General features: G+C 38.6%; 11 protein-coding genes, 1 long non-coding RNA gene and 1 pseudogene across 22 annotated transcripts; 9 read left to right on the top strand and 4 right to left on the bottom strand.

Annotated features, from left to right (window-relative positions):
- Window positions 1–2,830: 2,830 nt before the first annotated feature.
- LOC129436350 (trypsin) lies at window positions 2,831–6,713 on the bottom strand. The gene is made up of 6 exons (XM_073857486.1): window positions 6,481–6,713; window positions 5,875–5,895; window positions 5,586–5,754; window positions 5,244–5,506; window positions 4,976–5,115; window positions 2,831–3,615 (listed from the first exon to the last, which is right to left on the bottom strand). The coding sequence occupies exons 1-6, from the start codon at window positions 6,539–6,541 to the stop codon at window positions 3,355–3,357; spliced, it is 915 nt and encodes a 304-aa protein (XP_073713587.1). The 5' UTR covers window positions 6,542–6,713; the 3' UTR covers window positions 2,831–3,354.
- A 6,693-nt stretch (window positions 6,714–13,406) lies between these two features.
- Window positions 13,407–17,695, bottom strand: LOC129425431 (trypsin-like; annotated as a pseudogene).
- Window positions 17,696–20,806: 3,111 nt separating this feature from the next.
- Window positions 20,807–25,843, bottom strand: LOC129436346 (trypsin-3-like). Its single transcript, XM_055194430.2, has 6 exons — window positions 25,520–25,843; window positions 23,607–23,627; window positions 23,322–23,490; window positions 22,974–23,242; window positions 22,548–22,687; window positions 20,807–21,172 (listed from the first exon to the last, which is right to left on the bottom strand). Exons 1-6 carry the CDS (start codon window positions 25,572–25,574, stop codon window positions 20,876–20,878), a joined length of 951 nt encoding a protein of 316 aa, XP_055050405.2. The 5' UTR covers window positions 25,575–25,843; the 3' UTR covers window positions 20,807–20,875.
- A 10,246-nt stretch (window positions 25,844–36,089) lies between these two features.
- On the top strand, window positions 36,090–94,698 carry taok2a (TAO kinase 2a). 2 transcript variants are annotated; one of them, XM_055194385.2, is made up of 20 exons: window positions 36,090–36,550; window positions 42,390–42,530; window positions 42,644–42,715; window positions 43,041–43,142; window positions 43,221–43,266; window positions 43,864–43,960; window positions 44,287–44,400; window positions 44,981–45,072; window positions 45,405–45,498; window positions 45,741–45,822; window positions 47,015–47,182; window positions 47,657–47,863; window positions 47,949–48,077; window positions 52,310–52,546; window positions 88,257–88,385; window positions 88,571–88,774; window positions 88,991–89,230; window positions 89,416–89,628; window positions 89,919–90,101; window positions 91,083–94,698. In XM_055194385.2, exons 2-20 carry the CDS (start codon window positions 42,399–42,401, stop codon window positions 91,995–91,997), a joined length of 3,456 nt encoding a protein of 1,151 aa, XP_055050360.2. In that variant the 5' UTR covers window positions 36,090–36,550; window positions 42,390–42,398; the 3' UTR covers window positions 91,998–94,698. The 2 variants fall into 2 exon arrangements, with proteins under 2 accessions (XP_055050360.2, XP_055050359.2); XM_055194384.2 differs by having other exon boundaries at window positions 89,416–89,637.
- Window positions 94,699–97,431: 2,733 nt separating this feature from the next.
- cdipt (CDP-diacylglycerol--inositol 3-phosphatidyltransferase (phosphatidylinositol synthase)) lies at window positions 97,432–103,316 on the top strand. Its single transcript, XM_055194449.2, has 6 exons — window positions 97,432–97,617; window positions 98,288–98,422; window positions 98,497–98,650; window positions 98,930–99,011; window positions 100,445–100,526; window positions 101,471–103,316. The coding sequence occupies exons 1-6, from the start codon at window positions 97,575–97,577 to the stop codon at window positions 101,614–101,616; spliced, it is 642 nt and encodes a 213-aa protein (XP_055050424.1). The 5' UTR covers window positions 97,432–97,574; the 3' UTR covers window positions 101,617–103,316.
- A 147-nt stretch (window positions 103,317–103,463) lies between these two features.
- On the top strand, window positions 103,464–111,926 carry maza (MYC-associated zinc finger protein a (purine-binding transcription factor)). Its single transcript, XM_055194405.2, has 8 exons — window positions 103,464–103,811; window positions 103,976–104,126; window positions 105,773–106,146; window positions 107,040–107,389; window positions 109,136–109,199; window positions 109,966–110,137; window positions 110,237–110,654; window positions 111,019–111,926. Exons 1-7 carry the CDS (start codon window positions 103,779–103,781, stop codon window positions 110,554–110,556), a joined length of 1,464 nt encoding a protein of 487 aa, XP_055050380.2. The 5' UTR covers window positions 103,464–103,778; the 3' UTR covers window positions 110,557–110,654; window positions 111,019–111,926.
- Window positions 111,927–113,805: 1,879 nt separating this feature from the next.
- nlk1 (nemo-like kinase, type 1) lies at window positions 113,806–123,207 on the top strand. Its single transcript, XM_055194407.2, has 12 exons — window positions 113,806–114,061; window positions 115,004–115,312; window positions 116,080–116,209; window positions 116,544–116,599; window positions 116,848–116,954; window positions 117,206–117,291; window positions 117,370–117,579; window positions 117,669–117,770; window positions 118,400–118,486; window positions 118,653–118,851; window positions 118,935–119,028; window positions 120,987–123,207. The coding sequence occupies exons 2-12, from the start codon at window positions 115,005–115,007 to the stop codon at window positions 121,033–121,035; spliced, it is 1,428 nt and encodes a 475-aa protein (XP_055050382.1). The 5' UTR covers window positions 113,806–114,061; window position 115,004; the 3' UTR covers window positions 121,036–123,207.
- A 2,358-nt stretch (window positions 123,208–125,565) lies between these two features.
- tlcd3ba (TLC domain containing 3Ba) lies at window positions 125,566–139,794 on the top strand. 7 transcript variants are annotated; one of them, XM_055194444.2, is made up of 9 exons: window positions 125,566–125,715; window positions 126,445–126,591; window positions 128,250–128,409; window positions 128,928–129,011; window positions 134,788–135,010; window positions 136,969–137,064; window positions 137,393–137,502; window positions 137,692–137,945; window positions 138,116–139,794. In XM_055194444.2, exons 3-8 carry the CDS (start codon window positions 128,285–128,287, stop codon window positions 137,930–137,932), a joined length of 879 nt encoding a protein of 292 aa, XP_055050419.1. In that variant the 5' UTR covers window positions 125,566–125,715; window positions 126,445–126,591; window positions 128,250–128,284; the 3' UTR covers window positions 137,933–137,945; window positions 138,116–139,794. The 7 variants fall into 7 exon arrangements, with proteins under 7 accessions (XP_055050419.1, XP_055050417.1, XP_055050416.1 ...); XM_055194442.2 differs by having other exon boundaries at window positions 138,067–139,794; XM_055194441.2 differs by having other exon boundaries at window positions 128,254–128,409; window positions 137,692–139,794.
- A 2,387-nt stretch (window positions 139,795–142,181) lies between these two features.
- Window positions 142,182–160,681, top strand: rundc3aa (RUN domain containing 3Aa). The gene is made up of 11 exons (XM_073857477.1): window positions 142,182–142,349; window positions 151,611–151,726; window positions 152,106–152,239; window positions 152,315–152,400; window positions 152,493–152,582; window positions 153,705–153,785; window positions 156,133–156,298; window positions 157,205–157,362; window positions 157,450–157,569; window positions 157,648–157,757; window positions 159,455–160,681. Exons 1-11 carry the CDS (start codon window positions 142,243–142,245, stop codon window positions 159,586–159,588), a joined length of 1,302 nt encoding a protein of 433 aa, XP_073713578.1. The 5' UTR covers window positions 142,182–142,242; the 3' UTR covers window positions 159,589–160,681.
- On the bottom strand, window positions 143,401–149,680 carry LOC129436364 (uncharacterized). 2 transcript variants are annotated; one of them, XR_008641788.2, is made up of 2 exons: window positions 149,179–149,680; window positions 143,401–144,839 (listed from the first exon to the last, which is right to left on the bottom strand). It is a non-coding gene; the product is annotated as an uncharacterized lncRNA (long non-coding RNA). The 2 variants fall into 2 exon arrangements; XR_008641787.2 differs by having other exon boundaries at window positions 149,419–149,680.
- A 489-nt stretch (window positions 160,682–161,170) lies between the features above and the next one.
- fam117aa (family with sequence similarity 117 member Aa) lies at window positions 161,171–177,993 on the top strand. 3 transcript variants are annotated; one of them, XM_073857479.1, is made up of 8 exons: window positions 161,716–162,773; window positions 165,799–165,947; window positions 171,230–171,325; window positions 171,825–171,944; window positions 173,348–173,476; window positions 174,367–174,493; window positions 175,894–176,050; window positions 176,447–177,993. In XM_073857479.1, exons 1-8 carry the CDS (start codon window positions 162,656–162,658, stop codon window positions 176,697–176,699), a joined length of 1,149 nt encoding a protein of 382 aa, XP_073713580.1. In that variant the 5' UTR covers window positions 161,716–162,655; the 3' UTR covers window positions 176,700–177,993. The 3 variants fall into 3 exon arrangements, with proteins under 3 accessions (XP_073713581.1, XP_073713580.1, XP_055050391.2); XM_055194416.2 differs by having other exon boundaries at window positions 161,730–162,773; window positions 173,348–173,464; XM_073857480.1 differs by lacking the exon at window positions 171,230–171,325 and having other exon boundaries at window positions 161,171–162,773.
- A 749-nt stretch (window positions 177,994–178,742) lies between these two features.
- slc35b1 (solute carrier family 35 member B1) lies at window positions 178,743–187,943 on the top strand. Its single transcript, XM_073857481.1, has 9 exons — window positions 178,743–179,284; window positions 180,250–180,353; window positions 181,531–181,661; window positions 181,738–181,768; window positions 182,218–182,378; window positions 182,481–182,607; window positions 185,402–185,508; window positions 185,660–185,802; window positions 186,869–187,943. The coding sequence occupies exons 1-9, from the start codon at window positions 179,163–179,165 to the stop codon at window positions 186,930–186,932; spliced, it is 990 nt and encodes a 329-aa protein (XP_073713582.1). The 5' UTR covers window positions 178,743–179,162; the 3' UTR covers window positions 186,933–187,943.
- Window positions 187,944–189,410: 1,467 nt separating this feature from the next.
- Window positions 189,411–194,872, top strand: ndufa4a (NDUFA4 mitochondrial complex associated a). The gene is made up of 4 exons (XM_055194455.2): window positions 189,411–189,571; window positions 190,778–190,866; window positions 191,093–191,153; window positions 194,574–194,872. Exons 1-4 carry the CDS (start codon window positions 189,530–189,532, stop codon window positions 194,628–194,630), a joined length of 249 nt encoding a protein of 82 aa, XP_055050430.1. The 5' UTR covers window positions 189,411–189,529; the 3' UTR covers window positions 194,631–194,872.
- Window positions 194,873–246,612: the final 51,740 nt, after the last annotated feature.

Below are 246,612 nucleotides of genomic sequence, written 5' to 3'. Positions count from 1 at the left end.
AAACGCACCATTTTCCATGGAAAGCGGACATATGGGCACATTTCGGATTCTACGAAGTTAAAGGGAAACTAGACAAGACTTACGGGTGTAAAATTCTCATCTCAGGTATATAATTGTCATTGTCTTAAAGCTGCTAAGCTTCTGTTTTTGTTGAGAATAGTTGCACTTGACTTTACTACTTGACTGATGAAAAATTTGCCTTGTTGTGTACAGTAGAATTCTGATGCATCGCAATGCATCGTAGAATCGAATTGAATCGTTACCTGGTGAATCGTAATTGAATGGAATTGTGAGAGCAGTGCCAATGCACACCCCTACTAAATAGGGTCAGCTTCAACCTCTGGTTATGTCAATATTATTTTAAGTGTATATGGGAAACTATGGCATGATTATACAAAGCAAGTATCAGAAATCGATCAGTTTGTTCTGTTGATAGTGTTCATGACCTCTGGTTAGAAATAATTATTGTAATAATTAAAGGAATAGTCTACTCATTTTCAGTGTTAAAATGTGTTATTACCTTGGCTGGGAGCTGTTGATGCATCCCTCTGTCGTCTGTGTGCGTGCGCGTGGGCGCTGGGGCGCGCTGCGACGCTTCGATGGCGTTTGGCTTGGCCCCATTCATTCAATGGTGCCATTTAGAGACAAAGTTAGAAGTGACCAAACACATCAACGTTTTTCCTATTTGGGACGAGTAGTTATACGAGCAAGTTTGGTGGTACAAAACAAAACGTGGCGCTTTTCTGGGCGGATTTAAAAGAGGGACTATATTTTATGGCGTAATAGCACTTTTGGGAGTACTTCGACTCGCCTGAAAAGTCCGCTCCCCTTCTCACTCTCATAATGAGAGAGGGAGGGTGTTACTGCGCCGAGTCGAAGTACTCCCAAAAGTGCTATTACGCCATAAAATATACACAACTTCTAACTTTATCTCTAAATGGTACCATTGAATGAATGGGGCTAAGCTAAATGCTATCGAAACGTCGCAGCGCGCTCCAGCGCTTACGTGCACACACACAGATGATAGAGGGATGTCTGCAACAGTTCTCAGTTAAGGCAATAACACATTTCAACATTGAAAATGAGTAGACCACTCCTCTAAGTGTCACCTCTAAGAAGACTAAATAAAGCACGTTTAAAATTGAGCAAGCATAGGGCGGCCACTTAAGTGTATAGTCCAACCTCTAGCAGCGACCAACAGTGATTCGCTTATGATCGTTTACCAGTATATTAATTATAAGGCCCATACTAGTGCGACTATGAGAACCACATGAACGAGTGTAATACCAGAGCTATCAGAATAAACAAACATCCATCTAAATTCTGTAAAAGTGGTAAAAAGTAAAAATCAATTCGATTTGTATTATAAATGAGATCTTTATCTTTTGGTGTCAGATAAAACTACCTAAATTATGTAATGCCAAAACATCATCCGCAAATCCTTCACCATGCCGTTGGTTTCAGCCCTTGGGCCAACGGATGGATGGGTGATGTATTTACAGTACAATACAGTATAAGGTGGCTGTATGGTCAGGCACATATGTGGCCGGTCTTTAAGAACATTGAGAACAATTAGAGAACAAATAAATACAAGATTCTCTCAAGTGCTTACGGGTCAAATGTAATGTGTCATCATCACCCCAAAACACTGCAATTTCAGTAAATATAAGGAATGCAATGTAGGTGGCTGTTTATGCTTGACAGGACTGAATGATCAGTTATAAAAAAAACTTTTAGATTGGCCCAAAGCATGCGCATTCGGATACATTTTCGGCTAGTAGAGATCTGCTAATCCAACTTTAACAAAGTCACAATTACCAGAACATTCCCTGTGACAAAAAGTTTTAGAGAGTTTTTGTATATCTAGCTGCATGTCACAATGGATTTCCAGGAAATATATTTCTTTAAAAAGAGGAGTCACGCAACAACAATTGTTATCATATTTGCCCATGATGTAATCTGACACCGTGTTCTACACAACAAACAGAAAGACAAAGACTTTCCAAGCCAATGTCTTTTTTGAATATATAAATATAATTTATTCAGTTTAGACTGTGTAACAAGTTCATTAAAGTTAAATACATTTTCGACAATTTGGTCATTTTGAGCTTTTTAACTGTTAGTCAGACTCGGAGATGAAGTATAACAAAAGTGTCTGTTCACATTAGTTAATGAAATTGAGTTAAAATACCAGTTCTGGTTTAAAGGCAAGATTTGGTTATGAATTTTGACTTAAAACATATAAGCAAACATTCTCTCGTTGAAAAGAAAGAAAACCTTTTAAACAGAGCCGATCCTGGCCTTCTGGGGGCCCTAAGCAACTTTGTGAGGGGGCCCTGTCATCGCATTCATAAAAAAACATTCACTGTCTCTGCTTAAATGTAGCTATAAACAAAATGTTGACTAAAACACATTGTATTATCTTATAGCTGTACATTTTTGCCACATGGACATTATTTTGACACTCATCAGAATAACATTGACACATGTTTTCTGAAAAGCCCTTAATCTGTCACATTAGTACTTAGAAAACAAGGTCTACTGCCAAATATATTATTTTTTAAGAGATGTAGAATATCACGTAAATTTGAAATTATGAATAAAATAAACCAAAATAGCTGTCAGATAAACTATAACAAATAACTCAACAGATTTTCCAAATTGTTTAAAAACTAAGGCATGATCAGACTCCACGGATAAACACACCAAAATACATAAATCATTCTCTAAATATGCACACATTAGACCTAATGTGCATTGTTTTAAAATGCTAACAGGAGTCACACAACATCTTACATGAATAAATGCGTTTATTTTTTTAACACGTATGAAAGATTTTGATTATAAATGTGTACAAGCATTTCTAACAAAACACACTGGACTAAAACTGAATCTAGGACTGCAGTGTTTGTTATAAATCCATTGCATGGTTATTCAAGACTAAATAGGAATTTTGTGTTCTTAATCTTTTTACTTCACCTTCATGGCGCTTGTCTTTCCTGCTTCGGGCGGATAGCTTTAATAACCGAATGAAGACGCATGTTGATAGGCGTGTCAACCGCATGCGGAGCTACATAGATGGACTGACAACTGTAATTAAAGTATCGTGAGATCAGACTGCTTGTTATAATTTCGAATGGCTCCCGCGGCACTCGCCAGCTGGTCTGTGCAGCGCTGCATGAAGTTAAGAGCAAGGGGGCCCCCTAGCGGTGCGGGGCCCTACGCAGCTCGCGTAGCCTGCGTATAGGGCGGATCGGCTCTGCTTTTAAACGTTTTTTTAAAACAGTTAGATTTAAATTAAATAGTATATTAATAGCTTACTAAACAACACAAATAGCCCCCAGAATTTTTATATTAGAATAATAGAGTAATAATAAAGTATATCAGGGACATTATAAATACAAAGTATTTGGATGAGTAGCTGCTAGCAGAGGAGAACTGAACAAAACCAAGTTGGTCGCTGCTTATGTAAGAGAGAATCCAGTCCTGGTAATTGGAGACTTTTGTGTACACACCGGGAAATCCAGGTTCAGCACAGCCTTGACCAAAACTCACAATTCCAGACTGAATCCATTGAGTGCCGGTCCTAACCACCAGTGGCCCTCCAGAATCACCCTGCATTGATAAAAAAATAAACTATTACAGGCATACACACTGTAAAAAACAAATTGTTGGTTCAACTTAAAGAGGCTGTTTACACTTGACATTAATATGCATTTTGGTCAATCGATTCACACTTGGACGACGCTGAAGACGTGTAAACAGGGTTTTAAGCTCGTACACTTTCGACCACATTCAGTGGTAGTTGAAAACACATTCAACCAAATTGCTTTTGTGGTGTAGACGTGCAAACGCATTCAACCAGCCACAAAACGCTACCTATTAATATGATGTGTAATGTATTAGACACAGTGTTTTAACATAGGACATGACTTTGTGCAGCATATTTACTAACAACACAAGCAGTGACATAATATTAGTGTGGGTCAATTTGAACCCATTATTTCTCCCGCTTGCATTTAAACAAAAGCAGAGGGACTCGCCCACCGACCACCCCCTCAGTGATCATGACCACCCAGTCTCACCCCATGGCGTCAATATTTGACGACACTTGACCATGCGTCAATATGTTGACGTGGAGGGTATACCTTTCGCGTCATTTTTTGACGAACTGGGGACTGCAATACTATTAAGTCCGTTGCATTCTCTTTCCTATTTTCTTACCATTTTCTACCATTTTCGCGTCGGTTTACGGTTAGAATTACAGAATGACATCCCTACCCAAACCTTTCCCTAACCCCAATGCCAGGCGACAACTGTTTAATTTCGCGTACCTAGTAGTGTTGAAGTCCCCAGTTCGTCAAAAAATGACGCGAAAGGTATACCCTCCGCGTCAACATATTGACGCATGGTCAAGTGTCGTCAAATATTGACGCCATGGGTGTGAGACCGTGTTACCATGACAGAAGTGGTCGAATGTGGACAAAAAAGATTCATTCAAATACAAGGGGCCTCATTTATAAAATGCTACGTAGAAACCATCCTACATTTGATCTTAATGCGTACGTTTAATAGAAACCGAACATACACACAGAAAATGTGCGTACCCCTTTTGTTTCAGATGCAAAATCTATAAATTGCAAATGATCTTGAACTTTATATTTATCTTGATATTTCTTTTTTACACACAGTAAAAAATCTTTGCTGCTTTAATTTTTTTGTTTAATCAACTCGATTTACAAGTCATTTTAACTTAATATTATTTATCTTGGCATGGGATGAGTAATTGATAAATCGTATAACAAATAAAGCTTTTTTGAAGAATCACTCTTCAATTTATTTATAACCCAGCACAGGGCCAAAATAGTACGAACCCGCCCCTGCTGGAATGTAATGTAACCAATGCTGTGTTGTTTCAACCAATTGTTAAGTAAAACATAAACATTTCCTTGTGTTTTCAATTCAACATGTATACCTGACATGAGTCTTTTCCTCCCTGACTTAATCCAGCACATATCATGTTGTCTGTAATATCTGATCCGTAGGCACTTTTGCAAGTACTGTCACTTACAATTGGTATCTCCACTTCCTGCAGGATATCGGGGAGTTGGTGGGCTGTAACAGGTAGATCGGTAAATAAATATCATAATTTAAAAAACATTACTTTTAATAGCCATCCAAGTTGTTGCGATGCTTTGTGCTAATTTTAGAAGACTGAGGATGTTTAATATGCGTTCACTCACAGTTAGGGTCGAGTTTTCCCCATCCTGTGATCCAGCTCATTGTACCTGCACCAACCGTGCTACCTGTAGCAGCCAGACAGACGGGCTGAATATAATTACTGTACTCCACAGGAGATGAGAGCTGAAGGAGAGCTATGTCATTGTCTGACGAACTTGTATAGCCAGGATGTGTGAAAACTTGAGACACCGTGCTGGACATTTCATTTGGGTTTGAACCTGTTTGGCTTTGACGTCCTATGTACACCATGGTATCGCTAGGAAGGCTATTAATGGACAAAGTCAGTTTAAGCTTTATTATGATTATCTAGAGTTATGTCTTTGTGTGAGCTTCAAACTTTATACCTCGGAAAACAGTGAGCTGCAGACAAAACCCAGGACGGACTGATGAGACTCCCACCACAGAAATGGCCTCCATAGGTGCTACTTTGTATGCTTACTTGCCAGGGCCAAGACCCTGCAGATGCATCCTCCCCTCCAACAATTTTGGTGTTTAGCGGGGCTTGGCCACACACTGATAGAAGAAGGAAATGTATGAGAATTCCCTGGTAAAATGGCTCACAAACATCCGAAAAAAATATTCTGTATGGAACATTTAATAAGGTTTATGATCATTATGAGTTTAATCACTTACCATCTGACTGGCAAAATGAACCTGTAAATGGAAAAAATGACAACAATGAGATGATGTTTGTGTAAACACTGCCATTGTTGATATACTGGTTTGTGCAGTTTGAGCAATCATTGTTTTATAATGTTGTGGGTAGACCAGTGAGCTTAAATTGTACATAATAATAATAATAACAATAATAATCATCATCATCATCATCATCATCATTGAATACAAGGTTTTCATCAATTCAGGTTAATGATTAAAATATCAGTTTAAAAATGTTTTACTAAATATTAAAAATAACTAAGATGAACAATTTCTGTATAAATATAGTTCATTGTTTGTTTTTAGTTATCAACTAATAAAATATAAAACAAATAGAACCTCGATTGAGGTGTTACCAGAATGTAATATCGAATGTATTACAATATTTGTTAACCAATTTCAGCTATTTAAACAAGAACTTTTAAATGAAAAGGCATTTAACAGTTTTTCTCAATCATAAAAAAGTGAATTCTGTCAAGTATGCTAAACTAATAACTAGTTGTTTCATGTAATAGTTTGTGTAAGATACAAAAGACCATTGCAAATTCAAAGGGAATTTAATTAGTCTTCTGAAGATCTTACCTGATATATTGAGAAGTATGAATCCAGCAACACATAAGCACACAAATGAATTAAACTTCATCTTCTGGGGTGTGTAGTATCCTTCACTGTCAAGAGTCTAATGACATGAAAGTAAAATACTCTCAGGTTGTCCAATTGAGTTCCCGTGCCCCCACCCCACCTTCAAAGTTTATAACTGGCTCACCTTGTTTGATTGTGCTTTCAGTAATATTTAAAATCTGTGTGTACACATTATGCTTGCACAAGTGCCTAAAATTCAAAATTGTCACTTTCAACACTTTTTTTGTTATAAAATAGCAATAGCATGTCACAACAAGTTAAAGGAATAGTCTACTCATTTTCAATATTAAAATATGTTATTACCTTAACTAAGAATTGTTGATACATCCCTCTATCATCTGTGTGCGTGCACGTAAGCGCTGGAGCGCGCTGCGATGCTTCAATAGCATTTAGCTTAGCCCCATTCATTCAATGCTACCATTTAGAGATAAAGTTAGAAGTGACCAAACACATCAACGTTTTTCCTATTTAAGACGAGTAGTTATACGAGCAAGTTTGGTGGTACAAAATAAAACATAGCGCTTTTCTAAGCGGATTTAAAAGAGGAACTATATTTTATGGCGTAATTAGCCTGGGTGCCAGCCGATCTTAGCCCCGCCCACAAGAATATGAAAACGGGAAGATCGGTCTGGCGTTTCTCCGTTGAGGAGCTACTATGCTTGGACAAATGCTGGTCGAACCAATCAAATTGTGAGGGCGGGCTTTATACGATGATGGACAGATAATCAACAGTAACGTAATGTACCACGTCACCAAAGAGCGCGTGTGTTGAATGGCTGCTGCTGTAGAGTTCAGATGTGTGGATTCTGACATTGAGTCTGTTCTAAAAGATATCGACAGAGCATTGATTTTAAAAGAGGAACAGAGAAACGCGAGCAGGGCATTTGTTGATGTCCTATTCGGCAAAAGTTGGTCGCAACTGAAATGGCTAACGTTATCACGGCGATGCAGCTCAGCGTGCACGACGAGATGGATATAATTAGCGGTCGTTGCCAGCTTCTTTTCGGAAGCCCGGAATTGTGGTTGCTGAATAAGTGAGGGACATGCTAGGCTCCAATATTTTCAAGCAAACGTAATGGGTATTGTCGTGGATGAAGTTCACCTAACGTACAAATGGTAAGAGATAGTCTTACTCTATGACTTAGTAAATACTTCATGTTGTGATATAAACGAAATGTTGTAAACATAATAGGTGTTGATGTACATTCGCTAACTCAGTATAATCACAATGTTAGTGTCATTGTTGCGAAATAACTAGCAGTTCGGTCAGGCTGTAAAAGACGTAACGTACGTCACACACTCCGTTGCTCTGATTGGTCGTAGGTCTATCCAATTGAGTGCAGAGGCATTTTTCGTTTGAGACACGCCTCATAATTATAGCTCAATGGAGCGGTATCAGACTCAAATTCTGCCTAGAATTGAGTATGACAACGTCAGGCTATGGCGTAATAGCACTTTTGGGAAAAACTTTTCGCCTGAAAAGTCCGCTCCCCTTCTCACTCTCATAATGGGAGAGGGAGAGTGTTACTGCGCCAAGTCGAAGTACTCCCAAAAGTGCTATTATCAAGGCATGTCAGAATCCAATGTTAGGTTTACTTCCTGACTCCTGAGATCTTGTCCCACAATTGATTGGTTATTCTGAGCCCTGGGTTATCTGTTTCACGTTTCACACTGTTCTTAGGGGTTAAAAGATAATCCTGAGTATTCATAATCTGACGTTTCACATTGTGCATTCCTAAACCCTAGGTCAGGTCATGTGTCTGAAACCTGTCTGTGAAGCAACCCTGAACACCTTGATTAGCTGCTTCAGCTGTGTTTAATTGGGGTCATAACATTCTAACCCTACACTGTAAAAAAAATCCGTAGAAATTGCAGCTGAGTTGCCGGTAATTTACCGTAGATTTAAATGTATGTTATTTACTGGCAACATTTTGTTCAAAGTTAAATGAACATTTAACATTTACAAGTCTTTGTCTTTACAGAGTAAAACTAAAAAACAGCATCAAGCAAAACATTCTGGGAAACAAAATCTGAAGCTAAAAACAGAAAAAGGTTGATGATGATTTCTGGTTCCCAGAATGCTTTGCATGAGGCTGTTTTTGTATAGTTTTATTATGTAAAGATAAAGACTTGTTAATATTTAAAATTTATTTAACTTTGAACAAACTCTTGCCAGTAAATAACATAAATGTAAATCTACGGTAAATTACCGGCAACCCAGCTGCAATAACATTGAAATTTTTACGGACTTTTTTTACAGTGTACTTCGTTTCACACTGCGTGCGTTTGGCACCGCAATGCAGGGTTTACCCTGCTTTCGAGCAGGAACTACTGAGGAACTACTTTGTTTGGCAGAAGAGTAATATTTGTACTATTATTTACAACTTATTTGCTGTGTTTTATTTTATGAAATCCTGCTATGCATATGAAGTAACCGTTTTATAAAAGCAATAAGCCCTGTGAAGCAGTGCTGTAACAGTGCATTTTATAACAGATAATTAGAGGGTTTTAACAACGCCCCAGCTGTTATAAAATGCACTGGTAACCCACTGCTTCTTGGGGTTTATTGCTTTATAAAGCTATAGTGTTTGTAGGCCTCTTTGGTTTTGGTTTGATTTGATTAACTGAGAGTTACTGTTGAACAAATCATTTGCAAAGCAGATAAACTGGTTAGTGGAGCCTGCAATCTTTGTTTTTATCTATCTTGTTTTATCTGACTTGTTTTTAGCATTGTTAAGAACACAGTGTGTTTTTGGATCAAAGCCAGGATATTCAAGTCTGGGATGGGTATGGCCTTGTTTTAGATGGTTAGAGACCCAAGTGATATCCAAAATAGATTTAATGCTAAATTGGACAGAACACATTTCTGGGCTAAAATGACCCAAATAATGGGTTGTTTTACCCAATGGCTGGGTTATTGTTAATCAACCATGTTGAAACAACCCAGCAATTGGGTTAAAACAACCCATTATTAAGGTAATTTTAACCCAGAAATGTGTGTCCAATAGTTACCCAGCCCTGGGTTAAAAACAACCCAAAAGAATAAAAGTCAGGTGCCTTATAGGTTTCTGACACAGCTTTATTGCCACTGGATGGCACCACATATTAGGCCTAAACATATCACGATTGTCATCTGTACTTTGACTGTATAATGAAATTCTTATTTTGACCTTTTCTCCCAATAAAGGGTATAGGGCATATGAAACATTAAGGTTCTAAAACAATAAAAATATTTAATAATACAAAATAAAGGACAAACCAGGATAGATAAGAATAAATACAAAAAAGCAAAAATCAGAATACAAAGAAAAAACTACATGCAATAAAACTAACAATAAGAAATTATTTCACAGTATAAAGATGTAGTGCAGGTAATTATAAAGTGATAAATGTGACCCGTCTGTAAAACCCAACTAAAATATATTTTTTTGTAATTGACTTTATATACACTCACCTAAAGGATTATTCGTAACACCTGTTCAATTTCTCATTAAGGCAATTATCTAATCAACCAATCACATGGCAGTTGCTTCGATGCATTTAGGGGTGTGGTCCTGGTCAAGACAATCTCCTGAACTTCAAACTGAATGTCAGAATGGGAAAGAAAGGTGATTTAAGCAATTTTTAGTGTGGCATGGTTGTTGGTGCCAGACGGGCCGGTCTGAGTATTTCACAATCTGCTCAGTTACTGGGATTTTCACGCACAACCATTTCTAAGGTTTACAAAGAATGGTGTGAAAAGGGAAAAACATCCAGTATGTGGCAGTCCTGTGTGATCGAAAATGTCTTGATGATGCTAGAGGTCAGAGGAGAATGGGCCGACTGATTCAAGCTGATAGAAGAGCAACTTTGACTGAAATAATCACTCGTTACAATCGAGGTATGCAGAAAAGCATTTGTGAAGTCACAACACGCACAACCTTGAGGCGGATGGGCTACAACAGCAGAAGACCCCACCGGGTACCACTCATCTCCACTACAAATAGGAAAAAGAGGCCACAATTTACACAAGCTCAACAAAATTGGACAGTTGAAGACTGGAAAAATGTTGCCTGGTCTGATGAGTCAGTATTCGGCGTAAACAAAATGAGAACATGGATCTATCATGCCTTGTTAGCACTGTGCAGCCTGGTGGTGGTGGTGTAATGGTGTGGGGGATGTTTTCTTGGCACACTTTAAGCCCCTTAGTGCCAATTGGGCATCGTTTAAATGCTACGGCCTACCTGAGCATTGTTTCTGATCATGTCCATCCCTTCATGACCACCATGTACCCATCCTCTGATGGCTACTTCCAGCAGGATAATGCACCATGTCACAAAGCTTCAATCATTTCAAATTGGTTTCTTGAAAATGACAATGAGTTCACTGTAATCAAATGGCCCCCACAGTCACCAGATCTCAACCCAATAGAGCATCTTTGGGATGTGGTGGGACGGGAGCTTTGTGACATGGATGTGCATCCCACAAATCTCCATCAACTGCAAGATGCTATCCTATCAATATGGGCCAACATTTCTAAAGAATGCTTCCAGCACCTTGTTGGATCAATGCCACGTAGAATTAAAGCAGTTCTGACGGCGAAAGGGGGTCAAACACAGTATTAGTATGGTGTTCCTAATAATCCTTAAAGCCAGGACAATCTAAAGGCAAAACTAAAATTGAAGATGAGTTGATTCAAAGGAAACTTATTTCACACTGAGTAATATTCTTTATTGTACATAACATCTATTACTGCTGGGTAAAGGTGATTGATTGCGGTTTTTATAAAAGAAAATTAAATAAATGTAAAACGAATTTGTCATAAGCTGCTCAAGATGCACAAGTACATAAATATATATATTTTATTTTATATTTAAATAAAAGATCCAATCTATCCTTTTTTATTACGTGTTTAATTTGAAATGCTTTTCAAATTAATTGTGCCGCTTATGCAGATTGCGCGCGTAAAATGGAGAATACATGACTGCGACAGACTTTACGTATCAAAACCAGGTCTCATTTTTTCAAAACTCTACACACAATTCTCAAAACTGCACACACAAAATGCAAAGTAGCTCAGATCTCCTTCAAAATGCAACACTGCATTCAAAATGCCACAAACACATGTCAGCATGAAGCATTTGCATCAAATGGCAAACACTTCTTTCATAATAATACATTTTTGGATATATCATCTAAACACTGCTGTTCAAAATCTAAAGCTCTTTGGTCTTTCATAGGCTTATATCTACATTTCAATACAATGTTTTACAGTGAAAGTAATCTGCTGAGAGGGGTAACAAGTACACTGAAAACGCCAATGCGATGTAGAAACAGAAAATATTTATTAGGCCAAATATACTAGTCAACATTTGAAGTGGATCAAAAAAGTTTATCAAAGTTGTCCTAAGACAAGACTTCGAATGTTGACTAGTGTATTACATTAGCATACAACAAAACTATAAACATGTAAACCAAAAGTATATTCTAAACAGTAAATTGTGTGGGGTCCCGGTCCAGGATCTGGCAAGGGGGGTGGGGTGCAGATTGCCAAACAGGTCATCTGACCTTTGACCTATTTATAGGCTTATCTATACTACTGTAAAGTAAAGCAGTGATTGGTTAGTGATCAGTAAAGCAATTAGTGTTTGCACATGTGAGGAGTGTGTCTGTGTGACCTGGTGAATAAGTGTAGCATTTTGATTGGTTGTGTTTGAAAAAAGGAAAGCAAGTCACTTCCTCATTGATCTTTGTGTTTTAGGTAGAGAATTGTGTGTAGTGTTTTGAAAAAAGTGTTTTATGCAATTGAAAACTGAGTTAAAGGCTGAAAAATAGCTCATGCTTTTGAAGATTTGGCATGTAGTTTTGCACTTTGAGTGAGCGCTTTCAAAAATCGTGTGACATGAAAAGATTTTGTGTGTAAGCAATCATAAAAAACTGTAAAAAGGTGTGATCTAATCTTGTTTACAGCCTGCTTCCGAGCAGGTTTAATCTTACAGACCGGTTGCTATGAGAGCAACTCTAGGATGAGTTTCTAAGAACCAAATAATCCAAGATCAAGCCAAATCATCAACAATTAAATCCAGCTAACTGAGTAAGAGTAAATAAATCTGACTTGCTTTCCTAGAAGGTGGAGGTGGGACCTGAATCTCGGCACAATCTCTGACCTCAAAGTCAATGAGAACAGAGTATTTATCACATGCAGGTAGGTGGCTGTTCATGCTTGAAATAATGATTGACAGGACTGGATGATGGCATGAAACAACCTGCCATGAACTTTTGGCTAGTAGAGATCTGTTGATCAAATATCAGCAAAGCCACAATTACCATAATATTCCATGTGACAATAAGTTTCTGTGAGTTCTGGTATTGTCATGATGGCTTTCTAGGAAATATATTACCTAGAAAAGAGGAGTCGCAACAAAAGCTGTTATGGTGTAATCTGACACCAAGTTCTACACAACATACTGACAGACAAAGATTTTACAAGCCAAAGCATTTTTTTGTATACATGACATTTATTCTGTTTAGACTGCGTTAACTCATTAAAATTAAATACATTTTCAACAATTTGATCATTTGTGCTTTTCAACTGTTAGTCAGACTTTGAGATGAAGTATAACAAAAGTGGCTGCAGTGCATTAACATTAGTTAACATTAGTAAATAAAAATCAGTTAAAATACCAATTCTGCTTTAAAGATTAGCAAACATGCTGAAAAGAGAGAAAAACTTTTGAAGTTTTTTAAAACAGTCAGATTTGAATTAAATAATTTAACAACAAAAATAACCTTCATAATTTTAGTATAGGAACAATAGAGTAATAATAGTATATATATGAAACAGAGAAAATACAAAGTAATTGGATGAGTCATTGGTAATGCTGGAGTCAGCTTCTATGAAGGTCGCTGGATATGTGAGAAACAATCCAGTTCTCGTAACTGGAGACTTTTGTGTACACACCAGGAAATCCAGGTTCAGCACAGCCTTGACCAAAACTCACAATTCCACACTCAATCCACTGGGTGCCGTTCCTAACCACCAGTGGCCCTCCAGAATCACCCTGCATTGAACAAAAATTAACTATTAAACATTGTAAAAAAAAGATTTGCTGGTAACACTTAACGTAAGTGTTCATGCAGCCATAAAATTAAGTTAATTCAACTTAAAAAAAGTTAAGTATTATTTTTAAGTTAAATTAACTCAACATTTTAAGGCAGCACCTTTACAATTTGTGTGTGTGTGTGTGTGTGTGTGTGTGTGTGTGTGTGTGTGTGTGTGTGTGTGTGTGTGTGTGCGTGCGTGCGTGCGTGCGTGCGTGCGTGCGTGCGTGCGTGCGTGCGTGCGTGCGTGCGTGTGTTTTGTGAATGAAAAGAATATGGAAATCTATATTGACTAAAGCAAAAATATAACAAATAACAAAATTATAAAATATAACAAAGCCGTTGGGTTGAGTAGAACCCAAACATTTTCTTGGGTTCACATTCAACTGTTGCATTTGTATCTTTTTGACCCAACGCGGAGTTGAAAATAACCCAGCATTTTTTGTGTATGTGCTTAAAACAGTTTATATTTTGAATTAAAAGAATGACTAAATTGTAACTGACATGAGTCTTTTCCTCCCTGACTTAATCCAGCACATATCATGTTGTCTGTAATATCTGATCCGTAGGCATTTTGGCAAGAACTTTCACTCACAATTGGAATCTCCACTTACTGCAGGATAGTGGGGAGTTGGTTGGCTGTAACATGTAGATCGACGAATAAATGTCATCATTTTAAAAACATTACTTTTAATAGCTATTTCAAGTTGATGTGATGCTTAGAAGACGTGTTCACTCACAATTAGGGTCGAGTTTTCCCCATCCTGTGATCCAGCTGATTGTACCGGCACCAACCATGCTACCCGTTCCAGCCAGACAGACGGCGGGCTGAATATAATTACTGTACACCACAGGAGATGAGAGCTGAAGGAGAGCTCATTGTTTTCTGTCAAATTGCTATAAGGATGTGTGAAAACTTGAGACACTGTGCCGGACATTTCATTTGGGTTTGAACCTGTTTGGCTTTCACGTCCTATACACCACGATGGAATCTGTAGAAACACTGTTAATGGACAAAATCAGTTTTAGCTTTTTTGTGATCATGTAAAGTTATGTCTTTGTGTGAGCTTTAAATTATATACCTCTGAAAGCAGTGAGCTGCAGACAAAATCCAGGAATGACTGATTAGACTCCCACCACAGAAATGGCCTCCATAGGTGCTACTTTGTATGCTTACTTGCCAGGGCCAAGACCCTGCAGATGCATCCTCCCCTCCAACAATTTTGGTGTTTAGCGGGGCTTGGCCACACTCTGATAGGAGGAGGAAATGTATGAGAATTCCCTGCTGAAACACCTCACAAACATCCGAAACACATTCTGTATGGAACGCTGAGTGTATCACTTACCAACTGCCTGGCAAAAGGAACCTGTGATGGACCAAAAAGTGACAAAAATAAGATGATTATTTGCATTTTACAGTTATTGCCTTCAAGATATTGCCTTCACACAAACAAAATATTTTAGGGATAGGCAAATACTTGGAAGACGATTTTATTTACATAAGATGAACATAACCATTTCAGTGAGCTTAGCTAAATTGTAATCTATTTAAGTTTCTTTTAAAGCATTCTAGTTAAGTCACTCTGAGGTAAATTACATAAGTATTTCAACAATGTTAAAGATGATCCAGGCTGTAAATAACCACACATATTAAAAGTTAAAACATTTCATTAATGACGTTGTTAAATATACTTAATAGATAAAATGATATGTTATACTGTAGATTTTAGACACTTTTAACAGTGAATCTAAAGAAAATAAACATTTACTTTATTATTTGATTATTCATGTTCGACTTATACAAGACAAGTGTTTTAACTAGAAATGCACCGATATATCGACCAATAATCAGTATTGGTCAATAAAACCACTTCTCTGATAGTTAAAACCAGACGATAATCATGGCTGATATATCCTGTCAATCAAAAGTGAACAGGAAAATGCAATGAATTTGAGCTCTCTGTATAGAAAATGTAAATAAACATCCATAGTTTAATGTTCAATTTTAATGTTCATTATATGAATGAATAACATTCAGAAAAAATATTATGCACCAATGGTATCGATAGATAATTGGGTATCGGTGGGAAAAAAAATATTTGATGTCGGTGCATGACATGTCTAGTTTAAACACAGACTTATGGTTTGCTATTATTGTAAAATGTGGAAAAATAACAAATAATAAAACCTCACAAATATTCAGGAATGCTTTTAAAATATCCTAGTCAACATTTGAAGTGGCTCAAAGCCTTTACTAAAAGTTGTCTTAAAACCAATACTCATTACCCGTTCTTGTCTTAGGACAACTTTGACGAATGTTTTTGATCCACTTCAAATGTTGACTAGTGTAGTTTTGATAACATTTAAATGCATTTCATTTTAACAACGACAATAATACTAACTTTGTATGATACTAATGGATAAATCTTTACAATATGGTGTCATCCACTAAAATAGGTAACAAAGGGGCAAAATATTTGTTCACAGCATTATTATTATTATTGATCCTTGTTCATGTCATTTAATACAAAAGTAGGTTTGTTCAAATATTGTTAAAAAATCTGTTTAAAAATGTTTAACTAAATATTAAAAATACCAGATTAATTCATTCCTTTATGAATGTAGTTCGTTATTAGGTTTTAGTTGGTAGTAACTAATATGGAACCTCGCTGTAAAGTGTTACCAGAAATAAAAAGTAGGCCTATTTCAGGCACAATTTATATTTGTTTACCAATTTAACCAATTTCAGGTATTTAAATAAGAACTTTTAAGACATTTAAGCTTAACAGTTTGCAGTTCTCAATCATGAAAAACATTTTTTATGTCAATTATGTCATAGTAACCAGCTGTTTCAAGTTTAGGTTTGTGTAAGATACAAAAGGGAATTCAATTAGCTATCCGACAAAAATACAATCAACATTGGTGATAATTTTGCCACATTAAAAATAATTTTGTAGATTTTTTTTTTTTTTTGATATATTGAGAAGTATGACTCCAGCAACACACAAACGCAAAGCATTAAACTTCATCTTCTTGTGTGTGTAGTATCCTCCACTGTCAAGAGTCTAATGACATGAAAGGTAAATATATCAGGTTGTATAGTTGGGCTCTGAAACCCCCACCCCACTTCACCGTCTATACCTGACTCACCTTGTCTAAGAATAGATTGTTTATTTTGTGCCTCCAGTAATAATTAAGATACACACCCATCTGTGTTACCACATTAGCCTTGCACAAGTGCCTAAAATTTTAAATTGTCACTTTAATTGTTTAGTTATAAAATAGCATGTCACAAGAAGTTAACTGCTTCATTAGGTAAGCTTTATCTTGTTTGTCTTTTGTCTATGATAAATGTTATTGAATTTTCTGCTAATAAACCTCCCCCATCTTACTGGACAGACAATATAAACTAATAAATGCTAGATACCTAGTGCGTTTACTAATGCATTTTAATTCAATTTTACCTCTTGTAAAATGATTATACACATAATTCATCATTATTGGAATTCATAAAAAAACTGATGCATCAAGGTAATATTTTAACTCACCGATTGAGAACCGATAACCCACACTCTCAAGAAAAAGGTTAAAAAGCTGTAACCTAAACCTTTTTGTCACGGGCACTGTACATTTTAAAATGCACTGATATAATTTAGGTACATTTTAGGTACTAAAGTGTACTTTTTAAAAAGGTACCGCCCCAGTGACAACTTTTGTACCCTCATGTACCTTTATTTCTGAGAGTGAGCAACACACAAAATTAGCCGAAACGTTTCTGATACACCTAGTCTTGTTTCCTGCTGTCGTGATGTCAGCTTACCTTACCAACATATACCTGTAGGCTATACTTGTGAAACATTCCATGTCAATTATCTGACGGACAGTTATTGTTATTCATCGTAGGCTACTTACACATTGTTACCTGCGTGTGTATGGGTTTGTGTGTTCTCGCTTTCTGTTTTGTATCTCTAGCGGTTTTTGGTAGGATCTTTAGTTTCTGAGAAATTCGGTTTCATGGGCGGAGCTTACGTGAATATTCGTAAACTTCCACAATTTCCACAACACGTAGCAACATGTTAGGCCGGACTTACAGGAGTTTTTGCTATTTTTGCTGTTGCGGACAAAACCCCTTGGATGTCTCGCGGTTCTTTAAAACCATATGACACAGTCACGTGCCTGCAGCGCCAGCTTAAGTCGGACAAAATTACTAACCGGAATGCACTGCTTCAAGTCAGCCACTGGTCTGCGCAGCGCCGCATGAAGTCGAAGACACCTATATTTTTGAAAAGGGAACCACACAATCCGAACACTTATTTTGAATTAGCGCATCCTCGGAAGAGCAGTCACGAGCCGCCACTGTAGGCTATTATTCTCATCATTATAATTATCATTATCATTCATCACTTACAAAAACTGGCACCTGTATATAATAAATTCATCTTATATTATATTGCTGTGTCCTTGTCTTCTTTGTTCCAAATGATTACTTTTACCGATAAAATATTTATAGTAATTTACATCGTTATTCCCCTGACCTTTTATTTGGGCCGTAACATATTAAAACAAAGGGCACACTGCCTAACATTTTTGTCTGCCAGTAAGCCCCCTACTGAAAAATCCAGCTAAGACCAGCATAAGCTGGTGAGCTGGTTTTAGCTGGTCCCCAGCTTGGTTTTAGCTGGTTTTGCTGGTGTAGGAAGCTGGTTTTGCTGGTGTAGCAAGCTGGTCTAGGTGTGTTTTGGTCACATTTTAAGCTGGTCTAGCTGGACTTAGCTGGTCATGCTGGAATACCAGCTGGCCCACCAGCATGACCAGCTTTGTCAGGCTGGGAGGACCAGCATAAACCAGCTAAAACCAGCTACCAGCTTATGCTGGTTTTAGCTGGATTTTTCAGTAGGGCCTTGAAAGCACATGAATGGCATCTAATTGATCAGATGAAAGGGATTTCTTTTAAAGCTTATCTCTAAAGGTAACAATGGTGTTTTAAAGCACACTGTCAGGATTACATGACGTTATGATGCTCTGGAAACCGGTTTCCTGCAAAAATGTTGCCAGTTTAGTCAATGTAACAAGGCAGGTTTGCAACACAGCTGTATTGCCACTGGATGGCACCACATCTTAGGCCTCAATATATTTTTTACAAGATTCAAGATCATTAGGGCTATTCTGCCCTACAAATGCAAAGCACAATAACTACACAATTTCAGATAAATTAGTGTGTCAAAATTGCAGTAACAGGTTTGACTGGCTGGTGTAAAAACTTTAAAGGCATTTTCTCAGCTTCAGTGTTTGCATAGTTACTGCACTTTGCCTTTGGAGGGCAGCATTGTCATAGTACTTTGACTACAATGACATTTTTATTTTGTCAATTTCTCCCAATAAAAACTGGGTATAGGGAAGGGGTGTCCAAACTCAGTCCTGGAGGGCCGGTGTGCAGAGTTTAGGTGTGTTTGATTAGGGTTGTTAAAAACACTGCAGAGACACTAGGTGCCGGTTTCAGAAAAGAAATTAAGTGCGAACTCTGAGTATGTTAGGCCTGAAATGAGGGAGAAGTCAAAATATAGTATGTATGAATAAAAAAACAATAAGCAATACAAACCGTAACAATAAGAAACTATTTCACAGTATAATGATGTCATGTAGTTTGTTATAAGGTGCGACCCAGTCTGTAAATCCCAGCTAAAGTCATTTTTTTGTATTTGGCTGTTTCTACATAAAATCATTCAGTGTAATGTAAAGAACTCAGTGAAAAAATAGCTTTGATATCTTCAATTTAAACAGAGTAGTCATGTCAAATGTTGAAATCAGTGATTGAAACCAAACTTTGATGCTCCTAATCTCTCAAACAATATAAGACTTGAGCCTGGATTTCACAGACAGGTTCAAATAATGTCGTGTCAGTATTTAGTGTTTAAAAAACGAATGCTTGTCACTCAGTACAATACAAATACTCAAGAGCTTAAGGGTCAAATGTAATTTGTCAACACACCAAACACTGCTTTTTCTTTAAATACAAGGAATGCAAAATATGCAAGAAAGTTTGTTTCTCATTATATGGACTCAAAATAATTCTGAAATTAATTGATTCATGATTTCAAGTTTTTAATATCTTTTCATAACCACTGTCACACAGTCTGTGGAGTGAATTAAGAAACAAAGCTCCAGTTCAAAATGTAGAGGATTTTTATATATAATCGCCTTTAAACTGTATACAAATTTCATTTATAAACATGGTTGGATTTTCTGCATCAAATTTTAAAATAATAAAACATTTCCCCAATTAGAAAAATCCCCCCAAAAATCAATACTGAGGGCTATTAATTTACTCTCTGATAAACTCTGAAAATAGGCCAACTCTGCATGTCACTTATTAAGTGAAATGCACAATGTATTACTGAAATCAGTATGAGTGAACAAAGTAATAGTGAACAAATCTGACTTGCTTTCCTAGAAGGTGGAGGTGGGACCTTCGACTTGGCTCAAACTTTGAATTAAACCCCTGGACTACAGAAGTGGCTAAACCGAAGTCAGTGAAAGCAGGGGTGGAGTCGGGGTGGAGAAGAGATGCCGGAGTAATTGTCACATAGAATGAATGTTGAATGATTGACAGGACTGGAAGATCAGGCTTCTACTAACTTTATATTGTCTTTGTTATTATTTTTATCAGCTATGAAACTCACTGTGATTGGCCCAAAGCATACGCATTAGGATGAATGTTTGGGTAGTAGAGATCTGTTGATCCAACATCAACAAAGCTACAATTACCATAACATTCCCTGTAACAATAACTTCAGTAAGCTCTATTACTGTCTGGCGCCTTTTATCTAAAAAACAAACTGATACGCTACAATCAGCAAGCATTTTTTTATTATGTTTGCCCATCTGACACCAAGTACAACATAAAGAAAAACAAACGGTCTCTTTTGACCGTGTAACATGTAAATACATTAAAGTTAAATACATTTTTAGTAATTTGATAATTTTGAGCTTTTTAACTGTTAGACTTAGAGATTAAGTATAACAAAAGTGCCTGCAGTGCATTAATATTAGTTAACATTAGTTCATGAAAAGCAGTTAAAATATCAGTTCTGATTAAAAGTCAATGCATTCTGACTTTACACATACTAGCAAACATTATCTTGCTGAAAGGAGAGAAAAACTTTAGACAGTTTTTTTCTTTTTTTAAAAAAAAGTCAGATTTACAATTAATACTATATTAATACTAAACAACAAGACCCACTACTCCTCCACACGTTTAGTATAGGAATAATAAAGTAATGATAATAAATATATGAAACAGAGAAAATACAAAGTAGTTGGATGAGTTATTGCCAACGGTAACGGGAACAGTAACGCTGGAGTCAGTGGAGGAGTACTGAACAAAACCAGGCTGGTCGCTGGTTATTTGAGAGATAATCCAGTTCTGGTAATTGGCGACTTTTGAGTACACACCAGGAAATCCAGGTTTAGCACAGCCTTGACCAAAACTCACAATTCCACACTGAATCCACTGAGTGCCGTTCTTAACCACCAGTGGCCCTCCAGAATCACCCTGCATTGACCAAAAATGAACTATTACAGGCATACAGTGCAAAAGTCAGATATAGGCACGTTTAATACCTAACCGAAAAACTTATTATTTGGGTCATTCAGAAAAGGTGGAATTCGGGTGATGGAAATCTGCTTAAATGAACTTCTTTCAACATACCCAAAACTTCTTTAATAGCATTAATTAACTTGTCAAATCTATGAATCCACAAAACGGGGAGCTTAATCTAGGTTTAACTTTTTTAATACATTTTAATAAAGAATCCATGACATTGTATCTTCAATACCTGACACACTGAGAATATAATAGAAGATAATGAATATGATAAAACTTATAAACTTAAACATTTTTCCATCTTATTTTGTTTTAATGCTTTTGTGTTGGTCAGTTAAAGGAATAGTGCTTAGGAAGTACTCATTAGAGAAGATGGTAACACCAATGACGGTAACACCAATGACGGTAACACCAATGACGGTAGCACCAATGACAATTTACAAAAAAAACTAACATTTTAACAAAATGGCTGCCATTAGCCATGTGCTATTTCATCAGAGATGTAACAATCACATACTTATTCAATATAATGTATTTTTATGTAAAGATCTTAACACTCCCAGCTATAAAAAAGAGTAACACTAATGACATCCAAAAAATCTTAGATATATCATGATATTTTAGACAAATAAGGTAAGACATCTCAAAAACCTTTTGCCTTCCTCCACTGCACCTCTTTCACTGACCTCTTGACCCATGAAAAACTTCTAAGAGCTGATGCATTGTTTCAAAATACAAGAGCTTTGGGTAGGGTAACACCAATGACATAAATTTGGGGGACAAACATTTATTTGATATTATTCATAGTAATAGTGTATTTTTACCATTTCAGTGTTGTAGTAAATTCATACAGGGTTAAAGGTAAATTAAAATTAGATTTGTTTTATAAAAAACTTAAATAATAAGTACACAGTTCAACTTCCATGTATGATCAAAGGGACAGGGCCATTTTCAGGACCAAACATTTAAAAAAGTTAAAAAAAAAGAAAATTAAATAAATAAATTCTCTCATCATTTTAAGGACAGTCTATATTTATTAAAAATATATCATTATGGGACTATTGGGTCAATTTAAATGATTAAGGGGTCTGCAAAAGCAAGGGACAAGCATTTCCACCTTTTTTGTAGAATGACCCATTTATGAGCAAAAAAAAAATGAAGAAAAAAGACACATGAAAATGCTGGGTCAAAAAGGGACGAACCCAGCCAATGAGTTTACATTCAGCAGTTGGGTTTGTCAGTTTTTGACCCAACGCTAAGATGAAAATAAAGCAGCAGTTTTTAGATTGTTAAGACAGGTAATTAAAGAATGACTAAATTGTACCTGACATGAGTCTTTTCCTCCCTGACTTAATCCAGCACATATCATGTTGTCTGTGAGATCCGCTACGTAGGCCGTTTTGCAAACACTGTCACTCACAATTGGTATCTGCACTTCCTGCAGGATGTCGGGCATTTGGTTGGCTGTAACGTGGTGAAAAAATATTAAATTACTTTTAATAGCTAAGTTGTTGTGATGCTTTGTGCTAAGCCAATAATGTATAAATATTGGACAGAACATATGCATGGGTTAAACATTATCCCATGCTGGTTTAAAAATGCCTCAATGTTGGGTTGTTGTCATGCAAATGCAACAACAGTTGGGTCAATTTTTTAACCCAGCGGTGTGTTCTGTCCAATATGGGTCAAAAATTACCCAGCCATTTTTAGAGTGTAGAAGACTGATGGGGTTTAAAACTTGTTCACTCACTGTCAGCATTGACTGTTCCCCATCCTGTGATCCAGCTCTTAGTACCTTCACCAAACTTGCTACCTGTTCCAGCCAGACAGACGGGCTGAATATAATTACTGAACTCCACAGGAGATGAGAGCTGAAGGAGAGCTACGTCATTGTCTTCTTTTGAACTTATATAGGAAGGATGATTGATAATTTGAATTACTCCACTGGACTTTTGATTTGGGTTTGAACCTGTTTGGCTTTGACGTCCTATGTACACCGTGATGGTATTTGCAGGAACGCTCTTAATGGACAAAATCGGTTTAAGCTTTTTTGTGATTATATAAAGTTACGTCTTTGTGTGAGCTTTAAACTTTATACCTCTTAAAGCAGTGTGCCGCAGACAAAACCCAGGAATGACTGATTAGACTCCCACCACAGAAATGGTGTCCATTGGTGTTATTTTGTACGCTTACTTGCCAGGGCCAAGACCCTGCAGATGCATCCTGCCCTCCAATAATTTTGGTGTTTAGCGGGGCTTGGCCACACACTGATAGAAGAAGAAAATATAAGAATTCTCTGTTAAAACGCCTCACAAACATCCGAAACACATCCTGTATGGAATGCTTAAAAAGGTTTATGATCATTATAAGTGTAATCACTTACCAAATGCCTGGCAAAATGAACCTGTGATAGACCAAAGAGTGACACAAATAATTAGAGTTAATATACTGGTTTGTGCAGTTTGAGCAATTACTTTTATTTTTTTCATTTACATATTATTCACTCGAATTAAGATCTTACAAGATATTGCATTTACACAAAAAAATAATTCAGGGATAGCCTATACACTGTAAAAATACTTTGCTGCCTTAAAATTTTTTGTTGAATCCACTTGGATCTACAAGTCATTTCAACTTACTATTATTTATCTTGACTAGAAATTAGTTGTTATAACTACAGGTGAGTTGTTATAACCTATCAAACTAAGTAGACTTTTCTCAACTATATTTTATAAGTTGTGACAACTCATCTCTGTTGACATGACTTGTACACCGGAGTTGATTTAACAAAAATTTTTAAGGCAGCAAAGTATTTTTGACGAACTGACATTGTCAGTCCAGTGAGCTTATTAGCTAAATTGAGATCTATAGTATTTTTAAAATGTGTGTATTTTATTAAGTTTCCATCAAAGCGTTCTGTGAAGTCACTCTGTGATAAACTACATAGGTATTTCAACAATGCTAAAGATCCAGGTTGTAAATAACTACGCATATTAAAAGTTAAAACTATTCAAAGAATGTATTAATGACGTTTAATGTCTTCAACTTAATTATGCTTTGATAAAATTATATTTTATTGATTTTAGATTGATTTAAGATCAATGATAGTCGTTTAACAGTGAATCTAAGGAAAATAAACATATTGGGGCGGTTTCCCAGACAGGGTTTAGATTAGGCCATAGTTATATTAAGACATTTAAGATGTTTTTAAAAACAAATATCACAAAACAACAATACTGTTGTGCATCTTGAGAAAAAACAACAGCACTGATAAATGTTAAGGTGTTTTTAAATTAAGGCAGCTCAAACATGCGTTTTAGTCTGGGACTAGGATAAGCCTGTCCGCGAAACCGCCACTTAAATCTAATTGCTTTGTTATCAGATTATTTATGCTTGACTTGCACTACATACTATTATTCTATAATTGGAGAATAAAATAATAAAGGTTGATAAGGTTTAAATGTATTTTGAGCACTTTACGGTCTCATCAATAAAAAAATTAATAATGATAAAAACAACTTTGTAGAAAATGAATAAGTAAATATTAAGATATATATGGTTTCATCCATTAAAATAGATTAGCTCTATAATCTAACATATTTTGATACAAATATAATCTAAAATATTTCTTCACAGCATTATAAATATTGATCCTTGTTAGTGTAATTTAATACAAAGGTTTATTCATTTAATGTTAATAATTTTAAAATCTGTTTTAAAATGTTTAGTAAATATTAAAAACAACTAAAAGTAATAAATTCCTAAAACTTAATTAGTTTTTAGTTATTAACTAATGTAGCTATATGAACAAATGGAACCTGCTGTAAAGTGTTACCAGAAATATAATGTATTACAGGCACAATTTATATTTGTTTACCAATTTAACCAATATCAGATTTAAACTACAACTTTTCAATCAAAATTACATTTCTCAATCAAGGAAAAACAGTTATTCTGTCAAGTCAAACTAGTAACCAATTGTTTCAGGTAGAAGTTTGTGTAAGATACAAAAGACCTTTGCAATGGGAATTCAGTCACATATAAAGGTGCTTAAAGGTTCTTCACAGCTGCATAAAATAACCATTTTTGGTTTCTCAAAGAACCATTTCTTTCATACAATTTTATAATCTGAAGAACCTTTTTCACTTCTGTGAAACAGAAATGTTCTTCAGATGTTAATGGTTCTTTATAGAACCATTTAGACAAAAAAAATATTCTATGAAGCACCTTCATTTTTAAGAGTATAGCTTATCTTTATAAAACAAACATTTTTGCAACATTAAAAATAGATCTTACCTGATATATTGAGAAGTATGACAATACACAAACACACAATTGAATTAAACTTCATCTTCTGATGTGTTTAGTAGGCTATCCTCCACTTTCAAAAGACTAATGACATGAAAGGTAAATACACTTTGCTTGTTTAGAAGTTCTCACACTTGGCTCATCTTGTCTGAAGGGTGTCTTTTATTGTGCCTCCTGTAGTATTTACAGTACACACCCGTCTGTGTTACCTCATAAGCATTTCGCAAGTACTTAAAATTCCAAATTGTCACTTACAATTTTTGTTATAAAATAGCGTATGTCACAAATTAAGTCATAAAACAATTTCTTCTTTAGGTAAGCTTTATTTTGTTTGTCTTATGTCTATGATCCATGCTATTGAATGGCCTGATTTTTCCTAGACTGTAAAAATTTTTTTTTGTTGAATAAACTCGGATTTACAAGTCATTTTAACTTACTATTATATCTTGACTAGAGATGAGTTGTTCTAACTACATGTGAGTTGTTCTAACTTAAAAAATTAACTTAAAAAAGACTTTTCTCAACTATATTTTATAAGTTGTGACAACTCATCTCTGTTGACATGACTTGTAAATCTGAGTTGATTTAACAAAACATTTTAAGGCAGCAATGTTTTTTTATACAGTGTATAAAATATATGCCGGTCAGCATCTTGCTGGACAGAAAATGTAATGAAAAAAAGAGTAAACATACACTGTAAAAAATACTTTGCTGCCTTAATTTTTTTGTTGAATCAATTCGGATTTACAAGTCATTTCAACGTACTATTATTTATCTTGACTACAGATGAGTTATTATAACTACAGGTGAGTTGTTTTAACTTATAAAATTAAGTTGACTTTTCTCAACTATATTTTATAAGTTGTGACAACTCATCTCTGTTGACATGACTTGTAAATCTAAGTTGATTTAACAAAAAATTTTAAGGCAGCAAAGTATTTTTTACTTTAAATCTGTGTCTCCTGTCATACAATGGTGAAAACAATTTCCATTGACACAGACTATAATTTTAAAATAAGTTTGTGCTGACATCAATAAAGAATTGCATTTTTATATTTGTGTATAAACAAAATATGTTGAGTTTCAAATGTGCTGATAGTTTATTAAAGTATCTAAATGTTTCAACATTTGCTGCTATAATTAGATCTTCTTTCTAATCTTACTTCTTAGTCCTTTTATAACTAATTACCATTTCTCTTATTGTAAGAGCCATCTTTATAACGAGGATATAATTTCAAAAGATGATGTATACATTGATGATCTTGTTTAACCTGTTTCATTATGGAGAAACTTAAGCATACGTCACTTAAGCTCTGGGGAATGAAGGGTGGTCAACTGTACATTCTTTAGAAGCACATGTCGTTTTTTTTAATGGGCAGTTGTGGCCTAATAGTTAGAGAGTTAAGTTTGTTACCAAATGAGAGTTTCGAGTCCAGCAAGTTGTGGATGAGATGCCCTTGAGCAACGCACCTGCACTGTAAAAAAATCCTGTAGCTATCACGGTGTTACTTGCAGCTGGTTGCCGGTAACTTACCGTAGATTTAGATTTACTGGCAACATTTTGTTCAAAGTTAAATGAACATTAAACATTTACAAGTCTTTGTCTTTACAGAGTAAAACTAAAATAACCGCATCAAGCAAAGCATTCTGGGAAACAAAATCTGTAGCAAAAAACTGAAAAGGTTGATGATGATTTCTGGTTCCCAGAATGCTTTGCATGAGGGTGTTACTGTATAGTTTGATTCTGTAAAGATAAAAACTTGTTAATATTTAAAATGTATTTAACTTTGAACAAACTCTTAAATAAAATATATTTAAATATACGGTAAGTTACCGGCAACCAGCTGCATAACACTGTAATTTCTACAGAATTTTTTTTACAGTGTGTCCATCATTGCTCCCGAACACTAGATGGGTTAAATGTTGAGGTCACATTCCAAGTATGGTGTACTATATATTGATCATTAGTTCACTTTCACTTCTCAATAAATAACTCACTATTTAGTATTATAATTAAAATAAATTTAAATAAATAAAATTTAAATAAGAGACTAAATGTATGGTAAGTATATAAATATTCAGTTAAGAATTTTTGTTTGTAGATAACATCAGTAACGTAAAATTGCATAACAACCATGTGAAAGTCATCACATGTCATAGATGGCATTTTCTTGCGTATGATTGCGCAGGTTTATAGTCTTATTTGTTTGTTTTGTAAATTCTTGAAGGGTGTGCGTCAGAAAGCTATATATAACAAGTGCATAGAGCTTTCCTAAATATTATGAGGCTGATTGACAACTGCAGGAAGTCCTCTGGTTTTACCTGTTGTCTGACTTTATGGGTGAACTAGCAAGCATGCTTCACTTGCTGGATATGAAATCTCAAATATCAGTTAAAAAAAATTAGGGAATTCTATTTAAATATTTATTTTTTCAGCCATAATGGATGTGGATCTACTTTTATACTACTTGTCTCACACAATTATCAATCTAGTATATTTCTAGCTGACCAATGATTTTCAGCATTAGTCAGCCGCATGACATAACTTAAAGCTTTACAAATATTTGTGTCTAGTGTTTATAAAACTACAGGAAATTGCGAAAATTAACCATGTTTTCTCTGTAATAACCAGGCGTATTGATCACCGGCTGTTTTACTAGTAACCATGGTTTAATGGATGGTGCACATGTACAATGAGGATCGAAAGTTTGGGCACCCTTGGTAAATATGAGTAAAGAAAGCTATAAAAAAAATCGATGTTTCTTTATTTTAGCTTTAATTAAAAAATCACAAAAATATAATGTTTCATTAAAGTAAACAATTGAAAGTGAAGGGGAAATTACATTACAAAATAAATCATTTTCTCTAATACTTACTGGACATAAATATGGGCACCCATTTATTTAATCCTCTTTGCTACCTCCATTTGCAATGTCTTGATGAAACATTTACCATGACCCATTATAAGATTTCTAGCAGAGCAAGTCGGGGTTGACTTTTTTATTTGTTGGTATTTGAGATAATTCATGTGTCTGAATAAGATGTCCAGGACCTCTGGTATAAAAGTAGGTTTAAAACTATGAAGATCCAGCAGTATATTCAACTGTAGACATGGAGCACTTTTTAATCCATGTGTGCCCAAAACCATATTGTGTTCCTACCCCACTGCCAAAAATACTCTTCTTCATTTCATATGGCCCCAAAACCAAGTCCTATTTAATTTGCCATACTGGAATATTAAAGAGGACTTGGTTTTGCGGACATATGAAAGAAGAAGAGACATTATAGATTTTCAGATTTACCAAGAGTGCCCAAACTTTTGATCCCCACTGTATGGTTATTTTATGGTAACCATGGTTTAGTAAAACCATGAGTAATATTTTTAAAATCTGACTTTTTCCATGTTTAAGTGCTATATTTGGGTCCACCGTCCACGGTGCTTCTATCAACATAGAACATGTGAAAAAGAACAACCCACTAACTTAGTTTTTGTAAACCATTCTCTGCAAGCACGTGAAAAATGTGGTCAATGAAATGCTTCCCTTGTGATGTCATGATCTTATTATAATAATATCCATTCACGGCACTGCCATTTAGTGCAGAGAGAAAGCGAGAGAGAAAAAATAATTGACAGCACAATTGAGGTTCAATTTTAACAAACCACCATCATTGTGATCAGTGTTTACATTTCATCCGTTCATTTGCATTTTAACCCATTCATGACAAGATATCTTGTCAATTAAGAGAAAACATTTGCATGAAATAACATGTTAGTTTTTATGGTAATCTGTAATACCGCTTGGCACTCTTACCCAATTTATAAAAAACTGCATTGTAAAACTGCTTATAAAAAAGCAAAAAAAAAAAAATGTATTACACTCCGTGTTTTGATAATCATTCTAAATCTGGGCCCGTATGTATAAAGCCACTCAGAGTAAAATTTTAGTCTTAAGTGTGTCAAAATTCTAAGAATGACATCATTTTACTCTTATTCTTAGACTTAAGAATAAGTTTGATTTATAAATCCTCTAAAGTGTTAAGACTAGGTCTCAGCTCCTAAATTTTTCAAGAGAGCAGGAGAGGTCTCTTAACCTAGTTAAGAGTAACAAGAGGGCAGCAGAGAGGTGGAGATCATGCACTTTACAACAAAGAATATGTTAGAATTACTTTAATTCAAATGTATTTCTATAGTATATAGTGAAATAATTAAAGTTAAAAATGTTTAAATATTAGGTGTTACCAATTGAAGTGAGACGCTTTTACATTTTATGATAGGTAAATAAAATACCATAAAATGTAAATAAAATCTACAATAAAAATGTGAAGTATCTACAAGATTGCAGTGACATCACTACATGTAAAGTGATATTAATAGAGTATACAACCCTGACCAAAAACATAATGTTAGCAGTGAGCAAGCCAAAGGTGAAAGTTACAAAGATGGCAAAAATTACAATTGTGTTTAAGTGGAGAAATCCAACTTAACTGGATCATCTTGTTCAGGCTTGATCAAAGTGCAAAGTGTTTGCAAACTTTAGTCTTTTCTTTATAAACAGCTTGTGAGTAAAATCAAAATGATGTGATTCATCATCTTAATTTTTAAATAACATTACGTTTGTATATTTCATTAACATGTTGAAACTTAATCAAAATGGTGCAAAATCGTGTAAAATAAATGCATGTACGTATATGTAATATTGTTAAACATTTCGTGAAGCAAATTTAAATTATAATATTTAAATACTAATATAATTTGAATGTCTTCATGATTCATAAATGTATGGTGTCACATGCTGCTGTGATTGTATAACATTGCCGGCTTTCTATTGGCTGATTCAGAGGTTAAGGGCGGCCATTTTAGGTTGAAATCATTGTAGTCCTCAGTTTGCGGCACTTAAGTCAGCACCTAAGAATGAGTCTTACACTTTACTGAAAGTTGCTTTCAGCTTCTTTATAAACGTCTTCTATTCTCACACTGGTCCTACTTCTTACTAAGAATTTTTTGACACTTAAGTCATAGCTTAAGACTATTCTTAAGAGCATTTCTGAGATGTTTTATACATACAGGCCCAGATGTCTAACAAAATTCCTTCACAAAAATGCAATTATTTTAGCTTTTTGCTAAATATATATATATATATATATATATATATATATATATATATATATATATATATATATATATATATATATATATATCTTTGAAGAAAAATACCCATATTTAAAGGGGTCATATTATGAGATTTTTTTAAGATGTAAAAGAAATCTTTGGTGTCCCCAGAGTGCGTATGTGAAGTTTTAGCTCAAAATACTCCACAGCTAATTTATTATAGCATGTAAAAATTGCTAATTTGTAGGCCTGAGCAAAAGTGTGCTGTTTTTGGGTGTGCCGTTTAAAATGCAAATGAGCGGATGAAATTCAAACACTGATCACAATGATGGTGGTTTGTTGTAATTGAAACTCAATTGTGCTGTGAAGTACTTTTTTCTTTCTCTGTTTCTCTCTGCACTATGGCAGTGCTGTGGTTGGATATTGCAGATAAAGGGGGCGGTATTATTGTAATTCGCCTTGCTACTAGGGGTGCATGATTCATAAAATTTCACGATTCGATTCGATTCGATTTTTAAGCTCGAGATTCGATTCAAAATCGATTTTCGATTCAAAAACGATTCTCGATTTTAAAAAACGATTCACAGTATGTAAATGTAGTTTAGTTTTTCCTATGTGACTGATTGTAGTAGATATACAATTTTAAAGAAAAGAAACAAAACAAATTAAATGTAGTTTGATATTACTTTATGTCTTTATGGAAAAATAAAAACTGTTATGAAGCAATTAGATGACCCCTTTAATCAAACTCTATTAAATACAATAATATAGTATATTATAATGGTTATTATTTCTATTAGATAGAGCAGAAGCAGGAAAAGTGTCTCTCTTTAATCCACTCATTATTTCAGATTCAAAAGTCTACTTGCTGTCCCACTGACAGGGGACTTTACATTACAGCTTTGCGTTTTGTAAATAGTGAGCCAGCTTGAGCTTTGCTCGTTCAGTGCAATAGATTTTAGAAAATATATGGTTTATTAATAATAATAGAAAAGAGCAGTTTTATCGCCATAGAAACCATCGGCATGCTGAAACTGCACGCGAGCTTTAGCGCGGTAGCGCTCACGGCGCATTCACACGGGGCGTCAGCGTTAACGCTTCCCATTCACTTTTAATGGGTGACGTCATGCGTTGCCGAACTGAATTGTGGATCCGTCTGCGCCGCGTCAGTGCAGTTGCTCGCGGCAGAAGTTGAACATTTCTTAACTTTTCAAGCGGCAACGCGTGCGTCAGCCAATCAGATCGCCTTATGCAAATTACCTAGACAGAGCCAGCCAATTACGTTTATGGAAGAACGGAGCATGTATAGCGGCCACTGTGATTGGCTGTTGGCCACGCTTCAGACAAGCCTTCCGTTAAGCGTTAACGCTTACGCCCCGTGTGAATGCGCCGTCATGGTCATTCTTCGATCGACTCAGGTTTTATACATAATATTGTCACAGGTGACGGTTTGTGAGGGCGGAACCAAAAGTGTGGAAGACGGGTTCCGCCCGTCGATGGTTCCGTCCGGACGCTTAACTTAGAACACCGGAATTTCCGGGGTTTCCCCGAAACCAAAATCAAGCCTGATTACGTTCAGGTGGGAATAATTGACACAGCGGTTGCTGATAGGCTGACGAGGAGAAGAGTCAGTGCTTAAAAAGACCTTTGAAGACACCAAACGGGGAGCTTGTGGTATACTTTGTATACGCTGTGTTGCTGCTTTGCAGATGGACCACGCTGGTTGGATCGCTCTCCTGGGGAAGAGAGGAAGAGACAGTTAGCTGACGAAGGAATATTGTGGAGTCTCATTTGAGAAAGAGCGTACACAGAGCCATCAAGAGTGCAGTTAATAGCTGTTGTTGACAACTAAGTGTGAGTAACAGCTGTGGTACTTATCTGTGCAATACTTGTACGAAGAGTTGTTTGGTGTGTTCCTTTGTGTTTTTGAGGTCCCTGGCCCCACTGGAGAGGGAAGCGTGGGCGAGCCGTGGTTTGACCGGAAGCACGGACGAAGCACTTGGTAGGAAGCATCGTTTACCAGTAAAACAGTGGCCCTGTGGGAAAAAGGAAGCGCAGGTGAGCCAGAGGAGGGATAATCAACACGCCGGGCCTGTGAATAACACACATCTCCCTCTCATCGGTGGTCCAGCTATCGCCCAACTATCCTCTCGAGGTCGTCGTAGCCAGGTGGCAAGGGCGATCTAAAAACCACGTGAAGTTGTATAAGAGTGCTGTGGGTGAGTTTCACTGATTGATGGTGTTTACGCTTTACTTGCTGTGTGTATGCTGTGCTTGTAGCGTTCAAACTGCCTAGCCTCAGACGAGTCGCGAGACGACGACATCCGTGGTGGCCTGGGTCCTAAGGAGAGCGAGAAAATTTAGCCCTGTGCCCGGGGTGTGTCAACGAGAGCTTCGTTCATCCATAGAGCAGACAGTGGTGAAACCCAGTGAGTATTACCAAGAGTGTACCGTGCGGACTGTGGGTTGTAGCAGTGTGTGTGCTGATCTCTCAAACAGAAGCTCGTGGTGAGCGGGGCCCCGACGAAAGTTCGCCCCAACTCGTGACCCCGGTCGTGGAAGAAGGAGGGGGAGTTTGGGAAGCGTTCGGCTCCGTGTCATCGGACCCACTAGTCCCTACGACGCCCGGACAGCTTGAGTGGATGGGCGAAGGAATACGGTACACCAACACTGTAGCGAAAGTCCCCTGTTTGCAAGTAGAGCTCTCTGTGTGCATGAAGATCCCCAGGGCTGTGAGAACGTGACCTGTGAAGTAAACCTGTTCTGTGCTTATAGCAATTACCTACCTGTACAAGTGAAGCTCTGTGTGCATGAAGATCCCCAGTGCTGTGAGTAACGTGACCTGTGAAGTAAACCTGTTCTGTGCTTATAGCAATTACCTACCTGTACAAGTGAAGCTCTGTGTGATCGAAGAACCCCACTGCTGTGAGTAACGTAACCTGTGAAGTAAACCTGCTCTGTGCTTATAGCAATTACCTACCTGTACAAGTGAAGCTCTGTGTGCACGAAGACCCCCAGTGCTGTGAGTAACGTAACCTGTGAAGTAAATCTGTTTTGTGCTTATAGCAATTACCTACCTGTACAAGTGAAGCTCTGTGTGCACGAAGGCCCCCAGTGCTGTGAGTAAACCTGTGAAGTAAACCTGTTCTGTGCTTATAGCAATTACCTACCTGTACAAGTGAAGCTCTGTGTGCATGAAGATCCCCAGTGCTGTGAGTAACGTAACCTGTGAAGTAAACCTGTTCTGTGCTTATAGCAATTACCTACCTGTACAAGTGAAGCTCTGTGTGTATGAAGATCCCCAGTGCTGTGAGTAACATAACTTGTGAAGTAACACTGTCTGTGCTTATAGCAATTACCTACCTGTGCAAGTGAAGCTCTGTGTGCATGAAGATCCCCAGTGCTGTGAGTAACGTAACCTGTGAAGTAAACCTGTTCTGTGCTTATAGCAATTACCTACCTGTGCAAGTGAAGCTCTGTGTGTATGAAGATCCCCAGTGCTGTGAGTAACGTAACCTGTGAAGTAAACCTGTTCTGTGCTTATAGCAATTACCTACCTGTACAAGTGAAGCTCTGTGTGTGGACGAAGATCCTCCAGTACTGTGAGTAACGTAACCTGTGGAGTGAATTTGACCTGTGTCTATAGCCATCACTTACCGTTCCAACGGAGGTCCTGTGTTGAACGAACAGCGACCAATAGCAAAGTACCTTACCCCTGTCTGACTGTAATTTGATTCTGCCTCCAGGAGAAGCGGAGCGCGCCACGGATTATTGGGCCGGAGCCCCCAAAGGAGCCCCTGTTCCCAGTCTTTCCCCCAAGTGGCCCTGGAGGCGAAGAAGAGACACATTCGTTTTAAATTACCCTTTCCCCTTTCCCATTTCCTTTTAAATATTTAATAAAGTTTGTTTTACTTGTAGTATACTCGTCTGTCTGGTCATTGGGGTGGTCTTGGGAAACTCCTCGAGGTGGAAGAGTTAAGAGGGGCGTGACCTTTAGTCTAGTTGGGTCCGCCCCCGGGGTGTGACAATATTAATCAGACTTTGGACCCGAAGTAATTTAACTATGACTGACACGGACCCGACTGACCATTTCAAATACAAACCCGGAACCATACGGGCCGCGGGTGCTCCGTCAAGTTCTCTAATGTTAAAACTCTGCTCAAGTTCAGAAACATGAAGGATACAATGTGACACGAGCTTGTTCGCGTCGCATCCCAATTCATTGAGAAACAAAGAGCATGTGAACGCACACCGAACTCATTATGTCGCACACAAAATGTCATTATTAAAGAGTGTCATCATCACGTAAAAACAAAAAAGACAAAATTTGATGCCAGATATACTTGGGCACTTGTTAATATAACTGGGCAGCGCTGCAGCAGCAATGTGTGGGAAAGACTGTGACAAGAGTGTGCTTGCGTCAGTGTGAATACGACGCAGCGTCATCTATGGGAATACGGAGATAAACTCATTTCAGGACAATAGTAACACGGCATTACAAAAAAATTATGAATCGATTTTTGGAATTCTATGAATCGATTCTGAATCGGCAAAGCTTGAATCGCGATTCAAATGTGAATCGATTTTTTTGCACACCCCTACTTGCTACCTACCTCACAAAACAGGCAAAATCTGAACGACCTAATTTTTCACATGCTTGCAGAAAATGACTAAAGAAAGTTACTGGGTTGATCTTTATTCCATTTTCTAGGTTGATAGAAGCACTGGGGACCCAAATATAGTTGTTAAACATGGAAAAAGTCTGATTTTCATGCTATGACCCCTTTAAGACTTTATAAACAGAGATATAGGATGAATAGGATGACAGGATGAAACGTTTTTTCCCCGTTTTGATTGTTTGTTTGAAAGCAGAGGGTCTGTTCTTTCATTTGATATATTTGTAGGTTTATATTAATTATATAAAATTTCCTGGAAGGCATTTTGCGAAACTTTTGTGAAAATCACACAAAAAAATGCTGGCGGGGAATGGGTTAAAGGACACACCCAAAATGGAACATTTTTGCTCGCATCTTTAAAGTGGCAATTTTAACATGCTATAATAAATTATCTATATGGTATTTTGAGCTAAAACTTTACATATGTACTCTGTGGACACCAAAGATTCATTTTACATCTTTAAAAAGTCCTGTGACATGTCTCATTTAAATGCAATCTATTCTAGGCTATCAGTTAACTTAATGTGTATGCAGAGCTAAACTCCAACTAATATATATATATATATATATATATATATATATATATATATATATATATATATATATATTTGTAAAATAATTTTAATACCGTTTCATGACCTCATTGTTAATTAAAAGATTTAATTCCTGTTTTGAAGTGTTTTAAATAACCCTTTCAGAAATCCATTTTACCTTTTCAAAATGGCGGATTCATTCGTCCGCTCTACACCGGAAACACACGACACAGATTTTTGACCTTCCTTCCGGTTGGCTCCCGCCCCACGTAGCCATTTTGCGTTTCCTGGACAAAAAAAGGGGTTAGATGGAAAGACAATCAGGCACGGCGTAAAATACAGTCTGGAAATTATACAGATAATCATAAGTTTGGATGTAACACTGCAATATGATAGAAGCGGGAGCGGGCGAGCAGTTACACCAGCCGCGGCCCGTGTTAAAAGTGCAAACAGATAGCTAACTCGCTAACGAACCGTTAGCGAAAGATAAAGAGTTCATAGACATTCATGAGTTTCAGGACATTTATAGTTATTTAATTCAGCACTGTTGCGCGCTCTGAGGCGGACGTTGATAGAATTATGGACGGTTTGTTGGTCTGAAACGTCGTTGCGGCAACAACAAACGTCGCGGTTATTTGCGGAGAAAGCCGGATAACCGTTTATTCGCAGGGTATAAAGAAGAGGATCGCGGCACGCCACGGTAAGACAGCTTGTTTTTCTAGGATGATCTGGATTTCATGGGTTTGGGGATTGTGAGATTTTCATAACTATACCAGGCTTGTAAAGCACGGCTTTCTGTTGTTGACAGACGTTTGTCATAAGCCTGTCATGAATGTATCTTCCATAATAACAATATGTCAACCATGCTTCTGAGTTAGTGGCTGGACTCAAATCGTAATAGTGGTGTAACTACACCCCATTTTGTAGTAAACAAGTCACAGTGTTTGATTTAACTTCACTTTTTGTCTAAAAATCTGCAGCTCGCTGTGGATTTGGGACACATCCAGTGTGTTTCTTGCCTATTGTTTAGTTTCCCCTTTCTTGCAGAACACCGGATGCTGCTTGTACCCTCAGCCCGAATTAGCATTTATACAATAGTATGCAAATCTTCACACACTATATAACTACACTTGACAATACTTGGAGTCCTAAAGCCAACAAAAGTGCTAACCGGCCAACAAGAGTCCACATAATAAAATAAGTTGTGTTGGTGTGAAAGTGTGCTTTCACTGCAAACACATTATAGCCTTAAGTGCACTCAGTGGGTGGAAAAGAGAAACATTACTGATGCCATTTAAGTTTTAAAGTACAATAATAGCACATTAGGAGCTGCAAGTGTAATCAATATATGATACGGATCATTTAAAGTTAGCGGACCTTGAAAGGGAGTGAATCACATCATCAATACTTTGTTACAAGCTTTTGCTTTACTGGAAATAGCTTAAGAATATGTTTAAGTTGGGTACAGTTTCCATGGGATGGTTTGCAGCTGTGGATAGATCCTATGTGGGTATCCCTCCTTTAAACAGGAAATGTGAATTAGACTTCTCAACTCCATAGACCACCATTACCCCACCCTGTTATCAAGCTGTTTGAGAATGTCGGCGTGAATCGCATATTTTGTCACATCAAACCTTTATATAAATACCCCAAACATTGTATTAAATTATAGATTCTTAAATGTGTTTTCTTGTTCCCATGTGGTTCGATGGAGTCTGTGTTTATTGTATAGGAGTGCCTGGTAATGAAATTATATTTCAGTTGTAGTGTCTCTTCTTCAGCTGTTTTCTAGCTACATACTAAGATCTGCTCTCTCATTTTTCTGGTGCCCTAAATATGTTTAAAGTCAACATGAAATTAAAATTGACCTGTATTCGTCATTGTGCATCAATATCAGCACATGTTGTTTCCAAACATAAAGGATGGAGGTCTTATCAAAAACTAATAACATGTTTCTCTAAACAAGGTTTTGTGTTTGTTTTAGCTAGACTGGGCTGTAAAACCCCAATTTTTTTTAAGTAATCATCAATTCCCAATATGTAAACATCGTTATACTGGTAAAAACATCATAATACTGAACTCAAATAGGTTGCAAATAGCATTTCATGTTGAACTGGAAGCCCTTTGTGTATGTGTTTTAAATTTATTTACATTTATATGATTTAGTATAAATTTTATGTCTAGTCCATATATTGGTAATTCTAAATTCCATACATTTGTTAAATGGCTAATTAATTATGTAATATAAACCAATTCATAAGCTTGAGTCTCAAAAGCCTGCATGAATGCCAACAAAACAATACAAGAATCTCACAAACGGCAAGCCTCCACTTGTCTGCTATTTCATCTAATGTAACCAGTCTATGCAGTGATTTTGTTTTTAGTTTAGGATTGCCAAAACACATTGCATTTCGTGATTTTTACTTAACTGTTCACAACTCGCCTACCGATTGTTATCCACTCCTCACTCAGTCAAATGGCTAAATACATATTTACAGTTCCAACGTGCATGATTTCTCAATCTGAAATGAATATGCAAACAAAACAGAGGCTGATATGTTTTTCACATTTCAGTTTAAGTGTGTACACTGTGGATTAGTTGTTTGTGAACTAGATGCGTTATGCATTGAGCAGGACCTTAACTGCAGGATATGACGGTCTGTTTTTCTTAGCAATAAATGAGGGTTTGAACAGAATGCAAATTAACAACATGGCTACATTATCGTGAAGATCAAAAAGACGTAAAGATTAACTGATTTCGAAACGGCATCATCCAACTAGGGCAGATTACGGCATCTTTATTATTAATGTCTAGTGCCAAGTCTGACAACTTCTAAGTGGGTCACAGACTTCTGGGTCTTTTGTAGTGGGCTGCAGATGCCAGATTGCCGCATAATATTAGCAAAGCCAAAAAAAGAGATTGGTTGAATTTGGCTTGTACAACTTTGTGCCATTTATGGCTCTTTTCCACTGCATGGTACGGCTCACTTTTGGGGGTTGCACTGTGTGTAAAGTACCTGGTACTATTTAGTACTACTTTGTGTGAGGTTCCAAGTGAGCCATACCGATGCTTTACATGACATGTATAGAAAGCAGATCAATGATTGGTCAGAGAGAATCATCACTATCAGCCTCATTGCTAAATGCAACCTTAAAGGAATAGTCTACTCATTTTCAATATTAAAATATGTTATTACCTTAACTAAGAATTGTTGATACATCCCTCTATCATCTGTGTGCGTGCACGTAAGCGCTGCAGCGCGCTGCGACGCTTCGATAGCATTTAGCTTAGCCCCATTCATTCAATGGTACCATTTAGAGATAAAGTTAGAAGTAGGGCTGAAACGATTCATCGAGTTACTCGATTTACTCGATTCAAAAAATTCCTCGAGGCAAAAATTCTGCTTTGAAGCCTCGTTAAATTCCTATGACGCGCACTACACGCGCCGAGATCTGATTCACACGGACCGTTGTTCAATGTTCAGGAAGCACATCATTGCGCGTGGTACATTTTGAATTTAGTTGGCGCGATGGCGGAGCGAATATGTCCATAAACGGCAGAGAGAGACTGTCTAAAGTTTGGGATCATTACATTCAGCATCTGAACCAAGCGTCGATAAAACAAGCCACGCAACAATAATTTTAGCTGCAGTCATTCACTGTATACAGCGGGACGTGATGTTGTGATTTTTCGAACGGATTCTTAACCTAAAATGCACCGCAATGCAAGTGATGCAAACCAAATGCAGCGTTCTATTGAAAATGAATGTATGTATTTCTGCCGTACCAAAATGCAATGAAGCAACTGAATGTCTGACTGGGGTGTCACTCTTCCTCACGCACAGAACGCATACACAGGTTGTTACCATAGCAAATAGGCTCACCCCAGAAATGTTATATTATATGTTTAAAGCCTAATGGTAAATGCTGCAGGTGTAGAAATGTACATAAACCAGATATTTACTTTGATGTCAGGGCTAGATTACAGCATGAAATCTGTTGTGCATATTAATAAATTAAAGTGTTTAATTGTTGGCACTGGCACTTATAAACACTAAATGGGTAAAAAATTGAAATAAATAGGCTTATTTCTTGGAGCCAAATACCTCTTTTTTTTTAGAAATAAAAGCCAAATGCTTGAACATTTACAGCCAAGTCATTTTCGTTATGCATTATTTGTTTTGGTTGTTTAAAAACACACACAAAAAAATTATCCGATTACTCGATTAATCGATCGATTCAGTGCTAGATTAATCGATTACAAAAAGAATCGATAGCTGCAGCCCTAGTTAGAAGTGACCAAACACATCAACGTTTTTCCTATTTAAGACGAGTAGTTATACGAGCAAGTTTGGTGGTACAAAATAAAACATATCGCTTTTCTAAGCGGATTTAAAAGAGGAACTATATTTTATGGCGTAATAGCACTTTTGGGAGTACTTCGACTCGCCTTAAAAGTCCGCTCCCCTTCTCACTCTCATAATGGAAGAGGGAGGGTGTTACTGCGCCGAGTCGAAGTACTCCCAAAAGTGCTATTGCGCCATACAATATAGTTCCTCTTTTAAATCCAGCTAGAAAAGCGCTACGTTTTATTTTGTACCAATCAAAGGGGTGGTGCATACATGTCATGATGAAAATTAAAATATTTTTCTTTATTACACTTACAGTTAGGACTTCAGACATCTCCATTTGTTTTTACAGTTCTCACGGACACATGTTTTATTAATTGGCTATCGTCCAGACATGACGGACGACGTCTTTATCTCATTTCGGCCATGTGGCGCGCGTGCACACTCGTGGTGTGAAGCCCATCTGCGCTATTTTCCGAGATGTTTTATCAACTGGCTAGTTATCCTCCAAACAGTGACTGTCCGGACCACATCATTCCCATTTCGGCCGTGTGACGCGCGTGCCCGCTCGCGTTGTGTGAAGCGTGGCCGTGCTATTCTCCGAGATGCACTTGACAGCCTTTTTTTATTTTTTTGGACAACCTAGCTAAGGCAATAGGGTTTCCCAACTTAGGCGGGCCGCCCGAACTGCAAACTGCTGCGGGAAACCCTGCTATAGACCGTTTCAGCAGTAACAACATAAACAAGCGGCTGCACGTAGCTTCCGGTAAACTCCGCTAAGAATAAGTAACAACAAAGTTCTTTAAACGTAGTTTATTTATATAACAAGCAAAAAAACAACACATAGATTACCTAGGAAACCAAAACATTAGTTATTTTCGACGACGCATTTGTTCAAGAGATCAGTTTAGCAACTAGTCAGAGCATAAAAAAAACGAAACCGGAAGTAAGGTTCGGATCCAGACGTGTATCACGTGCTTCCAATGAAACCATCTATAATCCCACCCGATTTAAAGAGGTACTAAACTGCAGTAGAAAAGCAAACCAGGCCTAGATAAAGCGAGCCAAACCAAACTTTGCCATCAAATATAAAAATTGTTGGAATACACCAAAAGCTTTGGTGTGAAAGTGCACTGATTATGTTGGAAAAAATATGCAGTCTGCATTGTGTACACACTGGATGTTTTTGGTTAAAAATGGAAGTAGATCACTTTCTCAGGGTTGCCACTAGGGGTGCAATGGTTCAAATTACTCAACGGTTCGCTGTGTGTCACGGTTTTAGGGTCACGGTTTCGAAACGTTTAGGTGTGTGTATGTTTACGGGGGCAAAAAGGCTACTGTCAAATTCAAAGAAAATAACATTATTTGTTGGGTTACAAACACTTTGGTCACAACAGGCTTCTTTACAAAAATATAACCTATGCAGTTTTTAACCTCTCCAAAATCAACATTTTCACTTCAGAGCACTTGCATTATTTATACTACATGTACTAACATACATGACTTCAAAATGAACATAAAATAGCTAGAACACTGGGTTACTTTTTATGTTCTATGCCACTCTGTCTTAAAGTTTATTCGCAAGAAGATCAGTTTGTTAACATTTAAACACAGAAGGCAATGTGTGTTGTTTCGGTCTCACCTGCGATCGCGTGCTATCAACAACATCCTGGTGATGATGGCGCAAGTGACTCCTCATATTAGATCGGGATACGGCACAATTAATCAGTTTTGTCCACGTTTTCTTGAGCATCGCTGCTGCAGTAGACTTAAATGAAGCTTGTTGCCTTAAACGGTCCGTAACACCCACACCAACACGTGAGGAGGAATTGTGAGGTTGGCAACAGATTTGCATACTACGAGTTGATTAGACAGGTACTCACACGCAGAGCATATTCCGAACCATACATTAGCGGTTTTATGGGGTGTACGCGGTGCACATGCATGCCGAACCGTGGGAGGATAAGGGATTCTGTACCGAGAACCGTTGCACCCCCAGTTGCCACGATACAAAACTTTAAGCAGTCAATAAGAAATTTCATTTTTATCTATACCAATGTTGATACTACAGCAAAAATAAATATGCCGATCATACAGACAGCAGTTGGTCAAGTTGGCATCAAATCTTTAGAACTTTTGACATTCCCACTAACAGCACATAGAAATTACTTTTTCATTTCTCTTGCTCAGGAGTCAGTCATGCCTGCCAGTGTGCGTACTGGAACCCTAAAGGACTCAGAGGTGGCTGAGCTCTTCTACAGAGATGATCCTGAGAAACTCTTCACTGATCTCAGAGAGATCGGGCATGGCAGCTTCGGGGCCGTGTACTTCGTAAGTGAGCCAAGAGTATCATTTCTGGGGGGAACCAAGCCCCTGTACCAAGCATGTGGTTGTGTTGATTTGTGTGTTTTGCACTCTGTATGACGGTACGCTTTGTATTTTAGGCTCACGATGTACGTTCCAATGAAGTGGTGGCCATCAAGAAGATGTCATTCAGTGGCAAGCAGTCCAATGAGGTCTGCATCACCATTCTTGCATAGCATGATTAGAACTGGTCGATGAAGCAAAAAAAATCAAATCTCTATTCTTAAAGGAAAACACCTCAACTTAGATGAATTTATATATATCTATCTTTTTTCAATGCGTGCACTTTTAATCTTTGTACAGCGCTTGACCAATTTGGCTTAACCAATAAACAGAGCATTAAAAATGATTTTTATATTGCCAACACAAATATATAATTCAATATGGCTCATCCTTATTTCTGCATTCTTCTTTTTTATTATTATGCAGAGTTACCGTTTACATGCTAATCTTTTCATGCAATATTTTTTTTTTCAGAAATGGCAGGACATCATAAAAGAGGTGAAGTTCCTACAGAAGCTCAGACACCCCAATACCATTGAATATAAAGGGTGCTACCTCAGAGAGCACACGGCATGGGTAAGTGTGCATTCATACTTGTGCAATAGCGGTGAGATGTTTGTCTGATGCGCTAATGTTGTCTGTCTCTCCTGTTAGCTGGTGATGGAATACTGTTTAGGATCAGCCTCTGATCTTTTAGAGGGTGAGTAGTTCATGTCTGCCCCTCTTCACAAAACCTTAGTTTCAAACCCAAATCAAGTCATCAAACTGTCCCTCAGCTGCCCTGTTTGACTTCAGATATCTCCATTTGTTTTTGCTGCCTTTGCTGTGCAAATTGTTATTAATCACCAAGACAAATTTAAACGACAAAAAAAAAAATCAAAATCTTGGAAAAATAGGCAACGTTCTCTGCTCTCAAACGGTGGGAGGCGTGTCAACTGTCTGCTCTAAAACCACGATCACTTATGGGAATGCTGCCATCTCTCTCATGTTTCAAATACCGCTACAACCTGAATGGATGCTTTCGATTATGTCGGCCATGCTCGGTTGCACCCAGGCGTCATCGAGCCACCCTTTTAACCCCACTCAAATAATCCTAAAGTCAGAAATGAGGGAAAAAAGTGTAACTCCACAATTCAGTACTACATAGTTCACAGACTATTAATGTGTTTAAGAACAATTACTTAACACATTCTTTAAACATTGTCACCTGTTGATAAGGAAACAGGTTTTGTGTAAATAACTTTCTCTTTGTGAAATATGTTTTTGTGTACTAACTTAAATATACATTATCCCACAGTGCATAAGAAGCCTCTACAAGAGGTGGAAATAGCTGCTATTACCCATGGTGCACTACAGGGCCTCGCCTACCTTCACTCTCATAACATGATACACAGGTGAGACCACCAGCGATGCCACTTGCTTAGATTTCTGTTTATTCATAAATCATTGGTTCATTTATCTGCTTAATATTGGATTTTTATGTGTTTAGCCAACACTTTTTATCCAGCATTTTAAGTATAAGGAAGCATTTAACATTTTTTCGTAAGGGCTAATAATAAACACAATATACAAAGTTGTTTACAACTAATAATATTAAAATATGGAAGAGAACGGCATTCTTTTTATCTTTAGCAAAAGTTTAGATTTTTCCACTTTGCTGTGTATGGTTTGTTAAGTCTTATGAGATGCACAAATATTTATGTATTGTTTACTTTTTCAGAGATGTGAAGGCAGGTAATATACTGCTGTCTGAGCCTGGTCAGGTCAAGCTTGGAGATTTTGGCTCCGCCTCTATCGTTTCTCCCGCCAACTCTTTTGTGGGCACTCCATACTGGTAAGATCTGGTTGAACCACAGTTTAAGGAAGACTAACATTATTGACAAGTAGATTTAGGGGGAGTTTCCAGGACAGGGTTTAGATTAATCAAGGACTAGGCCTTAGTCATAATATGACATTTGAGTCGTTGTTACAAAAAACAATACTGGTGTGCATCTTAAGACAAAACATTTGCATTGATATATGTTAAGATATGTCGGGGCAAGAGGTTTTTTAAATTACAGCACATCAAACATGCATTTTAATCTGGAACAAGGGTGTAAGCCCTGTCTAGGAAACCACACCTTAAAGTATTTTGTGCATAAAGAAAAAACAGTTAAAAATAGTAACAGTGTGTAATAAACCAGTGCACTGAAACTGGCATCTGATTTCCCAGAAAAATGAAATGAAGCTACTCTGACAGCATATTTTCAAATTGAACGTTTTTAAGTGATTTATGAACTGTATGACATTGCAGTCTACAATATGTACAATAAAAATGTATTGCTTATTCTAAATGGCTTGTAGTTCGCAACACAACCTTTCCTCGGTAGAGCAAGTTTGTTCTGTTTATCATAATCATGTCCTCTCATGTTTAGGATGGCTCCTGAAGTGATCCTGGCCATGGACGAGGGGCAGTATGACGGGAAGGCGGACGTCTGGTCTCTAGGCATCACCTGTATTGAACTAGGTTTGTGATGTTGAAACTGACCTATGACTTTCCACCTCTCACTGACCCCAAATCTTTAGGACTTTTCGGGCATTAACAGGGTTTATTTAGGGCAGTCTGTGACTGTCTTGCTATGGAAAGAGATTTGGGTTTTAGTGTCTAATCTGCTTTGGGGTTGTAAGTTGACTTCTCTTTCTCCCTCTCATTCATTTGCTCTCCTGATGATTCATCTTTTGCTTTTATTGTAACCCTAATAGTTGTCAACTCATTCTGTATTTTGATCTTCATTCTCTTTTTGTCTCTTTTGTTTGTATGCTCTGGTTTTATTTAACTTTTTGTCTCTCTCCCTGCAGCTGAAAGGAAGCCACCCTTGTTCAATATGAATGCAATGAGTGCCTTATACCATATTGCGCAAAATGAAAGCCCTGTCCTGTCATCAAACCACTGGTGAGAACTGGTCTAGTTTGGGTTGTTTGTTTTGTCATTGCCTATTTTTGTCATTGCCTATTGACATTTTCTATTTGTTGATCTAGTTTTGTCTATTTTTAAGTTCTTATAATAATTGTCTTTTATAATCTCATTACTAAAACTTTACTTTTAGGCTCCCATTTTTTGTGATTTGTATATGTTGTTCTGTTGGTATTTTTATATGTTCATCGCCCTTTTTCTTCTCTTTTTTTTAAATGCAGGTCGGACTACTTCCGTAACTTTGTGGACTCTTGTCTTCAAAAGATCCCTCAGGACAGGCCTACCTCAGATGTGCTGCTCAATGTACGACATAACACACACTCACTTGTCACACATATCCTGCTTTCTTGATTACGCAATCTTCTGGTCATGACTATATGCCCCACAATGGCAAGACACAATCACATCAACCAGATTGACATATTACAGGGTTCCCACAGGTCCTTGAAATCCTTGAATGTTTGTGAATCTGTGGGAAAAATTGAAGGCCCTGGGAAGTTTTTGAAAATATAATACATATTTACAGGTCATTGAAAGTGCTTGAATCTATTTTATGCAAGAAGTTTTCTGGAAAAAAATCCATATTATTCCCTGTGTAGTGTAGGATAATATCATAAAAAATCTAGACTTTTTAAGCACACATTCTAAACTGTTCGCTTTAAATGTTTATATCTTCTGTATGCGAATGTTGATTCATACAAAAATGCTTTTTTGCATAGTTGTGTTTGACACATGAAAACATCTCGAGTTACGTATGTAACTGTTGTTCCCTGAGAAGGGAACGAGACGCTGCGTCTCCCTTGCCATACTTCCTGCATTCTTGTTACGCCGTCTTTGGCAATATTTCAGATAGCGATATACCTCCTGGCTCCCGTGTCACCCTGTCTTTGTCGTTAAGCCTCACCATTGGTTGAATTTGATATACACATTCAGACGCACTTACCCCTGGAGGTGTCCCCAAAGTGTCACTGCAATGACACAGCGTGAGTTCCCTTGAAAAGGAATTGTAACAATGTATCTTAAATAGTAAAACGATGTAACCTTGCTCTCACTTGAAACGTGTCCCCACATTTAGTCCTTGAATTTGAGGGTATTGGACCTGGAAAGTCCTTGAAAGGTCCTTGAAATTAATTTAACTAAGGTGTGGGAACCCTGTATAAGAAATGCTTTCAGAGTTTACAATTCAATTTTGAGTGATTTATATCACATTTTGCTGTCTCTGACTATGATTTATCCTGTGGATTAGGCTATTCTCATTTTTTTATCATTTTTAATTTTTACCTGTTTAATTCTTACTGTATGATGGCAAGTTCAATATGAATAAATGACTTTTTATGTTAAGTAACATCAACAAAACTTAATTAAATTGATTTGTTGTTTTTTGTATGCCAATTAATTGTTATCAGAATTTCTAAATAGTCCCACTTAGTCTTGGCACACCCTAAGATTCTCCAGTCAAGATCTGTCTCACATCTGTCACACCTTCTCTCTTCAGCACCATTTTGTGGGTCGAGAGCGACCCCATTCTGTAGTGATGGATCTGATCACTCGCACCAAAGATGCTGTGCGAGAGTTGGACAACCTGCAGTACAGGAAAATGAAAAAGATCCTCTTTCAGGAAACTCACAATGGCCCTACACAAGAGGGAGGAGAGGAAGAAGAGGTGACGTTTGTTTATTTACATGGCACGTCAGAATACAAAAAGTATTTAAACCATTCGAGCAGTAGGATCACATGTTTGTCATGGGTAAAGCTTCCGCCCAGAGAGTACCATCAAATATTTGTGATTTGAGAACGAGCGGTCACGTCACCAGTTGCTGATAGAGAGTTGTGCTGAATGATTGGTATTCACTTGGTTTTCATTCATGTCACAGACAACCAAACATTCCCACGAGTACTGCTATGAAAGTTTTTGTCATAACAATTATAAGTAATTGGTGACACCATTCTCCTCTTAAGTTGACAACACCCAATATGCACTCATTGCCATACATATGCTTTTAACACTATAGCAACACTTTCTAATGAATATATAGTGTTATCAGCGCTTATGTGCAATAATAACTCAAAACTTATGGCATAAAAGGTTAAAAGAATTAAAGTAAATGTTTATTTATGTGTCTGTGTGCGTGTGTAGGAAGCAGAGCCATACCTCTTGCAGACGGGCACTGTGAACAGTATGGAGAGCTCTCAGTCTGTGCCGTCTATGTCCATAAGCGCCAGCTCTCAGAGTTCGTCGGTCAACAGTTTGGCTGACGGTTCGGACGACAGTGCAGAGATGGCCATGATGCAGGAGGGAGAACAGACTGTTACCTCTAATAGCTCCATCATTCACCGTCCCACTGTACGTAGTCAAAGAACGTGATCTTAAAAAAAACTACTTTTTGTGAATAGTCAGTTACACTGTTTTTCTAATACAACTCTGACAGGCTCGTGATAACATCTACGACGACCCCTATCAGCCCGAGATGGAGTCGCAGCAGCCGCCATCGTCGGCCGCCCGGAGGAGGGTGCAACGGAACCGAGATCATTTTGCAACCATCCGCACGGCCTCTCTGGTGAGCAACTGACCGAATTGCAACTTCAAACCCATATTTGTCACACAACGTGTAGCAGAACCTGTTGTTAGCTGGTTATGGTTTTCATCAGACCAAACCAAAAGGTTAAATGGAACTATGAGCCCTATTATCATTTAGAAGGTGTCTCTCCAACACTGTTCCTGAAGAGCACCTGTCATGCAGATTTCAATTCCAACCCCAATCAAACACACCTGAACCTGCTAATCAAGTTGTTCAGGGCTGCCTAAAAATTTGAGGCGTAGGGTTGGATCTAAAATATGCAGGACATGTGCCCTCCAGGAACAACGTTGGAGGCCCATGCATTAAACCTAAATGTTACAACAGGGTTTCCGCGGGGTTGTAAAAGGTAGTAAAAGGTAGTAAATTAAATTACGCCAAATTAAGGCCAGTAAAAAGTAGTAAAAAGTAGTAAGCGTCATCTGACGAGGTAGTAAATTTTCGATTGCCTTTTGTAATGTTATGATGCCTGGAAATTAGTTCAAATCGCCTGCATATCTGGGCAAATAATCAAAGATCTTTCGTCTCTGGGATGTGATCAAAGCCTGGAGTGGAGCCAAATCACGTTCCTCTCTCCGCTGTAAGCTTTCTGTAATCACTACGGACTGTATCACGTTAAGCTGAGGTAAAACTTTTTCAGCTAGCATGGTCAAACTTATAATGCAGGAAGGCTCCGATGTTTTGAAGATCGATAAAGGTGTAAAAGACGATTGACTTGGCTTAGCGAAATAATGAAGATTGGCAAGCCTTTCAGTTCATGGGATAAGAAAACCAAACAGGTAATTGCGTGTCTTTGCACAGTATGACTAACGTAAGGGGTCCTGTATTTTGGGGGTAAATGATTTCTCACGTTACTGATCATCCGCGGCACGCTTTTTAATGCTATGCTGATTTAACCAGTGGCTGATACAACGGGTTTGTTAAACTCGTAGGTAAACTTGTGGTGGCATCCAAATCCCGTGAGAGCGATTGACGAGGAATCATAAGAGGAGCCTGCTTCCGAAATGCTCTCGCGGGACTTTGATGTCATCCACCTGTCGGTTCTTGCAGTTGCATTTGCGTGTGGTCACAAAAACGTAACATTTGTACATATATTTAAGCACAGCAGTTTAAAAACAAGTGATTTTAAGCCATTCAAACACAAACAACAGTGCGTCCGCTGTTTCTGTGTCAGAGGAGCACGCAAGCCGCGCATTCGATTCTCATTGAGCATGTGTTGTACGTATTTTTGCCGCTTAATTGGCCTTAAATAACACACATGCGTCAAAAATCCCGTCTTTGCAAATATCCTCATATAAACACGACCATTTAGTAAACAGCAGAAACATTGCACATAAACTAGCACATCAGCGCTGCCTCTATTGTAACATAATATTTTGTTGATAAATGTAACTTACAGTCATTCAATTAACAACTGTCACTATGGTTACAGACATCCTGTGCGAATTCTACACGAGTTTGACTCGAGTTACTCGTTCAGGGTTTATATTCATACATAACGTTACTGTATTAAAGCTGTGACTGTAAGCTGTTGTGTGAACAGAACAGACCCTGGATTATTTGTTTATGTGTACTGAATAATATATGAAAAAGTTGTATTTGTTCACATTAGTAAATGCATTATATAACATAAACAAACAATGAAAAATATAGAGTATATAATCATTAATTAATTCTTGTTTATGTCATTACAGTAATTGACGGTGGTTCATGGTGCATTCACTAATGTTAACAGTTTCAACTTTGATTAAAAAATTATTAGTAAATGCTAAAATAAATACATTTACAATTAACAATAATAAATAAAAGATTCATTAAAGGTGGTGATATTCATGTTTTCTTTTTATACAGTATAGTGAGTTATTTAGCTGTTTTGCCTTAATCTGAAATGCCCTGCAAACTACAGCTACCTATATATGCCACATGAGACTTCAATATGGAATTTATGGCAAAAAAATCTCCCCTTAAAATGCTATTGGTCTCGCCTACATAAAGTGTTAGGTAAAGGAATATGACTTGGCCTGAAAAATATTTCAGTCAGAAGAATTTTTTCACTTTAATTTTTTTTTTGTATGTTATATATGTCAAAATCTGTGTAAATAATAGAAAGGTCGCTGATTAACACTTGCAATTCAGTGTCGTGATGGTTTTAAAAAATATTCTGAAGGTAGTAAAAAAAGGTATTAAAAAGTAGTAAATTTAACTTAAGGATTGCTGTATAAACCCTGTACAATGAAACAAACATTCAAGAGGCAAGGTATTTTTAAAACTGTGGGGTCATCCATTTTATTTTGATGAACATTACACAATATAACATCGCGACTTCATGAAAATAGCTTTAGCTGTTATAAAAATACAGATTTGTGACCATTTGTGGAACTGAGGGCGTGAAAATGAACACGAATCAGACCAATCATGAACAGCTGTGTCGTCATTACAGCCCCTGCAGCTTCTCTTGGCGAACTGCGCTGGCTGACTCAGGCGGCTGATCTCGAATCGCTCTCGCGGTATGTTAAAGCCATATGACACAGTCACGTGCCTTCAGGCACCAGCTCAAGTTGGACAAAATTAATAACCATCATGCACTGCTTCAAGTCAGCCACCGATCGGACTGCGCAGCGCCGCATGAAGTCGAACACACCTGTAGTGTGTAATAGTCCAAGCCAGTGTTTCCCAACCCAGTCCTACGTGTTGTACCCCTCCAAGGTTGTTTTAATTCTCTCCTTAAGCCAGGTACACACCAAAAGATAATCGGGCTGATTTTGGGCCGATTTCCCCCCTTCCGACAATCCTAGCTATGTCCCGAGTATCGCGAAGGTTTCACAGATTATCTTATCAGATTGTCCCTTCATGTGAGGTTTGTTAAGAGTGTCCGAACCTGCTCGGAAGAACGTCGGAGCCGCGCCGATCGCGAATCGTAAATATTCAACATGTTGAATATTTACGATCAGAAATCCTGATGTGTGTGGGGAATCCCGAGGACAAACGCGAGCACGCTATTGAGATTATCACGTGAAACGAAAACATATCCAATCAGAAAGCGAGATGAGGGAAGACGGAAGCAGTCATGGTGCAGCACAAAGGCAGCTTCGCTATCCGTAGGTCGCATTTCCAGGCTGCATATACGTCATCAAGAACGTATATTCGTCTTATTTCAGAATATATAAAATTGGCTATTATTCGTTGTTCATCGTATATTGTTTTAATAAACTTATGACTTGTGAATGTAATGCTCAGTTAACTTGAATAAACCAGGTTTCATGACGTATGCAGCCTGCATATGCGACCTCAGCAGGCTACAGCCTTCGGATTGAGAAACGGCCAAAGTGAAGTTGATGTGGACAGTAGAGATGGAGGATCAGCTTGTTGATTTGTGGCAACAGCACGAATGTTTATACAACGTGTCTTGTAAAAATTATTCCAAGCACTATCATTGAAATGTCTTCCTGCATATCGTCCGCCATGCTTGTTTTAAAGTCTTGCGAGATTTTGTGGGATTTCCTGTGTTCACAGTCGAAACTCTGATTAAAAATCTGTTTGTGTGTGGTGTGCTGTCTTTACACATAATGGCACACCACACACTATAGGAGCAAAACGGTTAAATCCAGGATTTTTTATCCTCATCTTTGTGGTCTTTCACATTTTGAAAATCTTATAAGATGTAAAAAATCTTCTGGTGTGTACCCAGCATTATATGAAACACCTGATTTACTTATCAGCTTCCTCCCAGAACGTTAAAGATGTCTTCCTAATTAACACACTAACAAGCTGATGTGTTAAATCAGGTGTTTCATATAGGGAGATGTTTCATCTAAAACATCCTGGGAAGGATGCAGTGTAGGATGCCATGTAGTTAGTGCTGTAAATGCGGAGTTTGCGTATGCATTTAAGGACTTCTCAGCTATGTCTCTGAAACTACCGAAATTAGCATCTATTTACCTTTACGAAAGGATGGAGGTGGGGACTAATTTGCATATTCATATATTGGCATATACTAAATGAGGGAATTACACGCAAGCAATTTTAAAGCATGTAGAAAATATTCTTACAGGATAAACTTACTTTTGCTATTATGATGCCCAAAGAGCTTTAAGTGATAAAATGATTGGCTACAGGGAGACTTTGAGTATGCGTGGGCTCTTACATTTTGCTGTATTTGGACATCCATTCCCGTTTTGTTTATTTTTCCAAACTAAATCTCTTTCTCTGTGCAGGTTACCCGTCAGATACAGGAGCATGAACAAGGTTCAGCTCTAAGGGAGCAGATGTCTGGATACAAGCGCATGAGGAGACAGCACCAGAAACAACTTCTGGCTTTAGAGAACAAACTCAAATCTGAGATGGACGAGCACCAGCTCAGACTGGACAAAGAGCTGGAGACTCAGAGAAACAACTTTGGCGGTGAAGCTGACAAGCTGAGTAAGAAACACCAGGCCATCCTAGAAAAAGAGGTGAGAGATGTTAACCCTTAAAATATGACTTTTTTTAACGTCCCATGTATTCAAACCCATGACTTTGTGCTATGAAGTTGTTTATATTAGAAAATTATATATGCATGTGTGCATATTTATGTATACATAATTATTATACACAGTTTGATGTAAACAAAAACATCTGCTATAGATTAATCGCAATTGATCGTTATGCATCCCTAGTTGGGTGGTAAATCATTTTGTTTTTCAGAATGCAGATTAAAATATGGATACTTGATTTTGGTTTGTGTTGATTTGGGAATCATAAGCTACAATTACATGGACACTTTTTGCCTTAGGATTTATCAATCAGATCTGATTGATAAATCCTATTATAGCATTAAAGCTGCATTCAGGCTAGCAGTAGCAGAGCGATGCGATCTCATTACTTTTAATCGAAGCTTGCCGACATCCGGTAACACAAGCAACTGTGACCATTGGTGACTGGATGGGGCGTGTCCAGTTGTGCGACAAAGTTGAGAAAAGTTTATCTTTATGCAAATGATGAGCCACTTTCTGGAGCGACTACCAATGAAGTTCACGTCATTCGTCTCTCGTCAGTTACTGGACTGGACGTTACCCATTTGTTTAGAACAACCAGATTTCGAAATGCTTCCTAATGACCTCATTGAAAGAGTTGGGCGACACACAGCGAGAAAGTCGCTGCTAGTCTGAATGCAGATTTGCACTTTAGCCCTATTCCGACAGGATAAGTTTACGGGGGTAGATGGTGTAATGTAATTTTACCACAAGACTACTATAATATTGATGGTCACGAAATTAGAAATTTCAGTAAAACATTCAGAAGTGGGAGGGGTAACTCGATTAGGCAGCGCATCACCTTTCTTGTCACGTGCACATTACTTTGCTTCCTGATATCACATGTGCAAACAACATGACACAGACGAAAAAACTCAAAACAGTGTGTTTAATTTCACTTTGGGGAGAATGTCAGTTTCGGAAACATTTTCGTGCTGCTGAAAAGTGACTTTTTTTAAGTTTGTGTCTTGGTATTCAGGAACTGACTTGCCATTGACTTGTTTTTCTGCCTAGAATGCAAGTAAATGCTTTTTTAAGCGCTTTTACATTTGAAAAAAACCTGCAAAATAACAGGAAATGACGAAATTTACGTGTATATTTACAGTAGGCATGGGCCGGTATAAGATTCTGGCGGTATGATAACCTGTAGCAAAAATACCACGGTGTTATGGTATCGCCATTGCAACACTAAAATGTTTTATTTTCAAATGCCAAGTAAAAAATAAACCCTTTAATTTATAATATACTCTTAAAAAAGATATATTTTTGTACTGTATATTAAATGTAAACATCAAATCAATCCCATCACTTAATGTTTTAATGAATTTTGTATACACACAGCTTATACCTTTCTCAAACCGATTAGATTTGTAATCGGTTTGGCTCTTTTTATTCCGATTTAGGTGTTTACATGGAGCATTTTCATACAGATTAAACATTTAAACTAGGGATGCATAACGATTAATCGCGATTAATTTATAGCAGAATAAAAGTTTTTGTTTACATAATATATGTTTGTGAACTCTGTATAATAACTTTGTATAGATAAATACACACACATGCATGTATATATTTAAAAAATGTTAACGTGTGTGTATATGCATTTGTATATTTATGCATAATTTATATGTATATAATTATAAATACTTATAAATACTTAATGTGTAAATGAATATATATATATATATATATATATATATATATATATATATATATATATATATATATATATATATATATATATATATATATATATATATATATATATATATATATATATATATATATATATATATATATATATATATATATATATATATTATTATTATTATTATTATTATTATTATTATTATTATTATTATTATTCATTATTATGTTGGCTTGAGAAAGCCAACATACTGTTGTTGCACTTAAACTTATTATTAGTGGTGCTTGCATTTATGCAAGGCATCACTATTATTATCTTGCATACTTATTATTATGTTGGCTTGTCAAAGCCAACATACTGATATTGTATTTAAACTTATTATTATGTTGGCTTGACAAAGCCAACATACTGATATTGTATTTAAACTTATTATTATGTTGGCTTGACAAAGCCAACATACTGTTCTTCGATCTAAGCTTATTATTATTATTATTATTATTATTATTATTCTTCTGGTCCACACTTTTTCTAACAGTAACTCCTCCTAGAGCTTTCAAGCTACACCCACAAAACTTTACAAAACTTTTAAGACTGGTATGTAGATTTATGCTATATCTTTTCTAACTGATGGGACCTACCGAATTCCTAAACGGGGCGCTCAAACACCCCAAATTTTCCATTGACTTAACATTGCGACAAACTTTGACGGGTCATAGCTGCAAGCGAGAAATTTGTAGAAACTTGTGGGTTACCACATTTGAAGAGGCTGGCAGGCTCTGTAAGAACATACATCACATTGGGGTGTAAGTCTCACCCCTGGGGTGTAAGAGACACCCAAATTTCCCCATTGACTTATAATGGGGCAAGGAACGTGCCCATATAAGGGAATAAAAGCGTCCCAGATGGAATATCTTCACTTTAGAGTGTCGTAGAGACATGGGGGTGGGCTCATTTTACTCAGGCATCCAATCAGTCTCTCTGGATCGTCTCAAAGCTGTTAAGCCACGCCCCTAGCAACCATTTTTGGGTACCCTAGCAACATCTCCCATAGACTGCCATTATAAAATGCCCAGATGGATATCTTTGCAGCACAGTGTCACAGAGACATGGGGGTGGGCTCATTTTACTCAGGCATCCAATCAGTCTCTAAGGATTCTTATTGAGGTATTAAGCCACGCCCCTAGCAACCAAATATGAGCACCCTAGCAACATAATAAACAAAGCCTTATATCTCTGGATCCGAACATCATAGAGACATGGGGGTTGGGTCTTTTGGTCATGTTAGCCTTATGCTAGTTTCATGCTAAGTCATACTAGCTTCATGCTAGTTTCATGCTAGCTTCATGCTAATTTCATCATAAATCTTGCTAACTTCATGCTTATTCATGTTAGCATCATGTTAGCTTTATGCAAATTCATGTTAGCATCATGCTAACTTCATGCTAATTCATGTTAGCATCATGGTAGCTTCATGCTAATTTATGTTAGCATCATGCTAGCTTAATGCTAATTCATGTTAGCATCATGTTAGCTTCATGCTAATTAATGTTAGCAACATGCTAACTTCATGCTAATTCATGTTAGCATCATGCTAGCTTCATGCTAATTCACGTTAGCATCATGCTAATTCATGTTAGCATCATGCTAGCTTCATGCTAATTCATGTTAACATCATGTAAGCTTCATGTTAGCATCACGTTAGCTTCATGTTAATTCATGTTAACATCATGCTAGCTTCATGCTAATTCATGTTAGCATCATGTTAGCTTCATGTTAATTCATATTAGCATCATGCTAGCTTCATGCTAATTCATGTTAACATCATGCTAATTCATGTTAGCATCATGCTAGCTTCATGCTAATTCATGTTAGCATCATGCTAGCTTCATGCTAGCTTCATGCTAATTCATGTTAGCATCATGCTAGCTTCATGCTAATTCATATTAGCATCATGCTAGCTTCATGCTAATTCATGTTAGCATCATGCTAGCTTCATGCTAATTCATGTTAGCATCATGCTAGCTTCATGCTAATTCATGTTAGCTTCATGCTAATTCATGTTAGCATCATGCTAGCTTCATGCTAATTCATGTTAGCATCATGCTAGCTTCATGCTAATTCATGTTAGCATCATGTTAGCTTCATGCTTATTCATGTTAGCATCATGTTAGCTTCATGCTATTTCATGTTAGCATCATGCTATCTTCATGCTAATCATGCTAACTTGATGCTTGCTTCATGTTAACCATGTTAGCTTCATGCTAGCTTCAGGCTAATCATGCTAGCTTCATGCTAAATCAGGCTAGCTTCATACTTAAACATACTAACAGCCAGATAGCCTACTAAACTATACATCTGTCAAACCTTTTTAAACGTACAGGCTACGCTTTGGCAAGCCAACATAAAGTTTGTCAACAAACTTTTCTATCTAGTTATTATTCTTCTTCTTCTGAGACTAAAATTTCTGCGCGTAACTCGTCCGACAGCTTTCAAGCTACATCCACGAAATTTTCCACGGACATTCTGACTGGTCTAAAGAAGTGTGCTATATCTTTTTGACGGGATCCGACTTACAGAATTCCTAAAACGGGACATAAAACTTCCGAAAAGTCCCATTTACTTAACATTGTGACAAACTTTGACAGGTCATAGCTGCGAGCGAGAAATTTGTAGAAACTTGTGGGTTACCACATTTGAAGAGGCTGGCAGGCACTGTGAGAACATACCTCACATTGGGGTGTAAGTTCCACCCCTGGGGTGTAAGAGGCCCCCAAAATTCCCCATTGACTTATAACGGGGCAGGAAACCCGCCCATATAAGGGAATAAAAACTTTCCAGATGGAATATCTTCGCTTTACAGTGTCATAGAGACATGGGGGTGGGCTCATTTTACTCAGGCATCCAATCAGTCTCTCTGGATCGTCCCATAGCTATTAAGCCACGCCCCTAGCAACCATTTTTGGGTACCCTAGCAACATCTCCCATAGACTGCCATTATAAAATGCCCAGATGGATATCTTTGCAGCACAGTGTCACAGAGACATGGGGGTGGGCTCATTTTACTCAGGCATACAATCAGTCTCTAAGGATACTTATTGAGGTATTAAGCCACGCCCCTAGCAACCAAATATGAGCACCCTAGCAACATAATAAACAAAGCCTTATATCTCTGGATCCGAACATCATAGAGACATGGGGGTTGGGTCTTTTGGTCATGTTAGCCTTATGCTAGCTTCATGCTAAGTCATACTAGCTTCATGATAGTTTCATGCTAGCTTTATGCTAATTTCATAATAAATCTTGCTAACTTCATTCTTATTCATGTTAGCATCATGCTAGGTTCATGCTAATTCATGTTAGCATCATGCTAGCTTCATGTTAGCTTAATGCTAATTCATGTTAGCATCATGCTAGCTTCATGTTAATTCATGTTAGCATCATGCTATCTTCATGCTAATTCATGTTAGCATCATGCTAACTTCATGTTAATTCATGTTAACATCATGCTAGCTTAATGCTAATTCATGTTAGCATCATGCTAGCTTCATGCTAATTCATGTTAGCATCATGCTAGCTTCATGCTAATTCATGTTAGCATCATGCTAGCTTCATGCTAATTCATGTTAGCTTCATGCTAGCTTCATGCTAATTCATGTTAGCATTATGCTAGCTTCATGCTAATTCATGTTAGCATCATGCTAGCTTCATGCTAACTTCATGCTAATTCATGTTAGAATCATGCTAGCTTCATGCTAATTCATGTTAGCATCATGCTAGCTTCATGCTAATTCATGTTAGCATCATGCTAGCTTCATGCTAATTCATGTTAGCATCATGCTAGCTTCATGCTAATTCATGTTAGCTTCATGCTAGCTTCATGCTAATTCATGTTAGCATTATGCTAGCTTCATGCTAATTCATGTTAGCATCATGCTAGCTTCATGCTAACTTCATGCTAATTCATGTTAGAATCATGCTAGCTTCATGCTAATTCATGTTAGCATCATGCTAGCTTCATGCTAATTCATGTTAGCATCATGCTAGCTTCATGCTAATTCATGTTAGCATCATGCTAGCTTCATGCTAATTCATGTTAGCATCATGCTAGCTTCATGCTAATTCATGTTAGCATCATGCTAGCTTCATGTTAATTCATGTTAGCATCATGCTAGCTTCATGCTAATTCATGTTAGCATCATGCTAGCTTCATGCTAATTCATGTTAACTTAATGCTAGCTTCATGCTAATTCATGTTAGCATCATGCTAGCTTCATGCTAATTCATGTTAGCATCATGCTAGCTTCATGATAATTCATGTTAGCATCATGCTAGCTTCATGCTAATTCATGTTAGCATCATGCTAGCTTCATGCTAACTTCATGCTAATCATGTTAGCTTCATGCTAGCTTCATGCTAATTCATGTTAGCATCATGCTAGCTTCATGCTATTTCATGTTAGCATCATGCTGGCTTCATGCTAATCATGTTAACTTGATGCTGGCTTCATGCTAATCATGTTAGCTTCATGCTAATCATGTTAGCTTCATGCTGGCTTCAGGCTAATCATGCTAACTTTATGTTAAATCAGGCTAGCTTCATACTTAAACATACTAACAGCCAGATAGCCTACTAAACTAAACTTCTGTCAAACCGTTTTTAACGTTCAGGCCAGGCTTTGTCAAGCCAACATAAAGTTTGTCAACAAACTTTTCTATCTAGTTATTCTTCTTCTTCCTCTTCTTCTTCTTCTTCTTCTTCTTCTGAGACTAAAATTTCTGCAGCTAACTCGTCCGACAGCTTTCAAGCTACATCCACGAAATTTTCCACGGACATTCTGACTGGTCTAAAGAAGTGTGCTATATCTTTTTGATGGGATCCGACTTACAGAATTCCTAAAACGGGACATAAAACTTCCGAAAAGTCCCATTTACTTAACATTGCGACAAACTTTGACAGGTCATAGCTCCGAGTGAGAAATTTGTAGAAACTTGTGGCTTACCATATTTAAGGAGGCTGACAGGCCCTGTGAGAACATACCTCACATTGGGGTGTAAGTTTCACCCCTGGGGTGTAGGAGGCCCCCAAAATTCCCCATTGACTTATAACGGGGCAGGAAACGCCCATATAAGGGAATAAAAACGTTCCAGATGGAATATCTTCGCTTTACAGTGTCATAGAGACATGGGGGTGGGCTCATTTTACTCAGGCATCCAATCAGTCTCTCTGGATCATCCCATAGCAATTAAGCCACGCCCCTAGCAACCATTTTTGGGCACCCTAGCAACATCTCCCATAGACTGCCATTATAAAATGCCAAGATGGATATCTTTGCAGCACAGTGTCACAGAGACATGGGGGTGGGCTCATTTTACTCAGGCATCCAATCAGTCTTTAAGGATTCTTATTGAGCTATAAAGCCACGCCCCTAGCAACCAAATATGAGCACCCTAGCAACATGATAAACAAAGCCTTATATCTCTGGATCCGAACATCATAGAGACATGGGGGTTGGGTCTTTTGGTCATGTTAGCTTCATGCTAGCTTCAAGCTAAGTCATACTAGCTTCATGCTAGTTTCATGCTAGCTTTATGCTAATTTCATAATAAATCTTGCTAACTTCATGCTTATTCATGTTAGCATCATGCTAGCTTAATGCTAATTCATGTTAGCATCATGCTAGCTTCATGCTAATTCATGTTAGCATCATGCTAGCTTCATGCTAATTCATGTTAGCTTCATGCTAGCTTCATGCTAATTCATGTTAGCATCATGCTAGCTTCATGCTAATTCATGTTAGCATTATGCTAGCTTCATGCTAATTCATGTTAGCATCATGCTAGCTTCATGCTAATTCATGTTAGCATCATGCTAGCTTCATGCTAATTCATGTTAGCATCATGCTAGCTTCATGCTAATTCATGTTAGCATCATGCTAGCTTCATGCTAATTCATGTTAGCATCATGCTAGCTTCATGCTAACTTCATGCTAATTCATGTTAGCATCATGCTAGCTTCATGCTAATTCATGTTAGCTTCATGCTAATTCATGTTAGCATCATGCTAGCTTCATGCTAATTCATGTTAGCATCATGCTAGCTTCATGCAAATTCATGTTAGCTTAATGCTAGCTTCATGCTAATTCATGTTAACATTATGCTAGCTTCATGCTAATTCATGTTAGCATCATGTTAGCTTCATGCTAATTCATGTTAGCATCATGCTAGCTTCATGATAATTCATGTTAGCATCATGCTAACTTCATGCTAATTCATGTTAGCATCATGCTAGCTTCATGCTAATTCATGTTAGCATCATGCTAGCTTCATGCTAGCTTCATGCTAATTCATGTTAGCATCATGCTAGCATCATGCTAATTCATGTTAGCTTCATGCTAGCTTCATGCTAATTCATGTTAGCATCATGCTAGCTTCATGCTAATTCATGTTAGCATCATGCTAGCTTTATGCTATTTCATGTTAGCATCATGCTAGCTTCATGCTAATCATGCTAACTTGATGCTAGCTTCATGCTAATCATGTTAGCTTCATGCTAGCTTCAGGCTAATCATGCTAGCTTCATGTTAAATCAGACTAGCTTCATACTTAAACATACTAACAGCCAGATGGTCTACTAAACTAAACTTCTGTCAAACCGTTTTAAACGTTCAGGCCAGGCTTTGTCAAGCCAACATAAAGTTTGTCAACAAACTTTTCTATCTAGTTATTATTATTATTATTCTTTTTCTTCTGAGACTAAAATTTCTAACTCTAACTCCTCCTAGAGCTTTCAAGCTACAGCCACCAAACTTTGCACAGACCTTCAGTCTGATCTGAGGAGGTGTGCTATATCTTTTCTAAGGGATCGGACTTACGGTTCTCCTAAACCGTCCGATCAAACATCCCAAAAAAGTCCCATAGACTTACATTCATAGAATGTTTAGGCTGAGTGTTTATTTTCAAATTCTAACTGTCAACTCTCATTCATACAAATACATTACATCATCTCTAAACCTCTCTCAGTCTATCTCTGTCTCACAAAACTCACTCAATAGCACAGACAAACACAACTACACACATACACACACACACACACAACCACACAGACACACAACCACACACAACTACACACAGACACACAACTACACACAGACACACAACTACACACACAAACACAAAATTATATATAACATACTGTCACAAAAACACAGACACGCACACACACACAGACACACAACCACACACAAATACACATAGACACACAACTACACACAGAAACACAATTACAAACACAAACTTATATATAACATACTGTCACAAAAACACAGACATGCACACACACACACACACACACACACACACACACACACACACACACACACACACACACACACACCACAAATATACACACACAAACACAATATTACATTCTGCCCTAAATGCCCCAACTGCCCTAAATGCCCCAACTACCCAATTCTGCCCCAAATGCCCCAACTACCCTAAATGCCCCATCTGCCCCAAACACCCAATTCTGCCCCAACTGCCCTAAATGCCCCATCTGCCCCAAATGCCCCGTCTGCCCCAACTACCCAATTCTGCCCCAAATTACCCATTCTGCCCCAACTGCCCTAAATGCCCCAACTGCCCTAAATGCCCCATCTGCCCTAAATGCCCCATCTGCCCTAAATGCCTCATCTGCCCCATTCTGCCCAAACTGCCCTAAATGCTCCAACTGCCCTAAATGGCCCAACAGCCCTAAATGCCTCAAATGCCCCAACTGCCTCATCTGCCCCATTCTGCCCCAACTGCCCTAAATGCCCCAACTGCTCTAAATGCCCCAACTGCCCTAAATGCCTAGTCTGCCACCCTACTACCCAATTCTGCCCCAAATGACCCAACTACCCTAAATGCCCCATCTGCCCCAAACACCCAATTCTGCCCCAACTGCCCTAAATACCCCATCTGCCCCAAATGCCCCATCTGCCCCAACTGCCCCATTCTGCCCCAACTGCCCTAAATGCCCCAACTGCCCTAAATGCCCCAACTGCCCTAAATGCCCCATCTGCCCCAAATGCCCCATCTGCCCTAAATGCCTCATCTACCCCATTCTGCCCTAAATGCCCCAACTGCCCTAAATACCTCAACTGCCCCACCTGCCTCATCTGCCCCAACTGCCCCATTCTGCCCCAACTGCCCTAAATGCCCCAACTGCCCTAAATGCCCCAACTGCCCTAAGTGCCCCGTCTGCCCCAATTATCCAATTCTGCCCCAAATGCCCCAACTACCCTAAATGCCCCATCTGCCCCATTCTGCCCCAATCTGCCCCAACTAACACATCTGCCCCAACTAACTTAAATGCCCCAACTGCAGCTCCATCTATTACTCTCAGACTAGGCTTTCTCAAGCCAACATAAAGTTTGTTCACAAACTTTAACCTCATCTAGTTATGTTGGCTTGAGAAAGCCAACATACTGTTGTTGCACTTAAACTTATTATTATTATTATTAGTGGTGCTTGCATTTATGCAAGGCATCACTATTATTATTCCCCATACTTATTATGTTGGCTTGACAAAGCCAACATACTGTTATTGTAGTTAAACTTATTATTATTATTAGTGGTGCTTGCATTTATGCAAGGCATCACTATTATTATCTTGCATACTTATTATTATAATTATTATTATATCTTATTCTTATGTCTGCACGTTTTTTCGGCGCGTAACTCGTCCCGCACGGTTTGCCGTAGTCCCATGAAAGCGGGCTCAAATCGACCGGTTTATTGAGGAGAGGTGTGCTATGACTTTTATAAGCGATTGGGTGCAGGATTTCCGAAAGGGGGGCGAAAAACCACCCGAAAAATCCCATTGACTTAACATTGCGCCCAACTTTGACGAGTCATAGCTCCGCTCGAGGATTTTGTAGAAACATGTGGGTTACAACATTTGAAGAGGGTGGTAGGCTCTGTAAGAACATGGATCGCAATGGGGTGTGAGTTGTACCCCTGGGGTGTAAGAGGTGCCCAAAAATGCCCAATGAAAAGTCAATGGGGCAAAATCCCATAGACTTAACATTGCAAAAATTTTGACGGGTCATAGGTCAGAGCGAGGATTTCATAGAAACATCAGGGTTACTAAATTTAAAGAGGGTGGTAGGCTATGTAAGAACATACATGACATTGGGGTTTAAGTTGTACCCCTGGGGTGTAAGAGGCACCCGAAAATTCCCATTGAGGAAACATGCCCATATAAGGGAATAAAACAGTTCCAGATGGGATATCTTTGCTTTACAGTGTCGTAGAGATAAGTGGGTGGGCTCATTTCACTCAGGCATCCAATCAGTCTCTCAGGATCATCCCAGAGCTATTAAGCCACGCCCCTAGCAACCACTTTTGGGCACCCTAGCAACATCTTCCATAGACTGCCATTATAAAATGCCCAGATGAATATCTTTGCACCACAGTGTCATAGAGACATGGGGGTGGGCTCATTTTACTGAGGCATCCAATCAGTCTCTCAGGATCCTTACATAGGTATTAAGCCACGCCCCTAGCAACCACTTTTGAGAACCCTAGCAACATAAAATTCAAACAGTTATATCTCGGCATCCGAACATCGTAGAGACACAGGGGTTGGACCATTTGACTCGTGACTCAGAGTGTAATCATTATGGGATTCCAATTTTTTCCCTAGCAACCAAATACAGTACCCTAGCAACAGAGTAAACAAAGCCTTATATCTCCGCATCAGAACATCGTAGAGACACGGGGGTTGGACCGTTTGACTTGTGACTCGGAGTGTAATCAGTGGCCACATCATTGGTCACTCCCAAGCCACGCCCCTAGCAACCAAAATGAGCACCCTAGCAACATAATAAACAAAGCCTTATATCTCAGCATCAGAACATCGTAGAGACACAGGGGTTGGACCGTTTTACTTGTGACTCGGAGTGTAATCAGTGGCCACATCATTGGTCACTCCCAAGCCACGCCCCTAGCAACCAAAATGAGCACCCTAGCAACATAATAAACAAAGCCTTTTATCTCCGCATCAGAACATCGTAGAGACACGGGGGTTGGACCGTTTTACTTGTGACTCGGAGTGTAATCAGTGGCCACATCATTGGTCACTTCTAAGCCCCGCCCCTAGCAACCAAAATGAGCACCCTAGCAACAGAATAAACAAAGTCTTATATCTCAGCATCAGAACATCGTAGAGACACGGGGGTTGGACCGTTTTACTCGTGACTCGGAGTGTAATCAGTGGCCACATCATTGGTCACTCCCAAGCCACGCCCCTAGCAACCAAATATGAGCACCCTAGCAACATAAAATTCAAACAGTTATATCTCGACATCAGAACATCGTAGAGACACGGGGGTTGGACCGTTTTACTTGTGACTCAGAGTGTAATAACTGGCCACATTGTTGGCCACTCCCAAGCCACGCCCCTAACAACCAAATATGAGCACCCTAGCAACATAATAAACAAAGCCTTATATCTCTGGATCCGAACATCATAGAGACATGGGGGTTGGGTCTTTGGGTCATGTTAGCTTCATGCTAGCTTAATGCTAAGTCATACTAGCTTCATGCTAGTTTCATGCTAGCTTAATGCTAATTTCATAATAAATCTTGCTAACTTCACGTTAAATCATGCTAGCTTCATGCTAACTTTATGTTAACTTCTTGCTAATCATGCTAACATCATGCTAGCTTCATGCTAATCATGCTAACATCATGCTATCTTTATGCTAATCATTCTAACATCATGCTAACTTCATGCTAATCATGCTAACATCATGCTAATCATGCTAACATCATGCTAACATAATGCTAATCATGCTAACATCATGCTTATCATGTTAACATCATGCTAAATTCATGCTAACATCATGCTAGCTTCATGCTATCATCATGCTAATCATGCTAACATCATGCTAATCATGCTAACATCATGTTAGCTTCATGCTAATCATGTTAGCTTCATGCTAACATCATGCTAGCTTCATGCTAATCATGCTAGCTTCATGCTAGCTTGATGCTAATCATGCTAGCCTCATGCTAATCATGTTAGCTTCATGCTAGCTTCATGCTAATCATGCTAGCTTCATGTTAGCTTCATGCTAGCTTCATGCTAATCATGCTAACATCATGTTAATCATGCTAACATCATGCTAACATCATGCTAGCTTCATGCTAATCATGCTAGCTTCATGCTAATCATGTTAGCTTCATGCTAGCTTCATGCTAATCATGCTAGCTTCATGCTAGCTTCATGCTAACTTCATGTTAATCATGCTAACATCATGCTAATCATGCTAACATCATGCTAATCATGCTAACTTCATGCTAATCATGCTAGCTTCATGCTAATCATGTTAGTTTCATGCTAGCTTCATGCTAATCATGTTAGCTTAATGCTAGCTTCATGCTAACTTCATGCTAATCATGTTAGCTTCATGTTAGCTTCATGCTAATCATGTTAACATCATGCTAGCTTCATGTTAACTTCATGCTAACTTCATGCTAATCATGCTAACATCATGCCAACTTCCTGATAATCATGCTAACATCATGCTAACTTCATGCTAATCATATTAACATCATGTTAGCTTCATGCTAATGATGTTCGCTTTATGCTAGCTTCATGCTAATAATGTTAACATCATACTACCTTCACGTTATTTATGCTAACATCATGCTAGCTTCATGGTAATCATACTACCTTCAATAAACAAAGCCTTATATCTCCACATCAGAACATCGTAGAGACACGGGGGTTGGACCGTTTGACTCGTGACTTGAAGTATAATCATACATTGCCCCCAGAATTTTGCCACGGCAAGCACCACTTCACATTTTCTTCAGGAAATGTACCTATCTAGTTATTATTATTATTATTTTTCTTCTGAGACTAAATTTCTGCAGCTAACTCGTCCGACAGCTTTCAAGCTACATCCACCAAATTTTCCACGGACATTCTAACTGGTCTGAAGAAGTGTGCTATGACTTTTTGAAGGGATCCGACTTACAGAATTCCTAAAACGGGAAATAAAAATTCCGAAAGTCTCATTGACTTAACATTGGACAAACTTTGACGGGTTCTAGCTGCGAGCGAGAATTTTGTAGAAACTTGTGGCTTACCACATTTGAAGAGGCTGGCAGGCACTGTGAGAACATACCTCACATTGGGGTGTAAGTTTCACCCCTGGGGTGTAAGAGGCCCCCAAAATTCCCCATTGACTTATAACGGGGCAGGAAACACGCCCATATAAGGGAATAAAACGTTCCAGATGGAATATCTTCGCTTTACAGTGTCATAGAGACATGGGGGTGGGCTCATTTTACTCAGGCATCCAATCAGTCTCTCTGGATCGTCCCATAGCTATTAAGCCACGCCCCTAGCAACCATTTTTGGGCACCCTAGCAACATCTCCCATAGACTGCCATTATAAAATGCCCCGATGGATATCTTTGCAGCACAGTGTCACAGAGACATGGGGGTGGGCTCATTTTACTCAGGCATCCAATCAGTCTCTAAGGATTCTTATTGAGGTATTAAGCCACGCCCCTAGCAACCAAATATGAGCACCCTAGCAACATAGTAAACAAAGCCTTATATCTCTGGATCCGAACATCATAGAGACATGGGGGTTGGGTCTTTTGGTCATGTTAGCTTCATGCTAACTTCATGCTAAGTCATACTAGCTTCATGCTAGTTTCATGCTAGCTTTATGCTAATTTCATAATAAATCTTGCTAACTTCATGCTTATTCATGTTAGCATCATGCTAGCTTCATGCTAAATCATGTTAGCATCATGCTAGCTTCATGCTAATTCATGTTAGCATCATGCTAGCTTCATGCTAATTCATGTTAGCATCATGCTAACTTCATGTTAATTCATGTTAGCATCATGCTAGCTTCATGCTAATTCATGTTAGCATCATGCTAGCTTCATGCTAATTCATGTTAGCATCATGCTAGCTTCATGCTAATTCATGTTAGCATCATGCTAGCTTCATGCTAATTCATGTTAGCATCATGCTAGCTTCATGGTAATTCATGTTAGCATCATGCTAGCTTCATGCAAATTCATTTTAGCATCATGCTAGCTTCATGCTAATTCATGTTAGCATCATGCTAGCTTCATGCTAATTCATCTTAGCATCATGCTAGCTTCATGCTAATTCATGTTAGCATCATGCTAGCTTCATGCTAATTCATGTTAGCATCATGCTAGCTTCATGCTAATTCATGTTAGCATCATGCTACCTTCATGCTAATTCATGTTAGCATCATGCTAGCTTCATGCTAATTCATGTTAGCATCATGCTAGCTCCATGCTAATTCATGTTAGCATCATGCTAGCTTCATGCTAATTCATGTTAGCATCATGCTAGCTTCATGCTAATTCATGTTAGCATAATGCTAGCTTCATGCTAATTCATGTTAGCATCATGCTAGCTTCATGCTAATCATGCTTACTTGATGTTAGCTTCATGCTAATCGTGTTAGCTTCATGCTAGCTTCATGCTAATTTATGTTAGCATCATGCTAGCTTTATGCTATTTCATGTTAGCATCATGCTAGCTTCATGCTAATCATGCTAACTTGATGCTAGCTTCATGCTAATCATGTTAGCTTCATGCTAGCTTCAGGCTAATCATGCTAGCTTCATGTTAAATCAGACTAGCTTCATACTTAAACATACTAACAGCCAGATGGTCTACTAAACTAAACTTCTGTCAAACCGTTATAAACGTTCAGGCCAGGCTTTGTCAAGCCAACATAAAGTTTGTCAACAAACTTTTCTATCTAGTTATAATTATTATTCTTATGTCTGGACACTTTTTCGGCGCGTAACTCGTCCCGCACGGTTTGCCGTAGTCCCATGAAAGAGGGCTCAAATCGACCGGATTATTGAGGAGAGGTGTGCTATGACTTTTATAAGCGATCGGGTGCAGGGTTTCCGAAAGGGGGGGCGAAAAATCACCCAAAAAATCCCATTGACTTAACATTGCGCCCAACTTTGACGGGTCATATCTCCGTTCGAGGAATTTGTAAAAACATGTGGGTAACAACATTTGAAGAGGGTGGTAAACTCTGTAAGAACATACATCACATTGGGGTGTAAGTTGTACCCCTGGGGTGTAAGAGGCACCCAAAATTCCCCATTGACTTATAATGGGGCAGGAAACATGCCCATATAAGGGAATAAAATCTTTCCCGATGGGATATCTTTGCTTTACAGTGTCGTAGAGATAAGTGGGTGGGCTCATTTTACTCGGGCATCCAATCAGTGTCTCAGGATCATCTCAGAGCTATTAAGCCACGCCCCTAGCAACCACTTTTGAGCACCCTAGCAACATCTCCCATAGACTGCCATTATAAAATGCCCAGATGGATATCTTTGCACCACAGTGTCATAGAGACATGGGGGTGGGCTCATTTTACTCAGGCATCCAATCAGTCTCTCAGGATCCTTACATAGGTATTAAGCCACGCCCCTAGCAACCACTTTTGAGCACCCTAGCAACATAAAATTCAAACAGTTATATCTCGGCATCCGAAAATCGTAGAGACACGGGGGTTGGACCGTTTGACTCGTGACTCAGAGTGTAATCATTATGGGATGCCAATTTTTTCCCTAGCAACCAAATACAGTACCCTAGCAACAGAGTAAACAAAGCCTTATATCTCCGCATCAGAACATCGTAGAGACACGGGGGTTGGACCGTTTGACTCGTGACTCGGAGTGTAATCATTATGGGATGCCAATTTTTTCCCTAGCAACCAAATACAGTACCCTAGCAACAGAGTAAACAAAGCCTTATATCTCCGCATCAGAACTTCGTAGAGACACGGGGGTTGGACCGTTTGACTCATGACTCGAAGTGTAATCATTATGGGATGCCAATTTTTTCCCTAGCAACCAAATACAGTACCCTAGCAACAGAGTAAACAAAGCCTTATATCTCCGCATCAGAACATCGTAGAGACACGGGGGTTGGACCGTTTGACTCGTGACTCGGAGGGTAATCATTATGGGATGCCAATTTTTTCCCTAGCAACCAAATACAGTACCCTAGCAACAGAGTAAACAAAGCCTTATATCTCGGCATCAGAACATCGTAGAGACACGGGGGTTGGACCGTTTTACTCGTGACTCAGAGTGTAGTCACTATGGGATGCCAATTTTTTTCCCTAGCAACCAAATACAGTACCCTAGCAACAGAGAAAACAAAGCTTTATATCTCCGCATCAGAACATCGTAGAGACACGGGGGTTGGACCATTTGACTCGTGACTCAGAGTGTAGTCACTATGGGATGCCAATTTTTTCCCTAGCAACCAAATACAGTACCCTAGCAACAGAGTAAACAAAGCCTTATATCTCCGCATCAGAACATCGTAGAGAAACGGGGGTTGGACCGTTTGACTCGTGACTCGGCGTGTAATCACTAGTGGATGCCATTTTTTTCCCTAGCAACAGAGTAAACAAAGCCTTATATCTCGGCATCAGAACATCGTAGAGACACGGGGGTTGGACCGTTTTACTCGTGACTCAGAGTGTAGTCACCAGTGTATGCCAATTTTTTCCCTAGCAACCAAATACAATACCCTAGCAACAGAGTAAACAAAGCCTTATATCTCCGCATCAGAACATCGTAGAGACACGGGGGTTGGACCATTTTACTCGTGACTCGTAGTGTAATCACCAGTGTATGCCAATTTTTTCCCTAGCAACCTAATACAGTACCCTAGCAACAGAGTAAACAAAGCCTTATATATCCGCATCAGAACATTGTAGAGACACGGGGGTTGGACCGTTTGACTCATGACTTAGAGTATAATCATATATTGTTCCCCGAAATTTGCCACGGCAAGCACCACTTCACATTTTCTTCAGGAAATGTACCTATCTAGTTATTAGTGGTGCTTGCATTTATGCAAGGCATCACTATTATTATTCCCCATACTTATTATGTTGGCTTGACAAAGCCAACATACTGATATTGTATTTAAACTTATTATTATTATTCTTCTTCTTCTGAGACTAAAATTTCTGCGCGTAACTCGTCCGACAGCTTTCAAGCTACATCCACGAAATTTTCCACGGACATTCTGACTGGTCTAAAGAAGTGTGCTATATCTTTTTGACGGGATCCAACTTACAGAATTCCTAAAACGGGACATAAAACTTCCGAAAAGTCCCATTTACTTAACATTGTGACAAACTTTGACAGGTCATAGCTGCGAGCGAGAAATTTGTAGAAACTTGTGGGTTACCACATTTGAAGAGGCTGGCAGGCACTGTGAGAACATACCTCACATTGGGGTGTAAGTTCCACCCCTGGGGTGTAAGAGGCCCCCAAAATTCCCCATTGACTTATAACGGGGCAGGAAACCCGCCCATATAAGGGAATAAAAACTTTCCAGATGGAATATCTTCGCTTTACAGTGTCATAGAGACATGGGGGTGGGCTCATTTTACTCAGGCATCCAATCAGTCTCTCTGGATCGTCCCATAGCTATTAAGCCACGCCCCTAGCAACCATTTTTGGGTACCCTAGCAACATCTCCCATAGACTGCCATTATAAAATGCCCAGATGGATATCTTTGCAGCACAGTGTCACAGAGACATGGGGGTGGGCTCATTTTACTCAGGCATACAATCAGTCTCTAAGGATACTTATTGAGGTATTAAGCCACGCCCCTAGCAACCAAATATGAGCACCCTAGCAACATAATAAACAAAGCCTTATATCTCTGGATCCGAACATCATAGAGACATGGGGGTTGGGTCTTTTGGTCATGTTAGCCTTATGCTAGCTTCATGCTAAGTCATACTAGCTTCATGATAGTTTCATGCTAGCTTTATGCTAATTTCATAATAAATCTTGCTAACTTCATTCTTATTCATGTTAGCATCATGCTAGGTTCATGCTAATTCATGTTAGCATCATGCTAGCTTCATGTTAGCTTAATGCTAATTCATGTTAGCATCATGCTAGCTTCATGTTAATTCATGTTAGCATCATGCTATCTTCATGCTAATTCATGTTAGCATCATGCTAACTTCATGTTAATTCATGTTAACATCATGCTAGCTTAATGCTAATTCATGTTAGCATCATGCTAGCTTCATGCTAATTCATGTTAGCATCATGCTAGCTTCATGCTAATTCATGTTAGCATCATGCTAGCTTCATGCTAATTCATGTTAGCTTCATGCTAGCTTCATGCTAATTCATGTTAGCATTATGCTAGCTTCATGCTAATTCATGTTAGCATCATGCTAGCTTCATGCTAACTTCATGCTAATTCATGTTAGAATCATGCTAGCTTCATGCTAATTCATGTTAGCATCATGCTAGCTTCATGCTAATTCATGTTAGCATCATGCTAGCTTCATGCTAATTCATGTTAGCATCATGCTAGCTTCATGCTAATTCATGTTAGCTTCATGCTAGCTTCATGCTAATTCATGTTAGCATTATGCTAGCTTCATGCTAATTCATGTTAGCATCATGCTAGCTTCATGCTAACTTCATGCTAATTCATGTTAGAATCATGCTAGCTTCATGCTAATTCATGTTAGCATCATGCTAGCTTCATGCTAATTCATGTTAGCATCATGCTAGCTTCATGCTAATTCATGTTAGCATCATGCTAGCTTCATGCTAATTCATGTTAGCATCATGCTAGCTTCATGCTAATTCATGTTAGCATCATGCTAGCTTCATGTTAATTCATGTTAGCATCATGCTAGCTTCATGCTAATTCATGTTAGCATCATGCTAGCTTCATGCTAATTCATGTTAACTTAATGCTAGCTTCATGCTAATTCATGTTAGCATCATGCTAGCTTCATGCTAATTCATGTTAGCATCATGCTAGCTTCATGATAATTCATGTTAGCATCATGCTAGCTTCATGCTAATTCATGTTAGCATCATGCTAGCTTCATGCTAACTTCATGCTAATCATGTTAGCTTCATGCTAGCTTCATGCTAATTCATGTTAGCATCATGCTAGCTTCATGCTATTTCATGTTAGCATCATGCTAGCTTCATGCTAATCATGTTAACTTGATGCTAGCTTCATGCTAATCATGTTAGCTTCATGCTAATCATGTTAGCTTCATGCTAGCTTCAGGCTAATCATGCTAACTTTATGTTAAATCAGGCTAGCTTCATACTTAAACATACTAACAGCCAGATAGCCTACTAAACTAAACTTCTGTCAAACCGTTTTTAACGTTCAGGCCAGGCTTTGTCAAGCCAACATAAAGTTTGTCAACAAACTTTTCTATCTAGTTATAATTATTATTCTTATGTCTGGACACTTTTTCGGCGCGTAACTCGTCCCGCACGGTTTGCCGTAGTCCCATGAAAGAGGGCTCAAATCGACCGGATTATTGAGGAGAGGTGTGCTATGACTTTTATAAGCGATCGGGTGCAGGGTTTCCGAAAGGGGGGCGAAAAATCACCCAAAAAATCCCATTGACTTAACATTGCGCCCAACTTTGACGGGTCATATCTCCGTTCGAGGAATTTGTAAAAACATGTGGGTAACAACATTTGAAGAGGGTGGTAAACTCTGTAAGAACATACATCACATTGGGGTGTAAGTTGTACCCCTGGGGTGTAAGAGGCACCCAAAATTCCCCATTGACTTATAATGGGGCAGGAAACATGCCCATATAAGGGAATAAAATCTTTCCCGATGGGATATCTTTGCTTTACAGTGTCGTAGAGATAAGTGGGTGGGCTCATTTTACTCGGGCATCCAATCAGTGTCTCAGGATCATCTCAGAGCTATTAAGCCACGCCCCTAGCAACCACTTTTGAGCACCCTAGCAACATCTCCCATAGACTGCCATTATAAAATGCCCAGATGGATATCTTTGCACCACAGTGTCATAGAGACATGGGGGTGGGCTCATTTTACTCAGGCATCCAATCAGTCTCTCAGGATCCTTACATAGGTATTAAGCCACGCCCCTAGCAACCACTTTTGAGCACCCTAGCAACATAAAATTCAAACAGTTATATCTCGGCATCCGAACATCGTAGAGACACGGGGGTTGGACCGTTTGACTCGTGACTCAGAGTGTAATCATTATGGGATGCCAATTTTTTCCCTAGCAACCAAATACAGTACCCTAGCAACAGAGTAAACAAAGCCTTATATCTCCGCATCAGAACATCGTAGAGACACGGGGGTTGGACCGTTTGACTCGTGACTCGGAGTGTAATCATTATGGGATGCCAATTTTTTCCCTAGCAACCAAATACAGTACCCTAGCAACAGAGTAAACAAAGCCTTATATCTCCGCATCAGAACTTCGTAGAGACACGGGGGTTGGACCGTTTGACTCATGACTCGAAGTGTAATCATTATGGGATGCCAATTTTTTCCCTAGCAACCAAATACAGTACCCTAGCAACAGAGTAAACAAAGCATTATATCTCCGCATCAGAACATCGTAGAGACACGGGGGTTGGACCGTTTGACTCGTGACTCGGAGGGTAATCATTATGGGATGCCAATTATTTCCCTAGCAACCAAATACAGTACCCTAGCAACAGAGTAAACAAAGCCTTATATCTCGGCATCCGAACATCGTAGAGACACGGGGGTTGGACCGTTTTACTCGTGACTCAGAGTGTAATCACTATGGGATGCCATTTTTTTCCCTAGCAACCAAATACAGTACCCTAGCAACAGAGTAAACAAAGCTTTATATCTCCGCATCAGAACATCGTAGAGACACGGGGGTTGGACCATTTGACTCGTGACTCAGAGTGTAGTCACTATGGGATGCCAATTTTTTCCCTAGCAACCAAATACAGTACCCTAGCAACAGAGTAAACAAAGCCTTATATCTCCGCATCAGAACATCGTAGAGAAACGGGGGTTGGACCGTTTGACTCGTGACTCGGCGTGTAATCACTAGTGGATGCCATTTTTTTCCCTAGCAACCAAATACAGTACCCTAGCAACAGAGTAAACAAAGCCTTATATCTCTGCATCAGAACATCGTAGAGACACGGGGGTTGGACCGTTTGACTCGTGACTCGTAGTGTAATCACCAGTGTATGCCAATTTTTTCCCTAGCAACCAAATACAATACCCTAGCAACAGAGTAAACAAAGCCTTATATCTCCGCATCAGAACATCGTAGAGACACGGGGGTTGGACCATTTTACTCGTGACTCGTAGTGTAATCACCAGTGTATGCCAATTTTTTCCCTAGCAACCTAATACAGTACCCTAGCAACAGAGTAAACAAAGCCTTATATATCCGCATCAGAACATTGTAGAGACACGGGGGTTGGACTGTTTGACTCATGACTTAGAGTATAATCATATATTGTTCCCCGAAATTTGCCACGGCAAGCACCACTTCACATTTTCTTCAGGAAATGTACCTATCTAGTTATATCTTATTATTCTTATGTCTGCACATTTTTTCGGCGCGTAACTCGTCCCGCACGGTTTGCCGTACTCCCATGAAAGCGGGCTCAAATCGACCGGTTTATTGAGGAGAGGTGTGCTATGACTTTTATAAGGGATCGGGTGCAGGATTTCCGAAAGGGGGGCAAAAAATCACCCAAAAAATCCCATTGACTTAACATTGCGCCGAACTTTGACGGGTCATAGCTCCACTCGAGGATTTTGTAGAAACATGTGGGTTATAACATTTGAAGAGGGTGGTAGACTCTTTAAGAACACACATGACATTGGGGTGTAAGTTGTACCCCTGGGGTGTAAGAGGAGCCCGAAAATTCCCATTGACTTATAATGGGGCAGGAAACATGCCCATATAAGGGAATAAAACAGTTCCAGATGGGATATCTTTGCTTTACAGTGTCGTAGAGATAAGTGGGTGGGCTCATTTCACTCGGGCATCCAATCAGTCTCTCAGGATCATCCCAGAGCTATTAAGCCACGCCCCTAGCAACAATTTTGGGCACCCTAGCAACATCTCCCATAGACTGCCATTATAAAATGCCCAGATGGATATCTTTGCACCACAGTGTCATAGAGACATGGGGGTGGGCTCATTTTACTCAGACATCCAATCAGTCTCTCAGGATCCTTACATAGGTATTAAGCCACGCCCCTAGCAACCACTTTTGAGCACCCTAGCAACATAAAATTCAAACAGTTATATCTCCGCATCAGAACATCGTAGAGACACGGGGGTTGGACCGTTTGACTCGTGACTCGGAGTGTAATCATTATGGGATGCCAATTTTTTCCCTAGCAACCAAATACAGTACTCTAGCAACAGAGTAAACAAAGCCTTATATCTCCGCATCAGAACATCGTAGAGACACGGGGGTTGGACCTTTTGACTTGTGACTCGGAGTGTAATCATTATGGGATGCCAATTTTTTCCCTAGCAACCAAATACAGTACCCTAGCAACAGAGTAAACAAAGCCTTATATCTCCGCATCAGAACATCGTAGAGACATGGGGGTTGGACCGTTTGACTCGTGACTTGGCGGGTAATCATTATGGGATGCCAATTTTTTCCCTAGCAACCAAATACAGTACCCTAGCAACAGAGTAAACAAAGCCTTATATCTCCGCATCAGAACATCGTAGAGACACGGGGGTTGGACCGTTTGACTCGTGACTCGGAGGGTAATCACTAGTGGATGGCATTTTTTCCCTAGCAACCAAATACAGTACCCTAGCAACAGAGTAAACAAAGCCTTATATCTCCGCATGAGAACATCGTAGAGACACGGGGGTTGGACCGTTTGACTCGTGACTTGGAGGGTAATCACTAGTGGATGGCAATTTTTTCCCTAGCAACCAAATACAGTACCCTAGCAACAGAGTAAACAAAGCCTTATATCTCCGCATCAGAACATCGTAGAGACACGGGAGTTGGATCGTTTTACTTTTGGCTTGGAGTATAATCATATATGTTCCCCAGAATTTTGCCACGGCAAGCACCACTCACATTTTCTTCAGGAAATGTACCTATCTAGTTATTATTATTATATTTTATTCTTACATCCGGACACTTTTTCGGCGCGTAACTCGTCCCGCACGCTTTGTTGTAGACCCATGAAAGAGGGCTCTAATCGACCGGATTATTGAGGAGAGGTGTGCTATGACTTTTATAAGGGATCGGGTGCAGGATTTCCGAAAGGGGGGCGTAAAACCACCCGAAAAATCCCATTGACTTAACATTGGGCCCAACTTTGACGGGTCATAGCTCCGCTCGTGGATTTTGTAGAAACATGTGGGTTACAGCATTTGAAGAGGGTGGTAGGCTCTGTAAGAACATACATCACATTGGGGTGTAAGCTGTACCCCTGGGGTGTAAGAGGCTCCCAAAAGTGCCCTAATGAAAAGTCAATGGGGCAAGGAACACGCCCATATAAGGGAATACAAATTTTCCAGATGGGATATCTTCGCATTGCAGCTTCGTAGGGACAAGGGGGTGGGCTCATTTTATTCGGGCATCCAATCAGTCCCTCAGGATCATCTCAGATCTATTAAGCCACGCCCCTAGCAACAATTTTGGGCACCCTAGCAACATCTCCCATAGACTGCCATTATAAAATGCCCAGATGGATATCTTTGCACCACAGTGTCATAGAGACATGGGGGTGGGCTCATTTTACTCAGGCATCCAATCCGTCTCTCAGGACCCTAAAGACTTACTAAGCCACGCCCCTAGCAACCACTTTTGAGCACCCTAGCAACATAAAATTCAAACAGTTATATCTCGGCATCAGAACATCGTAGAGACACGGGGGTTGGACCGTTTTACTTGTGACTAGGGGTGTAACAATTGGGCACATAATTGGCCACTCCCAAGCCACGCCCCTAGCAACCAAATACAGTACCCTAGCAACAGAGTAAACAAAGCCTTATATCTCCGCATCAGAACGTCGTAGAGACACGGGGGTTGGACCGTATGACTAATGACTCAGAGTGTAATCATTATGGGATGCCAATTTTTTCCCTAGCAACCAAATACAGTACCCTAGCAACAGAGTAAACAAAGCCTTATATCTCCGCATCAGAACATCATAGAGACACGGGGGTTGGACCGTTTGACTCGTGACTCGGAGTGTTATCATTATGGGATGCCAATTTTTTCCCTAGCAACCAAATACAGTACCCTAGCAACAGAGTAAACAAAGCCTTATATCTCCGCATCAGAACATGGTAGAGACACGGGGGTTGGACCGTTTGACTCGTGACTCGGAGGGTAATCACTAGTGGATGCCATTTTTTTCCCTAGCAACCAAATACAGTACCCTAGCAACAGAGTAAACAAAGCCTTATATCTCCACATCAGAACATTGTAAAGACACGGGGGTTGGACCGTTTGACTTGTGACTCGGCGGGTAATCACTAGTGGATGCCATTTTTTTCCCTAGCAACCAAATACAGTACCCTAGCAACAGAGTAAACAAAGCCTTATATCTCCGCATCAGAACGTCGTAGAGACACGGGGGTTGGACCGTATGACTAATGACTCAGAGTGTAATCATTATGGGATGGCAATTTTTTCCCTAGCAACCAAATACAGTACCCTAGCAACAGAGTAAACAAAGCCTTATATCTCCGCATCAGAACATCATAGAGACACGGGGGTTGGACCGTTTGACTCGTGACTCGGAGTGTTATCATTATGGGATGCCAATTTTTTCCCTAGCAACCAAATACAGTACCCTAGCAACAGAGTAAACAAAGCCTTATATCTCCGCATCAGAACATGGTAGAGACACGGGGGTTGGACCGTTTGACTCGTGACTCAGAGGGTAATCACTAGTGGATGCCATTTTTTTCCCTAGCAACCAAATACAGTACCCTAGCAACAGAGTGAACAAAGCCTTATATCTCCGCATCAGAACATTGTAAAGACACGGGGGTTGGACCGTTTGACTTGTGACTCGGCGGGTAATCACTAGTGGATGCCATTTTTTTCCCTAGCACCCAAATACAGTACCCTAGCAACAGAGTAAACAAAGCCTTATATCTCCGCATCAGAACATCGTAGAGACACGGGGGTTGGACCGTTTGACTCGTGACTCAGAGTGTAATCATTATGGGATGCCAATTTTTTCCCTAGCAACCAAATACAGTACCCTAGCAACAGAGTAAACAAAGCCTTATATCTCCGCATCAGAACGTAGTAGAGACACGGGGGTTAGACCATATGACTAATGACTCAGAGTGTAATCATTATGGGATGCCAATTTTTTCCCTAGCAACCAAATACAGTACCCTAGCAACAGAGTAAACAAAGCCTTATATCTCCGCATCAGAACGTCGTAGAGACACGGGGGTTGGACCGTATGACTAATGACTCGGCGTGTAATCACTAGTGGATGGCAATTTTCTCCCTAGCAACCAAATACATTACCCTAGCAACCGAATAAACAAAGCCTTATATCTCCGCATCAGAACATCGTAGAGACATGGGGGTTGGATCGTTTTACTCGTAACTGGAAGTATAATCATATACTGTCCCCAGAAATTTGCCACGGCAAGCACCACTTCACATTTTCTTCAGGAAATGTACCTATCTAGTTATTATGTTGGCTTGAGAAAGCCAACATACTGTTGTTGCACTTAAACTTATTATTATTATTATGTTGGCTTGAGAAAGCCAACATACTGTTGTTGCACTTAAACTTATTATTATTCTTTTTCTTCTGAGACTAAAATTTCTAACTCTAACTCCTCCTAGAGCTTTCAAGCTACAGCCACCAAACTTTGCACAGACCTTCAGTCTGATCTGACTTGAGTTGCTATATCTTTTCTAAGCGATCGGACTTACGGTTCTCCTAAACCGTCCGATCAAACGTCCCAAAAAAGTCCCATAGACTTACATTCATAGAATGTTTAGGCTGAGTGTTTATTTTCAAATTCTAACTGTCAACTCTCATTCATACAAATACATTACATCATCTCTCAACCTCTCTCAGTCTATCTCTGTCTCACAAAACTCACTCAATAGCACAGACAAACTCAACTACACACACACACAGACACACACACACAACCACACAGACACACAATCACACACAACTACACACAGACACACAACTACACACAGACACACACACAATTACACACACAAACACAAAATTATATATAACATACTGTCACAAAAACACAGACATGCACACACACACAACCACACACAGACACACAACTACACACAGACACACAATTACAAACACAAAATTATATATAACATACTGTCACAAAAACACAGACTCACACACTCACACACACACACACACACACACACACACACACACACACACACACACACACACACAACCCACAACCACACACAACCCACCACCACACACAACTACACACACACAGACACACAACCACAAAATTACACACATAAACATAATATTACACACACAAACACAACATTACACACCCAATCATACTCACAGAAACACACACATAAATGTCCATCTGCCCCAAATGCCCCAACTGCCCCATTCTGCCCCAAATGCCGCATCTGCCCCAAATGCCCCAAACGCCCCAATTTGCCCCAATTGCCCCAACTGGCCAATTCTGCTCCAAATGCCTCATCTGCCCCAAATGCCTCATCTGCCCCATTCTGCCCTAAATGCCCCAACTGCCCTAAATGCCCCATCTGCCCCAAACTTCCCGTCTGCCCCAACTACCCAATTCTGCTCCAAATGCCCCAACTCCCCCATCTGCCCCGTCTGCCCCAAACACCCAATTCTGCCCCAACTGCCCTAAATACCCCATCTGCCCCAAATGCCCCGTCTGCCCCAACTACCCAATTCTGCCCCATCTGCCCTAAATGCCCCATCTGCCCTAAATGCCCCATCTGCCCTAAATGCCCCATTCTGGCCAAACTGCCCTAAATGCCCCAACTGCCCTAAATGCCTCAAATGCCCCAACTGCCTCATCTGCCATAACTGCCCTAAATGCCCCAACTGCTCTAAATGCCCCAACTGCTCTAAATGCCCCAACTGCTCTAAATGCCCCAACTGCCCTAAATGCCCCAACTGCCCTAAATACCCCATATGCCCCAAATGCCCCGTCTGCCCCAACTACCCAATTCTGCCCCAAATGCCCCAACTGCCCCATCTGCCCTAAATACCCAATTTGCCCCAAATGCCCCGTCTGCCCCAACTGCCCAATTCTGCCCCAACTGCCCCATCTGCCCTAAATGCCCCAACTGCCCTAAATGCCCCATCTGCCCTAAATGCCCCAACTGCCCCATTCTGCCCTAAATGCCCCAACTGCCCTAAATGCCTCAAATGCCCCAACTGCCTCATCTGCCCCAACTGCCTCATCTGCCCCAACTGCCCTAAATGCCCCAACTGCTCTAAATGCCCCAACTGCCCTAAATGCCCCATCTGCCCCAAGTGCCCCGTCTGCCCCAATTATCCAATTCTGCCCCAAATGCCCCAACTACCCTAAATGCCCCATCTGCCCCAAATGCCCCATCTGCCCCATTCTGCCCAATTCTGCCCCAACTAACCCATCTGCCCCAACCAACTTAACTGCCCCAACTGCAGCTCCAGCTATTACTCTCAGACTAGGCTTTCTCAAGCCAACATAAAGTTTGTTCACAAACTTTAACCTCATCTAGTTATTATTATTCTTCTGAGACCAAAATTTCTAACTCTAACTCCTCCTAGAGCTTTTAAGCTACAGCCACCAAACTTTGCACAGACCTTCAGTCTGATCTGAGGAGGTGTGCTATATCTTTTCTAAGGGATCGGACTTACGGTTCTCCTAAACCGTCCGATCAAACATCCCAAAAAAGTCCCATAGACTTACATTCATAGAATGTTTAGGCTGAGTGTTTATTTTCAAATTCTAACTGTCAACTCTCACTCATACAAATACATTACATCATCTCTCAACCTCTCTCAGTCTATCTCTGTCTCACAAAACTCACTCAATAGCACAGACAAACAAATCTACACACACACACACACACAACCACACAGACACACAATCACACACAACTACACACAGACACACAACTACACACAGACACACAATTACACACACAAACACAAAATTATATATATAACATACTGTCACAAAAACAGACATGCACACATACACACACACACACACACACACACACACAATCACACACAGACACACAACCACACACAGACACACAACTACACACAGACACACAATTACACACACAAACACAAAATTATATATAACATACTGTCACAAAAACACAGACATGCACACACACACACACACACACACACACACACAATCACAATCACACACAGACACAGACACAAAACCACACACAACTACACACAGACACACAATTACACACACAAACACAAAATTATATATAACATACGTCCACAAAAACACAGACTCACACACGCACACACACACACACACACACACACACACACACACACACACACACACACACACACACACAACCACACACAACCACACACACACACAGACACACAACCACAAAATTACACACACAAACACAATATTACACACCCAATCATACTCACACAAACACACACATAAATGTCCCAACTGCCCTAAATGCCCCATCTGCCCCATTCTGCCCCAAATGCCTCAAATAACCTAACCGCCCCATTTTGCCCCATTTGCCCCAACTGGCCAATTCTGCTCCAAATGCCTCATCTGCCCTAAATGCCCCATCTGCCCCAAATGCCCCGTCTGCCCCAACTACCCAATTCTGCCCCAAATGCCCCAACTACCCTAAATGCCCCAACTGCCCCAAACACCCAATTCTGCCCCAACTGCCCTAAATGCCCCATCTGCCCCAAATGCCCCGTCTGCCCCAACTACCCAATTCTGCCCAACTGCCCCATTCTGCCCCAACTGCCCTAAATGCCCCATCTGCCCTAAATGCCCCATCTGCCCCATTCTGCCCTAAATGCCCCAACTGCCCTAAATGCCCCAACTGCCCTAAATGCCCCAACTGCCTCATCTGCCCCATTCTGCCCCAAATGCCCCAACTGCCCTAAATGCCCCAACTGCCCTAAATGCCCCATCTGCCCTAAATGCCCCATCTGCCCTATTCTGCCCAAACTGCCCTAAATGCCTCAAATGCCCCAACTGCCTCATCTGCCCCATTCTGCCCTAAATGCCCCATCTGCCCTAAATGCCCCATCTGCCCTAAATGCCCCATCTGCCCTAAATGCCCCATTCTGCCCAAATTGCCCTAAATGCCTCAAATGCCCCAACTGCCTCATCTGCCCCATTCTGCCCCAACTGCTCTAAATGCCCCAACTGCTCTAAATGCCCCATCTGCCCCAAGTGCCCCGTCTGCCCCAATTATCCAATTCTACCCCAAATGCCCCAACTACCCTAAATCCCCTATCTGCCACAAATGCCCCATTCTGCCCCAACTGCCCAATTCTGCCCCAACTAACCCATCTGCCCCAACTAACTTAACTGCCCCAACTGCAGCTCCATCTATTACTCTCAGACTAGGCTTTCTCAAGCCAACATAAAGTTTGTTCACAAACTTTAACCTCATCTAGTTATAATTATTATTCTTATGTCTGCACAAAATCTCGGCACGTAACTCGTCCCACACGGTTTGCCGTAGTCCCACGAAAGAGGGCTCAAATCGACCGGATAATTGAGGAATGGTGTGCTATGACTTTTATAAACGATTGGGTGCAGGATTTTCGAAAGGGGGGCGAAAAACCATCCAAAAAATCCCATTGACTTAACATTGCGCCGAACTTTGACGGGACATAGCTCCACTCAAGGAATTCGTAGAAACATGTGGGTTACATTATTTGAAGAGGGTGGTAGGCTCTATAAGAACATACATGACATTGGGGTGTAAGTTGTACCCCTGGGGTGTAAGAGGCACCCGAAAATTCCCATTGACTTATAATGGGGCAGGAAACATGCCCATATAAGGGAATAAAACAGTTCCAGATGGGATATCTTCGCTTTACAATGTCCTACAGACAAGTGGGTGGGCTCATTTCACTCGGGCATCCAATCAGTCTCTCAGGATCATCTCAGAGCTATTAAGCCACGCCCCTAGCAACAATTTTGGGCACCCTAGCAACATCTCCCATAGACTGCCATTATAAAATGCCCAGATGGATATCTTTGCACCAGAGTGTCATAGAGACATGGGGGTGGGCTCATTTTACTCAGGCATCCAATCAGTTTCTCAGGATCCTTAAAGACTTACTAAGCCACGCCCCTAGCAACCACTTTTCAGCACCCTAGCAACATAAAATTCAAACAGTTATATCTCAGCATCCGAACATCGTAGAGACACGGGGGTTGGACCGTTTGACTCGTGACTCAGAGTGTAATCATTATGGGATGCCAATTTTTTCCCTAGCAACCAAATACAGTACCCTAGCAACAGAGTAAACAAAGCCTTATATCTCCGCATCAGAACATCGTAGAGACACGGGGGTTGGACCGTTTGACTCGTGACTCGGAGTGTAATCATTATGGGATGCCAATTTTTTCCCTAGCAACCAAACACAGTACCCTAGCAACAGAGTAAACAAAGCCTTATATCTCCGCATCAGAACATCATACAGACACGGGGGTTGGACCGTTTGACTCGTGACTCGGAGTGTAATCATTATGGGATGCCAATTTTTTCCCTAGCAACCAAATACAGTACCCTAGCAACAGAGTAAACAAAGCCTTATATCTCCCCATCAGAACATCGTAGAGACACGGGGGTTGGACCGTTTGACTCGTGACTCAGAGTGTAATCATTATGGGATACCAATTTTTCCCCTAGCAACCAAATACAGTACCCTAGCAAATGATTAAAAAAAAGCCTTATATCTCCGCATCAGAACATCGTAGAGACACGGGGGTTGGACCGTTTTACTTTTGGCTTGGAGTATAATCATATATGGTCCCCAGAATTTTGCCACGGCAAGCACCACTCACATTTTCTTCAGGAAATGTACCTATCTAGTTAGTGGTGCTTGCATTTATGCAAGGCATCACTATTATTATCTTGCATACTTATTATTATAATTATTATTCTTATGTCTGCACAAAATCTCGGCACGTAACTCGTCCCACACGGTTTGCCGTAGTCCCACGAAAGAGGGCTCAAATCGACCGGATAATTGAGGAATGGTGTGCTATGACTTTTATAAACGATTGGGTGCAGGATTTTCGAAAGGGGGGCGAAAAACCATCCAAAAAATCCCATTGACTTAACATTGCGCCGAACTTTGACGGGACATAGCTCCACTCAAGGAATTCGTAGAAACATGTGGGTTACATTATTTGAAGAGGGTGGTAGGCTCTATAAGAACATACATGACATTGGGGTGTAAGTTGTACCCCTGGGGTGTAAGAGGCACCCGAAAATTCCCATTGACTTATAATGGGGCAGGAAACATGCCCATATAAGGGAATAAAACAGTTCCAGATGGGATATCTTCGCTTTACAATGTCCTACAGACAAGTGGGTGGGCTCATTTCACTCGGGCATCCAATCAGTCTCTCAGGATCATCTCAGAGCTATTAAGCCACGCCCCTAGCAACAATTTTGGGCACCCTAGCAACATCTCCCATAGACTGCCATTATAAAATGCCCAGATGGATATCTTTGCACCAGAGTGTCATAGAGACATGGGGGTGGGCTCATTTTACTCAGGCATCCAATCAGTTTCTCAGGATCCTTAAAGACTTACTAAGCCACGCCCCTAGCAACCACTTTTCAGCACCCTAGCAACATAAAATTCAAACAGTTATATCTCAGCATCCGAACATCGTAGAGACACGGGGGTTGGACCGTTTGACTCGTGACTCAGAGTGTAATCATTATGGGATGCCAATTTTTTCCCTAGCAACCAAATACAGTACCCTAGCAACAGAGTAAACAAAGCCTTATATCTCCGCATCAGAACATCGTAGAGACACGGGGGTTGGACCGTTTGACTCGTGACTCGGAGTGTAATCATTATGGGATGCCAATTTTTTCCCTAGCAACCAAACACAGTACCCTAGCAACAGAGTAAACAAAGCCTTATATCTCCGCATCAGAACATCGTAGAGACACGGGGGTTGGACCGTTTGACTCGTGACTCGGCGTGTAATCATTATGGGATGCCCATTTTTTCCCTAGCAACCAAATACAGTACCCTAGCAACAGAGTAAACAAAGCCTTATATCTCAGCATCAGAACATCGTAGAGACACGGGGGTTGGACCGTTTGACTCGTGACTCGGAGTGTAATCACTATGGGATGCCATTTTTCCCCTAGCAACCAAATACAGTACCCTAGCAACAGAGTAAACAAAGCCTTATATCTCAGCATCAGAACATCGTAGAGACACGGGGGTTGGACCGTTTGACTCTTGACTCAGAGTGTAATCACTATGGGATGCCATTTTTTCCCCTAGCAACCAAATACAGTACCCTAGCAACAGAGTAAGCAAAGCCTTATATCTCCGCATCAGAACATCGTAGAGACACAGGAGTTGGACCGTTTGACTCGTGACTCAGAGTGTAATCACTATGGGATGCCAATTTTTTCCCTAGCAACCAAATACAGTACCCTAGCAACAGAGTAAACAAAGCCTTATATCTCCGCATCAGAACATCGTAGAGACACGGGGGTTGGACCGTTTGGCTCGTGACTCGGCGGTTAATCACTATGGGATGCCATTTTTTCCCCTAGCAACCAAATACAGTACCCTAGCAACAGAGTAAACAAAGCCTTATATCTTTGCATCAGAACATCGTAGAGACATGGGGGTTGGACCGTTTGACTTGTGACTCGGAGTGTAATCACTAGTAGATGCAAATTTTCTCCCTAGCAACCAAATACAGTACCCTAGCAACCGGATAAACACAGCCTTATATCTCCCCATCAGAACATCACAGAGACACGGGAGTTGGATCGTTTTACTTTTGGCTTGGAGTATAATCATAAATGGTCCCCAGAATTTTGCCACGGCAAGCACCACTTCACATTTTCTTCAGGAAATGTACCTATCTAGTTATTATTATTATTCTTTTTCTTCTGAGACCAAAATTTCTAACTCTAACTCCTCCTAGAGCTTTTAAGCTACAGCCACCAAACTTTGCACAGACCTTCAGTCTGATCTGAGGAGGTGTGCTATATCTTTTCTAAGGGATCGGACTTACGGTTCTCCTAAACCGTCCGATCAAACATCCCAAAAAAGTCCCATAGACTTACATTCATAGAATGTTTAGGCTGAGTGTTTATTTTCAAATTCTAACTGTCAACTCTCACTCATACAAATACATTACATCATCTCTCAACCTCTCTCAGTCTATCTCTGTCTCACAAAACTCACTCAATAGCACAGACAAACAAAACTACACACACACACACACACACACACAACCACACAGACACACAATCACACACAACTACACACAGACACACAACTACACACAGACACACAATTACACACACAAACACAAAATTATATATATAACATACTGTCACAAAAACAGACATGCACACATACACACACACACACACACACACACACACACACACACACACACACACACAATCACACACAGACACACAACCACACACAGACACACAACTACACACAGACACACAATTACACACACAAACACAAAATTATATATAACATACTGTCACAAAAACACAGACATGCACACACACACACACACACACACACACACACACACACACACACAACCACACACACACACAGACACACAACCACAAAATTACACACACAAACACAATATTATACACCCAATCATACTCACACAAACACACACATAAATGTCCCAACTGCCCTAAATGCCCCATCTGCCCCATTCTGCCCCAAATGCCTCAAATAACCTAACCGCCCCATTTTGCCCCATTTGCCCCAACTGGCCAATTCTGCTCCAAATGCCTCATCTGCCCTAAATGCCCCAAATGCCCCGTCTGCCCCAACTACCCAATTCTGCCCCAAATGCCCCAACTGCCCGAACTGCCCCCTCTGCCCCAAACACCCAATTCTGCCCCAACTGCCCTAAATGCCCCATCTGCCCCAAATGCCCCATCTGCCCCAACTACCCAATTCTGCCCAACTGCCCCATTCTGCCCCAACTGCCCTAAATGCCCCATCTGCCCTAAATGCCCCATCTGCCCCATTCTGCCCTTTATGCCCCAACTGCCCTATCTGCCCCAACTGCCCTAAATGCCCCAACTGCCTCATCTGCCCCATTCTGCCCCAAATGCCCCAACTGCCCTAAATGCCCCATCTGCCCTAAATGCCCCATCTGCCCTAAATGCCCCATCTGCCCTATTCTGCCCAAACTGCCCTAAATGCCTCAAATGCCCCAACTGCCTCATCTGCCCCATTCTGCCCTAAATGCCCCATCTGCCCTAAATGCCCCATCTGCCCTAAATGCCCCATCTGCCCTAAATGCCCCATTCTGCCCAAATTGCCCTAAATGCCTCAAATGCCCCAACTGCCTCATCTGCCCCATTCTGCCCCAACTGCTCTAAATGCCCCATCTGCCCCAAGTGCCCCGTCTGCCCCAATTATCCAATTCTACCCCAAATGCCCCAACTACCCTAAATGCCCCATCTGCCACAAATGCCCCAACTGCCCAATTCTGCCCCAACTAACCCATCTGCCCCAACTAACTTAACTGCCCCAACTGCAGCTCCAGCTATCACTCTCAGACTAGGCTTTCTCAAGCCAACATAAAGTTTGTTCACAAACTTTAACCTCATCTAGTTATTATTATTATTATTCTTAAAATTATGCATGCATTTGTGCATATTTATATATACATAATTATTAAACTTCGTTCACACCCATATATGATGTAATCAAAAACTTTTATTCTGCTATAGATTAATCACGATTAATTGTTATACATCCCTAATTTAAACAAATTTCAATTGTCCATGTAAACGCAGCTATTGTTATTATTGTGATTTTTGTCTCTTTATCTGTGTTTTCAGATCAAAGCTGCTCAGACAGAAGAGAAGAAGTTTCAGCAGCACATACTGAACCAGCAGAAGAAAGAACTCAGCAGCCTTCTGGATTCACAAAAACGACAGTACAGGCAACGCAAGGACCAGCTTAAAGAGGTACACACACATACACACTTCTCAATACTGCATAATAATGAATTCGGAGTAATTATAGTCGATAAAGCATTGAATTATAAATGGGTCAAAATGCTGCGATATGTGGGTTGACTTGTAATTTCTATCATATTCATCACATATTCATCACGCCTTTGTGACCCTGAATTCCTTCTCCATGGCAACAGGAGCTGAGTGAGAACCAGTCCACACCGAAGCGAGAGAAGCAGGAATGGTTGGTGCGTCAGAAAGAGTGCATGCAGCAGGTCCAGGCTGAGGAGGAGGCAGGGTTGTTACGGCGACAGAGGCAGTATTACGAGCTCCAGTGCCGACAGTACAAGAGGAAGATGCTTCTGGCGAGGCACAATCTGGAACAGGACCTGCTCAGAGAGGTGAGACTGACGCTTGCTTGTTTAAGTCTGCAAGAACGTTGGTTGGTTATCTGTCAATTCATGATTCAGAATTTCTATTTGTGTGATGCTCGCTTTTGCTAGGCCCACATTGTTGTCATATTTGTCCAACACTATTTTATACGTTACCCCTCTATCCCTCTTGCTCTTTCACATGTAACACCAAATCTCTTCCTTTATCTGTTCGTCCCACTGAAGGACCTAAACAAACGTCAGACCCAGAAGGATCTGGAGTGTGCAATGTTGTTGAGACATCATGAGACCACTCAGGAGCTGGAGTTCAGGCAGTTGGGGCTTGTTCAGCACACTCGGGCCGAACTCATCCGCACTCAGCACCAGAGCGAGTTGGCCAATCAGATGGAGTACAATAAGCGACGTGAGCAGGAACTACGCCAGAAACACGCCGTGGAGGTCCGCCAGCAACCCAAGAGCCTAAAGGTATGAAGGGGTGTTTCAAACCGGTGAGGTTGTACATTTTGATGGATGTTTGTTTAGGAAAATGGGCTCGTCCATACAGATTCCTTTGCATTCATGGGCTCACACCTGCACAAACATTCCTCTGATGTAAACATATGCTTAAATGTTGACTTGAGTCATCAGTCGTTTGGTCTTTGTTCTTCCAGACGAAAGAGCTGCAGATAAAGCGTCACTTCCAAGACACCTGCAAGATTCAGACCAGGCAGTACAAAGCCCTAAGAAACCACCTGCTGGAGACCACGCCCAAATCGGAGCATAAAAACGTGCTGAAGAGACTCAAAGAGGAGCAGACGCGTAAACTGGCCATCCTGGCTGAGCAATACGACCATTCCATCAAAGATATGCTGTCCACACAGGCTGTGAGTAAGGCAAGGAGAGACCGTCTTTAATGCACTGTTTCGCATTCGTTGACATACACTTACACAATGATTTATTGTTCACAGACGATGCATGTGTACAGACGAAAACATGGGTGAAAGACTGTCCATGTGACATTTCACTATAAAATCTCAAAAGACAAAAAATATGACTTGTTCACAACAGGTTCCACATTTAATATGTCTATTGGTTTTCTGCACATCAGAGAACCTCCATGTTAAAGCTAAATGCCTCAATTAACTCCTTCTCTACTGATGCTCCACCCCAACAGTTGCGATTGGATGAGACGCAGGAGGACGAGTACAGAGCGCTTCGCATGCAGCTGCAGCAGGAGTTGGAGCTCCTGAACGCATATCAAAGCAAAATAAAGATGCACACAGACACACAACACGAGCGAGAGGTCAAAGACTTGGAGCAGAGGGTGTCTATACGAAGAGCTCTTCTTGAACAAAGGGTAAAGGAACAATAGAAGGGGGTTATGGATGTATACATGTTTATAATCAAATTAAAGGCTTCTTGGTGCTTTTTCATTGGAAAGTATTGTTCAGTAGGGGAGAGCGGGGCACAACCTAACGCTTTTCGGTTTTGGCTCAATCATTCAAAAAATATTTGAGTTTGATTAAATATATTTTTTACACAAGCAACACACACATCTCTGCTACAAATGAACATTTGAAGTTTATTTCTAGTACTTACCATTCTTGGACAATTACACCAAACGTGACCAAAGTGCAAACGTTACAACTTACCCCATAGGCGGGGCTTATTGTAATTGGACAATTAACCCCGCTGGGTCAAAATATTTTCAAGCCCACCAAAAAAGTTGCTAAGAGCTGCAGACATATTTCAAAACGATGCTATGTTTTAGTTAACAAGACTGATTAATATGACATAGCATTGGGTTTGGTATCTTACACACCCAACTTAGAAACCGAAAAAAAAACATGATGAAAAAATGTACTTGCATACCATTAAAACACTCGTAAATCAATAACACTCTGGAAAAACATGATACATTTCCAACAATTTGCGGGAGATCGTCTTTTGGCAGCGTGAAAAAATACAGCAAAAACAAAACTCTCAACCTTGTGCAACAGTGTAAACATTCGGTGTTACAACTAACCCCGCATTAGTTTTTGCCCCGCGCACCCCTACTGCTCACTTTTGGGGTTTTTTCCTTTGTACAGTAACTGATAAATTTTTTAGTACCACCTCGTTTGAGGTTCCAAGTGAGTTCCAAGGAAACCGGAAAGCTAAGGCTCAGTGGTGCCGTGTCGTACCACGCAATGAAAAAGTATTAGTCTTTGTATTGAAAGCCAACCTATAAAATCTTAAAATGCTACCTGTTTAGGGAGTTATGAAACAAAGCCTTCCCTTTGTCTTCTTCCCTTTTCATTAACCCTTTGTTTCTTCTGGATCCTTTGTCTCTTTTCAGATCGAGGAGGAAATGTTATCCCTCCAGAATGAGCGTTCGGAGCGGATCCGGGCTCTGCTTGAGCATCAAGCTCGAGAAATCGAGTCCTTCGACTCGGAAAGCATGCGTCTGGGCTTTAGCAACATGGCTTTAAGTGGAATACCTGCTGAGGCCTACAATCAAGGTTACTCCAACCCTCCTTCCTCGGGGTCCGGTGGCTGGCCATCCCGTCCCGTGCCACGCTCGGGCAGCCAGTGGAGTCACGGCGTCCAAAATTCTGCCGCGCCGCCATCCTGGCGAAGTCAGAACAGCACAGCCGGGTTCAGCCGAGCGGACCACATCTCCGTCCGCGAGAGAGAACGAGAGCGGGATTTGGAAGGAATGGCCGCCCGTGGCCATCCCGGCTCTCGCTCTTCTGCGTCATCGTCGTCGTCTTCATCGTCATCACATCATCATCAACTTCGCTACGTGCCGCAACAGTACCACCACCAGAGCACACCACACCTTTACCGGGATACCAGAGAGAGAGAGTGGGGTGCTGGTGGTGGTGGAGGTGGAGGAGGAGGAAGTAGTGGGGGAAGTGGGGGGAGTCATCACTCATCTTCATCTCATGGCCACTCACACCACTTCTCCTCCCATGCCTCATCTCAGTCCCTGGCGCTTCTCCCACCACCTCCTCCTCCCCCGCCCATTTCGTTTTCCTCCTCCTCTCCACAATCCTCCTCCTCCTCATCTTCCTCTCAGAGTGGCTACGGAGGAAGGGTCGAGGGGTTGGCTGTGAGAGGCCCCAATCTGCTGGCCCTCAGGAACAGTCCAGGACCTCTTCGGAGGACCGCGTCGGGTGGAGGCGGCGGGTCAGGTGGAGACGGAGGTTTGAGTCGGAGTACATCAGTGACGTCACACATCTCCAACGGATCCCACCTTTCTTACTCATAGAGGGGTCTCAAAAAGGGATATGCAGGTGCAGTTTAGCATATTTCTGAGGGGTGTGTTAGAATTTAACGTGTGCTTTACCTTCAGAGATTAAGTTAGAGAAACAATACTCGGGTAAAGGAAAAATCTTAATTCTAGGTCAAGAATTGACCAGAGAGGCACAGATGAGGACCACTTCAAACCATTTCTAGATGGAAACACCTGTACTTACAAAAAGATCGATCTCAGGGTTACCAAGGAATTAGGATTTGGGAGGGCTCAGGGTTTAGATCAAGAGAGGAAGATAACAAAGTACTGTAAATGAAAAGAAAGGCTTACTGTTGAGTATGTTTGACAGAAGGGATTCAAATAATATAAGTGGTGCCAATACTGTAGATCGGACTCATTGTCTGCTGGTTCGTTTTTCCTTTCGCTTTGAAACTCTTTGAGTTCTGCACTTTTTAAGCTTGCACATAATACTTTTTCATTTAGATTTTAATACTTAAAGACCGTGCTTCCAGATATTGTATTGGGATTTGTCCTGTATCGCATAAAGCTGAATTCAGTGCAGTTCGACTTTATTCTTAGAGGAATTGTTTGCCCAAAATTATATTGTTATTGTTTACTCACCCTCATGTTTTGAAGCCATATGATGCTTTAAGCATTTTTTCTTATCCAGCATTTTTTAAAATTGGTTTTAGTTGGTCACTATATTATGGTAGTGATACAGATTTTAAATACTTCCTTTTATGTTCCATAGGATGTAAAACAGCATATGGGTTCTGAACATTAACTGGGTGAATGAATAATAATAACAAAATCTTTTTAGTCTCCGAGCATTTGTGAGCCAGTAGATGATGAGTCCGACTAATGTCAGTTTTACTGCTATTCAGGGCAGAGAGATTTGAGTCGGATGCAATAGAAAGGTGCTGTAGCATGTGCAGAAACTTGTTTCAGGGAGAAGAGATGTAAACTGAGGAAACCGCAAAGGGCGAATTTTTGTAATTATGTAGATATAACTAAAACAATACTAAAAGAACATCTATCAGTAAGGGTTTTTAAACTGTACATTTGTAATTGAGACTGGCAGGTTTTTATTTCCAAGTTATTTTGTATTCTGTACGTTTCCTTTTTTTTTTAGACGATGCCACATGTCATACTGCCATCTAGAGGCTCAGCTAAACTAAGGCAACTCCGCCCCACTGTCCTTATAAGGGCATGCTGCCATTCAGTTGCAGTTGGTTTTAACTGGGCTACAATTCAGTTATTAGTTTTAAGATTAAACCTGGCTTGGTGAATAAGCCATCTCCTTGACACTATAAATGCAGACTGTGTAAATATGATGTACATGTAGGGGAGTTGAGTTACAAATAAATGCATGAAACTGATGTACAGAGACCATTTGTGTACAAACATACACGACAGGCATTTATAAATGAGTAAATATGTGTATAGTGTCAAAGGTTTTACAGGAAAGTCATATGATTGTTTCTTGTTTACCGCTTTTGATCTATATTGTACTTAAACAATCCGTGTGTATATACAAGCACTAACTCCTGTATAGGTTAATAATAATTTTGCTATGTGAATTGGATGGTGAGATGGAGAAAAGACGATTATTATTACACCTACTACTGCCGCTGTAATATTTTCGTTGTACACTAATTTTTCTTTTTTTTCTACTTTATCCTCCTTTTTGTTTTAATCGATGCTTACAACTAGGCTGGAAACGTTGGCAGTGTCAGTAAAAGTCTCATTTTAGTCCAAAAATATAAAGACTACCTATCCCAGCATTCCTTGTGTTACATCAGGGTAGGAGTCTGTTGTGCAGTGATCTGTCAGGAGAGTAGTATTTTAGATCCAGTATTAAACTTGTACAAAGCATTTTAAAAGAAAATTTTAGCTGTATAGACAATTTCTAGGCAAGTGTCTCGAACAACCCCCTCCAATCCAACAACTTTCTTCCTCCATTTTATGCCGGAATGCATTTTTTTTTTTTTAAGGTATTAAATCACTACAAGAATGGACGAAAGCTACACAAGCTGTTTACAATCGAAATCTCAGCGTGGTGATAGATTAGGCAGGTATTGCCAACGATATTGTGTTCCTTATTTGTGTTCCCACACTGCCAGCTCTGTTAAAACACCAGCGTTCACTAGGACCGTCTATCTCGTTCTCCGTACCCAAGGAGATACCTCATTTCCCTGTACCTCTCGCTCCATTTCAGTGTTCACATCCTCTATCATTCCCAAGCTCCCTTTTATTTTTGCTCCTTTTTCCAGCATTCCCATGTTATTTGTCCTTAATAGGTTACTAGCATTTACGGACAAAGTAGGGGATGAATATACACCTCGGCCCACCTGTAGCTCTGGGCCACCATGTAATGTGTTTACAGCAAGACATGCTGGATTCTTCCTAGTGTATCCTCTTGAGAGGGGTTGCGTTATAAGAGGTATGAAATGGATTGCGTCCTACAGTGTTTGAAAGATTGGAGCCATGAGGGTGGAGGTGAAACTGTGATTGAAAGATTTTGTTTGTGAAAAAATGTATTTCAAGATTGAAATGTGATGTTTGAAAGGCTGATGGAGAGAACGGTTGTTCAGAACTGTAGGCTCACAAAAAAAGGACTAATTACATTCAGGTGAAACGAATACTGGCGGTCTCACGTGATAAAGGACTTGTACAGTAATGGATTAACAGGTTATTAAAAAGGATACAAAAATGATCTTGTTTGTGTGGTCTGTCTGGGCTGATGTACGTGTTGTCTTTGAACTTGTGTAACTTTAAATTGCAAAAATACACATCTGGCATCTACCATCACCACTGTGATGCTGACTGAAGAAGATAAAAGACCGTTTCCATAGAGACAGAGGCAATGCTGAGGTGAAATCTGTTGCCTGCCAAAAGCACATGTTGAGTCCAGGGAAGGGCTATTTTTAGATCCAGTCACAAAAGCTTGGGTGTTTTTATGTAATATATGGCAGTAATATTATCCAGGACTTATATTTTCCTGTGACATTTTGTTCAAATAGCATTTTTTTTTCTTCAGAAAACAATTCTCTGGTTGGAAATTCTGTAGCGTTACTAAAAAATATGATGTAAATGTTATATTGGTGATTTGCTATTCCTACTGGATGCATGTTGAAAGTAAATCTAGTTTTTAAGAAGACACACTGGAGAAAGTATTGTGTACACCGGTGTTTTTAATCCAGCAAAGAAAAAAATTAGGATTAAGATTAAATGTATAGTTTACCTCAAAATTAAAATTTGCCTGTATTTTAATCCGAGCCATTCTAGGTATATATGACTGTCCTCCTTCAGCCAATCACAGAGTTATATTAAATAATATTCTGCCTTTTTTTAGCTTTTTAATGGCATTGGATAGTGCTCCATAAAGGGCATCCATCCATCAAAAACTAATCCATAAATATCTTCCAATGTGAAGCAATGGATTTTTGTGAGGGGGACAATTATTTAAAACATTAAAAACTACAGCCACGTATGTTCATGAGAGAATTGATGTCAGGTAAAAGGCTGACCTCTGACCCAATATTAAAAAAAAACACTTCGGAAGACGTTTAAAACTATGGATTGGTATTTGATGGATGGATGTGCTTTTGGGATTTTTTAAAACATGGGGCACTATCCATTATAATGCTTAAAAGAGACAGGATTCGGTCTCAGACTGTGCAGAAAGTCATACATCTAAGATGGTCTGAGCAGGAGTTTTTAACCCTAATAAGACCCTTGGGGTCAATTTTTACTCCCAAGCCACTTTTCTTCAGTTAAAAACATGGTTCCCTTCATGTCAGTGGAATAAAATTTTGTGACTTTTCCAGATTATCTGTCTAGATTCATATAAAAAAAACTGGGCTTGATTCGGTCGTTCTAAAGAGGCGTAAAAACATTCACTGAATTAGTCCCTTTGGGGGTAAAAATGACCCCAATTGAAATGAATGGGAAATGCAAAAACATATTTTTTCTTCTTTTTATTTGTCAAAAAAAATCAATGCATCCAGAATAAATCTGAACATTTAACACAGAAAGGTAGGCCTGGTACTAGAGCACAAATGTTACATAGAAAATACATGCTCAATCACACACACACACACAAACAGACACACACAAAGGTATGACTGTCACAGAGAGCATTTCTTATAGAATTTGGCAAAAAACAGCCACAGATGCAAAACAAAGACATAAAATGCTCACACAGGTGCTCATGCACAAACACAGACTCACACACAAAGACACCGTAAAACTTGCACACTCATAAAGACAAACACACACGGAAACACACACACTTACATTCAGTCAAATTTCTGTGGCATTTTGTAAAAACTTTTTAAACAATTTAAAATGCATCAAAAACTACAAAAAAATTCTGCTATTTGAAACAATATTTATTTTTAATGTCCTTTCTAATGTTTATATAAACATAAATTCACAAAATGTTTCACTAAAGTACTGATGTTGAGCAGTTGGCCACATTCAGTAAAATGAATGGGTCTCTATGGGCCTCTGCTGGTCGAAGGGTTTTATTTCCTAAACTGTAACCATAAAACTTTTCTAAACACCAAATGAAAACAAATTATATATTATTTCTATCATTAAAATGTATATATTTTTTTGTAATCACTCTTTTAATCTCTGGGGTCATTTTTACCCCCAAGGGACTATAACGTATACAGGAAAATATGGTCTTATGAGAGTTAAACTGAGGTAAATTGACCCTGAGGGGTCAGCCCAGAAGGTTCTAATGGGTCTTCAGAAAATTTCAAAGGAAAAAAGACTAGCAAAATTTGGAAAAGTCAGTTATTTACATTTGTAAACAATTTTGCTATCTTTATAATATTTAAATTACTTTTTATCTAACAGTTTAAATGTTTTTTAATACCAAATATGGATATATATTTTAGGAAAGCGGGCCCTAAGGGTTCATCATATGTGGGTGGTCCCTGACATCATAATGTTTGAAAACCCCTGATCTTTAAACATGAGCATCCTTAAAACGTTCCTTGCTTGGTTAAAAGCACATTATCCTTTAAATAATTTTAGGATTAAGCAAATGTAAGCAAATTTTGTGGTATTTGCCATGGTAATAATTCCTTTGTATAAAAGCTCAGATTTCCTTAAATTCATTGTAAAATCATCTCAAGTGACTTGAGTGCAAGCTTTTAAGGACACACCAAACACACACGCACATGGAAACATTAACCAGTAAAAAGTCTCCCTTCGTCATATTTTATTTTATTGGAAACAGTCCTGTGATACAAAAGAATTATAAAAGAACTAGTAATGTATATATGGCATGTCAACTTTCTTATAGCTTTCATATAGCTTTTTTAAACTTCTATTGTCGATGCTGAGTTCATATATGAAAATATTCAAACATATCTTTCGGGTTAACATGCTGACAGAGCGCGTGCCAGTAAAGGGGATGATTCGTTTAACAGCGCGCGCGCACGCACAGGAAGCATGGTGTCACACGTCACGCTGCCTTTTCAGTCCTCCAACGAGCGAAGGGTTTGAAGAGGGAAATAGAAAACAAGAAGATATATTTCAGCTCCCGTAGAGCTCCGTCCAAATACTAACATAACCATGAGTGAAGAAAACATCTTCCTTTTCGTCCCGAATCTGATCGGTGAGTGTTAATTCATCGTTTCCGGTCTGATCTTAAGTTATCGGACGCACAGATGTACGCATAGAGCTGTATTTAACCGCTGCGGTCTTTAATGAAAACATCTATGTAGTCTACATGTGTTGCTTTTCATTGCTGTTGTGTTTTTACACGTGTAAAATGATTTCAATTACAAATACTATTATCAACCCTAAGCTGTTTAGAATAAAAATTCCTACAAAATCTATTTATGAAATGTTTTGGACCTTATTCCAGCAAGATTCAATGGAGTTTTACTGGCTCCCATCAGCTTGATAATATCCCACCAACAGAACACAGCACATTACCTACAGAGACCATTAGAGAATATATTTATATATAACCATTAAATCTAGGCTATCACAAATAGCAGGGTTGTCACTGTATTAGTTACAGTGACATGCATTAAGGCAGTGGTTCTCAAACTGGGGTCCGGGACCCCCAGGGGGACCCCAGTTTTATGACATTTTATAAAATACATTAAATTATCATGAATTCTGGGAAATTAAACCAAAAAAAGGCAGCACTACTTTTTGGGTCGCACGCTGAAAAAGTTTGAGAACCACTGCATTAAGGAATTTTAATATACTATATGTGTTATTATATTAATAAACTATTGCTTTAATACTCAAATTTTCCTTTCTGTCCTTTTTAGGATATGCCCGTATTGTACTGGCTCTGCTATCCTTCTACTTGATGCCCTGCTGCCCAGGCCCAGCAGTATTCTGTTACCTACTGAGTGCGCTATTAGATGCCTTTGATGGACATGCAGCCCGTGCTCTCAATCAAGGTAGTTATCATTAAACTTCTGCTGTATGTTGTCTTTATTTCTTTCTGCTTTCACTCTGTTTACCCTTCGATTAGGTACAAAGTTTGGTGCCATGCTGGACATGTTGACAGACCGTTGTGCTACCATGTGCTTGCTGGTGAATCTGGCGTTGTTGTATCCATCCTACACTTTCCTATTCCAGCTCAGCATGTGTCTGGATGTGGCCAGCCACTGGCTGCATTTGCACAGGTTTGTTCAATTAAAACTTTTAGCTAAAATCACCCTCTGATGTGCAAAGGATGCATTTTGGGAGGGTTAACTTATGTGATTGTTCTGTTGGTTTATATTCTCCGATTTCAGTCTTTAATTAAATTTAAAATTACGTCCACATTAATTGCATTTTATCCTTCCAGCATGGGAAAAATGGTCCAATGGTTAAACTCTTATCATTGCACAGTTGCTAGCAGATATACCTGTGTGACATTTGTGAATTTTGTATTTGATTTGAATTTTTCTTTTTTCTATTAGTTCCACGATGAAAGGAGCCACCAGCCATAAGACCATTGATCTTTCTGGCAACCCCATCCTACGGCTGTACTACACATCCAGGGTAACAAACTTTTGCATAAACACAATCATAAATTGTCATCATAAACATGCCGTTCCATTTACCATTTTAGCTCATTTTAAAGAGGGTCGCACACCGGCCGCGCAACTCAGCGCTGCGTCGAGTCGCGTCTAGGACAACTCGGAGGTATCGTAAACCGGAAGTGCACATTAAATAGCGCAAGCTTTGTCAGATAGCGTCTACTTCAAAATGCAAAATATACGTTCGCAGCCAATGTTAATCATTAATGATTTGGGACAAATATGATGTTATTTAATGTTAAACTATGTGAGTGGCGCTGTGTGGCGCGACAGGAATTTGAGCAACTTCCTGAGTCAAAACTGGGCTGCGCGGACAGGCGCCACCTGGGGGCGCTGATGTGGGTATACTCATAGAAAACAATGTGATCTAATTCTTTAGAACGGCGCGGCGCTGAGCTGCGCGTCCGGTGTGCAATCCCCTTTAGTCGTAAGCCTGCTTCATTCATTAAAGGGCTGTTTATACAACATTGACGTTCTGAAAAAGCAAATATTTGAAGACATCAAAGTGCAAACAACGCTTTATCGTCGACATAAAATCTATCAAAAAGCAAATCTGTGATGACGGTGACTTCATGCGCATGTGTTAATTCTGTGAATAGAAAGCTGCAGGGATGATTTATTTTTGTAATTCAACCTGGAGGTAAGCTTCACATGGGATTTTTCCATAGGATTATTGCAAAAAATTACCTCTGTGATGAACAAAACTTAACACATTTTATCCATCAAGATAATATTCACATATAAACACAACTTGAAGTCTAAAGTACAGTTATTAGAAATAAAAAGTTAACCTTGGGCTATAAGGCCATAATTTTCATTTGTGATCAATAACGTCTGTAGTCCTATGTAGCAACTTGTTAGTAATCGACCTTTACTTTAAAAAAATTGGCACAAATAATACAGCATTTTAAGTTATTTTCATGGATTCGTGCAAACCCAGATCTTTTTGATACCATTGTCTACATTTTTCATAAAAACGAAAAGGAATATTTCTGTTTTTTACTACATCGTTGTCGTGTGAGCGTTGGTTAACTCACTGAGTTAATAGCCCTTCTGACTCTTTAATTATACATTACTGCTGGGTGTCGGTGGGATAGACTCATGGCTTTGACAGCGACCAATCAGCTTTTTCTTTTACTAAGGAACTGACAAGCCGTTGTCCTCCTCCTGGCCTAATCCAGTCTTTTTCCCAGTAAAAACAAAGTCACATATGTTATAGAGAAATATCAGGGGCTGTCATGTACTCTCTGGCCAGTCTTAAATTCCTAATTAGTTGTTTTGATTAGGAATTAAAGACTGGCCAGAGAGTAGGATGCTGCCATAAATAGTTCATCTAAATGTATGTATGCAAACCTTTTAAAGATGTTCCTAGCTGACATTAATGTTTTTCCACAGCCTGTGCTGTTTTTCATGTGCATGGGGAACGAGCTGTTCTTTGCTCTGCTGTATATAATGCACTACATTGAGGAACCCCAGGGTGAGTATCATCAATCTGTTCTGTATGTTGCTTTAACATATTAATATTTAAAATGTTATTATTGTAAATTTTTCCTTTCTTTAGCTCAGTTTTATTCATATTAGTGACCTTGAAAGATGCCCTATCATATTACAATTGACGCCCCAAGAAAATTAAAGGAACACGCCCAGATTTTGGGAATTTAGCTTATTCACCGTATCCCCCAGAGTTAAATAAGTCCATACATACCTTTCTCATCTCCGTGCGTGCTGTAACTCTGTCTGACGCAGCCCCTGCTAGCTTAGCTTAGCACAAAGACTGGAAGTGAATAGCTTCAGCTAGCAAACTGCTCCAAGTAAGTGACAAATTAACGTGAACATTTTCCAATTTATGTGTTGTGATTTGCAAGTCACACCGTGTACATATAACAAGGTCATACGAGACACAGCAATCTTTTAACAGTATACATACTGGGAACTATATTCTCAGAAGGCGAAGCACTGCTACTGATTTGCTCACAGCACCCGAGAAGCCCCTGGCGAGGAGCAGAGAGTTCGGTCAGAGTTGTGCAAATCACTCCGCCCAAGTGGCGGTGCTTCGCCTTCTGAGAGTGTAGTTCCCAGTGTGTGTGCTGTTGAAGGATGGCTGTGTCTCATATGACCTTTTTTGGTGTAGCAGTGTAGCTATGCAGATCACAACACATAGATGGGAAAGTGTTCGCGTTGTTTTGTCACTTATTGGGAGCAGTGTGCTGGCTGGGGCCGTTCACTTCCAGTCTTTGTGCTGAGCTGGGGTAGCGGGGGCTGCGTCGGACGGGGTTGCAGCACGAATGGAGATGAGAAAGGTATGTATGGACTAACCTAACTCTGGGGGATACGGTGAATAAGCTAAATTCCCAAAATCTGGGCGTGTTCCTTTAACAATACTACATTTAAGGAATAACCATCTTTCTCGTTCTTTCCAGGTTTGGCTGCAGTGGCTGCTTGGAGTTTGCGGCGTGGTCTGTCTGATGAAGTCTGGCATAAGTCTCCTGCACCTCATCACAGCCTCCCGCAACATGGCCGCCATCGATGTGGCCGACCGTGAGAGAGCGAGAAGCAAAGCACAGTGAGGGAGAGAGAGAGAGAGAAAGTGAGATGGTGTGCAGAAGCAAAGAAACAGGGAGAAAATCAAAGGAAAGAGATGGTGCTTCTAAATAATGAGAGTTAGAAGGGATATCTTTGATAGTCATAAGTGTGAATATGTGGAAATCAATCACGGGACCTTGCAAAGCCTCAGTAAGCATTTATATTTATTTAAATATAAATAATCAATGCTAATATACTAGGGCATTTTATTTGTATTCATATTCCTATAGTTGTGCTTTTTATTACTGTTAATGGATGTAGTTGCACTGAGTGTACCATGTTTATGTTTTGTGTGTCATTCATTACATTTTTGAGGTGTCATGTTGGTTTGGGGTTTTTCTGTATGTAATAATTCATTACTATGTTCTTAATGATAATGCATAAATAATTTTAATTGGTTTTAGGATAGTTCTTGTATATCAAACCAACAATATTTACACATACACGCATACATAAAACACAGGTACATTCTACACTTCAGCCGAAATCCTCTTGAGTATTATTGTATTTGGCGGTTGATTATCATTAGTTGTAATATTTAACTAAATTATTTTGTCGTTTATGAAAATGTCAAGCGCTGTTTGATTAGACTCCTATTTGTTATGTTGCAGGTATATCAAAACATATTTATCTATTTGTGTAGTAGTTTAAAGAGTGGTGACATTATAAAAAAAGTGTCTATCATGTGTCTGGCATCAGTTTCATTCACAGGCTTCTGAATGTATTGTTGGATTGTGTCAGAGGGATAGACATACTGTTGCTCCTAAAAACATTTTAAGGGTATATATTATATAATTATTTATAGTATCAGATGCCATAAATATATAAAATGAGAGTGATATAACTGTGAAGTAAACATTTTTGTACCACTGTAAATCAGGCTTATCAATAAATATACCTGACACCAGATATAACTTGTTTTTTATTGTATTTTTTAAGTTAAACTTTTAATGGTGATGTTCCAGGTCCTGTCAGTGCATCGGATGTACATTTAATTCCATCGAGCGCGTACCATTATTATCTGCAGTCGCTCTATATTTACCGCCGCTGCGTCTGCGTACATCTTTACCTTTAAGGACCTGCGACATTTTTTCCACCGGACCGCTCACTTTCCGCACATACGAGCGTGCGGATCTCTGTCTTCGAGGATTTTGTGTCGTGTGCCGTGTTTTTTAAGGAGGAGTGCGTTGATGGTTTCTCGTATCTTTGTTTTACGGTGTAATTTGCGTCGGCCGAACTCGTGCGTCGGAGGGGTGCGAGAGAGGACGACACCGCGCTCGAGAACAACGCGTGGAGGAGGGGAGGAAGACACGGAGGGGGTGTTCACTCAAAATATACTATCCCTTTAAAACAAGGGGGACACAACGGTGGGGGAGATATAGCGGGGCAGAGAAGACGGGATAAAAAAAGAAAAGGAAGAAAGAGCGAGGGTGGGAGGGTGAGTGTGTTGCAGAAAAAAGGAAAAATGTCATCCTCTCGATTGAAATGCCGAGGCGGAGCCATGGACGACGGCCGGTAAAGCGCTCGCTAGACGGGAATGGAATTTAACGCAACACCGAGGCTCGAATAGACGCCGCTCGGGGCCTGGATGGAGAATCTCATAATAAAAATGATGAAATTATTTTCAGCCACGCCATGCGATCGATGCTAGCAAATCATACACACGCCTGCCTTTTGTTTTTTTTTAATACTATTGTTTTGCATGAAAAATGTGTTGGTTGCACACAGCGCTGTCATTAACAATAACGCATTACATGCAGTAAAAACGTAACTTAATGTTGTATTTTATAAAGCATGATGAGCCACTGTTATCTGACAACGGGCGTTACGTCAGCTTGTACTGACAGATTGACAGCTGTAATTCAAGTACATTTACTTCACCATTATTAATCGAGATTTGAGAGTCAGTGCTCTATTTTAATATACATTGCTTAAGGTAATGTGCTTTTTTATTATTTAGATGTCAGTAACGTTAGCGTTGTTTTATATATAACGTAGTGGCTTTTTATTATCAATAGAAAGCACGGAGCAGGGTTGTGATATTTACATATAATTAACAAAATAATATAAAGGGAGACCTCTGACAAGGAAAAATAAACTATTTTAGTCCAGAAAACATCTGTACACATCTGTTTTACACGTCAAGATGGATGCAGCTTGGAGCAACTTCCTCTTTCAGGTAAGAAAATATTTTTAAAGGGGAAATATATATATATATATATATTCAAGTCATGTCGTCGTAGTTTTAATTTAATGTTTACCGTTTGTCAGTAATATTGTGCCACTTTCAAGTCAAGGCAAAGGAATGTTTCAAATTTGTGATTTTGCCCCTTCCTACTACAGACTCCGCCTTCACAGTCCCAAACTGATGCGACCCTCCAATCAGATCTTTTGCCGGAGCTCACGGATGACACTCAGGAACCGCCTCCTGAACACATAGACCCGCCCCCATCCACGGTGGACACAGCAGCGTTGAATGAGGAGCCTCTACCGGGTGAGGGAGGGGCAAAAGAGGAGGGTGGGGGTGTTTAGATTAGTGGAGAGGGAACAGAGGTTATGCTGTTTCTTGTCGTTGTGACATTGGTGACTCGAGGGTAATATAGATGTGTCTTTTTTAGGTGAAATTGGATTATAATTTAGGTCGCCGTAATTTTTTCATCTATGGAGCATGGAGATTTGTGAATGTTGTGATTGATTTTCTTACATTGTCATTTAAAAAAAGTTAGGCACACTTTTTCCAGATTTACAAATACTTGGAACGGGCCATGAAATCAAAACTGACAATTCTTATTTTTTAATAGAATAAATTCAGTGTTAATTATAAACAATTTATCCGTGTGGGTCATTATTTAAAAAAAAGCCATGTGCCCACAATAAACTTAAATCAAAATTTGAAAATGTACTTCCGCTCTCTTGTGGCGATCCTCTGATGACGCCAGCTAGACGGCATGGGCGGGAGCATCTGTTAACCCCACCCCTCCAAGTGTCAGTCTACTGCAAGTTCTATTTCTGAAAAAACGCCTCCTTTTCTATATCCTATCTATTCACAGTGGAAAACAAAAGCCACCCTCGCTATTTTCCTCATGTGATATTCCATTTGACTCGGAAATAATTTTGTGCTAAATTAGGGCAAAAACAACTAGATTGGTGGGGAACTACTTTATAAACAAAAATGATAAACTCACCTAAAGGATTATTAGGAACACCTAATAATGGTGTGGGGGATGTTTTCCTGGCAAACTTTATGCCCCTTAGTGCCAATTGGGCATCTTTTAAATGCCACGGCCTACCTGAGCATTGTTTCTGACTTGTCCATCCCTTTATGACCACCATGTATCCATCTTCTGATGGCTACTTCCAGCAGGATAATGCACCATGTCACAAAGCTCATTTCAAATTGGTTTCTTGAGCATGACAATGAGTTCACTGTACTAAAATGGCCCCCACAGTCACCAGATCTCAACCCAATAGAGCATCTTTGGGATGTGGTGGAACGGGAGCTTCGTGCCCTGGATGTGCATTCCACAAATCTCCATCAACTGCAAGATGCTATCCTGTCAATATGGACCAATATTTCTAAAGAATGCTTTCAGCACCTTGTTGAATTAATGCCACGTAGAATTAAGGCAGTTCTGAAGGCAAAAGGGGGTCAAACACAGTATTAGTATGGTGTTCCTAATAATCCTTTAGGTGAGTGTATGTTACACAACATATGCCTAATAATAATCTTTCGCACTTCTTTTAAAAGCACTAGCACTAACGATTAATTTACACAGGGCGTCAGCATTAACGCTTGACTGAGGACGTGTCTGAAGCGTGGCCCTGACGCAATTGTCATATTGACAACAGCCAATTACAGTGGCCACAACACATCTCCTCTGATCTACGGGCTTGAATAAATGTAATTGGCTAGGCACTAGGTTATTTGAATAAGGCGATCTGATTGGATGACGCCTGCGTTGGCGCTTGAAAAGTTGGGCAATGTACCGTTAGACACCGTCTGCCTTTCTCAGTAACTAAGAATTATGAAATTGTCCAACGTGTTTTTTTTTGTATCAAAATCATAAACAGGATTGTTTAAAGGCAACACTGTAACATTGGATGACTAAACCTACATATCTCTTTTCATTTCTTTCCCAGTGAAGCCAGTTAGTCGACCAGCTCGACCCGCACACATCTGCTCCATATGTAACAAGCAGTTTAAGAACAGTTATAACCTGCGCCGTCACCAGTCTGTCCACACCGGTGTGAAGATGAAGGACAGGGCCGCCAGAGAGAAAATAGATGGAGGGAAGTCCGCAACACGAGTGGAAAGACAAACCATTCCTCTTTCTCTTCTTCATCTGTCCATACCTGCCTCTCTACCCACGACAGTTGACCCCATGGCCCATCCTTCACCAATTGGCAATCAACAGCTGGAGACAGTAGCTGTCTCTATAGCCCCAGCAACAGTTGCCATGTCAGTCAATCAGCCCCTCCCTACTGCAGTGGTGGTTACTGGGACAATGGTGCAGGCTGGTTTGATTTGTGTCTTTTTTGCATACTTTGCATAACCTCGCTGCCCTTCCCTCATCCTGACTTTTCGGTTGGCTCTCTAATTTCACATTTAATATGGCCTCTACACATGCTTTCTTTCCTGTAACAGACTAAAATACTTTTAAAGCTCTATGTACCAATTCCCTAGTCTCACCAAAAATGAGGCTAATGCGTCAGTGGTTGTGTAACATGGTCTCATACGGTACCTGCTCTCACCTCATTTATTCAACACGCACAGTCAGTTGGTTAGTAGGTCAGCAAATATTGTTCTTGATTTACTTGATCTGTTTCTTTCCATGCACAAAATATGCTAATATTTAAATGACTATTTTTGAAGTAGTACAGTCACCCATGTTTCTTGACCCCAATCTGGTTGACCCCAAACCTTTTCGACTGTTGCAGCAATTATAATCATACAAAAAGTGTCATCATTTTGAAATCAGTATTGATTTTTTTTTACATTTATTGTAATAAAGAACTATTACTAATGGTTAACATTTTTTTTACAAATATATTTTTTAAAGGAAAACAGCACTGTTTTTCAATATTTTACTATGTTCTCTTACCTCAACTTAGATGAATTAATACATACCTATCTTTTTTCAATGCTTGCACTTAATCTTTGTACAACGCCTCGTGAATGTGTTAGCATTTAGCCATAGGAATGAATGGGGCTAGGCTAAATGCTAACACATTCAAGAAGCGCTGTACAAAGATTAAAAAGGCACGCATTGAAAAAAGATAGGTATGTATTAATTTATTAATTCATCTGTGTTGAGGTAAAAACATAATAAAATATTGAAAAACTGTGGTGTTTTCCTTTAATCTTAATATGTTTTAATCTCTGACATTTTATTTACCTTTATTTCAGGCTGCACCCAACAGCAACATAGACGAAAACCTAAATAATGCCACCCCGATTCAAATCTCTATACCCATAACAAACGCATTGCCTGTAAATGCAACTCCAATTTCTAATCCCAACCCAAATCCCAATCCGGTAAGGAAAAATCATGCTTGTGAGGCCTGTGGAAAAGCGTTCAGGGACGTGTACCATCTAAACCGGCATCGGTTGTCCCATTCGGATGAGAAGCCGTACTCCTGTCCGATCTGCCAGCAGCGGTTTAAGAGAAAGGATCGAATGAGTTATCATGTCCGATCCCATCAAGGAGGGGTAGAGAAACCATACGTGTGTCCGCACTGCGCCAAGGGCTTCTCACGGTAAGTGTTTTTTTTACTTCTGTGTACCTGAATAGAGGTAAGCACATATGTCGCAGTCAAGACATCTTCAATTAGTTGCATAAAAACACTATAAATGAATAAAACAGCATTTTAGGTTTATTATTTATGTAAACACACACAACTGGGAATAAACAAGAGCAAACTTTTAGGCCAGTTCACAGCAGCTTCCAATAGTAAGTATTACACTGTAGTTGGTCGAGTATTGTGAATGATATTGTTAAATGAAAAGCTATAGAGAGATGCCCTAATTACTAATTCGAGAGTGAAAATGGGTTAGTATGGTGAGAAAAATTAGTGACCTTTTTGTGTCTACTATATTTAGAGACATTTATAGCCATGTACAGGCTTAAACAATGAGGATTTAAACAAATGCAAATTATAGCTTGTACTGTTTCAGTTTTTATTTGCTTTACATTTTTTAGTGCCATAGGTATAGTTTTATTACAAATTAAATGTTTTTACAAACAATATTTATAGGTCGCCCCATAATTTACTTGCCTTATTGCCAATCTGGGTGTATATGACTTTCTTTTTTCAGGCGAATGTAGAGTTATATTAAATAATATCCAGGCTTCTTACTAGCTTTGTATTAGCATTAAATATTTGCCAATTTTTTTAAATCCCATCTATTATCAGATAAAACAGTCCAACTCTGCTGGGTTAATATATGTCTTTTTTGCCCATTTTCGGTTATCCGCAATGGCGACGGCAGGCCCTGCCAACAATTGGCTTCAAAAATGTTCTTAACAAACCTGCGGGTGACATCACGGACACGTCCATATTTTTTTACAGTCTATGGTTGTGACACGTAGGAACAAATGATCATCTTAAATATTGACATGGAGCCGGCGTGCCACCATTTTAGATCTAGTAGAATTACATTCAATTATAGTTTGCATGATCACTAAACACTCTCAAAAATATATGTCACAAACATATCCCTTCAAAAGAAATTATTTACTATAAATCTAAAAGTTTTTGGCTTAGAATAGAAATCCTTTACACCCAGGATGGCATTAAAATGAGTAAATTTTCTGTGAACTATTTCTTTAATTAAAACTTTACATAAAACAACTCAATGACTTTGTCCCTTTTTCGATTTATAAGGGTTATTTACGACAGTTACAAAATCGCTCCAAGTGTTTTGACATTCGTTTCCACTTCTTTGTTGATTCCAGTTGACATGGAGATGTGACATGCAGGCAGATAGTTATTAGGGGTGTAACGATTAATCGTGCAAATGCGCGTTCTCTCAATGAATAATTTTAATGAATTACGGTGAAATCCCGGCACATCCCAAAGCCAGGGGGCGCTCTCATGCAGAAACTCCCTTTGTGCCACAGAAGAAGTAGCATTACGAACGCTATACCAGGAAATGCCTACAGGAATATTTATATCGCTGTTCTTCAAATTATTTCAGGTATTTTCATGATAATAAGGAATATTTTGAATGATTTTGTTTAATGAGTGTTGCTTTTTTAAATGCACGTTATAAACAACTCCGCCTCATAATGATTTTAGATTGATAAGGACTTCCTACTGACCAAATGGCGTAGTACACGCACAAGCTGTGCATGAAACACAGAATCGCAGCCTTGCGATTCAGAATCGATTTCAGACAGGCATTTTTTATGGGACACATGATTAATCGTTACAGCCCTAATAGTTATTGTCATTTTGTATGTATTGTAATCCTTGGTTGAGCCCTCTCTCTGTCTTCTCCAGGCCCGACCATCTTAACAGTCACGTACGACAGGTGCACTCCACAGAAAGACCCTTCAAATGTCCGGTAATCATAACGCACTGCTTTACTATTCTTTCGGTCTCCATTTCCTATTATCCTACTCTTTATCACTGACATTAACTTTTCCTGCATCACTGTAGATTGAACAATCCTATACTTGACTTTCTGAAGGATGCTGTAATCAGTACGGTGTCATAGGGATTTAGATTTGAGGGTAAAGGCCACATCTGTGATGATGCTGGGGCCAAATGATTACATAACTGATTATGTTGCCACAAGTTTTATTCGTACTGTTTTCGTTATAAAAATAAGCGAGGTTGCATGTAATTGTTGGAAGTATTAAAATGCATACCAAAAAAAATCACAATTAAATGCTTTCCTCAGCTGAATAGGGATATTAACATGTTAATCTGTGAAAAAAAATTATTATAGTGAATATCAACAGCATAGTGCTAGAGATGTTGTGGATTGACTTTAAATGCTATTAAATCCAGACCATTTAAGTCATTTCCACTTTAGTTCATTACTAAACCCAAAGCCATCAGCATTGCATCTCATTACAGTATTGCTGTATAATCCAGCGAAATACAGTGACTTATCGTATGTAACTAAGTGCTTATGTATTCTAGCATGTGCTTATCTACTCGTATGTGTGAGGACCTATGCGTGGGCTGCAGCCATATGTGTCTGGTGGTGTGTGAGCCGAGGATGAGTCACGATGTTTGAGTCAGATAAGAATAGGTTTGGAATGCATGAGAGAATTAAGAATGGGTGTATTTCTGTTGATAAATCGTGTTTTTGGTTTGTGCAGACGTGCGAATCTGCCTTCGCTACTAAAGACCGGTTACGAGCTCATATGATCAGACACGAAGACAAGGTTCCCTGCCACATATGTGGCAAACTTCTCTCTCCTGCTTACATCACAGATCACATGAGGGTCCATAACCAATCACAGCATCACGTCTGCCACATTTGCAACCGCAGTGAGTTTCATTGGTTATCTAGTAAGCATGCAAATTTTATTAGTTTTATTAGGAAATGATTGACTACGGTTTTATCAAAATCATTTCTGTTCAACATAGGTTTCACCACACTGACATACCTGCGTGTCCACGCTCAGAAGCACCATGGGCAAGAATGGAAGGAGAGTGGAGTCGGGCGTGGGTCTGGCCCAGGAGGGGTGCTGTTATGCCAGCTGTGCGGTGTGCACTGTAAAACGCCCACGCAGCTGCAGGGGCATATGGCCACGCATACCAACCAGACGGACCCCAACGTTCCTTGCCCCATCAGCAGCACTTCTGGGGCAAATGTGGCGACAGCTACTCTTGTTTCTAGCCCTCCAGTCACGGTTGGCTTGCTGGTGACTGACTGCTCCAGTATTGCTCCTCAAAGCCACAGCTAGCCAACAGCACATCATGAGGAGGCAGGGGTGGGGTGAATGAGATGGGGAATAATAGGTGGGAAGAGAAATGTACAAGAGGAGTGGTCTAACCTGGACAGGTGAGGAAATGTGAATTATAGGTAGAGCTGCGGGCCTGTTTGTGTGCCTAATGATTTGCGAGTATGTGACATGTCTCATTTATACTGAAGTAGCAAAAATGCTAGAGTCAGTTCATTGTTTAAACTGTTATTTTTTTGGTCAAAATATTGGTGCATGTAAGGGGAATCAAATTTTGAGATCATAATTGTTTTAGCTGTATTTCTCACTCCTAATGTTAGATAAAATGTGTTTTAGTGTAGTTATCCCCTCTTCTGTTCCTATTTTGGCACCATTTGTTTATTAATGGAGGTCTGCTATGGAGGAGGAGCTTGTGTGTATGCAAATCAAGATTACCAATCAAACCTCCGTGTTTTCCCACTCCAGGCTACCATGGAAATGCCAACACAAAGATTGCAATGGGAACCTTCTCATTACCCAACCCCTCAAATCCACCTCATATCTTCCTGGCATTGTGCTAAACTTTATGACTTTCTTCAAATGTGTAATATTTTAAGTGAACTGAAGAAACATCATCCTGCTTCACGTGTATTTTATGAGCAGGAAGACTGGGAAGTCTTTTGGATTGTGTGGTCATCATATGCTTTGATGGATGCAGTCTGATATTGTTTTAAAGAAGATCCCCACGTTTCAATGATGATCTGATGAATGACTACTTTGGGTCCCTATGGAGGGATCAATCTGACAATATTCAAATGTTAGGAAACGTAGCACAATGAGATGAATGGACACATCATGCCTCCTAACCATTTCCTTATATCATATTGCCTCACATCTACCTATGATCTTGACGATAAAAAAGATACATTTTAGAATTTATAATACAACTCTGTTGTAAGAGATCATTCCTTTATAAATAATCTTTAGATAAATGACCACTGAGAACGTCTGAGAGGATCAAATACGGGGCCATTCTTTCTCAGTAATCCATGCAAAATGTTGTAAGGGTTTTAAACTTAATCACATGGACAAAATATTTATATTTGTAATGTACGCAGTATATGTGAACGCTACGACAGCATCTATTGTTCAATGCCTCCTTTGATATTTTTCACAATTCTAACTGATCTCGATTTATCGGCTAGTTTTTGTTTTGAGAAAAGACGTTAAATGTAGTGTTAATTAAGCTGCATAGGAATTGTAATCTATATGTTTCAAGTTCTGTTTGTGTTGATGCTTTGGTAAACGCCAATATGTGTTGGTGTCGCTGTATTCTTATCCTAATTAATCTCTGTATAATGATCATGCACCTAATTATACTGAATTTAACTAACTGCAGCCTCTGTTGCGATATTCTGAATATTATGTATGCCTAGTTATCTGGTAATTTTGTGCATTTGATAAGCAATACTGGAAAAGTTGACTCTTTTGATAGAAAGGGTCATAACACTTTCCATAAAAAGTAGGGATGCACCGATATGGAAATTTTGGCCAATACCGATAACCGATAACTCTTTATATTTGGGGGGCGATACCCGATATATATATAGGCCGATAAATATTCATATTATTTTCACAATGAAAAACTCCCAGACCGCGGACATCTTGTCTTTGTGCTAGACTATACTCTTCTTAAGACCGCAACACGTGTCATTTTCGTGCCATGTCACAGAAAGCACCAATCAAAACACCACATGGCCAGCAATGAGCAAGTGAAGTGGTTTAACAAACCAAAATAATCCATAATTTATCCGACCGATAACCGATAATATTAAAAATAAGCCGTTATCGGCCGATAACGATATGTCGGCCGATATATCGTGCATCCCTAATAAAAAGGGAATCTTTGGCATGTTACTATTTTTTTTTAGAAGCATTGGAGGTGAATATCATACATTTTTATTTAATTCTAAATATATCAAGTAAAAAATTAACATAGCATCAAATGTACTTTTTAACACATACATTTTTTGTCAAAACAGGGGTTAAGGCCTGTCCCACTTTAGAGATCTTGGCAATTTTACTTTTCTTGTATCTTTTACTTTTCTTGTATCAGTAGTTAAGATAAGACTACACTGTCATTATTTTGATAATCTTCTGAATTGATATTCATTGTGGAAAAAATATTGGCCAAGTCCCTAAACAGCCCTGTTATTGCATGATTTTTACTTGTTAAAATTGAATTAAATGAACAGTCTTAAAGGGGACATTTCACAAGACTTTTTTAAGATGTAAAATAAATCATTGGTGTCCCCAGAGTACGTATGTGAAGTTCTAGCTCAAAATACCATATAGATAATTTATAATAGCATGTTTAAATTGACACTTTGTAGGTGTGCGCAAAAATGTGCCGTTTTGTGTGTCCTTTTAAATGCAAATGAGCTGATCTCTGTACTAAATGGATGTGCAGTGGTTGGATAGTGCAGATTAAAGGGCAGTATTATCCCCTTCTGACATCATAAGGGGAGCCAAATTTCAATTACCTATTTTTTTACATGTTTGCAGAGAATGGTTTACCAAAACTAAGTTACCAGTTTGTTCTCTTTCACATTTTCTGGGTTGATAGAAGTCAGATTATTATGATATGTCCCCTTTAAAAAATGTGACCCTGTTTGTGAAATCAAGGCTAAAGTCTCATAATCCAATTATAAAATCTTTGACATGACCTTATTCAGTCAATATTAAAGATATCAAGGTTATATAATGTTCCTAGCATTATGTAGGGTGGTTTTATGTAAGAAAGTAAATTATTAAAAAAAAACTTTAGCTGTTTTTTTACAGGCAGGGTCACAAATGTAACATTAAAACATGCATACTTTATCCATCAACAATATATTTTTTACCAGTGTTGATAAACAACTAGTATTTCCCTTAAATTATCAAAAGGTACAAATCTCTATTTGGTCCTAATCCTCATTAAATTAATTTAGACTAAATCTGCAACCTGTTAAACCTATTAATCTGGATTCTGGCATAGTAATTACGATAAATGCTATGAAATTAATTATTATTTTGACATGTATTTGACGTTTTAATTTTGCTAGACCGGAACTAAATCACGCAAATTAAATCTTTATGAATTTATTTAGACATAGAAAATACAACTTCATTTTTTTTAAGTTTAATGTCTGCTGTACGTGTCTTGACGTGTGTATTAACACAGGACAGTGAACGGTTAAATCGCATTGTTTACACCGGTGGTCCTCCCCTCCCCCACGCGCTCATCCCTTCTTTCTTTCGCCTCATCTCCATCCCCCTCTCTCTCAACTCCTCCTTCTCTCTCACTACCGCTACTTCCAACAGCTGATTTCCAGACCAAAGAGAGAAACCCGTCCGGACACGGTCCAGGTTTGGATTCAGCTGCAGCAGGAGGATTTAAAGAGACCGAAAATGCCAGGAAAGCGCTGCGGTCCGCCAGCGTCCGCGATGCAAATTTAAGCTCCGTCGCCTCAGCCATCAGCTCCGAGAGGTTAGCTGCTGTGCTAAAGCTAACTTTACAAACATCTCTAGCGTGTTTACATGTCGTATCACAATTTATCGTTGACTTTTCTTCATCGTAGTATCTTAGTAAAGATTGTTTATATTTAATATCCGATGTTCGGTCTAAATAATATCGTGTGTGGACATAAACATCATATATAGGTCACGGTGCAGAGTAGTTAGCCAGCTAGCCGGAGGTAACAGCTGGAAAGGTCGCGTTAGCTATAAGAAAATACATTACTTGAATTGATAAAAAACTTTTAAAATACCAGAGAGTGATGCTATGCATGCTGATTTTTGTGTTATGTGGACGGCTTATTTTTACGTAAATAATAAGCTTGTAACGAGATGTTTCATTGGATAGTAGCTCGTAGCTTGGATATATGGGGGAAAGAGCAGCCTGAACAAAGATAAGGAACAAAATTGCTGTTAAATTCTGTTGAACCCCATACAGACATGTGACATGAATGCTTTAGCTTTCTGAAGGGTGTCCAGACAAATGTTTTGTCAGAGCACAGACTGATCACATGATTTAAGTACACAAACCTCTGACATATATTTGATTAAGGAATGTAACTGAGAGAGTTGTACTGTTGCATTGCGGATGTATTGCATCATTGTTGTGTGTTTTTATTTATTCTGGCATTATAATTTATTGGATAAATGTTTAGTGTCAGCTTGTTCCAATTTTATAAACATTGTTTGAAAGAACAGTTCACATTTCTGTCATTGTTTACTTGCTCTTATGGTCTTTCAATCCCTTAAAAACCAGAGGCAAATAGATTATATAAAATTAAGACCTATAAATTAAGACATTTAATTAGCTATTTAAAAAAATTTGCATTTGCATTAAAGGTACACTGGTGTGCCTTAATGAATTAACCTGTGCAACCATTTCTTTCTAAAACCACCAATGCTTGTTTTGATATAGGATGGCTTTCCATGGATCCAGTCGGCCAGCAGTATGTGGTAACTTGTTCCCTGGATCAGAGTTAGGCCATAAATACTTTTGTGTCAACACCACGACCGGCACTACCTCGACAGGACTCAGTGCGACGCCAAATCCGACTGGACCCATCGCTCCCGCTGGGACTCCCAGGCACCCGGCATCTCTTGGAGGCAGTGCAGGTGGAGGGGCGGCCATCCCACAACCTCGCAGTAACCCAGCAAGTGAGGTTCCAAGTCCAGCTGAAATGGAGCCTGATCGACCTATCGGTTATGGCGCATTTGGCGTGGTTTGGTAAGTACAGCATTTGTGTCTCAAGACAATGACTTGGCAAATATGAAACCATGTATATATGTGACATACATTTATGCATTTGGCCGGCACTTTTGTCCTAAGAGACTTGCAGTGCATTCAAGGTATACATTTCATCAGCATGTGTGTTATTTAAGAATTGAACCTATAATCTTTTGCACTGCTAAGGTGTTGCTACCAGTTTAGCTTTGGCTTTTCTAAATCGTTTGGGGTTGTGTGAGTACTTGAAAATGCTCGTATCACTTTTGTTATGCTTGTGCTTAGGGGTTTATCAAATTCCCAGCCCTAAGTATTCAACTTCAATATATAAGTCAACCCACGCGCTGTACTCTGTTCCTTGTTTAAATGATCAGACATACATTTTTTTTTCATAAATAATAGTCTATAGTATAGTATAATATAGTCTATATTAGGGGTCTCAAACCTTTTTGTGAGAGAGGGCTACCACAGTAGATAAAACAGTCTGGAAGGCTACTTTTTTTGATATTGTCTACTCTAAACTCTTGTTTTACTTGTTGATTTTATTTTACTTGTTGATATGTTTTATTATTGTTTAAAATGAGCTTCGGATGGCAACTCGCAGACTCTGTGCGGCAAGCTGATGTACCATGTTGGAGACCACTGGTCTATATTATAATGTAGTCTATAGTATTATTGTTTGTAACACTAAAGGAAGAAATTCTGTAAATATTGAAGTGTTTTAAAGTAAATTTAAGTTAAATTTCTGTTTTGTTGTATTGCTTTGTTAGGTCGGTGACGGACCCTCGAGACGGACGTAAGGTGGCTTTGAAGAAAATGCCAAATGTCTTCCAGAACTTGGTCTCCTGCAAGCGCGTTTTCAGGGAACTTCGGATGCTGTGTTTCTTCAAACATGACAATGTAAGTTTTAGGATAGAAACAACATGAAACTTGATCTTAACTAACTATGCAGTCTTATTTTATCTTCGATGTTGTTCATCTTTGTCTAGCTATATTTATTATCTCCTACTTTGTAGACTATATTTATTGTTCGTTCCTCTAATAAAACGTTCAATGCTGTCTTATTTGTAAGTCGCTTTGGATAGGAGCGCTGCTAAATGACTAAATGTAATGTAAATGCATGAGTAGATCGATTATCAAGATGGTTTTGTTGGTTTTAAAGGGATGGGTTTAACAGGCGGTGTACTTTTAATATCATGTTTTGATTTAATGCGGGACATTTGCTTTGGCACAGGTGCTGTCTGCCCTTGACATTCTCCAGCCTCCACAAATCGACTGCTTTGAAGAGATGTATCCTGCTTTTTAAATAATGTGTATAAGGAAAATCCTAAAGTAATGAGAAGATAAAGTAGTTGTATTGTTTCTGAGGATACAGTATGACTGTATAATCATCTATTGCTGATTTTATATGTATTTGTATATCATGCACAAGTCGCCCCTTAAATTTCATCATGTTTTTATTAATAGAAGTTGTTAATGTCGAGTTTGTAGATGTGTTTTATTGATCTGTTATCAGCTTAACTGGAGCCGTGTTATAGATACGTGATCACAGAGCTCATGCAGAGTGACCTGCATAAAGTCATCGTTTCTCCTCAGCCTCTCACCACAGATCACATTAAGGTGTTCCTCTACCAGATACTCAGGGGTGAGTCACTGCAGGTTACTTATGCTTACAGTTTTTGATCTTGAGAGTCGTGTGTGTGTGTGTCCCATCTTTGTTGTGATGTTTTTGGCTTTCCTACTTAACTGCTTCCATACCAAAATTCAACACAACAGTACATAAGTGATGCATAATTCTAGCATCAGAGCAAAATATATCCTGATTTTGACGCCAGTTTTAAGGATTGTTTCCCTGGTCTGTGTCCTAAATGAATTGTGCTTCTCTCTGTGCTTCAGGGCTGAAGTACCTGCACTCTGCAGGTATTCTGCACAGAGACATCAAACCAGGGAACCTGCTGGTCAACAGCAACTGTCTGCTTAAGGTACCACATGTGCCCACACTAGTACCTGACCAAATAACTGAAAATTACAAGCAGATAATCGTTAACTTTCTTATGTAGATTTGCGACTTTGGTCTGGCACGAGTGGAGGAGCCAGACCCTTCTCGTCATATGACTCAGGAGGTGGTGACGCAGTATTACCGCGCCCCTGAGGTTCTGATGGGATGCCAGCATTACACTTCAGCTATAGATGTTTGGTCTGTAGGCTGCATTTTCGCGGAGTTGCTGGGTCGTCGCATTCTTTTCCAGGCTCAGAGCCCCATACAACAGGTACTGACATGTATTAAAAGAGAATTGCACTGCAGATTTTTTTTTTACTATGCATTGTATTGATTTTCTCTTATTTTTCTCTCTCTCAGTTGGATCTGATCACTGATCTTCTCGGAACTCCTCCTCTCTCCGCCATGTCGTCTGCATGTGAAGGAGCTCAAGCTCATATTTTAAGAGGACCCCACAAACCAGTTCTGTACCCTTTTGTAAAATATTCACAGGGCTATTGCTATTATAGAAATCTGGGTATGTGGTTTCCAGGCACAGGAATGAATAGAAGTGTAAAAAGGCATTTTTTTTTTGTAGATTTATAACAGTGGTTCTCAAACTGGGGGCTGCGAGATGGTGCCAAGGGGGCCCCAGTTTTATGATGGTTTATAAAATACATTAATTTATCATAAATTCTGATACATTTTTCCTTGGAAAAATAAGGCTACTAACAAATTTTTTTGTTTTATATAATACAATTTAAGGTACGTTTTTATGTCATACATTTTCTGTAGGCCGCGAAGAGATGCACCGTACACAATGCCGAAAAAGTTTGAGAACCACTGATATATATTTAATAATATGGGTTTCTACTTGTTTTCTCAAAAATATAGCTTTTTGTGAGGGCTTTATTATTTTATAAGATATAAGACATTTTTAGTAATCCTGGAACCCTTGAATTTATTTGATCCATGATGTACAAATATAGTATTCGATTATAAAAGATTTTAAATTGCGTATCTACCAAATCTGTATTATTCAGCACAATGAATTCTGACGGTTGTTTCAACGGCAGCGTTTAAATTTTCCATTTGTGTCCTTTTTTCTTCAGCCATCACTGTCTGTTCTGTACATGCTGTCGGATGGGGCCACACATGAAGCTGTTCATCTTTTGTGTCGCATGCTTGTGTTCGATCCGGTACGTATGACGTTATCAAAATATAGTGATGTTATAATGTTAATCTGTGTCTGGTGCTATAAATGAATTGATTTAGCTAAATTTAGGTGGGTCTGTGCTATCTTATCTTATTATATTATACTTTGATTTTTACATGTTCTTACCTATATTGGGCTATTATGTGCAGGCTAAGCGTATCTCAGGCAGTGACGCTCTGTCTCACCCGTACCTGGACGAGGGTCGTCTGAGGTACCACACCTGCATGTGCAAGTGCTGTTACTCCGTGCCCAGCGGTAGGGTGTATACCCGGGACTTTGAGCCACCTGCAGATCGACCGTTCAGCCACAACTACGAGCAGAGCATGCACTCCGTTTGGCAGGGCAAAGGTGTGCTTTCATCTCTCTCACCTTTCTGTAACGTGATATAAATGTTTCTCTTTTTAATGACCCGTTTTTTCTTGTCGTCTCAGAACTCATCCATCGTTTTATAACAGAGCACCAGCAAGGCAAACGAGTGCCTTTGTGCATCAATCCCCAGAGTGCCGCATTCAAAACCTTCATTAGGTCTGTATAACTAGAAGGGTTTCTAAACAACCCAAACAGCATATCATTCAATGTAACATTTTACATAAGATTTTCCGTGTGGTTCTTAAAGGGGTCATATTATGATTTTTTAAAGATGTAAAATAAATCTTTGGTGTCCCCAGAGTGCGTATGTGAAGTTTTAGCTCAAAATACCCCACAGATAATTAATTACAGCATTTTAAAGGGGCCATGGCACAAGACTTTTTTAAGATGTCAAATCAATCTTTGGTGTCCCCAGAGCACATATGTGAAGTTTTAGCTCAAAATACCACACAGATAATTTATTATAGCATGTTAAAGTTGCCACGTTGTAGGTGTGCGCAAAAATGTGCCGTTTTGGGTGTGTCCTTTAAAATGCAAATGAGATGATAAAATTCAAACACTGATCACAATGATGGTGGTTTGTTTAAATTAAAACACAATTGTGCTTTTCTCTGCACTAAATGGCAGTGCTGTGATTGGCTAGTGCAGATTAAGGGGTGGTATTATTAAAATAAGAGCCAAATTTCAACGATCTATTTTTCATGTGCTTGTAGAGAATGGTTTACCAAAACTAAGTTACTGGGTTGATCTTTTTCACATTTTCTAGGTTGATAGAAGCACTGGGGACCCAATCATAGCACTTAAAAATGGAAAAAGTCGGATTTTCATGCCATGGCCCTTTTAAAATTGCCACTTTGTAGGCCTGAGCAAAAGTGTGCTGTTTTTGGGTGTGTCATTTAAAATGCAAATGAGCGGATGAAATGCAAACACTGATCACAATGATGGTGGTTTGTTATAATTGAAACTCAATTGTGCTGTCAATTATTATTTTTCTCTCTGCACTAAATAGCGGTGCTGTTGTTGTACAGTGCAGATAAAGGGGTGATATTGTTGTAATTTGCCTTGCTACCTACCTCACAAAACAGGCGAAATCTGAACAACCTAATTTTTCACATTCTTGCAGAAAATGGCTTAGCAAAGTTAATGGGTTGATATTTTTTTACATTTTCTAGGTTTCTAGGTGCATTGTGGACACAATTATAGCACTTGAACATGGAAAAAGTCAGATATTTACGCTATGACCCCTTTAGGATATTTTCTTGTATATAATTAGGCCCATGTGGAAACTCCAGACTTGGTTCACATTTTTGCATTTATTTGTAATATTAAAAATGGTAAAGAACTTTTAAGGAGTTTTTTGTTAAATTATGTCTTATTAGATAGTTCGGCCAAAAATGATAATAAACCCCTGATTTACTCTCCACGATGCCGCCCGAGATGCATATGTCCATCATTTTTCAGACGAACACATTTTCAGTTATTTTAGAAAATGATTTAGATCTTTCAGTTAATCAAATGTGAAGTTATGGGGTCCACGTCCTTCAAGTCCAAAAAATGTGCATCTATCCTTCACAAAATAAATCCAAACTGCTCCACAATGATAAACAAAGGTCTTCTGAGGGTAATCCGCGCTGTTTTGTTGTAGAAATATCCACATTTAAAACTTTATAAACGAAAATAACTCGCCATCTAAGATGCCGTCGCTGCCGGAAGGTAGTTATTTTCGTTTATAAAGTTTTAAATATGGATATTTCTACAACAACACTGCGCGGATTACCCTCATAAGACCTTTGTTTATCATCCTGGAGCCGTTTGGATTTCTTTGGGGAAGGATATGTGCACATTTTTGGACTTGAAGGACGTGGACCCCGTAACTTTACTGTTTAGCAGCTGGAAGATATAAGATATTTTCTAAAATAACTGAAAATGTGTTTTGACTGAAAACAAATGGACATATGCATCTCGGACGGCTTCGCGGTGAGTAAATCATGGGTTTAATATAATTTTTGGCCGAACTATCCCTTTAACAATCCTCCTCCAAACATTCATATGTTTTAAGCAGACACATCCTTTAATGCTGTCTCAAGGCTTCTCTTTTTGTCTTTGTGTATCAGATCTACGGCCTGGCATTCCTCTAAAGTATCAAGAAAAGAAGAGAGATGAGAGAGAAGGTGGATTGGAAAGGATTCTGGAAAATGTGGATTGCAGGAACCGGCTTGTACTGGAGCTGTTTGAAGATGGATCACACGCGTTTAAATAATTCTCAGCACTGAGATGTCTCTCTTTTTCAGTTTCATTTTCACAATACTGATTAATAATGCTTCTAATGCTGCTGAGAACATTTTTATACTGACTTTGTGGTCGAGGATTATGGGAAATTGAATTTTCCACACAAAAAAATCTCATGGATGGTAGAATTTTGACTAAATGCGCAAACGTTGATGTTGTGCAATACGGATATCTGGAAAAAAGGCAAATGATGAGACTTTGCTGACGATGATTTTAATACGGCATGTCAAAGATGAGATAAGATGACATGGGCCGCAGGCCTATTGCATCGCACTCTCGCGGCCATCTTAACTCTGCCAGTGTGTATCCGAACTGTCTGTTTATAGACTTTAATCACTGTGTTTCTTTTGCGGGTTCTTAGGTTTTATTTTGAATATCCTGGTAACCAAAAGATCCAAAAGTCTTCTCATTTTATTACTTTCTCATACAGTTTTAGCATTCCCTGCTTTATTCTACTTCAGTTTAGAGTTTATTTTGTTCTTACCTCTCCATATTTTTGTAGTGAAGATTGCATCCCCTGTGCAAATGATCCTTGAGTAAATGCATTAGTTAGAATGCTGTATATGGGTGATTGTATCCTGAAAGATATTTTTCTCTTCTTCACTGTACTTGCTTTTTTAGCATATACCTTATCTGTGATACAGAGGTTTGTGTCGTTTACAAAGACTTTCTGCCCCACCCTCCTCTTAGGACCAAACAAGATTGACACCAGTATCCAGTTCTCTTATTGGGTGAACTGAGAAGATACACAAGTTTTCCGGTTGGATCTTATTTATTTTCTGTTTTTAATTTATTGTCGTCTTGTCCGTTTTGTTCGGTGTTTGTGCGTGAGCGAGACATCTGGTCTGTGTGTATTTTTGAAAACATGTATGCTTTCAGAGAATTTAGGAAATGTGCAGTGTTGTACTTTCAAATATTTCATTACCTCAATAGGCCCAAAGTTCAATGGGCTGGTGTGTATAGACTGAACCCAATCATTTATCCGAAATGTACTGTAATAGTCGAATGACGTCAAGTATATTGAGCCACTCCACTGAACTACAATCTCTCTTTTTCTCCATTTCTCAATCAATGTACGTTTTTCCTTTCTTTAGAGTGAGCGATTGGCGGGACAGTGGCTGATGGATGAGTTTTAGTTGGGGAAATGCTGCTGTTTGTTTGTTTGATACCTCCAAAACCTCCCTGACTCATTTGTTCAAGCAACACGTCTAGAGCTCAGGTTTCATATGATAGAATATGGACTAGACTGTAGACACACAAGACTTCTATCCAGGCAGAGTTATTGTATACAGGCAATCACTGGTGCTCTTTGTTATTATTGTAGGAGGCTTAATACTCAAATGCCCAGTACTGTAAATGCTTGCCTCCTACCACTAGGCGGCAACAAAGCTTAGGTCACGATTGGACGTCTCATGCTTGTTCCTCATCAATAATGCATGTATGTAAAGACTTCAGTTGGATTTGCAATTGCGGTGCATTAGAAGTTTTATTTTAGAAACTTTGAATGTGCTGTTGCTATTCATTTTATTGTAGGAACATGTTTGGTTCTTTTAGGTTTTTGCTTTCATGTATTGTGACCAATTTTCGTTTTTTTTTTTCATTTTGTTTTAATTGTTTTATGACCACTTTTGCTATTGTGTTGGTAGAAATCTAGCAGAGTAGAGACAAAACAAAGAATATCAATGGGTTGGTGTAGTCATTTTAGTCTTGCCGACTGACAAGAAGCAGAAAGTGAAAATTTTAAGTAAATGGTGAATTTCTTTAGTCGTAAGATAGATGTTAGCCATTTTTAAGATGCTGAAAACTTGATATTCGTGTTGATGACTATTATGGCTTTGAAAATATGATTGAACGGTTATTTTAAGATGGTTGTTATTATTATTATTATTATTTGTTAACTGTTTTATTAGATTTTCTTTTCTGTCTTTGCATTTTAGAAGAAAAAAGTTTTTGGACTTTTGTGTTCACAACAAATACTTGAAGTTTTTAAGAAAAAAGAAAAGTGGATTAGGGTAAAATGGATATTAAAGAAACAGACACTGGAAACTTTGACTCTGCTTCTCATTATAATCTTCAAAAAAATTATGTGTGAAGTTTTAGTTCACAGCTACAGTTTCATAAAGTTAAATTAAGTCAACTTGCTTTGTTGTTGCCAGAGATTTCTCAACTTAATTTACTAAAATATTATTGATTTATTTTAAGAGGACACATGGTTTATTGTAAATAACATGCATCTGCTTAAGATGGTGTTAGTAAACTGCAAAAGTAGTATATCTGTATTATCAAAAATGTGTGAATAACTGCGCTTACGTGTAACATGAAAATAACGTTTGCGAACAAAAATTATAAAATGTATTTATAACATAGTCCAGTGGTTTTCAAACTGGGGGCCGCGAGATGGTGCCAGGGGGCCCCAGTTATATGACATTTTATGAAATACATTAATTTATCATGAATTCTGTGTAATTAAACCTCAAAAATAAGGCTACTAACCAAAAGCACTACTTTTTTGTATAATTTAATTTTTTTTATTAAACTGTTGAGTTTTAGAACAGTTTTTTGTCACAAATTTTCTTTGGGGGGCCGTGAAGGAATGCACCGTACACAAGGGGGGCCGCACGCTGAAAAAGTTTGTGAACCACTGACATAGACTACTAAAACAACAATGAAGACATTAAAGGTATGGAACCATAAATAGGGTCAATGACAAAACATGATTCAGGAACTATGTTTAATTGGTATTTCTTAAATTGTAATGATTTTTTTCAACAACATTTTTGATTGACCCATTAAAAAAAACATGTCAGATGGTAAAACTAATCATTGTCTATTTGCCAGAAACGTTTTAATGCACTCCCTACGTTATGCTGATTGTTTGTTTGATAATGGCATTTAAAATGATAATCCTGAAAATAGTTTAAAAGTGTAAAACAACTTTACGATAAAACTTACATTTGGAAACTATACACTAAAGAACATTCATTTAAAAATATATATATATAATAACAATTATAGACAACCACAGCTTGCATTTATTAAAACTAAAATATTACCTGTTTAAAATGATTTATCTAAATGTTTTTTATTTCTTGGGGACATTCACAGCAGGTGCACGCTTTAATTTCCTGGTAGCACCACCTGACCTCTGCAATTAATTCTTATTTAACAGATGTCTACTTGAATGCTGGTATAAGTTTTTGCCTATGATATCAAATTCATAAATACTTTTTTCAGTATTTGATAGAAATCTACAAACTTTTCATTAAGCCATAAAGCCCACCTGGGGTTAACAGGATGATTTGATATGTTTACTGTTGACCCTTGTTAACTTCATAATAAAAGGCCCATGATTGTGGTTGTACTACCCTGACATTTGAGAACATCCAAATTGTAGGACAAAAGTTTTGAAAGAGCACCAATTATCCGATTCATGGTTTTACATTTCCTTTGGTGTGTAAGTGTGTATTAGTACATGTTAACGATATGCAAAAGGTACAAACTATGACGCAAGTTATCGTCTCCAACATAAATCTCCTTGTCTTGGACTACAACAAATGCACAAATTGTAGGCAACACTTTACTTCCTGGGATTGATGATGTAGACAAGACTGACATTATCACAATTCCTCCCGCTTCGGTCTCAGCCTGTAGGCTAACTCCTGTTAGCATTGCATTGTGAGCGAATCTTTCAAACACAGTAAGGAGCGTCACATTTCCGGCTGATGTCAAAGGTATTCAGGCCAATCACAACATACAGATTAGCTGGCCAATCAGGGACACAGCGCTTTTCAAATCGATGAGCTTTGTACAAAATCAGTGCGTTTCAGGAAGAGAGTACAATCTGGAGCTTCAAAAATGTATGGTACGTGGAAAATAATGTGTTTTTTGAACCGTCCATAAACCACGTGAACACATTGTATTTTACCAAATATACAAATATATACACACAAATATGCAAAATAAAGTTGTTTTTTAGCAATGAAATAGGTGCACTTTAAATTATTCTAACAATATTTGAAAAAATATTTCAAATGTAAAATAATGCCGAAGTATAACATTTTGGAATTTTTTATCATTTAAACACAAGTTTTAACAGCTATCTTAAACTTATAATTTGTATAGACAGTAGCCTAGCCTTTTAGAGATACAATTTTATTTATTATTAAAGAATAGCCTATGTATTTAAATGTATTTAAACTAAATAGGTTGTATGAAATAAAGTGACACATGTCATAAATGTATCAAGTTATTAATACATTTATTAAGCCTCCGGACACAAAAATATGCATGTCACATCAAATGACCCAATGGTTATTGCGGGCTAGCACTATCAGGTCACTTTGTCTTCCCTCGCCATTGGTCAAATTAACTGTCAGTCAAGCCCTAACCCAATCAACGGAGTGCAATTCAGTCGCGTCCCCCTCAAACACCCAATCACAGGAAAGTTACCAAGAGTCGCGGTGCAGATTTAAAAGTAAAATTAATCTCTTGTCAACACATTTGGACTGAGGCTAGTCCAAAAAGACGCATTATCTGGACCAAGAGTGATGTACAGTAAGTTAAACTGACTGTTTTTACGTGTCTGGTTAATATTTTCAGACTTATCCATCGTATGCGAATTAACAATAATATGGAAAGGCACGAATTAAACGGCCGTGTTTGTCCAATCAGCGATGCTCTGAGTCACGTTAGCACAGCAGCACTAGCATGAAAGCTAGCGTGATTCTTTCTCCGGGTGCACGGGGCCACAGTTTGCATACTGGCGAATTAGAATAACGCCATTATTTAGATAACTTTCGGAATTTGGTTCAGCATTTGCACATGTTTTGTAGTCAAATACGAGTCATTCCACCCACCCAGCTTCCTGCGGTTCCCGCTTGTTTTGTCTAATCCTGTTGAGGTGTTCAGAGATGCAGAACCGGGGACCAAAGTGGTTGCCTAGATACCTGCTTCTTTCCCCATCCTTCTGGCACAGGTATCCGCTCTCCGGACTAAATTTTTATTTATTTACATAAGTCATTTGGAAGGCTAATAAGTGTGGTCATATCTAACCACCGCAGCTTTTGAGCTGCTGAATCAGCTTTAGTTAATAGCTTTGCAAAGACCAGGTGGACTTAGATCAGCTCTTCTGCATGTGGGGATGCAAAACGCGGTCACAGTGCAAGCAAACGGGTGGATGAGGATAGACGGCACAGGAGACAAACTTAGCATTACTACTTTAGATTTAGTAAACAGATGTCCCTCAAAACGCGTCTCTAGTTATTTTGTGCATTTTCCTGACAGGCGCAGTCATACCACACTGTGAACCACTCTGGGATCAACAACATCATGAGGACCGTCTCACAGGTGCGGCCCGATCCGTGTGATCTAAATTCAGCAAGACTGTGACAGGATCGTCCTGCCTTGGATCCGACGCTGCTCAACCCCAATGTAATGTTTGCCTTTATTTTTGGCTTGCATATCCCCCTCTCCTATCATCCACCCCACCTGTCCCAGCTTTATGTAAAATCCCCTTCCCGTCATGCTTACAGGATTCCTGCAGCTGCGCAAAAGATAATGGGAGCACACAAACTGATGAAAAAAAATACAGTGTATTCACGTAAATGCTTATTGTTATAAGCGTCTTAAAGCAATACGCTAGCGCTTTTTTTAATGGGCAAATAGTTCAATATCGCGGTTTATGCACGACATCGTCCGCGTGGGGGTCGTTGGTGCGCCTCCCCGCTAGCAATCGTTTTTTCCCCCACAAACCATGCGGGGACGTAAAGCGATTTATTACTGGCTGTGGTAAACCAGCACACATCGCCTGGGCCTATCGCCTACAACCTGTTAGCTAGAGGTCCTCACGAGCTCTCCTCTGGCTCACGTGCTGCTTCTGGACCGCTGGCGAGGAGACAATAGGATGGATGTCGCTAGCCTGCTAGCGCTAAAGGTAGCAATTTTGGCACTTTTGCTTGATCAGCATCTAGTATTAAAACGTTTTCCGTTATTGCACGCGCTCGTTTCGTTGCTGTTTTCATCAACGGAGAATAATCAGAGGCGCGCGCGCTGTGTGACCTGACATGACGTAACGTTAGCGACCGTCGGAGGGTTTCGTAACAGTTAAAATGTTAAGACAAAAGCGACTTTTAATTAATTTGTTGGAGATTAAAATCTGCGTGGGTTGTGTTTGTGCTGTGTTTTCATTTCGGAATACGTCGCTGTGTTAAACTCGACTTTTTTCGGCAGTTTATTCAGATGCATCCGGATCCATTCAAACAAGCCCCTGGATAATAAATAACAAAGGAACATTTAGTGCATGTCTGTGATATGAAGTCCTGTTTATGTTATTTCTCGTGGCTGTAACGTATCACTTGGTTTTGTAATGTCTGTGCATCACATAGGCTACTATGTAGCATGGTGTAAGTAGCAAGTCTTGTTTGAATCCTGTTTACTGAAACTTACTCAGTTATTCGCAGATTCCATATTCAGATATTCATATAATTCAGATGTAGTTATTCACAGATTCCAGATGCCGTTATCCACAGATTAATTTATTCACATTTCCTAGAATCAGTGTGTTATTGATTTCATATTCAGATTTTCACAGATTCCATATTTAGTTATTTATTTACAGATTCAGTCCAGATCACAGTCCCATTGTAGCATTAACAGGAAAAATACATTAGCTTTACCCCTCCTCCTCATATAAGGTTACCCTCAGCTGTACCATAAAATAAACGCCTCCACCCTTTAACTTACCCTCTTTCTCTCTCTTCTCGGTGTCCCTCATTCCCTCCCTCTCTCCCTGTGGTAATCTTTGTAAATCTCATGCTTGCTAATCCATTCCATGTCTATTTTAGTACAAACCCCCCACCCCTGACACAATCGAGTCGCTTCTGCTTGAATATAAATATGGATTGGACATATGTCATTTAAACCTTGGTCATCTGTAACAATTGGAGGATCTTTTACAATGCAATAGAAAGGCCACTGAAGGGATGGAGTCCCTGTGGTCTCCTTTTTGAAAATATATAGTGAATATTTAGATCTAATATGGTCTATTGAGTGTAAGATTTTATCTGACACATATTAATTATCCTCTTCAGACAGATAGTGAAGTTGAGCAACATTTCCCGAGATTATGCTGAGCATCCTTGCAGCTGGCTCCATATTTTTCCCAGGCCTTTTTCTCCTGTCCAAGCGAATCCTAAAACATGCTCCGAGGTTCAGGTGGAGCGAGAAGGATGCTGTCATCGTCTCATCCAGGTAAAAAAAAATGGCATGCAGAATTTGAGGCATGATGAGAGATACCTCACCTTTTATTTACTTTTGTAGCTAGTATGAAGAACATAACATGTATTATTTAATAAAATAACTTTGAATGTTTTTTGCTGGCTTCTGTTATAAGCAATGTGAAAGTTCAAGTCATCTTTCTTTATATATTAATTTTTAATTTCAAAAGTTGCAAATTCAGCAGCTACCAGTCAATATGGCATGTTTATAGTCTCCAGCAAAGTTATTTCCAAGGGTTATTTAACCCTGTCTCTTAAAAATTTAGCTTTATGGATGCTTTTAGTTCTGTTGCTTTCTACTCTTTGATGTATTGATGAGGTTTTTGCTTAGTAAGGAAAGTTACTGTGCCTATATTTTGTTCGAATGACTCACCATTTAACTGTTTTATCAAATTCTCCTTATATGTTTTCCAATACTTCCTATCTAAAGGTGTTTTTTATTTTGCTTTTAAACCCTACGTTGATGCTTACGTCTCTCTCTCTCTCTTTTAGACTGGTGTCCTCTGTTCAAGCCATTATGGCATCCTCTGCTGGGTTTATCATTGCCTGCTCTTGCAAAGACATTATCGAGGACCAGTAAGTAATATTTTATGATTGTATAAGAGAGTAAATAAAACTTGTGTGCTGTCAAAAATATATGTTGATGTTAATGTAGGGTTCCAGTTTGTGTAACATTCCCCTGTGCATGTTTCTGTCTCGCGTCTTTGCATTTGTGAGTCTGATGTATTTGAGTATACAACTGAGATTTCCCGGATTTGTATGGTATTATTCCCAGATGTGTGGGAGTGGGAAGTATTCCCTACACTCTGAGAGTTTCTAAGAATGCCCACATTTCTCGGATGCACACCTTGTTTCAGTGTAATCTAATTAGGCTCTCAACCTAATTAGTTTCTGTCGGTAAATCCTATGTGGCACAGTCGCTTGGGGAAAGAGAGGGATTGGCAAGATGCTCTTAACATCTTGATACTAGTGACTGATTTAGTCAGAGGTTCACAATTCAAGCCCCCATGAACAAGTCTCCAATTTCATCCTTCTTTTTAACGCGCTTTCGATGTGGCATTCTGAAAAGTAGGGATGCTCCGATCGATCAGCCGCAGATCCGTATCAGACGATAATAGCATTAACAAATTCTGTGGTATTACTTTATCTGGATAAAATGTTAACCGGGTGATTCTCACGAAAACTTGGTTTTAAAAATGTCAAGCATGAAAATGTAAAAATTGCTTAAATTTACTTTTTTTCCCACCAGACATTGAAAAACAAAGTCTGGAGTAAATGGCAACATTAATTTAAAAACTTTATCTTATCATTTAACACTTTTTGTAACATAATTAAAAAAATTAGTCCTAAAAAATCTCATTACCGCAACAGTCAGAAAACATCAACACTGACATATTTTCAAAATGACATGACAAACCTGAAAGAACATAATTTGGAGATTCTGCACATGCATTTAAAATCAAAGTATTATGCTTCTATTAATTAAATTAACATTTAATAAGCATCTGTTGCGGTAATGATAATCAAAATGTCGTGTAAGCATTCTGACAAGACAATATTTTAAATGAACTGTAAAAAAATGATCTTACCTGGTAGACATCTTGAAGTAACTGGTCCATGTGCTTGGTCACTCAAAATCAAACTTTATTAAAATTCTGTATGTGTGCTTAAACTGTTCTCAAAAAGTGTTGCGGAGGATGAGAACATCAGGCATGGACACATCATTTTCCAAATTTTTCTTCATTATTATTATACATGAATATTCAGTAAATATTTTTTCTGTCATCTAAAGTAGTCTAGCAAAACATCCATTTAGTTTTTTTCTTAATATTTTTGTGTTAATTTGATTAAATTACAACATAACGCATGTTCAAACACAGCCGGACACATTGCGGTAATGAGAATTTCAGCAGAAAATGAGATAAAATTTACAATGATAAATTTTTATGTTGAAATCACACATTGTGCAAGGTAGAACACAGTATTGTGTTAATTCTGATGCTTTTTAATGTTACTATATTACACATTTTAAAGCTAAAATCATTAGTGCCGTGGTGTTTCAATGGTTTCGTGAGAATCACCCAACCGTTCATATCAGCTTTAAAAAAATCTGTATCGAAATCGGTTTAGGCCGATCACGAAGATAACAAATCGGTATCGGCTGCAAAAATCCTGATCGGAGCATCTACTTACTGAAGTTTTCAACTCAAATTTTCAACTCGCTGCAGCCAGATGCACCTGGAAAAAAGAGTGTGTCGCTCTCTATTTGACCACACTTGCGCGTCTACATTTCACGAGTTAACATTTAATCAATACGGTAATGAGATATTACCCTAGCATATTTGCATATTTGATGCGCTGTCCCGAGAGGAGCGTTCTGAGCTTGGAATTTTAGCCCGAACCCAGAGTACTCCCCCCTTTTAACTGGGATAGATGTACTAGCTGAGAGTGAGGCGGATGGGGTGGAGGAGGGATTCTGTCACGGGACATAGGTGAGGGACGGCCATATACAGATTCCTCCCGAACTTCATTCAAAATAACGTATTTGCGCACGAAAAAGACGTGAAATGTGAACCGCCCTTTAGGCTGGTTTGGGTGCTTTTGTTTCAGTGTTATAATAGTGGTACACTTTTCCAAAGGAATCTATGGAGTTTCTGAATGGGTTTCTGCATAAATGAAACTCACTTGATGTGTTTGCACCGATGGTTTGTGGAAAACGATTGGCTCAAAATTAATTGAATTTGTGTCACTTAATGATGTAAATCATTTATCTTGTGTTTAGCTGTGTGTCGTGTTTGTTTTTTGTCACCCCCCGAAGACACTCAAGTTAATGAAGAACGGCAGCTGAAATAGGTCAAAGCAATTGGGTTTGGTTAATGATTTTAACCAAGTAAACTCAATTACTTGGGTTCTGTCTTGCCGATGCAGCAGATGGCGGATGATGGGAAACCGATAAACTGTAGAAATGAGTCAAGTCAAAGCAAAAGAATTTGCCTTTGTGATGGGTATCAGTCAAAATAGGTTTTAAAAAATTAAAAAATGTTAAGTATTTTGGTTTTGAATATTTACAGCTGTGATGATGAATCTGTAAAATAGTTCAATTTATTTCTGTATTTTGTCTACATTATATGTCTGGGTTTTTTTTTTTTAAGTAGGTAAAGAAACCTTATTTTTTGCAACACTTTTTAAATAGTTTAATACTACTACATTTATGATTTGCATATTCATGACTTATTTGCATGTATGTGATTTGCTCAGGTTTAAAGGAATAGTCTACCCTTTTGCCATATTAAACTGTGTTGTTGCCTCAACCTGGATGAATTAATACATCCCTATCTTTTTTCAATGCGTGCACTGCACAGCGCGTTGTGGATGTGTTGGCATTTGGCCTGGCCCCATTCATTCCTATGGTACAAAAAAAAGTTTTATTTTGTGGCACCATACTTACTGGTATAACTCCTCATGTAACAGTCTTTAAATAGGGAAAACACAGAAGTGTTTGGTGGCTTCCCTGTTTGGTACCATAGGAATGAATGGGGCCAGGCCAAACGCCAACACATTCACGACGCGCTGCACAGTGCACGCACCGAAAAAAGATAGATATGCATTAATTAAGTTGAGGTAATAGTTTAATATGGCAAAAGGCTAGACTATTCCTTTAAGGCTTCACTTAACCGAGTAGTTAACATGACAATCTTATGTGATATTTGTTGTACTGTCGTATAGCTAAATGCAATTCATATGACCATAACTACTTATTAGTCTGGGGTGGAAATTATCTCCCCTTAATCTGCACTATCCAACCACGACACTGCCATTTAGTGCAGAGATCAGCTCATTTGCATGTTAAAGGACACACCCAAAACAACACATTTTTCCTCAAACCTTCAAAGTGGCAATTTTACAGGGTGTCCGCGGATCCTTAAAAAGTCTTAAAACGTCTTAAATTCTGTAGTATGAAAATAAGGCCTTAATAAGTACTAAAATGTCTTAAATCCGCGGATCAAAGGTCTTAAAATGTTGTCCAACCAACACCGCCAAGAACACTAACTGTTTTATACATGTTCGTCATGTGTCAGGCAAAACTTAATAGGTGGAATCTACTAAAGCACAAGTTTGCGGGGAGTTCGCTAAAGTGCGTAGACCGGGTATAAGCAAATGGAGAAAAGTGTGAGTTTAAGCTATGGGGAAGTGCACATTTAATGAAAACTGGTTTCTTAACCCTGATTTTGCTTCGTGGTAAAGACCAGTTAGCATACGGGGTCCGTTGTTTATTTTGCAAGAAAGTTTAAAACTTGGAACAGTGGGCATCAAAGCTTTAGTGTCACATAGCAATGTAAGAAACATAAAGCCGCTGCAGAAACCTGTCGAAAACACCCGGCATTTCTCCGTTCTGTTGTGCCTACAGCAGTAACGTTAGCCCTAAAGAGCACCACGGCATGCGAATCTGCATCAGCAGTTTTAAGCACCGCGGCTTCTGCTCCATTAGACTTTCGATCAACGTTTGGGTCCATTGCCAACGAAGCCTATCTTCTTTTTCTCTTTTAATGGCGGTTGGCATCTAGCTTATAGTGCATTAGCGCCCCCTCTGCTCCGGAAGGTGGATCTACTACACGCTTTTCCTTACTCCTGGTCTCATAAATTTAATTATTTCTATTTTTGCCTAAGGGGCGGTTTCCCGGACAGGGATTAGCTTAATCCAGGACTAGGCCTTAGTTTAATTAGGAAATATAACTAGTTTTAACAAACATGCCTTACTTAAAACATTACCTGTGTGCATTTTGAGGTAAAAAAAAAGGGCACTGATGTATTTTTGGATATGTAAGTGCAAGTTGTTTTCAGTTTGGAGAGCTCTTAAAAGTGTTTAAGTCTAGGACTAGTCTAATCCCTGTCTGGGAAACCGCCCCTAAATGTCCTAATATAATCCAGGACTAGGTCTTTTTTAATCTAAACTCTATCTGGGTAACCACACGTAATATTTTAACATTATTGTTACATAAAACCATGTGTTTATTTTATGCACGTTATACATTATTTGAACCAATTATTATTGTCTCGTCATTATTGTCATCGTAAATGCTTTGGCCCATTTAGCTCTATTTTTATTACCAAAAAATATCAAATTACTTGATCATTATCCTTATCAAAATAACTGTTAGTGAAACCCCTAGATTGGTTAAAACATATTAAAATAATGTGATTTTAGTTCATTATAATGCTATTTTCCTTCACATATTTTATCATTGGGGATTTCTTAAAACTTCGTATGACGTTTAAGGTAAAAAACTTGTAATATCAGCAAAGATAAAAAATCTTGTCTGATATTATTCTCGTGAACCCAGTCTCATTTCATCTTGCGGAACAAGTGTCTTGTCACACCTCTAGAAAATACATCTTGTTTTTTGTCATGAAAGATAAAAGGTTCTAAAAAACACATGGATGCATTCACACTGGACTATAAAATTGGACTTCATTGTCGTGATATAGGCCTTAAATTTCATTCATTATGGTCTTAAAAAGGTCTTAAAAAGTCTTAAATTAGACTTGGTGAAACCTGCAGAAACCCTGTTTTAACATGCAATAAATTATCTATATCTAAAACCTCACATACACACTCTGGAGACACCAAAGATTTATTTGATATCTTAAGAAAGTCTTGTAAAGTGTCCCCATTTTTTATTTTTTAGTAATTTTTTGGGCAATTTTTGCCTTTATTGGATAGAAAGTAATTAAGGAGATGACCGAAAAGTATAGGGTGAATAGAGGGGTATGAGATTGGCAAAGGACCTCGAGCCAGGATACGAACTCGGTTCGCATCGAAGTGCATCTGCACCATGTGTCCGAGCACCGTCCACTACACCATCGGCTCTTACGAAGTGTCCCTTTTAATGCCATTTTAGCATTTATGGCTATATGTTTTTTGCCTGTGGGAGGAAACAGGAGTACCCGATGTAAACCAATCCTGACACCGGGAGACCATGCAAACTCCACAAAGAAAAGGCCACCTGACCTAGCCGGGGCTCCAGCTTGATTTGCAAGTCAAATTTTGCAAGGACTAGTTCACCTCAAAAATGAAAATTTGGTGATCATTTACTTACCCTCATGTTGTCCTACACCTGTATTACTTCGCTCACTAGTGAAAGACAAAAGACAATAAATCAAATCTTTAAAAATTATTTTAAAGTTCAGTGGCATACTGGCATTGGTTGTTGAATTTTTATAAGGAATCACAGTTTCTGATTCCAGTTACCTCTCCATTTGCTTCCCATTTTTATCAAGTAAAGACATTTTAAAGTGTAAGAAGTTTCTTTTTGGCATTCTTTCATGCACCTATTTTTCTCTCTCTGTCCAGGCATTGGCTCACCAGCAGCTATATCCTCTTTGCGGTCCCATACTTCATCTATGACATCTACGCCATGTTCATGTGCCACTGGTACAAGCTTCAGGTCAAAGATCACGAGGAGGAGAGCGAGACTAAACCAATGAGATCAGCCATCGGTGGCTACCTGCGCAGAGAGTTCCTTATGGTCCTGCACCACGTCGTCATGGTTACCGTCTGTTTCCCTGTCTCTGTGGTGAGTCGGTTGAGGGCTGTATGGATACACATATATATGGTAGTTTTGAGTCTAGTGCCAGTTCTTTTGGCTTCATGACTGTTTAAAGTGATTTAAAGGGATCATGATCTGTGGGTGGCTTAAAGTATGGCTGAGTCAAACTTGTCTTGAACGGGCCTCTGTGCTTTCACCCGGTCATCATGCTCTCCATCACTCTCCATCTGTAGTCATGGTAACTGTTGCTGTCAGCATCGGTGCTGCAAGCTGGCATTAGCCACACTGTAATGGCATGGAGTGTTCTGGACTGATAAGACCTGAGAACCTCTGCAACACTTCTGCTTTGACACTACTGACCTAATCTAATACAAGTCTTTTTTTCTTTCTTTTTCTCTTTTTTTCTCTCTTTCTTTCTCTCTTTATTTTTTTCTCTCTTTCTTTCTTTCTCTCTCTCTTTCTATCTTTATTTCTCTCTTTCTTTCGTTTGCTCTCTTTCTTTCATTTGCTCTTGTTTGCTCGTTTTTTGTTCTCTCTCGTTTGCTCTCTTTCTTTCGTTTCCTCTTTTTCTTTTGTTTGTTCTGTTTTGCTCTTTCTTTCGTTTGTTCTCTTTTTTCATTTGCTCCTGTTTGCTCTCTTTCTTACATTTGCTTTCTTTTGCTCTCTTTTTTCGTTTGCTCTCTTTTTCTCTCTTTCTTCCGTTTGCTTGCTTTCAATTGTTCTATTTTGCTCCTCTTTTGCTCTCTTTCTTTCATTTGCTCTCTTTTGTGCTTTCTTTCATTTGCTCCCTTTCTTTCGTTTGCTCTCTTTCTTTCGTTTGCTCCCTTTCTTTCGTTTGCTCTCTTTTGCTCTCCTTTCTTTCATTTGCTCTCTTTTGTTCTCTTTCTTTTGTTTGCTCGCTTTCGTTTGTTCTCTTTTGCTCTTTCTTTCGTTTGCTCTCTTTCTTTCATTTGCTGCTTTTTTGCTCTCTTTCTGTCATTTGCTCTCTTTTGTGCTTTCTTTTGTTTGCTCTCTTTCTTTCGTTTGCTCTCTTTCTTTGGTTGGCGGTCTTTTTTGCTCTCTTTCTTTCATCTGCTCTCTTCTTTTGTTTGCTCTCTTTCACTCTTTTTTGTTTGCTCTCTCTTGCTCTTTTTCTTTCGTTTGCTCTTTCTTTCGTTTGCCCTCTTTCTTTCATTTGCTCTCTCTTGTGCTTTCTTTTGTTTGCTCTCTTTTTTCCATTTGCTCTTTCTTTCATTTGCTCTCTTTCGTTTGCTCTCTTTCTTTCGTTTGCTCTCTTTCTTTCGTTTGCTCTCTTTTGTTTGCTCTCTTTCTTTCGTTGGCGGTCTTTTTTGCTCTCTTTCTTTCGTCTGCTCTCTTTCTTTTGTTTGCTCTCTTTCACTCTCTTTTTTTGTTTGCTCTCTCTTGCTCTCTTTCTTTCGTTTGCTCTTCCTTTTGTTTTGCTCTCTTTCTTACGTTTGCTCTCGTTTGCTCTCTTTCTTAGTTTGCTCTCTTTTGCTCTTTCTTTCGTTTGCTCTCTTTTGTTTGCTCTCTTTTTTGCTTGCTTTCGTGTTCTCTTTCTTTCCTTTGGGCTCTCTTTCTTTCGTTTGCTCTCTTTCTTTCGTTTGCTCTCTTTCTTTCGTTTGCTCTTTCTTTGGTTTACCGCCTTTCCTATTTTTCTCTCTTTTGCTCACTCTTTCATTCTTTCTTTACCCATCTTCTTTCTTTTGTTTTCTTTCTTTCTTTCTTTCTGTCTTTTGTTCGCTCTTTTTTGTTTGCTGTTTCTTTACCAAACTTATTTTTTGTTTCCTTTCTTTCTTTCGTTTGCTGTCTTTTGCTGTTTCTTTCTTTCGTTTGCTCTTTTTCTTTCGTTTGCGCTCTCTTTTGCTCTCATCCTTTGGTTTGCACTTTTTTTTGCTCTCTTTCTTTGGTTTGCCGCCTTTTCTATTTTTCTCTTTTTTGCTCACTCTTTCATCCTTTTTTTACCCATCTCCTTTCTGGTTCTGTAGTTCTGGAGACAGGGTAAAGGAGATTATTTCCAGGGTGTGATGTTCATGGCAGAACTCAGCACTCCATCTGTTTGCTTGGGGAAAATACTCATCCAGGTACTGCACACATGTCCTTCTTTCTTATTTTTTAAAACTCTCTTTGATTAAACAGATTATAAGCTTCCCTTTTCTTCTAGTTGTATATGTGATCTCTTTCAGACTTATTAATCTTAATACGATTGATATGATTGAAATTCTTTCATTTCACTCTCCAGTTTACTCATAACAACTCTATCTCTTGTATAACTCTATTTCACTAGGTGCTAAATTAGTCACGGGAGATGTTGAATCATCAGGGTGCACTGATCTGCTTATTAATATTTTTCTACCTGTTAAACACTTTCTCTACGTCTTGCTCTCTTCTTTTTTTTTATTTTTGACTCAGTACAAGCAGCAACACACTCTCCTTCATAAAGTCAATGGAGCTCTTATGCTGGTCACTTTCTTCATCTTCAGAGTCCTTCTCTTCCCCTACCTCTACTACGCCTACGGCAGGTATGATCACTGTCTAACACACTCAATCCTTCAGTCTGTTAATGTCTCTTCTTTCTGTCACTTATTTATTCTTTATTTCTTTCTGTATCTCTAATATTAACCAAAGAGCTTTCTAATCAAAAAAACAAAACTAGTAGGTGCACTTGTGTAAAATTTGTGTCTGTGAATGTCTTTGCAATCCCATCCCAGGTACGCCAACATCCCCTTCTACATGGTGCCGCTGTCTGTGCCCTGGCAATGTAACGCAGGAGCAGCACTCCTCGCGGCCCCGCAGGTCTACTGGTTTTGCCTCATCTGCAGGGGCGCCTTCCGCCTCTTTACAAGAGCCTCGCGCTACAAAAGGGTCCCCAGCAGCAAGGACTCTGAGTCCAAAACCTCGTTCCTGTCCCCTGCCAACGGATACAGCCCCAGAGAGAGCGACTCGCACTGAGGAGATGGAGAAGGTGATAGGCCTTGTTCAAGAATAGGAAACCGAATGCAGAATAACTCAGATAATTAACCAATAACAGCAAATAAACTGTGAAGATGTGCGCAGCCACTATTTAACTTTACCCTTTCCTTCAGAAGAAGACTGCAGACCAAGCAAACCGATTGTTTTCTCCTTATCACGCAGATCTCTCGTGTTAAAGGAAATCTGATCCGCTGCATTGCAGGGTGCTTCATTTGTAGATGACCATTATCATACAAGCTTCAAAAAAAAGGATATGGATACGGTGAAACAGTGTTTAAGTGATGGACGGATGGGTGGATACATTGCTCCTCATTTCCTCTCTTGAGTCATTCTGCCTCTCTTTGTTTGTCTTTGTAGTTGCAGAAAAGGGAACAGCAATTTCTCGGTCAATCTGTACATACGTTTTCTTGATATTTATTTTGAATTTCGAATAGATCATTATTGATTTTAAACATCTGTAGAATCTGTTACTTTATTTTTATTTATCAAAATTCCTCATTATGAGTAGATTAGTTTAAATGAAGCTGCACATGCTACGGGAAGGTGGAAAGACGTTTTCAGACTCAAAACAACCACTGAGATCCTTGCTCCGGTTCTCCAATTCTCCATCTCTTATTCTGTTTTCCTCAATACACGGTTGAAAACAAAATGGAAACGGCTGTGTACGGTTTAATAATGAATCAGCAGTTATAAAGATGAAGGGGGTGATTTAAAGGATTTGGACGGCGCTGAGGTAATGCATTAGCATATCGGCACTGCATTACTCCAATCCTTTTAAGATCCTTGGACTGAGAAGGCAAGGAATAAGTCGTCCATTGAAAAAATGCTGCACTTGAAAACCGAGCTGAAGTTGCCAAGACAGACCCGATCCTATTGGGTTTATGCGAGGAGTGTACAGTAGATGGCCAGCCCATTTTAGAGATTTGACCTTCATGTAGATCCACACCACAAAATTGAGTCTATGCCACCACTGAAGTGATTGTAATCTGCACATTGTATAGGGAGCAGAACCACTTTCGTTCTCAACCCTGACAAGATCGATTTTAATATTCAAATACTTCCTGAACATTAAGATCGGAGGTACACCGAGGACGTGCAGTGACATCACGGTTGAAGTAAAAGTGTTGGTGTAACAATGTTCTTCTAGCAACACCTCCCTTAGGCATTTATTGCCTGGCTGCCCGTTTTGCTATATTCATAGATGGGGCTGGCAGCATGATTTTAAACAGTATTATTGGTTTCTTTAGGGGTAACATGAGGAAACTTGCACTGAATTCTCATAAGAAGAGATGCTAAATAAACATGCACGTCTATGAGATAGTTTGAGACTTTAAGCACTGAGTAGCCAGATCTCAGATCTGAGTCTTGGGTTTAGTTAGGCTTGATCACCACAATAAAGTCTTACAATAGATTAGTCATGTTTTCTTATTCATTAGAACTGTTTTCATTTTGCCTATGCCCAAAGGCATCGATGTAGCCTTAGAGATGATGCTTTCAATGTACTCTGTACTTAAAGTACTGCCGGTTTGTTTGTTTTACACTGGGGCAATGCAACACTAAAGGGATAACAGCCTGTTGTTGGGTATTAATATGGCCAGTATCTTCAACTATAGCAGAATACAGAAGTTTGGGGACTGGTAAAAATGTAATAGTGGTAGGAATGACTATCTTCAAACTTATTTTTTATTGTTTATTTATTCTGATAATTTATGTATTTATTTGGCCTGAATGTACATATGAATACACATGTAAATGTTCTTCTGAGTGGGCTTATTTTCCTGTAGTTGCCTGAAGACTGTTCTGTAATTCTCTCAGCTCAAATATACTCTTCTGTGATGCTGTGTTTGACCTTTTTTTATACAGACTTCATGTGTGTGGTGTGCGTGCGTGTTAAAAAAATAATAATAATTGCACAGTAACACTCAGCTGCATCGTTCAAAATATTCTTAATAATGTGTGTGGATAGAACGGAACATTGTTTTAAAAGCACACAAAACATCCATATTATCAGATTTCTTTAAAAAATTTAAGCTGTCCCTTTATCTTATTTGCCAAAATGCCAGAATAGTCTAATATGCCTAAAGAAAACCCCATTCATCTCAATGATATTTGAAATCACAGGTTTACAGCATCATTTTAATCGTTTTGGTTTTCTGTAATTTCTAAATTCTGTATAATGTGTCTACATAGCTTAAAATGTGCATTTTAATTCTACAATATTATTGATACATTTTTTTTAGATAAGTAAACAATTAAAGGGGCCACAAGACTTTTTTAAGATGTCAAATAAATCTTTGGTGTCCCCAGAGCACATATGTGAAGTTTTAGCTCAAAACCATATAAATAATTTATTATAACATGTTAAAATTGCCACTTTGTAGGTGTGTGCAAAAATGTGCCGTTTTGGGTGTGTCCTTTAAAATGCAAATGAGCTGATGAAATTTAAACACTGATCACAATGATGGTGGTTTGTTGCAATTAAAACACAATTGTGCTTTTCTCTGCACTAAATGGCAGTGCTGTGGTTGGATAGTGCAGATTAAGGGGTGGTATTATTATAATAAGAGCTCCTTATGACATCATAAGGAGAGCCAAATTTCAACCACCCTTTTTTTTCACATGCTTGTAGAGAATGGTTTACCAAAACTAAGTTAATGGGTTGATCTTTTTCACATTTTCTAGGTTGATAGAAGCACTGGGGACCCAATCATAGCACTTAAACATGGAAAAAGTCAGATTTTCATGCCATGGCCCCTTTAAGATTACAATAGGTTTTATTTGCAAGTCTATAAGACTAATAAAATATTAAATTGGGTGTTTTTTATTAAAATTCAACAAAGCAGATATAATCAAAGTACAGTCAAAACTACAATAATACTTATGGAAGCTTAGATACAACCAGGGGTTTGGCTAATCATTATGTACATTTGCTATAAAAGACATAAATATATATATCTAATAGAGCATATAAAAATGTCTTAAAGGCGGGGTGCATGATCTCTGAAAGCCCATGTTAATATTTAAAATCACCTAAACAAACACGCCCCTAATCTGGACCTTCTGTTGATAGACCCGCCCCACAAATACGCAACCCAGGCAACAATGTCGCTTAGTAGACACGCCCCTTACTGCTGATTGGCTACAAGTGTGTTTTGGTACTTCAGCCGGCTCCCTTTCCAAAGTGTTTTTCAAAAATCATGCACCCCGCCTTTGAAGGCTTATCTTAATTATAAATAGTCTTTATATATGAAACTCTTTGAATAAAGTAAATAGAAAACTAGTGAATATTGTAGTGTGCTAAATATTTACTTTGGTAAATGTAACACAATAACAAGTATATATTTAACAGTGTAATATATATTCATTTTACTATAGTAAATAATAAATACATTCAGTGAAACAGCGCTCCCTGGTGGTCATTTTATACAGCTGCTTCATAGCTGCTTTTATTGCGTATGGCAATGTTTATCTTACAAATAATACTAATTCTTTAGACAGTGCAAGTTTGTTATATGTTTTCAACTTTTACTAAAGTTAACTTTAGTAAATACTAATGTAAACAACAGTATTTACTACAGTTCATCAGTTCTCTACTATTCATACTACATTTTATAGTTATTAACATTATGCCAAGTACCAGACAACTCGGATTTGGGATATTTCCTTTTTCAACTCGGAAATAATGTCAAGAACGGCGCTCTTTTAATGTAACTAAACATTTAAATGGGTGGTTTCCCAGACAGAGACTAATTTATGCAAGGACCAGGGCTTAGTTTAATTAGGAAATATGTTTAGTTTTAACAAATATAAAAACATTACTTGTGTGCATTTTGAGGCAAAACAAAGGGCGCTGATGTATTTTATGTAAGTCAGTGCAAGTTGTTTTCAGTTTGGACCGCTCTTAAATTTATTTTAGTCTAGGACTAGTCGGTTCTGGCTAGATGAGATACAGCTACGACCAAATCTCGCGATATGTTGGGTGTAGGGTTAGGTTTGTGTGTAATGTTCTACTGTCTATGGTAGGATTACTGGTTGCCTGTAACGCAGCATGAGTCGTGGTTTTGAAGTCGTAACTCACGGGTTTAAAAACCTGCCTGGAAAGCAGCATTAGTATAAAAACAGCGCTCATCCGGCGAGAATTCACGAGAAAGCCGTAGCTGTATCCCTTCCAGCCATAACCGGTTCTCCGTGTCTCTCGCGACAGTGTGATGTCATACACTGATCCGTCTGCGCAGCACCGCACCGTATGAAGTCGAACACACCTACAGTCTCGGTGCGGCGTCCGCTGAATGAAGTCAGGTTGTCTGGAGACCGCAATGGCTATGGGTCTTACGTCGAAAAAATCCTCTTCTAGAAACATCGCCGTCGAGCGCAAAAACCTCATCACCGTGTGCAGGTAGTGTTATTAAATCACGCGCGTGTAAACTGCCCTGCATCCGCAGGAGACGCAGCGTTTGTTATTGTCGTATCTTGAAAGTCAGCGCTTAAAATACAGCGTTACCTTGGCAGTAACAGCTATGACAGCTTATCGTGTTACACAGGTCTATAATGCTGATCATGTAGTTGTATACATTAAAAGAAATTTGCTTGCATAGTTATACACGAATCACCTATGATATGCAATTGCGATAAAGGCTAGTGGTTCTGTGCAAGTTTAGGGTTTAATTTGTATAATTATGTATTGTTTTTGTCGTGCTTAACAAGGTGATAAGCCATAAGGGGTAAATCATAAGATTGAGCATCATTGTTGAATGAGGAGCCCTTTAAGGATGCTGGTCCCTCATCTTATACCACCGGAAGTGCAAGAGGCCAGCATCCATGACGTCACTGCATCATCCCAGCACTTTTTAGAGTGTGCTAATGCTCTTTAGGGTTCGTTCAAATTCGTTCAGCATGCCAAATAAAAAGTTTAATTACAATTTTCTCTGCTTATCCTACAGTTAAAGTTAATGTAATTTAGCTTTAAGTGTATCATGCCCTTCATTATGTGCTTGCCGTGTTTGAATGCAAACATTTTGTCCCAGTGCGATATATGCGAATCATATGAGACGCACTGAATCCCATCACTGCTTTCTGATCTTCAGTGATACGTGGGATGGTTTCACAGCTGCACTTAACCGCTTGTTTGGTACAGCAGATAAAGTAGGTGTTGAATAATTCATGGTGTTTGGGGCCGCCCCAGCCGTAGGTCATGTACAGTCGCTGAATGGACAGAGAACACGGTTGTTGGGACAGCAGCACCATTGTTTTGTCATATTAGAAATGCAATCAAAGAGATGATTGTGAGATGGCAACTACTGTGACATCATCACTCCCATCTCTTTGCCTTAAACAAATAAGAATGTGGGCACGTATCATATTTAATGTTAAACTTGTACTTGGAAAACCCACTTAAAAGATATAAAGTATTTTAAGTTCTGAATGGAAAGTAAAACGAAAACAGATCATACTTTTTAATGTCAGCACATATTTATTAGGCGTACAGCACCATGGTCAGAACCAAACTTTCCAAAGTTCTACCATCTGTGGCATAATGTAGAAATTGTTAAATGCATGCAACACATACTATGCTAATGCAGTGTGGAAAAAAACATGAAAGAATGACAAAAATTGACTTTAGACCTTACAGATTATTATAGACACAAAGACACTTTTGTCGAAAAGGGCAGAGGCTTTTATCTTCTACCCACATCCCCGGTTCGGCTCTGACAGAGACATTTAAAGACAAGATACACAGGACACTTGACAAGAAAAAATAAAGAATGTTAAAAAATGGATGCTAGCAAAGAAATTCCAAACAATATGTCATTAAATTGGATCATCTAAAAATTCAATGTGTCTCTATCAGCTATAGTTCGCTGGTATGTTGAGATCAGGAGACCGTTATATTTCATTTCCTTCACTCTCAATCACCAAACCCTCATCCTCATTGTCATATCTCTCGGCTCACATCGTTCCACTTTCTCAGTTGACATGTCCTATTACATCGGGAATGCTGCTGTTTCGGTTTGCCTTTAGTGACCGAATGAATTTGCACTTATAGTGACTATAAGAAAGTGTAATCTTCATAGCACATGCAGCCCACAATCCTCTTGAGTTTTCAACATATATCAATAAAAGCGAGAGCTGTTGACATTGCGGAGAAGGGTTCTGACCAACAGAAACATAGTTAGTTTCACAATGTAAGCACACAACCAATAACCCCCACCCACTTATCTTAAAGATGAATTCATTCTGTACTACGATAGAAAGCATTAGTGATATCGCTATGGTTCCTCTTTTACAATAGTTACACACATATGATCTGGATAACTGACATATAAAATAAAACTAGACAGTCACACAGTTTACACAAAATAAACCCAGACTAAACAAATGTCAGTCTTATTATAAGGGCATATGCATTACTTGGTGGTTCGTTTACGGGAAACTATGAATGCTTTCAATACTGTAGATCAACTAAGAAAAAGTGTGATGCTTGTATTGCCAATACCAAGGTCATGGGTTAAACATACTGATAAACATACTGTAGGAATAAAAAATGAAATGTGTCTACCAAATGTGTAAGAATAACATTGTTTTCATCTTCAGGTGAAGAGTACAGTACATTAAACAAAGAGATACAGTAATGTTGCTCTATAACATAATCTTGCAGATGGCAGGTGTAAAGTGTTTGGCATATAATGAAGTGTAAAGAGTTCCAGCGGTCAAAAAAGGCTCTTGTTGATGTCCCCTGTTCTTGGCTTATCCCATTTTTTTTTAGGAAAGTCCTTCAGACAATGTAATGGTGTGATGTCCAATGATTCAGTAATTCAAGGATGAGCTTTTGACTCAGTCTTCGTATTAGTAGGACCAACAGCTTTTGCTTTGTGTATGGTATTTTGATCTGAAATGACACACAGACAGTCACCATTGAGTTAGTTAAAAAATTGTCGATGTCGTAAAAATGACAACATAATTTTCTTATGCAGCATTTTAAACCTCGACATATTTTATTTGGAGATTAAGGAAAAGAAACAGATTTCTCATTTTCAATTCATTCTTAAGAGCATTTCTTTTACCCTCTGATTTTTTAGGAACACGTCAACGCCACTTTTATTTTACCAAACATGCTTCTGATTGGAAGTTAAATCCTCTACATCTGAGAAGTCAGAGCTGAATGAACAACACAATTTGCACTTGTTTTACGAGGTGGCTAATTCGTTTTAATTAGTATGACCATTCGTACGTATGACCATTCATATGTTTTTGTACGATTTGCTTTCGCCTCTGTGATATTGGGGTTTCATTATTGTATGTTTATGTATGATTCACTTTGAACTAATGCATACCAATTAGCCAACTCATAAAACACGTATAAATTCCAGTGAGATCAGGCTGGAATGAACTTACACTAGTCCTGCTTATCACTTGCTTAACTTCTTTGTGAACACATACTTAATCCATTTAACAACTTTATCCATAACTTATATTTACTTTTGCAGATTACAAACATTTAAATGCTAGTAAGGTGAATTTATGAGAAAATAAATCAAATATCTAATCAATTTCAATTTAATTGTTTTTTTAGTGTTTTGTATTTACACTATAAAAACTGAAAGTTGGATTAACTTACACTGAAAAAAAATATTCATTGAATTTAATCAACTCCTCCAAGGCAAGTGGCTGCAATCAATCCATTTAAGCTACATTCAAACAAAAGTTTTATATTTTATTTTACGTTACTAATCTTTTTTGTTTAAATGTAGCCTAAATAAATTAATTGCAACCACTCACCTCAAAAAAATTGACCAAACCCAATGAATCATTTTTTTCAGTGTATAAAGTTGCTTCAATAACCTACATTTTTTATTTCTTTCAACTTTGATAAACGTAAGTGAAAAAAAAACATAAAAAAATTTGTTACTAATTGAAGTAAATTTTCTGAGTAGATTCAACTTTGACTTTTTACAGTGTAATTTAAGGACACCATAATTGCTGACACGGACTGCAAGTTTGTGTAAAACCTCACAGTTCTCCCAGCATGATTTGAGAGTGCAGCAAAGAGCACATTGTTTACTTTAATATGAGCAAATAAATAAAAAAAATATGCCTCAGAAATTAGCATATTTGATTAGTAACCTATAAGGCATAATATTAAATTTATTTTATGTCATAATGTTTTAGTTTTTCTATTTAACATTTTTACATTTTCAAACTACTTTTAGTTTTTTTGGAGGTTTAAATAGCATTTCGATTCCCAGAAACAAAATCTTTAGTTCTAGTATAGTAAACTGTAAGATGTGCCATCAAAAAAGGCACACAAGGCAATCTGTAGTCAATCTGATTGGATGAAATCTTATCCAGGATCAACAGATGGGTTAAGATAGAAACATAATAGTATATTAGAAAGTTTTAAAGAACAATAAGACTGGGTTGTAACGAAATTATTAATTGGTCAGATAATAAATAATGGGGTTATGAAATAGTTTTCAGTCCTAATTTGTAGATTAAACAATGATTGATTGACTTACAGGTTATAGAGAGTTTTAAGAGTAAGCTAGTTAGTAATATTTTATAGACGTTTTTAGCATGTTGCCAAAGTGGGCAGGACCTTAAACACAAAAGCCATTTGTCAAGTGGCAGCACATTTGTTTATCAGTGTCAAATCGTACCAAGACTATCACACTGACACATTTCTGCATTAGCATTTTTAGCTTTGCTGAGCTAAGAGTTTTATTTTAACTTGCAATGATTTTCACAAAATCTTACACTTTTTGGTTGTTTAATATTGTAATTCCTGTATCATTCAGGACTCCTGTGGCCTGTAGTACAGTAACATAATTTGGTTGATTTATCACAACGGATTGATATGTGGATTTGGTCCCGATTAGCATTGTTCTTGAGGTGTGGGATTGCTATTGTGGAAAACACTTCTTGGTTTAGGAGAAGTCCAATCCACTAATGATCAACTATGATTTTTAATGAAAATATCAAATTTCACCTGCAAAATCTTTGCTTGCTTAAAAGCTCAAAAAACTGTCCAAGTTTAAGAGGTTAAGCTAATAAAAATATGCTACATACATACATCATTACAGAAGAACAACTTTTAGCAGATGATACAACCAAGATCAACAAACTACATGGGACTAAACCAAACTAACAAATCAATGTTAATTAGTACGATAAACAGACTGCCGTATGTTCTGTTATTGTTCATAGTCAGTTGGAAGACTAGACAACATGTTAACCATCCTCCTTTGTAGCCACATCAGCTGGACTCATCAGATACTAACCTGTATTTAGGGTAAATTCCAAAGTCATGAAACTTAAAAAGAAGCTTGATCCAAAATATACGGGTCTTTTGTTTGTGTTGTTTTTTTTTGAATGGCAAAAAATCATAAAAATTTTATTATGGGACGATGCAATAAATAATCCCCACAGAAGTTTGGGTGTTTCCTAGGCTCCTGGTGATATTTGCTTGTGTTTTTGAAACCTTCCCCCCACCCCACTCCCAGCACCCTGTCCCCAAAAATTTGTCCTTACTCCCTGTTAAAGAGTCTTCCTCTTGGGCAAAAACGCCTTTCGGAAGGATGTACTCTTGGTGCCCCGGCTGAACGAAGCGGCACCCATGGAGATCTTGGTCTTGCCACTGGTCATAGTTGAAGAGCCCAGGGATGTTGTGCTCTTCCCACGAGAGATCGAGGAATTTCCCAACATTATCTTGGACTTCTCTCTTCTGATAGATGTGTTCCCCAGGTTGAGGGCCGTCTTGCCCTCCGTAATGCTGGTGTTACCCATGGTGGAGGAAAAGAAGATCCTGGAGGTCTCCTCCAGCGGCCAGCCTAGACGACCTGGAGCACGTTCAGGGTTAAACTTTCTCTGCTCTCCCTTGGGAAGTTTTGGTTCTCCTGGTTCTACAGGATGAAGTTACGTTGACTCATCGCATGTCCTGGCAGCAACACATCCCAGCGCACACTGGTTGGGTGTGGCGGTCCAAGCGACTAGTGTCGGGATGGGACCAGAATGTTAAGCGTGGTGAGAGCAACCCTCATGTAACAGCATAAAGCCCTTGTTGAACAGTGTAACGTGGGCTCCACCAGGCCACATATCTCCCCTGTGTGCCGTGAATGAACAAGAGGCTGCCGTAGGAGGCCTTCGTTTTCTCTGGGGGTTGAGGGGACAGTAGTTGTCATTGTCCCATCTCTAAAAGCGAGGCACACTGAAGAACACATTGTTGAGCGACACAATCGCTAATGACATCACTTTTATTTCTGTAGCGTTGTGCCTCACTTGAACCGCTCTCTAGTGTCTTAGAGTTATAGCTACTGTACATGAATTTTGATTCAGCCTAAGACAAACAGCTGAGAAATAAGGGTATGCCCCCAACCCAAAATATCAAATTGGCTGTTTTATTTTCTTCATTGCTCAACATCTAGTTGGTGATCATATTAGATATCTCCAAAGCTTTGTGTTCTGGAGGACACCCAGAAGCATTCAATGCATTTGTTTAGTCTTTTTCTGAGATTCTTATTGCATTGTTTTGTAAAAAATGTTGTTTATGTGTTTAAACATCAAAGTAAAACTTTTCAAAATTTTCAAAATTTTAAATATCAACAAGTACACATAGAATGTTTTGAGCATTTTGCAAGCTATTTATTGACAATTTTGTTTTGTTTTGTTTTGTTTTGTTTTTTGTTTTGTTTTGACATATTTAAAGATCAATGATCACACAAAGCGTTTATTCAGGCTATTTATTGACAATTAAATTGTATCATTTTGCTATATTTAAGCATTTATGCTACATTAATATATATATAAAAATTAATGAACAATTATTTTAATTTCATTTTAATTATGGTTGTAAGTTCTGAATTGGTTAGTAGATTTTACGCAACCAATTATTTTTATTCTCCTTCCACAGTCTCGCATTCCAGATCCATTTCCATCTAACAGCATTGTGCATGTGAGCGACCCACCGCCAGCTGTGCCAACATACGATCATTTATATCACACAGCCGTGTGCAAGCGGCACACCCTCTCACACACGCATGCATATAATCTACATTGAAACCCATATTATACAGTGGCTGATCTCTGTACATCTTCTTTTTTAGACATATCTTAATAACAACGGTTCGATCATATTCCATTTCTGGGAGAAAGACGTCATACCCGGATTCAAACTTAATGCATTGTTTCTCGAAGCAAACTGGCCAAAACTTACATCTTACAAGACTACAAACCTGCTGGAACGATCTACAACAAAGTCAATCTCTGTGCATGTACATACAGTACAGTATAGTACATTTACTGTTTATGGTTTCGTTTTTTCACAGGTGAAAATCCCAGTAGAGATTCCATTGAGTGTCCTTGCCTCTTTTGACAGACGTTTTAACCACAGTCACAGATTTCTCTCCTTGACTCAAAGTGGCCTTGCTCAAAGAACTAGTGGTCTCCCCGTGAGTGATTGTAGTTGTACCCACCACAAATGCAGTCTCTCCCTTCCTCAGTTTGGTTTTGGTCCTGGAAACAGCCGTCGCCCCCCATGAAATGGCCTTTTTGCTTTTCATCAGTTTGATTTTCCCTTTTGTAAAGCAGGTGTTTCGCAGTAAAAGGAATCCCTTTCCCTTTGATTCTTTTGAACTCTCCTCCGGCCTCTCTTGTTGTTTATCGGTTATCTCTGTCGTTCTTGCTTTCAAAGTCTTTCCCCCGGTGTCAGGATTTGTTGTTCTCCTCTCCATCTACTTGGTCCTGCGCTTGGGCATGAGGGCCTTGCGGAAAGAGGTTGAAGTTTTGCCTCGGCTAAAGCTGGCAGTGCCCAATGAGATGGTGGTCTTGCCTCTGGTTATGGTAGAATCACCCATAGAGGTAGTGGTGACCCCACGGGTGATGGAGGACTTGCCCATGGTTATAGAAGTCTTGCCCCGGGCTATTGAAGAGCCGCCCACAGACAGGGCAGTCTTTCCTTCCGTAAAACTAGTGTTCCCCATGAAGGCATGTAGGGTGCCAGGCTTTCTTTTTTGTTGCCTGTGCGTGGGTTAAAGTCTTGGCATGCCGGAGCTTCGCAGGTTTGACCGTGGCAAGAGATAGCGGGTCATTGAAACTGTACAGAGATTCAGGACAGCCCTAAATAGATCACACCACCAAATGAGTAAATGGGTGGGTGGAGAAAGTGAGCGTGCGAGCTATATGGTGGAGATTCGCTCACTATAGTGTTGCTCTTAACAGAAAAAACAAAAGGTTGTAATGGAACCCGGGCGAGAAGACAAAGGTGGCCGTAGCGTCGTACTGTTGGTAGGGGGCACAAGGCCTGCAATTGTGATTGCGGGAATGGTAACGTGAACATGCCATCAAAAGGCCATTGTGTTGCACACAGGACAATTGGGATTGACCTCAACAGTCCGTTGTGGCTTTCGTCCCAAAAACGCCTGTCTCTCCATGAGTTAGAATGTCAGCGTTGAGATGTGCCTACGTTTATGTCCCAGTGCTGATCATATTTTTTGCAAAAAGAGAAATAGATAGATGATGTTTAACTCTTTCCCCGCCAGCATTTAAAAAAAAAAAGTTCCCAGCTAGCGCCAGCAAGTTTACTGCCTTCCAATAAATGTTCTTCTTTAAATATATAAAAATACAATATATCAAATGACAGAACAGACCCTCTGCTTTCAAACAAACATACACAAAAAACTTTCATCCTACCTTAATTTGTTTTTATCCCCTCTCTTCTTTCTTTTTATCACCTCTCAAATATTGGTAGGTTTCTTCAAAAATAAAAAAATTATAATTGCATTTTTGTGGAGGACTTTTGATAGAAGTCAGATTCAGAGCGATGTTCAAAACATACACAGATTGCCCTAAGTAGTTGCTTCCGGGTTTTATAAGTTTTATTTTTTTTACATTTATGCATTTGGCAGATGCTTTTTTCCAAAGTGACTTACAGTGCATAACAAGGTATACATTTTATTAGTATTTGTGTTCCCTGAGGATTCAAACCATTTTGTGCTGCTAACCCAATGCTCTACAAATTAAAGGGACACTCCACTTTTTTTTAAAAATATGCTCATTTTCCAGCTCCCCTAAATTTAAACATTTGATTCTTACCATTTTGGAATCCATTTAGCCCAAAAATAGTCCCCTTGGTTACTTTCAATAGCAGGGGAGTATTTTCGGGCAGTGCGTAATGCTGCAGCCATGTTACGGCAGCAAAGTCCTTGATTATTACACCAGAATGAGTGTATAGTTCCTAACCATATCTGCCTAGAAAATCACAACTTTTAATTTTCCGCCGGTCTTAGTACACGATGTTACTACAGAAGAGTCAAGTTTTAAATAGGAAATATATCGAAACTCTTATTTAGTTATTTTTTAGCGCGATGCTAATGGTCAAATCAGATTCAGTGCATTATGCTAAGCTATGCTAAAAGTGCTAGCGCCAGACCCGGAGATCGGCTGGATGGATTCCAAAACGGTAAAATGTAATGTTTAACTCTAGGGGAGCTGGAAAATGGGCATGTTTTTAAATGTATGGAATGTCCCTTTAAGCTTTAGGTCTGTACTTGTACTATAATTTTCTCAGTTGGGTCATATTAGGAGAAACATCTGAGACTAATTTTATACATAAATGAAACATTACCGAAAACCCATTGAACCAATCAGTTTTTCTGTTCCTCGTCAGGTTTTCAGTGAAAACTTTGTTGGAGAAGTACACTGCCGAGCCCATTGATGACTCCTCGGAGGAGTTTATTAACTTTGCTGCAATTTTGGAGCACATCCTCAGCCACCGTTTCAAAGGTAGAACAGTGCGCCAATGCAAACTTTCACTCACACACAGTTTTCATTTTGTATGTAAATGTGAGCAAGTCTGTAAAATCTCAACTAAAGTCATTTTTGTGATTTACTGCTTTCTACATAAACTCATTATAAATGGGAAAGTACATAATATTGACAGAGTAAGATTGAAACGAATGTGAGATTAAACTGTGATGCTCAAATTCTCCTAATTAGATTCATAATAATTGGATTTCACAGGCAGAGTAACAAATGAATTTTTTAAAACGCACAAAAATCCTCACACACAAACCATTGCAATGAATTTCAAAGTGTAACACATTTCTAATGTTCTGTGTCTATGCCCGTGCATTATGTGATTGAATGTGTTTTCTTTGATCAGGTCCAGGTGGTTGGTTCAGTTCAGATGGCCAGAGGAGCTTTTGGGACTATATTCGTCTGGCCTGCATTAAAGTTCACAACAACTGCATCAGTAGCATTGAGAACATAGAGAACATTAGCACATCACGAGCGAAGGCAAGGCACTTTTTTCACTTTGAATCCCTTTCTGTTTTATCTGTCATTATTTGTTTTCTCATTGTTCCTCTACAGGGACGAGCCTGGATTCGTGTGGCTTTGATGGAAAAGCGTTTGTCTGAATATGTCGCCACAGCATTAAGAGACACTCGAACTACTAGGTCAGACCTTTTTAACATTTTACACATTGTTTCTTACTGTTGCACTTATCATTTAAATGTAATTTAATGGATTTGTAAATGTATTTTTGCAGGAGATTTTATGATGATGGTGCTGTAATGCTAAGAGAGGAGGCGACTGTTCTGACTGGGATGCTGATTGGTCTCAGTGCTATTGACTTCAGGTAAAAACATGATAACGTACACATTATGTTTACTTAAAGGAATATTCCATTTTCTTAAAAGAAAAATCCAGATAATTTACTCACCACCATGTCATCCAAAATGTTGATGTCTTTCTTTGTTCAGTCGAGAAGAAATTATGTTTTTTGAGGAAAACATTGCAGGATTTTTCTCATTTTAATGGACTTTAATAGACACCAACAATTCAACACGTAACAGTTTTTTTCAACAGTGTTTCAAAGGACTATAAACAATCCCAAACGAGGCAAAAGGGTCTTATCTAGCAAAACGATTTTCATTTTTGACAACAAAAATAACAAATATGCACCTCCAAACCACAACTTTTCGTCTAGGTTCGGTCCAGCGCGACCTAACGTAAATGCGTAGTGATGTAGGGAGGTCACGTGTTACATATATAAAACGCACATTTGCGGACCATTTTAAACAATTAACTGCCACAAAGACATTAATTAGTATCAGTTGACATACAACAACATAGGAACGGTCCTCTTTCACCACACATGTAAACACTGGGGCGGAGTTTCGCGTTTGTCCTCTGTGACCTCCTGACGTCATGACGTATTGCGCGGGGTCACCTGGCGCATCACGACCAGATCCAGACGAGAAGCCGTGCTTCAAAAGTGCACATTTGCCATTTATCCTGTCAAAAATGACAATCGTTTCGCTAGATAAGACCCTTATGCCTCGTTTGGGATCGTTTATAGTCCTTTGAAACTCCGTTGAAAAAAACTGTTACGTGTTGAGTTAAGTGTTAATTGTTGGATTATTAAAGTCCATTAAAATGAGAAAAATCCTGCAATGTTTTCCTCAAAAAACATAATTTCTTCTCGACTGAACAAAGAAAGACTTCAACATTTTGGATGACATGGTGGTGAGTAAATTATCTGGATTTTTCTTTTAAGAAAATGGAATATTCCTTTAATAATAAATGACCGTTGCAGAAAATATTTTTGCTTTCAATAAAACAGCTTTTATCATAAACCGGATATGTTATTATGATATGTTATAATAGGAGTTTAGCCAGGAATGTCTTTGAACTATTTTAAAGCCTTTTTTGGATCTGTTAACTAATCAACATCTCTTGTTTGTTTATCAACCCTTAGTTTTTGTCTAAAAGGAGAGGTTTTAGATGGAAAAACACCTGCAGTGATCGACTACACACCTTACCTAAAGTTCACCCAGAAGTAAGAGAATTTTAATTGAATTTATATATTCAAAACTCATTTTGTCACAAGTTACACACCCACATTTCATTTATAGAAGAAATTAAATAATATGAAAGTGAGTACATGATAACAAAACTATTCATTACAGTATCATTTAAAATGTTGAAAGATATATGCATTTCCATTTTGTTTAAGGGTGAATGTCATGTATCATGTGTGACTCCGGACCACATAAGTAGTCATAAGTAGCACGAGTAGCTGCTTTTTAACTAATGACTAATGACGTAAGGAATATTGTTTCCGGGTCCAAGTCTCCACTCATTTCAATAGAGGATATTATATAAACAACTGTTTGTGATCACTATTTATTCATATTACACATTTAAGAACATTTTATAAACTCACAGTGTACACAGCAGTCTCCAGGCTCACTGAATCATAATCATCAAATATTTTAATAATTCCTAAATATCCATGTCCATGTCTGGTCATCTTGGATTTTGTTATGGAGATAAAAATTTGGATTTGGGGTTTTTGGTAGTTTTGCATATTAGCGCGTGTTTTCCTATGGCATTTAAGATCGTTGGATCGCCTTGCCTTGACGTCAGACTTAAAGGATTAGTCAATTTTCTAAAAAAAAATCCAGATAATTTACTTACCACCATGTCATCCAAAATGCTGACGTCTGTCCCCGCTCAGTCGAGAAGAAATTATGTTTTTTTGGGGAAAACATTCCAGGATTTTTCTTATTTTAATGGACTTTAATAAATGGACTTAAATGGACCCCAACACCTAACAGTTTTAATGCAGTTTGAAATTGCAGTTTCAAAGGACTCTAAATGATCTCAAACGAGGCTTAAGGGTCTTATCTAGCGAAACGCACTTTTAAACCACAACTTTTCATCTTCCTCCGGTCCTGTGAGGCCGCCAGCGTGACCTTACATAATACATCATCACGTCAAGAGGTCATGGCTGACGTATGCAAAACTACACCCCAGTGTTTACATGTGGAATGATACTAATTCACGTCTTTGTGTCAGTTTATTGTTTAAAATGGTCCGCAAATGTGCGTTTCATATATGTAACACAAGACCTTTCCACGGCATTACGCAATTACGTGAGGTCGCAGTGGCGCGTCACACGACCGGAGGAGGACGAGAAGTTGTGGTTTAAAAGTGCATATTTTTAATTTTTCTTGCCAAAAATGACAATCGTTTCGCTAGATAAGACCCGTTTGCCTCGTTTGAAATCATTTAGAGTCATTTGAATCTGCAATTTTAAACTGCATTAAAACTGTTAAATGTTGTGGGCCATTAAAGTTCATTAAAATGAGATAAATCCTGGAATGATTTCCTCAAAAAACATAATTTCTTCTCGACTGAACAAAGAAAGATATAAACATTTTGGATGACATGGTGGTGAGTAAATTATCTTTTTTTTTTTTTAAATAGACTAATCGGATATTTGTAGCAATATATAGCCAATAATACATTGCATGGGCTCAAAATGATTGACATTCTCTAAATGCAAAAAAAAAGATGTTTAATAAAGATATTTTGTACATTTTCTACCATAAATATATCAAAATTCATAGCATTAGTAGGACTTCATTTTGACAACTTTAAAGGAGATTTTTTTTGCACCTTTAGATTCCAGGCTTGCAAATAGTTGTATTTTCCCCTAAATATTGTCCTATCCTTAAAACCATACATCAATGGAAAGCTTATTGTATCAGATGATGTATCAATCTCAATTTCCAAAAATGTATCGTTATGACTGGTTTATGTGGTTCAGGGTCACATATTATGTTACACTAGCATCTATAGATACAGCATGTGGTACCAAACTACATTATTCCCACTATAGGCTGGGCCACACTAAAAGATTTTTATAATGTGAGAGACCACCGACATGACAATAAAAAAATCGTAGATGATGAAAAATTAATAATGGTAATTATGTAAAATCATTAAAAGTTTTGTTCCTATACTTTGTGGAATGCCGCCATGTGGCCTAGACATTATACCACACATACTATACAGATTCGATTCACAAACACCCAGAGCCCCGACTGTGAATCTCACAAAATATCTCAAAATATGGTCAAATGTGACTTAAATGTGAGTAAACAAACATGGTGGACTACAGGCCAGAAGAAATTGTGTTAATAATTGTGAAATTCACGGCGATAATCTTGTGTGCGGCAGCCTCATAACTTACATTTAAATTTAGGCTTTTAGCACATGCTTTTATCCAAAGCAACTTACAACGAGGAAAACAATCATTTATCTTAGGGAGACAGTAATATACAAACCTAATTTATATGTTTTTAATCATTAAAGCACTGTTGATATGTCTCCTGCAGTTATGACTACATGAGCGATGAAGAGGACCGCCGCAGTGTGGACAGCAGTGCCAGTGATGAGAGCGTAGCCGAGCATCCTTACATTCCCCTGGTAACAGATGAAGAGACCTGGAGCAACAAATGCAAAAAGATGGAGCAGAGATTCAAGATCGTCTATGCCCAAAAGGTTCAGATTAGCAGCTTTTGACCTCCAGATAGACCCGCAGCATTAAAGGAATAGTCTACTCATTTTCAATATTAAAATATGTTATTACCTTAACTAAGAATTGTTGATACATCCCTCTATCATCTGTGTGCGTGCACGTAAGCGCTGGAGCGTGCTGCGACGCTTCGATAGCATTTAGCTTAGCCCCATTCATTCAATGGTACCATTTAGAGATAAAGTTAGAAGTGACCAAACACATCAACGTTTTTCCTATTTAAGACGAGTAGTTATACGAGCAAGTTTGGTGGTACAAAATAAAACGTAGCGCTTTTCTAAGCGGATTTAAAAGAGGAACTATATTTTATGGCGTAATAGCACTTTTGGGAGTACTTCGACTCGGCGCAGTAACACCCTCCCTCTCCCATTATGAGAGGGAGAAGGGGAGCGGACTTTTCAGGCGAGTCGAAGTACTCCCAAAAGTGCTATTACGCCATAAAATATAGTTCCTCTTTTAAATCCGCTTAGAAAAGCGCTACGTTTTATTTTGTACCACCAAACTTGCTCGTATAACTACTCGTCTTAAATAGGAAAAACGTTGATGTGTTTGGTCACTTCTAACTTTATCTCTAAATGGTACCATTGAATGAATGGGGCTAAGCTAAATGCTATCGAAGCGTCGCAGCGCGCTCCAGCGCTTACGGGCACGCACACAGATGATAGAGGGATGTATCAACAATTCTTAGTTAAGGTAATAACATATTTTAATATTGAAAATGAGTAGACTATTCCTTTAATTGGCATAAAACAATGGATCATGAATATTCATACTGGTTTAAGACAATCAATATTAAGTGTGGCTCAGAAATGACAAATTTTACTTTTAACACATGAAGTAGTTGAATGTACTGTATATGTCATTGTTTTCAGGGTTATTTAGAGGAATTGGTGCGCTTGAGGGAGTCCCAGCTGAAAAATGTTGAAACTGAGAACAAGAGGCTTGATGCTAAACTAGAGGAACTGCAAAACCAGAGCCAACAAGAGAAGAAGGAACTCGAGGACATCATACTGGAGCTGCAAGCACAACTGTACGCTCACACACGCACACTACGTAATGCACAGACAATGCTATAGTTGTCCAAACTCTAATGGCTTGATTCTGGTATGTTGTGTAGCACTGGCATCATTCCCTGTGAATCGTCTCATTTGGTTAAAGGCCTTTCTATTCCACTCATCAACCAATGTAGAACTTCACAAGCTCCCAACAACAGAGGAAACGTAAAGCTGTTTCGCCGGTAAGCATAGTTTATCTTTAGGATCTTTAAATGTAAATACACAGTCATGCTTTATATTGTGAATGTGTGTCTGTTCAGGAGAAGCTTTCACAGTTTGGACTTCTCGGCTGATGTAAGTTTGAACTCTGATTCTCAAAAGGAAGATGGCAATCAGAATGGAGACACAGCCTGGTCAGCAGCTAAAGACACAAAGCACATATATACGGGAAACAGTATGGTTTTCTCTGGAAATGTTTGGCCAGTTTAGTTGCATGAATTATTAATTAGGTGCTGTAAGCAACTTCAGCAAGTTCAGTTTCTGCTACTGAATCAGAATGCCCCATCTTTTTAACAATCTGCCGATACCAATATTCAAATAATTAGATTTAAAGGGACACTCCACTTTTTTTGAAAAGGTATGCTCATTTTCCAGCTCCCCTGGAGTTAAACATTTGATTCTTTCCTTTTTGGAATCTATTCAGCTGATGTCCGGGTTTGGCGCTGGCACTTTTAGCATAGCTTAGCATAATCCATTGAATCTGATTAGACCATTAGCATTGCCCTAAAAAATAACCAAAGAGTTTCCATATTTTTCCTATTTAAAACTTGACTCTTCTGTAGTTACATCGTGTACTAAGACCGACAGAAAATTAAAAGTTAAAGTTTTTTAGGTAGAAATGGCTAGGAACAATACTCTCATTCTGGCGTAATAATCAAGGACTTTGCTGCTGTAACATGGCTGCAGGAGGCACAATGATATTACGCAGCAGCCAAAAATAGTCCCCTTAGTATCTTTCAATAGCAAGGGACTATTTTCAGGCACTGTTTTCCATCGGTCTTAGTACATGATGTAACTACAGAAGAGTCAAGTTTTAAATAGGAAAAATATCAAAAGTCTTTGGTCATTTTTGAGCGTGATGCTAATGGTCTAATCAGATTCAATGCTATGCTAAAAGTGATAACGCCAGACCCAGAGATCGGCTGAATGGATTCCAAAATGGTAAGAAATTCGAATCAAATGTTCAACTCTAAAAGAGCTGGAATATGAGCATATTTTCAAAAATAGGGGAGTGTCCCTTTAAGATCTACCAATACCAAACAATACCGACTCATGATCAGGATGGTCATAAAATCCTAGATTTACGAAGCATACAACCCGCAACTCCTTGTCACCCAATTCAAAATAATCACGCAATGAGTTTTAATGTGTTTTTCAGATGCTATTGTTTGCCAGGGTATAATCTGCCCTGATTATCGACAGTTTTTAAAGGTGCAGTGTGTAACTTTTAGAAGGATTTAATGACAGAAAAGCTAAATTATATACGTAGCTATATAATCAGTGGTGTATAAAGACCTTACATAATGAATTGTTATGTGTTTATTACCTTAGAATGAAACATTTTTATTTAAGTACACTGTGGGTCCCCTTACATGGAAGTCGCCATTTTGTGCCGCCATGTTTCTACAGTAGCCCTAAACGGACAACCTGCTCGACAGAACGCGTTTTGTCACTACTGAATTTAGTCTTAGTCAATAAAGACGAGAGCATGTTTGTCCTGTGGTGGCTATCAGAGCTTCTCTATGGGTTTCGGTGAACGGTGGACTGAGCCGTTGGCTGCAATTCACATCTCGCTAGATGCCACTAAAATCTACACACTGCACCTTTAAACAATCCGCCTATGTCTGATAGCGGGGAAAATGCTTTTATCTGTGATACTGATTGGTGCATCCGTTTGCAAATCAATTGATGGGCATTTAATGTGTGGCCTTTCCCCCTCGATTTTTTTGTTCATAAAGCTTAGTGATGTCAGAGGTGTGATTTTATGTCTGGTTCTTAAAAAAAATATCTTTCAATGTAAAGCACCTTTACCGTAGTTTTTTCTTGTTTTCCCCCCAGCTAAAGACAACACACCCTCTATGTTGGGACTGTGTGGTTCTTTGGCCTCTCTGCCCAGCTGTAAGTCTCTGGCAAGTCTCAAGTCCAATGAGTATTTGGTCAACATCAGCACAGAGCCAAGTCCTGCCCTCTCCCCCAGCTAGGGGGCGCCAGAGTAAAAAAAAAAACTCAATCCCTGCTGCACTTCTGATATCCCCCATAGCCAGTGGTTTGGAATAAAACATGACAGTATTACATTTAAAAAATATAAAATATACATATACATATATAAAGTATTATTTCAGGCATGTTTCTTCGCCACAAGGTGTTTTATCTGAATATCAAACCTCAAAAAAAATATTTTTTTCATATTTACTTGACAGTTTATTAATCCCTCTTGTCTTCCTCCACCCTTTCAATTTGGTCTTCATCCGCATGTTGTCTGTTTTCAACATTCCTTGGACCGGGTATTAAAGCCCAGAGGCATGAAAGTTTCTTGAATTCCCTGCATCAAGGCACAACAGAGTAAAGTGATAAACAAAACTCACAGCTTGGCAGGTATTACACATATACAGATTCTCAACATTCTACATACAAGTTTTTATAGCACGTTTGGTTGATATGGATTTTAAAAATGTATGCTTGCTGCTCAATTAACAGTATAGTTACTGGTGCCATTCCAAAAATTCAATCTATTTGCTGTGCAAGTATCCAAAGCATCCAGCTGGTCATGTGAATTCAAAATGTCTGCCCCCATGACGCAACCCACTCAGCATAAAATAAAACAGCTTTAATTTCAACACTGATCCGCTCGCTATAAACTGGAGTCTTCATCTCATGTAAACATCTTTTAAACGATATCTGTTCATTTCTTTGTGTTAAACATAACCACGAGGAAAAAATTACTGAGAGTGCACACAGAAACTGCTTCTTAACAAAGGATCTGAAAAAAGAAACGGATAGACATCAGGAGACGGTAACTACAATCTGTATTTGCATGTGAAAGTGCTTTATTGAGGTTGTAAATGCCTTCACAGTCTACATCTTCTTACCTCTCTGATGGTTATATGATGTGAATGCAAGTATATCAACTGTTGTCAGCTAAACACCTTTATCTTATTTATCTTATGGATGTCGCTTTGTTTCTTGTGTTTTTTAAGTTTCTATAGGGATACATAATTGTCTATTTTGTTATGCTGTGGCAGTGCTTTGCTGTTTTGAATTATAATAAACTATTTTTTGCTATCTCAATTAAGACTTGGGTGTATATGAGGAATATTTTAAAACACATCTCACACTTTAATCTCAGAATGATATAAAAACTGTGCAGTCAGAACAAAAACATCACTTTCAGGGAGAAACTGACATCTAGTGGAGATCTGATGTAACAGTTTATCAAGATAAACAGGAAGAATAATGTAAAAAGCAACATTTTATCACATGTGTACTTACATAATACCTAATTTTTCAACAATGTTTGAATTAAAATAATTCACAGTTTTACCCACAGCTCTCTCCCTGTTTATAGGGTTGCTCAATGGAAGCATGCTCAGGTTATGCCATAGAAACCACGTTTGTTTGACTTCATGTGGCACTGCGCAGACCATCCGCATGTGAAATTAAATTGCAAGAGTGATTCAAAAGCTGTACTGTTGCGTCAGTCCCATTATATTTGTATTTGATCTGTGAGTCCTGTCTAAGCTCACCAGCATAGCTGGATCTTTATAGGGTATGGAGTGAAATGTATTTTTAATTAGCTAAATAAATATGAACAGCATAAAGAAAGCAAGCTGCACTACTGTGTCTTCTGTGGATATCTCCACTTGAATTGTTGCATGGTATATTGTGTCTGTATACATTGCAGGAGTGGTATACAGTACGGAGTATCGTCTAACCCTATTCTGTAATGTCTGATGAAGTCTAGATGGGACTGATATAGTAGAGGGCCAAAATAGCATCTGCCTGTTTGTCCATAAGCTCATGCCACACACGTTTACACATACTAAGGCATGATAAGTAAGTGGCTGAGTAAGTTCATGCTCAACATACACATGCATGGAAAGCAATAGCCAAGATAGCATAAAAACATGCAAGAAACCCTTTTGTTTTTTTGTAATTTCCATAAAATAAATGGAAAAACAAATGCTTAAGCAGTATAAACAATATATCTACATCCATATAACTTTTTGAACAACAAATTAGATTACTTTTCCAGTCATTTGTGATTGTTTAAAAATATAACAACTAATTGTGTGTATTCTTTCCATTATATATATTAACCATTTTTTATTATTACACGTTTTTGATGTATTGATTACAATTTGTAAAACCATTGTTTTACTACCAGAACCTAAACAATAGTTAATTTGGTGTTACCTATAGTAACCATGTTTTCTCTTTTGTTTGTATTCGTAGTAAAACCCTGGTTAATTTTCGTAAAGGTTATAGAAGTTTCATTTGTTGTTTTATATTCATTTCTATTTCCGGTTTCCCATTTTGTATCGATAAAACATGACTTGTTTCTCAAATAACTAGCACAATGTGCTAACTACATGTAGTCTAGCTGAGTTTTGCCTCAACAAACCCAGTGCGAAGTTCAGCCAACCTCTCATGCATTGTGCTGCGCACTGCTGGTGGTAGGACTCTGTTGAATGCATGAATTTTAACGAAGTGGGCGTGGAAACCGACCTCGGAGTCCCTCCCCTACTAGATCGATGCTGCCAACGACCAATAGGCTGTAAGTAGTATTTTCCAACAGCCAATCGGATTAGTAACATGTGTTTAGACGCTGCGCTGTGGCGTGAATCCGACACGAGTGTGTAGTTTGGCTGCTGTTGTCAGATTGTGGACTGAAGAATTGGCAGCAGCCCATACAATGTGATTGGGCTCTTCAACTAGTTCTCCAACTATTAGTTTAGTTGGTCAGGTGTGATAAACCGTTGAGGACGATGAATGGGAAGTTCTATTGCGTGATTTTCCACACAGAGAAAAATATCGTGTTTTGTTCAAGGCATTAGTTTTGAAAAACGTAACTATCATCACAAAAGAAACTAGCTGACTAGCTAGCGAGTGAGTGAGTGCACTAGCTTTGTTATTAACAAAAACAAAGTTAACAGAAAAAGCTAACTTTATTTTTGACGACCGAGTTACACGGTAGGCTAACTGAAGTGTTAGCTTTGAGTAAACCCAGGAGTTTGGTGAACTTTTAGAGACTTTTAAGCAACGGTGGGAATGTCGTGTCGGAGTGGAGTGGCACGGGTGGGTAATCCCGGACTGCAGCCCCTCCGAGCCACGGTCCCGTTCCAGCTGCAAAACCGAGCCGCACCGCGCTGCAAAGACGCCAAAACAGGTAAATAAACAACAAATACACAAAAGCATGTCAGTAACGCATGCTACTCAGCTTGGTAACTTGCCCTAATGCAACTTCACTGTGCCTGTTTGCTTGTTTGTTATACACGATAACATAGAGTGATTAAAATATAAGTTTAGTAATGTGAGTGGGTCATTTGCGCAGTCCTGTGGTTTAGCTGCTCTCTGGTGGCATCTGCTCTCTTGGCTTCAGTGCAACGGTGTTCAAGAAGTTTCTGCGTGCATTGAACGACCCCCACCTCGACCACAATGTGTTTTGTGGTCAATATTGTCACAAAACATGGCACAGGATTGACTAAACACATCAGGCCTGAGGTTTCAAGACGCTTTTGATCTTCATTTTGGTGCTTAATGCTCACCTGCAAGATTTAATAAACCATTGTTATTGGTTTGGCATAGAAATTGTGGTGTTGATTTATGTGGCCACCAGCACACGTTAAGTATCTGGATCAGAAAAAAACACATCAGATTGGTCACATTTCAATAAATTGCTGTTTCACAATTCACACCAACGGGTTAAATTTCTGGTCTTGCATTGTTTTGCTGCAATCGCTTGTAAATGCAGCTATAGTCTTGTTATGAAAGAATAGGTCAACTTTTTTTGGTCAACTTTGATTGCGACGTTTCTTGTAGGTGTCAAACTTTTTTGGGTATTTTACATCAGATTCCCTTAACAAGTTGAGAATACCTTGAAAACGCTTGTCTTTGCTCTTAAGGAGACAAGTGAATCACAAAGGGCCCTAGATTTTTTAAGTTATATTTTTGGGCCATTTTGCCTTTATTGATAGACTGTAATAATTGAAAGGCAACAGGAAAGTACAGGTTGGAGAGAGGGGTATGGGATCGGCAAAGGACCTCGAGCTGGGATTCAAACTCGGGTTGCTGGAAGTGTGTTTGGACCATATGTCGGAGCACGGTCCACTACACCATCGGCTCCGACAGGGCCCTCGGTTTTGGGGGAATAGTCCATTTTCTTAAAAGAAAAATCCAGATAATTTGCTCACCACCGTGTCATCCAGGGTGTTGATGTCTTTCTTTGTTCAGTCGAGAAGAGGTTGTGTTTTTTGAGGAAGGCATTGCAGGATTTTTCTCATTTTAATGGACTTTGATAGAGCCCAACATTTAATACTTAACTCAACACTTTTTCAACGGAGTTTCAAAGGACTATAAATGATCCCAAACGAGGCATAGGGGTTTTGTCTGGCGGGGCGATTGTCATTTTTGACGGGAAAAATAAATCACAAGTTTTCGTCTGGGTCCGGTCCAGCACGACCTAACGTAAATGCGTAGAGACGTAGGGAGGTCACGTGTTACATATATAAAACGCACATTTGCGGACCATTGTAAACAATACACTGAGACAAAGACATTAATTAGTATCAGTTGACATACAACAACGTAGGAACGGTCCTCTTTCAACACACTTGTAAACACTGGGGGGGAGTTTCGCGTTCGTCCTCTGTGACCTCTTGACGTCATGACGTATTGTGTGGGGTCACGCTGGCGCATCACGGCCGGATCTAGACGAGAAGTTGTTGTTTAAAAGTGCATATTTTTTATTTTTCTTGTCAAAAATGACAATCGTTTGGCTGGGTGGGGCCCTTGTGCCTCGTTTGGGATTGTTTGTGGTCCTTTGAGGCTCTGTTGAGGGGGGCTGTTAAGTGTTGAGTTGAGTATTAAATGTAGAGGTCTATTAAAGTCCATTAAAATGAGAAAAATCCTGCAATGTTTTCCTCTAAAAAACATAATTTCTTCTCGACTGAACAAAGAAAGACATCAACATTTTGGGTGGCATGGTGGTGAGTGGGTTGTCTGGATTTTTCTTTTAGGAAAATGGAATATTCCTTTAAGTGTGCCCAGACCTTCCAACCTGATCTTACAGGAAAACGTAACTATTTTACAAGGTGGCAATTTCGTATGGATTTGTACAATGTAACTCAACTGGTAAAGCTTTGTATTAGCGGCACAAAAGTTATGGGTTTGCTTTCCAGGGAATACGCATAGTGATAAAGATGAATACCTTGAATGCATTGCAAGTCGTTTAGATTGAATCGTTTGCCAAATGCATAAACGGCCACAAAGTGTTGTTTGTACATCATTGTACAACAATGATTGGAAAAGCAAGCACGAAGGTCCAACCCTAAACACAAATCTCACAGAGGTCAATGCAGATTGTATGAAAACGTATGAATGCCATTGCAGGAATTCATATGAATTAGCCACCAATTTGCTAAAATGTCAAATGGTTACAAAACACTTCAATCATCCTAAAAGAAGGCTTTACTTCATGCATTTTTTCAATATGGAGGTGAAGTGTACCTCACGCTTTCATGAGATTCACTCACCATGTCAGATTCCTAAATAAACATACATGCGCACAACTTAATGTCACCATGTCACACATACTGTAGTCACCCAACCTGCTTGATACCACACCCTCAAACACACTGTTAATAACAGACGAGCACTGCCGTTTTAGCACCTTTCACCATAAAAAGTCTCCCAATCTCAGTGCAAAGACCCCATGGGCTGGGTGGGGGGGGTGAATGGATCCAGGAAGAATCTGACAAGGTTAAAGATCATATGTACCATTATTAGTTTCTGCGACATGATCAATGGACAGAAGAAAGAAAATGATCTTGTACAAGTGCGAATTTGATCCTGTGAAGTATTTCGGGCAATGGCCTGAAGTCTAACTTGTCCACAGTATGTTGATGAAGCACCAGGATGTTCAGCATCCGTTACGACAACAGTGTTTATTTATAAAGAGTCTTTCATGCATGGAATGCATCTTGGTGTGATTTATGTGAGAGGTTGAAGTTGCCAACCTGAGCAAATGATCGTGCACAGACAAACGGCTTCAAAAATGCATTTCATGTCATGCAGAGTAGATTGTGCATGTGCTTGGGGATGCAGGTTTGAGTTTTGCCTGTATCATGTCCAGATCATTAACAAAATAAATATCCCAGCTTTCTCATGTTGCGTCTTCTTTCCTGTTTCTGTAGCCGAGTGTAAGACGAAGGGCCGCCCACCGAAGCCAACCTTGCGGCGGACGTTGTCTCTGGATACTTTAGTGGGGCCGTACCTGCAGGGCCATTGGCCTAAAGAACAAGATTGTCAACCTGTTACCTGTGTCAATGACAAGGCCACACAGGTGAGGACCTTCCAGACGTGTCCTGTGTGTAAAGTTATGGAGTTAAAGAAATTGTACATCATTTACGTGTCTTATTTCAATAAATGACAAAGAGCCGTGGTGTTTATTAAGGCTGTAACGATTAATCGTGCAAATGCGCGTTTTCTCAATGAATGAATTTTAATGAAATCCTGGCACATCTGAACGCCAGGGGGCGCTCTCAATCTCATGCAGAAACTCACTTTGTGCCACAGAAGAAGTAGCATTACAAAAGCTATTCTAGGAAATGTCTACAGGAATATTTATATCGCTGTTCTTCAAATTGTTTCAGGTATTTTCATGATAATAAAGAATATTTTGAATGATTTTTATTGAACGAGTGTTGCTTTTTTAAATGCACGTTATAAACGACTCTGACTCATAATGATTTTAGATTGATAAGGACTTCCTACTGACCAAATGCTGAAGGACATGCACAAGCTGCGCATGAAACAAAGAATCGCAGCCTTGCGATTCAGAATCGATTTCAGACAGGCATTTTTAATGGGACACGCGATTTAATCGTTACATCCCTAGTATCTACGGTAGCTGTGTGTAACCGTGGATTCACACCAGCCGCGATTGAGACGTCAAAATCGCGTCTACCGCATCTAGTTTGCCGCTTGAACATTTTGATTTTACTCGTTCATTCGCGCATGAAATTCTAGTCATCAAGACATTCACGTGGAAATTCGCGTCATGGGAGGTGCTTCCATAGGCTTCTGCGACTCCTCTCGCTTCCTGTAATCACGTCACTACTAGAGCAAGCTCCTGATTGGTTAACGCAGCACGTTTTTCCGCCAAAGTTCAAATTTTTTAACTTGCGCGTTTGCCGCGGCAACGCTCAATTCGCACCATTCACGTGAACTAGACGCGCGAATGAGGAGGAATCGCGTCTACCGTGCTAAATGCCTCATTCACGCTGTGAGACCTCCACGCGTTTTCACATTGCCTTAGCATTGAAATCACTCGTGCTTGACGCCTCTACTGCGGCTGGTGTGAATGCAGCATAATGAATGGTCCACGCTGACATTGAAACCGAAAGGAAAATCATTGTTTATCTTCTGTGTCTGATGCAATACAATTTTTTTCTCAAATTTGAAAATGCTAAAGCACAAATGAAATGTGAGCGCTATGGTGGATGAGAGGGATCATATGATTTCAGAAGACTTGAAATAAGACTTTTATGCTGTATTTTGACACTTTCAATGTATGGTAAAGAACATCTTTGTTATGCAAGTTTGAAAATATTAGGCTACCACAAGCTACCAAAACAAAAAGGTCCTGTTTAACCCTGTGGAATGGAAGCCTTCACTACTGATTGAGAAGTAAAACAAACCCTTGGTTTGATCTAGGTTGTGTTTATAGTTGTTGCTAGAATTGTTCAATGCTTGTTTTGTTTCATAAAGGATATTTCTTGACCGAGAGGACAGCCTGTTTGTTTTATGCAGCTGAAGTCAAACGGTTGTTAATGAGAGATCTTGGCTTTGGGAAAAGATTCTGGCTGGTAATGAAGGGAGTGTAGGAGACCTCAGTTGGGAATGGCAGCCATATTGTTTTTTCCAAATGGGTTCCATATGGGTTCCTGGATCACTGCTCTGACATGCCTGCTGGGGTTGACCATATTCAGTCATACACAAAAGGTGAAAGTCTTCCTGCTGCGGCTGTTCATGCGCTTCTGGATTTATGTTTTGATTTATAGTCTCAGAGTTAGGTTAGTATTGTTAGTTAGTTCCTATATTTCACACTAAATTGGTATTATTAGTGCTTTTAATTGTGCATGTTGACTGATGTGAGATTTTCTTTTTCATAAATTGTAAACTGTAATGTAACACTTGTAGATTAGATTACTTTGTGGTTTGCTGCATTTATCTGAGCTGTGGTTTGTATCTGTTTTGAAGGTTGTGGTATCTGTATAGATGCTTTAACCGAAACTGACTGTCTCTCAGCTGGTGACCTGCTATGCTTGCACTTGTAACCAGTCACCCCAAAAAATGGTTTTGTTCGTCATGACCTTCATAGTGACCGTCCCCCAACCCCTGTGTTACCCCCCCATACATCCCCATTTCACAAGCAGAACATAAATTCATGTCCTTATATACTTCCTCCACAGTTTATGTAATCCATTTTTTATTAATAAAAGAAAACTTAATTTCTATCAATGCCCTATCGTGGTGGACCTTCAACAGTTAACAGTTGTACAGTCTCAAGACTCTCGCTCTGAATGGTTTTCCCCACCCCCATCTGATCGCCCTTCCTGTCCAGTTGAGTGCAAATGGGGAACTTTGGAAACTTTATCCAGCGTCTAACATGCTGTGCATACGGTCCCACAAGCTAAATGTCCGTTTATAGGTCTAATCCCATGACAGGCCAATGTGGGCGAGTGTCTGGGCAGAAAGGCATAAGGGACGAATTTAAATTTCAGTCCATTCACACCCCTGCCCCCACCCGGCCATGTGAAACCTCCAGTCACTATGCAGACACAGTGAGTCCCGATTTTGCACACTGGGGGTTGGAAGGGAGGCGATGACACAGTTTTATATGGCTCACTCGGACTGCATGTTGTTACATTAGCATCCAACCGTACAAGATATCCATGACCTCTGGGTGACGGCGAGATCTGAGACGGAATGCTGTGATTGGTTGATGACCTATAGCGACAGAGCTAAAGTGAGATTCAATGTCATGTCTGTCTTCACGTTGATTTTACAATATAGAGCTAGCAGTATTTTTTCATACTAATATTGATTATAGTAATTAAGGCAATATATTGTTTCTGAAAGTTAATAATCGGTCCTAGGCGGAGCCAAACCCCAGTTTGAAAATTTGTGTATTAGGCGACTCTCAAAGACTGTTTTGTTTGGCGCTTGGCTGTGACATTTGTGTGGTTTTCTGGACTGTGCAGTGTGTCAAAACTAGGCCACCACATCAAAATATGATGTGCGATAACTAGGGCTGGGTATCTATTCAGATGTTCCAGATCAATTCGATTTCTATTCGCAAGCTATCGGTTCAATTCTCGATCCAATTTTCGGTTCCGATTCTCGGCTCGATTTTTATAGACTGTTTAAGCGGTAACAACATAAACACGCAGCTTTCGTGGTCAAAGGACAAAGTCCTTTAAAAGTAGTTTATTCATATAACAAGCAAAATAAACAACACGTAGATTACATAGAACCCAAAACATTTGTTATTTTCGACGAGGTATTTGTTTAAAAGTTCAGTTTCAGCAACTAGTCAGACCATTAAACAAACAGAAACCGGAAGTAAAGTTGGAACCAGACACTTATCGCGTCACCGCACGTGCGCCCGATGAAACGGTCTATACTTGATTCTCGATTAAACTCAATGAATATGGATTATATTAAATATTATATTATATTAAAATATAGACTGAATGAATGAATGAATGACAGGCTCGCCACTGCTCCTTGGTAACATCGCACAAGGCAAAAAAGAAGGTGACTGATCTAGTGGAGAAGACTAGTAATTCGATTAACGTTAATGTTACGTTCAACGTTTGCGGAAATACATTTGTGGAAAAAATTTATTAGTGGCCTTTGAGAATCGATTTTGAATCGGCCACGTAAAAAAAACCGATTAATCGAAAAATCTATTTTTTTTACCAGCCCTAGCGATAACTTGCTAAATAATGCATAATGCGATACAATAATGCTTAACGTTTGTAAAAATGTAAAATTTAAATTATAAAAAATAAATGTAAAAACTATACACTTTATAAGCACAATACATAAAACAAATCTGACAATGTCATTTTAACAAAATAAACACACATTTTTTTCGATTTGTCGAACAATCTGGTAAACAAAAACACCTAAAAGGAGTTAAGTTACGTCATTCCCCATTTTTTACCTTGCATGACTTAGTATTTGGCTTAGTATCTTGCAAACTTCATACACATGCATGTCAATTTGCATACTGTATGCAGTCAATTCTAGGGTTTCAGCCTCAAGGGGTGATCGTCAGATTATCAGTGGTATGTAATGATTATTGCCGTAAACGTGAGCTGTTTCAGGTTGACCGTGTTTGCAACTGTCAGTATCAGCTTGCTTCTGCAGATATCATCTTAGTCAATGCAGTTTGCATACATTCATGAGATTCACATACATGTGTAAATATATAGTGCATATGAACAACTCCCTCAAATGCAAACACTAGCATATGCAAGTGTGTATACACGGTTTAGTGAGCTCACATAAATTTATAGTCATTTTATTCATACATGTAATGTAATGCATAAATAAAATCTCAAACCATGCATTTATTTGTATATAAAATAAAACGAGTAAGCCCACTTTTTGTTATAATTAAACGTTTTGTTTATAATGATTGTTCCGCATTACATATAGTTGCCAATTGTGATATCTTGTATATGATTAAAAAGTAAGATGTTGGACTTCTGTAGAAACATTTTGCACCCCTGTTTGTCACCCACCCAACCCCTCGAGCTTTAGGTACAGCACTCCCCTCATGTGTTCTCATGGCTGTGCTCTGATCAGTCACACATTTGCAAAAACCGCGTAGCTCTCAGTTAGTAGAGCGTGCAAGTTTAGCTCTGTGATCTTAACCAAGGCCACCGACCTCCAAGTTCCCCACCCAGAGTCGGTTTGGTGGGAGGGGGCCGCAGAAAGGATACACAGGGGCGTCATGACGGTACGTGCATACGAGGACAAGTGCTAGTTTTTCGTCTACGTCTTGCTAAAGTAGTGCACCAGAGTCGGTGGTTTTTATCATGCAAGTCTCCGCGCAGCTGTGTGTGTTTGGACGTGTCTCTGTGTTCCAGGTGTGTCTAGCAGGTGTGTCACATCTTGTGTCTCGTATTCAAATATAGTCAGTGAGGCACGGAAGCAGCTTTCAGTTCTATTTGTTATAATACAGAAAAAAAAACAGGTCAAGACTTTCAGCACCGTGAACTCGGAGCAATGCTCTCGGCTCTCAATACAACAGGTGCTTTAACCTGAACTGGTGCATGAAAGAATGCGTCGCTTTGCATTGTGTTTGTCTCGCAACCGGAAAACTGTCAACAGTTCAGGGGCGTGTCGTTAACTGTTTTTGTTCGCTGAAGGGGTCTGGATTACTTTATGTAAAGCATGGCGGTGTTCGGATTGTCAGGGTTTGAGAAAGGGAGGTTTAGTTTTGAATATCCTGAATCAGCAATATCTCGCACAGAGAAACCTTTGTGGTTGGGAGCCTTTGAAAATCAATAAATAAAGTCACATATATGTTCTCTTGTTTCATTTTAGACTCCTAGTTCCTGGATAGGAGAGACACGGGGGCGAAGAGGGGGCGGCGGTCACAAGCGCTCGGCATCGTGGGGCAGCGCTGAGCACCTCAGAGAAGTCAGTACCTGATGATGGGTGGAAAATCTTTCATAGATGCACAACTTCACATAGCTGTGAAAATTATTTATAGGGTCATTAACTGGACATGAGACATTTTGGCGCACCTGCCCGTATTCTGCCCACTAATTTAATTGGGTAAAAAACCTTGCACCTTGACATTGTGCATTCAAGTATTTGATTAATGTATAAACGATAGCATTCTGTCAATATTATTATCTCATTTGTGACGGAGGGGGCATTTAGCAGCTTTTGCTTTTGAGCTCTTCAAATACTATTTTAACCCATCATATACTGTAGAGACACAATTTGGAGAGAACATCTATGCCAAAAAGCATATCCATTTATTTTAAAAACAACTTTGTGCTGTTGCTATTCTTAATGTTTATTGTACTTCTGCTTTGGTAGTTCAGCTACTTTTATGCCTGTTAACATATATGTGTGTTTAAAACCCCTTTTCCCTATCTGATACTGTAACCCTTACATTGTTCCCATTCAGGTTGCTAAACTACGACAGTCCTTACAGAAACGCTCCAGACATGCACCTCCTGTCATGGACTGTGACCAGACACACCAACACATGCACACCAGCCAAACCCACACACCTGAAAGTACACAGGTACACACACGTGAACACACAAACCACACACCTCGTTTCAGTTTTAGTATCCATCCGCAGCTGGCTGGTTAACAGTAGTTACGCTCGGGGGATAAAAACAATGGCTGGCAGAGCGTGACATAAATAGACTTTGTGCCTGTTTATAAGCTTAGTCTGTTAAATGATCCCACTTCCCACTAGCAACAGAGATTTAAAAACAGAACAGCTTTAGTTAGGAGATGATGTCAGCCAGATACTGCCATTAATATGGCAAGAAGATATACTCACATACACAGTGCTGACTTCTGTTTTTATAGTTGTGGATATAAATAGATAGATAGTGGACTATTAATCTGTTAAAGGACAAGTTTGGTATTTTACACTTTTTTGGTATTTTATTCCTGTTTTCAGATTGTTTATGATGAAATAGAACGGTTTTGACAGAAATGTGGACATATGATGCTGGCCCGAGAATTTTCGGGTGTTTCTTGTATCACCTCCCACCTCTATAATGGCTCTATAGGTGCACAGGAACAAACCTTCCTAAAATGCATTAAACTTTCGTTTACAAACCGAGTGGTCAGGGGTGTTCACTGATATGCTCACACACAAATCGCTGCAAAAGATGCTTTCCAGCAGGTTTTATCAAAGTTTTTGTCCAACTCCATTGACTTGTATTAGATGTGCTGTGAGATCCGGTATTACCCTGCGCCGGGAACTTTGTTTGTATTCTTGCAAATGGCAAATGTGCATTATCGCCACCAACTGGGCTGGAGTGTCTATTATTCAAGCTCTCAACGGAAGAATATACGGGTGTGAGGCGTTTGGTAAAATAGGTCCACAAGTTTACAACGAATGCTAAAACACCTGTTGGAAAGCATGTTTTGCAGCGATTTTTGTGTGAGCATATCAGTGAACACCCCTGACCACTCGGTGAGTTCACGTCTTTGTAAACGAAAGTTTAATGCATTTTAGGAAGGATTGTTCCAGTGCACCTATTCAGCCATTGTAGAGGTGGGAGATGAAACAACAAACACCCGAAAATTCTCGGGCCAGCATCATAAGTCGAAATTTCAGTCAAAACCATTCTATTTCATCATAAACAGGGTTTTAAGTGTAAAATACCAAACTTGTCCTTTAAAGTTTCTATTAAAGTTTTGTCATGAGACACGCAAGAACTAATGAAATTCGTCATGCTGCTGTATTTGAATTTTTTATGCTAATCTGTCGATCGACAAATGTATAGTTTTACTTCTCCATGCTGGATATTATAAGATGAATATAAAATAATTAGTTGGTGTGAAAATACATGCAATCTTGGATGAGAGTAAATTATAAGAGAATTATTATATTAACTTGTCCATGTTATTATTTATAACACTTTGGGTTTCGGTCTCTCTCATAGTTTTTGTGTGTTTCTACAGACGATGCCTCTGATTCCGCTGAGCCGATTGGCCCCCAGACTGAGACGCAGTGTGGAAGGATTGAACCTGGAGCTGGAGGGTGTCTTTGTGTCTGAAACCGCAAAGGAACCTCACAAAGTCAGTAAAAAGGTCTTTTTCTTCTCATGAATGCATTATTTTGGGGTTAGGGTTTGAGTCAGTGGCGGCTCGTGACTGCTCTTCCGAGGGCGCAAATTCAAAATATGTGTCCGGAGTGTCATGTGTGTTGCTTGCGCTTTCAAAATATGTGTTTGTTGAGTCATGGGAACTATGTGCCTCACGTGTTTTGTCAACATAAGTGCCTGCAGTCGGAGCTGATAATGTAGTGGGCAGCGCTCCGACATGTGGTGCTTTCAGCGACTTAAGTTCGATTCTTGGCTCGTGGTCATTTGCCGATCCCATACCCTCTCTCTCCTTCCTGTACTTTTCTGTCCTCTCCTCTATCAATGTTTAAATAAAGGCAAAAAAAAAAAAAAAAAATAATAAGTGCCTGCTGGACACGAGTTATTTCCGTTTACGATAACAGAGACGCTCACGTTTACAAAATACACGCAAAACACTCCCCTAACAGTAAACTCTGATTATGCATGAGATTATGCGAGTATCTGGCAAACGCGAGCATCTCTTTTATCATAAACCCTTTAGACGCATATGCAGCAGACACTTATTTTGACAAGACATGTGATGCACACAGGATCTCTTGACGTGCAGAACACATATTTTGAAAAAAGGAACCATACATATGACAGGCTACATACATGTTGTGACAAACTTCACATCGAGCGCCCTCGAAAAAAGAAGTCACTGTTTTAAGTTAAGGATAGTCTTAACTAATTAGCTAAATCATTTCATTACAAAACTTTATGCCCATGTACATGTTTAAATCCTATATCCCATAGTAGATCAGGAATGCTCCCACTGTACAGAGTTAGTAAAGCTCTGTTAAAGCTAAATTGTTATGGCTTGGTAATATTTATAACAATTCTTACCTGTGTGTTTAGATTCTCGATATACCAGATGGTCACAGAGCACCCATCCCAGCTCAGAGGTATAGCAGCACTTCACAAAGCGACCCTTCTCCGGCCCAGCTGTCCCCTTCACAGTCACCCTGCACCATCACAGACTCCGGTCAGTCGCACTCATTGATTGTTTCAATGACTGATGTGTCAGTAGCTTTTATTCTTAGTGCAAATTTTGTACGAATTTTAAAATGAATGTGGTTCACATTAGGGATGCACCGATCGAAATTATTCGTCTGAAAATAGCAAAAAAACTCTTTTTCGGACAGAATAAATTTTACCGAACAATGAGGTCTATGATGATGCAATCAAATGGCAACCAGCGCAGAGTGAGAGCTGCGCAAATGCAGCAAACATGTTGATAAGCATTTTAAAGTGTCAGAGAAAGACAGGAAAACATACAGCACTACAAGTTTCCTTACAAGCACAGAGAACGAACGACGAAGAGCATCAGCAGTATGTAATAAAAAACTTTCTAGAACCAGTAAAGTCTTACAATGACAAACACGCTTCTAGTAAACAAGAAATAAAACGTTTATTAACATTAAGCTTTTTGTTAGACTGCTTTGTTGAGCGCTTTTTCCTCTGTCATACTCCTGTTAAACTTGCCGCGCCTCCCTCTCTCCGTGTGCTCGTGCTTGATCGTGCACGCAGGTGCGCGTCCGCTGCTCAACATAAAGTACAGTGTTGCATAAAAGCATTGTTGCAAGTTTCTTAAGGCATAGTAATGAATAGTTTATTTGCATTTTGTGCGAGAATAGAATATCTGATTAAAATCAGTTAAGCCAAGACTCATTTAATGAAGTTTATTTAACTAAGTTCGGGAGGAGCATGGTCATGTGATCCAACCAATCAGTGCAAAGAGGTGCCTATAATGGCAGTCCCTCACCTCTGTCCCGTGACAGATTTTTTGCAGCATCCCTCCTCTACCCCATCACCTCACTCTCATCTAGATTCATTTATCACAGTTAAAGAGGGGGGAGTACTCTGGGTTCGGGCTAAAATTCCGAGCTCGGAGCCCTCTCCTCGGACAGCACGCCAAATATGCTTTATCTCATTCCCTATCGATTACATGTTAATGCGAACTCGTGAATGTGGTTGAATGTAAATAGAACAGTTTTCAGATAGCTATCTGATTAGAGAAGTGACCAATTGTAAAAAAAATACCCTATAATGACGGCTGGAATGTTAAAAAAATGTCATTTTTAAAAAATGTGAAATAAATATAGAATAAAGGACATTCTGAATATAACTTTTGCAATGGTAAGAAAATTGTCAAAATGATTAGGAAAATGAAAAATAATTTTTGTTTCCTTTTGGTGCATCCCTAGTTCACATCAATAAAAACGCGAACATGCTACACCTACTATTTTATCTCTCATGTAATTTATCGAGAAGTCAAAATAACCAAAATGCACAAAAGTCTGCCTGAGACACAAAATCTTTCTTATTCTCTCAATGATAAGATTTTAGTTGTTTGGCTGATGATTCTCTGTGTCTATGTGTTAGGTTTAGATATTGTTGTGTGTGGATCAGTCTGTCCTGCTTCTCCTAACCAATGTGTGTCTGAGCCACCATCCTCCTCCCCTCGTCCCAACAAAACATACGTGTTTCAAAGAGAACCTCCAGAAGGCTGTGAGAGGGTTCGAGTGTCTGAAGAGGCCATGTAAGTTACACCCAACTGTCCTGAATTTAGTAGATGGGGAATAAGGTGCTATCTTACCCCAGAATGAACATTTTGTCATTAATTATTCTATGGGGGAGGGACAGAAAGCTCTCAGATTTAATAAAAAAGGTATATCAGGTGTGGAACGACATAAGGCTAAGTAATTAATAACAAAATGTTCATTTTGGGTTAAAGTAAACTTTTAAAATGTTAGTTCCCTAAAAATGTCATTCCAGACCCATAAGAAACAAACTTAAAACAGTTCATAGTGACTGGCTGTCAAAAAAGTTTGAATTCCGCAGATAAAAATGGCAGAATACAGACAATTATAAGATAACTTTTAATTCTATGTGAACTTGGTGACATTAACAATTCCTGAATTTCTGTTCTTTTCAGACTTCCCTGTTATGGAAATGCCCCTCGTCAGCCCTCATGTCCTGACCCTAACAAGGTGAATTTTACACCTCATGGTGGCTCGGCCTTTTGCCCGGTCAGTCTCCTCAAGCCTCTTCTCCCTTCTATGGACCTGTTGTTTCGTGGCCTGTCTGTTTCACCCGTGACCGGTTGTTCGGCTCAAGGCCCCGGCCCACATGCCGTAGGTGGTTACTTGAGCGGACCTTTCCCAGACTCTACCACAACTTCCCTGTAAAGCGAGGACATTCGTGATGAGCAAAGAGATACAAGATTTGTGTCGTTGACCCATCTCATCAAAGACCTGACATTTAAGTGTCTTGTGGAAAAGTGCTCATGCCATCCATATCCAAAATCCATGATTTGTATTGAATGGCACAGGAAAAAAAATGAACGATGAATGTACGAACGGAGAACTTCTAAAAACTCTTTGATGGACTTTCAGCAATGACGTGCCGGCTATCTTTTGACCTCAGGGCATTCCAGTTGGCACTTGGATTATTTTTTTCTCATTTTATAGTCGGTTGCTATAATTCACTTTATTGCTATAATACAATATTGATGACTATTCATCAGCTGTCTAAAGATGTGTAATATTTTTAGCTTTGTCAGAAGATAATATCAACCATCGGTAATGATGATCATTTTATACACACAACTCCTAATTCAGTATTCACAGAAACTTTATTTTTACCAACACGAAATGGGCACTGAGAATATTTTGGCTCTAAAGTGCTGTTTATGTCCAATAGTGGAATTTCATTATGAAAACTGGTCCTTTAGTGTTTTCAATGACTGGGTTTGTTTTGCATTTATTTTATGCACTTATCGACATCATTAATACAAGCTCTGAACTATACTGTAGGTCATGTTCAATGAAAAGGCTCCATTAACAGTGTCACACTTTTCCGATGTTAGTAATTGTCTAGATATCTCCGACATAATACAGAGAATGGCAAACCTACGCAAAGTTTGATGACTTTGACTTTATTGTGGGCATCTCACACATTTAAATTCAGTGTAAAATACCAACGAGACCCTATTGAAAGGGTTTATTTAGCTACACGCATGACAACCTTTCTTTTCTTCAGAAAATGGCATTATCTTTGTTTAGTGCTTACATATAGTGGTCATATTTTACAGACTCTTTACACAGGACACAAGCTTATCTGCTGCATTAAGGTTCAATGCATACATGATAAAGAATGACAGACAAACATCACTTGATATTTAAAGCATTGTTATAATCATATACATTTTCGTGGACGAATGGGGTAGACCACAGTATTGTGATTTAGTCCAGACATCATCCAGTGTTTTTTATTTTAAGTTACCACTAAAAGTTCACCATTGCTTTGTTGTGTAAGCGGTGTTTTAATGGCATTTTTCTCAGATGTTTTTCTTTTGTTATCTTGCTGGGTTTTGTTATTGTACACCAGACTTCTATTGCCCTGTAATATCCAGTCATACGTTTAAATTGTACATTTGTTATCAGTTTTGATTGCCATAAATGATAAACAAGCTCTGACAAATGTGTTGTTACTCTGTATGACCTAAATATGTTAAACATTGTACATCCTTAATGTATATTATCTTTCCTGACATTGTTGAATTGAATTTTTTTAAATGGTTAATGTGTGTATCTTGATATGCTGTAAAGCTGTCATTCACACGTTTTTTTTATCAAAAAAAGATATGCCCCGCCCTCTTTCAGAATCCAGTCCTGTCATTTGCAGCATGTCGTCAGCTTTTGCTTATTTGGACCAATCAAAATAATCCACATACCGAGACGTAAAAAACAACCGCTTGCTTTAAAGAAAGGCCCTTTAGATATGTTTATAGGAGTCCGGGTCTATTGCCTTCATCAAATTGACAATTAACATCTTGCTGTTAATAATTTAGAATAAAAATTAAAACATAAAAGGCGCTGTAGTTACTATGAGAATAGAAAAGTGTGAATTAATACAAAATGAAGTATGTTAAAAATGTACAAACCCGACTAAAATACCAAGACTTGCAGTTCTGCTCCGAGTGCATTATTATTGTGCGAAGAAATACATAAAACTATACAAAAAAAGATAGCAAAACTATTACTAAATCGCCATGGCTTAGAAAATAATGACATGAATCAGCTTTAATGGCATAAGTTACTTAAAATCTGTCTACATTTCTCCATCCCTAAAGTAACAGGCAGCACGAACAGACTCACTGTGTAACGGGTCCGTTTCATCAAGCGTCTCTGACGCGTTCATGAAAACATTTATTAGAGAGTGTCCATGCAGCATTTCTCATTTACATGTCCTAAATGTCCAAAACAGACATATGTAATAATTAAACCCTCTGAACACAGTATTTGAAGATAAGTGACGTGCATTCATCGCACATATAAATGTCGAGGATGCGGACGTTTGGACACGGCTAGCGCGCGCACATTTGTGCTGCTTTTGTTCACTGATTTGTAAAAGAAAATATATCAAGTTGTCAGGGCAATAGTGTGATATCTTCATTATTTTACGACGCTTTACGGCTATACAAGTAATAGCAGAGAAAGAAGAGTCTCGTCATCAACTGAGAGAAGAAGGAGAGTCGCGTCATCATTTCCGGGCCGTTACTAGCCGGTAGAGTGGATCGGGACGCAGGATCGCGGGGTACTGGGAGCGGAGTGGTGTCCGTGTCCATACCGAGACTGCAGGACAATAGCATGGCCACCGGCAAGGGAACAAGCAAACCGTCGCTTTGGCAGAACGAACGGCTCCGGTTCATCGTCTGTTTCTTCGGCGTGTTCGTCTGTTACTTTTACTATGGGATACTGCAGGAGACAATGTAAGAGCATGGGAAGAGTATGCATAGCATTCTAGATGTTTCTTTATGTACGGAAGACCGTGTGCTGAAGTAATGTACAACATTATTTGCGTCTAACTTATATATATATTCATTTTTATTCAAATGTTTAGTTGTTACAGCAGGAGGGTAATCTGTGGCTATGTTTTAATAGTAAGATAGGACACGAGTCACGACTCTTTAGTTATTTCTCCTTGCCGGTTATTCTGTCTGTATTTTCTACACTGTATTATAATAGTGTAGAGTCCGTTAGCTTGCCATAAGTTACTTTACTTTTCAGAGACAGTGAACTCTGATTTTTGACATTTATTGTTATACATTTGTTTCTAAAACCTGAGCTAATTTTGCAAACTTTTGCCGTATGGAAAACCTTTGACTATACGCCCCCTTTCTTAAAGTTCCGCCCCCACAGGCAAGCTAACAAATCCGAATGTCAGCTCACCAGGACGCGTAAATGATTGACGGGCAATGAGCATTTCTCAGTGGCTAAAGAAGCACGGGCCACTCCCACTTCTTTTTGGGTGGACTGTCACATAATACAGGTGTCATCTTTTCACAGGACCAGTGTTTCATTTAAATTTACCAGATAATATTACAGTTTGTGTGTAGTGTTCAAAATCCCTGAAGGTGTGTGGCCTAATTAACACAACTCAACACAATGCATTCCCCTTGATGCGTCATGATAATGGTTTGTGTCACATGGGAACTGGTTTTCTGTTGTTAATGTACACCAGACATCGATTATCTGTAATATCTTACCATGTTTAAATCTCTGAGAACATTTTTCTATAAAGGAAATCCTTTTTATTAAGAATTAATGTAAGAGTACTTCATTCACAACAACATATTCATGTACTCCAAGTGTTGCTTTTCTTACCATTAACAATTATCAAGTCTCACTGTGAGCTTCAGTCCCATAATGCTTCCGTTTTTTGTGTCTTTTTTAGCACGCGAGGGGAATACAGTCACGCTGGGAAGAAAGAGAAGTTTCGTTACGCCACCACACTTGTCTTCATCCAGTGCATCATAAATGCTGCTTTCGCCAAAATCTGTAAGACTTGCCACATTTATGCATTTGGCAGATGCTTTATAAAGTGACTTACATTGCATTAAAGGGACACTCCACTTTTTTTGAAAATTTTCCAGCTCCTCTAGAGTTGGACGTTTGATTTTCGCCTTTTTGGAGTCCATTTAGCCGATCTCCGGGTTTGGCGGTACCACTTTTGGCATGGCTTAGCATAATCCATTGAGTCTCATTGGACCGTTGGCATTGCGCTAAAAATAACCAAAGAGTTTCAATATTTTTTCTATATAAAACTTGACTCTTCTTTAGTTAAATCGAGTACTAAGGCTGACAGAAACTTGAAAGTTGTGATTTTCTAGGCAGATATGGCTAGGAACTATTCTTTCATTCTGGCGTAATAATCAAGGGCTTTGCTGCCATAACATGGCTGCAGGAGGTGCAATGATATTATGCAGCAGCCGAAAATAGTCCCCTTAGGGGCGGTTCACATATCGTGTCTTTTGCACGCTCAAGTTTGTTATTTCAAATGTAGGCGCGCTCATAACGATAGCGACGTGTTTGTTTTTTTCCAGGCATGACTGCAGCGTATCAAGTTAAAAACATTTCAACTTTTTAGAATGTCCCAAGCGCACTGCAGTTCATGTTACAAGAACAACCAACCAGTTTTCTGCACGGTTTAGACGCGAAATGTGAACCGCCCCTTAAAATCTTTCAATGGCATGTGACTATTTTCAGACACTGCGTAATATCATTGCACCTCCTGCACTCATGTTACAGCAGCAAAGTCCTTGATTATTACGCCAGAATGAGAGTATAGTTCCTAGCCATATCGGCCTAGAAAATCACAACTTTTCATTTTCCGTCGGTCTTAGTGCACGATGTAACTACAGAAGAGTCAAGTTTTAAATAGGAAAAATATTCAAACTCTTTGTTTATTTTTTGTGCAATGCTAATGGTCTAATCAGATTCAACGGACCACGCCAAGCTATGCCAAAAATGGTGGCACCAGACCCGGAGATCGGCTGAATGGATTCAAAAACGGTAAAAATCAAGTGTTTAACTCTAGGGGAGCTGGAAAATGAGCATATAGTGGAGTGTCCCTTTAAATACGTGATTACCTTTGCATTGCTAATGCAATGGTCGACCGGTTGGGATACAGCAACTTTCTGTAAGAAATTTCTTATTCTCATTTCTGTGTTTGTAGTAATATGGTGTTTTGATGGCGCGAAGCAGGACCACACAAAAAGCTGGCTATATGGCGTGTGCTCTTTGTCTTACCTGGGCGCCATGGTGTCCAGTAACTCTGCATTGCAATATGTCAACTATCCCACACAGGTCTGTATGACTCATTACTTGCATATCGCCCTCTCTATCTCGCACCATTGAGCTTATGATTCTTGATATTTTTTAGGTGTTGGGAAAATCCTGTAAACCAATCCCAGGTAAGATAATATCATCCTTATCTGTTGTAATCACACGAACGCAGATTCAGTCAAGAATGTAAAACATGCTGTACTGGTTTGACTGTAGTACACCTCAAATTACACAATTTTCACACAAAGGTGCAGCTCTCAAGCAATATATCTATGTTCGGTTGGTCATAATAAACCAAGACAAAACTACGAACATACTTTTACTAAGTGGAACGTGTTTACCAGTAAAATCCATTGGCAAAATGGTTATAAAAAGTGAAGAAACCTCACGGAGTTGTTTCCAGTTGGTTTGATATTTTGTTGTGTAATGCATGCAATAGCATTAGCAAGTGTGGCCAAATACTGTTGGGTGTCAATGTAGCTCCAATTTCATCCCATTTAAAAGTTTTTTGTTTAGTGACTAACACAAGAGTATATATTTCCTATGCGCTATTTATTTATATTTTTTGTTTCCACAGTAATGATTCTGGGTGTCACAATCCTAAGAAAAAAATATCCCATGGCAAAATATGTGTGTGTGTTATTGATCGTCACTGGGGTCGCCCTCTTCCTCTACAAACCCAACAAAGGCTCCACCACATCAGATGAGCACATATTTGGCTTTGGAGAAATGCTGCTGGTTGGTCTTTATTCCACATTTTCCCCTAGAGGATGACCAAGTTTACGATCTCTTGTCCTCAATTTTAAAATAACCTGATGTGTGGCTTCTCTTTGATTGTAGCTGCTCTCTCTAACCCTGGATGGGCTGACAGGTGTTTCTCAGGATCACATGAGGGCGCGTTATCAGACGGGAGCCAATCACATGATGTTAAATGTCAACCTTTGGTCCACGCTGGTCCTAGGAATGTGTAAGTATTTATAGAGGGTTAAAGTGTTCCAGAAAGTTCTCTGTATCATTCATATTTTGTAACTGACTGAAGCAGGAAACCTATATATTCTGTATATTTAAGATGTCTGTCTGCCTTACTTGACTTATATTGAATATGAACAGAAATATAAAATATAGTTTTTAACGTTTTAGGAATATGTATCAATTAGCTTTTTATTTAACCTTTAGGTTTTCTAAAGAGTGTGTTTTTCAGCCGATTTAATAATTATCGGTTTCATAAATCTGCTTCATATTTTTAACCCAGTTTACAATTGCGAGTATGTGAGGGTTAAGACAAAGGGTTTAACAGCACCTTGTTAGGTGTTTAACCTGACAAGGAACACTGTGCCGTACACGGTACACCCCTTCCCTTGCACGTGAGGCTGCATTACGTCATTGTAACTTTGAAGCATTAAATCTTTAAAATATACTGTCATGCGGCACATTGTTGGAAAGCTTAGACTTTAGGGATTCCATTAAGCGCACACACAAAGCATAATATGATTTTTAGCAGTCATAAAACTGTAATCTAGTTGTTAGTTACCGGAACCGGGCGGCGCCGATTTGGGATATTTACTTACCTTCATCCGCTTCGGTGAAATTGTCCAAAACAAATTGTTCATAAATCCCCAAAAGTCCAAGAAAATGGAATATCCAAGCCTTTTAATCCAAAACGATTTGTTCATCTCACAATCTTGACGTTTCTGACCAAATTACGATATAAATAGTGCATACAATTAGTTCACTAATGGACATTCGTTCGAATCTCACTTTTCATTCACGATTTATAATGAATATATTCGGATGTCATGTTTATTGTGCAACGTCTGAGGAACAAATACGCCCCCTTGTGGAATTTCAGCCGTTCCATAAGAGGCTACGGGATCGTTCACCCAAAAATGAAAATTCTGTAATTTTCTCATCCTCATGTTGTTCTAAACCTGTATGAGTTTCTTTTTTCTGATGAACACAAAAGAAGATATTTTGATAAATGATGGTAAGCACACAGCTGATTCGAACCATTGACTTCCATAGTAGGAAAAAACAAATATGATGGGATTCAATAGGTACCGTCAACTGTGTGCTTACCATCATTTATCAAAATATCTTCTTTTGTGTTTATTAAAATAAAAAACTCATACAGGTTTAGAACAACACGAGGGTGAGTAAATGATAACATAATTTTTATTTTAAAGTGAACTAATCCTTTAAAATTGGTAGTTTAAATAATTTTGTTATTCAATTTTATTATTCTTGAAAAAAGATACATAGAGTTACGAAAAAAGTATTATTTATCTGTGTTGTTATTTTATTATAAATGAAAATCATTCAATTGCAATCTTCCTTGTGTTCATTCAAAATAAATGTATTTTATTTTATTTACCATAACATTTCTATTTAATAGATGTGTGCTGTGTTTAACTTTTAAATCTATGTGGCAACTATGGCTACTTTGCTGAAAAGAGAAGTTAAAAATGATTTCCTTTCCAGAATAAATACACAAACGTCATATATTAAAGGGATAGTTCACCCAAAAATAAAATTCTGTCATGATTTACTCACTCTCGTGTTTTTATGAATCCACATAAATTTCTTTGTTCTGATGAACACAAAGGAAGATATTTTGAGAAATTTTGTAACCAAACCGTTCGTGGACCCCATTCGCTTCCATAGTAGGAAAAAAGAATACTATGGAAGTGGATGGGGTCCAAGAGTGGTTTGGTTATTGTTAATCCAGGTTTGTGACAACATGAGGGTGAGTGAATGATGACAGAGTTTTCATTTTTGGGTGAGCTATCCCTTTAATTAAGAACTGTTTGTCAGGACATTTATGCATGATTTGGCAGACACTTTTCGACTTGCAGTGCATTACATGGTATACAATTTTAATCAGTTTCTGTGTTCTTTGCAATCAAACCCATGACCTTTTGTACTGCTAATACAATGCAAAAATCATTTGGGCTACAGCAGTGTTTCCCAATCCTGGTCCTCGCGCACCCCCTCCAAAAAGGTTTTAGATGTCTCCTTATTTAACACACCTGATTCAACTCATCAGCTTGTTAGGGAGACATGTTTATCATTTTGGAAGGAGGCTGATTAGTTGAATCAGGTGTGTTAAATAAGGAGACATCTAAAACTTTCTGGGAGGGGGTGCTCGAAGACCAGGATTGGGAAACACTGGGCTACAGGAACGCTATTTCTTTAGTGTGTGTGAGTTTGTCATCCAGTAGGGGGAGCTCTGGCTCTATGGATAATGTGAGTGTTGTTATGATGGGGCAGGGATGTCAAAAGCAGCCCTGCTGATCTCCAGCAGCTGTTCGGTCTGTCTGCTTCATCTCTGAAAGGCATCTGTTCCACACTTTTAATCTTTAATCTCATCACACATGCATCAAACTTCCTTCCTTCCAGGCATCTCATTATGAAACCAGAGGAATCTTCCTATGGCGCTTTCTTTTCTCTAAGTTGTCAGAAATTATAAAGTTTTTCTGCTTTAGTTTCTGTTCAGACCATGCAAAATATGACAGAATAGCACATAACAAAACCAGAAATGTGGAATGGATTTGGATTTGGCGAGTAAATAAAAGATTTTCCATTACTTTTAAACAATCAAATTGTCCTAGGGGCAAATCCATTTTTTATAAAAATAATGCAAAGTTTTATTTCTTCTAAATGTTTATGCCCAGCATATTTTCTCGAAGCTAGTGTGGCAAAAGATTATCTGAACCGTGCTTATAACCTTTGCTTGAAATTTTTTATCTCTCTCCTCCCCAAAGCTGTGCTCTGGACGGGTGAAGTGTGGGATTTTTTGACATTTACTGAACGCTATCCTAACATCATCAATAATATCCTTCTGTTTGGTATCACCAGCGCTCTTGGACAGGTAGGTTTGATTTTTGTGTGTACACAACATTACCATCATTTATATACACATTCCCATTAATAATAATTGTGTACAAAATAATAATAAACATTACTAAAAGTGCCACATATTTTGTTGTAATAAACGGCCTCTCGTCATGATCCTACCCTAGACCTTCATCTTTATGACTGTGGTGTATTTCGGACCACTCACCTGTTCCATCATCACGACGACTCGGAAATTCTTCACCATCCTGGGTTCCGTGCTGTTGTTTGGGAACGTCATCAACACTATGCAGTGGGTCGGGACAATCCTTGTCTTCCTCGGTGAGTGAACTGAAAAAAAAAACGTTCAGTGTATTTTTGTTTTGTAATATATTGTATGTTTACTATTTGTTCTTTTGGATCATGTTTAATTTTCCACTCTGTCAAGTTAGTTAAAGGAAAACACCATTTTTCAATATTTTACTATGTTCTTACCTCAGCTTAGATGAATTAATACATACCTATCTTTTTTTATTGCGTGCACTTAATCTTTTTACAGCGCATTGTGAATGTGTTAGCATTTAACCTAGCCCCATTCATTCCTTAGGATCCAAACAGGGATGAATTTAGAAGCCACCAAACACTTCCATGCTTCCCCTATTTCAAGACATGAGTAGTAAAAGGAGTAAGAATGGTGGCACAAAATAAAACGTGAGAACTATACTGTATGGCGGAAGAGCACTTCGACTTTGGGCGCAGTAATATTTACGTGAGGGGGGGGAGTAGTTAGAGCGATGATGTTACTGCGCCAGAGGCTTATATTTTCGTTTCTTCAAAGTATTCACCCTTTGACTAGATTACATCTTTACACACTTTGGGCATTTTCTTAACCAACTTAATGCGGTGCATTCTGGGATGTTATTTTGAGTCCTTTTGTATGACTTCCCATTTTGGTGGGCAATTGTTGGCTGCTTTTATATGCCTGGTCCAACTCATCCAACGAAGAAAAAAGTTAATTTGATATCTGTCTACAATGCTATTTTTAAGCGTGCCGACAGGGCCGGTGTCCTGCAGAGTTTAGCTTCAACTTGCCTCAGGACACTTGCCTGGAGTTTCTAGTATGCTTAGTAAGACCTTAATTAGCCGATTCAGGTGTTGGATTAGGGTTGGCGCTAAACTCTGCAGGACACCGGCCCTTCAGGACCGAGTTTGGGCACCCCTGGTTTAGATCATCATGAGGGTTATTAAGGTCATGAGACGCAGATTCGGTTCCTGTCCAAACTTTTGACTGGCAATGCTTATTAAAGTTGAGATTTTCTGTATCTAGCAGTGCTAATAATCAGTCAAGAGAACATAGAAGGTGGATATTTATAATAAGCCTGACCATGACTCTGCTCTGTCTTCCTCGGACTCGGACTGGATGCCAAATTTGGAAAGACTCCTAAGAAGACGACGCACTAAAGATTGTCTGTGTGCGGACTCCTACAGAATTTATCCTCTAAACACTTTACAGCACTAATTCCATCAGTGGTTTACTGCAGATTTTACGTTTTAGCACTCAAAGTATTGTTATTATACTCTGAACATTTAATTATGGGATATATTTGCCTTTCATCTCTCCAAATGGTATCCATGGTAACAGTAAAGGTGCAGACTACAGTGTATCTGTGCCTGTTAATAATCTGTTATGCTGAAATTTTAAAGCAAAATCAAAACGGATAAAGGTTGGATAAAGATCCTATTTATAAACCGTAGTCTAAAAAGTGCTCACAGTTTGAATGTACTTCCTGGAACACTCCCAGCGAGACAACCACTGAATTTTTAACTACCCAGATTCATCCTTTTTTTTTTTTTGACATATTTAAATACACCTACATGTCAGCCGAGAAATGAGACAGGCGGGTTCTGCCCTAATGTTAAGGCAGTGAATCCTGTTTTATTGTCAGTGCATTCCCCAGGAAGTGTGTATGTCTGCCTGTGCGTGCTGTTTATATTGTGTATGAAATACACACATATCATTTACAGATTGTGGGAGGCTGTTTTTATAAGTTCACAGACAGACCCACTTAGATATTTTTTGTCAAAACATGAATTTTCATACTTAATAATGTCATATTTATATTCAAATCCTGAGTAATCTCATGTGTCGTCTTGGAGGTCAGTAAAGAAGCAAAGTTTTTTTTTTTTACACAAAAAAGATATAATCTTCATTGTATTGTATCCTTGGGTAAGAATAAAAATCATATTTTATAGATGAATTGTAGTCTGCCTATCTAAGCAGGGATCTACTTGGAATTGTTATGAGTGTTTAAATAAAAGGGAAACCTAATCAGGTTGCTGGATAATGCAATTGACCAGCTGTCACTGGGGAACGTCTGCCAAATCCTCTCTCATGTCTGCCAGCGTCATGTTCTCGTTCTGTTTGGGAAGAGTAAACAATTAAATGACATTAAACGCACAACCCTAGACATGCGCCTGTGTGTAATGTGCCTATTTTCAGACACACCTTTTAAAGTGCATGTACTCATAGGTGGTGTGATAACACAATAGTGTCGCAGACAATGTGTAGTCCTATCTCTGGTTCTCTTGACAGGACAAGAGCAAAAGATGAGCACTTAAATCGGATCAAATGTACCTGACAAGAGTCAACACTGCACATCTCATAAATGTGATCGCAGTGACTGTTTGTTTAACAGGAACTTTGAGGAAAGGTTAATGTGCAATTCAGAACCGAAAATGAAATTGCGGGGAAACAAACACGGCCGGATGTCAAGAAGGCAATCTGATTAAAAGAGCTAGCTGAGGAAAACTGGCAGCAAAGCAAAACTATATTTTCACACTCGCCATTTGAACAAGCTGCCCTGAGGGCGTCACAGCAAAAATGGATGATGAAGAGTTTTTCTTCTTTTTCTTTCTCGCTTTGTTATTTTAATCTCAAACTCATTTTTATGATGAAATTTCAAGGTTGTTTTGGCATCAAGTCCCATGAATGCAAAATGCAGGATGAAGTGTAGCTGTGGTATTTTAGATCAATGCACAAAATTCTGTGGTTAGAAGTAGTGATATCTTTTGAGGCAGGCCTAATGTTAATAAAATTAGTTTGTAATCATTGACTTGTTGTGGAAGTGTGGTTTTACATGCTTTAATGCATTTTCAATAATGCTGTGATTGAGCATCTATATATACAACAAGGCAAAAATGGCTGTTGAATCCTGACTGTTAATTGATGGAAATCCTATAATATGACAATGCAATAAAAATAATAAAAAACTAAATAAAAATTTAGTTTTGATAGTATAAATTTTAAAGAAATATATATGCTTTACCACAAAAATAAAAAAAATATTTACATTATAATAATTGTTAATTATAAAAAACATTAATTATATTCAGTACGACATATTTTAATAAAGAAATTTAATGAGAAAGATATTACAAAAATAATAACGGTCCTAAAATCGACTTTTATATTGTATACTAGTTATGACAGATTGATCTCTGACACACTTAAAAAATGACATCCATTACCAACTCAAATTTTTAACTAAAAAGTAAAAAAAATGCTTACAAATGTGTTTAAAGATCAAATCAAAACCCATTAACTGTACAAATTGAGTTACTAACTTGTCTAAGTTAGCCTAACTATTACATGCACTTTATTAATAACGACCTACACCGACCTTCTCTAACCCCTGCACTACTACGTTAACAGCACACTGAAGTACGTCCGTCTGTATTTGAGGGTATCCAAAGCAATGCCGTTACAAAATACCTCAACATTTAATAATACTCTGAAAAATCCCACCTTACACATATTTACATTAACCATCATTTTAGTGTTTTGTGGAATAATAATAATTTAAACTGTCAATATGATGACAAAATATCCTCAACATACAAAACTCTGCTATTTTAAATCAGGCAAACTCTGTAAGGTGCCATGGGTCCCATGTGTCCCTTCCCAGTGCTGAAAGGATTGTACTAGAGCTCACGTAGGCCGCGTTTAAGCCGCACTCTTCAGTACATTTTGGGAGTTTTGATTCATCTCATTTATCACAATGCTGAACGTGATCAGTCGGCAACTCAGGAGCCACCCTGCCGTAAGTGAATTGTGATTGTGAAACGGGTTTACCTTTATAAAACAATATTTGAGGAACGTGTTTTAGAACCGTTACCGGTTAGCGTCACTGCTATGGAATGCTGTACATCCTGTCAGTCTAGGACACATATACCTTACTTATCAACAAAATAAATGTTAAAAATATTGTAACAGAAAATCGTTTAGTGCTAAAATGCGGCGTCCTCACGATCGCGCCACGATTAACGTTGAACATGTCGGGCAAGCTAACTTAAACATCATACATAGAAAAGTCGTGTATATTTATAAACTTATCTCTAAAAATTTAAGTTTTAAGTTACATAGTGCTTTGTTTTTCGTGTTATACGCCTCGTTAATGTGTTGTATTCGTTAGAAACCACTCTTGGTTTATAGCTGAAACTGCGCAATCATGTCGAAGTGTCAAATCATTCTCGAGTCTTTTGACTCTTAACGAAATAAATAAAACACACTCGTTATAGTGGACGATGATTATGTGATTTTTTTAATATGACTATCGTTTATTTCAGAATAGAATAAATATGCATACTTGATAAAAGCAAACTCCGGCCACAGGTGGCCCGCCTGTCACGTGACGTGACAGCACTGACATCTGAACCTCAAGGACGCGCGTGTTAAACTGAGGACAGTATGGCGTAAACTATTATTACTGTCATTTACGTTTTCATTAGTTGTTAGTCTTCATTTGTTGGGACTTTGTTTTTATTGTTTAGTTTTGTCCATCTCTTGGACTTTATTAAGTATACACAAACGCAAAGTTGAATTTTGGGGCACGTAGATACTGTTTAAATGATAATTATTTTGACTGACTGGTGACTTAAACATGAAATTAGAACCACACAGATTGTTGGCAGACTAAAAAACATCAAAAAATCACTTATCAAGTGCTTATTGCAGGGGTTGATCATATTTTATTGCCATAATACCAATTGAATATGTATAGAAATAACTTACAATTACTCTAATCGCCTTTGAAAATAAAAAGTAAAGGTCACTGTAATAAAAATTGAGATTTACCTTCATGTTGTTCCAACACTGTATACACCTGTTGTTGTTTTTCCATTGAACACAATCATTTCTTTTTTTAAACATGCTGCTACGTTTATAATGGCTACATTTGTCAAGCTCCAATGTTTTGTTGACATCTTCAAGTTGTTACAGTTGTTTTTTTCTCCATTTCTCTCTCTAGCTGATCCCACTCTTTATTTTCATTGGTGGTGGATGCACCATGTCTCTTTCATATCTGGCTCGCTTGGCCATCCGTAACCCGGATGTCTGGTAAGCATCTGTGCAGTAAAAATAGTCCATTAATCATCTGCCTCTCACCACTGATAATAAAACGCAGGCCTGTTACCTTTCATTGCACCTAACTTGAAGAGAAATGACGTTTGATTTGGAATTGGTCTGTACTAATTATTAAAAGTGTTTTAATACCTTGACCCAATCAGTTTTATCATGCATGCTCTTTAAATCATTTGCAACCTAATTTGCTCCATCTCCACAGCTGGGACAAGAAAAACAACCCAGAGCCCTGGAATAAACTGGGCCCCACTGACCAGTACAAGGTATGAGATCACAGTGACCTTCAGTGCTTTATGTCAGTGGCGAGGCTACATAAGGGCCAGGGGCCGGATTCACGAAAACATTATTAAGACAAAAAATAAGAAAGTTCTTAAGATAAATTATAAGAAGTGCGTAAGAATGTTCCTAAGTGCAATTCTCAAACATTTCTTAAGAAGTTTTCAATTTTTTTCTTAAGAATATCTTAAATTTGTGTCTTAAGAATAAAATGACAAGGTTTTAAATGAATTAAGATACCCTGCTAATGAGGTAACAATACACTTATCCATTAATCTTTTCACTACCTTGCGATCATTAACGCGATACAACGACTGATGCATTAGACTACAACAGGATGTTATTCGCTGTTGTAACAGAGGCCAGCTAGTATTAAAGGCGGAGCCCACGATGTTTGAAAAACGCTTTGGAAAAGGAGATGGGCCGACTACCAAAACACACTTATAGCCAATCAAATCAAATCAAATGCCGGGTTGCGTATGTGTGGGGCGGGTCTATCAACAGAAGGTCCAGATTCTATTGGGGTAGGGGCGTGTTTGTTTAGGTGATTTCAAATATCAACATTGGCTTTCAAACATCATGGACTTCGCCTTTAAGGCAATGCGGTGCATAAATATAATTCCATAATGTCCCAATCGGTCCGTCATGCTGGTCGAGCGCTCTGGGTGTGCGTGCTTCACTCTCCGTGCCTACGGCTTCGTCTCCCGCGCTCACGCGTCAAGAGATGGACGTGGAGGGTGAAGCGTGCCCGCGGTTTCGGAGCCCTCGACTCACATAACGGAGCGATTACCGGTTCGCCTCCCGCTTAGAGCGACTTTTAGCTGTTAAGTAATTTCACAATGAATGTAGGCTATTATGGAGGAAGTTAAATGTTTGCTAATATTATCACTAATACTTATTTACTACAAAATACAACATGTCACATTTAAAACAATCACATTAACTTATAAAACATCTTATATTTTTAGATTTAAGACTATTGTAAGGTTATCCTAACTTTAAGATGTTATTTAAGACAGTTTATTTTTCGAGAATTGGAATTCTTAAGGAACATACTTAAGGAAAAAAATAAGAACTTTCTTAAGAAGCTTTTTTGAGAATACAAAATATTCTTAACTTTTTTTCTTAAGCTTGAATTTAAGATAAAAATGGCAGATTTTTCTTCTTAAGAATGTTTTGTGAATCCGGCCCCAGGTTGGCACTGGCCCACCCAGTCAGAAGAGACACAAACTTTTTTTTGTGGAAAGGTCGAAGAAATAGCGCATAAATTATAATAATCTCTTTAATAATAATCACTCATAATAATATGCATAATTCAGAAATAAATAACTATTTATATAGGAAGTTTATCATTTGCATGTGTTTCTAAAACGTGCAAATGTTAACGTTCAAGCCATTTTAATATTTTCCTTATTTCCATTTTTTGCTGATCTGAAATTATTCGATCCATGATGACTCAAAAAACGTAATGTAATTTGTTTAACCACTATATTGTAAAATAAGGTAATTTGAGAGTAGACATTGAGGTCCACCCTATTTCACAGAGGTCCACTAAATTAAAAAATTCTGGCCTCGCCACTGCTTTAAGTGTATTAGGGTTTTACCAGTAATAACATCTTGATATTTACAGATTACAGTTTTATTTTGTTTTACTTGCGATCATCTTGATATTAAATGCTGTGGGTTGAATATAAGTTAACCTCTATCAGAAGCGTCTGTGGTGTTTTCTTGATTATCAAAGAAAATAATTGTAGTATTATTCATATATTTGATAATATTGCTTAGCTTGTGTGTGCCATTTAATATCCAATCTTTTAAAACGGTTAAGTTTAAATGCTAGTTTTGGATAATACGTTCAAAGATTGCAATAACAGACAGTATTACAGTTTTTACCAGACGCTGGGACACATTTTTCAATACTTGGGTCACTTTTGCAAAACTCTTCACAAAGTTCTCCTAACAAACTTTCAGCTTGGCAGAGCAGTTCATTTCACATTCAAAATGCACTACAACTACCAAAACACTTTATTCAGGTCTCAAATCAACTCATTCTTCCACAACACTTGCAAAAGTTGACAGCCGACAAACACACTTTGTCACCCACAAAACAATGACCTAAAAAACACTAACAACATGTAGCATTATACAATGTTTTCTCTGTTTATAATTCACTGCAATATATGTTACTGGAATGAATTAGACATGATGCAGAATTCTTCAATATTTAATTTTTAATTTTTTGTAATTCCAAATACAACAATTTGTATACACACCATCCTCTTCTCCATTTGGCCAATTGTTTTTATAGCATTTAATTTTAAGATTTAAAATATATTTCATTAAGATATTACTGTAGAAATGTAGGAAATTGCTGTCTTAATTAGTTTTGTATTATGTTATTGTTTTGAACATAAGTTTAAAAGTTTTGAAAACAGTATGCAAGCATGTGCAAATTGGCCTGTATATATAAAGAGTTTTGGCAGTTTTTGTGTCTGAGTGAGAAAATAATTCATGAAATTTGAGAGATGTAGTCATTGAATGCATTTTCTGCCAAAGCAATGATAATTGATCCTCAGTTTAGCCCACATAGACTTCTGTTGTGCTCACTGTGTGAGGTGTTTTGCGGGAGTGACCTAAGTATTGAGAAATGTGTCTTAGCATCTGAAAAAAACTGTAAAGGAGAAATCCAACCATAAGAACTACGTCTCTTATGCATGCAGTTTATCAACCTACAATTTAGATAACTTCACAACTCAATTACAGCTTAATACACTGTTTAGTACTGAAATGATTACTGTGAGCACTTCAACAAAAATGCTGCGCATTTCAGGATTAAACCTTTCCGAATCGCATTTGCCCCATAGACCTCCGGTGTAAGTGCATTACGAGTGTTTTTACAAAATCAGTGCCAAGTCAAAATATTTGGTGCTGATCGAGTCCACTGCACTGATGAAATAATTAGAGCTTAACTTCTTTGAATCGAAAACATTTCTTTAATGTGATGATAAAGCAGGCTTCAGGTTGTTATACTGCAACAGTAATGTTAAGTTTAAAAGCTAACTGACCAGCCTGCGTAGTAAAATGCTGCCATTGTTACCAAAGTGCTGTAGGGGATCATATTAAGAAATGTGACTGAAAGACCGTATCGAGACCTAATCTTGGATCTTAATGAGTTTAATTCATTAAGCGCTTCACAAGCTCATTTTGTGTTCTGTTAGTTGCCACAAATCTAATCAAGCTTGTGCCTTAATGTGAATTTGATGTGCAGTCAAGTTCAAGTTCAATACTTAAACAGGCAGCAGTTAATGGATTTAGGAGGGTGCGTGTTATGCTTATCTTGTTCAACTGCTTAATATGGACTCTCAGTTTATCAATTAGAATTTCTAATTCTTCTTTTTCCTTTAAAGTTTTACGCAGTAAACATGGACTACAACAAACTAAAGAAGAACGGTCCTGACTACTAAATGTGTCCAGGGAATCCAGACGCTGTGCTGGACCAAATACTTGTTTTAAAACTAAAGAGCATCAAGTCCACATTTTTCATCAACAATTCTTTCTCCCATTATAATTTATGCAAAAGAGACTAAATAGGTTTCTGATGTGCTAGATTTGTCCTTAACTAATTGAATCTGTGATGTCACTTGTGTTTTCTTTTTATTCTTTGTTGAACAAATAATAAAACAGGGAACCTTACAGAGAAAAACAAGCTGATGTGTCATCTTTGAGTCTGTGTGTGTGTGTGTAACAAACATGTATACAGTGCAATGAAAAGCTGAGTGTGTACATGTTTCAGGTACAATCCAATATTTTGGATTTACTGTCGTTTTTTGCATAAGATTTGTTTAATTTGGTCATTGGTCATCTACATTGGTTGCTAAATAAATAACTTGTGTCTGCTATATGCAAAGAATTATTTACTTATACAAGTTGGTGACTTGAAATAACTGTTAGAAAGCGAAGGATGGAAACTAAGTTTTGCCTTTATTAAGTCCACTGTGGCGCCTTAGGGCTGAACTGTAACACTTATATATTTTATTGATTCATATGATCTCTGAATAACTTTAAATATTAGTAGGAATGCTATCAAGAAAGGGTAAAGCTAAGTTCTCTCTCTTATCACAAAAAGTTTTCTGTAGTAGTCAAAGTCTGGGGGGACTTTAACCACTACAGTTAAAGTTTGTTTTAATAACAACAGTGAGCAAAATGTAATTTTTATATTTAATCTCCTAAAACCTGAGCTTTGGTTTGTATTTTTTCAGATTTCTTCCAGCTATTTTGGGGTTAGGAAGAACCAATAAATATAATAACTAAATATTTTTCATTTAAATTAACATGTAGCAGTGTAATTGTCCACTTTGTGTACAACAGGTTCCAGTTACACAGAATTAAGTATTGTGGTGCAAACAACAAAAATATGCGGTTAATGTTGCATGATTAAGAGGTATCACATTTGTTAATAAAGAAGAAGAGAGAAAAAAAGTAGTACTTTTAAAATATAACACGTTTTCATAGCTTTTTTCTTACTTTTTTTTAAGGGGTACTGTATAATTTGAAATCATTCATAAAATGTGACCGATTTGGTTTACAAAAGGTCCATTTGGTTTTGTGTATATGGTACTTTTATAATACAATAATTCATTGTACAATATATTGTTCATTACTTTCGAAATTATAATCTCAAAATATCAAATACACAAATTTCCACATCTTTCCTGAACCACAGTAAACAACATCTATGTTCTTACCTAACTAATGTCAAAGTACCGCATTTGCACCGCAGCGCCCTCTAGCGAAAATATGAGAGACGACACCCGTTGGAGATGTTGATTTTGTTTTTCTTAATTGCTAAAAAATTTTAATCCATAATTGTCAAGTATTTACTCAAACACATGAACAATAAATCCATATTTTCTTATCTACGTTTTTTATCATTATCTCAGTATGAATGTTGTTATACAACATAATGGGGTATTTCCATAAAGATTTATGTGTCACATGTAGAAATGCATACTGTATGATTTTTAAGAGCAAAATAATTTTGGATTGATTGTTCAATTTAAAATTTAACGTTTTTTTTTAAGCATTTTAGTTTTGATTTAGTGTTTAGACTTTTGATAAGTGCGTTCAGGAAAACTTCTCTCTGCGATAAAAACCTAACGAACAACAAACCGATATCAAGCTTTAGACAAGGCGTATGTGCTTATGTGTTGTAATAAAACCAGTGTGTCCTCTGAAGAGAACAGTCTGCTTTTAGCTGTTTCTTCTACGCCGGTAATGCCATTTTTCCGTGCTTGATGACTTTGGCAAATGTCACAGGGGCGCGCGCATCTCTTCATTCAGACACGAGAGAGCGCGCGAGAAGATGAGCTGCAAAATGTCAAGGAGACCTTCGCGTGCCAGAAGCTTTAAAACTTCACCCGCCTTCGCAAAGGTTATTTCACATTTTTTTCCTCTGATAATGAAAGCATTGTTACGATGGGTGTTGAGATGGGAGCTGTTCCTACCTAATGCTTTCAAAGACTGAAAATCATAAAAGTTAAAGGTGCTGTAGCGATTTCAGCTGGTTTACTAACTTCTGACAGACGTCATAGATGCGCCCGAAATCGCGTGCTGCAACAGTATGCAAGGTCGATATACAGTGTGTACAATCAGTATGTAGCCTAATTTGTGTAAAATAAATACAATACGAATATTTCTACCCTGACATATTACAAATTATGACAAGGATTCTGACATATTATTTGACAGCAGATGACTCCGTGCCGGATCTGTGCCAAAGTCAGCAGCTATTGTGGGAATCCAGTGCAGATCCAAATCGGAGTCGTCTGCTGTAGATTTTGTGGACACTGTCCCTATATGAAAATAAAATACCCCCAAAAAACATGTTAATTTTTGTAAGGGGTCAACCAATCAGGCATTATTTTATTAAAACTGTGTCTCACCTAATACGTCACATTTACAGCTCAGATGATTGGATCAATAATCTTTTAGAAACTGAATGCTTCTGATCAAAGATGCGCCTGTCATTCTTTTGGGTATGCTGACTGAGCAACTGCTATTAAGAAGAATGGTAATAGTAGCTTTGTCAGTCCCTGTGTAAGAAATCACTTCTTAACAAATTGAATGGTATGAATTATGACAGGAATGTATTTATACTGCACCCACACATAGTATAAAGAATGTACTCCTTTAATGATCAAACAGTTGGTACTTTATCTAATTCGGTACAGGCTGTCACCGTACGTCACTTTTGATACAGGGAATATTTGAAGAGCTCAGATGCAAAAGCCGCTGACCACCACCTGCGTCATAAATGAGATAATAAATGAGATAACCGAAAGCCTTTGGCATAGATTATACTTTCACTTTTAATCCAAATAATCCCAGTTCCAGGCCATTCAGAATACCGGTTTGCTGGCAGAATCCCAAATGATGCGTTTGTATGAGTCAGATTTCAATTGTCAAGGGGCAAGAGTTTTTTTACTCGATTGAAGGAAGTTTTTTAGAATATATTTGGATATTGACAGAATTTTTGAACCTTTGACCTTTATCCAGAAGGGACAGTGAAGAGTGACTGGAGATTGGAAAACGACCGTGGATCACATTCAAACTTGGGTCCTTTTCTTTGTGAGTACTTGAACCTGAATGTGGCAGTCACATGGATCACAACGCCCCCTAATTTGTGGTTTAGTTTCTTAATTTTAACATTTTGAATTCTGACTTTCATCATTTGCGCAACATGATCTCACAAAGTTCTGTGGTATAGTCACGGAATATTTTGCTCATTTATCCGTGTCATCGTCACGGATCTCTGCATTTTTCCATGTCCGTACCACTGACTTTCTTTTCCGTGTCAGTTTCACGTATTGGGTATTTAATTGTTTTTTTGTTTTTTGCTATTGTCGCATGGGTTTGGGGTTTGGGTTAGGATGTCACTTTAACTATTGGTTTATACACATTTTTTCTATGTTTAAAACAATTGTCGCCTGACATTAGGGTTAGAGTTGAGTTAGGATGTCATTTTATGTAACAGAAAGTCGCTCTAACCCCAAACCCACACGACAATAGTAAGAAAATAGGAAAAACAATTGAGTAACCAATACGTGAAACTGACACGGAAAAGAAAGTCCGTGGTACGGACATGGAAAAATGTGGAGTTCTGTGACAATGACACGCAAAATATTCTGTGACTATACCACGGAAATTCGTGAGATCAGGTTGCATTTGCAATGTTTTTAGTTGAATATTTTTTGGGTTTTGCGACTCATTTATTATGTCTTTTCCAAAAAAGTTTATTTAGATTTAGAGGTTTTTGCCAAAAAATATAAATGCACTGCATAATGTTTTAAACCTGTACTGCACTAACATGTATCAAGTGTGGTCAATGGGCTATAAAAAATATTTTTATTCTTCTGCCAAATTGTTAGTTTTTATTCTTGTGTGTTTTGATATAGCTGGAAAATGTTCAGTAAATATATTTGAAAAAAAAATATCATGCGTGCACTTGAAGCGAAAGGTAATAAATACCAATGAAGTGACATTTTTGGGTAAAAAAAGGCATTTCAATTACTAACTAATAACCTTTGTATTGCAATAAAAATGAAACTTCTGAACCCAAACATAAAATCCAGATAAAAAATGCTGATTTATAAGAAAACATGTCAAGTGCACTTTGAGCATTTGTTGATGAATACTTGATTGCATCACTAACTAGTTTCATTGTTTACGGCGCCCAGACACATGTTTTTCAGAACACAGATTTTCTTGTTCTACAGTAGGTCGTAAGTAATTTTTTTGTACTTAAAATGAAATTAGCACCTAGTGATGTTTTGATTATATTTTGAATTAAGACAAAACATTAGAAGTGCGGGCAATGTGTTTCTTTGAAAGAGACTGTACTGTAATCTCAGGTAGACATATTACTAGTCATATTCAAGTGACATGAGCGCTTTATTCAGAAAAGGACACTATAAAACAGACTAGCAGTGAATTCAGGCTGTCTGTTACCCTAGGGGTCAGTCTCACGAGTCTGTCATCCATCTTCCTGACCTCTGACCTTCCTGTAGATGTGGGCCTTTGTGTCAGATCGAACTGCAGGTAGAATATAATGAGTGTGTGAGGAAAGAAAGTGCCATAGTGTTGAAGATGATCTAGTGCAGGTCAAATGAGAGATCAACGTGTTCTAAAACAGAAACACACGGTCACAAACACAGAGAGAATTATTAGCTCACTGTCAAATCTTCTCTTTGAATATTTTTCAATTTTTTTACTGGCCTTTAAGAACACGGCTTTATGCAATTAGCGATATTTGCAAATATATTAAACATACTCCAGCAGCTTAGATGGGAAATAACTCATCACAGAAACTGTCAGTTACAGTCATTCAGTTAGCATTTGGAACGGTTCATGATCTCCATTTATCTCCATTTATGCATGTACATTTTAATCTCCGGAGCTGATGATTTCTGACTTTTGTGTGAAGATCCACGATGAGCAGTCGTGTGTTACTATAACATTTATTATTTAGTGCTCAGACAGATTTGAATAATAGTTGCATTTCTGTGTAAGCTATATATGAGAAGTAATGTGATATATGAATGTGGGACACACAATAATGTAAACAAATATTGTATGAATAGGAGACACAATGGTTTAATTTGCATTTCTTAAACTTGATGTCAATGCAAAACATTTCTGTTCTGCTTTTTATGTTTGTATATAACATGTGTGAATCTCCCTGTGAAATTCAGATCTATGATATTAGGAGGTTCAAAGTTTGATTTGATCTCAGTCTTTGATATGGCCTTACTACTACTAAAGATATCAAGGGTATACATTATACAGAATGTTCTTTACATTATGTAGGGTAATTTGTAGGGCTGTGCAAAAATATTGATACAGCTAACTATTTTTTTAACTATACCTTTTTTTACATTTTGATAAAAAAAGAAAAATTATTGCAATGTATTGCAACATGCAATGCATTGTATCGCACTGCGATACGCGGCATCATGGCGCACGTATCGCAATACGTATCGTATTGTGAGGCCCTTGCCGATACCCAGCCCTAGTAATTTATGTGTCTGCTCATTTTTATTAAAGGGGACATTTCACAAGACTCTCTTAAAATACCCCACAGAAAATTTTTAATAACATGTTTAAATTGCCACTTTGTAGGTGTGAGCAAAAAATTGCCGTTTTTGGGTGTGTCCTTTTAAATGCAAATGAGCTGATTTCTGCACTAAATGGCAGTGCCATGGTTGGATAGTGTAGATTAAATGTTGGTGTAATCCCCTTCTGACATCACAAGGGGGGGCAAATTTCAATGACCTATTTTTTCACATGCTTGCAGAGAATTTTTTACTAGAAGTTACTAGGTCAACTAGTTAATTTTCCAGATTGATAGAAGCACTTAAATATAACACTTAAACATGGAAAAAGTCAGATTTTCATGATATGTCCCGTTTAAGACAAGGCAAATCTAATTGTTTGAGTGCCATGTGGAAAGTTTCACTAGAAGTTTTATTGCAGTCGTCTTGCTTAACTTTATATTAGTCTGTGCTTGTGTATTTGGTTATGGATTGTCTTGATATGAGAAAGTAAGCTCACAAAAGGAACTGATGTGTAAATATTGAATGTTTAATAAATGTTCACTCACTGTAAGCTCTTAAAGTACAGACTGTCTTTGCTTTCTTTGTTTTCTCAGCTTACATAAAGAGACCTTATTATATCACCTCGAATGTTATTATAAGATTAACACCAGCAAGTTATTCAGGCAAATTTCCTTATCATTATTTCTGCTAAGACTGGATGGGCAGGTGAACTAGTGATCTACTTTGACACCGTTTCCTTTTCTTTGTAACCACCCAAATGCTGTTGTGCATAGAAGGCACCATTCATTAAATAAACATCTGCATCAAGCATTTTTATTAACTACAATTCTTTGCAAAAGTTGTTATAATCTCTCATCTAGTCTAGTTTTATAGATGTGCATGTAATAGGAACATATGTAGGCTTTAAATGCTGGGTCAAGTAAATAAATCTAATCTACATATCCTGTATGGTATTATATAAAAAGTTAGGGACATTTTTTTTATGTAACCCTGTCTGTGAAAGTCACTTTTTGAGATTTATGGTTTTCCATATAAAATCACCATACAATGTAAAGAACATTCTGTGATACCTTTAATATTGACTTGGATAAAAAGATTGAAATCAATGAGTGAAATCAAACTTTTAAGCTCCTAATTTCATTATTAGATTATGAGACTTATTCCGGGTATTCCTGTTTCTCACAGTGCAAAAACGCATAGGTTAGGTGAATTGGAGATATCAAAGTGGCCTTCCCAAGGTGTGTAGATCAACTTGTGTTTGTTACTTGTATATAGATTAACCAGTTATCGCCATGAATATAGCCATAGGAATATATTAATATATGGTAACACTTTTGTTAACAATTAGTTAATGCATTAGCTAACATAACTAATAATGAACAATACTTCTGCATTTTTTAATTTTAATTAATTCCAGCATTTACTAATACATTGAAAGGTTAACATTAGTTAATGCACCATGAACTATGATGAATAACTGTACTGACATTAACAAAGATTAAAAAATGATAAAAGCTATATTGTTCATTGTTGGTTCATGTTAGTTAATGCAATATTTACTTATACCTTATTGTAAAGTTTTACCTAATAAATAAATAAATCTTAATTAGTCTGGTGGTATCTGCATCCAAAAATGTTACTGTAAAAATATTATTCATTTAAATTGACACATTACAGCCTGCAACATGCTTGTTAAAAATGTTTATAGTTTTATCATTTTGTGGTTTATAGTAATATGAGCCATTACTTTAACCTTTTATGACCCATCCTGCTTTATAGTGGCCTTTACTACCCTCTGGATAATGTAAGATTGCTAGTAATCCACTGACCAATCAGATATCTTGCCTGACACATGCTCAGTGCTGCTGACAGGTGAAGTAGAGTGTCGATGGGGAATGGGCTGTTTCGATTGGATTATAAACCGAGTGTGCTTGTGGTTGATTGGATTAGAGCGAGCACTTAAAGTTGATTGGATTACAGTGATGGATGGCCTGGAGTGTTGACGGCACCTATCTCTGTTATCTCTGCTTCAGGCACACAGTTTTCTGCCTTTGTATATATCATGTGTAGATTTGTTTTACAGTACTTAAAAAGTAGAAAACAATGAGACTTGTTTCGTACTTACCTATTTGATGTGATTTCGTGAGATTGAACATCACCCTCTCCATTCTTTATGTACCCCTGTACATCCATCTTTCTCTGTTACATTACATACAGTACGCTGCAAGAAAGGTTGTCTGTGTCTCTGTAGTTGTTGGATGCTGGATGATCTTAGGACCAAATCCATATTAATAGCTGTAAGGGTGAGTCAGTACATTAACCTGGATACATTAGCACGAAAATGTGTTTTAATGCACCGTTGTGTGAGCTGCACTAAAACAGAGCCCTGTGGAATAGCGGGTCTGAGTATTTGTAACACTTTAATGTGTGAATGATAGGTGTCTGTGAGATATGCCCATAAGGTCACAACTTAGATCTTAATATCTTGGTTGTTTCTCTAAAACTGCAATGAAATAAAATTAGTCATCCTCAGTTTTCTCTTTCGAGATCATCTGAGATCTCACAATCAGATTTTCCAGAAAGTTGTTTGATTTCAATATAAAGTTCAACTGTTCAGCATGAACATTTCTCATTTCTCATCTTCTCCCAGAACAAATTAAGTCAGGTATTCCAGCAACTTTTTGCACATCTTGTTTTTATTTTATTCTGGATATCTCATAAAGGCTTAGGTTTAAGGGTACAGCTGTAGAATACAAAATATTATTACATTGCTAAAAACGACTGGCGGCCGGTGACTTCTTTTTTTGAGGGCGCTCGATGCGAGGTTAGTCACAACATGTATGTAGCCCATCATGTGTGTGGTTCCTTATTTCAAAATATGTGTTCTGCGCGTCAAGTGATCCTGTGTGCATCCCATGTCTTGTCAAAATAAGTGCCTGCTGCAGACGTGTCTAAAGGGTTTATGATAAAAGAGACGCTCGCATTTGCCAGATACTTGCATAATCTCATTCGTAATCAGAGTTTAGTGTTAAGGGAGTGTCTTGCGTGTATTTTGTGAGTGTCACGGAGTGACTTTGTGAGGGCGGAACCAAAAGTAGGAGAAGGAAGTTCCGCCCGGACCTAGATGTGCAAACACTCACCACTTCCGGAAACCCCGGGCAACCGAAAATCAAGCGATATCGACAACAGGTGTGTTAATGAACGTGGCGATCGCGGATTGGGCAATTTGGATGGCGTAAGGAGTAAAAAGAGGACGTTGGAAATACAGGAAGTTGAAGTTGTTTTTCCAAGAGACACCACTGGTGAGACGGAGTGTTTTGGGCGCTTTGGAAGAGGGCGAAGTGGAGATATATGCATCTTGTGACTTCGCTAAGCGAACTGGACGATTCGGATACAACTACCTGATCAGGTTTGCAAATACGAAGTCTTTCAGGAGAAAGTTATACTTTGTCTGTTATACGAAGGCCACCGTGGGACCGTGGGAGAAACGAAACCAGGGCGGAACAACGGCATAATTTCCGGGCACCTGTGAGTAACTGGAAAGAGAAAGAGAGTGAGAGAAGATCGGTATTACGAAAACTGTGAGTACGTTGGCTTACCATCACATCATTGTTTATTCATGGAGATGGAATACTAGTGTTTGCGTGAGTGTGTAACAGCGTGTAAAGCGGCCCCATCGTGGAAGAAGAGACGAGTGGGTGAGCCGAAGTCAAGTGGGGTGAACGGATGTTACTTTGCTGTGGCTACAACGTCTAAGTTTGGGCCATTTGCCGTGTCAGCGACCCTAACCTCCTCCAGGACAAATCCTGACCGAGTGTGGAGTACCGACCCTAAATCACTCAAGTGTGTGTAGTGCAGTGGGTGAGTCTGTCCTTGACATGTGTACACCTGAAGTTTGCAGTGCTGTGCCGTGTCCTTGTCGTCTGTACTTACCCTCTAGGCCAGTGGTCTCAAACTCCCGGCCCGCGGGCCATTTGCGGCCCGCCCTCCCCCTCTCTGCGGCCCGCGTCACCCTTCAACAATATAACGTAATCTGGCCCGCAGAAAGATTTTTATTTAAATTCGTTTTTTTTATTTAAACGTTTAAGGGTCCGGTCACATGTCGCGTCTAACAACGCGAGTTAAAACGAGTCGAGGCGTTTCTTTAAGTATGTTTACTTTTCAAAGTGCTTGCTTGGGAGCGGAGGTTGCGCAGCGTGGGATCGCGTCACCCGTTGCTACGCAGCCACGAGCGCGCGCTCCGTGATGGCGAGGGTAACGGAATGCGTGATCGGATTTTAATTCCTCTCGCGTCAATCATATTGTCACAATGCGATCAGTTCATCTGATCGCGACTTTGTAGTGTTTGTCCAGAGAAGATTTGTTACTTCCGGGTGAATACTCTGTTACTCAGAGAAGAGCTGCTGTGGGGTTATTACCGTAGTTCACATCAAGTCACAGCTTCTAATGGAGACACCGCAATGGGAGATGTACTGCAACAGTTTAATATTAAACTACGGATGAGAAAATGACCCATCAAAGTGCCCAGGTTAGGAAAAGAGGAAAGATGAGGAGAAATTACAGAGGATACAAGTATGTACACTTCTATAATGAAATATATATGAAGTATAATACATTATTATCTTGCTTGCTTATACATAGAGCAGTATTATTTATTTTTACTGTCCAACTAGCCTATGTAACATTGACTTCCCATCCAAATGTTTTTAGGATCACTTTCACTTATTAATATTTTTCTAAATATAATAGCAAATTCATTAAAACGGTGGAATAACAAAAAGGAACATAATAAAGTCAATACTATGACTGAAAACAGTCAAAAATAAATAAAAACAGAAACACTTACTGTTGGTACATTTTTTATAATAGTTTATAAATGTATAGGAATTAAATTTGTTAGTTTTAATAGGCCTTAGTTAATAATTCAAAGCCTAATAAGGTTAAAAAAAAATATTTACTTACTTTTATAAAATAATGTATATTAAAAATAAAAAACACTGTTTATATATTTTCAAGTATTATTATACATTAAAAAATATTTTAAAGAAATATTGTACTTTTTGAACGTTAAAATAGCTCTGCGGCCCTCTGATGAAATGTCAGTCTCAAAAATGGCCCCAAGCCAGTTTGAGTTTGAGACCCCTGCTCTAGGCCGAGAGAGTTCCTGTTGGAGAGAACTTGTGCTGTCTTGGCGGTGACCACCTTTTCCATGCACGCCCGCTTATAACTCTGGCCCCTGTGTTCCTGCCTGAAGGAGGCGAAGTTCTAACGCAAGTCAAGGTATTGTGTGGATGTTGTGGGGAAAAACATTGCATTGAACTTAAGCATTCGACCGCCGTTTGTAAAACAGTCTGCTGTGTATGCTTACTGTATTGTGGAGCAATTTCAGAGGTCCGCCCTAATCTAGATCTCTGTCCCGTTGGCTGGAAGAGAGGAGAGGGAAGCGGCCGAGTTGGTTCCGCAGTACGCACCGGGTGTAGCCAACCTACCTGAATTTGTCCACTGTGACAACACCGGCCGCACCAGGCCCAACGAACAGCAGCTTGGAGATTGCAACCCCATCTGCCCTTGAACGAAGCCAAGAGGTGATGTATGGTTTTCCCCATTTATTTGATAGAGTCAGCGTCATTGCCAAGGAGTGTTTAGTGTTTGCTGTTTTTCATCGTTCAGTATAAAGGTCCAATTGCCCTATTGAATACCTACCTGTTGTACAAGCTAAAAGCTACTTACCTCGAATACGCCCCTGTAAGTCCAGTGTAAAGGTTCAGTTGCCCTGTTGAATACCTATCTGCTGTACGAGCTAAAAGCTATACGCCCCTGTAAGTCCAGTGTGAAGGTCCAGTTGACCTGTTGTATGAGTTAAAGCCACTTACCCCGAACACGGCCCAGTTAAAGCTACTTACCACGGACACGCACTCGTATGCTAACTGCAACGACCCGGTTCTCTGTAAGTCAAAGCCGAAAAGTTACTTACCTCTGCATACTTACCTGTGCCTTTAGGAACCAGTACTTGCTGTGCAGAGTCTACGTGGGAGTCCAGTGGATTGGGAAAACGTCCAGGCACCCCACGAGCTGAGTTCTGAAAAACAGACATTCAGAGAAAAGGTATTCTCCTCCGTCTCGCCTGTCACTCACCGTGTTTCTTTCTTGCCTTCAGGAGAAGCGAAGGGCGACACGAATAATCAAGCCTGCAAGAAAAGATCCAGGATTAGTTGGGAGCATCAGCCAAAGTCCTGTGCGAGGACGATGACACTCCCAACACTTATTTTGAATTTGCACCCCTCACATGAGCAGTCACGAGCCGCCACTGCTAAAAACCTACACTGTCAGAAAAAAGGTACAAAACTGTAACTTTTTTGTTGCTGGTGTGGAACCCTAAGGTTCTGTTTTGTAGCTTTACAGGTATAGATGGTTTTATCAGATGCACGCTCGTTGTCACAGTTACGCACCTGAACCAAAGTGAACTTCATGTTTGTATTTATTTATCGGTCTGGCTAGTGGCTAAACTGATCTCTGAAACAAATACGAATATTACATGTTTTGGTTTGCTAAAGACAAAGGGGATGACGAACAGAGATCGCAACTGTGCGGAGAGGTTTGGCAGCCAGGCAAGAGTTCAAGGACCTGTAGCTAACATTGTATACATTCATTTGACACAGTTAACGTGTAGTTGATGCGAGTTAAATATAATATATGAACTAATGAATGAATGAATGAATTTACTTCATGTATTTCCCTTCTTATCAGAAATGAACTACTGTAAAAGGACTCTATTGGTATTGATGCTATGTGGAATTATACAGGAAGTTGTGTTTAGTCCGCAAAAGCTGTTTGTTTATGTTGTTGCTGCTGAATACTAAACATAATACAATACTGTACTTTTTTAGGGAACATAAATAACGCTCTTCCATTGCATATTACCACACGGGTCAGGTCGTGCCAGCTCACCTTACTTTGGCTTGGTTAGCTTTTCCATTGACTTTAGTACAACCTGATCTCACAAATTTCCGTGGCACAGTCACAGAATTTTTTGTTCATTTTTCTGTGGCATTCTCACGGATTGGTTACTCAACTGTTTTGTCCTATTTTCTTACCATTGTCGCTTCGATTTAGGGTTAGATTTACATAAAATGACATCCCTGCCTAAACCCAACTCTAACCCCAACGCCAGCAACAATTGATTAAAGTTTAAAAAATATAAAAGAATACATCAGAAAAAATAGTATAAACAAATACTTAAAGTGACATACTAACGCAAACACCAAATCTAACCCTAAACCGAAGCGACAATGGTTTGAAAATAGGAAAAAGCAGTTGAGTAACCAATCCGTGAGAATGTACCACTTCAGAGTGGGAGGGATCATAGACGTGTCGTTATATTTGCACTGCTTACTGCTGTGACATCATACAAAAAAAGGGGCAAACATTGTTGGAATGCAGTGTTTCCCATACATTTATTTGTCAGTCCGCCACAAAATCAAAATTCACCACCACAAATAGATGTTTGTGTATTGGGTGTATCACTATAGACAGTTTCAGCAGTAACAACATAAACAAGCGACTTTCGTGGTCAACACGTAACTTCTGGTAAACTCCGCTAAGAATAAATAACAACCAAGTCCTTTTAAACATTACATAGGAAACCAAAACATTTGTTATTTTCGACTGGATATTTGTTTAAGATTTCAGTTTAACAACTAGTCAGACTATTAAAAAAACTGAAACTGGAAGTAAAGTTCCTACCAGACGCGTAATCGCGTCACCGCACGTGTGTCCGATGAAACTGTCTATACCTTTGTTTCACATGATCGTTTCTGTACAAACACCTGTGGCGTCAGTTGACGCGGTCCGCTAAGTTGCAAAAATTCTGTATATATGCACAGAGGTGCACGTTGCGGATGTGCCGCAACACACTACAAGCAAAACACTGCGATGGGTGTTACTGATTCTCAGCCTGTGGATGTTTTTCATCGCTATGAGAGAGTTTGGGAACTTACAACAAAGCACAGATGACAACAGCTTTGCTCGGTACAGCACACGCATGTAGGTAAAGCGATAAAGGTAAAGTGACGATTCTCTCAGACCAATCAGTGATCTACAGTGTTTTCACATCACGTTTTAGTTTCAGCTCTGCTTGCTTGGAACCCCAATCGAGGTGATACTTAAAAAAGTATCATTGGACAAAGCCCCTAAAAGTAAGCTGACCTGACCCAACCCAACCCGTCGGGTACTATGCAATGGAAAAGGGACATACTATACTCTACCTTAAGGATCTATTGTGTATCTTTAAAGGTACGGTTAACTGTTTTGTACCCCTAAAATTTAACTGGTACAAAATTGTTCCTCCATTGTACACAATAGGTCCCTATAATATTGTACCCCAAAAGGTATAACATTTCAATATGATGTGTACTCTTTATTTCTGACAGTGTATGAGAAAAAAGTATTTGAAATATACTCACTATACTCTTGTAAAATGTATAAATGTATAGCGCCATCTTTTTCCAATAAACAACCATTTGTGGATGTTAAGCGTTCTTAATGAAACCATAAATCTTTTAGGAAACTTTAGGCTATTTGTATGAGACACCCATCTAAGAAGTCGACAGATTTTTTGGAAACAGACTGGTAAAGTTAAACAGGGTCAAATTTTTCTCTACGTTGTCAGTCTGTTTCCATATTAAAATCAACTGATTGTGTAAAAAAACTGGCACAGTAATTTACACCAACATCCTTCCAGGTGACTTGGCATCTGCGCTGTTGTTGTTGATTGAAATACCTCCATCTTTTTCTTTACCATCACAAACAGAAGCAGGAAAAAGCAGGTCAAAATTTAAATAGCCCAAAATAGAACATCTGGCTTGGGCTCTGTCGCTCAGCTGCGTGTAATGAAATATGGAAATGGAGAGGGGGGGTTACTCTTCAAAGAGCGCACGGGCCCCTCTGCGCCGCACGGCCCCATCACGGGCTCGCGCCGGCCCCGCCTCCCCATCCGTGCTGCGTCGTGCCGAGCGTCCAGGTGCCTATGCGCTGGCACCGCCGGATCGTTAGTGCCTCCAGGCTGGCAGTGCCGGCATCTGGCATCATTAAACTTCAAACCGAGCTCCGTAGTCCTGGGATGCTGCTGTGCCAGACCCAGACCCCGTTTGCCCGACGCCACCAACAGCTGATTAGCGTAATGCTGTATCATTGCCCCCCACCACCCCACCTGTGCTCACCTGAGCATTAAACATGCTAACAAACTTACAGTTCACCTGATATTGATCCTCCTGTCCTTTGTGTGGCTCTAAATAGCCTTATCCCATGTCTTACTTTATAATGCGTTAGTGACCATGGAAAGTTTTTATCTCTCTTTCTCTGTACACAGTGTAACTCCCTGAGCGTGTAATTATGTTGTGAACGATAACGGTTCAATTATTTGTTCAAACGTGTCTCTGTGGATTTATTACGTACTCGCTGATGATGGAAAGTCCCTTGAATCTTTCCGCAGAGGGAAACAGCTAAATGGCAATAAAGACAAGGTATCTTTGCTGGCTTTATAATGACAACCAATTGTTTCTTTCTACATCAGTGTATTGTTATGTTTTTGAAACAATAGTAAGGCAGTAGAACCGCTGACTTGTCATTTCAGAGCACTCCTGAGGAGCGTTTTGCCATTTTGACAGGTAATTTCATAATTGACGTCAGTGAGCGTAAAAGGACAGCAAAAAGAAACTTTTACATATGGGGTCTGTGTCTCAAGGAAAAAAAAACACATACACACATCAACATTGTAAAAAGATTTGCATTTACACGCATTAAAACATTTTGTCTAACTTTGTTAGAGAAGCAATAATAAATGTAGTATCTTGAGCAGCACAAACATCTGTAGGTTGCCATTGATGTTTTGGTTATAGTCACGCATGCCTATAGACTAAGGCCCATTTCTCTGTCTTACCCCTTAGTTTTGCATGTTTACGTGAGAGTAAGGGCTATCCCAATTGGGCCTTACTCTCACATGAACGTGCAAAACTAAGGGGTAGGGGTAAGGGGTCAGACAGAGAAATGAGATTGGGCCTCAATTAACACATGCGCAAAACGTAACCGTTATTCACATTTTTGTAATTTTCAGAAACGACAAGACATCGTTGTCTAAAACTCACACGTTGAAACCCATCTTCAAAAGTTTGCTCTTGTAGGTCCCCGAAGTGCCATTGTTGTGTAGACAAATATCCAAAATGCATAAAAACTTTCCCTGTTTTAGTTCAAAACATTGTTATGTAAACTATCTCTCAGATATTTCTGCTGTGAAAAGACCCAGAAATCTAGCAAATATCTCCATTAGAGTTTCAGTAGAAATCTCAACGATGTCAAATTTGCCAAGCTGAGCTCAATCTGCCAAAATTAAAGGAACAGTATGTAGGATTGTGGCCAAAACTGGTATTGCAATCACAAAACTTGTGGCTAAAACTGGTACTGCAATCACCCAACTGGTGGCCAATACACAAAATGACAACATAAACATCAGTTGAGGGCTGCAACTCCACTTTTTAAATGACAATATCCTGGCCAGACCACTGTTGTCAGTGATATAAATATTTGAAATGAAAATGATTTCTTAATGTCTAGTGATATATAAGAGCCATTTTATGATTAATTGATATACATTTCTTAAATACTGCTCCTTTAAGAATTTCAATATAAGCTCAAACATTTCTCATCAAATTTACTCATAATTTTACAGTTCCATAATCAATGCACTTAACAATTGTCTAATTTTATTTTTTTTTTTTTCTTAAAGGAACAGTATGTAAGAAATGTATATCAATTCATCATAAAATGGCCCTGATATGTCACTAGACATTAAGAAATCATTTTCATTTCAAATACTTATATCACTGACAACAGTGGTCTGTCCAGGATATTGTCATTTAAAAAGTGAAGTTGCAGCCCTCACCTGATGTTTATATTGTCATGTTGTGTATTGGCCACCAGTTGTGTGATTGCAGTACCAGTTTTAGCCACAAGTTTTGTGATTGCAATACCAGTTTTGGCCACAATCCTACATACTGTTCCTTTAAGCAATAGTTGATACATGTATTAAACTTACATATTTAAAAACTGAATACTTAAAGGTGCCAAAGAATGCATTGATACAATATGTTACATTGTTCTCTGATATCTTCATAGAAGGTATGTGACATTATTAAGGGGGCGTGCACACCAAAACTTTTACGCCCGCGGCCGGCGCATATTTTCAATGTTTTCCAATGGAAGCTCAGCGATTTTCAAATAAGCCAGCAGCTAGCGGTTTTCTTCTGCGCTGAAAACCGGCGCTCAGGGGTTTTTCCGCACTCAGCGCTGAGCGGCGAGAGTTGAGAAATATTCAACTTTGGGTAAAAAGCTCTGCTCGTCAATGTCAATTCTCACACGGCCGTCCAATCACAGTGGAGGAGAGGCGGGACAAGTATCACAACAACCAACCGGCTCACAGCTCAAGTATCACAGCTTCCAAAGCGTGCCAGTTTTGTCGGCGTTGTCCAGGCGTTTTCAGCCGCGTTTAAAAGTTTTGGTGTGCACAAGGGCTAAAATTATGCAGAGACTAGAATTAATTGGTCTATTTTTACCTTATTTGAAGGTGTCATGAATAATTATGTTGAGCTCTGCTCTGATTGGCTGTTTCTCAGAGCAACTCATTTTTAAGTAGTTTTGTGTGTGTGTATGTAAACAGACCTTATGTACTTCAGCTTTTGATCAGTAAGTCCTTATTGATCTGAAATCACTGTTAGTTTAAGTTGTTTATAACAAGCATTTAAAAGCAACATTCGTCAAACATAAATAAATAATCATTATACATATTCTTTATTATCATAAAAAAACCTGAAAAGGTTTGAAGAACAGAAATATAAATATATGCTATATTTCCTGGAGCTGCGTGTGTAATGGTTTTTCTTCTGTGGCGCATAATGAGTTTCTGCACGAGAGCGCCCTCTGGCTTTTGGCTGTAGTGGCATTTCACCGAAATTCATTGAGAAACATAGCAAACATAATCGGCCGATATATCGGTGCACCCCTAGTCATTACCATGTACAGAACTGTTATTATTCATCTATTTACATTCTACGTCACCTTTTAAAGGGCACCTATGGTCCGATTCACGATTTTACATTTCCTTTGGTGTGTAAGTGTGTATTAGTACATGTTAACAATATGCAAAAGGTACAAACCCCAAAGTAAACGATGACACAAGTCTCTTTTTTGGACTACAACAAACACATGGATTGTAGGTAACAGTTTACTTCCTGGGATTGGTGATGTAGACAAAACCGACATTATCATAATTCCTCCCGCTTCAAATTAACTCCTGTCGGCATTGCATTGTGAGCGAATCTTTCAAACATGGTAAGGAGCGTTACATTTCCAGCTGACGTCAGAGGTATTCATGGCAATCACATATAGATTAGCTGGCCAATCAGGGACACAGTGCTTTTCAAATCGATGCATTTTGTACAAAAGGAAGAGAGTGAAATCTGGCGCTACAAAAATGTACGGTATGTGGAAAATAATGTGTTTTTTGAACCATGAACTACATGAACACATTGTATTATACCAAATACACAAAATGACATTGTTTTTTTAGCAATAAAAGATCTTTAAAGGAAACACAACAAAGAACTCAATTAAATTTCTTTATGAAAAAAAAAAAATATAAAAATGTAAGCCACACTGAAAGGTGTATACAGCCATGCAGTCTCCTTATACAAATATTTTAAATATGAAGTATTCTCTCTGCTTTGAAATGATCAATTAAAACACACTGTCATTTACTTTGTGTTACTGTTTATTCACAGCAGTGTTCAAATTAGCATGTCGCAAAATGGAAAAAAAGAAACAGAAATGTATTTTAAAATGAGATAATAGAGGTTTCAATCAGGTTTTAGGTATGTGAAAAAGCCTGGTCTCCAACTGTCTCTCTGGACCCCTGGGAAGAAGTCATATGCTGACCTCCCATCATGCCTTGCAGTGGCTCTCACTGTTGTCATGGTGATGTGGCCCGACCGCCGAAGCGAGTGATCAATCCGAATCTCACACTCCTGACATTCCACGCAACGGGAATCTTCGGCCCGGCTAAATCAGTTGATGCTCGGGAAACATGAATCCATTTGATCCAAAATGGCTGACTATCGGCTTTTATCGTCGTAAAGGGGTTAAGGGCATCCTGCTCTTGGCAGCAAACCCAGAGCGCTTATGAAAAAAGTGTCGACTATTTCAACCAGGACTGCAGTATGTCTATTTTATAGGACGGGTGAGGATTGGTTAATGTGCCATTGTGGATCCTGGGGGAGTTGGGTTGATGGACGCAGAGGAAACGGTTGCGTGGCCGTTGCAGAAGATGGCCGCCTCAGACGTATCGGTAACGAAGACGCCACCAAACGTGCTACTGGAACAGGGGTGAACTGAGATACTCCCTGACAGAAAATGAGACAGATGTAGGTCTCACAGACCCTTTAGGGTTGCCTATTTATTTATTTTCTTGTTTATTAAGGGGTTTCTATCGGCTCGTGTAGGCACTTGTTTTCTCCCCATAGAGGCAGCAGACATTGATGCTCATCTGGCTGCCGTTGAGTGCTTTCCTTTACATGTCAAGCTGGTAGATATTAGTCGGCCCGAAGATGGTCGGGTTAAAATTAACATGCTGTACGTTTTTTGTTTGTATCAATTTAACTGGATTAAATCCTGTAGGACACATGGATTAGAGTCATTTACAGGATTGTGACTGATCGCCCCCAAGATGAGCAATACTGGATAAATTCAATGAACTTAGAGGATGTAATGTCTACTGCGCTGTGACACGCACATATACACAGATAGCCTCAGGAGAGTACAGACCTTAGATATATTGACTGCTACATACTGTTTGCCTTTTGGATCTACTGACACCCAGAAAAAGAAAGATAAACTTCAAACGCTTTCTCAGTTCCATCTAAAATATTAAACCTTAAATTCTTAGAAGAAATAAAAATGCACTGCTTTTGGCACTTACATTTTTATGTTAATCAAAAAGGATTTAAAAGTCATTTCAACTTTCTTGACAAGTAATGAATGAGTCGCTGTAACTAGAATTAAATGACCTATTTTTACCTTAAGTGTCATGAATAATTATGTTGAGCTCTGTTCTGATTGGCTGTTTCTCAGAGTGGCTCATTTCAGTTTTGTGTGTGTGTAAACAGACCTTATGTTTGAGCCTGTATCAGTCGAAGATACAGATTTTGAGGGATAATCAATTAGTCTGAGATTGTTAATGGACGTTTCTTAGTGGTAAGTTTGTGTTTTTTCTATATGGAATCTGGACCTGCAAAATGTAACTGTAACGACAATAGTAGAACTTCAGCCTAAATGCTATCAAATAGCATGAACTCAGCAGTCGAAACTTTGTTTTTAGCATTGTAACAACATTGTTATTAATTTAATGTGTAATGTTGGGGGTGTAAATCGTAACTGTAATGTCAAAATGCTTGTATGTTAATCAAAGTTGTCACTTTCTTGACAAGTATTGAGTTGCTGTAACTTCACACAAAACTTTGTGGCCACTAGGGGGAGCTATTTTTTACATCTAGCGCCCCTAGAGGCCACAAGCACCACAGCACTATCGCAAAGGAAAAGAAGACAACTCTTTAGGTCACAAAGTGTGCCTTCCAGCATATCATATGAATATAATTTCATGGGTTTTATTTTTTTCAAGCGCCAAAAGATCGCATAGCTCACGTTTACAAGCCAGTTGTAACGGTGGTCGCTTGGTTAAAGTTTACAGTATATAAAAAAAGCCTGTGTCGTAGGTCCATGAGTCTACCACAGCACCACAGTGTCACATGATATAAGTCTTTCTCTAGCCTCTTCAAGTAGCCTCCAGTAAAATTCATGTTCGAAAAATAAATAGTGTTCAGGTACCAGACAGGACTTATATATGGCAGCAATATAACATTACTTACTAGTCCAAAAGCATGACGGCCAAGTCTGTCACGTTATTATTTTAAAAGATGCAAATGCAAGTACCAAATAATGATGATTTATTATATAAACACAAAACTGAATCCAAGACAGGCAGGAAGGCAAAACAGGAAGAGGAATGCACAATAAGAATACAAAAGTGTAACAAAGACAGCCAAACAAGGACACAGTGAGTTCACCCTGCTGAAAAAAACAGCATCAAACCAGCATGGACCAGCATGGGAATTATGCTGGTCTATGCTGGTTTAGCTGGTGGTCACAGCATACCAGCACCAAAACACAACATATGCTGGTATGACCAGCATGCGATGCTGGTGCTAATGCTGGTTTAGCTGGTGCTAATGCTGGTTTGTTGCTGGTTTAGCTGGTGCTAATGCTGGTGCTGATGCTGGTTTGATGCTGGTTTAGCTGGTGTTCACTAGCAAACCAGCACCAAAACACAACATATGCTGGTCTTGCTAGTATGCTGTTTTTTTCAGCAGGGCACCCATATCATCTGTTTCTACTAACCCCAAAGAGCAGAACGATCAACCGACGACACATGCGGACTTCCCTGAGAGATATGCTGTTCAGCTGAAGTTACATCAAAACTTTATTAACCAGTGGTCTCTGCATTTCAGTATGCATCACACGACTTTTGAGACAGAGGAGGTGAAAGTCATGTTCACACTGTATATGTTGACCGGTCGAGCGAGTCAGTGGGGTACGGAGGTATGGGACAACAAGGACCCATGCTGTGGCTCTTTTAATGCGTTAACGATGACAATGATCCTGCGATGAGTGTGACACAAACGCGGGTATAAATACACGCAGATTAATGACAAACAGGTGGAATGAATCAGGTGATAATTAACAATGTACAGGTGACGACAAATGGAACAGACACAAAACATGACACGGATCCACCGTGACAAAGTCAGCATCGATCAGGAACCCCTCCTCCTCCTTTAGTTCACGTCAGCGAGCAAACGCTGTCCCAATATTGACCCTCGTCCTCCTTTTACCGTTTTCTCTTTCTGGTCTCCTCCGACAAAACCTTGGGTTTCTTTTTCTTAGTTGCTGCTTCGGCTATGACAAAAACAGCAGGAAAATAAATAGTTGTGCTCTCAGATCCGAATTTGAGGAAGTGGAGGAAGTGACGTATGTCGTAGAACATTTTTTTGTAGTTCTTTTTGTGCTCTGGTTACTACCCGAAACCCTTAGTTTAAAAGTACGAGTAAAAGCAATACAGATCCGTCAGGCTATACTGCACTCTAAAAAAACAAACGGTGCTATAAAGCACCAGAACTGTTGATTTGAATCGTGGCCATGGAGGAGCCGTTTTTGGTGCCATGTGGCACCGGTGAAGCACCGGTGAGGCGCCTGTGTAGAGCCATATAGGGGCCATGTAGCACCACTATAGCACAACATTTGGTTCTACATAGCACTATATGGTTCTACACAGGTGCTTCACCGGTGCTTCACCGGTGGTATATGACACTAAAAGCGATTCTTCTGTGATTGCGAGCGGGGAACCACTTTTGGTGCTGTATAGCACCGTTTGTTTTTAGAGTGTATGGTAGACATGTCATTCAACCTATTTTAAGTCGATGTACCATTACAATGGTCTTGAAAATATATTATGAAGGTTGAAAAACTACAAAATGTCACTTTAACAATTCATTTAATGTGTAATTTAATGCTGGGGTGTACATCTCGACTGTGACGTGTGCTAGTTGAGATTCGCCTGTTTCCCAGCAGTCTTTTGCGTGCACGAGGTTTACATAAAAATGAGGAAACAAGCGCGTTCAAGGCTCAATATATGTAATTATGTAGAAAGCTCTTATTATTCATCTATGGTACATATTAGGACCTTTTTTAAAGATTACTGCCCCAATGACAGCTTTGTACTTTTATTTTTGACAGTGTAGGTGCAAAAGTGTACTTTTTGAAAAGGTGCAGCCCCAGTGACAGCTAGGAACCATTTTTTACAGTGTGTATATGGGTGATTCTCACGAAACCATTGAAACGCCACGGCACTAATGATTTTAGCTTTAAAATGTGTAATATAGTAACATTAAAAAGCATCAGAATTAACACAATACTGTGTTCTACCTTGCATAAATGGATGTTTTGCTAGACTACTTTAGATGACAGAAAAAATATTTACTGAATATTCATGTATAATAATAATGAAGAAAAATTAGGAAAATGATGTGTCCATGCCTGATGTTCTCATCCTCCGCAACACTTTTTGAGAACAGTTTAAGCACACATACAGAATTTTAATAAAGTTTGATTTTGAGTGACCAAGCACATGGACCAGTTACGTCAAGATGGCTACCAGGTAAGATCATTTTTTTACAGTTAATTTGAAATATTGTCTTGTCAGAATGCTTACACGACATTTTGATTATCATTACCGCAACAGATGCTTATTAAATGATAAGTAAAAGTTTTTAAATTAATGTTCCGATTTACTCCAGACTTTGTTTTTCAATGTCTGGTGGGAAAAAAAGTTAATTTAAGCAATTTTTACATTTTCATGCTTGACATTTTTAAAACCAAGTTTTCGTGAGAATCACCCGTATAGGAGAAACAATTAAGATATATTAAACAGTTAAACAATTGTTTGAAAGACTGTCAGACTAGCAAGCTTTTGTTCCTTATTCTAGATGTGACCACTAATCAATTTCTGCTCCTTAATTGCCCAAGTGTGAATCTCTGTTGTCATTCATTCAGTCTTGACCCTCCCTGTAAGCAGTTAACCTCTGCTTCCAAATGAGCAGGCTGAAATGGGCCGCTGCACAGATCGTAAGGAGGAGCGCTGAGAATACATCAGAACCTATGGACTCCATCTGTCACTATGGAGACAGCAGAGAGGATGGGGGGCATGAGGGATGCAGGAGTGTGGAAGACAGGTGGACCCACCTCACCAGCTGCTGTGACATCAAACACCTGTGCCAATGCAGTGGACCAACTTTCTTCTTTTACCTTCTTCCACCAGGTTTGTCTTTCCTTGAATTCAATATATGCCATTTATATATCGTTATATTGATGATGTTTTTATTGAATACAGTGTAAATTTATATTCTTATTGGATTGCACTTTAAAATAACATCCATAGAGGGCGCCATTACACTAAGTCTCCAAGCACCTCCGGTGGGATATTGCGGCGTACATCCAATTTCAGCATTTGTTGTGGGGTTGGTGTAATGCATTATTATTCTTGACCGGTCCTCGCAGGAATCAAAGCACAAGGCCTTTATATTTTTATACACTACCACTCCCTCAGTCCCAACTCTGAAACCAGCCCTGAACTTGCGATTGCCACTGACCCATAGAAAGAGAGAGAGAGAGAGAGAGCACATTACCGATTCCAATACACAGGCCTTTTCCATTTAGTTGCAAATTGATACAAGGACTGCAAGAGAATTTTAAAAAACAGGCAATCACCCGTACTTGATTATTCTTTGTGTTGCCAATTATCCATTAAAATCTTGCTTCTATGTTGCAAACCGTCATCATAAGCCTGGCTGCTTCATTCCTAGAAATATAGACTTTCATTTTGAATGGCCCAATGGTGTGCGGTCATATCAAGGGGCGAGGTATAATTCATTCAATCCTGAAACTCAAGATCTCTTGCAGATATTATGAGACGACACTGTCCACGTTTATGTATTAAAGAAACAATTGTGTATAACCTTGGGATTGGAGAAGATGAAATATTAGGTTCTGATGCTGCAATAATAAATCCCTCCAATCTTATGTATCAATTCAGTTTCGTGTTACTGAGACAAGGATACGTGTTAAAATAAATATTAGACTTGGCAAATTATACATGCATTTTTATTGGAATAACAGATTTGCTGTGTTTATGTATTACATTTATCGAGACAGAAGGCAGGTCTTTGAGTCCAGGTGCATGCTGGGTAGGTGCCAGGGGAACGCAGGGTTTGGATGTGTGCCTTTTGCGTGTCTGTGTCCTCCTCCGCAAAATAAACAATCATGTGCTCCTTTTGTAAAGTGAGAAAATAAATGGAGAAAAAAAATGAAAAAACAAATCAAGAAAAACAAAATTTACATTGAGATTGGTAATGGGGGTTTTAATGTGTGTGGTCTGTACTAAAAACAACTACTTTTAGAAGAGTTAAAAAGCATAAAATGTACAAAACGAATTAAAAAAAGATTTACATCCAGTATAAGTGGACAGTGCTTATTGATGCTAGTCATGCTTTAAGCTACTTGAAAACATGGTCAGGTAGACAGATTTCTTCACTAAAGTGTAATACACAGAAATGGAATCAAGACAAAAATGGTTTAGGCTGTTGTATTATTTGAGGTAAGGACTTTTTTCCTGCCATATAGGAAAGCGTTCCAGGAGAAAAAAGTATTGTTGGGGGAAAAATGTTCATTTTCCACCTCGACAGCTTGTAATGGAACAGGAGATACCTGTGAGAACAGGAACTAAACTCACAATCAGAGACTGGAAATGGTCCTAGCCAGGTAACGCTTTCCACTTAAGGTTTCTACTGAAACATTGTGGTCTGAATATCAATAGCCATTTGTGTTGTTTGAGCCATTATAGAGGCTGGAAGGAACCTCTCATCATCCAATCCCGGCCCAGGGATAAACAGGAGATTTCATTGTGAATAATACAGGATTTGGATCTTAGAATCAAATGATATTGATCAATAATAATTAATACTACCTTAAATTAGTAATTTCCATATTATGTACTGTTTGATTCTGGTCTGTTGAACCGCCATTGCCATGCTGTTAATACTTGTCAACCAGCATGGCCTTTGTAGGAAGTCTTGTCAGTTGAAATATAGCAGTGGTGGCCCGTGTCTGCTCATCCGAGGGGCGCAAATTCAAAATAAGTGTCATGTGTGTTGCTTGCACTTTCAAAATATGTGTCATGTGAACCATGTGCAACACGTGTTTTGAGTATTTCACAATCTGCACCGTTTCTGGGATTTTCACGCACAACCATTTCTAGGGTTTACCAAAAATGGTGTGAAAAGGGAAAAACATCCAGTACGGGCAGTCCAGTGGGCGAAAATGCCTTGTTGATGCTAGAGGTCAGAGGAGAATGAGCCGACTGATTCAAGCTGATAGAAGAGCAACTTTGACTGAAATGACCACTTGTTACAACCGAGGTATGCAGCAAAGCATTTGTGAAGCCACAACACACACAACCTTGAGGCGGATGGGCTACAACAGCAGAAGACCCCACCGGGTACCACTCATCTCCCCTACAAATAGGAAAAAGAGGCTACAATTTGCACAAGCTCACCAAAATTGGACAGTTGAAGACTGGAAAAATGCTGCCTGGTCTGATGAGTCTCGATTTCTGTTGAGACATTCAGATGGTAGAGTCAGAATTTGGCGTAAACAGAATGAGAACATGGATCCATCATGCCTTGTTACCACTGTGCAGGCTGGTGGTGTTGGTGTAATGGTGTGGGGAATGTTTTCTTGGCACACTTTAGGCCCCTTAGTGCCAATTGGACATCGTTTAAATGCCACGGCCTACCTGAGCATTGTTTCTGACCATGTCCATCCCTTTATGACCACCATGTACTCATCCTCTGGTGGCTACTTCCAGCAGGATAATGCACCATGTCACAAAGCTCGAATCATTTCAGATTGGTTTCTTGAACATGACAATAAGTTCACTGTACTAAAATGGCCCCCACAGTCAACAGATCTCAACCCAATAGAGCATCTTTGGGATGTGGAGGAACAAGAGCTTCGTCTCCTGGATGTGCATCCCACAATCTCCATCAACTGCAAGATCCTATCCTATCAATATGGGCCAACATTTCTAGAGAATGCTTTCAGCACCTTGTTGAATCAATGCCACATAGAATTAAAGCAGTTCTGAAGGCGAAAGGTGGCAAACACAGTATTATTATGGTGTTCCTATTAATCCTTTAGGTGAGTGTATATTTTGAAATAAGGAACCACACACCTGACGGGCTACATACATGTTGTGACGAACTTCACATCGAGTGGCCACGAAAAAATAAGTCACCGGCCGCCACTGACAAATAGCCTGGTTGGTGAAAACAAAGTGACCTGCAATACTGATGTTGAAATTGGCTACAGATCCTGAAGCAGTAACGTACCAAGACTGGATTTTTATCTTGCTTGTCTAAAAAGTAAAGGATGAACTAACTGGTGCCCCTCACGCATGCTTGGAATTATTCCGGGTCGTTCCATTTACAGGAATTTTACGCCCACATCAGGACGGATCTGGTGCAATGGTGACAAATGTCATGGTTCTCCCATATCCACGTTTTATACAAAGTTTAATTCCGTTTCCAGATATTGCCTTCATTTGTCTCCCTTTTTGTCGTTAATTTAACTGCAATTGACATTCCCACAAGATTCCTTCTCACCCTGCTCACCTTCCCCGCTGACGTCTAATATTCATGCTCTGGTGATGGACATTCATGCCTTGCTTGGGGACTATTACGCCTATCTTATGCTCATTTGTTATCTGTGACTGAACATATTGAGTCATTGATTTTAGGAATTGTGGAGCTTGTGCCATATATCAGAAAACGAGTTGGGAGTGAAAGATAGGATTTTAAGAGGGCTTTTCCTTTAACCCGTCATCTTGCTGTCTTCTACACCAGAGCAGCAGGTATCATTTTTTGCTTTTATATCCATTTTATAGTGCTTAAAATAAGTTTTTTATGTAAAAAATGTACAAATTCACTGACATTGATGGGATATTAACTATTAGGAAGGTAAAGATAAAGACACATACTGATAAAATGTACCTTGTAATGCAAATCGCTTTGAATTAAAGTATCTGCCAAATGCATAAATATAAATGTAATGTAGATGACTCAAGATTCATCGGTCTTGAAATTGATTCTCATACACAGTGGACAGAAAAAAGGAGTCAATAAAAAGTAAATAGGACTGATCTCACATTCTGTATAATATGTCCTTTTGTGTTTCAGGAAGTAAAGCCATATATGTTTGAATCCAATAAGTAAATGATGACAGATTTGTTTACACTTAAACTTACACCTAAAGCTTATTGTTTCTTGTTCAAAGCCATTGCTTTATTTTAGTCACATTACTTTGCTTTCCAAAGTCTTGTTTTGAATACCCAATCTCCACATTAATCTGAAAAAATTTTAAATAATGAGACAGTGAGAAATATATAGAGAAAAAAGCAAGATAGAGAGAGAGAGATAGAGAGAGAAAATGTAAAAGGAGGCATTGGTGATTTCAGGTCAACCCACAAGAGGATTTACAGACATATGAGAGTCACTATCCGACAGGGGGTGAAAAAGGGGGTGAGAAAAAATAACGTTGTGCAGCAAGGTCATAGCAAAGCTGTTAATAATGCAATAAAACATGTAGACTCACAAACACTCACACTCAACCAAAGACGTGGCCATCTGGTCTTGAACACGTCCTCTGTGGAGATTAATTGGTGATGTGTAGCTTCAGTCTCAACCCAGCGCTGGTGCTCTGTGCGGAGGGAAAGGATGGGCAAAGAGAGCGCACGCTTGGAGGTGACTGTATGAATCTGAGCATCTGTTGGTGAAAATAAAGAAGACAGGGACAAAGTACAAACAAGAGGAAAAAGACCTGGGACCAAAAATTAATCATTAATCAATTTGCTATGTTTGTGCAAGCAAGGTGGTCATCTGGAGATCGCAATCCGTTTGCATTTCAATTTGTTTTATTCATTTCTTTGGGGCTGTGTTAGAAGTATATGATTTCAAATATGCCATTTTTGCTTTTGGGACCATTAAATGTTTTGATCTGTAAATGTCATGTGATTAGTCTGATTCAGCAGGAAAAAGAAATCTGAAAATGCAGTGCGCTGGCAAGGCAAAAATGTGCACAGTAATGAAATGTAAGTCATACTGTAAAGTTGTATTTATGATAAAATCTAAATCAAATACAGTGTTACATTTAAAGGAAAACACCACAGTTTTAAATATTTTACTATGTTCTTACCTCAACTTAGATGAATTAATACATAACTATCATTTTCAATGCGTGCACTTTATCTTTGTACAGCGCGTCGTGAATGTGTTAGCATTTAGCCTAGCCCCATTCATTCCTTAGGATCCAAACTGGGATGAATTTAGAAGCCACCAAACACTTCCATGTTTTCCCTATTTAAAGACCTTTACATGATACACAAGTAAGTCTGGTGGCACAAAATAAAATGTGTCGATTTTATAAGCGGATTAAAAAAGAGAACTATATTGTATGGCTGAAGAGCACTTAGTTTGCAGCACTTCCACCACGAAAACATCCACTAAATTAAATTAAATTAAATATTAGATAAACATTATTTCACATTTTTTAAATAAATCTGTTAATCAACCTCAGTCCTGATCAAAACTACTAAATGTTTACAAATTTCAGGATTTAAACTTTTTAATTGCCAAGTTCATAAATGATGTCACTGATTTGGGAAAAAACACACAAAATGACAGATTTTTAATGTAAAAAGTGATCAGAATCAATATTTTTATTTCTCATTACTGTTCATGTCTGTTTTTGCCCCATTGACTTCCATTAAAACAAAATTTTTTGATTGCAAAATCATGACATCATATAATCATGCATTCTTGATTGTTAGTGTTTTTTCCTGTTGCAAAGAAGTAAAATGTGTCATTTTTACTCTTGATCACCAGGTGGCACCATTAACCCTTTAGATAGGCCTGTGCAAAACAAAACTTAGTTTTTGGCTTGTACATGGAGTTATATGGGGCAGGGCCTGAAATTAACACCCGACCACGCGCAAATGCAGGTGAATTTTGCAATTGACGGGTAACAATGTGGCTGGTAGAATTTTCAATCTGCCAATGCGAATTGAGTGATTCATTGAGAGGATGTGACTGCTGTTTTGCAACGTTTATGCGATTGGAAAGAAGATGAGGCACTTCTCTGACTATGTTTGGATGTGCGAGTAGTATTAAACTGTTGGTGAGATGGGATGAGAATGCAATGCTGACATAGGCTACAGTACAATGACATTAGTGCTGTGACGGATCAGAACTCTTGATGTGTAAACTTCAGAGAGAGTTGCACTACTGTGTATTATACTGTAGTACATTAACAAACATTTTGCGAATAGAGTAATGAAAAACAACGTATGTGGGGCGACTGGTTATATCCACAGTTTGGAATTCCCCCTCCGTCTGTGTGTCCTCACTGACACTCTTCCAAGGGAGGTCCTTTTTATTTCGTATAGCTCCGGGTGACTGCTCACGGACAATATCAAGCGTTCCTTCAGGTTGAATGAGTGATTTCGGGTGGGGCTGCTGCCACAGGAGCAAGCAGGCTCCTGATTGGTTAACGCGGTGCGAAATTTCTGGCGAAGTTCAAATTTTTCAACTCAGGCGTCAGTCGGCAATTCGCGTCAAAATGCACAAAAAGCACCATTCGCGTGTACCACGCACAACGCTCAATTTGCGCGAGCTAGACGCGCGAATGAGGTGGAAACACGTCTTCCGCGCCAAGCGCCTCATCCGCGCCACGGGACCTCCAGACGCGCGTCAACGCGTCTTCACATTGACTTAACATTGAAATCACTCGCGCTTCATGCCCCTACCGCGGTTGGTGTAAACGCAGCATTAAGTGTATGTATAGATTAAAGTCAAAAACCAGTCTGTGCTTATTTGGTCTTAAAGAAACAGTAACCTCAATAAACATACTTAAGTCTGTGGCATTAATGTTAATCAAACAAAAGAGAAAATCCCTTATGTAGCTCTAAAAAATAAATATATTTAATTCATACAATTGTTATCATTCACTATTTATGCAAAAAAAATGGCTGGTAAAAAGTCACTGTGGCAGGTGGGTTTCTAAATCCACCTGCCACAGTGGCTGGAGGTCAAAAAGGTAAACTTCAGGCCCTGTATATAACAGCATATTATTATGTGTGTTTGTAATAACAAATTATTATTACATGGAAATCAGTGTTTTTTGTGTTTTTCCCCAAATCAGTGACATAATTTATGAATGTGGCAATTAAAGAGTTAAAATCCTGGATTTTTAAAACATTTAGTAGATTTGATCAGGACTGCACAAACACAGAACACAAAAGTGTAGTGAATTTGCCCATGGTGGTTTGTGGAGTTTTTGAAACATTTCTAAACATTTCCCCAAAATAGGTGTCAAATTGTCACCAAAAACCATTCCATTTGCTGAACCACAGAGAACGATGTGGCCAAATTAAGACTCCAAAGCACACCATAGTGGATGATAACATCCCCAACAACGCATAAGGGTTAAAGATGTGACTTGACTTGAAACTGACACAAATGAGACAAACAGTAGAAGTACAGAGCTATAAAACTAAAGTGGATAGCATAAAGATAATTCTGTCAGAGTACATTTTCCTGTGGAAATCTGTGACTTTTATTGTATACTTTGGTATACGTGACCTCTCCCAAGATAAAGTTTCAAAATTTAATTTTTAGATTAGAAGCATCAAAAGTTATTTCAATCACATTGATTTTTTATGTTTTTTTTTCATGTTAAGTGGTTAGTGCTAAGCTCCATCTTCCACTCTGAAACCCCTCTCCTTTACTGTCCGCGGGAAACCATTGATGATAAATCGTACCTGTCAGTGACGTCTTTGTACGCCTCTGAGTGACGTATACTGTAGCGCTGCTGATTCAACTTAATTGAAATACACACATGCAAAAACACATACAGTATAAGTAACATCTGTTCACACCTGTGACATGTTTCAGGCCTTTCAACCTAGTGTGGAAAAATCTCCCCAAGGAACAGTGCTGAGTGTCAGCCTCTCAAGATGCCTAATTACTGTTGATGAATCCTCCATATAAACCACATACTGAGGGAGACAGATGGAGGGAGAGAGAGAGAGTGTGAGAGAGAGAAAGAGAGAGAGAGAGTATGTGTAAGACGAGAAAATTAATAAAGGGTAGGGGTTTTCCCCACTGTCAGCAAAACTGTGGATAAGGTGTTTATAAATCATAAACATCAACCGTTTTGATTGGGGTGCATTAAAGGTAAAGTGTGCCAACAATTTTTTATTGTTTTATCACGCAACCGCATCTTTCATTAGTTGGACAGACAGATAGTCTCAGCCTGAACTCACGACTGAGCCAATGTTGCTGTGTTGGGCTGGCTTGAATGCTCAAAGCAAGCAAGTAGATAGCTGCTGGCCGGAGATTTTCAAAATGGGGCGTAAACTTCAAAAGTGTAGAAAACGAGGGCAGGTTAGGTGTGTTGTTTCTGTTTGTCTCCCTTATAGACTGTAAAAAAGAGTTAAAGCATTATAATGAATTAAAGCAAAAAATGTCCGACCATAGACCATGTTACATAAAAACTTCAGTTTGGGTATGCGCAGAAGGAATCGTCCATTGAGCTGCAGTGTCAAACTTCTGCCCAAATGTTTGTGCGTCCAATTCAAATAATGTTTTAGCGGCACATAGATACTACTAGATGTAAACAGAAATGTCCTTTTCTCTTTAAAGGTAAATGTCTCTATTCATGGTAAAAAAACTGTTTTGTGTGAAGCTGCCATCAATTTACATATGCAAATGTGAACCAGCGTTGCTCACAGTTTCATAATTAAACAAATTCCAAGCTTGCAAACAAACGTCGCTCTCTATTACGTTCTCTGTAATAGAGTTACCACAGCAACGTGCACAAGTGCCCGAGCTCATCAGTCTGGAGTTTTGCGTTTACACTCTGTCTGTTAGCAGCTAATGCTAATCTCTGCCATATGAGCGCTATGATTTATTCACTGCTTGTGAAGATCAGAGACAGTGATAACATCAGTCCAGATACTTGACCTTTGATTTCCATGCATCAGCCTGATGGAAAGATTGATGCCAGAGCCTGAAAGTGTAGACACTTTCTAGACTAGACACTTTCTTTTCCAAACACAGTTCATTTGCATTTTATACAGATGTAAAAAATTTTCTTGAACGTTCGAAATAAAGGAATTTGATGGACTGCAAAAAAACGAAGAAGCGAATTATTTTTTTTACCCTGTTGTCTTTATTACCTATAAATACAATTTACATTGCATTGTTTTAAAAAAGACAGTGGCAAAAATTTAAATTTGTTTTTAGGGCAAGAAACTTTACAAATTAAACTGCAGGATCTCTTAAAGGTGCAATTTGTAAGATATTTGCAGTAAAATGTCCAAAAACCACTAGGCCAGTGTTATATATTTTGTCCAGCTGATTACTATCAATATCTGTAATGTTTTCAACTACTTGTAAATCGTGAAAAAATTTCCATTCAAAACATTGTTACGGGGCAGTGCAGTCTCCTGTCAATGATGTTAATATCCATGTGACCCTTTGTCACCGCCTTTACTGACGTAACCCACATGACAACACTGGTCGAGTTCGAAAAAATAAAATGGCGGCCAAGGAAGCGACTGGAGCACAAATTTAGTGTAAATAAACGTATATTTTCACTTTATACACATTTTAAATTGCATTTCTAGCGAGAAATTATTGTAGTTTTCAAATATGTGATTAGTTATCACAAAGGCGCTTTCTGTTCATATTTCAAACACGCTGCCTTTGAAGTGCGTCGGAAAGCCTTTCTCTGAGCTGCCTTCAGGCCTCCGAGTCCGAAGTCATGTCCTCATGAGGCAGCGAGGCCACAAGTCCTCACAGTCCTCACAGCCTTGAGGTTTCGGATGCAGCCAGTGTTGTGGACAAATGCGGAACTATGCGATAGCGGCTGTCGGGCTACGCGCTTGCTTATGGACTTATGGATAACTCTTTACCGTCTGCCACTGGTTGTGTCAGCTCCTGTAAGCGTACGGGCCAACCAAACGACCCAAGAAGAGTTTGGAACAAAACGAGAGAGGATCAATTTGTTGTTGCATTATCTGGATGGAGAGCTTCACGACAGCATTTAACTAGACCGAGATTCTGATCCTGCTTGTGTTTTACGCGATGGGTGAGTTGTTTTGATTCGTAACCCTTCAAAAAACGTATGCTATTATATTGATCACAACATTAGTGTGTAGACTGTAATCAGCGTGTCTTCCCGCGGACGATATGCACATCAAAGGTATTGTACAGCAAAAAAGACACTTCACAATAAGATTTGTACTGTCAATACATTATGTGAAAAATCATTGTAGATTGTAAGTTGAAAACTTAATTCTGTGCTGTGTTAACCATCGAATTTGGACTAATACTGTAATATCTATGACTGAAAATTTCGTTTTGAACATCACATATAAACTTACATAATGAAATAAACGATGTCATCAAACGCAACATTTATAAGACTTGATTACCTTATCCATCAACGTGATTTCTCGTTCTCGTCTGATTCATCAGCGGTTGAGTTAAAGACTACAAATCCCATAATTCCACGCTGCTTCAGAGCGTCAGTAAACAACATCATTGTTGTTGTTTGATCTGGCGCCATCTATCGGCGCAAATAATACAAACTGCATCTTTAAACCTAAATAAAATTAAAGGATTTTAAAGAAAGGTCTTTTTACTTACATTCTGCTCAAAAACGATGTGTGTAGTGCCAAGAGAGGTCACACTAAACTGACGATGCCTAAAGAAGACATTTAGTCCTGAAAATTAATTTTTTTGTACATATTTCCTGTATTTTCTGTTTGTATCTTTACAAAATAGATTGAAAAATAAATATGGAAGGACAAATATATATATTAAAAAATTTTTTTTTTTGAGTTTACTCGCTTGATTCGTGTCTGGAAGCTGTTCGTGAAATTCTAGAAATTCACGTGGAAATTTGCATCATGGGAGGGGCTTCTGTGACTCCACTTGCTCCCTGTAATCACATTACTACTAGACTACTAGAGAAAGCTCCTTATTGGTTAACGTGGCGCGAATATCCGGCAAAGTTCGATTTTTTCAACTTCCAGTGGCAATGCTCAATTTGCGCTGAATGCACCATCCGCACCGCACCTTTCACACGTTCTGCCCCATTCGTGCGTACTGCACCGCAGGATGCCTATTCGCATCTTTGCATTGACTTAACATGTAAATCACTCGCGCTTGCCGCCTCTTCCGCGTCTGGTGTGAATGCCACATTAGGCTGTTATGGTAATAGTTACATTTTGGTGTATTTACAGCATTGACATTTATTTAAATCTGGTATGCTAAACTTGACAAATCAAATGTGACATTATATTTTTTATTCAGTCATTATTCTAAAAACTCTGACTTGTCGTTGGCTGCCCTTTATGTGTTTGTTTTGTGTATGTGTGTGCGTGTTTAGCACAATGTATGAAATGTACTGCTCTCTCTCTCTCTCTCCCTCTCTATCTCTATGCGCAGATATCAATGTGAGCCTGAAGATTTAGGGTTTGAATTTACACTTGGAGGTCACTATGTCCTGCCCTCAACTGTGTGTCTGTGTGTGTTACCGCCCGCTCACTGGACCTTCTCTACAGATGGAATGAGAGGGATTGAAACCCCATTTGTGTTTGAAGACAGAAACGGCTACGACTTAAGACCACAAAATCCAGGCCATGCATTGCTATCCTCTCTCACTCACCCTCCCTCTCTTTTCCTCTCAGCTTTTTTGATACGGCCCGTTTTCATCTTAACCCCCCACCCCTCCCAGTTTTCATTGCAATGTGAATTGAACCTAACCTGTTTTTTTTTTTTTTGCCCGATGTGAATGTAATGGATGAATGTAACAGACTGTGGGCTTTTCTTTTCTTTGATGAAGTATTAGGACATGACTTTGGGTGAAATGTGCAGTGTCTTATTAACAGGCCAGATAGAAGGAATAAGATGCTGAGAGAGAGAGAGAGAGAGAGCTCTTTTTTGATTTACTGTTTCCTACGTAAAATCATCCCACATAATGCAAAGAACATTCTGTGAAAAATAACCTTGATGTCTTTAATATTGACTGAGTTAGGTCATGTCAAAGATGAAATCAATGTGAAATCAAACTTTCCTAATCTCATTATTTGATTATGAAACTTTAGTCTGGTTTTTACAGACAGTCAAATATTTCCCCCGCGCACACATTGTGTCTCTATCCATTTATCTGTCTATCTATCTGTCTATCACATAAATATCATAACACAAACACACACACATGCATGCACTAATTCTGGTGGCATCTCATGTGCACACACTGCGCTCTAATGAGGTTTAATTAAACAGTCGATGGCGTCTTTAATGAGTCTGGTGTTGAGATGTTTGTATGATACTTCACTAGTCTTTGCTAATGGCTAGACAGTCTCATGTGTTTGCTTGCACCGTCCAACGAGTGTCTGTCTGTTTTAGTGCACATGCGAAATTAAGAATGAGAACACCAAAGGACTTGACCTAGGTTTCAACTGCTTATTAAAGCAGGCACATTAAAAGAACAGGTCAGCAAAAAATAAAAACGCTCTCATAATTTACTAACCCTCATGTTTGTCATTCCAAACCGGAGAGGACGCTTCATTGACCAGAGCTTTATACCTGCAGTTAATTATAGAAGATCTCCAAACTGTTCCCTATGCAGTCTTAAAAATCACTTTACTGACAAATTATTCAATATTTGCATAATTTAACCTAATGAACAAAAAAATAATGCCCAATAATAATGGGCTTCCCCAGTTTGGTTTTATAAAAACAAAATGTTCCTTGTTTGACTTCCTTTTGAATTGCTTATGTGTGTGTGTTATATCGTGTCATGTTTGTATGTGTGTAACATCACCTTATGCTTATGCATAAATGCATAACTGTTAATTCTGGAATGTTCTCCTGAATAGATGAACACATCTGCCATCTTTTGTTCTCTTCTGTCTGGAATCAGTATTCCATTCGGTATTCCACGCGAATATTAGAATTCCTGGAGTGACGCTCTGGAAATGGGCCGAATCCTTCCAGCAGTTTTCAGATCAAATACCTCAAACTCACTTTTCATGTTTCACTGGCTAATTGAGATATTAATAATTGAGACTTCTGAGAGTTGACACAGACTGGAAACTCTGAAATAGCAAACAGGGCATTCATCTAGTTAGAACTGCGGGATCTGACTGAGCTGTAACATATTCAGCGTTCAAGTCTTGCTTCTGTTTAGTTAAGACTTATTGTGAGATATTACAGAATATCTGAGGAACATATTGTTCAGAGAATAAAAATAGACAGAAATTAGAAATGATACAATAGTTGGCACAGTAAAGAGTACAGGCCTATATGTGGATGGCATACCTGTATATTAATCTCGGATGAATCTGATGATTCTGTTATATACCAATAATAACAGTTAAAACTTGTGGTTTTAAAGGGGCACCTATTTCATTGCTAAAAACAATGTTTTTTGTGTATTACACGAACCAATTGGGAAAATTTTCTGGTTCTAAGCCCTGACTAAAACACACTTACTACACAACAAAGGAAATGTAAAATCATGATAGGTGCTCTTTAAAAATGTATTACTGAAATTAACATAAATTAAGATTAATAAATGTTGTAGATGGATTAACATTAACGTTATTAGATTAACATTTTAGTAACATTAATGTTACTAAAAACATCTTTACTGTAAAATGTTACAGAAATCTTTGACTTTCTTAGCTTCTTTGCTGTCTAGGCAAATATGAGCACAGAACGAGAGTGTGGCATAATCATTTTTAGAAATGTAAAAGTATATACTTACAAAATTACTGTGGCCTTCTCTCAGAGGACAAATTCGTGAGACAGAAGAGTTAAGCTAAAGTTTACCTTCACTCTCCATTTAATCGGGTTGCTCTCTGAAGGAAACAGTGGAGAAATTAAAGAGATGCCATGTGTGATTCTTCTGTCCTATGAGATTGTAATAAAGACTTTTCTTTTCAGTGAAGTGTATAGGAGAAAACATTTCAAAGCTCATTTAAAGGCTGTCATTAGAAAGAGACGCACAGTATTTTCGCTCCATGGGGTAAAATAGAAAGAGCTACACAAACAGCATTCGAAGATCATAAAACTGTCTTCCAATGGTTGCCTCTAATTGGAAATAAACCATGTGTGTATTTTCTTATATTTGCTTGTGTTCGTGTCCGTGTGGGTCAAGAGGTCTGTGTGGGTGAAGGGAATATTTAAAACAGTGCAGCAATATTAGACACAGAAAAACTCAATACTGCTGTGTTTGTTATTTGTTACAAAAAACGCATTTAAGTTTAACCCATATGGCTTGATGATATGTTTGACAGGCACTTTTGTTGTTGTTCTAGGCTGAGTTATAGTTTTTCATTCATTAGTTTATTTAATTCTCTTGTTTTGTTTTTTTTAAGCTGTGTTATTTGTTCGCTGAGGGATTTTGTCTGGGCTTGGATGAGATGAACGCTGTTATTTTACAGTCTATTGTGATTTAATAGTATGTGTGTTTGGGTGTGCTTGTGTAACTGCAATTTCATCAGGGCCGCAGGGATGACTATGGACTATTCAACAAACCACATTCACCAATGTTAAAAATAAACAGAGAGAAAAAAGACAGTGTGAGAAAGAGAGATATTAAATGGGTCATATCACGAGGAATCAGATTTCCTTGATCTTTAGAAATAAAAGAGTTCAACATACTACAAAAAGCTGAATTCAAACGCTCTTCTTGGTATAAAAATGTTTTTGCACAAAATGTTTCTTTTGTTGTTATTGAAGGACAAGGTGGTTGAAATCTATTGTAGCTGACAGCTAACCAAGTTTCTCCTAGTCCACACGTACACGGGTACATTATTATAAACTGCAATTTTCCTCCTTTGTTTAAAAAATCATTTTCGTTTTTTAACTTGACCCGGCTTGACCAATCAAATTCCCTGGCACGCCAACACATAGAATTGTGGGATAGGACAATGAAGGTATCTCAGGAAACAGGAAGTAAATCTAACACTGGATTCGGATATGCCTTTGGATGAGACGTTAAATTGAGGTCCTGGCTGTTTGTGGTCATTAAAAATCCCTTTAGAAAAAGAGTAGGGTTGTGCCCCGGCATCCTAGCCAAACCTGCCCATTGGCCTACCAATCATCCCAACATGATTTCACGGAAAGTTGTGTTATAGTCATGCAAAATTTGATTAATTTTTGTGCCTTTTTTTGCGCCGAATGTCTTTTCGTGACAAGACTTTCTTTTTCATGTCATTTTATGTATTGTTTCCTCTTTTTTCCCCTTTATTTTTAAATCATTGTCGCTTGGGGTTAGATTTGGGGTTTGGATGTACTTTTATGTATTAGTTTCTACACTGTTTTATTCCGCTTTTAAAAATATTCTCGCCCGGGGTTAGGTTATAGGTTCAAGGTTCAATTTTATTGTCATTACTCAGTACAGGTACAGGGTAACGAAATGCAATTAAGATCAAACCAAAAAGTGCAATAGCAGTGGTGCATGACTGTAAGACATAATCATGGACTATACATATACACACACACATACACATACATCATATATATATACATACATGCATATATACACATATATATATATATACATACACACACACACGCACACGCACACACACACACACACACGCACCCCCACACACACACACACACACACATACACTTATAAGTTAGGCAAATAAATTAAAAATAAAGCAAATAAAATATGGTATGAGGAATAAAATCAGCAGGAATTAGAGTTCAATAGAGAAACAGCTCTGGGAAAAAAACTGTTCTTTAGTCTACTAGTCCTTGCCCGAAGGCACCTGAAACGCCTACCGGAAGGCAGGAGAGAAAACAGTGTGTAGGCGGGGTGAGAGGGGTCCTTATGGATGCTGCGAGCTCTGTGCAGACAGCGTTTCTTCTGGGTGTGCTCAATGGCAGGTAGTGGAGTCCCAATGATACGCTGGGCGGTTTTCACCACCCGTTGTAGTGCCTTGCGTTCTGCAACAGAACAACTCCCGTACCATACTGTAACACAGTTGGTCAGGATGCTTTCTATTGCACAGCGATAGAAGTTCAACTGAATAGTCTGGGAAAGCTTATTCTTCCTAAGTGTTCTCAGGAAGAAAAGACGCTGGTGGGCCTTTTTGACCAAATTAGAGGTGTTGGTTGTCCAGGACATGTCCGTCGAGATGTGGACCCCCAGAAATTTAAAACTAGAGACACGTTCAACAACCGATCCATTGATGTGGATGGCGTCGTGTGTGCCACCTGTTCCTTTTCTGAAGTCCACAATGAGCTCCTTAGTTTTGGTGGTGTTGAGGAGCTGGTCATTCTGCGTGCACCATGTGGCCAGGTGCTTAATCTCCTCCCTATACGCAGTCTCATCATTGTGGCTGATGAGTCCAATAAGCGTAGTGTCGTCCGCAAACTTGATAATAGAATTGGATCCGAACACAGGCTTGCAGTCTGAGGTGAAAACAGAGTATAGAAACGGACTTAGTACACACCCCTGTGGTACACCAGTATTTAGTGTGATGGACGTTGAGCAGGTTGGACCTGATCGAACAACCTGGGGTCTGTTTGTCAAAAAGTCCAGAATCCAATTGCACATGTGGGTATTAATGCCCAGGTCCGCCAGCTTAGCTATTAACTTGTTTGGAATAACAGTATTGAATGCTGAACTAAAGTCAACAAACAGCATGCGAGCATAAGTATTTTTATTGTCTAGATGTGTGAGCACAGAGTGCAATGCCATGGAAACTGCATCCTCTGTGCTCCTATTACTACGATAAGCAAATTGGTATGAATCCAGTGTGGGTGGTAGGGAGTCTTTTAAGTGTGCCAGGACCAGCTGTTCAAAGCACTTCATAACAATAGGCGTCAGTGCTATATAGACTTAGACTTATAGACTTTGGGTTTGGGTTAGGATGTCTAAAAATGTAACAGAAAGTGATTCTAACCCCAACCCCAAGCGACAATGGTACAGAAAATATGAAAAAACTATGAGTAAACAATACATAAAATGAAACGAATAGTCATGCCACGGACAGGAGAAATTATAGAAATTTGTGTGATTGTCATAAAAAAAGACATTTGTGCTCAAGGCATGAAAGAAGGCTGGATTTCGTGCCATGGACACGAATAAATTAATCAAATTTTGCGTGACTATAACACAACTTTCCGTGAGATCAGTCTGAATCATCCCTTCATATTGGCTATATCACTCTGTCTCCTCTCCACTAATAAACTGGCAGAGCCGGACAGTAACGGAGTACATTTACTTGAGTACAGTACTTAAGTACAATTTTGAGGGATCTGTACTTTACTCGAGTATAATTTTTTTGGAGTACTCATGACTTTACTCAAGTACATTTGAGAAGCAAATATTTTACTCTTTACTCCACTACATTTCTATCCATAACCGTAAGTACAAGTTACTTTTTCTTAAAAAAAAGGAAAAAATAAAAATAACAGAAACCCTCAATTTGTTGTTTCCCTCTCTTAAACGTGATTGGATTGTGCAGGCGCAACTGATTGGGACAGCCTATCAGCAATCACCTTCAGCTTTCCGCCAAAGTAACTATGGTCAGATTTAGAAAAGAGACGAAACCACTCACGAAACAATGGATGAAGACGCAGCAGGTCCATTCTGGGAATGTGTCAACCCGTGGCCCCACCTCGCCAGACTATTTAAATTTTCTGAACAAGTTAATGATCGTTTTCTTTTCAAGTGTTTGCTGTGTTTACCAAAACAAAACTTCAGCGGCCAGAATCACTGGTGAGCCCGGATTATTGTTGTTCAAAATGAATTACTCGTCATCACACTCTTACTTGATCTGGACAAACTCAGCATCACAGGACAGGTTTAACACTCCAGCTTCGACATTTGACCACTGTTTGTTATTAAACTGGTTTGCAATAACATTAATTTCTTAATTTATGCCAGGAGTCCAAAATAATGAATATGTAACGCTCGTTATTTTGAATAGACATCATCATTCGTAAAACATTTATTCTGTTCTTCTCCGGTTTATTTGTGTTCAAATAGATCAAATATACAGAATCCGCCGGGGCTATTAGTACAATGGTGAGCATATTTGGGAAAATAATGATTAATTATCACATGTTAGTAAAATATTTAATCTTAAAGAATAACATTTCTATTAATTTTCCACTGATATGCGATCTGAAAAGCTCAAACAGTGAACAGAGCGATTTGTGTCTCCTCTTCCTGATTTGCTTTGAGCTCAGAGCTCTATCATTTGCTGTACAGCTGTCAATCATCTCACATGGTTCAATGTGCACTGTGGCATTAGTAATGCAACATTTAGAAAATTTACTCTTGTACTCTTGATACTCAAGTACTTTTAAAAACAAGTACTTTTGTACTTTTACTTAAGTAGACATCTGACTATAGTACTTTTACTTTTACTTGAGTAAAATTTAGCAAGGGGTAACTGTACTTTTACTCAAGTACTGAAGCTGTGTACTCTGTCCGCCTCTGTAAACTGGTATGTGGTGGGCGCAATATGGCTGCTGTTGCATCATCCAGGTGGATGCTGCACATTGGTGGTGGTTGAGAAGAATCCCCCTTTTTATGTAAAGTGCTTTGAAAAGCATTATATAAATGTAACAAATTATTATTATTATGCCTAGATGTCTTCATGCCTTGTAATGCTGCCTCCAAAGGCAGGATTTTAGAGCTTTTGGACACAGCCATTGTTGTTTGTGCTGAGGCAAGACTCTGCAATGGTTTCTGATTGGTCAACGTGGCTTTACGGTTAAGTGTATATAACCATCTGCTGGTTTGGCATGCTCCTAACAGCGCTTCATAGCAGGTTTTTGTGTTTTCGTGTAGACGCAGAATAGGGAAAACCTCTGTTCATAACAATATCCCTTTTTAATGTGTAGAAAAACGACTCATTTGACATGAATAGGACCATTTACATAGAATCCTTAAAGGAATAGTCTACTCATTTTCAATATTAAAATATGTTATTACCTTAATTAAGAATTGTTGATACATCCCTCTATCATCTGTGTGCGTGCACGTAAGCGCTGGAGCGCGCTGCGACGCTTCGATAGCATTTAGCTTAGCCCCATTCATTCAATGGTACCATTTAGAAATAAAGTTAGAAGTGACCAAACACATCAACATTTTTCCTATTTAAAGGGATAGTTCGGCCAAAAACGATATTAAACCCATGATTTACTCACCCCCAAGCTGTCCGAGTTGCATATGTCCATCGTTTTTCAGACAAACACATTTTCGGATATTTTAGAAAATATTTTAGATCTTTCTGTTCATTAAATGTTATGTTACGGGGTCCAGCAATAGTCCACGACCTTCAAGTCCAAAAAAGTGCGTCCATCCTTCACAAATTAAATCCAAACGGCTCCAGGATGATAAACAAAGGTCTTCTGTGGGTAATCCGTGCGGTGTTGTTGTAGAAATATCCATATTTAAAATGTTATTAACGTTATAAACTACCTTCCGGTAGCGCCGCCATTTTGGAGTGATGCGCATTCAGGATGAGAGCTTACGCAACGTACAGAGTTTCTCTGCTGCTGCTCTGTGCCCCCGCCCTCCGAATTTGTCATACGTCACTAAGAAAAGTGCGTACACTACGCTCATACTCTCTCCTGAGTCTAAGATGGCGGCGCTACCGGAAGGTAGTTTATAACGTTAATAACATTTTAAATATGGATATTTCTACAACAACACCGCACGGATTACCCACAGAAGACCTTTGTTTATCATCCTGGAGCCGTTTGGATTTAATTTGTGAAGGATGGACGCACTTTTTTGGACTTGAAAGTCGTGGACTATTGCTGGACCCCGTAACATAACATTTAATGAACAGAAAGATCTAAAATATTTTCTAAAATATCCGAAAATGTGTTTGTCTGAAAAACGATGGACATATGCAACTCGGACAGCTTGGGGGTGAGTAAATCATGGGTTTAATATCGTTTTTGGCCGAACTATCCCTTTAAGACGAGTAGTTATACGAGCAAGTTTGATGGTACAAGATAAAACGTAGCGCTTTTCTAAGCGGATTTAAAAGAGGAACTATATTTTATGGCGTAATAGAACTTTTGGGAGTACTTCGACTCGCCTGAAAAGTCCGCTCCCCTTCTCACTCTCATAATGGGAGAGGGAGGGTGTTACTGCGCCGAGTCGAAGTACTCCCAAAAGTGCTATTACCTCTGCCGATGACCTGTCTTTTCTTTGTAAGCTTAGAATTTCCAGGAAGGCTTCCATGTCGTTTCACCATATTGAAAAACTATAATAGCAGAGAGGGACAAAAAGCACTAGCCTACCGCATCGCGTATTCTTTCAGAACACGTGAACCAGCTGAAACGGACAAGGACATCAGTCACGGCTACCGTAGTTGCAACACGCATTTGGAAAAGCGAGGCGCTAGAGAGCACTATTCATTTGAATGCAAAATACAATTTCACCACTAGATGGGGGTAATTTCTACTTATTGTCCCTTTAAAAAGACATCACAAAAAACATCCTGTTTGATTGGAAAGGTCATAGAAGAGGTTGAAAATGATCATTAAAAACCAAGAATAGGACTGTTTATGCACAAAAACTTAAATTCTGCATTAAAGACTGATGTCAAATCCAGTAGGACGACAAGAGCAGTAAAAGTATTTAGAGAAACAGAGAGAAAAAGACAAATAGACAAACAAGTCAAGAGTCAAGTGAGAGGGGTCGGAGAGCACTGGCAAGCATTTGAAGAAACATCTCACTGTCTGCTGGTGTGCCCACAGTCTTCACTTAATATACACTGTGTGGGTGAACGAAGCAAAATACTTCACAGGCTTCATTTTGTATTTGTCTATGGTTTCATATGTGCTTGCGTGCATTGGTGTCGCTGTATGTGTATGTGTGTTCTCCTTCGTAGAACTGATAAGGGGCTGTTGTCTATTCCCTAACTAATTATTATGCAGATTTCTCTGAACATCCATGCAGCTCTCTGTGGAACACGAGGCATTTGCACATTATAGATCCACAAACTGCTATGGCTCCAGCGCACACAAAGACTTTTTAGATTGCCACTCAACCCGAACTTGCCATCTTTTGACATTTGGACTCATGTTGACATTTGGAACAGGATTGATAAAGATACATCAAGAAAAGCTGCGGCAGATTGATTTCAGCATCCTTCGAACCCTGACAGTGGAACCAATTGGGTTTGGTTTCAAAGACTTTCAATAAGCTCGTCTACATTTTGTTTAGTCTTTCTCTCTCTCTCTCTCTCATTTTCTCTGTCTCTCGCCCTCTTTACTTTGAAATGCCATAATCTATGCCACGCTTGTGCAAACAACACATGCGGTAATTAAACTCCAAGCGTCTCATCTTAAGAACCTGTTACAATTAATTATTCATATTATCTGCCATTGTGTTCTAAAGTGCAGCCAAGCAATCAAATTAGTTTTTTTCCATTCTCTGGTATTTTTTTCTGTCCCCTTCACCAGACGTCGTCTGGTTTATTCGTTTTTAAAAGCATGTCCTTTGACGGCCCTTATTTCAGAACTGAGTGTCTAAATAGAGAGAAACTAAAGCTCCGGTTATCACACGCTCACAGGAAAATCCTCTCTAAATGGCCAGGTGTACTCTGTTAGTTTGTTCATAATCCATTAGTCTAGTTACATTTGTTTATTGTCATGCTCCCTCGCTATTGTATTGTAATTCGTAATCGTTGGTCGGAATCACTTACAAAGGTGCAGAACAGATAAAACAAGTGTCTGACATTAAATGTGCCCCATGCGCGAGTGTTGTATACAAATGTATTATAAATAATAGAAAGTATTTCATGAGAGGGTTCTGTTCCAGAGAGACATGAGATTTTTCACCCCTGTGTGTTTTCTCAAGGATATTGTCCTCTTCACGGCTGTCTTGGCATGCAGACTTTTCATAGCAGGTGAAGAAGAAGACGTCAGCGTATGTGACCAAAGCCGATGCTCAAACTATAGAGGTTCATCTTTTAAAGCAGGTCTTTGTCTTTCAGCTTTCAGCTTGTGCAAACTTTGTTGTTGTTAAAGATGAGATCATTTTTCTTGGCTTGATTTGTGCAGGTTTATTTCCTCCATATTAATAACAAAACGTTTTGGATAGGCCTCCTTTATAAATGTTTTTGGTATAAAAGTTTACTTTTTGAAAAAGCATGTATTTTTTAAATTTTAATAGAAGAAATTTGCCACCAAATGAGACTTTAATTGCTAATCTTTTATTGATCATGGGAAAAAACACCATATACATAAATAAAGGAAAACCTAACTTTTTATTATTTCAGATAGATATAAAACATTATATAGAGTTACTACTACTACTAATAATAAAGATAAGCATAATGATAATAAAGCAAAACGCACTAGGTCCCTATGTAAAGCTTTTACGTTATTTGTATGATGGTCGTATTATTTCCTTCTCTTTTATTATTTATATGTATATGTTTATTTATATTTATATGTTTAAGATGTCAAAAAAATCTTTGGTGTCCCCAGAGCACATATGTGAAGTTATAGCTCAAAATACCATATAAATAATTTATTATAGCATGTTAAAATTGCCACTTGTGTGCAAAAATGTGCCGTTTTGGGTGTATCCTTTAAAATGCAAATGAGCTGATGAAATTCGAACACTGATCACAATGATGTTGGTTTGTTGCAATTAAAACTCAATTGTGCTTTTCTATGCACTAAATGGCAGTGCTGTGGTTGGATAGTGCAGATTAAGGGGTGGTATTATTATAATAGGGCTCCTTATGACATCATAAGGAGAGCCAAATTTCAACAACTTATTTTTTCATGTGCTTGTAGAGAATGGTTTACCAAAACTAAGTTACTGGGTTGATCTTTTTCACATTTTCTAGGTTGATAGAAGCACTGGGGACCCAATCATAGCACTTAAACATGGAAAAAAGTCAGATTTTCCTGCCATGGTCCCTTTAATAAAAAATTTTATTTCCTCTATTTATGTTTTTTTTTTTATAAAAGCAGAAAGTTTTGTCTTGAGTTAGATTTTTGCATGTGTAAAGAGATACATTAAACAAATAAAATGCTCTCTAAATGCATAGGTCAGTAACAGAAATAAATTTAAAGGTTACCTAATATGACAATTTCTCAAGATGTAGCCTAATATTAGTTGCGGGTGTCCCGAAAATGTGCCTGTGAAGTTTTAGGTCCAAATGCCTTATAGATAATTATATTTCGGTGTGCAGTAAACGTGCTGTTTCTGCGTGTGTCTCCTTTAAATGCAAATAAGCTGCTGCTTCCCTACCCATTTACTGTTATCTATACTGTAAATATATACATAAGACAATTTTATTACTTTATTGTTCATAATAATATGGCACATGCGATAATGATTTATGTAAAGAAGATTTAAAATAAAAATTATGACCTTACTGTGGCATTTGGATGGTTGTGGGTGGGGCTCAGAAAGTGCAACAGCTTGTCCCATTTATTTATTCTATTTGTTTTATTTATTTATTTATTTAGAAAAGGTGTATGTAAATGTACCCAAATTAGCCCTAGGGCTAGTTTTCATTGGTAATCCCTTTGCCAGATGTTATTGGGCTCCGAGCTAAAAAAAAATGGTTAAACATTACAACAATACAACACTACCTTACAGCAATCAACAATTAAAATTCATGAACATCTCTATTAAATACAATTAAATACAACAGGCCTATTCTAAATTTTATATTATAAATAATACTACTACTAATAATAATAATTAAGGTAGCAACATTAATGTTCACATTGTTGGTTATGAAGAAGCCATAAAAGGTCCTACGGGATCATTGCAGGGTGGTTGTGTATCCACACAAGATAAAGACAATTGTGTTCAAACAACATATAAAAGTGAATTTCTCATAAAAGGGGACCTTTAAAGACTCTTAACTGCATGTGGCCCTCATTTTTATTGATCACATAAATAGAAGTGGTGTACCTGATTAAGGTCAGTAAATACACAAACAACAAACATTTGATCATGCATTTGATACTGAATGATGCTGATGAATAGACAGGGCCATCGGAGATAAGCTATAATTCTTATCTTTCATTACACTGTAAAACCTAACAGTTAACTTAACTCAAACCATTTAAGTAAACCGGTTGCATAGGCCATTTAAGTTTTAAAACACATAAATTTAAGTACTGTGAACTTGAGTCATGTGCAATTATGCACTTATATTTAAGTAGTGTGAACTTAAATATAAGTGCATAACTGCATATGACTCAATCTGTTTAAGTTCACAGTACTCAAATGTATTCGTTTTAAAACTATTGCAACTGGTTTACTTAAATGGTTTGAGTTGAGTTAACTTTTAGGTTCTCCGGTGTCCCTTGTGTGAGCTACCTTACATCACTTTCTGTAAATTTGAGGTAATCCAATTCCTCTCTAAAGATGCTTAATTATTTTTTTTGGATGGAATGATAAATGATACACATACACAGAGGCTGGTGCAGACAAGCAAGCAGTGGGTATGTTTAAAATATGCACGCAGTCACATATGACCTTGTTAATGTGTGTGTATGTGTCTGTGAGAGTTCTGCTTTAATTACATTATAGGCTACCTATAGTTTTTTTTTTTTTCACTTTGCCACTGAGCTGTGACTTCTTGTTCTTCACATGCTTGTTTATGTCTGATTACATTTTAACACTACATTGTAGACAAACTGATGACAAATCAGCCACACAGAAACATAACCTGGTGGAAATGATTGCTTTTAATGGCAGAGCTGGTAATCAAGACGGAAAAAACTTGTTGTTTAAAAGTTAAAACAAACTGCAGTTTGCAACCCATTTAACTGAAATGTGACATATTTCCAAGCAAGAAAACATTAAAAAAGAAGGCACGAGGAATTTATTGCATCCCACTTTTCCCATTTTTTATAAATAGATTGTGAAAAGTAGGCTTTAAATACCAGAATGGAGCAAGGTGTCAAAGGGGAGGGGGTAACCTTTTTTGTTATTTATTTTTAAGGTGCACATCAACTTTTCACCCCCACACTCTCAAAAAAGGTTATGTATTATGAATTATGAGCAATGAAACTGAAACACTGGCCCTACAGTCTTTAATCATTGTCATATATTACCAACAGAGAACTCTAAACACTGTTTAAACATCAAGATTTCCTGTTAGGTCTACTTTAGAACAATTACTGGGATTATAAGGGTATAAATATCAGTAGGGGTATAGGGGAGATTCAGAATAACGTTATTGTTGATTTATCTTGTTGCTATATATTTTTTGCTTAACAAAGAAAAAGCATGGGTGGGTGATTCTCACGAAAACTTGCTTTTAAAAATGTCAAGCATGAAAATGTAAAAATTGCTTAAATTTACTTTTTTCCCACCAGACATTGAAAAACAAAGTCTGGAGTAAATGGGAACATTAATTTAAAAACTTTTACTTATCATTTAACACTTTTTGTAACATAATTTAAAAAAATAGTCCTAAAAAATCTCATTACCGCAACAGTCAGAAAACATCAACACTGACATATTTTCAAAATGACATGACAAACCTGAAAGAACATAATTTGGAGATTCTGCACATGCATTTAAAATCAAAGTATTATGCTTCTATTAATTAAATTAACATTTAATAAGCATCTGTTACGGTAATGATAATCAAAATGTCGTGTAAGCATTCTGACAAGACAATATTTCAAATTAACTGTAAAAAAATGATCTTACCTGGTAGCCATCTTGAAGTAACTGGTCCATGTGCTTGGTCACTCAAAATCAAACTTTTTTTAAAATTTGTATGTGTGCTTAAACTGTTCTCAAAAAGTGTTGCGGAGGATGAGAACATCAGGCATGGACACATCATTTTCCTAATTTTTCTTCATTATTATTATACATGAATATTCAGTAAATATTTTTTCTGTCATCTAAAGTAGTCTAGCAAAACATCCATTTATTTTTTTTCTTAATATTTTTGTATTAATTTGATTAAATTACAACATAACGCATGTTCAAACACAGCCGGACACGTTGCGGTAATGAGAATTTCAGCAGAAAATGAGATAAAATTTACAATTATAAATTCTTATGTTGAAATCACACATTGTGCAAGGTAGAACACAGTATTGTGTTAATTCTGATGCTTTTTAATGTTACTATATTACACATTTTAAAGCTAAAATCATTAGTGCTGTGGTGTTTCAATGGTTTCGTGAGAATCACCCGGCTATATATTGTTGCAAATGACAAACAACAGAATAAATGAACAATTCAATGTTCTTATACAGGTATGTAAAATGTCCCCAAAACAAACTATACTATTTTGTGAGCATGACATGTTTTAATTCATAATTTTTTGTCACTTTAAATAATTTCATCTTCACTTTTATAGAGCATTTTTATATTTTCATAAACTTTTGGCGCTGATTTTGGATTGGAAAAGAGAACATACGCAGCCAAATACACACAAACACCACACTCTTCTCAACCTCACAGGACTGGAACAGATACAACCTGTATCCAAAGACACACACAATAATCACCTTCACAGAATGACAGAATGACTGTCCAGAGAGAGAGAGAGAGAGAGAGAGAGAGAGAGAGAGAGAGAGAGAGAGAGAGAGAGAGAGAGAGAGAGAGAGAGAGAGAGAGAGAGAGAGAGAGAGAGAGAGAGAGAGAGAGATTGCTTGTTTGTTCATTTATGATAATTATCGCATGTAATCAAGCACAAGCAATAAATCTTTCTCTTCATAAACACAGCCAGATAACAGGAGGCATAACTGCCATAACAGGAGGAAGAAACTCTCTTTCTTAATTAAAAGAGATGTTTAATATATTCCATCAAACATCACTTACAATACAGTTATTCCTGAGACATAGGACAGGACATTACCTGCCATTAGTTTTCATAAAATACAGCAATACAGCAGCTTTGGAGTTCATTTTTTATAGTACATACCATGTATGTAAAATTGAAATTAATGTACCATTATTATTAAGTATTTTTTATTTTTATCAAAGTTATAGAATTACATTTATTTTACCGCAACTTCACATGTCCACATGTGTCATGATTTCACATAAAATATAAAAATTCTTATGCACACAATTAAAACAAGGAACACACCTACTGAATTTGTGTATAGATTAAATGCACTGTAAGTTGCTTTGGATAAAAGCATCAGCTAAATTCATGTTAATGAAAAACATAATGATAAAGAAATTAAAAAGGAATGACTGGACATGCACATACAACCTGGTTTTAATCCTCTATTATTAATAAATAGTATTTAAAAATATATTCTATAACACAACAGGAGGACATTTTGCATATTGCATTTGTAATTATGAAATTTACATTAAAATAAAATTTATAATTAAACCTATATCCTTTAAATAATGATCCTTAAAATATATTTACACTATGATCACATGCTTATATGATAAGTAAAATGTTTTATTTGTCAACAATAAAACTCTCAAGATTCTTCTAGAAATCATGACAGGTGTCATGAGCAATCCAGTCCCCCCGAGCAATTCGGTCTCCCCTAGGACCCCGATTGGTATCTACACTAATGCCTGCTCAAAAATGTGTCATTGCAATATCTCGTCTGCATACGCGGCTAGCAAGCTAATTATGTTGTACAAAATAGAAACATTACATTTTTTTTAAATAAAAGTTAACTAAAAAAACAATTTAATAAACTAATATTCATCAAAGCAAAGAAATGCAAAAGAAGTGCTACATGGGGTGTAAAATGCTCTTCTCGGTGCTCTTTGGATGTAAGGGATAATGCTAATCAGTTTATAAGAAAAATCCAAGGCACTCGAATGTTGTAAATATAGTTAAAAAGCCTTTATTTTCACATGGCTTTTTGTTTTAAAAACAGGTGACAAATACACCTACGCGTTGCGGCCAACAAGCCCTCGCCAGGGTGCAACAAACACATGCACACACAAGCTCACCCGAACGGCAGTCAACCAGTCCAACAGCGACCACCCGGCCGCGACATGCAAGGGAGCCCAAAGAGAGAAAGCCCAATGCAACCCACACACCAAAGACACAGCCAACACACCACTCATCAAAACACCATACAGAGAGAGAGGGAAAAAAAAAAAAAAAAAAAAAATCAAAATCAAAACTATATAAATTCCACAGTTCAATAAATGTCCAACTCAAAATACAAAGTATTATAATTCAACACTTATCACAAAAAGGGTACAAAGTCCAATTCTCCATTTAAACCTGGAAATGTTGTTGCTTTCAACGTATATATCCAAAAGGACTCTCTTTGTAAAAGCCTTTTAACCCTATCTCCTCCTCTTGTCATTCTAGGAACATGTTCTATACCAATAATCTTTAATGTGCTCGGACTACCATGATTTGCATTTTTATAATGTTGAGCCATTGGGTACCCAATGGCCCAATGGCTCAACATTATAAAAATGCAAATCATGGTAGTCCGAGCACATTAAAGATTATTGGTATAGAACATGTTCCTAGAATGACAAGAGGAGGAGATAGGGTTAAAAG

Source organism: Misgurnus anguillicaudatus, chromosome 19 (genome assembly GCF_027580225.2).
Source record: "Misgurnus anguillicaudatus chromosome 19, ASM2758022v2, whole genome shotgun sequence".
NCBI lineage: Eukaryota > Metazoa > Chordata > Actinopteri > Cypriniformes > Cobitidae > Misgurnus > Misgurnus anguillicaudatus.
Note: the sequence above shows the minus strand (reverse complement) of the source record. Positions and strands in the feature narration are given on the sequence as shown.

Bases quoted from the DNA above. Each gene is read 5' to 3' on its own strand.
- rundc3aa (XM_073857477.1), top strand. From the start codon at position 142,243: ATGAAGTCAGGTTGTCTGGAGACCGCAATGGCTATGGGTCTTACGTCG. The intron at 151,727-152,105 runs GTAGAACAGTGC...TTCTTTGATCAG, and splicing joins CCTCAGCCACCGTTTCAAAG to GTCCAGGTGGTTGGTTCAGT. The intron at 152,583-153,704 runs GTAAAAACATGA...ATCAACCCTTAG, and splicing joins CTCAGTGCTATTGACTTCAG to TTTTTGTCTAAAAGGAGAGG.
- LOC129436346 (XM_055194430.2), bottom strand. From the start codon at position 25,574: ATGAAGTTTAATTCAATTGTGTGTTTGTGTATTGTCATACTTCTCAAT. The intron at 23,628-25,519 runs GTAAGATCTATT...GGTCTATCACAG, and splicing joins CATACTTCTCAATATATCAG to GTTCATTTTGCCAGGCATTT. The intron at 22,688-22,973 runs GTGAGTGAACAA...ACCACGTTACAG, and splicing joins GGGAACAGTCAATGCTGACA to CCAACCAAATGCCCGACATC.
- slc35b1 (XM_073857481.1), top strand. From the start codon at position 179,163: ATGGCCACCGGCAAGGGAACAAGCAAACCGTCGCTTTGGCAGAACGAA. The intron at 181,662-181,737 runs GTCTGTATGACT...GATATTTTTTAG, and splicing joins ATGTCAACTATCCCACACAG to GTGTTGGGAAAATCCTGTAA. The intron at 185,509-185,659 runs GTAGGTTTGATT...ATCCTACCCTAG, and splicing joins TCACCAGCGCTCTTGGACAG to ACCTTCATCTTTATGACTGT.
- taok2a (XM_055194384.2), top strand. From the start codon at position 42,399: ATGCCTGCCAGTGTGCGTACTGGAACCCTAAAGGACTCAGAGGTGGCT. The intron at 45,499-45,740 runs GTGAGAACTGGT...TTTTAAATGCAG, and splicing joins GTCCTGTCATCAAACCACTG to GTCGGACTACTTCCGTAACT. The intron at 47,183-47,656 runs GTGACGTTTGTT...GTGCGTGTGTAG, and splicing joins AGGGAGGAGAGGAAGAAGAG to GAAGCAGAGCCATACCTCTT.
- cdipt (XM_055194449.2), top strand. From the start codon at position 97,575: ATGAGTGAAGAAAACATCTTCCTTTTCGTCCCGAATCTGATCG. The intron at 99,012-100,444 runs GTAACAAACTTT...GTTTTTCCACAG, and splicing joins GGCTGTACTACACATCCAGG to CCTGTGCTGTTTTTCATGTG. The intron at 100,527-101,470 runs GTGAGTATCATC...GTTCTTTCCAGG, and splicing joins CTACATTGAGGAACCCCAGG to TTTGGCTGCAGTGGCTGCTT.
- LOC129436350 (XM_073857486.1), bottom strand. From the start codon at position 6,541: ATGAAGTTTAATTCATTTGTGTGCTTATGTGTTGCTGGATTCATACTT. The intron at 5,116-5,243 runs GTGAGTGAACGC...TACCTGTTACAG, and splicing joins GGGAAAACTCGACCCTAACT to CCCACCAACTCCCCGATATC. The intron at 3,616-4,975 runs GTATACATGTTG...TTATCAATGCAG, and splicing joins GAGGAAAAGACTCATGTCAG to GGTGATTCTGGAGGGCCACT.
- tlcd3ba (XM_055194441.2), top strand. From the start codon at position 128,285: ATGCTGAGCATCCTTGCAGCTGGCTCCATATTTTTCCCAGGCCTTTTT. The intron at 129,012-134,787 runs GTAAGTAATATT...CTCTCTGTCCAG, and splicing joins AAAGACATTATCGAGGACCA to GCATTGGCTCACCAGCAGCT. The intron at 137,503-137,691 runs GTATGATCACTG...ATCCCATCCCAG, and splicing joins CTCTACTACGCCTACGGCAG to GTACGCCAACATCCCCTTCT.
- maza (XM_055194405.2), top strand. From the start codon at position 103,779: ATGGATGCAGCTTGGAGCAACTTCCTCTTTCAG. The intron at 103,812-103,975 runs GTAAGAAAATAT...TTCCTACTACAG, and splicing joins GGAGCAACTTCCTCTTTCAG to ACTCCGCCTTCACAGTCCCA. The intron at 107,390-109,135 runs GTAAGTGTTTTT...TGTCTTCTCCAG, and splicing joins TGCGCCAAGGGCTTCTCACG to GCCCGACCATCTTAACAGTC.
- ndufa4a (XM_055194455.2), top strand. From the start codon at position 189,530: ATGCTGAACGTGATCAGTCGGCAACTCAGGAGCCACCCTGCC. The intron at 189,572-190,777 runs GTAAGTGAATTG...TTCTCTCTCTAG, and splicing joins AACTCAGGAGCCACCCTGCC to CTGATCCCACTCTTTATTTT. The intron at 190,867-191,092 runs GTAAGCATCTGT...CCATCTCCACAG, and splicing joins ATCCGTAACCCGGATGTCTG to CTGGGACAAGAAAAACAACC.
- fam117aa (XM_073857479.1), top strand. From the start codon at position 162,656: ATGTCGTGTCGGAGTGGAGTGGCACGGGTGGGTAATCCCGGACTGCAG. The intron at 165,948-171,229 runs GTGAGGACCTTC...GTTTCATTTTAG, and splicing joins TCAATGACAAGGCCACACAG to ACTCCTAGTTCCTGGATAGG. The intron at 173,477-174,366 runs GTCTTTTTCTTC...CTGTGTGTTTAG, and splicing joins CTCACAAAGTCAGTAAAAAG to ATTCTCGATATACCAGATGG.
- nlk1 (XM_055194407.2), top strand. From the start codon at position 115,005: ATGGCTTTCCATGGATCCAGTCGGCCAGCAGTATGTGGTAACTTGTTC. The intron at 116,955-117,205 runs GTGAGTCACTGC...TCTGTGCTTCAG, and splicing joins CCTCTACCAGATACTCAGGG to GGCTGAAGTACCTGCACTCT. The intron at 117,292-117,369 runs GTACCACATGTG...TTTCTTATGTAG, and splicing joins ACAGCAACTGTCTGCTTAAG to ATTTGCGACTTTGGTCTGGC.